The sequence below is a fragment of the Triturus cristatus genome, chromosome 1_2 (assembly GCF_964204655.1).
Source record: "Triturus cristatus chromosome 1_2, aTriCri1.1, whole genome shotgun sequence".
NCBI lineage: Eukaryota > Metazoa > Chordata > Amphibia > Caudata > Salamandridae > Triturus > Triturus cristatus.
The window spans coordinates 847,533,790-847,822,147 of record NC_140580.1 but is presented as its reverse complement, the minus strand read 5'-3'; the positions used below and the strand labels follow the sequence as shown (position 1 = coordinate 847,822,147).

Genomic DNA, 288,358 nt, shown 5'->3' with positions numbered 1-288,358 from the left:
CTGACTTTGGTCTTCCCTGATTCTGGGCATTCTGATTTCCTCCTTGGTTATTTCCCTGCTTCCTTCCCAACGTCCCTCCACTAGACTGAGCTTGAACCGTTTGCATCTGGACAAGCATCAACTTATCCTTCAATTTCCTGTGCTTCGATTCTATCTCATCACTACAGTACCTGGCATACCGTAAGATCTGATCTACAGGCTTATTCTGCCAGCAAATCAGATGTTGCTGAATCATAAGACTAACCTCTGGTCTCAACCCCAACACAAACTTTGAAGCAAACTGTCCCATGTCTTTAGTCTCTAAGGCATCCAATTCACTGTACTGCTTGAAGGCCTGCAAGAGTCTTTCATAGTACTCATGCACTGCCTCTTTTGGTTCTCGGACTGTCCGATCTATCTTAACCCAATCAATATCCTGAGGTGAAATTTTCGACTTTAGCCATGTAATCACTTGCTCAAACTTCTTCATGACTATGGGTGACAGACCATTCGAAACAGGATCTCTTTCGGGCTCTGAAGTTGGCCATTCAACAGCAATTTTACATGCGGACCACAAATCGCCTGGAACCACAATGTCAAACAATGTATTCAAGTCAATCCACAACACCTTTGAGATATTGACAAACCGGTCAACCTGCGTACACCACTCGACGGGCTTCTCCCGCAAGCGTGGAAAGTCATTCGTAAAGGCACATGCATGTCCCCTCCATTCTGTACCTCTCGTAAAGGGAAATTTCCTACATCCACCATCCCCCCACCTGGAGGTGACGTTTCTCCTATCATCCTTTCAGAACTCTTCTTCTTAGACCACCTTTCTTCCCATTTGTCAAGCATGATCCATGCACGCATTGCTATAATCAAATCCTTGATATGGGTCCTCAGTCCCATGACCCTTTTCTTTTCCAATACTTGGCCGCTATACTGCAATCTATGGCTTCCCTGCAGTGATTTTGTTTTGGACAGATCCACATCATACCTTTTGGCCAATTTTGACAATTTCTCATGCACAGTTCTTGCCTTGCAAGTCACATCCTTCGCTACAAAAAGTAACTCATCTTGCTCATACATGTATACCCTTTCAAGAGGCAAATTTCCACTTATTATTTCGTCTACTTCCGCTTTCAACCTTACCACATCTAGCATCGTCCCTTTCAAGGCTCTCTTCAGTATTTTTCGACAAGCTGCCCCATTCCGTTCATCGTACTCGTATTCCTGTTGTTGAGGTCTAATCCCTTCTGTCATACTCCTAGAACCAGAACGATTTCCTAAATTGCCTTGTTCACTTTCTACAGTTCTCTCACTCTGATTCTGATTCCTCACCGGCGGTGCCCACATGCGCAAATCTGATCTTGACTCAACCAAAGACCTCGGTCTCACTGACCTCGCATCCACCTGTCCCCTAGAGGAGTCTGCGGTGGCTGGCAGTGGCGTGCTCCATTGTATAGGTTTTGGAGTCTGCTCCATCCCATTCACTGATCCATTTCCCTCCACCACACTCCTCGCTCCTACAGCTGACTGTACTAGACTCCCAACTCTCTCTTGATCTGGGTCGTAAACTGAGACAACGGGTCCAATGGTAACCGGTACCTTTAGAGCATCCGGTAACCTCACACCTCTCCCAACCTCTGTGTTTACTACGGGCTGATTTTTCGTGCCCTCAGTTCCTGTCAAGATTTTCCCTTCTACTCTCACCTCTGACTGAGTCTGTAATCCACTAGTCCCTTCTGCTTGAGCCAACTTCCCTTCATAAGGATCTGGATTGTATGGAGGTGGTCTCTCAGAAAACAGCCTCTCTACTAGACTGTCATCTGTATCACTGTCATCGTCATCCACACTCTTTGCCTTGCGCTGTCTGTCTTTACCAGTAGCGGGTACAACCTGTCTCCCTCTATCGTTTCTACTCTCCACCTCTTCTCTTGTGCATCCCCCCTCGCATCCTGGAATGCCTTAATTGACTTCTTCACCCTTTCTTGACTTCGATCTCTTTTCCTGTCATGCGCTGCTCTAATCCATGCATGCAACGCCTCAAACTGAGTTGGCCTAGGCAAAGGTCGTAACGAAGACATTACAGATTTCAACTGATACAACACTTCCAGGCTGAAAGTACCATATCGCGTGAAAGTCAGTTCTCCCTCACCATGTGTCATTTTATGCCAATTTTCAAGCCAAATTATAGTATGCAATCCTACATTCCTTGCCATATAATGCGCCGGAGTATCCTCGGAAGGGGCTTCTTCTCCCCCTCGAGTAACCACATGTTTATCACCTCTACATAATTCTCGGAAAACCTTAAAACATTTCATGGTTAACAAATTTTCGATCGCACACAATGTTTTCGTTCACTTCCTGATGTCAATCCACCAATAGCAGCGCGACTCACACCAACCAACCTATCGCAGCGCGACACCTTCTGACGTCACACTTCCTCCGCTCGCAGCAGTTCCCCTCCTTCACAATTCACGTCTCACCCTTGCATTCGTCCCATTCTCACGCTGAAGCAATTATCTGTCCACAAAATGACCGGACAATCACTTCTCTGGCTGCCTCCGACAGTCTCTCGAAATTGTCGACCTCAACTGGCAACTGTCTGTCCGCGAAACGACCGGACAATCGCCTCAACTGATAGGTTTCAATCACTCAATATTCCACACACAATAACCCACGACCAGCGTCGGTTACTCACGCACTCACACATTTGCACCCCCTATCTTGGTCTGGGTAATCGGTGACATCTCACGATCCCCTTTCGGTGGTCAACAAAATCTACCTCGGGTGTCTTCTACACCACAATCACTTAAGCTACTCATCGAGCATAAGATTTTCCCGGGCTGCGCGCGCTCACAGCCTGATCTCACAATCACTCAACACTCACTCCAACTCCGCAAGACATCACACATTCAAATCAACACCGCAATCTACAAAACATCTCACCCTATTCATACTCACTCCTCCACGAACTGCTGCTATCCGCCGCACTGCTACTCTCCATCAATCTCCATCAGCCGCCGTCGTCCGCCGCTCACCATCCGATGGGTCACCATCAATTGACTTCTATGGGCCTCTAAAATCTCTTATCTTGATCTTGATCTCCCCTGACTATCAGAGATAACCATCCTACTCTGCTACCAACTGATAGGACCAGATTCTTGCCTACCTGGTTCCCTCCAAGAATCCTCTCAGGTCGCCAGGATCTTTTTATCTGCTAAAATAGTGTAGAGGGGAGGAAATTCAATTTTTGATACATAATCATCAGAATCAAGTCTCATTTAAGAAGGACCACTGACTCTGAATCTAAAATTTGTAGGATTTTATTACAACCAAAAATAACTGCACATACAGACACCTCAGCACAAGGTGAAGAAGATAAATGGGCACTAGAACAAACGCAAGTCGACGTAAGAGTCTCATACGACTCAAAACAAAAAGAATAACCAGTTCAAGGAGCATAAGAAATGCAATGGTTAGTCCAGTATCTACATTAGAAATCATTAGCCTAAAAGAAAAACGGTTAATCTATCCCTACTCTACCTCTAAGGTGACGTCCCTACTTAACATTTCCCGCCCAGGCAAGAGAGTAAAAAGGTGTCCGAAGTGAAGACTTCCTTAGAAGTACATTCACTTAGTCAGAGCTCGTTCTAAGATGCTCCTTCTAGCTTCCCATCTAAACCTCAACTGCTCCACCCTCGGGGCACTGTCCCTAATACAAAATCCCAAAAATGTAGAACACGCCCTTCGGCACACCTCTTCAGCCAGGTCTTCTTCCAGTACTTTTCCAGCGAAACTTGTACTCCATCCAACAACGGTTAGCTTGACCTTGGATCCCAGGCACTGAAGAACCGGGCTTTTAGAACCCAGCGGCGCAAGGGGCACGCCCAAAGTCTTCGGGTTCACCTGTCTTAGAATACAGAGACACAAGATACTTTTGGATGGCGTCGGAGATCGTTTTTATTGGCTGCAGCCAGTAACAGAAATCCTAGAAGTCATCACGGTATGAGTTCTCAGGAGACTGCTCAAATTTACAAAGCAAGTCATCCCTTTTTATGCCAGAAACATCACATTCCAGACAAACACCCATTATTTTACAAATTGTCCAATCACATGTAACCACACCAAAAGTATCGCATGACGGTAAAACCCACTTTTCAGTTGTCCGGCCCATGATCGATCATCGAACAATCTCAACATTCTTCTTTAGACAAGCCGGACAGACCCATAATAAAGAGACCACAACCCATATCGTAAATGGAACATAAAAGAAGAAACGGATAGAAGTAAGATGGGGCATGTTTGTGTGCAATAAAACTTTACGAGATCCCGTGCTCTGACCCTTAATCAAGATCAGCTAGCGGGCGGGAACGGGTTTGGCAGGGTCGGCCTCGGGCAACGAGGTTAGTTCACTCAAGTCAAGTAGGAGTCAGCACGAACTCGAGCTAAGGTGCGCCTGACCAAAAAAGGCTCGTTTGGCCATAGTCATCGGCCTATGTGAGGGCAACCACAAAATGGCTACCATGCGCAAAATGGAACCCAGGGTTCGGAACGAAAACCCTAAATACGCAGTGTAATGTGACGGAAACACACGTACTGGCCGAACTCACTAGTTACGGTTCGCTGTTACCAAAATCGTAACGGAACCATGATATTTATAGCGCAGATTCAGATTTCACGGAACCTCAGACCCTCCTTTTGCCCTTACATAGGCAATCTCAGTCTGCATCTGAATTGATGTCTATATTCATCAGATCATCAAGGTGCTGTTGAAGCATCATCTTATCTCTCTGTACCTTTCTCAAGACAGGTGGTCTCCTAACACATGTAGTAGCACAAAGGCCACATATGGCCGGACCACACTGTACACAGAGACAACACAAGAAAAGAATCGCTAAAGTCACACCAATGATCGTCATAATCCTCCATCCCCAAGCGGACAACAGTCCCCAAAACCATCCAGTTAGCGACCAATCTCCTCCGTCCGTATGTATTGACTTGGAGATCTTATGTAGCCTGGAGATGGCCTCGTATACTGTCGGAGCATTATCTGGAATGAAAACGCAGCAACTCGATTGGATCACTTTACATACTCCACCTTGATCTGCAAGTATGACATCTAAAACCATACGATTCTGCAATGTCATAAGGCGATCCGCTTGAAGCTCAGCTGTCAAATTACTAAGGGCACCGGCAGTTTAGTTTATGGTGGATTCAACCACTCTCGTCAATTGCCGCAGGCTCCTACTGTTAACCATAGGTCCCCAAAACGGTAGGAAACCCTTAAAGAAGTCTCCCACTTCTTGTCCAGCGCTATCTTCCTGATCGAAGACACCCCTAACAACTCTCGTCTTGTGGTAATCTGCGGCAGCAGTATACGTAGGAGGCAACAAATATCCAACATAACACGTTCCCGAAAAATCAGGGGGCAACCATGTATATGCTCTGTTGTAACAAACAAAATACATACCCTTGGCTGCCAAAAACGGCGGGGAAGACTGAGACGTAAAAACATACGTCTGAGTACAAACACTCTTCCCTAACTGAGCTTTCGGATTCCTGCCAATAACTTGCAGACAAAAATGACCTCGGTAGGGTACGATCCAAATCGGAGGTGACCTCTTTCGTCTCTGCTTTTCACTCAGGCTAACACTGTATCCAGTCGCGTTCCAGCCAACATAAGCTAGTAACTCGTCCTTGGGAATAGTCCTATACGTGTCGATATCCCTACTCATATTCGCAATTCCCTTCACCAAGGCTTTATTACTCAAGTTATCTCTTATGGAACGCAGGGGATAGACTTCGATAGCATAAATGAACATCGTTTGGAAAGCCCATAAAGACCCATTCTGACTAAACGGCAGAACCAGATAAGGGAATACCTCTATCCGTAGTATGTGGCATAAGACCACACACCCAACAATTAGAGAGGTTCACTACCAACTAATGTTGATGCAGAAGCTGTACAAATGAGTTATTTACAAATTCTGACCTTCTAATCTGCTCGTGTTCCAGTAAGATGTGAAAAGAATGCAAAGAAGTAGTAATAGGAAAAGACGTAGGTTGGGAAGTGGGTGCAGAAGTCAATTGGGTAGAAAAAACAATCCAACCCACCAAAGCTAACGTCATGCTAAGAAACATCATAATACATGTAATCGGAAAACATTTGAGATGCATTATCCTGTATAGTTTCATCTTAAAGTTCGTTTTCTCAACAGCTCTCTTGACCTCAAAAAATTCCATCCTCTCACCGTGCTGTTCGCGGCAGTTGGTTTTCTTCTGCTAAGGAGTGCGTCTGTCAGTCCAGGGAACGCCCTAGGACCAACCAGAACCATCGACCTTGTGTCTACACGGCTGCAATCCCAAGTCTTTACACCGCGACCTTACAGCTGAACCCGGATGGTGGTTCGAAAAAAAGAAAAAAGGATCAAAAACGGCTCCTTGGCTGAGAGAGTGCTGTTCTCGAAATGAAAGGAATTATTTGTTCTTTATTAGTCCATTGACTTTTACCAGGCTCTGTCTGACTTTGAAACAACAGTTCAGGTCCGGTGGTGTCCAATCTTAAAGGTGAAGGCATAGCTGCTTGCAAGACATCGTCATCTCCTTTCTCAGACCTTGTCCATACCAATTCAGCGTCGCTAAACGGTGTGAGTTTCGGTAATCTCTCAGTTTCAGTGTCTGCGATGCCTTCGCGGATCCACTGGTCGTACGGCAGTGGTAAAGGTACCCTCTTACAGTGTACGCCGTGGATCCAATTTCTTTTTCCGAAGACTTTTACAGATGTCCTTGTAGACAACAACACCTGGTGAGGGCCCGTCCAACGGGGCTGATCATTCTTAGTCCTCTGAAAATTCTTTACCAGGATCCAATCACCAGGATTGATAGTATGACCTGGGACCACAGATGCTGGTGGCAAGCTAACATGAACCTGTTGATGCAAGACACGCAATTTAGCCGTCAGGTCATACAAATAGTCCACCAACACAGGATAATCAATGTCACTAAATTTTGTTGGTCTCGGCACTCCCCACACATTTGCCGGTCGACCAAACACAATTTCACACGGACTAAGTCAAATTCGGGAATGCACTGTAGTTCTAGTTGACAAAAGTGCCAATGGCAAGGCATCGGGCCATTGGAGACCAGAACTCGCCTGAATCTTGGCTAACTTTAGCTTCAGAGTGCCATTATAGCACTCCACTAAACCAGCTGATTGGGGATGATTCGCAGCGTGGAACTTCTGCTTTATGCCCAAACCCTCACATACTCTCTTCATGATCCTGCCCACAAACTCACTTCCGTTATCACTCCACACCATCCTTGGCAACCCGAACCTAGGGGAATATTCTTTGAGCAAGACTTTAGCTGTGGACAAGGCAGTATTATCTTTTAGGGGGTATGCCTCTACCCATCTAGAAAAGGCACAAACAACTACAAGGACGTATTTCAAATTGTTGCATCTTTTCATGTGGATAAAATCCATTTGCAAAACCTCGAACAGATACGTCGGAGGCGCGAAGTGACCAGCTGGAGTTGGAGTTCCCTTACCAGGATAATACATCAGACACACCATACAATTTTTGACCACATTCTCCGCACACTTGGGAATTCCTCCATTCTCCCATACTGGAGCTAACAGCTTACAAATCCCTTTCGCACTGATGTGAGACATCCCATGTGCCATCGTAACCACCGCAAGCACATACGCATCGGGTACCATCCATCTTTGGTGTTCCGGCAACTCAACCCAACAACCAGTCGAATCCAATCTACCCGTAGTTTCTCTCCACACGTTTTTCTCACTCTCCGTAGCTTCGGCCTGAATCGATTTCACACTCTCAATCGTATCCTCACACATTCCAGCCGCACCAATCCATCTCGCAGGCTCCGCAACATACATTCAACTCATCACATTTTTTGCTGTTTCTTTCGCGACTTCGTCCGCAAATGCGTTACCACGGCCAACATCATCCGTAACCTTTCGGTGAGCACTACACTTCACAATCGCAACTTGCTTCGGCAGAGTAAGTGACTCAAGAAGCTCATTCACCAACTATCCATGTTAGATTTTAGTCCCATGCGACGTGAAGAATCCTCTCTCTCGCCACAAGCGTCCAAAACTGTGTGCTACACCAAACGCATACTGACTATCGGTATATACATTCACTCTCTTTCCTTCAGACAAGACACACGCTGCTTGTGCTGAATTAAAGCTCACTCGTGCAGTTTCAACAATCGTACACAATGTCGTCACGGCATATGCCTCAGTCGTATCACCATTCGGGAGCTTGTAGCATGACCCATCAACCCATAGCGTACCATCTGGATTTGAAAGAGGAGTATCTTTTAGATCAACTCTACCCTTCGTTTCCTCTTCTGTCCTAAGAAAGCAATCATGCTGTTCTTGACCATTTCTATCCACAGAAATCGGCAACAATGTCGCTGGATTTAATACGTTACACCGTTTAATGTGCATGTGACTGGCCAAAAGCGTCAACTCATAACCCGACAACCTTGCACTAGTAAGATGTTGAGTCTTTGTTCTGTTCAATAAAGTATCCACTGCATGTGGAACCATCACCACCAACGTATTATCCATCACCAACCCATCAGACTGTCGGATGGAAACAGCCGCTGCTGCTGTAGCTCTCAAGCAACTCGGCAACGCTCTGGCTACCGGATCCAAAGTCGACGAGAAATACGCACATGGACGCTGCTTCTCACCAAACTGCTGCGTCAAAACTAACAATGCACAACCCTCTCTCTCATGAACGTAGAGTGTAAAAGGCTTACTGTAGTCAGGAGTACCCAACACCGGAGCAGAACACAACGCGTCACGCAATTCAGAAAAACTTTTATGACAATCGTCAGACCAGGGAAGTGGACTCGGTGTATCCTTACAAGTCAAAGCCAACAAAGGTTTTGCCAACAAGGAAAAATTCGGAATCCACTGTCTACAGTACGACGTGATACCCAAGAAAGCGCGTACCTCTCTCTGCGTACTAGGCACAGTCATTTGAGCAATCGCTTGGATTCGTTCTGGGGTCAACCTTCTTCACTCCTTCGACAAGAGATGACCTAAGTAGGTCACTTCTTGGCGACAGTACTGTAGCTTTGAAGGTGACACTTTATGATTCAAATCAGACAAATGTTGTAACAACGAAAGAGTAGTTTCTTTACAAGTTTCCTTATCATCAGCAGCTACTAACAGATCGTCAACATACTGAATAAGAGCAGCACCCGCAGGTAACACAAAAGCATCAAGCTGAGTTTTCAAAGCCTGACTATAGATGGACGGACTTTCGCAATAACCTTGAGGAGCGCGCTTAAACCGGAAGCTTCGTCCTCCCAAAGAGAAGCCAAAAATATCTCTACTTTCTTCGGCGATTGGAATACTAAAGAAACCGTTCTTCAAGTCTATGACGGAGAACCAGGCAGCTGAAGCTGGAATCAAAGTCAACAAAGCAGTAATGTCCGGAACAACAGGAAACTGGGGCACAACAATCTTATTAACCTCTCGAAGGTCAATCACAAACCGATACTCAGGATGCTGAGAAGAATCGGTACGCTTCAAGACAGGCAGAACAGGACTGTTACACACGTTACCTCTCGTCTCTTCGATCACACCTTTCTCAATTAAATCATAGATGATCGCTAGAAGCGCTCTTTCACCATCACTCGAAATCCGAATACGTGGCAATCTAACATTCGATTTGAGCGTCACAACGTATGGTGGAATCCCCAAAAGACCCACATCCTTAGGACCAGTAGCCCAAAGAGTATCAGGGAGACAACAGAATTCCAGTGGAAGCTGATCTCAGGTCTCAGGTCACTCTCTTACCCAATGTAAGGTGTACTCCCGAAGGAGAACAATACAATGTCGCGTGCAGTCTCTTTAACAAATCCAGACCCAACAAATTCTCACCACAACCTGTCGTTAAAATAAGGGGTGCTTCCAATTCACAAGGCCCAATAGAAAGAGACAAGAGACTAGAAACTGGATTACGAACCGGGGCGCCAGAAAATCCCACTGAAATATTCATTAAGCCAGACAAAGGTGCACCAGGGAGTTTAGAGTGCATGATAGAACTCTTCGCTGCACCAGTATCCAAAAGAAAAGGCTCTACCACACCCGATGTAACCACTGCAACATAAGGTCCATCCTGGTCTACTGGAACTGACACTACTCCCTCTCTTTGTCCTTGGCTGTCCTAGCAATCATTATAGCCAGTACTCTCACTCTCAACATAGCGATCGTCAACATAATATTGCGGAGATCTGCCGGTCTGTATGTTCTGCTGGTCAAAATAATTCATAGACGTCTGTGGGGGAAAAGAACGTTCGCTCTGAGGGAACGCGCCACGTCCTCTACCCCTAGAAACCTGCTGGAAACTACCACGACCTCTTGGAGCCAACATACCACTCGCACGTTGTCGTAAAACAGGGCACTCATTCTTGTAATGACCTTCCTCTCTACAATACGCGCACTGATTGAGACCCAAAGGTGGTCTTGGAGGAAAATACTCAGGTTTCTGTGACAGTCTCTGAAACGATGGAGGTTGCTGAAACTGTAGACGTTGCTGTGATTCTCGCTGATTCGAGCGAGGCGGATACGCCTGCTGCAGAAGAACCTTTGTTTTTAAGTCTTTTGTCTTTTTCTCTAATCTATCTTTCTCATCCTTATCCCTATTCTCATAGTACTGTGCAGTCGCCAATATCTGGGCCGACGAAGAGACAGCCCAAGAACTCTCAGAATCTTTCAACTTATTACACAGTTCGGGAAGTAAATTAAAGACAAACTTATCTACAAACAGTCTCTGGCCACCTTCCGTACTCATATCTTGACCGCTATGATCTATAAAAGCCTCTTCGAACCTGGTGAAGAAATCAGACACACTTTCGTCCTTCTTCTGCTTACATGCTGTCAACTTGTCCCAATTCACTCGTAACGCTGGCATCATCGTTTTCATCATATTAATAATTCTACCGGGTAAATCCGCAATTAGAGGCTCAGGTTTAGCTCCTCCTATCTGTCTGGCATCTGTGGCCGCAATATTCACCCATGTATCACCTAATTCTACCGCATGATCCTCGTGGCGAATCTTCGCCCACAACGGTTGAGGTACTACATTACCCAATAACATATCCACATCAGCTAGATTCATAATGCATGCGTCGACTGTCTGGGACAACTCCTTATAATACCCCGCGGGATTCTTACGGGGGTCGGGTAAGGTTTGCTTAAGAGCCAAAACCTCAGCTCTCTTCCAAGGGACATGTATCCAAACTCTTTGGAAATGAGCCAAAATAGGTGGATTAGCGTTTGCGTCTCCCTCTCTCCAAACTGGAGGAACCTCTCTCATTGGATATTGTCGTACCTTCTTTCTAACTGAGGCATCAGGCTCAAACAATGGCTGGGGAGGAAGTGCAGACCTATATGTAAGAAGTGTCACTACCGCATCCTCGACACCAGCTCCCACTATCGTCCCTTTGGCGAAATCACTCTGAATATCAAGAAATCCAACAGGAGCCAACTCCAATTCATCATCTTCCCATTGTTCCCGAAGCAAAGTACACATCGTATCAAAAACATACCGCTGCGTCGACTCTTTCCACTGTAGGAACGTTTTCAGCACCGCTCCCGGATCATACCTAGAAACATTTGTAACCCACCTACGAGCTAACGAATCCAACACTCCACGCTCCACAGAACCAGGGAGCTGACTACGTCTCTGTCTGTCATCAGAAACGGGGGTCGTGACTAGCGACCCAAATAGAGGAGTTAAGAAATTAGCAACAGTGTCAGCTACTCGCCGACGAACAGAAGGGGAAGCAGTCATAAGAACAGGAGAAAAGGTACCTTGCGATGGCAAAGGAAAAGACGCAGGAGTGGAGGAAGTCGAAGGGACAGGAGCAAGAGGCACAGCAGTCTGAGTCAAGGCAGACAAAGGTAAAGTAGGCAACCCAGGAAGAGGGGGTGCCGGAGGAACCTGAACCAACTGTGTAACAGGAAAAGGGGTTTGCGGAGGGACTAAAGGCTGACCAGCAGCCTGTTGTACAACAAGCGGTAATATCGGTGCAGTAGCACCTTGCACGTAAGGGGGAGGTGACTTTAACAAATAAGACATTAATGGATCCTTTTCGGGATCCTTAACAGGACTCACAAGAGGGGGTGACAAAACTGGATAACATTTGTCAATAGCCATATGATGTTGCCTATTTGACACCTCAATCGCCTTATCCTCTTCATCTTCTTTAAACTGCCTAGCAGCTTGCATTATCAATACACCCTTTTCTCTCTTATCTCTTTTAGCTTGTTTTATCTCTCGTTGTCTGGCTTATTTGCGCCAAAGGCGGAAGGAGTCGAATATTGCCGGCCGGGCTTTCTTCCTAAATAATTTCGCTTCCAAATTGTCTAAAATCTCTGTTTCAAAACTACCATGTTGGGGCCATGGTAAGACACCATCTTTCCTAGTGTAGCGGACCCATACTTCATTGAACGTAATGGGGCCCACGCCGTGTTTAGAGTAGAGCTCATAAGTCGGAGTTCCAACTGGAGGTATCGGACACGAGTCCTCCAATCGGAACTTCCTGTTATAACCACAACAAAACCAAGTACCAATTTTGCTATGATTAGGCATCTTCGCTCACTAATCGAGCTTGAAACTTCAAGGGACTATATCTACCGATACACTCGTAAATGGATCACTGACATAATATCGACTACCAAAATATAGACCTACAAAAATATCGATTGCCAAAAAATCGAATTCCTATCTACAAACAGGTAAGTACAAAAATATCGAGTCTAAAATATCGTTGTAAAAAATATAGTCAGTCAAAATATCGAATTTTTTTAAATGTATTAAAAGTAATGTAAAAATAATAAAATAATTCATAAAATTAACTAAAACATATTTAAGAATACTTAAATAACCTTAAAAATAATAAATAATTAATGTAACTTCAAAAAAAGAAACTTACATTTTTATTTTTTAATAGATATATATAAACGTAATATTAATACAATATAACTAATATTTTTACCGTAGGATAGCGGCTGGGTAAAATGTACCATTACCATTCCAGTGAGTGCAACAGTAGGGAAAGGGTCAGATAGCGTAGAGGTAAAAATAACTATTCCCACTCCAAAGAGTGCAACAGTAGGGAAAGCGTTGGATAGCGGGAGGGTAAAATTTACTATTCCCATTCCAGTGAGTGCAACAATAGGGAAAACGTTGGATAGCGTATGGGTAAAAATTACTATTCCCATTCCAATGAGTGCAACAGTCGGGAAAGCGTTGGATAGCGGGAGGGTAAAATTTACTATTCCCACTCGACTGAGTGCAACAATAGGGAAAGCGTTGGATAGCGTATGGGTAAAAATTACTATTCCCACTCCAAAGAGTGCAACAGTAGGGAAAGCGTTGGATAGCGGGAGGGTAAAATGTACTATTCCCACTCCAGTGAGTGCAACAATAGGGAAAGCGTTGGATAGCGTAGGGGTAAAAATTACTATACCCACTCCAAAGAGTGCAACAGTAGGGAAAACGTTGGATAGCGTATGGGTAACATTTATTATTCCCACTCCAAAGAGTGCAACAGCAGGGAAAACATTGGATAGCGGGAGGGTAAAATTTACTATTCCCACTCCAGTGAGTGCAACAATAGGGAAAGCGTTGGATAGCGTATGGGTAAAAATTACTATTCCCACTCCAAAGAGTGCAACAGTAGGGAAAGCGTTGGATAGCGGGAGAGTAAATTTACTATTACCACTCCAAAGAGTGCAACAGTAGGGAAAGCGTTGGATAGCAGGAGGGTAAAATTTACTATTCCCACTCCAGTGAGTGCAACAATAGGGAAAACGTTGGATAGCGTGCGGGTAAAAATTACTATTCCCACTCCAAAAAGTGCAACAGTAGGGAAAGCGTTGGATAGCGGGAGGGTAAAATGTACTATTCCCATTCCAGTGAGTGCAACAATAGGGAAAACGTTGGATAGCGTATGGGTAAAAATTACTATTCCCATTCCAATGAGTGCAACAGTCGGGAAAGCGTTGGATAGCGGGAGGGTAAAATTTACTATTCCCACTCGACTGAGTGCAACAATAGGGAAAGCGTTGGATAGCGTATGGGTAAAAATTACTATTCCCACTCCAAAGAGTGCAACAGTAGGGAAAGCGTTGGATAGCGGGAGGGTAAAATGTACTATTCCCACTCCAGTGAGTGCAACAATAGGGAAAGCGTTGGATAGCGTAGGGGTAAAAATTACTATACCCACTCCAAAGAGTGCAACAGTAGGGAAAACGTTGGATAGCGTAGGGGTAACATTTATTATTCCCACTCCAAAGAGTGCAACAGCAGGGAAAACATTGGATAGCGGGAGGGTAAAATTTACTATTCCCACTCCAGTGAGTGCAACAATAGGGAAAGCGTTGGATAGCGTATGGGTAAAAATTACTATTCCCACTCCAAAGAGTGCAACAGTAGGGAAAGCGTTGGATAGCGGGAGAGTAAATTTACTATTACCACTCCAAAGAGTGCAACAGTAGGGAAAGCGTTGGATAGCAGGAGGGTAAAATTTACTATTCCCACTCCAGTGAGTGCAACAATAGGGAAAACGTTGGATAGCGTGCGGGTAAAAATTACTATTCCCACTCCAAAAAGTGCAACAGTAGGGAAAGCGTTGGATAGTGGGAGGGTAAAATTTACTATTCCCACGCCAGTGAGTGCAACAATAGGGAAAGCGTTGGATAGCGTATGGGTAAAATTTACTATTCTCACTCCAAAGAATGCAACAGTAAGGATAGCGTTGGATAGTGTAGGGGTAAAAGTTACTATTCCCACTCCAGTGAGCGCAACAATAGGGAAAGCGTTGGATAGCGTATGTGTAAAAATTACTATTCCCACTCCAAAGAGTGCAACAGTAAGGAAAGCGTTGGATAGCGGGAGGGTAAAATTTACTATTCCCACTCCAGTAAGAGCAACAATAGGGAAAGCGTTGGATAGCGTAGGGGTAAAAATTACTATTCCCACTCCAAAGAGTGCAACAGTAGGGAAAACGTTGGATAGCGGGAGGGTAAAATTTACTATTTCCACTCCAGTGAGTGTAACAATAGGGAATGCGTTGGATAGCGTAAGGGTAAAAATTACTATTCCCACTCCAAAGAGTGCAACAGTAGGAAAAGCGTTGGATAGCGGGAGGGTAAAATTTACTATTCCCACTCCAGTGAGTGCAGTAGTAGGGAAAATAATAATTTAATATTTTTATTAAAATAATTTAATTATTAATACCAATACAAAAATTATTAAAATTAATTACCAATAACAAAATATTTAATAATCAAATAATTATAAATACCAATAAATATTGTTTATTTAATTAATTACATATTAATAATTAACAAACAATTAATTGTCAATACCAAAAATGATTAAATACAAATACTACCAATTAATAATTCATTAATATTAAATTAATTATCAATATACAAAATTAATTTCAATAATTCATTATTTAAAATTAAATTACTTCTCACCATACTCCCATATAAACCCACAACCCACTACAAATAATAAATTAAAACAATTAACATAATTATCAATTAAACAATTAATAAAAATTAATTACCAATTAATACAAATTAATTACCAATTAATAATGAATCAACAACCAATTACCAATTAATACAAATTAATTACCAATTAATAATTAATCAACAACCAATTAATTTTCAATACCAAAAATTGATAAATAATAAAAAATGCAAATTAATAATTAATTAACAGTAAATTAATTATCAATACCAATAAATAAAAATAAATATTTACTTAATTATTATTAAATTAGTTCCCACCCTATTCCCCTATAAACCCACAACCCGCTACGGAATGAAATTACGCAAAAATGTAATAACATAAAATTCATTACTTTAAAAAAATTAAACATACATTACTAAAAATATTATACACTTTTAAAACATATACTAACATGCAAAACACTTTAAAAAACTCGATATTAATAAAAATTCAATATTTTTTCATGCCTATATTATGACATTCGATATTACTTACCTGCAATTCGATATTTTTAACGACTATATTATGTCCATTCGATATTGTGTCCATTCTATATTTTAAACTCGATATTATGTCCATTCGATATTTTTTTTTCGATATTATGTCTAGTTACCCTCGTAAATATATGAGACCCTCGGCTTTGGAAATTGCAATTTTCAAATCAAAACTAAGGACCAAACAAACTAAGAACCAAACTAAGAACCAAGCAAAACCAAGAACCGCTCAAACTAAGGACCAAGTAAAACTAAGAACCAAACAAGTTAGTGGGAGCGACCCACTTATACTTAACCAAGTTGTCTGCTACGCCACCCAGAAGATCCGTCGATCGTCTCGCCTTATGAAGTCTCACAAAAAGGGGGGGTTGTCCAAGACAGGGCGACAGTCAGGGCAGCGGTCCTTACGTAGCCGTCAGAAGGGGGAAATCTCGTGGAAAAGACCTTCGGTCCACGTTTTCGACATGCAGGGGTCGCTGAAGTGGCGGCCCTCCTCCAGAGTTTCCTCACGAAGTTCCTCTCGATCCTCGGGCTTGGACCGGTACCGCTTGATGTCGCCCCATGTTGGGCGCCAACTGAAGAACCGGGCTTTTAGAACCCAGCGGCGCCAGGGGCACGCCCAAAGTCTTCGGGTTCACCTGTCTTAGAATACAGAGACACAAGATACTTCTGGATGGCGTCGGAGATCGTTTTAATTGGCTGCAGCCAGTAACAGAAATCCTAGAAGTCATCACGGTGTGAGTTCTCAGGAGACTGCTCAAATTAACAAAGCAAGTCATCCCTTTTTATGCCAGAAACATCACATTCCAGACAAACACCCATTATTTTACAAATTGTCCAATCGTATGTAACCACACCAAAAGTATCGCATGACGGTAAAACCCACTTATCAGTTGTCCGGCCCATGATCGATCATCGAACAATCCCAACATTCTTCTTTAGACAAGCCGGACAGACCCATAATAAAGAGACCACAACCCATATCGTAAATGGACCATAAAAGAAGAAACAGAAACAGATAGAAGTAAGATGGGGCATGTTTGTGTGCAATAAAACTTTACGAGATCCCGTGCTCTGACCCTTAATCAAGATCAGCTAGCGGACGGGAACGGGTTTGGCAGGGTCGGCCTCGGGCAACGAGGTCAGTTCACTCAAGTCAAGTAGGAGTCAGCACGAACTCGAGCTAAGGTGCGCCTGACCAAAAAAGGCTCGTTTGGCCATAGTCATCGGCCTATGTGAGGGCAACCACAAAATGGCTACCATGCGCAAAATGGAACCCAGGGTTCGGAACGAAAACCCTAAATACGCAGTGAATCCATTGGTGTAATGTGACGGAAACAAACGTACTGGCCGAACTCACTAGTTACGGTTCGCTGTTACCAAAATCGTAACGGAACCATGATATTTATAGCGCAGATTCAGATTTCACGGAACCTCAGCACCTTCTCAGCTGAAAGTATCATCTGTAAATTCCAATGCACTCCCCTGTTGGCTTCTCGTACCATCCTAACTCCTAAAACAAAGACCTAGTCTCTCTAACGAGCTAAACGTCCTTGCACCTGTAACAGAAACATGGGAACGAAAAACTTTTCACTTCTCTAAGATTTTCCATTCTCCTGAAGCCCAAAGCCTTTACCAAGGGAAATCATTTTTGGCCTACAGCGTTAGCTAACATAAGAAATGAACAGGCCTTTATGCGATCAGGCCTTTACACTGTTAAACACATGACTAAATCTCACATTAAGCATTAGTTCATTATTCTTTTAGACGTAAATAAGCAACCTGCACGTGCAACTTTAACATGGCACACGTTAACCTAACACATTGTATTACATAAAATCAAACATTATGCATTTACTAAAATATATTTGCAATGCTCTACGACATTATTCTTTATGAAAATCATGGTTACATTTCTAATCACCTCTATGTTAAACGATTCTAGTAAAACAATTTCTATGTCACCTCTAAACTACTTCGAATAATATGTGGGTGCGGACTAACAGTGAATATGATGCACCACAACAAATTTCAGAGGTGGCGCTCTATCAGAACGATGAATTTAACCCAGATCGTTTGACTGGGGGAGAATGTTTGCATCGTCAGCATTCCGTCCATCATTTGTTTGCTGTAACACTTTTCACCCTAAGTGGGATGAGTATGCCCAGATGTGGGTCCCTTGCTCACTGTGCCACTGGATTCAAGCTAGCCTGGCTGAAGAAGGGTGACATACCCTGAAACCGGTCCCAGGATGATTATTTCCGGTCCAGGGAGGACTTGGCCTGGCAGTTCAGTCTGGACTGTTCCCATGAGGCACAGGGTCATGTCTGATTTGCAGATGGCTGGGTCCAAACTGGGGTGGCGTAGTGGGCAAAAGAACGATGGATTTAACCCAGATCTTTTGACTGGGGGAGAATGTTTGCATTGTGGGCATTCCGTCCATCATTTGTTTGCTGTAGCAAAATTATCTACAGCACAGCTTAAAAACATATGCAAAGTCAATATCTCTAGCTAAACAGTTACAAAATCCCAAAAGCAAAACCTGTTGTCTATACCAAGCATTGACATAGCCAATAGGTCTCGCATTAATAACATTATAAATGTTTAACCATCCAACAGTTATGTTGCACCAAGAATATCGTGCTGCCTAATTAAACACTTATAAGGTCCCAAAGGCGAGACCTATTGGCTATGCCAATGCTTGTTTCCTCCTCCTCTCTGTCTGCTCATCGCCCATTTCTCCCCTCCCCTCTGTTGTTCCTACATTTAGAATGACAGAAGGGCTTTGTCTAAAGGGCAGTGAGGGAAAATAAAGAAATAAACATGTAAAATGCTCCTCTCTCCAATCCCGATTCTTTCTGGGTAGCCTGATTAGGGCGTTCATATCCCTGATGGGGGTGTCCCCAACATGTGGGAGACATACTGGAGAAGCTGCAATGGGTGCGCTCACAAATGTCCCTATTAGCTACACAGGGGGCAATTGGCAATGATAGTATTGCCTGCAGCGCTGTCCAATGACTGCAGGTAGCCCTAGGCTATGCTCTCACCCATAGCTGCTACCTGGCATTTTCTGGGGGGCAGTGGCTACAGAACATGCAGCCCTCCCCGCAGATTGATACAGTTCTTAAGAGATGGAGCGGCCTCAGGTCACTCCGCTTGCTTCAGCGGCGTCATGTGCATTTTCGGAGGATCGGATCACCTGAGGACTGTGTCATACATTCTTGTGTCCAGGCTGTTTGCTTCCACCCTCCACCCAAACTGCATCATCTGCCTGACGTTTGTCGAGAGTCATCCCACAGAGATAGCAATGACGTCTTCCACTCTATCTGCAATGAATGACCAGCACCTCGGCCATAGGCAGTGAGTGAAAAGAAATATTTCACGTAATTACATCAGGTACAAATGCTCAACTTCCATACTAGATAAGTTATATATTTTTAATTAACTTGAGTGTTAGAATATTCTAGGAGAGGTGCAAGGGGTGCTATCTGCCCATGTACTCTGTCTCTCCTTTCAGTCTTCTAAACTTACAGCTGTGAACTAGATTATTAATTACAGGAGATCGGTGCTTAATTTGTAAAATAATAAGTGTCAGAGCTCTCCTTGGGAAGGCCACTGCAGTTTGTACCAACACATTGCACCTGCTATGCTGCCAATGATTGTAACAACACAACTACTAACCATCACATACAAGTGTGACAATTCAGACTATTCCAGGCACACAGAAAATGGCGTGGGCTGTAGGTAAGTTAATAATTAACTGTTGTTATGGTCATCTCCAAATTCGTCAGACAGCGCCACCTTGTGGCAGACTCTCATACGTGCTGGTGCTGAGCACCGTAAATCACCAGCTCAAATTAAGCACTGCAGGAGGTAGAAACGAAACAATTGTCAGGACTCCAGCGCCACGTATTATACCGCCCAACCTTGTATATAGGCTAGGAGATTTGCTAGGGGTAGGGTTTCCACAATTGGAATTAGCGAAATCTGATGTTTAAGCTCTGCCCACCTCAAAGTGAAGTGCCCCTTTTCAGCAACCTTTTTGTTATAAACGTGGGTGCATGTGTGAGCATTTGTGCACACACAATCATACACACACCCACTAATCTTTACTTGTATTTCTACTTATATGCTATCACAGTTGTTCAGTTTAGTAGCAATGTGAATGGGAGTTACAAGAACCCAGCAACCAAACTCGGTGGTGCTTACTTCATTCACTTTAGAAGAGTGAAAGGTTGAATTTACAGCAACAAAATGTGAACCTGTCGCTGCTCAGTTGACCTCTGATAATCACAGTAGACCTCTGAGGTATTTCGCGTACTGAGGGGCTTATTTAAAAGACGCTTGCGCCGCCGGAGCATCACTTATTTGACTCTCCTGCAGCGCAATCCTCTTAATCATACCTATGAGGCCACGCAAAGCCACTTTGCATGACTTTTCATGGCCTCATAGATATGGAGTAAGACAAAGCAGTGCAATATGCTGCGTTGCCTTACTCTGTGCCAGGAAGGTGTTCCATGGGCGTTGCTTTTTTGGGTATTTTCCCACGCAATACACATGGATTTTGACGCTTAATCAAGTAAACCTAGGGCAGTGCCAAAACTTTACGCCTCCCCAGAGCAGACGTAACGAGGAGAAATATTTTTATTTCTCCTCGTTTTTCGTCTTACCCATTCTGTAGCACACGTGAAAAGAGAAAACGCCTCGCAGGGTTGTTTTTGTGCAGTAAGGTGGCCCTTGCTGCACAAAAACAATGCTGCATGCAATGAAGACTCCCTAGCACCATGGTAAAAGGGTATCTGCGCTGGCGCTAGGTAGCAAATTGTGTGCCAGCGCAGGGGAAAGGACCGGAAATGCACCATATTTCATAAATATAATGTATTATTACCCTTTCACATTAGCGTAAGGCAGCGCAGCTAGAAACTTTGCGGTGCTCCCCTATGCCAATTCCCCGTTAACTAGGGCCGTAATCTGCTGGGCAAGTGTATCTACTGGTAAGGTGGATTAAGGGGTTAAGACAGCCAATAAACTGTTTGCATCCAGCACTTCTTGGTGCAAAATTTCAAAGAAATTGTTCTAGTTGTGAATGCATTTTCTAAAGAGGTCTGTGTTGTAATCTATAGCTAACACAAGGAGATGATGGAAGGGCCCTGAAACTTTTCAGACACTCACCCCCAGTCACAGGCCTGGGTTGAATACATCATTGTTCTTTAGCTCACTTCGCCATCTCAGTTGCGACCCAGCTATATGCAGATACAGTCCAGCCTGAAATGCCAAGCCAGGTCTTCCCTGACCCGGAAACAAGCATCCTGGGACTGGTTTCAAGGTAACACCCCTCATCAGCCAGGCTATCTTGAATCCAGTGGAGAAGTGAGCAAGGGTCCCATGTCTGGGCATACCCTGCCAACTTAGGGCATACCCTGCCAACTTAGGGCGAACAAAGCAAACAATCTGGTTTAACTTTATATTCAGGCTCCCTTGAGCCGGTGGAGTCGACGGACTCATGGTTACGCACCTGCGCGCTACGAGAGGTACTAGACCTGATACGATTTTAGCAGCTTACACAGCAACCCCACACAGTTTCCTACTCCCTGCTGACGAGAGGCAACTACCTCGAAACACGTGTCCAGGGATGGCACACGCCACGCATACTTGCATTCACACTCGAGCATAGGTGTATCCGCCGACGCTGACCTTCAGGGACCATTTTCATTGGGGGAACACGCCTGGTAGGTGTAGCAGTGTGCGACCAATCTGGTTTAACTTTATATTCAGGCTCCCTTGAGCCGGTGGAGTCGACGGACTCATGGTTACGCACCTGCGCGCTACGAGAGGTACTAGACTTGATACGATTTTAGCAGCTTACACAGCAACCCCACACATTTTCCTACTCCCTGCTGACGAGAGGCAACTACCTAGAAACACGTGTCCAGGGATGGCACACGCCACGCATACTTGCATTCACACTCGAGCATAGGTGTATCCGCCGACGCTGACCTTCAGGGACCATTTTCATTGGGGGAACACGCCTGGTAGGTGAAGCAGTGTGCGACCAATCTGGTTTAATAAACTGTTTGCATCCAGCACTTCTTGGTGCAAAATTTCAAAGAAATTGTTCTAGTTGTGAATGCATTTTCTAAAGAGGTCTGTGTTGTAATCTATAGCTAACACAAGGAGATGATGGAAGGGCCCTGAAACTTTTCAGACACTCACCCCCAGTCACAGGCCTGGGTTGAATACATCATTGTTCTTTAGCTCACTTCGCCATCTCAGTTGCGACCCAGCTATATGCAGATACAGTCCAGCCTGAAATGCCAAGCCAGGTCTTCCCTGACCCGGAAACAAGCATCCTGGGACTGGTTTCAGGGTAACACCCCTCATCAGCCAGGCTATCTTGAATCCAGTGGAGAAGTGAGCAAGGGTCCCATGTCTGGGCATACCCTGCCAACTTAGGGCATACCCTGCCAACTTAGGGCGAACAAAGCAAACACAAGGAGATGATGGACGGAGCGCTGAAACTTTTCAGACAATCACCCCCAGTCACAGATCTGGGATGAATCCATTATTGTTCTTTAGCTCACTTCGCCACCTCAGTTCAGACCCAGCTATATGTAAATCAGTCTTGACCCTGTGCCTCATGGGAACAGTCCAACCCGAACTGCCTAGCTAGGTCTTCCCTGAACCAGAAACAAGCATCATGGGACTGCTTTCAGGGTAACACCCCTCATCAGCCAGGCTAGCTTGAATCCAGTGGCAAAGTGAGCAAGGGACCCATGTCTGGGCATAATGTGCCAACTTAGGGTGAACAAAGCAAACACAAGGAGATGATGGACGGAGCGCTGAAACTTTTCAAACACTCACCCCTAGTCACAGATCTGGGTTGAATCCATCATCATTCTTTAGCTCACTTCGCCACCTTAGTTCAGACCCAGCTATGTGCAAATCAGTTTTGCCCCTGTGCCTCATGTAATCTATAGCTGACATGTTTGAAGGATCATAAAACATCTTGGAGGGTTAATTCCCCTGCTGAAAAGCAATGCCTGTAAAATGTCAATCACATTTTTAAGCCCAGAATAAGATTGTGCAGTCCCCTAAAGCACTGAGGGGAGACAGTGAAGGTGAAAAAGAGGGACCAGGAGGAAGAGGAAACGAGAAGAACAAGAGAAAGAGGAAGATGCATTGTGAATGCTACTGTCTCGTCGAAGGCAGCGTCGATGGACTAGGAGCACATTTTTGGGGAGAGAGCAGGGATTTGTCCCTGCTCTCATCGGTGACCATCCAGACAATGTCTTAAAAGTTGCTTGACTTATTATAAAAGTGGGACACTTTTTTTACTACCCAATTTGCAAATGGGGACAACTTTCATTTTTCTGCCTGGGACTATTTTTTGTCCGAACCTGGATATCACTGCTCCGAAATATCCCTCCTTCTTATTAATATCAATTGAACTTTTTTTTTTTTTTAATAACAAATTTCATTGGGTTATTTTGCATTATGAGGGGCACAAGCCCCACAACGACCTGTAAGGATGAAAGGATATTATTTGCACTCACAGCCACATTTATGTTGATGAACAGTACCTGCCGAACATGCAGTTGAAACAATATAAACATTATGCAGACAGTTTTCTAACTCCACAACAGGACATAGGGCACTCGTATTCAAAGTATACAGCACAGCAGGGCGGCAGTGGTCCATAACGATATAACATAAAGTGATAAATGTCAGGGGTCAAGGGGTGCCACTCATGGATCCACCTCAGGTAAAGGAAGTAGGTCGATTCCACGATATGTCGCCCATCAGGTCCAGATCTTACGATGCTTCGTGGGGCAGCCCCGGGCATCGAAGACAGCGATCTCGGCACCCATGCATTTATCTAGCTCAGTCTTCCATTTGCCTATGGTCGGGGGAGATGTTGCCTTCCACCCTTGCGCGATGTCCCTCTTGGCGATAGTAAGGGCCAAGAACAACAGATGCTGTTTATAACGGTTCCCCCCAATATCATCGGTGTAATGTAACAAGAAAAGCCGTGGGTCAAGGGGAAGTTCCCATGCCAGCACTTCATTGAGACATGACCGAACCCTACACCAAAAGGGCGGCAACGCAGTGCAGCTCCAAACTGTATATATAATCAATTGAACTTTTAAAAGTTTTCTGTGCATAATAACTTGTATGAAAAATAGTTATTGTCATTAAGATCAAATATTTATTCACTGTGGAAAGGCATCACGGTCACCTTTGACCACCAGCTGCCTTGATGCAGCAAAGTGTCACAATAGATTATTTGTTTTCGCAATTGCAATAATTGATAATTTGCATTTTGATAAGTGAATAGTAGGTGCTTCATTTTATATTTTGCAATATAGTATCAATTATAGATTAAACAGTCCATAATTAAACCAAATCAAAGGCAAATCGAATACCACCAGAGCAGCTGCGTCCCGCCCGTCCATCTCAAACCAAAGTCATCTGTTTGCAAAATAATTCATTTCCTGCAAATTCCCCTGGTATATTCTTCGCTCTGGCAGCGAATATTTCATTCAATCGGCTGCAATATAATTAACTAACGAAAATGAGGCCAACAACGAGAAGTGCAGCACGTTCGACTGTGTTAAAACTTCAGAACTCCGTAGCAGAGGCCGAGAAACTAAATCAGTTGTTAAATTAAAACTGCAGCCTGCTGAACTTGTAAATGAAATCTCTATGTTATCAAACTCTCAACGCTGTGCAAAAGTTACACACATCTGGTAAAAGCGCGGACCTCAAGACACCAAGTCAGCTAATTCTTTTGGGAAACCTGGTCCCAAACCAGGCAGTTAAACATAGGTGCTGGCGCCCACTGGTGACGCAGACGCGCCTTCTCATGCTGTCAGGGCCGGACTGGGAACCAAGACCGGCCCTGGCAAAGTGCTCGGCCGGCCCCCCGGGGCTTGAGGGTGCCGCCAAGCTCTTTGCCAGGGCCGATTTTCGGCCGATTTTGTTACAGGGCCGATTTTGCAGCTATGCTGCAAAAACGGCCCTGTAACAAAAACGGCCCCCAGGGGCCCAAAACCGGCCCCCACCCGTGCGGCGCACCGAGGGATAGCCCGGTGCCCGCCACGGCCAGTCCGGCCCTGCATGCTGTTCAAATCCAAGAAATCTGAAGGCACTCGGGGCACAAGTCTTGATAAAAAGCACAATTATTGGCAAGGCCAGTAGGTCTGGGCTGGGCAAGTTGGTGCAATGGTTGATTTTTTTTATGGCAAGCATAAGCCCACAATAAAAAGGAAATATGCAGTCACCCGATGTGACTGCCTTATAACAATTTAAAATTGAAAATATATTTAACAATGGGTCTGTTTTACTAGGGTTTCTTTTAACAACAAGCATTTCATTTGTCTCATGCATCTGATTATTATGATTATTTGTGAACAAGTCAAGAATATATCACCATCTAAATAAGCACTTCAATTATAGGCAGTTTAGTGAGTTTCCTTTAGGGAACACTAGTTCTCCCCTATGTCAGCCTAAATGCACACATTGTAGGCCGCTTTGCTTTGCACATGTTATATAGTAACACTTTAATTTCTGCGATAATATTTTAGAAATACACTGCACATGTTTTTGTTATTCAGTACTTCTTCCAGGGACGCGGTCTGGACATTTCGTACAAGGTCGAACAACATTGTGCCCTGTTTTTCTCTGAGGTCGGTCACTAACACATTCTAACATATAGACATAACAGAGAGACCCAGCTGCTGTTTTCTAACATGGCACTTCTTATCATGTAAGCAGAGATTTGCTGTTTTGAAAACAGAGAGGAGGCTTTCTAGCAGAGGAATGGTCCCGGGATAACCATATATAAGCAGACACATTTCTTCTTGTGGCCTAGTTAGTTAACTTTTGGGGTGGGGGGTGTACTACCATGGATATGGTATTGAAATCAGCGTCCACTGAGTATGTTGCAATTGCAGATACAGACATAGGATATTGACTGTAATAGTGATTTCTTATACTCTGTTGTGATGTAACTTTACATATGTCATTGAAATTGTACCCCTTTTATTTTATTTGCATAATTATTAGCTGCTTCTGTATAGAATGTTTAAAACATGCCAGATGTTACACATGACAAAAATCAATAACATTTGTTTAAAAAAAAAAAAAATGGTCCCGGGATGAGCATGCATGCTCTGCACAATCTGAGATGCTGATCAGCTAACGGCAAATGCCAGGTATGGGACCCAGTACTAATACCAGAGATCACTGATATATCATGACAGGGCTTTTCATTGTATACAGTTTATTAGTAATGCTAATTACACTGCTCAGTTGTATATCTTTTCAAATTGCAACACAGTTGCTTCATGATAGAGCCCAATAGTTTCAATAAATATTGCAAACTCTTCTTGCGTCTCTTTTCTGTTTAATTTGGACAAGCATGAGTGAGAGAACGAAAGGTGATCATTTGTCACCACGGTTCCCTGACGCGATTAGAGTGTTGTCCTGCAGTGCCAACTTACCTGTTACTCTGGGAAGGTTAGAAGGGCATGTAAGGCACTATGAGTTAGTCAGGATTTGGGTCCATAGGTACTGATGTGGTATGGTGACACAGTTCCTGCACACTGATATTCTGTGATCCCAGGCATAGTTCTGTTTCCAAACAGAATCCTTGCAACAGCAGCTACAATGTTACAATGTCACATAAACACTTTATAACATAAGCTTTAAAAAAAAATGCATGCTAAATAAATAGTATATAAATTTAAGACAATATCAAAATAATTTTTTTAAATAAGGCACACTTTGAACGAGCTTTTCAACTGAAGAGAAAGGAACTATTTAAAGTGGATGTTTAAAGTGGATGTGGACAATATCACAAGATTTATGGAGTTACGCATTGTGAAGTGTGCTAATGAGTAAAGAGGAGTCACCCTCTGTCCATGCTTCATGCTGTGGTGGGTTTAGGCAAAATGTGAATGATAATTTAACAGGCCAATGAATGTAGCCTGCTGATCTAAAGCCCATCGATGTATATTCTATATGATTTTGTGGGAGAAAAAAAAGTAGTTTGGTGAGACAGCCAAAACTGTCTCAAATGCTAGTACTAAAGTGGGGGGACTAATAAGCAAAGGCAGATCACAATGATGTCACATGGAGTCACGCCATAGAATGTAGCATCACAAGAAGTTGTAAGAATCCATCAATAACCCTCACTAAATAATGAAAGGCCCTATTTTATAGTGAAGGCTGAGATAGTCTTTATTACGGTGCAAACCCTGAATTTCGAACCTATAATATTGGTGGGGCAGAATCTCGAGGACAAAATATATTAAAAAAAATATTGACAGGTAAGTTTAGATTTTCTATATATAACTCAACATATACTTCCCTATGTGGTGCATATTTCTCCAAGGTACATAGTTGTGGAGTTAGGAATAGTAAATCTATAATTTACAATACATAATATATGAATTTAATCAATGTTCACAATGTTGTGTTTATATCTGAAGTAGACGTACACGAGGGTCTTCTTGTTTGTTATTGAAAATCAGTGATTGTCTATGCAGTAAATGAGTCTACAATTAAACATAATAGCTGCTTTTATAATCATTCACATTGTATGTAATAGCAGGCAAATATACTGTTTTGTGACTATATATATATTCACTGAAAAAACCATAGGTTTCACACATGTTATAGTTAGCTGGACATTTTACTGATAAAAAACCAATGAAATTCCCCCGTTATAGTTAGTGCAGGCAACTATAACTCACGCGACCGCAATCCTCTGCTGATGCTAATACTGTATTTAGACACTTATTTGCCCATGTCTTCTTCCATTAAATTTTAGCTATACATATATTACAAATATTTTTTTTTCATAAAGACACATATGTCATCAGCAGAGGATTGCGGTCGCGTGAGTTTTAGTTGCCTGCACTAACTATAACGGGGGAATTTCATTGGTTTTTTATCAGTAAAATGTCCAGCTAACTATAACATGTGTGAAACCTATGGTTTTTTCAGTGAATTTGCAAGGTTTTTTAAATGCTAATTCCTAACTATAACGTGTGTGAAACCTATGGTTTTTTCAGGGAATTTGTACGTTTTTTTAAATGCTAAGTTACTTTACGCCATTCGTGGCGTGCGCGCCCACTTAACGCACTTTGTTCCGTGCGTGCACAGTGAGCACGCGGTGCGCTTCGCGCACCGCGCGCCCACTTTACGCAGTTAGTGCCGTGCACGCACGGTGGGCAAGCGGTGCGCTACGCGCACCGCGTGCCCACGTTACGCTGGATGGGCCATGTACGCACGATGCGCTTCGCGCACCGTGCGCACATGGAGGACATATTATGCGCTTCGTTGTGAAAGGTTATCTTTAAATTTTTGGACAAAAAAATATGCCATGCCCAAATGGTGCGCCTCGTGGGGCACCATTTGCACACGGGGTGGAGAGAGTATGGATGAATTTTTTTTTTTAATTTTTTTTTACTGTACGCGTACGGTAAGCGTAATCGGCGATTTTTCAAAAAAAATAAAATTGACTTTTTGGCCTTGGGGGTTCTTTGGGGACACAATCATCAAGGCTAGGTGGTTAGGACCTGTCACAACAACCCCTTTACATGTTTTTTGCCTTTGTTTTTCCTCCCCCCCTCAGAGTGCGAGAGAGAAAATGGCGCCTGCCGCTTCCTGGTTTCGACCGATTCGAATCTTTACTAAGATTTAACAGCCAATCAGAATAGCGCTCGCGCACGTCACCGTACGCGTATGGTAAGCTTACCGTAAGCGCACGGTAAGCGCACCGTAAGCTGGCTCAGATATATATATTGATTTAAATGCTATTTTCTCAGGATCTTCTGAACAGATTTACACCAGACCTACAAAAGGCACTTCCTTGACCTGAGGACTACCTCTCTGCCAAATTTCAAGTAACTCTGTTCGGCCGTTCGGGCTGTAGCTGTGTCTAAAGGTCCTATGGAAAAATGCATGGGAAAAACGCGTTTTGGGACCCCCCTTTTTTCTCAGCCCCCGCTTGACGAATCCCCCCGAGACTTTTAGGGTAGGAGCGGAGCGTAGCGCCCCACCAATTTTGAAAATTTCGCGAGGATTCGTCGACCGGCGCCAAAGTTATTCCAAATAGAATGTTGCGGATTTCCTATGGAAACAGGGTCCTAACTATAACTATCTACTGGCGACCGCCAGTAGATAATATATATATATATATATATATATATATATATATATATATATATATAAAGAAAGGCAGAGATTAACACGCTGTTCACTGATAAAGGTATCATTAACATTTGAAATCCATCAAGCTAATACCAGTCAACAGGCTTGTCAGAAGTTAATGCTAGGCTTTGGGCCAAGACGTAATGAGGGGTCCCCTGGATGCTTCTTCTGTTTTATCCCTGTGCGCTGAGCACCTCCTGTTTCTAAGTACTAAAAAAGATGCTTCAGGGAAGAGTACATGGACTCTGGTACCATCTAGTAGTCAGGCCACACAAGACCCCGCCCGCCCTCCCGCCCTTGTGACAGCCCTCAAAGAAAATTATTTGGTTTATAAAGTTTCTTGTCATGCTTATGTTTTATCAGCGATGATGACGAAGCTCATGGTTGCCTATGTGCCTTATAAAACCAACAAATAAATGGAACAGAAAATGTAAAAAAAAACATTTCAGACATATTTATAAAAATCACGTTTGCTGCGTATTGCTTATTGACTCAAAATGACAATATTTTTAAACGGCCAGGTTGCACTTAGTTATTACCGTTGTAAACTGTATTCATGGAGTAAATAAGATAAAAGTTATTAGGTTGCATTTAATGTATTTTTTCCTAGGTGTTCTTTAAAACGCTTTAAAACTTAAAAGAACCGCTGATTTCCACCTCGTGAAGTGCTGAAAGGGTTAATGTTGGCCAGTTCCATAGCCTATCTATTAAGCATTCCAAAGATAAACGCCTTCAGGGTCTTTCTAAAAGTTAAAAGAGGATACTGCTAGGGGTTGGGAATGGAGGCTTGAAAAGATGTTGACGCCCCATCACCAGTGTATTTGATGCCTCAGGCTCTCAATATATGAAGAAGATGCAGTGTTGGGCACAAGGTGACACCAGGGACATCTCCCTGTCTCCTTCAGCCATGAGCAAACCTAAATGGTCCTCACATCTCTATTTCACCACTTCGAGGGTTTATGTAAAATTTCAGAGCTGCAAGCCCTTCTCCTTCAAAGCAGTGGCTGCTGGTATTTAACGGCAGTGGGGAGTCGTGTTGCAGAAGGATTGGGGGAGGGAATGAAAAACAAAAATTGAAATACTTACCTGTGTGCTGTCGCCTCTCAGTCCTGTTCACCCGCTTCCAGGACTCCAGGGCAGGAAGCACCCAGTTCCCAGGCTCCCCATAGCCAATCCCATTGCTGCAACGAAGACTTGTGATTGGTATAAACGCCGTGGTTCGGCACTCAGCCTGGAAATGGGGGCCTGAGCATGTTCTCCACCCAAGCTTTAATGCAGCCTGGGTGGAGAACATGCAAATTGCTCATGATGGTTTTGCCGGCCTGAAACCGGCCAAAGCGCCATGCACACATGGAGTGGGCAAACCACTCCTCCCCTGATCTGTGAGCAGACCAGACCTGCCCCTACCCAGCTGAGCAAGGACAGAAAAATAAAATGATAATAACAATGAGTTATTATAATTAAATGTTTTCATTTTTGACCTGCTTAGTGGGGCGACGCTCCACCGCCTTGGCGGAGGAGCCGCCCCTGCTTCAAAGACATTTTAGCTTTACCTCTCCTCCCCAGTGTTGACCTCTCTGGTTTAGTCTCCACATTGATCAGTGCCTTGAGATCTACTGCACTACATCCATTTCATTAGACTCCATCTTGCCTGTGGCACCAGTCGACATCCTCTCATGCACATTTTATGATTGTTTTAACATACACTATATTCAATGTTCGCTGCTTTACAAATCTAGCTACATCTCTGGATAATGTAATTTTGGGCCACATGTATAATGCATTTTACCGGTCACAAATGGCCCGATTCTGTGAATTTACGACCGGTAAAATGCATTTTGGTATGCATGAATTAAAATGTGCGATTCAGTAAGATGTTACTGAATCACATTTTGGAACTGCAAATACATACCGATTTGGTATCAGGAAGGGGCGTTTAGGGCGTCCCTTCCCAATACCGAATCGCAGGGGTATGTAGGAATGTTTTCGACCAAAATGCAGTTGCAAAACATTCACATTTTACCACCTACTTCAAGTTGGTGGTAACCCATTCACAAACAAGAAGGGGTCCCTAAGGGACCCCTTCCCCTTTGTGAATGTTTGTAAAACATTTTTTAAAGAGCAAACAGGCAGTGGTCCCACGGACCGCTGCCTGCTCTTGAAAAATGGAATTAAAACTTTTCATTTTTCTTTTTTAAACAAAACCGTTTTTTGGAAAACGGGCTGCATTGAAAAAAAAATGATTACACCATCCCTGTGAATTTACCGATTACTAATGAGTCGCAGATTGCAACCTGCCTCATTCATATTAATGAAGTAGGTCGATTTGTGACCCATTAGGAAATGCTAAATGAAAGTCATGCAGTTTCATGCATTCAAATAGTGAATAACTAAATGCAATTCACAGAGAATCGCAATTAGGTATTCGCTATTTGAAATATTTGAAATACATGCGCCCCTTTGTGCCTTAGGTAATGATCTGCTCTTATAGCCTAATGCGTCAACATCTTCGGAATATATAAGTGTGGACCTTATGTAATGATCCATATCTCACCCTAATCATACCAGTCACAGTAAGTCTGAAGTTGTCTACACCCAACCGGGGTTCAATTGGGATGCCATAGCATGGGCAGGGTACAAAGCACTGCAGTAGCAGCAGTATGCCAGGCACAAGGCCCAAGGACAAAAACGCCTATGCTGCCGGTATATTACTCTGTGTCCTGGCTTCCACCAACTAGCCACTATTGATGCTCCTGCATCCTGGTCCACGAGGAACCTAAATAGATAAGAACTGCCCCTTCCCAGAGACATTCAAGTCTCATTGTGTTTCCTTGTCATTTTAACACCTCGGAATGCATAAACTGATAGTGTATGTGCATGTGGGAGTCTTTTGTGCCTCTACTTGCTCTATGGAGAAGAAGGAGACACATTATAAATGTGGCGTTGGTGGTTGTGTAACTCTGGTCTGTGCCAGGTATTTATTTCAGGCTACTCCATAGCATTTGAAAGTAAAACATAAACATTGACGACAACTATGAAGCCCTATGCCAGCCATAACAAGTTTCATCTTACTTACTCACCGCAGTCCTATAGCTGATAGCCACATACCCTCCCTGTAGAAAGACACCTACCTGTGTTGCTTAAAAGCTATTGTTTACCCTAAATACCCCCTTGATGCAACAACTATTTGCCAGTACTCTCTTGTTTGTCTCCACCAGAAGATTTTGCAAATGTGCTTCTCCAATCCAGGAAACAAAGTTTAGTCCACCCTCTCCCAGTGATTGTGGCTGGAGTGGTTGTTTTTTAAGAGAAGTATCGACGCGCTTGGCAGCTTGATGATGAATTTGCTGGTCCATTCCTTTTTTGTTTTTTTGAGAAAAAAAATGTTGGCATTTGTCAAGGTAAGCAAAACAGCGGCTGCATCGAGGGACGGAAAAAGGGAAGCAGTTTGGGGAGGGGGGAGGAGAGATAAGGTAGGGAAAACATCAGGAAAGAGCGATCAGGAACCAAGCCACAGTTATAAATTCCTTATCAAAACAAGGTGCACACACAGCTGCACAAAATGTCCGATATAGAAGCTAGTGGTGGCACATGCCCACAGGGCCGGTGCAAGGTTGATAAAGCACATAAAGTGATTATATGGATACAATGTAGGCAAGGCTTTGAGATCGTCTGCGGGGAACCTGAAGGAAAACATTGAGAAGTGAAAATAGTGCTTAATTTGTAAAACATTAAGTGAAGGTGCTCAGATTTATTTTTAGGAGTCCACCCCCACTTTCCCTGGCTCCGCCCACTTCCTCAACTGGCCCCACCCACTCTCTTTATTGGCTCCACCCACTTCCACAAGCCTCAACACATCAAAGTCTCCTCTTCACTTCTTGAGTTTTGCAAGATGCTGAATATATGCACCACGGGGACCTCACTCCTGTACACCTGCCCAAGTGCCTGGAAACCCTCTCAGGGGATTAGTGCACTATACAAATCAATATAACATAACATAACATATGGAAAGCCTATGAAAACAACTCAAATGTGAACTCAAATTAGAGAATGTATGTACATCTCAAAATGCAGCTTTAGGAAAGGTCATTTGAGGACTTGAGGCAACTTGGCAAACTAAAGAGAATGCGCTTATACAGTGCTGTTTAAAAGAAAGGAAAAGATGAAGGAAGGAATACATTAAAAAAGGCAGCAACAAGTGCAGGCAGGAAGGGGAGTAAAGAAGTGAGGAAATAAATTAGTAATGGAAAAAAAATGGAAGAAATAAGAAAATGTGAAAGGAAGAAATGAAGGGATAGAGGGAGAAAGGAAGTGAACGATGTATGATGGAAGAATAGAAAGAAGAAAGGATTGGAGGCAGACAAGCAGAAGGAAGGGTTGAGGATAAAAGAGGAAGAAATTAAAGAAGGGATGAAGGAAAGATCTGGAAAAAAGAAAGGAAGAAATTAATGGGGGATGGAAGAAGCTATGCAACAAAGGAGAAAGGGTGGGGAATCAATTAGGATGTAAGGAAGCAAGAATGGAAAGAAGAAAGGAGGCATGACTTGAGGTGCTGAGGAAGAGAAAAAGAAAAAGATGAGAAGAAGGAAATAAAGGAGGTCAGGGGAATGTATACAAGCATGAAAGGTACTGGGTCAAGGAGGGACAGAGGAAATAATGACTGAGGAATATTGCAAATAAATTGAAAGAAAAAAAGATTAAAATACATTTCTATGTCCTTAACACATCATGTATGTTTGTAAATCACATATTCGCCAGAGTAGGCCTTGCAACCAAATTCGAAATGCTGGTATCCAACTCAAAGGCATTTATTTAGTCCACCTCAGAAAGATGAAAGGCTGAGAGGCCACACCAAGATTTAAATTTATGACCCTCAGATCAAACATTTCACCAAGAGTTGTTACATACACACAGACAAAAAAAGCACACACACTCTCTCCCGCTTATTGCAATTTAGCTCACTCAGTATCCATACCAGTCTGCATTTCTCTCCTTCTCCACTGCCCCTAAGACCCTCTCATGCACCCTGCTTTCCGTATATTGTGTGTTAACATTATATGCCAGAGTGGTTGTTTGGAAACCTGAAGCTCAACCCACCAATCTTACTGACCAAAAGGCAATGGCGTTCAAGCCAGTGGACAAATTAATGTATGCAAGGTGGAAGAATGAGAAGGGAAAGAAGGGGGTAAATTTTGATGGTCGGGTAACATTTGATGGAATCTTTCAGCTTTGGTGTGATCTAAATCTCTTGGACCTAAACCTTGTATATCAATAGAGCAGCATGCCTTCTTCTCCAGTGACTTTCAGCTCTCTGTTCTTTTAAGGCTTGGTCATCTTTTGAGACATACTATTTTGTGACCCCAGGGGCGTGGGCTGTCAATTGTGAGCAAATGCAGTGGCTGGGAGGGCGCCTCTGAACTCCAAGTTTTTATGTTTTTACCGCCCAACAGGAAAGTTTAGGCCCCATTTTCTTTGCTAGCATTAGGGACCATGGGAGCCTTGCTATGCCACTGCCCACCCCCTCTTTGTTATTATACCCTTTCCTCTATACTGTAAGTTTGAGCCTGTGTGATGTACTCCATGTCTGCACACCGGTCTCTGTACAGTGCCTTGTTCATTTCTAGCTCACTTTGCGCTAGATAAATACCGTACAGACATGCATGTGCATAGAATATAAATCTGAAATGTACAAGTCCATTGTGTTTTAATGTATGCATCAGTATTTGGACCAGGATGGGGAAAACGCCTAGTGAGATTGGAGAGTGACATTTGCAGCTTCCCTCGGGTCAGATCTACAGCACACTGAGTGCCAAAGTCAAAGAGCAGCCTCTGCCTCCACAATTGGAGGAAAGAAGAAAATGTGACCATATCAAAAGCACTCAGCACTCACACATTCCAGAAGCCAAGACGGTAGCCCAGCAATATAGTGGGATGTGAGAATTAGAAAACAGACCATAAAAACACAGTTCAATTCGGCGCAGCGGTGGTGTTAAATAATGTTCCCAAATTGAGAGAGCAAAGCAAGGTAAATATCCGAGAATAGCGCAGAAAGATGTTTTTTACATAATATTTTGAGAAAACAGTAGGTTGAAAATATATGTTTTAAAAGCAATTCCGATTGTACTTCTTAAGGTTGAGTGTGTCTTTATATTTTTTCCATTGATGAAAATTATCTCATGCATATAAATAAGTAAATAATTTGTCAAATTTGTACAAACATGAGGTGACTAGACGGTTGAACGAAGGTCTGCTAGATCTGCAGTTTATTGTCCGTGGTGTGCTAACTGAGGTGAATGCTTTTAGAAACACAGAGGGTGCCTAACCATCATGCTAATGCTAACTAGAGGTGGCCGAGAAATACTCCGCCCGCTATCAGAACTCCGCGGAATTTCACTGAGTTTTTAAGTCACTCCGTGTAATTCCGTGGAGTGAAACTCTGTGAGCTCTGCCCACCCCTGACAAAAAAGCACATACCCACTCACCAATCGCGGCTCCTGGAGGGAGTGCTGCGGGGCGGTGGGGCGCGCCGGGGGAGGGGCAGAGTGGGGGGTAGTAAACTCCGGCATATGGCCCACCGGAGTTAAGTACATAAATAAATAAATAAAATGAATTACAGTGCACACGCTGCAACGCAAATGGCCTCTGATGTCCCTGCTGTGTCCTCCGGTTACTTGCAAAGAAGTGATCTCTCCTGTGATATATGGATATATAAAAACAAATCACTGAAAAAGAATATATATATATATTTCCCTTGGCCAAATTCAAAATGAAAGGGGAGGTGGCGGCTTAGCCCCCCTCCCCGAGCCTCAAAATGGCCTGAGGAACTCATCCCCAGGGATGTCACTTTAGACAAAAGGGAGGGGAGCCCATGCGGCGCGCCTGAAACCTATGGTTTTTTCAGTGAATTTCAAAGGTTTTTTAAATGCTAATTTCTAACTATGCGTACAGATATAGGACATGTGAAGAAAGAAGAAAAAAAGCACAGAAAGAAAAAAAAGAAATGCAGAAAGAAGCAACAGAAGTCCTCAAAGACAAAGAAAAGTGCAGGAAGAAGGATAACGTGCAGAAAGAACTAACAGAAGAGCAGAAAGAAGCCCTGTTGCAAAATCATCCTGTATCCTCAACTTTTTCAGACGGATACTGATGGTAACTGAGACTGACTAACCAGTCCTAGAGCCAGTGCTATGTTAAAAGACACTTAGAATACAGTGAAAACACCAAAATACACTAGGGAACACTATGCGTTGGGGTCCCCCTGTGATTAGCATGACATCCTCTGTAAGCCCCTAGTATATAATAGGGCAGGGGGATTAAAACTACCTCTTAAAACGCACCACAGGGCGTGTTTGCACACGTCACCTTAGGCCCCATCCCCACCCTTCCCCAGTGTGTAAACACGCCCTGTGGCCGTTTTAAGTTGGGAGATTAAGTCCCCTTGAATCCTGAGGGTCCCTAGGGTCCAACTAGCCCACTAGGTACCTCCAGTAAGCGCCACAGAGCTGCGTTGCAGAGAGGTGTAAAAAGTGGCACGGCCTGGACCACCTCTCTGCAACGCAGCGCAGTGGCGCTTACTGGAAGCACCTGGTGAGCTAGTTGGACCCCAGGGTCCCTAAGGATTGAAAGGGAATTATTTCCCCAACCTAAAATGCGCCACAGGGCGTTTGCACATGTCACCTCAGGCCCCGTCCCCTCCCTTCACCACTGTGTAAACGCGCCCTGTGGCCATTCTAAGTTGAGAGATTAAGTCCCCTTTAATCCTAAGGGTCCCTAGGGTCAAACTAGCCCACTACGTACCTCCAGTAAGTGCCACAGAGCTACTGGAGATACCTGTTAGGCTAGTTGGCCCTCAGGGAACCTCAGTATTGAAGGGGAATTAATTCCCCAACTTACAACTCGCCAGTGGACGCGTTTGCAGAGTGCTGCAAGGAGGGGGCGTTGACTCCGGCGCGATGCCGGTCTTTTATTTATTTTTATTTTTAAGAAGTGGGGCTGTGTGACCACCCTTCGTTTGCTAATTTATTGGCCCTGTGGACCCCATCCCCCAGGGCCTGCCCCCTAATTTAAAAAAAAAAAAAAAAAATTGGAAGGGGGCCGCGTGGCGCCCCTCCCGAGGCCTTAATCGGCCCCGGGGACCCCAACCCCCGGGGCATTGCCTTTTCTTTTTTTTAATTCTTAAGGATGGGGGCTGTGTTGCCCCCCTCCTCAGGCCACTTATGGCCCCTGGGACCCCATCCCCCGGGGCCGGCCTTTGTTTTTTATTATTTAAAAAAATATATATTTATAGAAACACCTAGGACATGCTGGACATGTCGTACTTACCTATCACCATGACGATTTGCGTGATATTCATTAAAAGGCGACTATGCATACAACGAATCCACGTGGAATGTATTTACACTGCTAGTGAAGCTCTGACGTGTCTAATCCCGGCGCCCCCGCCGGTGGGTACTCTCCAAGTAGACACCCTTGTCGTTTATTTATACAAACATGGGTAGCTATTGACGGGCACATTTATTACACACGCACACCAAGCCATTCAAAGGGGATTCGACAAAAATTCAACCAAAACTATGCAAGAAACCACCTCACGGTTAATAAAACACACATCCACCGCCGGATGTGTAATACTTTTTATTTTACTCTCTGGAAAGGAGAGAAACCTCACTTGAGAGTCACAGCGTGCTCCTGGCTGAGCCCAATGCTGTGTTACACCCACCAGTGCACGCCGAGTGCCACACACCTCTGTGTTGTATTCCACCAGCTAGTGCGTATGCTATGACACTCTCTAGCCCACGTGCACTGTATCACCACCCCGTGAATATGTCATGCCACACTTGCCTTCGCACGGGTTATATTGCCTCACCTAACGTGCCTTCCTCGATGCCTATGTTATAACGCACAGCGCTATGCCATACATATTACAATCTGGGATCCATATCTTTGTCACAGTGCATATGCAACGTTACACTCCCCAGCACATATTTTATATTACAACTTTAGAGACTAGTTAGGTTACACAACAGTGCCCTGTGCATATTACACTCCAAGGTGCATATCGCATAGCACGTGCTAGTGCCTGTGCTATCTCGTGCTCTCCAATAAATCTGTCATTGCGCACAATGTATTGCATATTATATTTCACGTCCCGGTTGATCTTATATCACACTTTTTGGTGCATAGTTTATACCACACACTATATCTAGTTTTCATTTTCAATCGTGCTCTCAGGACTATATTCTATATAACACTGCTTTCACCTACCCTTTTCACTGGCATTACATTTTGCGATTGGGGGTGGAGGGTCGGGGGGTGCTGCCAAGTGAGCCCGGAGTCACAGTCACAAACGTCCTCTTCTTCCTGAATAAAAGTGAGATTATGCTGCATACTTGTTCATTAAGTAGTTCGCACAGACACATATTTTAAAAACAATAAAGTTCCCAATACCCGCCTTTTCTGAACAGTTAGCTTGCTGCTCCATCCACCTCCTCCCTATCCTCTGCTGTCTGAATCCATGCACTAGCCTCCTCCCTCCTGCCATGCATGGTCTGATGTGCTGCCACTGCTCTCCATTTAGCATGATGTACCAGTCCACTCCTCCTGCCCTCCATTGCCCAATTCTATGCCCCATCATTGGCCTCCTGCTTAGCCTCTGTGCTTAGCTTGCTGCCCCTATTCTCCTTCCCCCTGCCCTCCGATGTCTTTGTTCATGCCCCTGCTCCATCCTTTTTGCCCGCCATGTTCCATGGACCTGCCACTCCTATCTACTCTGAGTGTTCTGTTGAGCTGCCACTCCCCTCCCACCTGCCTAGCATTGTCAGATGACTGTAACCTGTCCCTGCCACCTCCACCCTGCCTGTCCACATTCCATGCCTCTATCCCGTTCCTCCTGTCCTCCGTGGTCCATTTTACTGCCACACCCTTCTGCCCTCCCTGGTCTGTTGTGCTGCAACTGCTCCTCCTGCCTGCCCCGCGTGGTCTGTTGTGTTGCCCCTTCCCGTGAACTCTCTTGTCTGTGCCCAGGTCCTGACCCTCCCTTCTATCCTCCATGATCCTTTGTGCATGCCCCTGCACCCTCCTTCTTGCTCATCATAGCCATTGTGCTGCTACTAACCCTCCCGCTTGCCATGCATGGCCTTCTGTACTGCCACGGCCCCTCCCACCTTCCCTGTGTGGTCAGCTAGCTGCCCCTGATCCCCTCCCAACTTCCCTCTATGGTCTGTGTGTATACCATTATAGTCTCACTGTTGCTCTCGATGGTGTGTCTTCCTTCTAGTTCTCATCCTGCCTGACCTCCATGGTCATCTTGCTGTTCCTGCCCTGCCCCCTTGCCCCCAGCCCTCTGTTTCCATGTGCAGACCCCTATTCCCTCCCTCCTGGCTTGTCTGTTCCATTGTAATGCCCCTGATCCGTCCCTCCTGCCCTTTATGGTCTGTTATGCTGCAGCTTTCTCTCCTGTCTGTCCATTATGGTCAGCTAGCTAACATTGCCTCTTTCCCCTCTGTTCTCTGGTCCTGTCCCCTCCCTATTGCTTTCTATGGATTGTTGTGCTGCACTTCCGTCCCGCATGCCATGTGTGGTGTATTGTGCTGCTGCAAACCCTGATGCCTGCCCTGTAGGGTCAGTTTGGTGCACCTCCCCATGTCCCTCCTGTCCTCTGTTATCCGAGTCCATGTCCCTACCCCAATTCCTCCTGCCTTCCATGATCCAATGTACCATACTTGTGAACATTTTGAACTTGGTAAGAGGGAGATTTTGAAAAAAAACTGGGGTATTGATTTTCCCCTTTGAGTTACATTGAAATAGAGGAGATTGTAGACAGGAGACAGATCAAATAAAGCCCATTTGAGCTTAAAAACATTGGCCATTTCCTAGCTGAATCGGGTCTGTTGGCATGTATGGTTGTACTACCACTGCCTCTTCCTTCTGCCCACAATGGTCTATTATATTGCCACAGCCTCTCTTGCCAGTCCTGTATTTTTGGTTTGTTGCCCCTGCCCCCCTTTCCACTGCCCTCCATAGTCTGTTGTGCTGCCACTGCCATTCCTGCCTGCCCAGTGTGGTCAAATTGTTGCCTCTGCACCCTCCTACCTGCCTTAAATTTTCAGAGTCCGTGCCCCTGGCCTCTGCCTCTCAACAGTATCCTAATGAACAACTAGATTGCTAACATTCTATATTTATTACAAAAGTGTGGACGCTTGACGTCATCTTGATGAAATCAAAACTGTAATACCTAGAGCATTTCCTTGAGAAATTACATATATGAGAGGGTCTTATTTGCATCAAAATTATGGTTAGTGCTCTAAAAAACTAAAATGAGGACACATTTTCTGAGTTTTCAAATAGCGACAAAGCACTTTTAAATTATTTGTTATCTTTATGTTTTTTTATCCAGTTGACCACTTGATTAAATTTTGCACATAGGGGAGAGGATGTGGTGTTACTTCCAGAGCTGCAGACTTTGCAACTGGGGAACCAGGTTGGAGTTTCTACTTCAGCTCGACATTCTGTGATTCTGGTCAAATCACGAAATCTCCCCATGTCTACAACCAAAATGAATTTGTTCTTGTGTGATGTAACCAATGCTCATGTAAAGCACTCCAATACCTGACAAGTCTGCACTATATAAAAGTGCAAAAACACAAAAAATAAAAAGTGTTTTGCACACTTCTGTCATTGGGCTACATGTGGGCTACATCTGGGTGATATTTGTGCTGTATTTGGGCTATTTTGTCTCTGGTGGCCATCTTGGGAGATTTATTTGTTATGAAGTTTCCTAATTTCAGTTTTTTACTTTGGTTCCATCAAGAAGGCATTCAGATGTGTCACACATTTGCCATAAATTCTAAATGTTAGCACTCTAGTTTCTCATTAGTATCACTGTAGTAAAGCTACTGCTCACCAGGGAAGTCTGCTGCTGGTATTCAAAGTGCATGTTTCATTCTGCATGTCAGAATTTTTTAATGAAATAGAAGAGGATTTGAGAATTCAAAATGTGCCCTAATTTTCTTTCTTCAGCACTAATCATAATTTCTATGGCAAAATGTACCCCCTCATTTTGTTCCTTTGCAAATTAAATGTTTTAAGTGTTACCACTTTATTTCAATCAAGATGGCGTCATGTTTGCCATACTTTTGTCATAAGTAAGACTGTTAGCGCTCTAGTTGTTCTTTGGAACACTCTGGGATATTCTGTCATTGGGCTATACTTGGGCTACATCTGGGTGATATTTGTGCTACATTTGGGTTCTTTTGTCTCTGGTGGCCATCTTGGGAGACTTATTTGTTATGAAGTTTCCTAATTTCCTCTTTTACTACAGTCTCCTCAGTAGGAAATACTTTCGGTTTTTTACTTTGATTCCATCAAGAAGGCATTCAGATGTGTCACACATTTGCCACAAATTCTGAATGTTAGCACTCTAGTTGCTCATTAGATCAGATCACTGTAGTAAAGCTACTGCTCACCAGGGAAGCCTGCTGCTGGTATTGAAAGTGCATGTTTCAGTCTGCATGTCAGAATTGTTTAATGAAATAGAAGAGGATTTGAGAAGTCACTCAAAATGTGCCCTAATTTTTCTTTCTGCAGCACTAATCATACTTTCTATGACAAAATGAACCCCCTCATTTTGTTCCTTTTTAAATTAAATGTTTTAAGAGTTACCACTTTATTCCAATCAAGATGGCTTCAGGTGTGCAATATGTTTGTCATAAGTAGGACTGTTAGCGCTCTAGTTGTTCTTTAGAACACTCTAGGAAGCTGCAGTGAACACAAAGGAATCAACTGACAGTCTCTGCCCTTGTTGGATGTACATGTTTTACTGAGAATGTCAGACTTCATTCTCACATGACTGAGAAAGATAATGTGAATTTACAGAAAATATGCTCTCAGTTTAGCTTATAGATCACCTTCCAAACCTCTGTGGGAAAAGCATGAGAAAATAGTTTTCTCTCAAACATGATTCATGATATCCCAGCAGAAGGCTTTTTCACATGGTAAAATCCCCTTAGAACACACCACAATTCCTAAAATGAGTATGGTACCATCAACAAATTATTTATAATGTAACTAAAGTCTTAAAACCTTTTATTAACTGCAATGCTTTTTAATGAGGTGCTATCATGTATATTGGTCCCAAGATGGCTGCCAACACTTCTTGGATGAAGTGCTGACAGCCAATCAGATCTCACGATGAGATGTGTGGTTAGGCTCCGCCCAGATATATATGTGATTTTACATTTGAATTTCTCAGGAACTACTTAACGGATTTACACCATTTAGCCAAAAGGAATGGCTCTGAACCAAGGGCTACCTTTTTGCCAAATTTGGTGTAATTCCGTTCAGCATTTCGGGCTGTAGCTGCGATTAAAGGTTCCTATGGAAAATTGCATGGGGAAAACACGTTTTGGGACCCCCTTTTTTCTCGGCCCCCGCTTGATAAATCACCCCGAGACTTTCAGGATAGGAGCGGACCGGAGCGCCCCACCAGTTTTGTAAATGTCGTGAAGATTCGTCAACTGGCGCCAAAGTTATTCCAAATAGAATGTTGCGGATTTCCTATGGATAATAGGTCCTAACTATAACTACCTACTGGCAACCGCCAGTAGGTAATATATATATATATATATATATATATATATATATATATATATATATATATATATATATATATATATATATAAAATCACTATCCATCCGCACTCCAGTGCTGGAAAACAATAAAGCAAAAGTTCATTTAATCAGTTTATTCCAGTCCGACCAAAAACACCCAACGCGTTTCAGCATTTTGCACACCTTGGACACGGATTGAATTGCACAGTGACAAGCTTGTTGGATGTTTGTGGTTTGTGATCACACTGGAATAAACTGATGAACTGAACTTTTCCCTTATTGTTTTCCTGCACTGGAGTGCATATCTCCATGGAACATGGAGAGTGATTCTATGTGTTCGGGCTCCTAGGGTCCAACCCAGAGGACCGGGTACTGTGGATATATAGATATATTATGTGCATATATATGTGTATATATGTATATGGTAAGGCACGCAGGGTGGCTTTGCATAGCCTTGTAAATATGGGCCAGCACACTGCGCCCATGCCGAAATGCATTAATAAATCCAATGAATTACCCCGTGAGTGCTCCGGATTTTGTAATAGTTGTTGTGGAACAGAGGCGGTATCACCCCCCGCCACGGAGGCACCCGCCGTGTGTTCGACCACCATATATATATATGTCTGAAGAGCTCTAATTAGAGCGAATTACTGTTTCAGGGGTTGCTTTTACTCATTTCAGGTTGGCTTGGTTGGTATTTTACCAATTCAAAGCTGTAATATTGTGCCTGGAGTAGTAAATGGCTTTTGTCATTTTATAGCTCGGCAAGGACAGCACTGTGCTAGTCCTATACTTAAAGACTTTGCTGTAGAAATGGCAAAAGACTTTGTCCCTTTCTATCTCAGCGTGGATAGCACTGTGCTAATCCCATGCTTAAAGACTTTGATAGAAAAGCAGACATTTGAGGTGAGCAGATCTAGAGTGTTGCTGGTGTTGAGAGTGCTCTATACAGGAGCTGCTTCCCACATAAACTTGAGAACTACCCAGAGTTCTCTGCTTCTTTTTTCACATATATATATTTATATGTTCAGTTCATCAGTTTTTTCCAGTCCGAACAAAAACCATAAACACCCAACGCGTTTCAGAGTCTTGCACACCTTGGACACGGGTTGAATTGCACAGTGACAAGCTTGTTGGATGTTTGTGGTTTGTGATCACACTGGAATAAACTGATGAACTGAACTTTTGCCTTATTGTTTTCCTGCACTGGAGTGCGTGTCTCCATGGAACATGGAGAGTGATTCTATGTGTTCAGGCGCCTAGGGTCCAACCTAGAGGACCGAGTACTGTGGATATATAGATATATTATGTGCATATATATGTGTATATATGTATATGGTAAGCCACGCAGGGTGGCTTTGCGTAGCCTTGTAAATATGGCCGGCACACTGCGCCTCCGGAGCGTCACAAAAGTGCTGGCGTACAAGTGCCGCAGGGGCATTGCAATAATGCCCCTCAGTATCATAAACGAGAATGATCCTTGTACAAAGGACATAGAAAATACTTCAGCTTTATCAGTTTGGGACAGGCCCTCTTTTAGGTGTATTGCTGTATTCATGCTGAACAGTATTGCATTGGCTGGTAATAACAGTGTCTGCCAAAAGAAATCAGTGAAGTGGCTTTGAATCTGTCTCTTTTACACTCGCCCCTCTCTGCTGTCTCTACAGCCCCGCCCTCCTGCTCCCTTTTAAAGCTTTAACAGGTGCTATTTGCTGAATGTTGTACCAACAGTTCAGTTGTTGATGCCAACACAAAGCTGGGACAGGTGCTGCCCACGGCTTCAGTTCCGTAATGATCGGAGCTTGCTTTGCCTCTCGACTGCCCTTTGGCACAGCAAAGACAGGAAACAGAGCTTTATTTGTGAAAAAGACAACATAAGCGCAGGGGCCCAAAATGTGTCTTATGAACCTGCTGCCGTGGTTACCTAATGCCAAGGCGCCTAGAGGCCCTGGAATATCAGGAGTGAAAGAGGGAGACATTTCACGGAACCGAAAGGCGCTGGGATATCAGGAAAAAAGAGAAAGAGGGAAACATCTGGTGACACCTAGAGGCCTTGGAATATGAGGAGAAAAAGAGGGAGACGTTTCATGGAGCTTAGAGGCCCCGGGATAGCATGACAAGAAGAGAAATAGGAAGACATCCTTGGCACCTAGAGGCCCTGGTTGGAATACCAGGCAACGAGAAAATGTGGGGGACATTTAAAGCCACGTAGAAGCCCTGGAATATCAGGAGAAAGAGGGAAACATATGGTGGCACCCAGAGGCCTTGGAATATCATGCGAGAAAGAGGGAGACATTTATTGGAACCTAGAAGTTCTGGAATATGAGGAAAATAGAAAAAGTCAAAGATCTTTTTTGTGGCACCTAAAGGCCCTTGAATTTCAGGAAAAGAGTGAAACAGGGAGACATCAATGGCATCTAGAGGCCCGAGAAAGAGGGAGAAATCCATGGCATCTAGAGATCCTGGCTGGAAAATCAGGAAGGAGAAAAAGAGGGAATCATCTCACGGCACCTTGAGGCCCTAGAACATCAGGAAAGGAGAGAAAGAGCGGGATGTTTCACACCATCTAGAGGCTCCTGAATTTCAAAAAAAGAGAAAGAGGGAGATATCTGATGGAACCTAGAGTCCCTGGATTATCAGGAAACGAGAAAAAGAGAGCGACATCCCTCACATCTAAAAGCCCTGAACATCAGGAAAGGAGAAAAAGAGGGAGACATCTGGTGGCACCTAGAAGCCTGTGAATATCAGGGGACAAGAGGGAGACATCTCAAGGCACCTAGAGGCCCAGGAATATCAAGAGGGTAAAAGGAAGACATCTCACAGCACTTAGAGGACCTGGAATATCAGGAGAGAAAGAGGGAGCTATCTTATGGGCCCTAGGAACCTTTGAATATCAGCAAAAGAGAGAAAGAGGGAGACATTCATGGCATCTAGAAGGCCCTGGAGTATCAGGAAAAGAGAGAAAAGGGGAGACATCTCAGAGTCCCTGAATATCAGCAAAGGAGACAATAAGGTAGGCATCTCACAGCACCAAGTGGGCTTGGAATAACAGCAATGGGTAGAAAGAAAATAAAGAGATCTCACAACACCTACAGGGCCTGGAATATTATACAACGAGAGAAAGAGGGAAAAATCTCATAGCACATCGAGACCCTGCGGGTCTCGTGAGCTACTATAGCTCTCCAGCTACCTCTGAGTAGCTCACCTGTGTACAGCGCAGCCTATTAAATTGGAAAGCTTTTGCTTGGTTGAATTATTACACATATTAAAAAAAATATATATATACAACACTGAAATATTAGTAGCTCTCGATGCGTTTCATTGAACATAATTAGCACTCAGTACAGAAAAGGTTGGAGACCCCTTCTGGAACATCAGGAACGCTGGGAACAGGGGATACATTTTATGGCAGCTAAAAGCGTTGGAATATTAGGAAAAGGAGAGAAAGAGGGAGACATTGTATGGTACCTTGATGCCCTGGAATATCGAGAATGGATACGAAGAGCAGGGACACATTAATGATTTTGGGGGCACTGGGCCAAACGTATTTTGGGGGCCCCGGTTCGGAACAGCTTTGAATTGATGATCCAGTTTCAGCTTTTTCATGCCCTCTTTGGCCAGGTCACTGTGAGTGCACAGGCACATTGGTCCATATTATGAACGTGTTTACATCTAATATTTAGTGAGGTGTGTTTTCAATATTGTAACACAGCAGCAGTTCACTAATATTACTGCAAATAATCTCTCTGACATATGAATATGTGAGGTCCTCCTATGATCTGAAAGAATGAAACATAAACACACACATTTCTCTGGAAAATGTCTGTTTCAAATACCATTCTCCTTTCATTTATTGTGAATATGGGTGATGTGTGAGAGTCTATTACAATCTGTTTAAAAATTATTCAAGGTCATCAGGGAAAGACTCTGCAGAACAGGGCTGGGTGTGGAAATTTAGCTTGTAACTGAACATTATCTGTGCCATCTTGCCTCTCCCCAGCGCCACGCACAGCGAACGCACGGCCGCCATTTTAGGCACCCCACTCTCTCTCCCCGCTCATTGTCGATCGCCAGCGCGTTCCCCTGGCGCTGCAAGCATCCCCCGTGCGCCGGCCACCCCCGCTCTCTCATACACGGGCCATAAACCCTCTTCTTCTGCGCGACCCTGCCATGGAATCACACCCCGTGCCTGACCATCACCTCCTTTCATCCCATACATGGTCATACATCCTTCCTGATAACCCCCATCCTCCGCGCCCGATTGTCCGAACCGATCCCAGGCCATCACCTAGCCCTACGGATGCAGTTTATTGCCCCTACTGTAAGGAAAACACCCCACATCAAAGGGATTACAGCAGATCAAGGCCCCCACCCCCTGAGACCCGACCGGTTGCACACACCCCCGGGAATTGGCGGAATGTCCAGCTGTGTGATAGCCATCTCCTACTGTGGGTGGGGTGGGGACTTCCACTGTAGATATGTGTGGGAACGAGCTCGAAGTGGGGATTCCGAGGATGTTCTTTCATGTAGCAAAACCACTTCAAGAATGTGCCATGTATGATAAACCTGCAATAAAGTCATAAACCTGTGTATAAGAGGCCAGGCCTCAGAGATGCAGTTAGAGCACATCGTGACGATACCTTGCTGGCTGATCTGATGTGTTCTGCTCCGACGGAATAAAACTTTGTTTCCTGCCTTCCAGTCTCTGGCGGCTGCCTCTTTCATTGGTAAATTATCGAATGGTATGAGAGGCGATTACCGCCGGGCAATACTTGAAAGGTTATCGACTGAAACTGCCGCTACCATTTAACATGGGTCTATCAGGGGGCCCCCTTAAATGCTGGGGCCCTGGGCCAGAGCCCACTTTGCCCATGCCTTAAAACATCTATGACGCAGAGGAAGGCATATCATGGCAGTTACAAAGAAGGATGGAATTTGCAAGCTGTCTTATAGCACCGCCCACCATTGAGTATCAGCACAGAATGGTGCGAGAAATTCCTGAGCCTAAGACAATCACAGAAGGATGGGATAGGGAAAGACTCTGTAATATCAGGAAAGGAGGGCTGGTGATATATTTCATGGCACATAAAAATAATGGAATATTATGAATTGACAGAATGAGAGACATTTCATGGAAAATGGGGAGAATGCGATGGAATATATTTCTTCAAAGTCAGGTCATGGGGTATCAGAAAAGGAGGGATTCAAGGTATGATGGCACAGGCAGTCCTTGAATAGGGTGAGGGGCGGCATTGCGCGACACAGCAATATCAGTAAAGAATGGTGTGGGAAGACATTTAGGGGGATTTGTACAAGGAAGTGGAGGAGAGAGGCGTTAGCCTTCCCGGCTTAACGACTCTTTCCTCCACTTCTGAAACGCAAGGCTGCACCATATTTACAAGAATGTGGTGCAGTCTTGCGTTTCCCCCTGCGATGGCTCTAAGTTTAGCAACTTAGTGCCAACGCAGGCACCCTTGCACCAGAGTGCAAGGGTATCTGCGTGCAGGGGAGGATTGTTTATGTGTAGGAAGGTGTCCCTTTCTGCCTAGAAATGCCATCCTGTCCCTTTCATGCGTGCTGCTTCAAGTAGCACACATGAAAGTGACAAAATGGCATTTTTTTAAAAGTGTATGTGCAGGAAGGGACACCTTCCTACACATAAACAAACAATGGCATTTTGCTTTTTCCATGTGTGCTGCACAAGGCAGCACACATGGAAAAAGCAAAAATGAGGAGAAACAATGCATTTCTCCTAGTTTCGCCATCTTAAAACCAGTTTTTACCTGGTCTTAATTTTGGCGCCGCCTCCTATGTACGCCACCCTTCTACATAGGGGGCAGGGTCAAAATTAATGGGTGTTGCGGTGGAACGCCCACCGCAACACCCACTGCCCACCCCTTTCACGGTAAGCATAGCGTGAAAGGGGGCCTTATGTACAAGGCAGCGTTATGCCACGTTAAGTGGCTTAACACTGCCTTGTACATAAGGCGCAGCCCCTATCGCCACCACAACATCAATATAGGTGACGTTGTGGTGGTGATAGAGGCTTGTACATATGCCCCTTAATACCATAGCAGGGAGATGGAATATCTGGAAAAAAGGGAACGATGAGGCATCCCAGGGCAAAGCAGAACCCTGGAACATCAGGAAAGAATGGGCGTGCGGGACATTTAATTTCTATGTGAGACTCTGCACCAAAACCCTGTATAAGCTACAAAGAGCACAACATTTTACTGCCCAACTCCTTTTTCGATTGAACGGCTCAGACCACATCACCTTAGCTGTAAAATCACTCCATGGGTTGCCAATCGAACAAAGGCCTTACTTGTTCACAGGGCAACTGAAATTATGTGATTCGACAACTGTGTGGTTTTTTAACTTAATTATGGATTTGACACATTTGCCACATAACCCATCATCTGCTGCATAAACTGCAGAATTTAACCCCCAATTTCTTTATTTCTACCTCAAACGGACCAAACGTTACTCAAAACATGGCAAAATTGAGTAACATGTGCGCAGCAGAGGCTCTTTGCAAATGTTAACTGGTCATCTTACAGTTGCTTACTTCTGTATTTGGTTGTTAAACTTGTATTAATAAGGTGAAATCTTTGCCCAGGCAGTTTTACCATGTGTAAAAATGACAACATAATGAAGTAATAGTATCACAAAATGCACCACATTATGCTGCATAAATTGTCTTTTCTTGCCACAAAATGTTGTCAACAATGCCACATAATTTGATGCTCTTTTGTTACATCATTCCAGGGGGCCTGCTTACTCCATAGCATCCAACCAGGCACCAAAGATCGGCTTACCAGGCCTGTGTCACACTCTCCTGTCATGATGAAAATGGCTTGGGGAGATATGTACACCATCAAGGCCGCTCCCTTCGTGCTTTCTCCTCCACCATCAAGGCTATGTTACCAACATTTTAAAGTTTTTCTGAAAAGGATCTAAACACCTCTTCATTCAATGATTTGTTTCCTGAATGACTTCACTTTGTTGTTGTTCCCCCAACTGTCTGCTCCTGAATATCCCCCCCCCCAATTATCCTCTTCTTGTAGCTCCTGATGTACCAACACTCTGCAGCGTCCTTTAGTCAGGTGAATGTGTTAAAAAACACTCCAAATTAATAGATTATAATGTATCGTCATCCTGCATTGCAAGCCCTTGTGCACTGACTGACAGTTAAGAAGAAAGAGAATTTTAAGTCAGTATACAATGGGCCATATGTATGAAACTTTGGTTTTGTGATTCTCAAAAAGCGATTTTTAGAGAATCGCTATTTGAGAATCGCAAAATGCTATGTATGTAGGATTTGCAAATAATTTTGCGAATCCTACATATTCCTTAATTGCGAATCGCAAATTGCAATTCGCAATTAAGGAATACCTCCCCAGGAAGACATTCTCAATTTGCGATTCTCAATTAGAGAATCGCAAATTGAGAATGCAATTTCAAGGATGCAAGGGTGTCAAAAGGACACCCTGTTGCACCCCTGAAATGTACATGTGTGGACATGTGGCACACATACATGCCCTTCATATGGCACTTTGAAAAATGCAAAAAAGTGCATTTTTCAAAGAAATCTCAAATTGCCACCAACTTGAAGTTGGTGGTAATTTGCGATTCCTTAAGGCCAAATTGCACTTTTTCTGGGCCTCTTACATTGCATTTAAGGAATCGCAATTTGCGATTCCTTAAATGCAATCGCAAAATAAGGAATCACAATTTTTGCAATTCCTTATTTTGCGAGGCTGTTTTCCTTTCATACATCCCACTTAGCTAAATTGCGATCGCAACTTTGAATGATACATATGGCCCTTTGTTCTTAAGGCCTATTATGGAAAAGGTGCCCAATTTCTGACAGACAAACCAGTTCCGTATGTGCTGTCAAAAGAATTTAGATCAGCAGCTCAGCTGATAACACGGATTGGGGGTCTTGTGCTAGAAATTTGTAAAAAAACAAATCATCATCAATTTTGAAGGACACTTAAATGTATCTGTATCATTTTCTATTGAATCAGGGATTTTGTTCTCTATTGTTAGACTTTTTGTGTTTTGCTTCTTTGCTCATAGATCCCATTTGGCGACCGAGCGCTTTATAAAAATAAAAACAAAAATAACTAAATGATGGATAAAATGCATGAATTATTCTTAACTCATGGTAATTACTCGAATAATTTAGTTCATCACTTTTTTTTGCCGGCACCACCACTCTAAACAGAGACCATCCATATGCAAATCAGCTTTGGTCCTGACCAAAGAGGAAGCATCTGATCCGAATTGCCTGACCAAGTCCCATGTAGACGGGGACAAGTGCATCCCCACACTGGTCTCAGCTTTGTGTTCCTCGTCAGAGTGGTGCAGGTTGAATGAGTGGCACAGCAGCAGAGCACTCATGACTGGGCACGACATTGTGGGTCATGGAAACTCGTTGAGGGTTAGGGGGACTCTGCCTCTTCACATGGTTTCATGTTTGTTTCATAGACATTTTTATGGATGTAACTATCATTAATCTATTAAATCTGAAATGAACTCAACCTGGTGATGTTTGTTCCAGCTCTATTATTGCTAATATCAAGCGATAATGTGAACTGGTAAAAGTCCAGCAGCACAGTTTGTTTACAACCTCTGTTTTTTTCAGCTATATGAAAACAGTTGTTATGCTCTCTTTAATATCTAGGAAAAAACAAGACTTTGGAACACCTGAGGATAATTTTGAGCTGACATTTAGCACTCTAATGTTCGATGAGGAGTACTGAACACTCTCGCCCAGTTGGGGGTGGGGGGGGGGGGGTAAGAGTGCTGAGTTATGAACTCTGTAGATCACTTGGGTGTGTACATCCGAGAGCTTCAACACCTGTGGAAGACTGGCCACATTCCAAACAACCAACAAGACAGCTACCATCCAGTTCTTTTCAACTCATTACTAATTGTGGGGTGCAACCAAATGTTTAATCTGCGGGCTGCTCCCATCTGCACCTGAACCCGTGTGTTCACATGGATCGCAATCTCAATTCATCATAAAGCATTTTGAATTCCAAAATTAATTAGTTTTTGGCACAATGTTGCAGTCAAATGTCATAGAAAAATATGAAAATGCATTCACTAACATGGACTGGATCCAGGTGTTTATGAGATGCATTAGGCAGATGCCTCATTTCCAAGCCCCAGGGAGGCCAGAGCTATGAAGGCCAGGTTTACAGGCAGCATCACTCACAGCTAGCCTCCCACCACCTCCACGAAGCAGGAGAAGTCCATATTCGTCTATGAGACCTGACTTCAATATCAAATGTTACTTTTGCGATTGTGTGTGTCTTTTGCTTTCTCTCCCTAAGTGCACCGGGTATGCCCAGACGTGGGTCCTGGGCTCACTGGGCAACTGGATTCAAGCTTTCATGGCTAATCAGGTGTGCTACTCCGGAACTAGTCCCAGGATGCTTGTTTCTGGTCCAGGGAGGACCTGGCTTGGCAGTTCAGGCTAGATTGTTCCCATGAGGGGCAGGGTCAAGACTGATTTGCATGTAGCTGGGTCTAAACTGGGGTGGCATGGCGAGCAAAAGAACAATGGATTTAACCCAGATCTCTTGTCTTGGGATGAACGTTTCATTTGCTCTGTATTTTGTCCATCATTTGTGTGTCTTTTACTTTTGTAAATTTGGCTGGCTAGATTACCTATTAAAAATATTTTGGGGTGGAATGATTTTATTGTTGAAACATAGATTTTGCATAGATTAATATGGGAATGACAGAAACTACAGTGCATGATTTATTTTAGTTGCCATTGTCTTGTATCCGATAGACAACATCTAAAACCTCTTCTATTAACAAAACACATACAGATGGGGCGGAAGCCATGGAGTCACATTAAGAGGGGAATAACTAAGATACTCATTTAAGGTACTCTTTAGGAGCTATGACACGATTTAAATGACTTCTTCTGTTATGTCAGGGACAGGGTGGGTGAGGTGTTGCGCAATCCCATTTTATTAATATTGGCTTGTTCTATGTTATGCATGTTTTCGCGGTACAAGATGGAGGACCATCATTTGTGAAGGCAGTATCGTCTTAATAAATATAATGTCTTCAGAAGGTATAAGTGATTTACGTTGCCGCTCGCAGGCGTGGACACTGCAGAATTTTACCTTTGCCTTTATTTTTAAACAACGAGGAGTTTTAAAAACGACGTCTTCGTGCTGGTGTATCTGGAGCCTGATTGCTGCTGGGACTGCGAGGTCCAGGGTGCGCTGCTGCCCATTCTGATCGAGCACACCTGGACACTCTTCCCGGCTCCTCCTCTTCCTATTTCAATTCCGCGCCTACTACCGCGTTGCGGGACGCGTTGCGGGGCGTAGTCCGGGGCGAAGCCCGGGCAAAGGGCGGGCCCGTTTAAGCCCGTTCAAGCACGGACAAGTCCGGACCGGGCCCTGTCCCTTTGCTCCACTGTCTCGCCGCGCCTAAGGAAGTAAGTCACTATGGACACACGGAGTAAAATAACGAGATCCCAACCGATAGTATCTGGAACTTTGGATAATTTTATTATCAGGGCGAACTCTGTAATTCAGGGGGAACTGAACATGCTAGAAAGGCGCTTATCTGATGGGATTGCCAGTACGCGCAGGTCATCTCTGGGTATAATCGCATCTGCTGGCTCCCCTTCAAACCTCGATGACTCACAAGCAGCATTGATGGACAGTATCGATCGTACAATTGAATCTGTATTATGTGACCTAAGATCTGGCTCTCCCTCACGTAGAGATACTCTCCAACCCATCCCTGAGGTTACTGATCAGACTACGCATTCCCGATTGCCGGACCTGATGTCAAATCGAGCACAGTACATTGAGGAGGGTGCTGTCCCAAAAAGAAAACGAGTGGGGGCCACCAAGAGAGGGAAAAAACCCAGACTTGACAGACCTCAGACCAGCACTGTTAATGCATCCATTCCAACATGTACTAGGCCTGCCCAAGTCAACAATGGCATTTTCAAACCCCCATTGGAACAAACCTTATTGACGTCTAACACCCCTATACATGTCTCTGATTGTGACTTGGAACCCGACGAGGGCTCTTGCCGACTTACTGACACTGTAAATACTGCTATTAAGGGTCTTCTTATTTCACTGATTGCTAGGTTTGATGCAATTGACATTAGGCTTAAGGAAATAGAAAGGGCCATTACAGCCCCTGCAAACGTACTAGAGAGCAGAGCCAAACCGTGTGCTGTATGTGAAGCAAGTAAAGCGGATTCACATTTTCCCCCCCTTCTCATTCCCTCAGGTTCCCCAAACTCACTTCAAAGGAAGGAAACCCTTCCACTTGAAATTCGAGATCCTATGCCAAGTATACCAGATCCTACACCAAACATTTTCCTGTCGATATCCTCTGCCCCTCAACATACAGCCTCTGTGCCTGCCCAATGCCAAACACAAACCCTAACTAAGAACTCAGTTACAGTACCCAACCCACAATATGTAGACTCGGATCAAATTCCTAAGGATCCAAGAGCCAACACTAATTCAAATATGGCTTTAACAAACAGGAGAAACATAATTAATCTTCCACCAGAAGCCTCACCCTATGTTGTCGTTTTAACAGGCGTTCCGGAACTTACTAACTCATCGCCTGAATCCTATGCATCTTTAAAAAATAAAGTCATTAACTGGCTCAATAAGCATAGGCCTCTCCCCCCAAATATTAGGTCACAGGTTCTAATGGTTAGAAGGGTTCCTTGGCTGGGTAGCACCACAAAGAATATTAAGGGTGACTGTATTTTGGTCAATTTTAGTAACCGCCTAACAGCTCCCTATATTCTTAATTGGACAGGTAGTAATAGTACCTCCCTTATTAACTCTCTACCTCTGTCTTTTTTCTACCCCCCAATTCACACTTTTTTCCAGGATGATATGGATGACAATTGGTCTAAAGTTGGGGGCAATGGGGCTAGAGGTAGGCCTAGGCGTTTCCATTTTGATGAGCCTTTGTGCTCTGGCTATTCAACCTTCAATAGGTATGCCTGTCTTGAGGATGTCGATTGACTTCCTCAGGAAGTCTCTATTTCTGTTCCATCCCCTGTAGTGCTTCCACTTCCTAATCCCCAGCCCACTTCTCCTGCTCCTATCCCTGTTCCTACTACCACTCCTGTCATTCCAAATTTGTGCGAGCCTTCCATTTGTAAAACTTCCGTAGCTCCTTCCAACTATATAACAAAACACAAAGTGCTCTCATAGAATATAGCCGGTTTACCCAGCAAACTTGATTGCCCAATTTGGGGAGCCTTCATAGATCTTCATCAAATATGTTGTTTCCAAGAAACTTGGGCAAGACAAGATTACCATCGATTGGGTTATGTTACTTATTCAATTCCGGCGGTGTGGGGTGGCCGTGGCCGCCCTTCTGGTGGTTTGACTATTTGGGTTGCTACTCACTTGGGATGTACTGTTACTAATTTTGAAACTGGGTCTGATGATATTCTATGTTTGATACTAGATTGGGGCTTAGATAATAAACTGGCGGTGATTAATGTATACGCCAGACCCGTGAATTTTTGTGCGGAATCCCGGGTGATCGAGGCCCTTTCTAATGTCTTAACTGGAATACCCGACCATATAATGCTTCTCATAGCTGGTGATTTTAACTCTCATTTTGAACCACTTGAGGGCCTGGTGGACCAAATAAACCAAGAAGAGGACGAAATCTGGAATATTCCCCAGGTTTCAGGCCCAATGGCGAGGGCCTGGACACCTCTGGCTATCCAGATTACTTCCCTGACAATGGTCCACTCTATTAGGGCTTGTAATGGACGAACCACCTTAGACAATCCCCCTAAACCCACATTTAATAAGCCAGGCAGAGAGGCTAGACTTGATTATATTTTTCTCCAAGCCAAGGAATGGAATAGAGTCCTTGATTTCCAAGTCATTCCAAGGGGGGAGAGCGACCATAATCCTCTTATATTGGATGTCTCCCTATCTGGCCTGTGCCCTCTAGATTTAGCGTCACCACCCAACATGGAGCCATCAGCCTCAGCCACTCTCTCAAATAATAAGCGGAGAATTAAATGGACCAAATTGGTTCGAAATCAGAAAGAATTATCCCAAGTTTATGCTGTAGCTGCCTCGGTTCTAAACAACATAGTGGAGACTCTAGAGCAGTATTTTCCTCCAAACTATTATGAGAAATTGGCTACTGTCCATCAGGAATTGTTTCATACGCTGTCTGGTTTATTTAATCCAACAGTCCCTTGTAAAAAGAGATCTGTAAACCAGCCCAACTGGTATAACAAGACCTGTAGATCCGCCAAGAGCGACCTGCTTGATGCCATAAAGAAGAAAGCCTCTAGGTCTGACATTCAACACAATAGACAGACTTATAGATCCCTGATACACTTTGCTAAATTGGAATGGGCTTCTGAAAATTGGGAGAATTTAACATCTGCCCTAAAATCTAGAGATTCACGGAGATTTTGGTTGATTGTATCTACTGGCACAACTGAACCTCCTGCAGTTATAATTAATAACATTGCCTCAGAAGCCTGGGAAACCCACTTTAGCACTCTTTATAGGGGCCCGACATCTGCCCTAGCGAGCTCACTATATGCAGTACCAAGTCAGGACCAGGCAAATTTCACGCTAACTGAAATCCTGCTTGCAATTTCCCAACTTCCTGCTGGGAAAGCACCAGGCCTGGATGGGGTACCAGGTGATTTGTACAAACATGAACCTAGAGTGTGGGCACCATATCTTACATTATTATTCAATGCTATTCTTGATGGGTTGCCTGTTCCCTCTACATGGCTAGGCGCCGAAGTCGTGCCTATTTTCAAAAAAGGGTCCCCCTTGTTACCAGGGAATTACAGGCCCATTAGCCTGATAGATGTTGCACAGAAACTTTTCTCAAGGCTGATCCTGGATCGTATTATGGAATGGGCCGAGGCCTCTGAGATTCTGAGCAACTATCAAGCTGGCTTCCGTAAGAGCGTTTCCACAATTGATCAGATTTTCAGGTTGTGTATGCTCTTCTGGAAAACAGTAAAGATAGAGGGGGGCTCCCTGTACACGGTCTTTGTCGATCTCCGTGCGGCTTTCGACCTAGTTCCCCGCACAAAATTATGGACCGTCTTACAAGATTTAGGCCTTCCAGGGCCTCTCTTGCACATACTGGTGCGCCTCCATACTAACAACTATGCGAGGGTAAGATGTGGTAGAGATGGTAGCCTCTCACCTAGTTTCCCTGTCGAAAGAGGGGTAAGGCAGGGTTGTGTTTTGGCGCCCACGCTGTTCTGCCTTTATGTAAACGGTCTCATTTCTCATTTAAATGATGTACCCAATAGAGATGCTCCACGGCTTGCGGGTATTGGCATTTCTGCCATTATGTTTGCCGATGACACGCTGCTTTTAGCTAAGACCCCTATGGGGTTACAACGTGTCTTGGATGGCTTTGTATCCTTCTGTATTGACCGGGGGTTGGAGATCAACACGGCTAAGACCAAATTTATGATCTTCAACCCCCCTAGGTCTCTTCATCCTAATCCCACCATAAATGGAACCAGCCTAGAAAGAGTCCATACTTTTGAGTATTTGGGTCTAACTCTCAATGAGAAAATGACCTGGTCCCATCACCAGACAAAATCAAATTTAAAGTTAACTCAAAGGGTAGGGGGAATCCTGAAATTATGGAACCAATCCATGACTCACCCGATTGGTCCTCCTTTGGAAATTTACAAAACGCAGGCTCGTGGGGCTTTAATTTATGGCGGCGAACTCTGGGGCATTGATTGTGCCCCTGAGATTGCCGCTACGGAAAACAAGTTCTTACGGAACTTGTCTGCCCTTCCACCTAGCACGCCGTTGCTTCCCTTGAGGCTCGATATGGGACAGAGACCGTTAAGGGAAGAACTAGGTGTGAAGCCTTTAACTTTTTGGAGGCGTCTTTGGACAACCCCTGAACTTTTGAGCTATCGCTCTGAACTTATGGAACTCTACCTTCACCCAGCTCTGGGCAAAATCCCATGGCTCAACTATGTTAAAAATGAATTTATTAGGCTGGGCCTACGGACCCACTGGACAAATCCCCTAGAGGCCTGTGCGACTATATCTCGCAAAGAACTTGTTGCACTATATCATAATTCTAATCTCTCGGCATCTCTTGCAAGCGAGAATTTGGGATCAATGACCACTACTTTTGTAACTATTAAGGATCATTATAGATTGGAAACAGTCCTGAACGATATAAATCCCGTCGTCTTGAGAAAACTATTTCTACAATGGCGATATAACGCACTCCCAGTTAGAGCACTCACCAGTAAATGGCACCCTCCTACCTTAAAAAATTGCCCTGCATGCTCTAGTGAGCTGGAGGACGATATTCATTTAATGTTTTTCTGCCCTATGTACGCTAAATCTAGGAAGAAGTGGATTGCTCCTATTTGTAGGAATTGGGGCATTAGACGACATTTAGATGCCTATAGGCTGCTGAAAAGTGATTTATCTTCTTCTACTGTTTTTGCTATTACCAAGTATCTAGCAGCAGTATGGTATATCAGAAGAATTTACCTGCTGAAATGAAATGAAAAATTGCTTATCTGTGGCTAGGATTATGCTCCAATTTTCCTATATTTGCAATTGTATTCATCCTAGTTTATAGTTGTATTATATTATTATTGTAAGATTTTACTTTTTAAGACAATTTGTGTTACTTAATGCATTTGTATGTTTTCTTTTATGATTCCCTGAATCGAAATAAAGATTAAAGAAAGAATGAAAGATTTACGTTTCCCCATTATGCCTTAAATTAGAAGCCCAGGAGAATATTGTGACTGAAAGGGAGAGCTCTAGAATAATGAAATCATTTTTGTAGTTGTCACATGGCTTCTTAAAGGGGTCAGTTGTGTCTTAATAGGCTTCATTTGTAATACTGATAGCCCAGGCTAAGTGGAGCAAGTGCCGATTCTGAAACACCAGTACGAGAAGTGGATAGAATTGTAATTGTAAATGCATTTATTTAGCGCTTAGTACCCCTGACGAGGCGTTGAAGCATTTTCTTGGCGAATAGCACGCCACTCCCAACCCCAAAAATGATTCTTTGTAAATAAGTATAGGGAGTTATGAAATTATTTGAGTGGTGGGCATGCAAGTTTGTTATTTGGATTGAATAAGGATAGTGGAGGGATAGAAGAGGGAAGGGTTTGCATTCATGTAGCACTTGCTACCCCTGATGAGGAGTCGAAGCGCTTTTTGGCGGGTAGCACGATACTCCAGAACCCAAACAGGATTAGTGGGGCACCAGTATAGGGAAATATGAAATCAGTTTGAGCAGTGAACATGTTAGTCTGCTAGTTGGATTGAAAAAGATAGTGATGGGATAGAAGAGGGAAGGGTCTACAAAGTAAATTATGTTTTAAGCTAATAGCAGTAGGAGGAGGTTTGGGATGAGTAAAGGGGAGGTGGGAAGGGTTTAGAAAGGCTTGTGTGGGAGATCTGAATAGTAAAAGAGGTATGAGATGATGAAAAGAGGGGTAGAGGAGGGAAGAGTCTAGATAGGGTTATTTGGGGGATAACAGTAGTAGAATGGGGTTTGGGATGAGTCAGAGAGTGGAAGTAGATGATATATTGAGAGAGGTATAGGGTGAGAAATAGGGTAGTTCATTGGAAAGAGTAGTAGAATGAGGTTTGAGGTGAGTCAGAGAGTGGAGGTAGATGATATATTGATAAGGTTAGATATAGGGTAGTGTATTTTAGATGCTGAATTAGAAGTAAAGTAATAAACAAAAGGTGTATATGTATAATGAAGGTAATTTGAAATATTGGTAAGTTATGGTAGCATGTCACCAGAATAATGAAGGGCTGGTCTGGTTTATAGATTAAAGAAATATAGATGATTTCAATTGCTTTGTGCGAAAAGCCTTGCAGGGCTGTACTGGCCGTAGCAGTTACCAGGCGTTTTCCAGGGTGGGGGCTGGTTTTGGACCCCTGGGAGGCCGTTTTTGTTACCGGGGGCCGTTTTGCAGCATAGCTGCAATATACACCTCCTGTAACAAAAGCTGCAGCGGTGAGAAGGGAGTGGTGCTTCCAACTAGCCCCCCTGCCCCGGGAGCCGACCGAGCTGTTTGCCAGGGCCGGTTTTGGTTCCCAGTCCGGCCGTGAAGGCTCTGAAAGGTGCCAGATGAGCAGAGGAAGCTCATGTGTGTGGATGGGATCTCGGTGAGAGATAATCAACATGAAAGGGCCAAAGGCATAGCTTCTAAAAGCAACAACAATCCTACAGGATGGCGTTGTTTGGCTTTTCATCCGGATACAGACAACAGTCATATGTTCAATTGCTTGAGAGCATCCAGAGAACCTGAATATACTGAAACTCACTTGGGTGTCCACTCCAAATACTAGAGTTTCAGCTATTCCTCGAGTATTATTCTGCTGTAGATTTAGAAAAGACGGGCAAGTACTTGAGTGAGAGAGGAGGTGGCTTAGCTGTCAGTGGTCACAGAAATGGCATTTAAAAATCACTACTTTTCGGCAGTGTATTCCCTTTTCCCACTTGTATATTAGAAGTATAAGACTGACATTTTTATACCAAGAATTTATTTACTTTAAGCAAACCTGAAATCATAATTAAGGCTCACAGTTCTATAATATGTCTTTTTTAGTTGTTCCATCTATCGCATCCATATTTCTTGCTATTCACGTCAGTATTTATCCATATCTCTGTTGTGTTTCATGAAAAAATAAGTTTCCGCTAGTATATTCAGATTTATTTAACTGAAATGATACCTTTGCACTTGCAGTAGATGTCTGACGGCATTTAGCACGATAAGCAGTCATATAAATAAGATTCAAACATATGAAAATATGCATTACAATCCAAGCACATGTGAACATCCTCAGTTACTTAAGAAAATCCCATCTCTTTTTCAAATTCCCTATTTTGTTAATCTGCACTGATATTGTTCTGGCAGTGGTAATTGACGGCTTAAAAATAAGACCTATTTTAAGTTTTTTCCATTTAAGAATAAACAAATATAATACACTTAGGGAATCGCGTGGTTTTTGATTTGTGTTTATGTATAAAAAAACTGTAAAAACAGAAAACTGGGAGTCTTCATCGTAACTGATAAATTCCTGTTAAAACGTTTCTTAACAATTGCAGATTGGTCATTTACTTAATACACAATATCCCAATAGGTTCACTGGCAACCAATCTTGAAGTCAATAAAACTCACAGGACATGATCCTAATTGTTTCCTTTAGTGCTAGTTACTATGAGACAATGATTTGATCCTGCCAATAGTCCATGTGCTCACACTGTATTAATATATCACAAACAATGACGTATCCCCTATTCTAGACAAAGCTTCTTGAATGTCTGAACGAGTAGTTTCCCAGCACGAAGACAAAAACCTATGCCTGACCTCCTACTGCCCCTGCAGCTGTATGAGGACGCATGATAGGTGCTGCTGCAGGGTGTACCTCTTGATGACTGTGAGACTACAGAGGACATCATTCCTCCCCAGACTGGATGGGGGGTATCACCGTAGTGAGGGTTTACTAGCACTAAGACTAGGTAGCAGTCACTCTGCTTTTTACTTTTGACAATTTGTTAGTCTATGTTGATACGGATCCTTAGCCTTGATGAATGGACCGACCAATATAGGTGACTTAGAATGGTGGTCACCACTTATAAAGATGAAAACCCAGTTACTTCTAGGTACTTTAACTTTATCTGGATCCCCTCTTCTGTCCAGGAAATTATCTTATTTAAGAACTCCCTCCATCTGGCTTACTAGGTGGTCGAGTCCGCACTGGTGGTATTGTCCTACCATGGTAGGGAGAAGTTGCCGATGATGAAGCATGTCACATTATGTGAGTGAGGCCTCTTTTTCCAATAGGATTGGTCTTTCTTCTTCTCTTGGGCTTACTCCTAACCACGCCAGAATCGTGATAATTTAGATATCAGTCATTTGTACTGATAAAAATTGCATTGTACCATACCTTTACGTGTTTTGGGTCTTTACTTTGGGAGGATGTTTGGCGGTGTATATTTCCTCTCTCCTTTTGTGTTTTGAGTTGACCTCCTTCTGCATCATTTTCTCAAGATAAGATGCCCTGTGGTTAAGCTAGCACCCTTTAGATAATTTACATATTTACACATTTAGAGCTCGATTCATAAAGATTTTGCCATGACTTACTCTTGGAGTCTCCTGGCTTACTAGTGACTTCTAAGAGTAAGTCAGGAGCACTGCCAGTGTTCAACACATCTGTCTACAGTAAGATCTTGTGAACAGAGACCATAGTTTTTATTTTAAGGTCCATCCAACGTTTTCATTATTGCCATTTGCAATCTTTTTCTTTATCTCCAAGATAAATACAAACCTGGAAACTTTTATGTTTGCAACAAGCAATTTCGTAGCTTCTAAATGCTCTTCTTAATGACAGCTCTTTTTCCAGACCATCACATTCTCTCCATTTTGTCCTAATTCATGCCAGATTTCAAGGAACCACCAAGGAGCCTTGGTAGATTAATGTTGGCACTATATTTGTATTATGCGCTCTCTGGTACGGTTCTATAGTGTAACCTTCTTATTTTGCTTTCTGTGAATCTGCCCAGATCCATAGCAGTATCTTGAAAGCAATGTCTCTGGCTTAGATTTCTCCAAGTTAGCAATTGCTATTCACCACTTCCAAAACATGACCATTAATATTTTATCTCAAATTAGTTATCAATATAATATCATGTTAGAGTTTCCTGGCATGTTGGAGTCCAGAAGGCATGTGATTCATTAGCACTGTATCATCTGCATAGTGCATCTCAGGAATACCTATTGCCCAGCATTGGTGCGAACAAACGCAAATTACCAGGTTACCGCCCTGAGAAAGATCTCAGCAGAGAATAAAACGTTGTTGCTTTCCTTGTGATGGGTGGTTTTTTTTGTACTTGTAACCTGCTTTTCATTATAAACTTTTGATTAAACACATTTTTGTATTTTCCCAACTCGGAATGGGTTCTAACTTAATCTTGTATGGTTTGAGAAGATATGTATACTGAACTGATTTGGGATTTTACTGTGACCCGAAATGTAACACATCCTCCTGGTACACTTTTCTTATAGAAAGGTTTTCACAATAAGAATGATACCCTCCTTTAATATAATGAAGAGAAAAATAATCAATCAATGTGATCTTCTGTAATCCATTAAAATGATATAAACCTACACTTTCTGGATAGTAAAATGCAGGGTGAAGTAATGAAAGCAATCTCAAGTCTAATACACGGTCAAGTAATTTGAGCAGTTCTTTAATATATCCAAGTTCTTAATAAAGAGTGCAATCTTTTCTTGTCAGAAACAGAGTGAAATATTATGTTGTCATCCATATACATCAGATTATTTACATCCACATACATCAATTTTACAATAATCGAAAACAATATAGGAATTTATATTTCTCAGTAATTTGCTTTGAATAAAAAGGTAGAGATGAGAGAGTTTTCATTGTGACTATCTGAAATGTAATGTGAACTCTTTGTATATGGATTGTTTATTATTTTTTTATTCTTTCTATTGTAATAATGAAAACATTAATAGACTATTTTAAATAATTTTTGCAATCTTAATCTGTAATTTCACATGGAAAGGTGCGTATAATCTGCTTCTATGTTTTTAAAATAAATTTGTTTGTGTGTTCTCCTGCAATCAAATGCAGACTAATGCAACCAGAAAAACCTCTTGCCCAAGCTACTACAGAATATACAGTGCTGAAAGTGAAGAGACTTCACTGCAGCATCTGCATCCTCAAAGCAGTCTATCCATTAAACCAACTTCACAACATCATTGCGGAACTCCAAAATGAATAAGGTAAGTCATCTACTGGAAGAGGTCTGTGATGTATTTGCCCCTCACTTCATCTCCAAAACAAAACTAAAATGTTGGACAGCTATCTTCAAACCAAGTCCTATATTGAACTTCTACTGCATTCCTTTCACACAAGACTTGTCACTCAAGGCTGCAGTCTCTTGAACCTGAACTCTAACATCAATTTCACAGAATGTATCAAAGCCAGTAGCCCTGCTGAGTCACAGACAGACCCTGCATGTATTTAAAACCATCCTTTCCACCACAACAGAACTCCAGACGAGACCTCAACTCCACCCACATCAGATCAGTCCTGAAGAAACACCAGCTTCAAACCAGCTGAGCTGTCCATCTTCCAACTGAACCTTCCTAGGAAAATTCCTAGAAAGATTAGCCTTCATCCAGCTTTCTGCCTGCGTTGAGGAGGACAACCTCGGTTCTGACGACACACAAGTCCTGTCCAGGCAGAAGCATGCAATCTGCCATGATTACCATCTTCGATGACTTTAAGACTACTGTTGACATGAACACAGTTGTCGCTCTTCTCCCCTTGGGGACCTACCAAGTACCACCTTCCACCTTGCTACAGAGCCTGAGCACCATCGAAATTCAAGGTATCATCTTGTTTGGATCTTTTCCTACCTTGCTGACAGATTCCACAGTCACCTTTTCTCCTTTTGCATCTGCACCTTTCGCCACTTACGGCAGTGTTCACAGGTTTCCTATCTCTCCTCCCATCTTCAACTTGTATCTCTGTCCTGTCAAGGACCTCAAAATATCCTTCAGCCTCAACTGCTACAACTACACCTACAACACCCAGATTAGATTACCCAAGAGCAGAAAAGATGAGACTATAGTGCATGGGAGGTACATAATTCTCAGTACAGTTGGTTAACATCTTTAACCTGCAAGAATAAGGATAAGAATATGGCAATGTTAGACATAAGGATGACAGTAAGTATCCACATGTGCTCTTGTACCTGCCTTGAAGCTTTCTGCCCAACCCCATTCCTTACTTTAGCTACAAGTTTGCTCCAGCATGATTGAAGCATCGCTGTGAACCGAATACACAAGACCAATCAATTCCTACACAGGCCTTAATTTAAACCCCCACTCTACAAACCATACAGGAAAAAACGGAGTAGCCTCTTGTAAATCATTACCACACAATCTGGTTGTGTAAATCAATATAAGATCTGTTCATCAGAGTAAATTCCTTAAATGTAATACCCGATGATATCATCAGAGAAATTGGCATTTCTACTTTAATACAGGACAAAATAGCAATCATTTTCTGTAATCTAAAAGGATAAACTAATCTTGTGTGCTCTAGTGAAGTGTACAGTAATCAACGTAACATATAATATAAAGTAATCAGAGCAACATGTTACTTTGTGCTCAGAGGAATCACTTTCTGAACACAAAACAGGATACACAAATCAGAGTAATCGCCTTTATTCTAAAAATAATAATCAGAGTAATGTCATGTAATAATGTGTGATAAAGGCATTAAAATGTCCATATGTAATCTAGTACAGGTAAAATAATCAGAAGTGTCTTCTGTAATCTTGTGCAGGGTAATTAAACGAAATTCATTCAGCTCAAGATGAAGTTATCAAATCAATCTACTTCTGTGATCTAATGGAAGGCTGGGTAAACTGAATCGTTTCTAATCTATTGAAGGAGAGTTATCACCTTCAGTATTTTAATGTGCAAAAGCAGTCTAAGTAATATTCTATGATGTTGAAAAGAAAAAAGATGGAACCTCAATCCGTCTGTAATTAAATACAGAGTATTTAATTAGAGTAACTCATTTTAATATATTATAGGGTAAAGGAAACTGAGTCATTCTGGAATTTAATACACAGTAAAGTGATACATATATCCCCCTTCCCTTCGTTCACATAAGGCATGATAAAATAATCCAAATGATATGTGCCTGTGAAGTAATGCAGGGCACACTATTCAGAGTAATCTCTTTATGTAGTCTGGTGCAGGATACATTGATTTATGAGCTGCCCTGCCAACACAAAATAATTTTGAAACAATTGCAGTAATCTTATTATCTAATGCAGGTGAAAAGAGTAGTGTAATCTCTTTTTGTGAAATGATCCAGCTTGTACAGTGGCTGCTCCGTACTGTACCAGTTGTGTGTCTCTCTTGTTTGGCAACTACATATTCTATGGCTGTTCTGTGAGTGTGTGTTTGTGTATGCATGCACTGCTGCAGCCATTTTCTACCTGTACTGTGCGTGATGGAAGTCTACACTTTTGCTTCAATGCAGTACTCTCTCTATCTGTGAGAGAAGCTTGCACTGTGTGGGGTTAACAGTACTGTTCATGTGCTGTTCCAATTCCATGCAAAGGAAGCTTTCACTGGGGATTTCTGTTGGCCACCAGTTGTGTGTGCTAGGGAAACTTAAACTACTTTACCTTGATGCTCCATGCTGCACCCACTGGGAGTGTAGATGAAAACTGAACTGCTGCTGCTGATTCTGTACCTATTTTTTTCTGCATAGGAACCTTTATTGCTATTCTGTGTTGTAAAGTGTTTGTTGCTGCTGCCTATGCGGTACTACTTCTTTGTGTGAGGGGAATTTACACTCCATTGCTATCCAATATTGTTGTTCTGTGTGTCAAAGCCTGTGCTGCTGCTGCCTATGTTGTACCTATTCTTGGTGTGAGAGAAGCTTGCACTACAGCTGCAAATGCTATCCTCCACATAGTTCTGTGTGGCCAAGCCTGCACTCTTGCCTATGTCGTGCCTATTCCTTGTGTGAGGGAAGCTTGCATTGCTGCTGCATTGCCGTCCCTACGTGGCTGTGTGTGGCAAAGCTTATGCTGCTGCTGCCTTATGTCATATCCGTCTTTATGTGAGGAAAGCTTGCACTGCTGCTGCATTGCTGTCCCTACGTGGCTCTGTGTGGCAAAGCATGTGCTGCTGCTGCCTTATGTCATACCCGTTCTTTATGTGAGGGAAGCTTACACTGCTGCTGCATTGCTGTCCCCACGTGATTCTGTGTGGCAAAGCCTGCAATGCTGCTCCTTATGTCATACTTGTTCTTTATGTGAGGGCAGCTAGCACTTCTGCTGAATTGCTGTCCCCATGTGGTTCTGTGTGGCAAGGCGTGTGCTGCTGCTGTCTATGTTCTACCCATTCTTTGTGTGAGGGAAGCTTGCAGTGCTACTGCATTGCTGTCCCTATGCAAATCTGTGTGACAAAACTTGTGCTGGTGCTGCCTATCTCATACCCTTTCTTTTTGTGAGGGAAGCTTACACTGCTGCTGCATTGCTGTCCCCACGTGGTTCTGTGTGACAAAGGCTGTAATGTTTCTGTTTATGTCATACCAGTTCTTTATGTGAGGGCAGTTTGCACTGCTCCTGCATTGCTGTTTCACGTGGTTCTGTGTGGCAAAGCTAATGCTGCTGGCGATGTTGTACTCATTCTTTGTGTGAGGGAAGCTTGCACTGCTGCTGCATTGCTGTCCCCCACATGATACTGTGGCAAAACCTGCACTGCTGCTACCTATGTCGTACCTGCTCTTTGTGTGAGGGAAGCTTACACTGCTGCTGCATTGCTGTCCCTATGTGGTTCTGTGTGGCAAACCCTGTTCTGCTGTTGCCTTTGTCCTACCTATTCTTTGTTTTAGGGAAGTTTGCACTGCTGCTGCATAGCTGTACCCACACTGGCCCTGTGCGGTGAAGCATGTGTTGTTGCTGACCATGCTGTAGCTATTCTTTGTGTGAGGGAAGCTTGCACTGCTGCACTGCTGTACCCATGCTGTTCCTGTTCTGTGATGTGAAATCTGTGTTGCTGCTGCCTATGCTGTTCCTATACTTTGTGTTAGGGAAGCTTGCACTGCGGCTGCATAGCTTTTCCCACGTGGTTCTGTGTGTCAAAGCTTGTGCTGCTGTTGCCTATGTCATACCTGTTCTTTGTGTGAGGGAAGCTTTCACTGCTACTGCATAGCTCTACCCACGCTGGCCCTGTGTGGTGAAGCCTGTGCTGTTGCTCACTATGTTGTAGCTATTCGTTGTGTGAGGGAAGTTTACACTGCTGCACTGCTGTACCCACACCATTCCTGTTCTGTGATGTGAAACCTGTGCTCCTGCTGCCTATGTCACACCTATTCTTTGTGTCAGGGAAGCTTGCACTGCGGCTACACTGCTGTATCCACGCTGCTCCTGTTCTGTGAGGGGAAACCTGTCTTGCTGTTGCACACATGGTGTTTGTGACTTGGAATTTTAACTGTCTCAAAACGTCAAACACTAATGTTTCTGGGGAGTTCTGGAAGAAATAATGTATTCGCGTACCCGGTTGATTAATCCAAAGAGAAAATGGAGCTAGAGGAACTATTCACACCGGAAGTGATCAGCTAAAGATGTTTGGCAGATTGGTTCACTCACCAGCTACCTGGTCAGGCATATAAAGCATAGCAAGGATTTAAGTGGGGCAGGTCCTGTAATGGCTTAGACCCAGCAGTAATTGAAATCTGACTTTGGAACTGTCATTCCCTTAACTTTACAGCAAAGGCCCTGATCTCTTTTCCCACAATGTGTACAAGAAACCTTAGGGCGATGCATGTAAGCTATGCTGTGTCTATGACACACCATGTTTTATTTAGTCTCGCATTCCCTAAGAGTATTTGCTCATGTTTCTGCTTTTTTAAAGCAACATATGGATACATGAATCTCTTACAGTACATACTGTGAAGTGAGCCTCCGTTAGATGTCTTGGTGAATCCCTTCATGCAATAACCACACTCCACTTTGTTGTATTAGTGTAAAAAGCCATTTATTAGGACAGGGTTGCTAACATTTTATTGAACTTTATTAATATTAACAATATCTCAACATTATGAATCTTGACATAGAACCAGACAGTTCCATTCTCCCCGCACCATTCACAACTCACCCGCTTCCAATTCCCCAGTAAGTGCATATCCTTTGCTTCATTCTTCACCCTTTCACTCACAGAACTCATTCCATATACCCAGTCACTTCTTCACTTGCCCTACAAACATCCTCCCTTGAAGATACTCTCCTTGCTCGTCGCATCCCGTCTTCAGTCACCTGTGTTCCCTTCATCCCCCCCCGAGGGGTGGAGATGTCCGTATGTGACTCACCACCCCTCAAATACCACCTACACTCTGCAACTTTCCCTAAACTGGAGACATGCTGTAAATCAGTCACCACCAGTAACCTCCCACAACATATAGGGTAGGCGGGAGGACCTTGTTAACTGCCTCCCTTCCCGGTGGTGCTTGGCATCAGGAAGAGGGCAGATATGCCTCTCCTCACGCTTATATAGCCCTGCAACTAACCTGCCCCTTCCCCCTGACTTACCTATTCCCACCCTGTCCTGAGGCCGGCACTAATCACCCCGGGGAAGACTGGTCTGCGCCCTTTACTTCCCCGGGGACCGACATTGTGGCAGTTGTTCGTGATAGGGCACTAGTGAGGGCTCTGGAGTTGAACCTAAAGGCAGTGTGAGTTTTGTGCTGTGCCTGGTAGTGGGTCATCAAGGTGGACAGCCTTCATGGACATCCAATCCTTGGCCTCTCCGCAGGCTGCACCAACCAATGGTCACATATGTACCAGTTGTAATTACCATTTTATGTGAAAGTGTGAAGCGGGTATACACAGTTCTCGAAATATTGACTGTGCCAAAGGGAAAAAAGTTCAGAGGTGCGGAGAGAGAGTAGGTGTGCGGGTGTTAGAGAGAGAAGGCATGGCCAAGGGGAGGTAACGCAGGGAAGTATGCTCAGAAGAACTGAGTGAAAAGGCAATGATTAAGAGGATGGAGATGATGTGTAAGATATGTAGATGAAGAATTTCAGAATGTTGTGGGGAGAAAAAGAGTGTAAGTGTCTGAGTGAGAGATTGCAAAGAAAAGTGATGTGGAGAAGATAACAGTAGTGAGTGAGACACTCCGAAGACTTTACCCCTTCCATAGACCCCAGTCAATAATTTTTAATTTATAGTTTCCATTATCAATTACCATTCTTTGTTTTCGGTCCATGGACCATAAATGAGCATTTCAAAGTCCTACAACACATAAGAGCAGCTTAAAAAGCTAAAACCCAGTTAAAACTTAATAAAATTGATACAAGACAGATCACTGGTTAAAGATCAATCGGCATTAGATCCATTAATTAATTTCTAAAAATGCCTTGCACACCCACCACATAGAAGTTAAAAACGCGACACAGCAAATACTATTTGGCATTTGGGTGTAATATTTCAGAAGTCTAAATGCTTCTTCACAACACCTTGAGCCTAGGTTCCTGCACAATTGTATCAACCATCTCTGCCTAGCTTTTTTGTATCCGGGACAAAAAAGAATACATGAAGTTCAGTCTCCTGTTCACCACTGCATGCTGGGCACTGTAGGGAGGAACTACCAGCCCATTTGTTGGAAAATGAACGCAGAGGAAGAGACCTGTGCCTAAATTGCACATAGAGTTTCCTGGCTAATGCCGGTTGTATTTCATCTAAACAGGGCTCTAAATTATAGTTATCCTTTATTTTTAAAAAGCTGACTGCCAGAGAACCAGTGGCTGAGCTCTCATAGAGTTGGGCAAGTTTACCCTCCCTGTAACTCCTAACTAGTTGGTTGCGCGATATTGCAGTGCTGGCTACCTCCTGGTTGCTCCATAGACTCTCTATACCTATAATATGGAGACCTTCATTAATTTATGCAAACCATGCCAGTTTGCCTATGTCCGGAAGACCCAATACCTCCTTTAGCTCTGTCCTATATTCGGCCAATTCAGGGGTCGCCCATAGTCGCCGCCAGAGTGTTAAGGGTCTACAACCAATTTCCTCTACAATTGGTCTCACCCCTAGGTCCAGACGCAGTGGAGCGAGTAGGGAGCTCGCTGGAAGGCCGAGTAACTGTCTAAAGAAATTATTCTCAGACTTAATGATGGTTTTTGGAAGACAGTGTCCCCAGAGTTCAGCCCCATACATAGCAGCACCCCTTTGTTGGGTTTTATAGATCTCTATAACTGGTGCTAAGGGCTTGTGAAATGAGTTTCTATATAACTTGGCCAGCCCTCCTGTTGTCTGGGCTAGCTTGAGACTTGATTTATCTATTAGTGGCCCTCAATCCATTTTTTCTGTTAAAGTGAGACGTAAATAGCCAAAAACGGGTATCATCTCAAGTTGGATACCGTTCATGTGTGGATTGGGACGGGTCGAGCAAGCGGGGTTGAAGACCATGTATTTCGTCTTCTGTATATTGATCTCCAACCCCCTGCTTCTGCAAAACGTGTCAAAACCATCAAGGATTCTCTGGATGCCCATCTGTGTTTTGGAGAGCAAGAGAGTGTCATCAGCAAACATCATTGCCAGCACTTTTATATGAGCTAACTTTAGAGCGTCTATATCTTTCATCCCACTCAGTACACCAACCAATGCATTAATGTATATACAAAACAGAGTAGGGTCGAGCACACAGCCCTGCCTTGCTCCTCTATTGACTGGGATAGGTGCGGTAAGTTCCCTGTGCTTCCTATACCTGGTTTTGAACATGCTAAGAATTCATAGTTTCATTTTGTTTTACTTGAAACCTTTTCATGTATAATTATTCAGATCACTGCTAATGTGCATTGACAAAACCAATAGGTCTAGCTGTATTAAGCATGTGTATTCATTGTTGTTCAGTATGTCTGGGTACATTAACAGAGATCTCACTACGAGGCACTCATATACCGGTGATGTGGTACACTTTCTGAAACACGGGATGCTCATTCACATGTTTTAAGGCACACCCTGAAGTACCTAGGCCTCCCTTCTTGGAAAGGATTCCTAGTTATGATTCTTGACCTCAGGGACCCCCCACTCTTAACTTCTCACTTAAAGCTCTGAAGTGTCACATGGTGTCTACTTTCCTCAGCCCTAGTGTCCTTTAAAATGCTTTGTCTTAGCATGTGACCACCCAGTTACAGGCTCTTCCCTGGCATGTTGCTCACTCGGATTCAACCCTGTAGGCCTTTCAGAGCCGCTAGCTTGACTCTGCCCCAGCCCTAGCAGCTTACAATGGTTTGGATTAAGACACGGAACTGACTCGTGCTTCAGGGGTTCTTGTCACAGTTGATCCCTGCGCTCACTGGCCGCGCACACGCTCTTTTCTGACATTGGGCTGAGTTTCTGCTGCTCTATCTGATTCTCTCGCAAGGGGTTCCCGCCCAGCATGCGACCGACCCTGCACCGAGCCCTACTGGCCTATTAGAGGTTCTGGCCTGACAACTGATTACCTCTTCTCATTCCCATCTGAGCTTTTGGCCTCTTGTGTTACTGACTGTGCCCCTACTCTACCAATCTCTCCAAAACGATTGCCTGGTGTTCTGGTATTCTGTCTCTTGGTGGGTTCTGGCCTGACTTCTGCCTGTCTCGCCTCGAGCTCCTGGGCCCTATAAGGGCATTCCAACCTCTCTGAAGCTGTTGTCTGGGACGAGGGTGTTGTGTCTCTTGGGGGGGCTCTGGCCTGTGTCCTGTCTGACTCTTTCCCCACTCTTGGGTCACTTTGGGCCAGTCCAGCCTCTCTGGGGCTGTTGTGTGGTACAAGGCTGATCTGTCTATTGGGGCTTTGGCCTGACTCCTGTCCGACACTTTCCCCCGCTTCTGGGCCACTTCAGGCCAGTCCAGCCTCTCTGGGGCTGTTATCTGGTACCAGGGTGATTTGTCTCTTGGGGAGCTCTGGCCTGTGTCCTGTGTGACTCTTTCCCCGCTCTTGGGTCACTTTGGGCCAGTCCAGCCTCTCTGGGGCTGTTGTGTGGTACTAGGCTGATCTGTCTCTTGGGGCTTTGGCCTGACTCCTGTCCGACACTTTACTCTGCTCCTGGGCCACTTTAGGCCAGTCCAGGCTCTCTGGAGCTGTTATCTGGTATCAGGGTGTTGTCTTTCTCGGGGGCTCTGGACCGACTCCTGTCGGACCCTTTCCCCGATCCTGATCCACGTTAGGCCAGTCCAGCCTCTCTGGGGCTGGTCTGGTACTAGGGTGATCTGTCTCTTGGGGTGCTCTGGCCTGACTTCTGCCTGACTCTTCCCCGAGCTCCTGGGTCACTTTAGGCCAGTCCAGCCTCTCTGGGGCTGTTGTCTGGTACTAGGGTGATCTGTGTCTTGGGGGGCTCTGGCCTGACTTCTGCATGACTCTTCCCCGAGCTCCTGGGTCACTTTAGGCCAGTCCAGCCTCTCTGGGGCTGTTGTCTGGTACTAGGGTGATCTGTGACTTGGGGGGCTCTGGCCTGACTTCTGCATGACTCTTCCCCGAGCTCCTGGGTCACTTTAGGCCAGTCCAGCCCGTCCGAGGGCCTCAGCTGCGGCCCTTCTGTCCCTTTCCTCGCCCTTGAAGAGCCCAAGGTGACGAGGCCGAATGCTCACCTGCAGCTCTTTTTAATTCCAAACACAGGTGCCTCCGGCTCCACCCGCGCTCCGCTCCGCTTGTCAAGGACATCGGTAACTGCGAGTATGAACTTCTGGGAGGAGGGAGGCAGGTGGGGCTGTGATGAGGGAAGTGACTTCTCCCAGGACCGGTTCTCGTCGGCAGGTGAACAATCCGCAGCCTTCCCAGCCACACAGGAGCCAGGAGGTGCCCGGGAGGGACAGAACCAGGACAGGTGAGTGACTGACCTTCTGTATCTGGCTCCTAAATTTGGGTCAGAATCGATATTTCGGAGCTCTTACGTTAACCTATACGGGTGTGAGTGATGTATGTCGTACTGGTCGCCCCCCTCCCCCAGTGCATGTTGGTACTTCTAGTTTTGTGGGGGTTTTTTTTGTAAGTGCAGGACAGTCTTTTTCAGACGACCAGTACCTGCTGAGCTGGCTCACACTGGATGCCACGGGACAGCTTGAGAACAGCGATATTTATAACGCGGGTCGCGTGCGCTCGCTGCGTTTACAGAGGATCACAAAGCGCCAGCGGCGCGGATTAGACCGGCAGGAAGGCGCTGCGATTAGTGTACGGTAAAACACCGTTTAAAACTCACACAGGACTCTGAGAGGCAGAAACAGATGCCAGTCGTTTGATGGCAAATAGAACAATTTGTTTATCTTGGATTTTTATGCATTACATACAATCGTAGCCTGGGGCTGCAGGGGCATTTTATATACAGGTGCATTTTTTGTTATTGCAGTTTTATTTAGCGCGAGCTCGACCGGAACTGCTTTACATGAGCACCAGTTACATTACACAAGGACACATTCATTTTTGGAAGGCACGGGGAGATTAAGGGATTTGACCAGAATCACAGGATGTTGAGCTGCGGTTCGAACCTGGTACCCATCTCCAAAGTCCCCAGCCCTGGCCGTGCTACAGTGAAACACTCCCAACAAGTTCATTTCGCCTCGCTTACGAAGCAGAGAAACACATGGCCGGGGCGCACCTCACTTCTTTAGGACTGTATGGAGGAAGACTTAAAGTAAAGATGATGATCGGAAAGTAATAACATATTGCGCTCTGCACAACTGCAGTTATGGTTTACGCCACAACGTTTTGTTCACATTTTATGAGAGAAAAGGCATTTAACACAACTTGAATGCAAGAGCTTATATTTGTGTAGGGCCGTAAACTCACAAAGGTCTCCTGACCAGTGCTTTCATTATGGGCCGATACTGTCCGGTACTGAGTACCAGCATTATTTCATTTTGAGAGAGAGAGTACCGGCACTTCTCAAGAGAAATGTAATACTTTTAATTGGGGAAGAATACCGGCACTTCTCGGAAACGAGCAGGAACTCTGTTAGAGTACCTGCACTTCTATTTTTCAATTTCAAGCACTGCTCCTGACTTTAGGAGGATTGTTTACCTGTCCAAAGCCATTGTAACATGCAATATGTGAGGCAGTAAGCAGTATTTTTCTCATGTCCGTTTGATTGTACCGTGGTGATCAATAGACTGGTATTTGACCTTTTGATTGTAGCAGGGGCGCAACTAGACCCGAATTCGGAGGGGGCTAGGACCTCACGCACTGGTGGCGAGCTGTCATTTCACACAGTGGAGGCCAGGGCATCCTCGCAGCCAGTACTAGGGCAGACACTGAGCACTGCAGGAGCCCACAGAGTGCCCACCAGAACTACGAGCATCGGATGTCTGCAAGCTGGTTGGTACCAAGCCAGTCCTGTGCATGTCTGACACAGAGACAAGAAACAGCTGAAGGGTTACTGGAAATGTGTCCTTTCTCACCAAAAGTAGCCCAAACTGCGTAATGAGCAAATGCTCCAGGGAACAAGAAGAGGTGTGGGGGGGGGGAATCTCACAGTGACCTCAGGAAAGTGCTCCCACAGACATTGATAGCTAGACTTATATGAACCCCATTAAGGTGTGAAGAATAAACTGGGATAAGAAAATCATGGAGAGCTTTGACCTGGCTGTCACAAAATGAGGGGGGCTCATCAACAGCTCAAGGGGTATCCACAGAGAATAATAAGCTGGATACCTGTTCACACTGTACAAACTCAACACCTGCACCCTCAGCCAGTGGGCAGCTGATGCTCCTGCATCTGGACAGAAGTCTTGTGCTCTCTCACAGGAATATGGAAGGCATAGCTGGCAGTATAGAAAAGTGCGCAGAGTCTGTCCACTGCGGGCACCATGAGGTACGGTGCTACCAAGCCATGCACTAACTAAGGCTCCTGTAGGAAATCCCTCCTATTGTAACCTTGAAGTTGAATTCCTCTCGCAGACGTTATGCTTTACTCCGCTATCACTCGTATTACGGTCTGCCTGCTCCCACCAAGCCCAGGGAGGTGAATAGATGAAACGAACTCTTTCAATATGTCAGGGGTTTACATTTGATGGAAAACAGAATTTCAAAATGGACTAGTCACTAGACAATCTTGCACAATTCTAAAACATAGATGGCAACTGACTGTCATGATGGCAAGTGACTGTCATGATGGCAAGTGACTGTCATGTGTGCAATAACTTTACTCCCAGGAAGTGCAAAAAAACAACATATGTGCTGGTGACCAAAATATTTTTTTGTAGATCGGTACCTGCAATGTCCACTGCCAGCACCAACATCACTCACTGACAAGGTGGCCGTCAAACTTATGGTTAGGAAGGGAGAAAAAGAAATGGGTAACATGTGCTATAACGGGAGACTTAGAAATGTTGCCCTGCTCTCCTCATTCACACCTAATTGCTATTCTTTCCCATCTCAATCACACTCTCCTCTCATTACTTCCTCCTCCCTCACCTTTCTCTTTATATTCTCACACACACTCGCTTCTCTTCCGCTGCTATCTACCTTGTCTCTTCAATCTCGTCTCTAAATACCTTCACTGTCATTTTCTCTCCCACCTTCTTCTCCTCACTCCTTTTTGGAAACAATCCATGTGCACGACTAACTTGGGTGAGAGGCGTGTGACACTCCCACAGAATATTAGCTGGTCCCAGTTTCTCAGTCCTCACAGAACTTCAGCTTTCATAGGAAAGAATGCGGATTTAGCTTTACTCTACCTGGGAATTTGCTCACCTCGATCTGTGTCTGTTCCTGGGCTCAGCTCTGTTTGCAATGGAGCTCAGCTTCATTCTTAGAAGAGCCCAGCTCGGTCTGTCGGCTCAGTGAAATAAAGTACCTGTGCGTGCACAGCCTCTGCTGTACTTGCATAGGTGTTTAGCACTATGTGTGCAGGGACCTGGTTGCATCTGTGCTGGAAAGCTGATCAATCTCTAAAGGAGCTCAGCTCTACAAGACGATGAGGTCTGTTTGTGTCAGAGTCCCACTGTCTCTATGTGCACAGGAACTCGTTTCCATCCTTGCAGGAGGCAGTTTATGCCTTTTAAGTGCTCACTCTATAACCAGAGGAACAACCAATTTCAGTTTTGACTTCCTCTCATTAATAAAACAGGTGCCTTACCCTCTGATTGGTACTGTGAGCTGCAATAGTTTGGGCACAAAGTGCTTTGCGCCTCAGTTGCACATCTGGTCTCGTAGACTCCATGTTTTTCTAATTCTCTCTCAACAGTACAGCCTCTTCCTCTCTAAGTACGCTTTGTTATGAACGTCTTCTTGATGCTCGTTGCTTTTATTTCATTTTAGTATATCATTTTGGTCTACATTTGTAGTGAGGAAATTTAGAAAGAGCAGGGAAGATCAGGCTGCAACAAGAAGACAATATCTAATATAAAACAAGCACTGGCATAGCCAATAGGTCTCGCCTTTGGGACCTTATAAGTGTTTAGCCATGCAACAGTTGCATAACTAAATACTTATAAGGTCCCAAAAGCGAGACCTATTGGCTATGCAAAGCGGCCGTGCGGCCGCGAAAGTGAAAGTGATCCCGAACAAACATCAAAGCGGCCGTGCGGCCGCGAAACCGAAAGTAATTGCGGTAAAGCGCGGCGCGCGCGCCCGCGCACATGCACTGTGGCTCTAGGCTGGCCTGGTAGCACTTTTTGGAGTCCTCTCAATAAGTCTCGCCAGACCAGCGCATGCGCTGGGTCAGGCGAGACCTAATGAGACAAAGGCTAAATGTAAGAGGTGGGATGCAGGAGAGAGACAAAAATGAAGAGGGAGAATGGCAGGGAGCCGGAGAGGATGGAGTGGCATGTGGAGCGATTGTCTACATGGACAGAGGGAAGGATGAAAAGTGGTGAGGTTCAGGTGACAACTTATGGGCAATGCGACAGAAGCTAAAATCCAGCGTAAGGAAGGAAAGAGTGGGCCTGAGAAAAAAAGCAACTACAAAGAAAAAAATATAGAGAATTTAAAATCTTGTGTCCACACAAAGATTGAGCTTTAAAATCCTCTCTTTGGGGGGACACCTGCACCATATCTCAGAAGCAGGTGCATTTAACCACATGACTACACTCTCTGATTTGAAGTTGGCAACATGGAGTAGAAAGCAGGGTGGACTCCAACAAAAGTGGGTCAGTGTGAGAGACAAGGTCCAGCTACTGCACGACCAGTACACATTTGGCTTTGAAATGTATATCTGTATTGGTTCTAGATCATTCACCCATCACCTTTCAGCTTAAGGTTTTCCAACCACCAACTGACACTCACAAAGATGGTAAGGGTGATCAAGAGCTTGACCTCACAAGGGCAGGGTGGTCTGGTGAACACCATGCTGTTGCTGCAGAAAGGTTTGGTGGGTGCAGTGCCAGGTGCAACCCATACACAGTGTCATTCCGTTCTCCCTGTTCAGTCTATTAGATGTCTGTCCAACAAACACCATGGGGGAGAAGCACACAAGGGTCCTCTACTGTGAGGTGGACTGGAAGAGGTCAGCACCTGATATCTCTTGGCTATGCTTAGGAGAAAATTGCACAACGCATGTCCCTGCTGTGGTGTCTATGTCCAGCCATACCCAAAGTGAGCAAAAGAGCAAGCATGGGGCACATGAGCACAGTGCGATGCTGCACTGCACAGCTGTATGTGTATGGACTGCCTGACATGACATCATTGTGAGGCCACCATACTGATGCCAATACCACCTCACAAACTCACAGGCAACATCAATGCTTGGGCTTTAACTGACCTTCCTACAGGAAAGAGGACAGACAGCCAAGAACAATTTTCGCAGAGGATTGGGCTGCTACCTGTTGGACCACCTTGTATGAGTTCCTGTCCCATTAATTGTTGATGATGATGTCACTCAAGCCCCACCCCTATTTAGCCATCATTGTGCATGTTGTTATTTTTAGGTCTTACCTTAGGCAGTGCATGCACTGTAGCTTGAGAGGCATTTTGTTTACTTACAGGGGGCTAAAAACCCACCCATTACTTAGCTTTATTGTCACTCATTTCCTTGCTTCTCTTTGGTCAGTGCTTGTGAGCTTCACTTCCTCTTCAATTGTTTGTCATTCCCCTGGAGCATGGCCTAAGTACTGCTTCTTTGCTAGTGTCCTTCCACAGCTTGCACTTTCAGAGCTACTTTTTTCTTTTAGTTGCAGCTCTCCACAATAGTGCATGTGTTTGTAGGCCATCTCCCCCTCTTCCATTCTGCTCTGCGTTTTTGCTTGTCCCCTCTCATTTTGAGTTGTTGCTTGACCCTCCTAACACAAGTTGTTGCTTGCCCTGTACCATACTCCGACTCCACATTGTTGCTTGGCCTCGCAGTCGATTGCCCCGGCATTGTTCCTTGCCCCATCCCAGCCAACATTTGTGCTTGAATGCACAGTTGCTTCTCACTCCTATATTCTCCTCCTGCATTATTACTTGCCACCTCCCACCCTCCCGTCCAGTGTTGTTGCTTGTCCCCTCCCACTGTGTGTAATTGCTTGCCCCCCACCCCACGTTCTTGTTTGCCCGCATTATTGTTATCCACTTCCTCCCATCGTCCTTCATTACTTTCATCCCCACACCCTCAAGCATTGCTCTTCCACCCTCTTGTCCTGCATAGTTGATTCCATTCCCCACTCTCCTATCCTGCCAGAAAAAAAGCACTGTCAAAGCCAAAAGCTCTTGCCTACGTGACGTTCTTTGTCAATGTTTTTTAGCCATGTTGCACAGCAGTGCAGTTGCAAAGTAGGTTGGCTGATAGTTAAAAAAAAACCCTAGGATGTGCCTACCGCTGACCACATCACCGCACTTTTTTTTACTGTTGGTGGGAGTGCGTGGCAGGAGGCATCTACACACTCCACGTTGCATGTCCTCCTTCTCTCCGAGATGCCACTTTAAAGGTGTGCGAGTCAATAAATTTGCAGGAAGAGCTGAGCCAGAGCCGAGCCAAAGGTCTGGCTTGGATCTCAGAGCCTGTGCATGAGCCGAGCCCTGAAAATGTTTTCTATGTAAACCACTTATCAAACATTAGATAAAATATGATAAAGTCACTTGAAAATTCCCAAAAATATATTTCTTTAACCCCTTCGATGCTGCGCAGATTCCGCCGCTGTGCTGACGGAATCTTGCGCGGGCGTGGTCATGACGGAATGGTTCCGTCATGAGCACAGCTCAACCGTGGGTCATGACGGAACCATTCCGTCATGAGCACCGAAGGGGTTAACATGTGAAGCTTAGACTTTAATATGTCATACTAGAACACTGCACTAAAAAGTACTTACTAAAAGTAATAGTTTTTTAAACATAAACGATTATTGCACTAATAGGCAAGACAATTGTCATGTAAACCATGTACAAGACTCACATTTTTATAGAGCTTCGTTATAGTCTATTAGAGATTTTTATACAACTGACATTCTGAACTCACATATTTGAAACTGCTTTCTACCACGATTATGAAGAAAAAAGAATTTTGGTGAACTAAAATATCTGTCTAAAATCACACAATTTAAGTGGTGAAGCCACGCTTTATCCAGGTTTTCTGGTTTCGCTTTGCACAAATCATCCAGGAAATTACTATCTTCCCTTTTTACATAGCATAAACTCGACCCAAAGGCCAAATTGGAGTGCTTAATGTGAGCACCAGTTACATTACACAAGAGCACTTTCTTGCTTAGCGGCATGGGGAGTTTAAGTAATTGCCCAGAATTAAAGAATGTTTAGCTGACGCCAAGACTTGAACCTGGTTCCCCGGATTGAAAGTCGGCAGCACTGGCCTCAACACCACATCTGGGTGGAGAAAGGGGGGCAGGCAGGCAGGCAGAAGCCAAATGAAAGCTCGGCTGGTTGTGGGCTCGAGGCTCCAACAGGACCCTGAGTTGAGCCAGCCATCAAGCTCGATTTTGGCTGTAGCTTTCAGTGGCTTGCCCACTGCTAGTCACTTGCCCTCCTGAAACAATTTTGAAAAAAGTGATTCGATGTGGCCCGCTCTGGTTGCGTCATGGTACTTAAAAAAAAAAAAAACTTTTAGCCATGCTGTAGAGCAGATGTGCTGCTGGACAATGGGGCTAAACATGTTTACAAAGGCATTAGTTCACATGGGTGAGACCTATTTGCTTAGCAGTGCTTGTTTAGTTAGTACTTGTGATTTTTAGAACCAAGCAAGATGCTGTAGGCCGAAAAATCTGGGCTGCTGGATGATCACTGAATCACAACAACACCATTTAAACAAGCATTTGCAATGCAATAGGTCTCGCATTTGTGAGAGTTTAAGCTATTGTAATTGTAAATGACAATGCCTTTTATTTATATTTAAAAAACCACAACATAAATAAAAGGCATTGTCATTTACAATGCCAATAGCTCAAACGCGCGTAAATGCGAGACCTATTGCATTGCAAATGCTTGTTTGACAGTTGAGAACTGATGTTCAGTACATTCAGGCAGATTAGGTGATTCGTCCAGGAGCACACAATGCGGTCAAGTGCGCCTTTGCTTAAATGTTAATCTATGTATATAGCGCCTAACCACGCGTTTTAGCACGGTTCTCAGCACTCCCTGTGTTGACAGTTGCCATTTCATGCTCGGGGAGATTGGGGTACTCGTCCATGAGCACACAGTGTGGTCACGTATATAACCCAGGGCGCCTACATCAATAGTCTGACATGATTAGGCACTCGTATGTGGTACAGAATTGTCAATTGAACCGCCTATAAGCCCTAACTGCTCAAAGCTCAGCCAGTATTGTGCGTCATAAGCCATTGTTATGTTATATTGAGAATTTGCAAAGCACGACAAACCACTCGAAGGTATCTAGGCGCTATAGCTGAAAGACGGGTTAGTTTAAAGGAAAGGGAGTGAGTTAAAGTAAAAAAGATAGGCATTTAGGCGTTTTCTGAAAAGTAGAAGAGATGAAAATTTGTATCCTGAGACTTTGTTATTGTTTTCCCCTTGTGCACGGAGGACTACAAGTCCTACAATTAACAGAAAAAACACTGAACTGTGCAAGCAACTTACGTCTGACGTAGGGTAGGGTGCCTGTAGAGCTACGGGAAGACAGGAATAAGAACCGGTGGGAGGGAAGCCTTTTACTGAAGGTCGGGTGTGCATGATCTAACGGGGGTTGGTCGGGCAGGGGGCCGTTGATACATTCAGTAGAGAGCACACTGTGAAAGTTTGGATTCTAGGCGCTTGTTCTAGCTGAGCCGATGCTGAGCCTGCGATATCGGCGCGACAGAATAGCTCTTGAAATGACCTTGTAAACATGCCCTGTGCACCCATCGCCCCCGGGGTCAGCGCTTTTAGAACATGTTAAGTTGTGCGCGCGCGATGACAGACGTGGACTCCATTCCTAGGCCAGGGCACGCTAGGATAATGTTCGACACCGCACAGACCGAGCACCCCCACCTGCAGCTGTCCAATCCTATCCCGCACGCGGTACAGAGCTGAACTGGCCACAGTGGACGCTAGCTCAGTGGGTGAATGCGCCTCCTGCACAGATTCACGTGCAGCTTGCCTGTCACGGGTTTAAACCCCAGCGTACTAGCCCGGAAATTTGACGCGCCTTCTACAGGCATTTGTGGATGACTTACAGGCTCTTTGCTTGAATTCCGCCACGATAGCTGAGATAGTCAATGCGCCTGCTGCAGAGCTATGTGTATAATCTACAGACCCCAGGTTTCAATCGCAGCAAGATAGCGCAGAAGGTTAACACGCCTTGATTCTGATCTGCTTGACGCCTGTTATTGACTGTAGTTTGAGAAAGCACTATTAAAACACCACTTTATTGTTATTAGTTCGTGTGAGAGCCACAGTGCTGCCAAACGTTCACCCACCTTCAAGGAACTGCAGCTGCTGCTCTAAATATCTGTGGCGGGCCCTCCTCACCCACGGAGCTGCTGTTGGCCATTAATGTTCTATGGATGAGTTTCTGAGAAGGGATTCACTGAACTGCTTGGCTCTCTCCTCTGGATGAGCCTAGAAGTCAGTTCACAAGTCCATCACTGGGCTTTTTCTCTTAGATAGTTTAAAAAAAGCAAGTTTAGTGTCCTTAAATTGTTTAGCTCAGAGATAGTCTGGATTGTGTTATGTTCTCATTAAGTTCTTGTTGAAATGATAATATTAATAATAAAACTAACAATAATAACAATACATTTTCTCATGGTACTTTGTATCACATGCTCACAGCTTTCCAGTACTGTGAACAAGGGGTGTTAGTATCGAACACATTATCTTCCTTGGACGAATGAAAGGCAGAGTCAGCGCTGCAGTTGTCATGACCTATGACCTGTAGGTTACAGGAACATCTCTGTAACAGCCAATCATGGGCGAATGACATTCCTGTCCACCCACTTTGGGGGATGCTGACTTGCTCTGTCGCAAAATGTTAACTAGTCTTCAAGCCGGAAGTCAGGCGCCCTTGCCCGGGACGTGGGCGGGGCCTGCTCCGGCAAAAACAGAAACCGGCGTGCCGTGCTAACGCGGGGCTCCCATGTTGAAGGGAGAGCCCCGCGGTGGCGGCCGGAGTTAAGAGAAGCCCCGGGTCCCAGGAGGGGGCCCGGGTGAAGAATGCGGCGGCCGAGGATGACCACAGCAGCGCGGGGCTCCCAGGAGTGCAGGGAAGCCCCGCAACAGAAGTGCTGCAGCTGCGAGGAGGAGACCCCCCCAGAAGAGCAGCCCGGTGAGTAAAGAAGGGCTGGGGGGGCTCCGTGTGGGCTATTGTTGCTCAGAATTGCAAAAGTACACTTTGCACCAACAATAGCCCACGCGGAGCCTTCAACGGGGCTGGCATGTTATCGGAAGCGGGACAGGAGATGTGCACATCGCGTGTGTGCACGTGCGCGTACACCAACTCAAATCCGCCAAGAGCCTGCGCGTGCCCATCTCCTGTCCCCCTTCCGAGGCAAGTCAGCAACAATAGATCTCGCTGGCAGACAGCAGCGCTTCGCGCTGCGTTCGCAGGCGAGATCTAAAAAGAAAAAAGACTCCATTCCTTTTTTGTACTTACATAGAGCGTATTAACCCTCACATGGGTAGTTCGCACTAAATAAATGCACTTACCAATCCAGGCAAGTTGTGGTTTCTGCCCTGTTTTTTTTTTTTGCAGATTTATATAACGCGAAGTCGACCCAAAGGTATTGGAGCTCTTTACATTTGTACCAGTTACCTTACACAAAGACATTATTTTTTTTGGTAGGCACAGGGAGATGATGTGATTTGCCCAGAATCACAGGATGTGGTGTGGACCTCGAGGCTTGAACCTTGGTTTCCAAGCTCCAAAGTCGGCATTCTAGCTGTAAGACAACATCCTCTCCCCTCTTTGTTTGGAAGCACCCAGTGCCTTTCAAGTGCAGATGCTCCCTTGTATGCCAGTATTGATCGGCAAACATTGCCTCTGCTTTGAACCAATAGTGAATGGCAAACGTGTTGGATTGCACAGTTGGAACCACCATAATGGGGGTTTTATCCTGGGATGCTGTATATCACCTGTGGCCCTTGACCCCTCCAGCAACAGAAGCAACTAAAGGTGTCTCTCTCAGAATGTTTATTCTGGCACTTCTGAGCTGTACTTAGCCCAAGCTTTCCGTGGGATTGGCACCCACACAGTTGCAGCCCGGGCTTCCGCACACAATGGGAGAGGGGCAGAAAACCTTTCAGCCCAATGGGCATTGCCCGCTGTATTGTAGTAATAAATGCACAAATGTGCTTTTATTAGTACAGTTGCTCCAAAGAACATGTGTTATTGGGCCACATTTATTTTTACTGACATGGCATAAATTACATGGTTATTTAGTGATGGTCAGGTCAGAGTTTCCATTCTTTTTGTTGTTGTTTTGCTTATAGCTTTTGTGCCGTTTGACAAATCTGTATAAAAATTCCCCAAAAACGTCCATCCGTTTTCAGTTTTGCATGGCACGTTTCATGCAAATCTGTCTGAAGGAAGGAATAAAATGGGTCAAAAAAGCTATATTTTCCACTTTAACTGCAGTAGGCATTTTTGTTCTCTACTACAGAGAAAAATGCTGAAATATTTTGAAGCAAACTTGGCATGAAACAAGTATTTTACTAAAAGGAGGGCAATTGCTTAGTTTGGTGTATATCCACGCAGTCATTTTGAGAAATTAGGATCCGAAAATGTGTATTGTGAGTGTTTTTAAAAAAACCTCTATTTACCATTTTAGTGCGTTACAGCGATGCAAACATGAAAACTCACTGTCATTGTTACATTATCTGGATCACGCAATGATGCTGACCATAGAAAGCCAATGTGTCCATAATCGGAGGCGAAAGAAGAAATACAATTACCGGTTGTAAATACAGTCCTGATGGGATGCCCCCGCCATCAATTGGACTGCCTTCGCCGCGCACAGCCCAGCCTTCACCCTCCCACAAAAAGGCAAGTCCAATAAAACGCACATAATCAAAGAGAACAACCATAGTAGCTCACATAGGGACATTTGGAAACAGGTAACTGTGGTGCCCTGGCCGGTCAGCCCACTCCGGTCGGGACTATACCTTGTTCGAGTTGGGAGCCAGTAGTTCCGAGTTTAGCCCCCGTGTAAGCCCTGAAAGGCCCCCAGATGTCTTTAGGACGTGAGGTGCGTGGCAATGTGGTAGAGTATACTTCGCTGTTTGTGTTGCAGAATGCTAGGCTGTTTAGCCAACTTTGTAATGTGGTAACTGTTTTATGGCCCCAATGCAGTCCTATCTCTCTTTTGGCCAGCAGCAACCTAAGGGAGACAAACCTCCGGAGTCCTTTGGGGAAGTTTACCACATAGCCTAATAATGCAATCTCAGGCATGGGGATAAGGGTCAATTCAGTCATGTCTCCCAGTGTCTCAGGTACAGCCTTCCAATATGACTGTATTTTGGGACATAACCATGTGAGGTGGGCGAAGTCAGCGTGTGGGGCATTGCATTTGCGACAATTGTCCGGTCTGGGCGGGTCAAGCCTGTGGTATTTGGCCGAGGTAACGTACATTCTGCGTAAAAATTTTAAATGGAGTAGTTTGTGTTGGCTGTTTAAAGAGACTTCTTTTGTTACCATACAACATTTGAACCATTGATCGTCTGTGATGGGATCGTCGTCTTCCCAGTCTTTACGGACCTTATCGTCAGTGACCGGCATGATATCTGAGCATGCCTTGTATAGTTTAGATACTAGGTGTTTGCCTCCCTGATTCTCGATGATTATCAAGAGCGGGGTAAAAGAATCCAGCTCAATGGGTAAACCAGGCAAGGATGCCCTCAGCGCCGAAGGGATTCGTCCCATGATGAAGTAATCCATGAATGTGGCGTTGTGGAAGTGTTCCTCGTCCGCCACAGAGAAGACATGTCCATTAGGGAACAAGTCCCCTGCTTTAGTGATGTCAAATTTGGTCAATGTGCGCTGCACCAGTCTCTCTCCTGTGATGGGTAACCAGAGGGCATTAGGGAGGGGTATAGATGAAGAATATAGTGTGGAGATGCCCGTGATCCGCCTCCGGTTCTCCCAGGCCCAACTGGTGGTGGAGACCGTCTGTATGTCTATGGGGTCTCTAGGTATGCTCTTGGGCAACACTGTCGACAACTTCTCGGGCAGTACAAAGTCAGCCTGGGGGCGGAGAAATGGGATCCTAGCGTCTGGGTGGAACCAAGCGAATGCGTAGCTGCACTTGACCACTCAATAGTATTGTTGGAGGTCGGCCACACTGAACCCCCCTCTTTCATACGGTAGGGTCAGTACTTGCCAACACACACAGGGTTGTCTGCCCCCCCAGACCAATCTGGTAAGATGTGAGCGTAATGTTAAAAAGAAACTATTTGGAAGGGGTATGGGGATGTTATTAAAAAGGTATAAAAATTTGGGGAGCACGACCATTTTGACTAGTGCTACTCTACCTGCGATGGATAACGGTAAGCGTAGCCATCTCTCTATCTGAGTCTCAAAGGCACTAACTGCTCATCCGTAATTGAGGCACAGGATATGAGCTGTGTCCAAATGGATATGTATGAACAAATACTTCATGGAGTCAGTGCACCATTCGAAGGGAAATTCGCATTCCCGCTGCAGCGTGCTTGAGGTTAAGGAGAAGATAACTGACTTGCGCCAGTTGAAGCCTAGGCCAGAATGTTGTCCAAATCTGAATATTTCCCTAATAAGTGGCTCCAGGTTAGCATGAGGCTCCCAAACATAAAGAATGGTGTCATCAGCGTAGAGTGAGACTAATAGAAGGCCAGTGTTGAATTGGAGGCCTCTCAGTAAATGCCTCTCCCGAAAATGCCGGAATAAAGGGTCCAATAACAGAGACAGGGGCAGCCCTTCCGGGTGTCGCGGGATAGAGAGAAGGGTTGGGAAAGTGCACCGTTCAGGCGAAGTCTCGCTGTGGGGCTGCTGTACAATTATTCAGTGATGGCAATAAATCCCTTAGGCATTCCCAGGCGGCGCATGATGGACACGAAAAATGGGCACTCTAGAGAGTCGAACGCCTTTTCAGTGTCTAACAGGATGGTGGCTGCTGGGACTTCCGGGTTCATCCTGTGGAGAATCAAAAAAAGCGTCCTAAGATTCAATGAGGTGGATCAATGGGGGACAAAGCCGCATTGGGCTGGGGAGGTAATGAATTCCATCAGGAGAGACAGGTGCATAGCGAGAACCTTGGCCAAAATTTTATAGTCTCAATTTGGTAAGGACAGGGGTCGGTATGACCCGCATAGGGATGGGACTCTGCCAGGTTTAGGGAGGAGTATAATGACAGCCTCGCAGAGGGTAGGGGGTAGGATTTGCCTTTCCAGGGCTTCCGCATATACCTCAATCCGTAAAGCCATTCAGACCAGGGGTCGAGGAGCCGCGAAGGGCCACGATGGCACTAACAACCTCGTCCTCTGAGATTGGTTCGGCTAAGAAATCCTGCATATTTTTCTCCAAGTAGACCAGAGCGATCTCAGATAGGTATGTTTCATGCGCAGTGGGGTCTTGCCCCACTCTAGAAGTGTATTATGAGGTATAGTAATCGAGGAGTTTGTTACGGATCTCCGAGGTGTCTGTGAGCGTCTGGTCTGCAGAGGACTTAAACTCAGTAATATAAGCTTTGCTGTATGGGGGCGGATCATCTGCGCCAGCACTCAGCCTGGCCGCTCGCCTTCGCCATAGCAGCGCGCAATATGATATTTCTCTAAAAAAAGTATCTCGCGATCTGCAGACTCCCTGTATTCGGTGAGAAGGGCCAGTCGACATTTGATCGCCTCCGGGTCAAAACTATTTATTGCGACGCTGTCAATGTCCCTCAGCTCTTGTTCCAGATGAGAGAGTGTCGTTCGTAGAGCCTTCAGTACCCCGGCCTGTTTGGCGATGCAGATGCCCATGATGTATGCCTTAAACCCCTCCCACAGAACTGCCCAGGAATCAATCGAGCCGGTGTTGATGGCAAAGTACTCCTCAATGGCTTTGTGTACCTCAGGGTAAAAGAGATAGTCGTTGAGGGCTCGGCTAGGAAATCGCTACTGTCCCTCATACCCATCTGGCCTGGGCACACAAAGGTGAAGTTTAATTGGGGAGTGATCGGAATATGTTCTCAGGAGGGATGTGATTGATTGGCACCAGCAGGAATTGCCAGGAGAAAGAAGCCAATAATCTATCCTGGTCCAAGTGTTGTGTTGGCCGGAATAATGCATGTATTCAGTGGTGGAAGGGTTGCGCCTGCGCCATATATCGAGGAGAGTCAACTGGTCACAAAGATCTAGGAGCGCTCGGCGAGCCTGTGGTTTAGTGTCAGGGGTTTTAGCTGCGCTGTCTAAGGCGGGGTTAAGGAGCAAATTGAAATCACACCCTACCAGCAGCGGGACAGAGTCCAAATTAGTAAACTGGGCATGTAAGGAATGAAAGAATTCTCAGAAGTCAGTGTTCGGGGCATAGACACTTACCAGGGCTACGCTATGACCCATTAACCGCACTACACCGGCGCCACCGGCAACACTTGCTGTACGGGGAGACTACAGCTCCCAGACTCCTCCTTGGGCTGACTGAGCTGGGCTAATTTCGCGCCAGGAGGCGCTTAAAGATCCTCGCGGCTCCCGCTCCGCGGGAACCGCGCTACACCGGCGCCACTGGCAACGCTTGCTGCACGGGGAGACTACAGCTCCCAGACTCCTCCTTGGGCTGACTCAGCTGGGTTAATTCCACGCCAGGAGGCGCTTAAAGATCCTCGTTGCTCCCGCTTCGTGGGACGCGCGCGGGCACGCCCGGGTGAAGCCCAGACCAAGGGCGGGCCCGTCCTTGTCCGTCTGTGACCGGAGGAGGCCGGGCCGGGCCACCCCTCTAACGCCAGCAATGGGTAAGCGGAAGCAATTATGTAGTCAAGACCAGTGCGGGTTAAAAGCAAAGATGCCTAGAAAGTCAGCATCTATTATATCTTACTTAACCTCGGCGGTAGGGGCCCTGAACAAGGAAATCGCCAATGCGGAAAAAAAGCTGGGCTTGGGTACGAGGGACGAGACAGACGAGCGGAACGTGACAAATATCTCCGTTCCCCTAGATCCCCTGGTTCTGATAACAACACCACTAGTTGCGCAGTGTTCCTCAACTGGGGTTGCTGCTCCATCTGGGGATGTGGTTGTTGTTTCTGATGAGCCTCTGCCGGTCCTGGAGGAGGTTACAAAAGGTCCGCCTCGGGGTCCCAGTGGTAAAAAGAGAACTCTCAGAAAAACATGTAAACGGGTCAGAAGTTTGAACAAAAGTAACTCTATTCAAGGGAATGCTGTGAGTGAGCATACTGACCAATCTGTCCGGAATATAGTGGAGGAGATGTTTACATCACGGCTGGAACTTGCTCTCACCAGCATAGCCAAAGACATTATAGATACTTTGAATACATGTGTTGCTGGGATCTTGAAAAAATGTGAGCGTATCGATTCCTTTTTAACAGCTTCAAAGCTGTTACTGGCTATCCTAGTTTAACTATCGCTCCAAAAGACCAACTAGAGCCCAGGTTATGTTCTGATATAGACTTTATGGATGGTCAATCGCATCCCCTATTAATAGGGGATGGGTCAGTTTCTGGTTCTTTGGGGAAACATGTGGCACACCAGGGCACCTTTGAGAGGAAGGATCATTATGGGCGTACTAATGGGTCTTCTGTGGATTTGACAGCTAATGTACAGACCTTGGTCGCCAGTGGGCCCCTACTCTTACAGAAGAGGCTCGTTAGACCAAAAAATTGTAGTCTTAATCTCCCCCCAGAAGCAGGACCCCTGGTCGCGGTCCTTTTAAGGGTACCACCATTTGGTGTAGACGATAAAGAGTCCACCCCGGACCTGATAGTAAAAGCCAAAAAATGGTGTGATCAGTTCTGTACTGGAAAGACTGAGATTTCCTCTAGTATTATAATGGCCAGGAGGGTGGAGTGGGTGGGCAATTGTCCCAAACAAGTTGATGGAGATTGTATTGTTGTTAATTTTAGTAATAGACTTGTAGCTGACAGATTGTTTGGGATGCTTCGGATTTGGGGAAGGGAAAGGGGGGTTTTAAAGCTCTGCCATTGAGTTTCTTTTATCCCCCAGTAAACTGACCAAACGCAACTGTTAAAATGTATCCTGAGGCACATCCGAGGAGGCGATATCAGCCCCCCCAACGTTATGTTGAAACCAATAATTTCGAGGGCCATCAAGAAAGCCTCAGTATTAAAGACAAACTAGTCCCGCAAACACCTTTTAGGCATACAGGTCTTGAAGGTGGGGGTATATCCTTATCAAACAGATTTTCTCCACTGTCTCAGTTAGAGGATAACGACTGACTATACCCATCACCTTATTGTTCTCTGAAATTTGGTTATAATTTAGAGTCCAATGACCTGGAAGTCCCCCAAAATTGTAAGATCATTAGCTGGAACATTGCGGGTCTTAAATCTAAAAGGGATGATCCCAGATGGCTAGACTTTATAAAAATATATGATCTTATAGCTCTCCAGGAAACATGGGAGAGGGAGTGCAATTTTTGGTTGGATGGGTTTAAAACATTTTGTTTACCTGCGCGTCCCACTACGGCAGGTAGAGCCAAGGGGGGCTTAGTGCTCCTATTTTCTTTAAAGTTAAAAGGCTCCACAAAATTGATTGAAGTAAGTTCCCATAATTGTCTGATAGTGGAATTATGCACACCCAATCTGTCTAAAATATTATTAATTAATTTTTATAACTCGGGGGAATGTGAGTTTATGAATGAACATTTATCCTTTTTGAAAAGTTTTGTAGAAATTTATAGGGCAAACCAATCCACTTTTTTCCAAATTATACTTATGGGCGATTTTAATATTCATCCTTGTGAAATGAATTGTTTTGTTGATGATGAAATGGGCCCTGGTTATTCGGTACCACCGCACTTTGAGCACACACAACAGGGGGAGGCCTTAGAGGATCTCCTAGCAGGAGCTGACCTCTTTGAGCCTGGTTTTAACGATCCATTAGAGCGGGTCCAGACATTTAAGGCCAAGGGAAGGGATACCATCATTGATTATATATTTTTGTCTCCCTCCATGCTAGTTAGTGTAGTGTCCTATAATGCAAGGGTGTCCACTTTTAGCGACCATAACCCAGTAATTCTGGAGTTATACAAAGACTTGGGTCTTTTGTGTTTACCGGGTAGGAACTCGGAAATTATTCGGGTGGTTACAACTGACCAGGGGAGAAGGCTTAAATGGTCAAAGGTAATGCCGGAATCTTTCTTTGCTAATTTATGCATGAAGGCTAAAAATGATATTGCAAAATGTACAGATTATACTTCACCAAAAGCAGAGGTCAGTATAGCCTTTGAAGGTATCTGTGGACAGGTAGCAATGGATTTGACTGTCCCAACGAAATTAAAACCTAATTCCGGTGAAAGGTGGTTTGATGCAAATTGCTCCAGGGCCCATCGAAATTTAATACAAGCCCTGAAAAAAACACCAAGAGATAGTAAGCAGATAGCTAGTCTCAGGAAGCATTATAAGTTAATGACACACACCCGCAAAAGTGAGATTAAATCAGAGGCCTGGAATGCTTTAATGTCCGTTGAAGTCTTATAGGATAGTTCGAAATTCTGGGCTATTGTCAATACCCCCTTTTTTGTGGGCTTAGAGAATGATAGCCTGGAAATTAATATACCAGAAGAGCAGTGGCTAGAGCACTTTGAGACTATCTATGGATCAAGTGAGGGCAAGGATCCCTCTCCAGATTTAGATATAAATGGGGGTCTCCCTTTGCTGGTTTTTAAAGAGGGGGATATTGAAAAGGCAATATTAGAGACATCTACCAATAAGGCCCCGGGCCCTGCAGATTTGTATAAAGGTGAACCTAAATTTTGGTCCAAAATTCTAGCAAATGTATTTAATGCTTCAGTAGTGCAGGGGTTTCCTGAATCCTGGTCACGGTCTATTATCTTACCATTTTTTAAAAAAGGTCAGAGAGGGGACCCACGGTGCTACAGGCCTATATCATTGAGTGACTCTGCCGTCAAAATTTTGGGTAAAGTGATTTTGGCTCAAATCACTGATTGGGTTAATGATAACGGGGTCTTATCCAATCTTCGATATGGTTTTAGGCAAGGAAGCGGTACCATGGACCAGTGTCTCAATTTATATCTATTAGCAGGTAAATATACTGTAGCTAAAAAAGGCTCCCTGCAAATGGCTTTTATGGACCTCACCTCGGCATTCGATCTGGTTAACAGATCGAAGCTGTGGTCCATTTTACTTGATATGGGCATTGATCCGTGTCTGATCTATTTTTTAGCAGATTTACATTGTGATCTCTCAGCAGCTTTTAGAGTTACTCAGGATGGCAAATGCACCAGACATTTTAAGTCGGGCAGAGGAGTCTGCCTAGGGTGCATTATGGCACCCTAACTTTTTACTCTTTACATTAATACACTAGATAAAACCCTGGACAAGGCCAGCTTGGATATCCCTCATGTGGGGAACAAGACTGTCCCAGTCCTTTTATACGCGGACGATGCCGTGTTGCTATCACAAACTGCTATAGGGCTTCAGAGACTTCTGGATGCATTTGGGGCCCATATGAAATCCTTGGACCTGGTGGTGAATATGTCTAAATCACATGTTATGATAATGGGCCAAAGACACAGAAAAGCTAGAACTTTCATTTGCAATGGTGCTGAGGTGTCCAAAGTGTCCTCTTTTACATATTTGGGGGTCCTGTTTGATGACAGATGCTCTTGGGTCCCCCAATTTAAAGCAAAGAAAAATGCAGTAGTCAGATCGACATCAGCCTTATTGGTGTTTTCAAAGCAGCTGGGAGCTAGGCCTTTTGAAGCAATTCTCGCTATTTATCGATCTAAATGTCTGGCTATTGCTACATATGGTTCTGCTATTTGGGGCTTCAAACAATTGACATGGGTGCAGTTGGCTGAAAATATTTTTTTACGCGCCCTTTTGTCTGTGCCCCAATCAACCCCAACTTTCTCTATCCATCAGGAGTTGGGGCTGGGGTATGTGACTGACTCGCTGAGATTGACTCCCTTTGTTTGTTGGATTAAAACATGGCTCAACCCTGTGCTGACTTTGAACCACCAGATTTTATGGGACTGTGTTGCCCTGGATAAAGCCAGTAGCATCCCGTGGCTGTCTTATGTAAAGTGCATGTTTTATAAGTTAGGGCATCCTGAAATCTATAACGCTCCAGCAGGGATTAAAAAAGAAGATATAAAATGGGTAAAAACACATTTTTTTAATTTATTGTTGGAACGGGAGCAACTAGAGTTCCAAAAACCTTTGGTCAAGGCCCACTATTTAATAATCTCCTCCCCATTAATTGAGCCTTACCTGAGAATTGTGACCAAACCTTATCATCGTCGGCTCCTGACTAGGTTCCGTTTTAATTTAATCCACCTTTTGCTGGGCAATTTTTCTGGGTGGTGTAAATTAGAGGAGATAGGCCCGTGTCAGTGTGACAATTTCTCACCACAGGATACCATGCACTTTATTATGTTCTGTGATTTTTATAATGATATACGGAGGAGGTTTTTAGTCCCTCTTTTGAGGGAAAAGGGCTTTTTACCGGTTCGACCAGCCCTAATGTATCTCCAACTGTTAGATGATGTAAGGAACATTTTTTATATCGCCAGTTTCCTTGTTGCTGCTGCCCGTCTTAGAAAAAGAAGATTGCCCATGATTAATGTTGTATGAATTTAATTGGAACTGTTTTTATCCGGCAATTTTTATATCATGATGTATAATAGATCATTTTTGATATTTTATCTTTTTATTGCCCATTTGTATCCAGGATAATAATTTTTTATGTGTGTTTTATGCATTGTACTTTTATGATTTTTATTAATCAAATAAAGTGGTTTTGTCTGTCTGTCTGTCTGACCCATTAATGATCCTGTGACAATTGTGTATCTACCCTCCCTATCCCCAATGGTGGCTCTGAGACTGAAAGGTACCCTTATATGAATAATAATTGCTGTGCCACAGGAGTAATTGCTGAAGTTGGAAAAATATCTGTGCGTACCCCAGTTGGAAGCAAAACGTGCAGAGTCGGATTTGGGCAGGTGTGTTTCCTGCAAAAAGGCAATGTCTATGTTGTAACGTAGCAGATAGTGAATGATATGCCTATTCTTACGATTGTCATTAAGTCCTCTGACATTCCATGACAGCAAGGACAATACAGAGGGACTACTGATATTACCTAGCTGGGCCATCTAACGGACGTGACATCTATTACCAGGATAAGCAATCGTTGATGAGCGTGGAATTGGACAGTGAGCATAACTGTAAATAACTCAGAATGTCTATACGAAGAAAATTGACCCCCCCACCCCCCACCCAACCTTATCCCAAGAAAAGTGAGGCCTAAACCACAAAATCCAACAATCTGACCTAATACACCTGTATCACCAGAAACAAAGCAAAGGCGTACCCCATGAGGGGTGGCAACGCCACATCAGTCAACCAGCTGTATGAAATAGTTTGTGTAGAATAGTCTATTAACCCAAAGGAATGATAACAGCAGATGAAGAATGAACAACATAATAAATTCAGCCAGTTCCAGAATTTGAGTAAAGTTCCACACTCAAGTTGGAGCCACTGCATGGAGGTGAGGATCCGGCCCCGTTAGCAATTGTCTGGCTGTTTTTAGGTTTGTATGCATGACAGAACTCCTGCACCTCCGTAGCAGTGTTGCAGATTCACACTCGGCCATCAACATCAACACACAATCTGGCAGGGTGAAGCATGCTATATCTCAGGCCCAAGTTCCTGAGGGTGGACTTGACCCCATTATAAATTGTGAGTGGTTAAAAGGCAGAGATATCTGAAACATTAGTCTGCAAAAATTGAATCTTTAAGCCAAATTAAAAAAAGAAAAAAAACATTGGGTCAGGGAGTATTTTCTCCATCGTCCAGTTCAGGCCTGCAAACTCAAAGGTGAGTTCCAAACCTGAGAGTTTGGATTGTCTGGCCGTGAGAGAATTTATTTTTTACAGCCCCCGCCATTACAAGATGCGGGGTACGGGCCCCATGTCCTGAAAAAATGGTCACATAAAGTGGCAGAGAGGCCAAACCGTGATCCATAGGCCTAAGTGGGGGGGGGGGCTCTCAACTGTCTCTTCAAAGTTTAAAAATAATAAAAAATATTCATCACGCAAACATTCATTAAGGTCTTATAACCTAACCATAACTTTACTTTAACTGTATCACATGGGAGCATAGTTTAGTAGTGTCCCTTTGTCACTGGAGTATCTGCCAGGGTAGTATGAGCTCTGCTTTGCACCGAGATAAATGGGTGCAGAACGTCAGCAAAGTTCCTGATGCACTTGGTCAGTTGCAATCTGCAGGCGTTCTGCCCTGCACAGAGTTTATAAATGGTCCATGGCCCCTAAAGCTGCCAGAGTTGTAAGAGCTCTTCCTGCCTCAGGGGTACACGGGAAAAGGACATTAGCAGCAGAGTGTCTGCTGCACTTGGGCAGTATAAGGCTGTAAGACATTTGCTCGGCCCGGGTCCCTTTTATCAATGCTCCTGGTGCATTCAGCAAGCATGCATGAATGAAACTGTAAGAGCACTACTTGACACAGGGAAACAGATGCAAAGCATTAAAGGCTATTTCATTCTCCTGTCTAGTCAAACAGGTAAATTTACATGTGAGTAAGCTTACATGTGTATGTTTACTCTTACACTTTGGGGCCGAGTACGATCTAGCTAGGAAGGGCTCCAGATGGGTTCCAGAACGAGCAAATCCAATTTGGAGCCTATGTTTCTGAAAAATCGTCCCCCGTTCCGAACAACCAAGTAGGATGCGAAGATCTCGTCCGCGTCGACCGAATCGTTTCAGAACCCGATCCTGTCAGCCCTACTCGTTCGCAGCCAAATCGTGCCATGCAATGGAGCCCGCTTCCGGACAAGCGAGTACGATGCATGATTCGGACAGCCGTATCGACTCTAATGTGGGAATCGGACTTCGGGGGGCTGTAGCGGGACCCCCTTCACCCAAGGCCCAACGAATCACTCCCGTGGGGGTACCCATGGGTCCCCCCTTCACATGCATGCACAGAGTGGCAGGCACCATGGGGTGCCCACCACAGGGTTTACGCTTTTCCCCACCCACCCCTTTTTGCTATGGGTGCCTGTGTGCGTGTTCAGTATACAGGCTCCAATACTCTAATATTCCTTGGCCTTGGCTAGTTCAAACCGGGTCTGCTGCCAGAGGGTGCAGAGTCTGGTGTGGTACTCCTGCACCGTGGGTAACGGACTGACCTGTGGTTCGTCCCATGGCATGGTGTGTGGATGCTTGCCCAGGAGACAGTAAAAAGGGGACATGCCGATGGCGGAATGCTTGCTGTTGTTATAAGCGAACTCCACCATCCACAATACGTCTGACCATTCTCTCTCTGCTGACAGCAGTAAGCAGCGTAGATACTGTTCCATGGTGTGATTGGTCCTCTCGGCTTGGCCGTCGGTCTGAGGATGGTATGAGGAGAATAAACGAACGTCCATATCCATGGCTGTACATACATCCGTCCAGAAACGAGACACGAACTGCGTGCCCTGGTCCGTTATGACCACCGATGGTATGCCATGCAATCTTACCACGTTCTGTAGGAACACAAGTGCCAGCTCGGCTGCCGTGGGTAGTTTCTTTAGCGAGCCGAAATGAGCCATCTTAGTTAGGTGATCCACTATAGTGAGGATGGTGGTGTATCCCAACGTGGTGGCGGGTAGTTCCACCACGAAATCCATCGAAACAGTGTGCCAGGGATGGGGCAGAACTGGTATGGGTTGTAACAACCCAACGGATGGTCCTGTGATATACTTTCCTTGGGCACATATGTTACAACGCGCTATGTAGATCCTGGTATCTTCTCCCAACGTGGGCCACCAGAAGTGTCTTTGCAAGAGGTCCACAGTGATATCCCGGGTGGTTGGAGAGGACCTGATCGTGACACATAGAGAGAGCCTGTTGTTGGCGGTTTTCCAGAGGAAGGTAGAACTTGTCTCCTCTGTACAGGAGCCCATCATGTAGGGTATCCTCCTTCTGGTTAGCATCACGGCAGCTGCATCGATCTGTGTAATTTCGTCTTGGAGAAGGGAAAGGAAGTCAGAAGACAGCACAACGCCTTGGAAGCAGTGATCGGGAATAACTGGCACTGGCTCAGGAGCCAACACCGAGTCATCGGTTTCCTCCAAGCGGGACAGCGCATCAGCCTTGGCGTTCTCTTTTCCTGGTCGGTACTTGATGCGGAAATCGTACTCATTGAAAAACAGGGTCCAACGCAATTGCCTGGCTGTGAGGGCTCGCGCTGAGCGAAGAAACTGCAAATTCCGGTGATCCGTGTAAATCACTATGGGGTGTTTGGTGTCTTTCAGGTAGTGGCGCCACTCCTCGAAGGCTGTTTTGATGGCTAATAGCTCTCGGTCCGAGATAGTATAGTTGCGCTTGGCCGACAGGAGTTTTCTGGAGTAGAATGCAACAGGGTGTAGAAGACCTGACTCCGCGTCCCTTTGTGATAATACACCACCCAGAGCCTCTTGTGAGGCATCAGCTTCAACAGTGAATGGTAGGTCAGGGTTTGGGTGTTTCAGAATGGGGGCTGTGGTGAATCTCCTTTTCAGTTCCTGAAAGGCATTCTCGGCTTTGCCATCCCAACCGAAGGAGACTCCTTTACACAATAGGCGAGTTATGGGGGTGACAATCCTGGAGAAGCCTATGATAAAGCGGCGCTAATAGTTGGCGAACCCCAAAAACCTTTGGACGTGCTTCATTGTAGTAGGGGACGGCCAACTCAGGATGGCTTTCACCTTCTTGTTGTCTATTTGGATACCAGTTGGAGTGATGATATGACCCAAGAACTCGACAGCTGTTGTGTACAAAACGCTTTTTTCCAACTTTACGTACAATCCATTCCGTTCCAGCTGTCGTAGGACAGCACGTACGTGTTGTATGTGGCCGGTTATAGATTGGGAATAGATTAATATATCATCGATATATACTATGCAGAATATATTGAGAAAGTCTCTCAGGACTTCATCAATGAAAAATTGGAACGCTGCGGGGGCGTTGCAGAGCCCGAAAGGCATGACTTGGTACTCATAAAGGCCGTATTTGGTTCGAAATGCTGTTTTCCACTCGTCACCCTTCCGGACTCTGACTAGATGGTAAGCCCCCCTGAGGTCTAGTTTGGTGAAGACGGTGGCGTTCTTTACTTGGTCCAACAGGTTGGAAATGAGTGGCAACGGGTACCTGTTTTTAATGGTGATGGCGTTCATAGCCCTGAAGTCAATTCGTCATGAAGAAAAGGGGAGAGGACACCAGGGATCGGGAATGGCGAATGAACCCATTCTTGAGGTATTCGTCCAGGTAGGAGCGGAGATGCTCGTTCTCTTTCTCGGTGAGGGCATATATCCTGCTGCAAGGAAGCGTGGAGCCAGGGATCAAATCGATCCTGCAATCGAAGGAACGGTGGGGTGGAAGGGTGTTGGCGCTTTTCTTGTCGAACACCGTAGCCAGGTCGAGGTATGCTTCAGGAACGTTGCCCTGCGTAGTCATGCCGGTTCCTGTGAAGGGTAGGGTGTGGGCCTGTATGGCATACAGGCAAGAAGAGCCGGTGTTAGCGTAACAGGAGGTGTGGCAGTAGGCCGAATTCAAGACTAGCGTTCTGGAAATCCAATCTATGCGTGGGTTGTGACGGACCAGCCAAGGCAGGCCTAAAATGACGCGGAACTGGGAGGCGTCTATCACGTCAAAGGCAATGCGTTCCATGTGGTGGTTCACGAACTCCATACATAAGTCTTCGGTTTGGTATCGAATGGGACCCGAGGTGAGGTCTGTCCCGTCTACTGCTTTCACGGTCTCAGGTCTTGTCTTGGGGATCGTAGCTATGCCTAGTTCCTCCATATACCTGGTATCTATGAAATTGCCAGTGGCGCCTGAAACCAGAAGGACGGTCACCTCCCATGCCTGTCCGGTACCAGCTCTTAGAACTACTTCCACGCCCAGGTGGTGGCTGCCGCCATGGAAGGCAGGGGTCGTCATTTTGTTGAATGAAGAACCCAGCAGACGGACCCCTCGTTCTACTGGGTTTCTCCATTTCCAGTCTTGTCGGGCTTGGACACGGGCAGTGCGAACGGCCTTCCTCCCCTAGCTCGGGTGGGTTTCACCGGACATCCCCTAACGAAGTGCCCGTTCTTCCCACAATAAAGGCACTGGTTTTGTCTTCTTCGTCTCTCTCGTTCCTCGTTGGATAGAGGTCCTCTCACACCGCCTATCTGCATGGGTTCAGGCGCGTCACCAGAGGGTTTTGGTTCCTCCCTGCTTTTCTCTTTCTGCGACAGGAAGCGGTTGTTACCACCCTTCGTCCTCTCTTGTCTCCGTTCCTGTCGTCTGTAGTTTACTTTTACTACCAGATCGATAAAGGGTCCTATCTCTTCAGGCAGATCAGGCATCTGTGATAATAAGTCCATAAGGTCATCGCGTAGGCCCCTGTAGAACACAGATACCTTCTTGTTCTCGGGCCAACAGGCTTCTATGACGAGCCTGTTGAAGGTTGTAATATAATGGAGTAGTTCGGAATTGCCTTGCCTCAAATTAAGCAGTTCATTATCCGCGGCTTGGACAAAGGTATGTCGGGTGAACATGCGCCTGAGGGCTTCCTTGAATATCAGTAGGTTGTACAGCATGGGGTCATCGTTATCTACCAGAGAGATGGACCATTGTGCCGCGTCACCTCCCATGTAAGAGAGGATAAATGCGACCTTGGCAGCGTCATCCGGAAAGGCAGTGGCTCTGGCCATGAAGTACAGGTGACACTGATGGAGGAAGACACTATATCTAGTGCTATCGCCATAGAAGCGTTCGGGTGGGGCTAATTGTACGGGATGGGGTGTTATGACCTGTATGGTGCTATCCTGTTGCGCCGCGGTAGAGGAGCCCCCATAGGTGAACACGGGAGGTCGTATCAGTCCTTCCTGCCTCACCCTAGCTGTAGGAGGGGAACCCCAAAGATTGGCCAGCCCCGCCGCTACCTGACCCTGTAAGGCCGTCATATTGTGACGCAAACTAAGGTTCTCTGTCTGTATGTTTGCAAGCATAGCTGCTATGTCTTGCAGAGTAATCTCTGGATCGCTCATGTCGTCCGGGCGAGAGAAGAGCACTTGGGCTTCGGATTCTGTCAGACTCCCCCACAATGGTACCTGTGTCTTGCGGGGAGATCTCGCAGAGACGAAATGGGCTATCGTCCCTCCACCCACCTCTTTCACAGTTGATGGTGCAACAACCTAGGATAGGAGGTGGAAGGGCAGGGATGGTAGCTAGTGTTCTTGGTTATGTCTGGTGGGGTAGCGGAAGTTCTTTTAATAACACGGACCAGGAGACGCACTCCTAGTAATGTCCTGAAGGTCAGCAACCATCCAAAAGAAAGGAAAAGGTGGACTAGTCAGGAGTTACACAATGGCACCTTACGCTACCCTACACTGGTTCAAAATAAACAAGCACACTAGTGCGGTGTCAGTACCAAGGAAAATCAGCTAGCGCTCCGGCGTGGAAAGAAAACAACCACGTACAAAAGCAGCAAGCGCTCCTGCGCGAATGATACAGTCGTGAACCAAAATCAGCAAGCGCTCCTGCACGGAATGAAAACAATCGGGAACCAAAATCAGCAAACGCTCCTGCGCGGAAGGAAAACAACTATGTACAAATCAGCAAGCGCTCCTGCGCGGAAGGAAAACAACCTTGTACAAAGTCAGCAAGCGCTCCTGCCTGGAAAGAAAACAACCTAGTACAAAATCAGCAAGCGCTCCTGTGCGGAAAGAAAACAACCTTGTACAAAATCAGCAAGTGCTCCTGTGCAGAAAGAATACAACCTTGTACAAAACCAGCAAACGCTCCTGCGCGGAAGGAAATGGTCGTAAACCAAAATCAGCAAGCGCTCCTGCGCGGAAAGAAAAACAACCTTGTACAAAATCAGCAAGCGCTCCTGTGCGAAGGAAATGTCAATGTACTAAAGTAACAAGCGCTCCTGTGTGGAGAGAAACAACTGGGGGCGACTAAGCATGAGTACCAGCGCTTAGACAAAACAATTGGGGTCTAAGGTCTGATAAAGAGCGCTCCAGCGCGTGGCAACTGGCACTCACCGGATTAGCAGCTAACGTCTCTACCATGCCAGGCAGAGCTAGGTACACCAACGCGGCAGCAAGACGTCCCTGGTCACCTTCCTTCGGTGCTCCTTGGCTTGCACTCCGTGTGTGGCCCCTCCTACTGGAGTGGAACTCTCCGGTGGCAGAGGCGGTGTCTGAAATGCGCTGCAGAGCACTTCAGCGCTTGCGACAGGCACTGGAATCGCTGGTTGGTGGCGGTCTTCAGGGAACTCCAAAGAGCGACGTTGGAGCGTTAATCCGAAGCGCCGCACCGGGGGAAGTCCGCAGCTGATAAGCGGCTTCCCCCGGAAGCGTAGGTGACGTCACGCTCCCTCCGTTGGGAGACTAGACCGCTCACGCACGCAAGCCCCAGAAGCGAGCATGTCGTCTCGCTCGTGCTCCTTTGAAGCGCATCGTCACAGGTCAGTCGGACCGTGACAGTGCATTGTACGCGGTCACTCGGACTCGCAAAGTACAATTCGCTAGGAAAGCCCCTCGGATCGGAGTCGTAAGGAGGGCTTTACTAGCGTGATCGTATTCGACCCCACAGTAGTAAATTCACTTTTGGCTACTGAACCTTTCTGGTTGTAAATTTACTACAAAGTGTAGACTTATATGACTCCACACCATGAAACTTTGGGTGGAGCCAAATTGACGAGTGTAAAGTCACTACTAGTAACTTTTCTCACATAGGCAGAGTTCTCAGTCCCAGGAGCGTATAACTCCCTATGGCAGAGGTCTTCAAACTTTTTGATGCCGAGACCCCCTGCTCAAAAGTTTATAGGTGTAAGGACCCCCTCCTGACGAAAAATTCTAGAACCTGTTACTCATCATCAATAACAATAAACACCCTCAATTCCCATGGCAAATCATTTATACGGTGGGGAAATAATGTTGAAAATAGTGTATTCTGTAAGATTCTTAGGTCTTCCACTGCCAGGTAGCTTGATATAAATTAACGGGTAGCTTAAATGAAAAATAAATATAAAACGTTGTTACTCGGTGGGAAATGCTCAATAGTACATTATGAAACCTTTATTAGTTAATGCACAACAGCGGTCTGTGTGTAACCAGAGACCCGCAGAATTAAATCTTGGATGATGCAGTGGAGAATAGGGACATGCATTTTTAGTGCTAGAAGGTCACAGCTTGTGACAGAAAGCACTGTGAATATGTAAGTCATTATTTAAATCTTGCATTTTAGTAATATCCAGATTGCAAGCAATTGTTTGTTTTGTTTTTAGGTCTCGCCTGAGCCAGCGCACATGTGCTGCTCTGCGAGGCTTATTGTAAGGACTTCCAACTCGGACCACACGGTTGTGCGTGTTTTTTTTTTTTTTGCTCACACTCTATTGGCCTTTGCGTGCGTCTAAGAAAGACAGCACACAATTGGGCAAAGGTGGGTGCATGTCACTTTTGCATCCGCCCACGGTCTAAGGCTTGCGAGAGTGAGCATCAGTGCCATCTGTTTCCAATTATCGCACCCGCGTCTCGCGTTGGCATTAATTGGAAACAAATTGCGCTCACGCTGGCCCTTTCTTTTTTTCCCTTTCAGAGCAATAGTTTACAGTCAGGAAGAATAGGGGATTTCCAGGATGTGCTGACATTCTAAATATATACAACAGGTATGCCTGAATTAACCCTGTAATGCTGATGTTGTCGTAGGTTATAAAACGAGTATGTTTTCACTTCCTGTTCTGTGTGTGGCAAACACGTCACATCTTTCTTGCAAATTAAATTGTGGAAATGTCTTTTCTAGCGTTCACATATCTTTTTATCCATCCATCCATCTATTTAGGTCACATTCTTCCATCCACCGCTCCAAGCACAATCCATCCATTTATCCATAAATACATGCCACCATCTGTTCGTACAGGCGTTCATCCATCCACACAACCACCCATCATTTCATCCATATATTCATTATTTGGGTGAGTGGTTGTATTTTACCCTCCAGCGCGGACAATTACCTGATAAATACCGGGGTACCCTTGAGCACAGGAGCACCGCGTTGCCGTTTCTGGACGGGAGCGCCTGGAGACAGAGCCTGCCTTTGAAGCGGGGGTAATCCTGCAAACTATGCCCCAGCGAAGCGCTGCTCATGTCCCCGCAGAGATCCCATTTCACAGCGCGGGTCAGCCGGGAAGAATAACTGGTGAAATCATGATTGCTGGAGGCGAAACGGAGATTAATAGATTCAGTGTCTGCTGGGGGGAGTGAAGGCTATGGAATATTGTTGATATGCATTCCTGCTTTTATCAGACGGCAGCCGCTCAAATGAACACAACATGCGCACAGGCTCGGACGGAGCCAGCCAGGGAACTGGAACCGGGCTTTAATGTGCTACAGATACCCGTGTCAACTGTGGGCCTCTAGGTAGATCTTATCCGTCACAAGGATACAGCTGTATTGAGGGTGACCGGCCTTTAAAAAAATATATATAGTGCTACGTATTGTGGGCTAGTCGGTTTCCAAGAGCTCCCTAACTTTGCATTTAAGAGAATGGAGGCACTTAGAAACATATTTTTTAATTTCAAATAACACTTAGAAACATATTGATTTGCTCAGGATCACAAAGCTTGCACATGGGAAAGAAGCTGGCATTTCTGGCTTCTGTCCCCATTGCAGCCATTTTAGACACTAGACAACTTTAAGGCTGTGTGTTTTTTCATATCTAAACATCCTGTCTGTGGTAACAATGAGCAGGCAATATGAGTCTCGTAGTTAACTGCCAAGGGTCTGCTTTCCGGGCCCTTCTTTGCTTTCTTGAACAAATTGTGCACTTTAAACGCCGCTTGGTGCTCGGTTTAGGCTAGCAGGCTTCTAAGCGCACTCGCTCTGTACCTTTCAATACATCGATGCACATTGAGTCTGGGTGATGGGAGCAGGGTCGCACAGTGTGCTCAATTTGGCAAATGAGGATTAGAACCCTGAACTCTTGATGCTCTCGTCTGCAAATTGATACCTACATGAATATCTTGCTAAAACCAACAAATGCAAACGTCACCCAAAAAAGGCCTTGCCGGATCAGACATGCAAAAAGTGCTTCAACTACTTTTTAATAGCCACGCACTCCTTTATTTAGCACCTGCTGTGCTTTCCTGAGGCAAATGTCAATATTTTTTGTGTGCAATCCTGTCCTGTTTGTAAGTGCTTCCAATACTAGCAGATAGAACAACCGTGGCGCAGGTAGATAAAAACGTGTCCAGGAACACACAGCTCTTTTGCAAATGGAGGAGCTGGGATTACATGCAGGGCAAGTTGCACAGAAGGTGCCAATACTACAAGACGGCTACTTTCCCATATGAATTCGATCATCTTTACAGGAAAATTGCAAAGCAAATACCGCCAGCTGCAATTGATGATTGCCACTAGAATAAAACAATGCGTATTACAGAACAAGAAAACTCACTCCCTGCAAAAATCCTCTCTGGAAGGTAAAATTACCACTGACTGTAAGCACATTTCCATTGCCAATAACCACCATCGAAAAAGATATGCCAGAAAATGAAGGAATGTTCCACTCAAACTAAGAATATGTGTGAAGCAGTTTTCTAACAGAAAAAATAGACGAAAACTTCCAAAAATAAGAAATGTAAATTGCACAGGCAAATAAACACTCATCTAATGATGCAAGAGAATTTTGTCTTGCAAAGGCCTTTATCTTCCCTCAAATGAAAGTGTATTGTTTGTTTTGAAGTAGTTTTACCAGGAGTAAATGTTATCATCACAATAATACACATATACATGCTCTTTGTTGTCTTCTCCAAAATGGAGACATTGGTACTCATAGTGGTTTCGAAAACATCTAGAGCACCCAAAAAAAGTCGACAAGGAGCAGATATTTTAAATACAGGGTGCATGAGAGGAAATGCCATCCAGGGGTTCTGATGACATCATAGTAATCCATGCCTTCAAAGGCCACACGAAAAATGACAAATGGCAAAAGGTAAGGAAAGTTTGTGGCTGGGTGGTTTAGGCCTGTGACTTCCATCCAATTTTCACCTCGGAAAGAACGGCCACCTCCAACCCCCAAGCCCAGCTCGCATCTTCTCTTGTGGACGCAGTACATTAACAGGCGTGCTGGTCTCAATTAAGCCGGTACTTGCCGGCCCCACCTCCCCAGCAAGACCCATCCTCTTTCATCAGCTGGTGTGGAGTGTGCACAATAGGTGTGCTTCTCAGAGTAGCTCCCAGTGCGAGGCTCTGTGGTAAAACCGCCTTGAGCTGATGCCATTCAACAATCCTTGCGTGCAGACAATAAGGCTGGGAAATGCGCGCCCCCCTTCCCATGACTCCACGACCCCCCTGGGGGTCACGCCCCACAGATTGAAGACCGCTGCCCTATGGTGAAGTAAAAAGAAAATGTAAAAACTAAAATAAATAGTAAAAATATTTGTATGTAAAATATAAATGTAAATAAATTATAAGTATGCATTTTAAATGTAGAACAAAAAGAAACCAAGTTACAGAACTATTGTGTTAATTTTACATTCAGTATTTAATTCATTTAAACATATTAGATACAAATTATTTTAAAGATTTATTTAAAAATCCCACCTGATATATGTTTATATTTATTTTTTATGTATTAACCATTACAAAAAGTTATGTATAGAATTAATTTAAATTAATGTATTTAGTTGTAAAAAATTGTTGCATTTATTTTTAAATAATTATGTTTATTAAAATCTTTTTACCATAAAATAATATTTATTTCTATGTACATTTTTAACTTTAAAATATATTTATACATACTTTAAAAAAATCAACATTAATTATTTTTTTTTAATATTATTTCATGAAGTGCTCTGTTTAATGCCCTGCCTCCATTATTTTATATGGGAGGGTATTGCAGTACCAGTGGTTGGCCACGAGTGGTGCTGGATTTGTTTTAGTTCTGAGCTGGAGTACATTTACTTCTCTTTGGTAGTATTAATATTAGAAGTGCATTTTGTGAATAGTAAAAGGGTTTCTGTGGGTGGGTGTATTTCCATCCCTAAACCCCTCTTTAAACACTTTCCATTTAGTAGTGAGTATTTTACAGCCACTCCCACGGTCCCTCCCACATTTACTGCTAAGTAATAAACTTACATGTGTGAGGATCTCCCCATAGAAATGATAGGAGAGGTGGAGATTTCCACCATAGGTTTGTAAATTGCATTTTGTAGTAAGTAATACTACTGTAGTACTACTTTACTTGGTACAAAATGTAGTTTGTGAATCAAGCCTGCAGAGCCTGGGCGGAAGAGGTTTCTCTAGCTAATTCATGCCAGAGGAGATTGCCCCAGGTTGTAAGATCAGTCTTGACCACAGTGCCAGCTTCACTTGCTTTAGTTACTGCTCCCTGGTGTCATCTTTCTGAGATAAGTAACCTGAGTACCATTAAATTGGGTATTAGAAAATGTTATTTACAGAGTTCGAACCCTATTAAGTGCTTATAAAAACTATTAAACAATATTACTTCATACTGAAACATCACTTCTGACTGACAGTAAAGTCAGGCAACCATCCGGTATTCATGCTGGGAAAACTTTGCTGTGTTATTTCAGAAATTGCTTTCCAGGGTCCCATCTATGTTATGTCGTGTTAGGTTGTGTTTACATCAACGTGTAGTCGACTTAGATAGTCGCCTACCTAAAGCATCCTCTGCCAGGGAGCAGTGCTTAATTTGAGCAGTGGTTTCCTGTGCTTGGCATCAGCAATTATTCGCCAACACTGGCACTTATGACTGTCTGCCACATGGTGGCGCTGTTTTTCTTAATTAGAGATGAGCACAACAACAGCTGTTTATTAATTCAATATGCATTAAAATGGATAACACTCGCAGCCCAAGTCATTCTTAAAGCTTTTTTTGGCGGGGGGCGGGGGGGGGGGGGGGGAAAGGTGGGGGGGGGGCTGCAACAGTCTAAGTTAATATACTGGTAGGAGTGTGATGGTTAGTAGTTGAGATGGTACTCTCATTGGCAGCGCTACTAGGGGCAATGGGTGGTGCGAGTTGAGGTGGCCTCCTGATGAGAGCCCTGGCATTTTTTTTTTCTTACAAATTAAGCAATTACAGTGTCACGCTAAACCCTCCAAGTCCAAACAGTGGAGAAACTACCCGAGTGCCAAAATAAAGAGGCATAATGAGGCAACACGTGTGCGGTGCCTCAGGCACCAGAATTCCTTGAGCGGTCCCCTGCTGCGCCTTTCACTTTGTGGTGTATGCACCGGTTGAAACCCGCTTACTGGCCCTAGGGGAAGTTTCGCTGCGGCTAGGGAGCTATGATCGCATCGCTCCGGTGCTGCAAAGCCTGCTTAATTTACCTTTGCCTGCCAGGTTAACATTTGAACTTCCCTGTTCACATTTGAAGACCATTCACTTGCACAAAGATAGACCAGAAGTGGACACTTCCTTACGCTTAATAAAAAAAAAACGCGTAAGAAACGGTCGAATGCTCACCCACGCCAAATCCCAGCTCATCTGCTTCACCAAATTGTGTGATCTAGGAAATTGCTTGAATAAATTACAGCTAATTTTCGAGATCGTCAAATCTGAGAGAACCATGCATTAATTCAGTTTATGGTGTACGCCAGCCAACAGCCTCAATTATATATTTTTTAATAGATAATCATGGTGTACTGCATATGGTATTGGGCATATGCACGGTGCATGTGCCAAACTGAATTTTCTTTTTGTTAATTAATATTTGTTTCATGGTCAGGATTTCTTGAAGGTTTCTAAGTTCATGTTTAGAAACGGTTACGTTTTTAAATGCTTCTCAATGCAGTGGTCAAATCTATTGTACTGAATTGAAACACTTACCCTATGCCTCAGAAACACCATTTTTTTAATAGAGTTCTAAAAGCTTTAATCATATTTTTCATGTTTATTGCTTCATTTGCATGAAATGTTTCAGTGGTTCAACTCGTTCTTTGGATGTTTGGCTAGGGCAAGGGCTAACGCAAGCCCTCCTTGGCGTATGTACCATTGGTGCAGCAAGTGCAGTAGCACCGGGGCACAGAGCCTGAGGGCCCATTGAACCTTGACAATTGCTTTAAGTTCCTACCCCAACAGCAGTCAAAGGAGTTGTTTGCCTCGCTTGCACCATGACCATCGGCCTCCTTGCTGCGCTACTGCCTCCCCTATCCTTGGGGGGGGGGGGGTTAGAGTTTTAAACCAGTGACTTATATATATCTGTGACATAAGGGAAGGGAGTCTCAGGGGCCCCTCCAGTGTCATAGGAAGGGGAGTGCGGGACCGCCCTGGGTGTCATCATTCAGGGGGTGACAAAATGGCAAAAATATGTGTTTTAAACACATATTTTTGCCATTTTGTCAAGCTGGTGGTGACAAGAAATTTTCCACACTGGGTAACACCTGGCCTTGCTACGCTACTGGGCCCCAGCCCCATTTTGGAGGGGGGGGCTCTTCATTTTGTTTAACACCAGTGGTCTTAGGACCAACCCATATCCTGGTTCGGAGGTCCCCGTTCATTTGCTGGCTCCCCACCTCTGCATGCCACTGCTGTTCAGCGCTCTGACTCCACCATCGACCTGAGCCCCTCTGCATGAAACTCTACAAATGTTTATTGCTTAAATCCTCTTCCGAATTATTTCTTCACCCGAAGATCAAATCTGGCCTTCCACGAGGTCAGAACACCCAACTATTTACCTCTCACTTTGCTATTTGTAGTTGTCTTCGTTTTGTTTTGTGATTATGCTGCCCTCTGCTTTTAACATTAAGGTTAGTTCACTTCTTTTAAAATTATATTTGTATTGGTTGTGTGTATTTCATATTCTGCAGGATTTCGAAGTCCTGGGCCGCGCTTTGCACTCTAGAAAGCATTTAAATAGAAAAAAAAAACAGTAAGTGCAGGCAGGGTAGAAACATTTGTGCCTTTAAGCACAGCCAAGTATTTAGGTTCCCAAAATTTCCCAAGCATGACTTTGGCCTGCAGGAGATTGCTTTAAGCAGAAAATGTCTAGTGAGAGAATTTATTTTCTTAAACCAACGAATTTTTGATGCAAAGTATGCGCCCTCGCCTTCAATTTTTATTTAAATGATCAACTAGTGAATTTTGCAAATTAAAAAAAAGTGTGATTTCCATGAAGATTCACAAAAATTGTAATTTTTCACACCCAATCCCTTAATGCATGCCGAAGCGCTGGTGAAAGTGAGTCCGCCCCCCTGGCGTGGCCCATGACAATACATGCCCTTTGGCACTGTACGATGAGACCCACTGGATCTTTGTGGACCTTTGTGAGGCTCTTCTGTCGCACCAGTAAAAGTCAAAAATGCCCTATCCGATTCCCATAGCATTTGTGGAAATCCAAATTTAACACTGAAAATCAGAGTCCAAAGTTACACAAAATGGGCATTGCACGTTAAAGTGAGAAACTAGTTTCATTATTTACGCTGCTACATTTTGCACTAATTGGAACGTCCTCGATTGGGTCAAGAGAAATTTGCACACCTGGGATTCCGGTCATTGAGGGATGCCTGCCCACCCAAAGATATGGACCAGTAGTTCACATTCTGCAGTTTGCAAGACTGGGCAGTACCCCCTATGTGTCCTCCAGTAGAACTAATTGGTCTTTAAAGTGGCCAATGCCATAACATGCACATTCAGGGTGTTGTCAAATGGGACAATAAGACAGTACACCTGATCAATGGGAGTGACCGGTGCAGTTGATTTGCGGCAGTTTGCCCTCTGATTTGTCAAACACCGATGCTATTAGATCCCATGATCTTCAGCCAACTTCTCTTCTTGCAGGTGGCCACTTCAGCCAGGCAGGGAACTGGGGAAGCACAGGCTGCTTGTGAGTTTGTTTGAGACTTAGGGATGGGTTTTATTGACATCCTGGTGGTAACCTCATGAAGAAACTGGCCTTTCGTATGAATAGTGTAAAACATCCAGGGGCGGCTCCTCCATAATGGCGGAGGAGCGTCGCCCCACTAAGCAGTCAGTAAAATATAAAATGATAATAAAACAATCTTATTATTTTTTTTCTGCTGACTGACTGAGCCAGGTAGTCTTGGGCAGGGTGTGACCGGGCCATGGCATGGAAGAGGATTGGTAGGTGCACTGTAAAGTTTGCATGTGGGTTTGGTCGGCCGTCTGAGGCTGGCCAAACAGACATGCACACTTCTGTTTCTCCAACCTAGCTGTGTTGCAAAGCCGGGTTGGAGAAACAGCACAGACTCCCATGCACTGTCTAAGCGGCAAACCAGGCTGCTCAGACCAATCCTGGTGCTTCTCTCATGCTATCGAGAGCAGCGCCGGGATTCTGTGGGGAGCCTTGTGGTGGTGTCCCAGGGACTGCTGGGACACCATCAGGAGCAGGAGAGAAGAGGAGCACCGAGGTGGCTGGCGGCATCGGCGGCAGGACAGGCAAGTTTATTTATTTATTATTATTTCCCTAATTGCCCCCGCCCCTCCACATGAGTTTTGCGGCAGCCACCACTGAAAATTTTCCCTGAGGAATCAGTTTCTGTCCCAAGGCCATCTTTGGCAGTTGGCCACAGCCCACACTACCCATTAGTAACTACTAGAGCCAGTGCTTCATTTGTAAAATGAGTGCAGATGCCCAAACCTCTTCTCAGAAGGCGATGGCCGGTGCATTGCATTTCCTCGCTGAATACCAAAGCTGTGATGTCTTCAATTATCCACAGGCCTCTTTAATCTTCCACCAGACACTGGTGGCCCCTCCATCTCACTCTTGCATGTTCCTGCTTTGTCACTTTGTGACGATTGTTCCATCGTTCTCTTTGTCTGTCTTTCAGCTTCGTGTGTTTTTCCTCTCTTTCTATCAGCAAAATCTCTGATGAAGAAAAATAAGTACCAGTCCCCAAATAATAAGTGCTGGTGCCCCCCCCCCCCCCCCACCTGCAACCACTGGCTCAAATTAAGCACTGTCTAGAGTAATCATTCCAGCTGAACCCTATTCTTGGTAATCTTCCCAGGTACCCATGTCATCCACCCATGAGCAGTGCTGACTAGCTGTTTACAGATAATTAACCTTTACTTGCGGCATATGGGCAAATCCACTCATCAGCCAGGCATGGCTTGATTCCAGGGACAAGGTGTGCATGAGAGCCAGGTCTGGGCATACCCATCCCACTTAGGGCGAAACACTAAAGTATACAAAAAAGTTGTGGCTGGAATGCTTAAATTAATTTCAGCCACTTGTAATTATTTAGGGCTGCGAAGGGGCTGTAATCAATAAAAAAGTAGGATATCTTCAAACGCAGGGATGTAGACCTGCTGTTCTCTGCAAGCCCTGGTGCCTACAGTTGCAGCCATTTTCAGGGAGTTGCAAAAGGAATCCTGCCAAACACCTAATGACACATGTGCACAGTGCTAAGAATACCCTAGGGGCCAGGTGTACAAAGATGCTAGTTCGCAAAAAGTGGTTGCAAATAGCAACCCAACTTCTGCTTCTGGTATATCGTTTATAATAAGAAATCGTAGGGTGTTCCAGAAAGAATGGTCTGATCAATATTTATCACACAAGTTGCAATTTGCACCCTCGCGACCCCCACCATTTGATACTATCACAGGGATGGTGGCCTGCAAGGGGCAGTATACAAACTTCCCTGCAATTGCATTTAAAAATTGAAAAAAAAAATCTTAAGCAACCAGATTTCCTTAAAGGAAACATTGCTGCTTTAAAAATACAATTTTCTAAAGTGAAAAACGTCGCTGACAGTGTCAATGGTCCTCTGGACCATTGCTTACTCTCTCGGAAGCAGCACCCCTGATCCCAAGTGGGAAGGGTCTCCAGTGGTACCCTTGCCCTTTGCGAATCATTTACTATTGCTACTTGGGAGTCTGTACCTATTCAATCATTTGTGACCAGAAATACAGTCGCAAAACATTCATACATGGATTTCAATTCGGAATCTGGAAGAGATACTCAAAACTCGCCCCTTCCAAATACCAAATTGATAACCGTTTCTAAATCCATTTTGTGATTTGGAAAAGTTTTTCCAGATTGTAAAATGTGTTTAGTACATTAGGTAAACTTCTTTTTTATGGGTTGCCAGCTCTAAACTTTACCATATCGAAGGGTATGCAAACAATAAAAAGCTTTATACATCTGGCCCCAGGTCCTATGTAAATTGTGCCTGTAAACCCTATACAAACAGTTCATCAAAGACTAGCAAGAAGACATTTTAATAAAAGTAGGTCATGACTAATCATAATTCATGTTCACATTTTTTTCATGATCAGCTGTATGGCTTTTTTATACGCAAGTAACTTGTAACTATAAAATTCAGTGGCGGCTGGATGGGATCCGAAGCAGTAGGGCGAAGGGGGGGCAACAGACAGAATAAATAAAAAAATAGAACTTACCTGTCACATTGCCCCTCTCCCGATCTTGATGCTGGTCCGGTCCCGGGCTGATCATACTGCGCCGGCTCCCAAACGCCAATCCCAGCGCTACTCTCATGTTGGTAATACCATTCCAAGCATGAGTGCAGAGCTGGGATTGGTCTGAGCGCCCTGGTTCAGCACTCAGACAAGGATTGGGAGCCTGTGGCTTTTCTCCACCCGGCCGTACAACACTGCCGGGTGGAGAAATGCTAAGTGTGCATCACCCTTCCTCCCCACTGCTGTTGCACAGAGTACATGGCCCCTGCCTATGAGGTGCTTGCTAGCAGCCTGAGGTAAGAACAAAAATAAAATGATAAGAAGATTGGCTTATTATTGTTCTATTATTCAAGTGTTTAACTTTGCTGCCAACTACTGGGGCGACACGCTTCCGGCATAACGGAGGAGCCGCCCCTGATAAAATTAGAACTAAAATTTAAAATAACATGCATTAGATCACAAACACTACCCAATTAGTCTTTACTTACCGAACATGTAAAATTCACCATAGATGTGAGGGTGTTTGGGGAGGGGAAGAGGGGCATTGTCAGGAGAGATGAGGTAGGGAAGTAGGGCATTCAAAAAATGAAAGTAGGGTAGCTTTGGTTGGAAGGTAATACTGCATTCTATGCATCTCCCTTTCACATTAATGAAATTGTCATACAAACAAATACAGAAATTGAAATAAGCATTAACATTTGCTATTCATTTAAGTAGTTAACATCACTAATTACCTACATTTGTATATACAATATTTACCATGAAGACAGTTATAGTTAATTTCCTCTTTCCGTTAGTAACTTCCATATATTACCAAAGCTCCGGCTATGTATTTGACAATTTCTGCAGTACTTTTATCTGAGGTTTAGGTTATATATTGTTTCACCTTTTCTTACATTTTTACATTCTTACAGTTTTCTTCTTCTTGAGAAATGCACAATCTCCCACACTAAAGTGACTCAGACTCTTGCTATAAGCTAATCATTATTCTTGTATATTTTTTAAATCTTCAATACCTGCACCTTCACAACTTTTCTCTTGACCCACAATGCACCCTCTTCACCTAAACCTGAAGCAATTTCTTTGATACTGCTCTCTTATGTTTACTAAACAAAGAGAGATACCAAAGTGGTTCAGCATGCTGTCATCCCATATACCCACATCATATCTGTTAGACCTGTCAGACTTCGGCTGGTCTTCCCTTAAACATTTTGCTTTACTCCTCCATATTTTTTTGATGTTATTTTGTCTGGCCTTCAGACTCTGTGCATGTTACCACTGCTAACCAGAGAAAGAGTGCATGTACTCACTCCTTAACCCCTTCGCCGCGGGGGTAATTTTCCCCCACGGTGCGGGAGGGCGCGCAGCGCCGCGGTGCTTGTGACGAACCCAGCTCCTCATGAGGCACAGTGGAGGTGTGCTCATGACGAGCTGAGCTCGTCACGACCCCGCCCACTGATTGATTCTCCCGCGCAGGCGGGGAATCAATCGTGCGTGGGCGGGCCGCGACCGTTATGACGAGCCCAGCACGTCATGAGCACAGCTCCACTGTGCCTCATGACGAGCTGGGCTCGTCATGAGCACACAAGCAGTTAAAACATGGTAACATTGGTTTTGCTGTAATTGGCAATTTTAATGTACTTATTAGTCCCCAGTAAAGTGGTACTACATGTACCTAAGGCCTGTAAATTAAATGCTACTAGTGGACCTGCTGCACAAATATTGCCATTCACTTAAGTAGCCCTGTAAACATTCCTCAGGCCAGCCACTGCAGCCAGTGTGTGCAGTTTAAACTGCTATTTCAACGTTGCACAGTAAACCTCTTGCCAAGTCTAAACCTTCCTTTTTAATACATATAAGTCACTCCTAGGGTTGGCCCTACACAGCCAAGAGAAGGGATGCACTGTATTCAAATTGTAGGATATGTACTTTTAAGTTTTACATGTTCTGGTAATACAAAACTTATACTTTTTTTCACTACTGCAAGGCCTGCTTCTCCTAGAATATAACATTTGGCTTACCTTATTACAGTTAATAAGCTGTAACCTTCAAATGAGAACAGATAAACAGATTATGTTTGGTGTTTGGAATTGTAATGAGAAATCCTCTTTTATGGTAAAGTGGATTTCATGTTACAATTTTCAAAATGGCCCTTTTAGAAAGTTATTTAACACAAAAGGGCAACCCAATATTCCTTTGTGGGCGTGGGTAACTATAATCAGGTAGGTAAGGATGCCAACAAGGGATTCACTTAAAAACAGTGTTACAAAAAAATGTGTTAGTCTTTCAAGATGTCAGAACATGGCACCACAACTTAATTGAAGGTTATTTAACCTGGTACAATATCATGAACTAAGGAAATACATTTCAGATGCAGGTGTATATATATTATCAAATTTGTATTGAAAACACCAAAATTTTAACAAAAGATTGCAGGGGTTCAGAATATCAACCCCAGCCTGCATCAACTGTGTTCATTGCAGTACATTTCAAGATTTATATACCATATGTCAATGTACTTTATGCCCACTTTAGAGATATATAGCTAGAGCCTGTTTTAAGGAAAATGGAAGGCTCTTAGTAGGTGCTAACAATTTCTTGAAGAATGTAGGTTTATGCACCAATGCAACTTTTAGAAAGTTGGCATTTTCCTGCCTTAGCCATTTAGTGCCAGCAGCCTGTCTCTGGGACTGAAGACTAGATGTTGTTAGTAGTTGATCTAGTTGTATTCCTCCAAGACAGCCACACATAATGTAGGGCTTAGTTTTGCCTGGATGGGCCATTACTGGCAGGATGGGGGAATTATGCTGGGCACAGCCCCACTTACACCTGGATAGGCTGTGTCCTGCCTTCACACAAAGGACTGCATACCCTCTGTAGTTAGTCTGGAGCCAGGGCAGGAGAGGCAGGAACCCAGTGCACTTCAGAAGATAACTACTAGAAACTTTTCCCACTTCAAAAAAGGACCTCAGACACCAACTCTTCAGTACACTTCTGGACATGTGGAAGACTGTGCTAGGAAGAAGGACTATTGTGCTGCTGTGAGGACTGCCACTCTGCTGAACTGCTGCCTGGGTGAGAAAGACTAGACCTGCAACCTGTACCCAGGCCTTCTAGAGTGACTCCAAGACTTAGTCTCTTGTAACCAGCACCTAGACTCTGCAACTGTGGGTCCAACCCTGCCAAGTGATGCCACTCCAGTTCTGCACCATTGAAGTGGACCTGAAGGTGGTCTGCCAGCCCCTCTGTGGATCCAGCAGAACCCATGCATCGCCTCTGCTGCGTGGACTTTCCTGGCGCCCATACTTCGTAACGCCCAACAAACCCGCAGCCTCTTTGGAACTGCTGCTGTGTGATGCATCCTTGAGGCAGGCACTCACATTGCAAGTCCCTTGTCGATGGCATCCTCGATGAGGACATAGGACTCTGCATTGCAAACCCCACCGCTTTTTCGGAAATCCGCCGGTGCACTATGCATCCTCGACGCAGGACTTTGCATCGCAAGCCCTCTCGTTTACCGCCTCCTCGATGATGAGGCAGAATCTCACAACACAGCTCCCCAGAACCAATGTGGAACTTCACAATGCTCCACAACCAGGATTTAAGGTACTCTTGTTTAGTGGGCCTAACTGGGTCTCTGTAGATGGCATGCACTCTATCACGGTCGACCCAAGCTTGTGACTTGTCCCGGGATGGCATAACTAGATATCCACAGTTGGTGCTTTGTGCTTTTTGGAGCTATATTCACTGACATTTTTAAATATGCAAAATTACAGTTCTACTGATAGGATTGTTGTCATTTTGGTATTGTTTCATTTATTAAAATTTACTCTATTTTTCTAATTTGATGTGAGCTCCTTCTTGTGTTGTGTGTAAATGTTATTACTGTTTGAAGTGTTGCACAAATACGTTACACATTGCCTCTAAGTTAAGCCTGATTGCTCTGTGCCAAGTTACCAAAGGGTTAAGCACAGGTCAATTTGGGGTTTGCCTGTGACTTCAGCCTGATAAGGATTGTGGCTTCTGCTTGAGTAGGGTTTCACCCCACTCAACTTGCAGTCCGATTTCTTACAATATCTATAAGTCCTTACTTCCACGAGATTTCGTGAGCTTCTGACTGTTGAATATTCTATTTAAAACCCCTATTTATTATTTCCAATAACACATTTGCCTAAGGTCTGAATAGTGCTGTCTTTTATTGCTTAATTGAATTTATTTCTGAGATTTCACACATATCTTTCAAAATGAACTGAACACTTTTGTACCATGATAACTCTATGAATTCCCACCTTCAAAAACTCTTCCGGCAAACATTCTACAATTCAAATAAAAAAATTCTATTACCATCGCTGTAGCAACATAGTCTTCCTTTTTTAGGATGAAACACTTTTGAATGATAGTCTACTAATTGTATTATGTATCTATATCTACCCCCTAATTTGTCTATTGGGCAAAGGAAGTCAGTTCCAACCCACAATCCGTTTATTACCAGTCTTGACTTCGGTAAACATTGCTTTCTAGCCTACATCGCGTGAATGAGTTGTGATGTATGTTCTTCTCTTGATATCAAAGTGTCCTAACATGGGAGCACTTCTGATCTGTACATTATTTCTTTAAGTGCCCTTCTGCACTCTGGACTCCACACAAAATGCACATTTCTATATATTCAGCCCTTTCTTCTTACCTGCCCACAAGTTTTGAGCAGTATTCGGCTAATTCCAAAGAAGACATTGACTGCTCTTTGTTGCATAGCCGAGGGTCTTCTTTCCTAACTTTGACAACACTCCTCTTTGGCTTAATTTCTTCACAAGCAATTACTTGCCCAAGATATTTGTCTTCACAAGCCTTTAGCTGACATTTACCATTTTCAGTGCTGTCCCTGATTTTTCAGTCTCTGTGTTACTTTTCCAAATGCTTCATCTTGTTTGTCTTCCATTTCTCCTTTTATCAGTATAATGTCCTGGACATGTAATGCATTTTTCATACCTTTGAAGATGTTTTTCTTGATTCTCTGAAACCCTGTTGCTACAGTTGCTAGCCCAAGGAATTCTCCCTTAATAATATGATCCCCGCGGAAGCAAAAAGGATATCTAAGGTCATAATCATCATGTAAGTGTATCTAATGATATGCCTAGAAAGTGTCTAACATACTGAATATAGTAGCTCCTTCCATTAACACCCAGCATCTCCAATACATTTAAATGGTTGATGACCTAACATGAGATTAAATCGCACAGGTCAACACACACTGCAAATCTTGCCCCCTAGTGTATTGGCAAAAACCACAGGGATGTGCGTCTGAAGTGATTCAAAAGGCGTCATATAGCCATCTTTCAATGGATTGTCTTTTTTGATGTATACCCTCACATATGATTTCCTTTATATTCAAATACAACAGGGGTCAGAAATATTATTTTTAAAGATGGCACACATCCACCAATGGTCAGTGGTCAAGCATGAGGCCAGTGAAGTGAATTGATCCCCTCCGCTGGCTTCCTGATCATGTACTGGCATATTTTGTGTTTAGATTTCCAGTTTTTCTCCCTTATTAATGTGGGGTCCCTGTTGCCTCTCTGCCCACTTGCGTGCAAATGCAACATGGAGATTTAATGTCACAGACATTTTTGAGCTTTCTCAGCTCTTCAATGCAAACTACCAAGGAAACTGGAAAACTGCTGAAACGATGACCTAGGGCCTCATTATGATGTTGGTCGGAAAGCATTCTGAACGACTCCTTGTCGGAATCCTTTCCGACCGTCTTGGGTTCGGGGAGTCCAACTAACCGATTACGATGGACTTCAATGGAAGCATGTGTTCCCACTGACAACACAGGCTCTCATTCAAAAACGGGGTGGTTGCTGAAAACCTTGCACCCTGTGACGGGCACCCCATAGTGCCTGCCACAATGTGCATGGTTGGAAAGAGGGGTCCCATGGGTACCCCATGAGCCCCAACCAGAGCCCTCTGGGTAAAGGGGGGGGCCTGCTATGGGCCCACAAAGTCGCTTAAGAAAGCCGATCTGTGTTATACAGACCAAGCCGGATTAGCTGTCGGAATTCAACATCGTAATTGGCCGGTCGGAAACGCGGCCCGTAGAGCTCTACAATTTGGCTCCGACTGACTCGGACTCTCCGAACGCCGATCGGAACCGATTTGGAATGACCAACCAACTACCTTGTATTGTAACTGGTCGGTCGGAAATGTTTAGAGTTGGTCGGAAACATAGCTTCTGACACGGGTTCGGTCAAACCGAATGCCACTCAGTGCCTTTTCGACCGACATCGTAATGAGGCCCTTAGTGTCTTCTAATGGCCATAAGATAAGACAGAATGAGGTGGCATATTTACAAGGGCATTGCGCACAGGAAATTCACTTTTAATGATGTTCCTGTGGTGCAATACCATGCTCCATATTTACAAGATGGTGTTAAGCCACTTAACATGAGCTAATGCCACTTTGTAAATATTCCACTTACCGCAGCAGTCCACTGCCACAAAGGGGCGGGCAATGGGTGTTGCTGTGGGCGTTCCACCGCAACACCCATTGCTTTTTTGGAGCACTCTCTATTTACAAGGGTGGCGTAAATATGGGGCAACACCAAAAATAAGACCAGGGAAAATCTGGTCTTAAACAGGCGCAATGAGGAGAAATTATCAATTTCTACTCATTTTTGCTGTTTCTATGTGTGCTGCATTCAGCAGCACACTTAGCAACAGCAAATCGACATTAGTAATTGTTCGTGTGCAGGAAGGTTTCCCTTCCTGGACATAAACAATCATTTGAAACTGATGTTTTGCAACTTTTATATGTGCTGCATTCTGCAGTACACCTAGAAGTTACAAATCTCCATTAGGGATTGTTTATGTCCAGGAAGAGACACCTTCCTGCACATAAACAGTCATTCACTGCAATGCAGGCACTGTTGCACTATGGTGCAAGGGTGCCTGCATTGGCACTAGGCAGCTAAATATTGCGCCAACTCTAGAGGAAACGCAGGGGGGGCAGGGGTGCACCACATTCTTGTAAATACAGTGCATCCCTACATTTTGAAACTGTTGCAGCATGGCATTAGCAATTCTGGCTTAATACTGTGCTCCAACAGTTTCTTGTGAATATACCCCGACATTCCTTGATTCGCTTTTATTTGCTACAGTTGTCCTTATGCATATACTCATGTACAGCCAGACTATCACATGAGTACATGTGTGCAGAACCATTTCTGATCCTATAAAAGTAAGTGTGCCTTCCCTAACTGTGATCTGCAAAGGTGAATTTCTGTTGTTGATAAACTGCCATTGACATGTCTAGGATCATCGCTCTTTGGAAGGCTTAACAACACAGATTTTAAGTAGAAATAAGGTAGATGTTGCATTTTTATAGAACAATAGACTAATCTCTCCAAAAGTGAATGCATTTGCCTTTGTATTTATTTATAAGATATTGCACTCAAATGCCATTCAGCTTTGCGGTGTCAAATATCAAACTACAATATGAAAATTTTACATAAATGAAAGAAAATTACAACAGATGACCAAATAAGAAGAAAAGAAGATTGCATAAATATTTACCTGGCACGCTAAGTAATTTACTTCTAGAACATTCCAAAATCCCTTTGGTAATTATCAGCTCATAATCAGAGGTGAAATGTAGGGATCTACAATGGAGATAAAACTGAAAAAAGACTTGATAAGTGTGATGGATAAGTCCCACTGATGGCTATTCAAATTCTACATAGAACTCTGAACTGAATATAGCTGTGCAGTGGCGGTCGTCCTAGTTGAGCGTAATATTTTGAAACTTTCTGAGACCAAAAACAATTTTGATGGCTCCATTTTGCGTGGCTTGCATCATCTCTAAATATTTATGTGGCAGGCTTAAATAAATCACAACACAAAGCCTTGAAAAACTACTGCTTGAATTAGCAAGATTAAAGATGGTGAGCTCAACGAATGGCCGATTTTTTATAGTTTCATAAAGTGACAAAATGTGAATTTTTTTCAGTGGCGGCTCCTTCGCTAAGGAGGAGCGTCGCCCCACTGCTTGTTAAGCAGTGCAAAATAAAAATAAAATGATAATAACAAGAAGTTACTATCATTTTATTTTTCTTCGGGGGACTCCGACTCCAGCCAGGTCAGGCGGGCAGGGCTCCCCCACGTCAGAGGGAACAGGAGTGGTTTACACCCCCTCTTTAAGTGCGCATGATGGCTTGGTCGGCTCTCTGGGGCTATCCAAACAGTCATGCGCACTTGACAGTCATGCGCACGTGGCATGTTCTCCACTGGGCTGTGTTGTACAGTCCAGTGGAGAACATACCCAGCCTCCCAGTTACTGACTGAGCGGCCATTTCGGCCTCTCAGACCGAGCAGCGTCGTGATTGGCTGGTAGAGTCCAGGAGAGTGGGTGCTTCCAGTGCTGTGCGAGGTCTACCGGGGACGTGCGGCGGCCTAGAAGGTAACTTAGTTCTTTACTTTTGTATCATGCCCAACCCCATACAGAGGCAGCGGCCACTGCATTTTTTTACAAACGAGAGATCCTGATGTTCAAAACAAACCTTGGAATTAAAATAATCCCAGGTTTCTTGCGAACTGACCAGGAACTGGGGGAGTTCATATACTGAAGGTCACTTAAACAGCTGCAATAAGGGATACTCTGCAACCAGCAATAACATTTCCATTTAGCCAGCATTTAAGTACAGATAATTAGAGTCCATGCAGCAAATCTCATCCTGTGAACAGGAAGTAGTGGTAAAGCGGCCAGACATAAATTCACTCACATCCACTAGAATCTGAGTTTCAACAGCATGCATTTGAAGCCGAACACCATGGACGCTAATCATTTCTGTCATAGAGATCATGCAGGTGATAAACATCAAGGGACATAAGGTGGTTCCCTGGGGTATGCCACATATAAATTCCTGAGGACCAGAGACAAGGATTCTCAGATGCACTTGTTTGGTTTCACTCCCAAGAAAAAGTTTAAACAATAGCAACTTTCCTGGGTGGTATCAAATGCCGACAACAAGTTTAATAGAATTGGAGTCGCAGGATGTTTTGGATCAACGATTTGAGGAAGTTGTTCACATATATTTGGATGAGCTGTCTCTGTATTCTTGAAGGGTCAGACCCCAGATTCAAGGTAGATATTAGTGCTTTGAACTCAGGTTCATCCTATGAATGGCCCGTGACAACATAGTTAGTGTTTTCTTACAAGGGAAGGAATGGTGGATATAGGCAGAAAGATACTTATGGCGTGATTCACAAAGGTAAGTTACACTTTTGAGTAAGTTTACGATTTTGAATAAGTTTACTACTTTTCGTTATTCTCAGAAGATACTGTGAAAAACAGTAGTAAGTCCACCACTACACATGACCAACTACTAGTAATGCAACACCCTTCCCTAGAAAATATTAGAGATAGGTACTTAAAATAAAGCCCCGTAGGAAATAATGTTAAATGGCATGAACTTATTTTAAATAGTTAGAAATTTAAATAAATAGTGTAAGCTACAGTTGTGACCCAGACCCAATATATTTTTTAACTAAGGTGGCTGATAGAACATATCTTATTGCCTATGGTTGATAGAATATATCTTATTGCCTAAGGTCTAGTTAGGTACTGTTCTTATAACATTCCACAGGGGAGACAAGAAAAAACCCACTTCAATAGAAGACTGTTTTGTAAAATGGAATTAAACTCCTTTTCAGATTGCATAGAAAAAAAGAGGATGATACTTCATTCTTGGTCGAGGTCATTCATTTTTGATTGGAAGAATACTCCAACTGCATAACTACATTTTTCAGTTTTGGAATTTATTCCATCAGCGTTAGGCTGTGGAGCACTTTTTCAGCTGTATTGATTGAATATTAATAAAAAATGTTTTTGTGACAAAGGATGTATGCTTGAAAGTGCGTTTTCCAGCCAAATTTCTCAGCATGTGATTTGGTTTTAGGTCAATTTCTAACTAGCTGCATGCCTGCTAGATATATAATGGCTGATTATTTTGTTTTAAGTGTAAAATATATTTAGAAAACCATGAAATAAGTGAACAATCATTATAAAAAAGGATTACGGAAGTAACCAGTATTACAAAAGCTACAGATCTTAAACTTCTAAACTGAAATTGAGAATAGATGTTACAAAATACTTACTGATCATTATCAGAAATCTCTTTAATGCAAATCACTACAAAGTTTCATTCCGAACCTTGATGAAGTAATGAGTATATTGGTGTAGATGGTGATCAAACAGGGCTGGATATGAGAATCAGTGGGGTGTCTTCCATCTTTAAAATGCTATCACCTGATAAAAAAAAATGTTTTTAGTTCAAAAGTAATTTTATTAAAGAAACAAAGAATAAAAATACAAATTGTGATGGACAATAAGTAAACACAAAAATAAGAATTAAAGAATGAAAAACGTTCAGGTAATACAAAATAGCATGCAAACATGGCTATGGTGAAATGGCAAAACAACAAGACAACAATACAATCAATAAGATAATACATTTCATGCAAATTGCATTAAAAAAATGAAATTGACAAAAATATAATAATATATTATTATTTATAATTAACATAAGGAATGTCATGGAGGTCAGGCAACTTCTTGTTGAATAAGAGTTGGGGAGAAAGAGTGCTTAGTGCTAGCATCAATGAACGTTGTAACAGGTGACCATAAATTCAAACGTTTTATAGCTAAATGGGTAGGATGAACGAGTGCTGTGTCCAGTCTATGATTGTAGCATACTGCATACCACCATGCCTGGAATGATAATTTGGCCAAATCATCCAATTTTTTGTGATCGGCTGAAAAGCAACTGCTAGCAATAAATCAATAATCCTTATGTTAGAAATGTAATCATCCCAAATAGGTGATAGACTTCCTAAAAATAAATGAACAACAGAGAAAGGGAAATTGGAGTTGAAGATTAAGTTAATTTGGGCCCATACATTTTTCCAGAAAGTATGCACATGTGATCACGTAAAGAGTAGGTGTTTCAAGTCAGTAGATGAGGAAAAGCAAGATCAACAGGTATCAGGTACATCAGGGCCTTATGTAGGTAGCCTAACATTTACCACTTCATAAATACCGAATTTTACCGATTCGGTATTTATGAAGTGGTAAATGCTATGTAGGTAATCAGTCGGTAAAAATTACCGAATCGGAATTGGTCGGTAATTTAGAATCGGTATTTACCGATTCGGTAATGGTAACTGGCTTCCCATTGATTCCTATGGGCCAGGAGGCCCATAGGAATCAATGGGAAGCCAGTTACCATTACCGAATCGGTAAATACCGATTCGGTAATGGGGGGAGCACAATCAAGGGTGGCAGGGTGTCACAGTGACACCCTGTTGCACCCCTGATTCCTGCATGTGTGCACATGTGGCACACATACATGCCCTAAGGGCATGTATGTCTGCCACATTGCACACTTCTAAGTGCCAAAAAATGCTTTTTCTAAGCCATTCGTCATTTACCGCCAACTTTTAGTTGGTGGTAAATAACGAATCCACACAACACCCACACACTCCCCCTACATCTCATTTCAGGATTCGGTATTTACTGAATCGGTAAAATTACCGATTCGGTAATTTTACCGATTCGGTAAATTACCGAATCCTGAAGTGTCCCCCTACATACCAAAAGCCTGAATACCGGTCGGTAACGGGATTTTTACCGAAAATCGGCCGTTACCGACCGGTATTAGGCTACCTACATATGGCCCTCGTCTTTTATGGAACATGACCTTGTGTAGCAAAAGTCTATTATAGATAAAAATAATGTTTCTGTAGTGTTAGCTGCCCTGGAACTTTTCCTGATCTTGGTCCATATTTTATTTCATAAAAGAGGTGGCCAATCCACTTCAAGATCCTCTTCCCAAGAAAGTTCAACTTTAGTCTTCTATCTATCAGAATGTAAAGAACGCAGATGAGTGTAAATAATAGAAGCTTTAGGGCAAGAACATAGGAGAGTGTATAAGCCGTGAACAGGGAGAGGATTAGTATGTGAATGAGATAAAACTTGAGCATATACATTTGAGAGGGCTTGTTTAACAAGATTATATTTATAATGGAAGGAAGGAGGTAGGTCAAAAAGCTGACTAACCTCTGAAAAAGATAAGACATCATTTTGAAGAAAAAAAGTTGGTGTGTCCAAATTAAGCCTTCCAATAGAAAGGGTTTCCACAAATCAATATAGACTTATTGTGCCATAATGAGGAACCGAGAAAGGAGTTTAAATCATTAGGGGATGTGGTTGGAGTAGAAGCTAGAAGTTTACCGGTGTGTTTGAGAATAGAGGTAGAAATAGATTGTGGTCTGCGGGTGAAAGAAAGATACTCTTTAAAAAAAAAAGGAGAAAGATATGAACGTTCAAGATCCACCCATGGAGGACAATCCAATATAGAATTAGAGAGCCATCTCGAAGCTTGACGAAGTAAGAAAGATTTTTGGTAAATAGGGAAATCAGGATAATTAACTCCGCCCTCTGCATTTGGCTTCGTTAATCTCAGCAATGACATGCAAGCTTTTTTATTATTCTATAAAAATGATGATAATATGGAGTTAATTGTTTTTTTTTTTTAAGAGAAAGGGTACTGGAATATTGGAGAGAGTATATAAAACTGTAGGGGTGAGCATCATTTTAATGGTATCCAGTAGGCCTGGGCGGTAAACTTCGCTCCGTTCGCGGAGTTCCCGGAGTGCAGTAAACTCCACTTCGCGATGTGCAGGGGAGTTTTTTCCCCGCTCGCGAACGCTAACGGTAAGTTCGCGAGCGCGAGCTGCCGCTTGGGGAGAATTATTACCCGAGCGGCAGGAATACGAGCACAAACTGCAGTTCGCACTGCATTCCGCTACTCGCGGACCTACGCAGAGTATTTTTGTAACTTCGTGGAGTTCCGCGTAGCAAAACTCCGCAAACTACGCCTAGGCCTGGTATCTAGGCGCCCCCACCATAAGCGATATAAGGGGTGCCATTTAGATGTTAAAGTGGAGATTCTATGGATGCACTTCTCCATACATAGAGAAAGTGTTGGTGGAATTAAAGGGTTAAAATAGAGACCTAAATATTTAATATGTTGAGAATTCCAAGTGAAAGTTGAAGAACTAAAATCATCCTTAAAAGTATTCTTGGTTAAAGGCAATATTTCACATTTGTCTCTATTTAGTTTATAACCAGAAACGGAGGCAAAGAGTTCCACTTCTTGTAGAAAGGCATGGAAAGAAGATTGTGGATTAGAAATAAATAACAATATATCATCGGCATATGATGGGAATTTAATTTGTATGTCATTGGCTTCAAATCCCTGTATGTCTTTGTTTTGACGAATTCTGAACAAAAAAGGCTCCAAAGCTAAATTAGAAAGGAACGGAGATAGAGGGCAACCTTGGCAAACACTTCTTCTCAAATCAAAATAGGGGGATGGGTTTCCGTTTACAAAAACGGCTGCTTGTGGATTGGAATATAGAATTGAAATCAGGGAAATGATCTTTGGGCCAAAGCCGAACCATTTAAATGTTTGAAAGAGATAAGACTAATTGACTCGGTCAAACCTTTTTTCCGCATCCAAGGCCATAGCTGCTAATGAATGAGATAAATGGGAGTATTTGGATAAGATATCAATAAATAAACGAGTGTTGTCTGAAATAAGGCGGCTTTTAACAAAACCGGATTGTTCCGCACCCAATAATTGAGGGAGGAAAGTTTCCAGACGAATGGCCAAAGCCTTAGAAAAAATGTTGTAATCAATATTAACAAGTGAAATAAGTCTAGATTTCTTACAATATTTTAAATCTTTCCCTTCCTTAGGAATTGGACAAATTAGAGCTTCCAAGGAGGACCCAGGAGATTCTCCCGAATGTGAACATAAGTTTAAGAGAGTAAGTAATTTGGGGAGAAGTAGTGAAGCGAAGTGTGAGAAACATTCCACTGAAACCATTCGGTCCCGGCGCTTTGTCTTTCTTGCGTGCTTGTAGGGCAGTGAGAAGTTCCTGTTGTGAAATATCAGATTCTAAAGGAGTAACATCTAGTTGAGTAATAGAGGACCTATGAATGCCTGAAAGGAATTGTGAGATATTAGATTCCGAGGGGCATATGCATCAACCGATTTTTTAATCGCAAACACTGCGATTCGCAAAAAACAGCGTTTGCGATTAAAAATTCGCAAAACGGGATGTATGAGGCAAAATCTCATCGCAAAATTAAGGAATCGCTAATTTAGCAATTTCTTAATTTTGCGTAAGCATTTAAGAAATCGCAAATTGCGATTTCTTAAATGATATGTAACACGCACCAAAGCATTGCGAATTATCCTCAAGAAATCGCAAATTACCACCAACTTCTAGTTGGTGGTAATTTGCGATTTCTATAAAAAATTCACTGTTTGGAATTTTACGAAGTGCCACGTGGCGCACATACATGCCCTTAGGGCATGTATGTGCGCCATATGCACACACATGCTCATTTCAGGGGTGCATCAGGGTGTCATCATGACACCCTTGCACCTTTGAAATTATTCTCAAATTGCGATTAGCAAATTGCGAATTGCAATTTCAGAATTACTTCCCATTCATTCCTATGGGTCTCCTGGCCCATAGAAATGAATGGGAAGGTATTCCTTGATTGCGATTTCGCAATTTGCTAATCGCAATTAAGGAATTTTAAGAAATCGCAAAAGTTTTGCGATTTTTTAAATACATCCCGTTTTGCAATTCTCAAATAGCGATTCTTTAAAAATCGCTATTTGAGAATCGCAAATGGTGATGTTGATACATATGCCCCCGAGTGTATTATTTCAGGTGTGTATAGTTGCTTTATAGAAATGAAGACATTTGTTTAATATCTCTGAGTCTTTGCAACCGCAATGCGTTTTGCTCATCCACAATAGAGTCTTATTATGTTTAACTTTAAGTAATTCGCTAAGAGTTTGCCAGACTTGTTCTGTCCACCATAAAACTATGCACTTGATTTTAACAGATAAAGTGAGGCTTTATCAGTTGATTACTTATTGAATTGAAATTTTGCCTTAACAAGTTGAGATAAACAATTTTTGGACTGTGAAGAATAATAGGAGTGCTACAAACTTGTTATCTTGGCCAAACGAACTTAAGTTACTTTGCGTGCAGTTTTGCGCTTTCTGTAAACAAAACCAATAATAAAGTCTCTGGCGGCTGCTTTAAATGCATCCCAAATTACGGAGAAGGGTAGAGTATCAGTTTGGTTTAAGGAAAAATAATCATTAAAGAAGGAAACAAAAGAGGGGTCAAAATTTGGGTCTAAAAGGAGTGAGTTATTAAAACGCCATCTCCTAGGTAAGTTGGATTTTGGAGCTATATCTAATTGAATGGAAATGAGGGCATAATCAGATATTGGAATAGACCCAATATCTGCATTTTCTAATGATTGGGAAATATTATGTCAGACAAAAAAGTAATCGATTAGAGATTGGGTTTGATGAACCGGGGAGTAAAATGTATATTCCCTCATGGTAGGGTTGGAAATTCTTTTTTTTATACATATTTTTTTTTTTTAATTTATTCCGGTCAGCAAAAAGAAAATACAGAGTTACACATCATAAATATTGTTGTTTTTGTACATACAACTGCATATTACAAGGACCTTACATTTATTGACATTTATAGCCTATATAATATATTATTTTTTAGTATTCACCCAACAGCTTCTTTTAATGCTTGTTACATTATTATTATTATTATTATTAAGGGGCATTTATAGAGCGCCTGGTTACGCAAACTGCGTGTCCCCGCGCTGAACTGAAACACTCCGAGAGAGAAGTAGGGGAGGAGCCCACTATTTTGAGAAGAGGTAGGTTTTTAATTTTCTCCGGAAACTGGATTCGGAGGGGTCCAGTCGGAGGTTAAGAGGTAAATTGTTCCAGCTTTTTGCCGCCAGGTATCGGAAGGATCTACCTCCCATACGGGCCTTTTTCACCTTAGGAACCTTAAGCAAGCCTCCTTGCGAGGAGCGCAATGCACGGGTTGGTGCATACCTTGAGATGAGGTTCAGGAGTGGTGCTGGCGCCTTCTTAGCGAGGATACGGTGGCAGGTGCAGAGGGACTTAAATTCAACTCTGCTCCTCACCGGCAACCAGTGGAGTGTCTGGAGGGCGTCCTTGGAGTTAGATCTTTTTGGGAGGTTTAAGATAAGGCGGGCTGCAGCATTCTGTAGCACCTGAAGTCGATTTATCGCTTTACAGGTAGCTCCTAGATACAGTAGGTTGCCAAAGTCTAGGCGTGAGGTGACAAGGGCATGCACCAGTGTTCTGCGGGCGGTCGTAGGAAGAAAAGTTAAGACCTTCCGCAGAGTTTTTAGAATACTGAAGCAAATGCCCGTCACCCTGTTGATCTGTGGTCCGAAAGACAGGTCGATATCTAGCCAGACCCCGAGATTTCTGACTTCTTTCCGAGGTGTGGGGGCCTCACCTAGACAAGGTGGCCACCATGCCGACGTCCAGACAGATGGGCTGCCTCCCACCACGAGCACCTCGGTCTTGTTGCCATTTAATTTAAGGCAATTAGTGGACATCCAGGTTGCAAGATCTTGCATGCAAGCCCTGAAGCTGTCCATAGCAAGGCCGGGTGCACGCGAGAGGGAAACAACCAACTGTGTGTCGTCGGCATAGGTAACAATTTGTAGTCCGTGTCCCACTACAATTGGAGCCACTGGGGAGACATAGAGATTAAAAAGAGTTGGGCTCAAGGACGAACCCTGAGGAACGCCCTGACCCAATTCTATGTCTCGGGAATAGTGGTCCCCTTGACGGACCTGGAAACTTCTTCCCGTCAGGAAGGATAGGAACCATTGGAGTGCGGCTCCAGTTATACCTCCATCATTCAGACACTGTAGCAAGGTGGAGTGAGCTACAGTGTCGAATGCAGCACTCAGGTCCAGTAGGATAAGGGCCATAGTATGACCTTCATCCACCCCCTGTCTTAGGGATTCCACTGCCGTCAGTAGTGCCGATTCCGTAGAATGGCGGGGGCGGAAGCCAAATTGGGTGTCGTGCAGTAAGGCAGCTTTGTCTATGAAATCCATAAGTTGGATATTGACCGTTTTCTCTGCCACCTTGGCAAGATAAGGTAAGAGAGAAATGGGCCGCAGATTATCCAATTTATCAAAGCTGATGGTAGGTTTTTTCCTGAGCGGAAGGACCACCGCTTTTTTCCATTCTTTAGGCACCGTCTTTGTCATAAAAGACACATCCAGTAGATGCCTGATGTAAGGCTCCAAGGCCCCCAGGCTGTCTTTTAGTCGTTTGGGAGTAGTAGGGTCCCGTGGGGAACCCGACTTTACAGATCTGCATATTTTTAGGAGAGTTTCTGTGGGTGGGGTAACAAAGTTGGTAAGGGTGAGTGAGTTTCCCCTATCCCTAGAGTGTTCTACAAACTCAATCCCATTCGTGGGTTGAGTTGGAAAAGCCGAGTAAATTTTGGATATTTTCTCAGCAAAAAAGTCTGCGATTCTGTCGCAAGATTCAGGCGAGCAGTCATCAGGGACAGTGGCGGATTTTCCACTAGAGAGAGTTTTGTATAGTAGAAATAACTCCTTTGTCGAGTTACCTGCTTCGTTGATCTTAGTCTCATAGTGTGTAGTTTTTGCCTTTCTAATCAGTCCATGGTAGACTCGCCTCTCTGACAGGTAGACCTCTCTAGTATCTTTGGAGAAAGCCCGACGCCATTGCCTTTCAGCTCTCTTCAGTAAGGTTTTAGCATTCCGCAGTTCAGTAGTAAACCAGGGTGCGGTTTTTTGAGCACGGTCACTGGGATTAATTTCAGATAGCGGGGCTGTGAGATCTAATGCATCGTAGATGCGTTTGCATAGGTTGGAGTTAGCTGTATCTGCATCATCTCCCCCTGGGTCGCCTCCTTTTGTTAGTTCCTCGCAGAACTTGGACTGGGAGAAAGAGGCCCATTTTCGCCTTAGGTGGTATAATGCTGTGGGTTGTCGGGCTCTACCTTCAGGAATATGAATGGTGAAAGGTACCAGGTGATGATCTGACCAGGGAATGGGAATGGGAGTCTTCGCTTCTACTTCCCCCCAGTTAACAAATATGGGATCTAGTAAGTTCCCTAACTGGTGGGTGGGCCCGCTTACAATTTGATTAAGTTGTAAAGCTTCTAATACTTGGCAGAGGTTTTTGCTGGTGTTATCAGATGGATTGTTGAAATGAAGGTTGAGGTCACCAAGTACCATGAATTTATTTTTACATATCGAGGACTCTATAATGTATTCAACTAGACTCTCCTCGAACCTAGTTGAGGGGCCGGGGGGTCTGTAAATTAACATACCTTCCAGTGTGTGGTTGTTATTCACCTTTATCGTGAAGCTCCCTGCCTCACTGTCCAAGATAGGCACATAGTTAAGTTGGCAGCGGAGACTTTCCTGTGCAATTATTGCAATGCCCCCTCCTCTGCCTGTAGGTCTGTCTTGTCTGTATATTGTATATCCCTCTGGAAGTGCCTCCAAGGCGTCAGGCGTGGATTCCTCATCCAGCCAGGTTTCGGTTAAGAATGCCAGGTCCCATTGTGTTTCAGTAAGTAGATCATATAGATCTAGCTTGTGTTTGCGTAAAGAGCGGACATTAACCAGTCCGCATTCTAGGGTATTGTCCGTAGTGGCCATGCTTCTACCAGGATCGTAGGAGAAGTGACAGTGTTCACAACCTATGTTGTCCTCTACTTTTAGTTTGTGCTTGCACTGCTCAACAGTACTAGGACGAAGCGCTAGTAGTTCTAGCTTACTCCACCGTGTATGATTCGCACGAGGGACATGGGGTCTAGCCCTAGACCGCGTGCGATCGCGGACGGGCGCAGACGGGCTTGCCTTAAGCGCGCCTTCGGCGCGCACACGGCGCTCCCGCTGCGCTCGTCCGCTGCGCTTGTGCTGGGGGCACATTTAGGGAGAAGGTTGAGGGCGTGGCCTGGCTGAGGGGCGTGGCCTCGTGTCGCGAGGGTGAGGCGTTCGTGCTCCGACTCTGGCACCAGACAGCGCTATGTCCGCTGTAAGTGGAGTGGAAGCCTGTCCTTTTTAATCAGGTAGAGGTCGTTTAAAAACAGAAAACAAAACAGATAAGTGTTTTTAAAAAGAGCAACAAAACCTCCGGCTTCCGCCTCAGAGGGTGTCAGTTTCACTAAGACGCGCTGTTGGTCTGCGCAGTCTTATGGGCGGGAAAAGTGGGCGTGGCCTGGCTGGGGGCGTGGCCTCGTGTCGCGAGGGTGAGGCGTTCGTGCTCCGACTCTGGCACCAGACAGCGCTATGTCCGCTGTAAGTGGAGTGGAAGCCTGTCCTTTTTAATCAGGTAGAGGTCGTTTAAAAACAGAAAACAAAACAGATAAGTGTTTTTAAAAAGAGCAACAAAACCTCCGGCTTCCGCCTCAGAGGGTGTCAGTTTCACTAAAACATTATATCCGTGTTACACACTATCTACATCGCCACTCCCATTATGCTATAGGTTCACCTTCTCGGCTGTTCTGAAGAGTCCCACTTACTGAAGCGCTATGGGTATGCTGTGTTATAAGTTCAGTCAGCGCTTTGTGTAGGTATTGTACAAAGCGTTCCCAAAAATCTCTAGGTCTAGAGGCCTGTGGTAATTCTTCTGCATATATCTCCAGTGTCTCTTTACAGTAGGTCATGTCTGTGATCCAGTCCTTGTATCGTGATGGGCGCTTGCTACCCCAACGTAGGGCTATGCGGCTTTTGGCCAGCAATAATGCCACAGCCAGAAGCTTTCTTCTCCTAGCCAGACGGATCTTATAGATACCCAGCAGACACACTAGCGGAGCGTTAGGTACCTGCTCTGACAACATAAGCGTAAGAGTGCTAGTGGCGTCTTGCCAATATGGTTGGAGTTGGGGGCATGACCACGCCATATGCAGAAAATCTGCATCAGAAGCACCACATCTGTGGCACTTGTCGTCTTCTGGTCGCAGTCCATGATTGTGCATTTTTGTTGGAGTGTAATACGTTTGATGTATAAATATGAAATGAATGATGCGCAGGTTGCAATTTGGTGTGAGCAACTGCATTTGCGCACAGTTATAATCCCAGTCTTCTTTAGCTATAGGACCACCGACTGCCCCTTCCCACCTTTGAAGCGATTTATTTAGGGCTTGGCTCTGTTCTCCCTGGCTTGGGTTATGCAGGCGTGTTACCAAACTTTGGCGTGTGGGTGCTGTGAACAGGATTTGCAGTGCGTTAAGCTGTGTTGGTTCGTCTAGGAATGATGGATATAATTCCCTAACTGCCATACGCAGACGCAAATATGCAAATCTCTTTAGTAGCGTGCGGTGCGCACCGAGGGACAGGTCATCCTGTCATATAAATTGGATATGCGGAAATATGTTACCCATGGTACTGAGACCCATTCCCCCCAGTAAAGTTAACATATTCTTTTCTTGTGTTACTGTTATTCGCGATGGTGGTAGATGGGGAGCGCCGGGGCATATATTGGAAGTTTCTGTGCACGTTTTGCTAGCATGTACCATGCTTGCGATATGAAATTTACTGGCTGTATTACATCTCTCAGTGTGTTCCTCCTTGGGTCGGATATGAAAGTGATCAGTGGGGTCGGCTGCACGCTGTCATGTTTCACTGCTATGTGTGGTATGTGATCGTGTGGATGTAACCAGTAATTGGCATGTTGCACCTGCGCACAGTAAAAATATCATTGGAGGTCTGGTGCTCGAAAGCCCCCTTGGTGATAAGGTCTGGACAGAACTTTCCATCCAACTTTCGCCTGCTTCCCCGCCCATGCTAATCTCAGCATGGCTGAATGCAGTTTAGTAAACACCGCTTGTGTGAGCCAGATAAGTATAAACATTTTGGCAATACAACCATCTTCTGTATGGCAATCCTGTCGGCCAGTGACAGCGGTAGCTTGATCTACCTATCTATCTGATCCTCTAATTTGGTTATTGCTCTACCATAATTATCTCTAATCACCGCCTCTGGATTTCGGTGTATCCATATGCCAAGGTATTTTACCAGTTCAGTCTGCCATTGTAATGGGAATTCCAGATTGGGCTGTGTTGTGGCTGGTGTAAGTGGTATTACTATTGATTTGTCCCAATTAATGCTGAGTCCTTAATAGTGTTCAAATGTAATGTATTCTCTAATGAGAGGGTTTAAATTGAGATCTGGATATCATGTATAGAGAACCATATCATCAGCATACAGTGATATGCTGACTGGACGAAGCTGTAATTGTAGAGCGGATTCTGCATGCTTTTGCCGTATTTTACAAGCTAGTGGTTCTAGGGCTAGTGTGAAGAGAAGCGGCGAAAGTGGGCATCCCTGCCTCGTTCTGTAGCTTATATTGATCAGGTCAGATGTATTGCGGTTAATTCTAAGATGCACGCTGGGCTCCGTGTACAGAAGCCCAATCCAGTGCAAAAATGGTTCCGGAAAACCCATCCTACGTAGTACCATAAGCATGAATGGCCATCCCTCTGAAACAACAGCCTTAGCTGCGGGCAGGTCGGGATTTAAGTAGTGGAACATCGCACATATGGTCCGCAAATTTTGCGTTGTGGACCGTGTCGGTATAAATCCAGCCTGTTCTGGCAAGATCAGATTACGTAGCAAAGGCTGTATTCGGGTTTGCAATAATTTTAGCTAGTATTTTGGCGTCTATATTTATTAAAGACAATGGGCGGTAAGATTTGCATTTACTGGGTCTTTGCCTGGTTTGGGGAGACTAATCAGTAACGCCTCTCTCAGCGAGGCCGGTAGCCTGCCATCTTCGTAGGCCTCTTCGTACATCTCGGCCAGGTGTGGGATTAGTATGTCTTTAAATTCTTTGTAGAACTCCCCTGGGAGTCCATCAATTCCGGGAGGGTTATTATTTGGGAGGGAATTAATCGCCTCTTTTATCTCATCTTCCGTGATGGGATGGGAAAAATATTCATGGTGTTCGTCGGACAGCCATGCCAGAGCAATGTCGTCTAGGTAAGGGCATATTTCAGGCGGGGACGAAGTCGATTGTGTGGAATAGAGGTGTATGTAGTACTCCGAAAAGCAGTCCAAAATCGCTGGGGTGTCATGCATAAGTTGGCCTTGTATGTTCCCCCTCACCATAGTTGCGTGCGGTATATATTCGCGAGATATATTTGATCTCATCATCGGCGGATCTGTGATAAGTATCAACCTTCAGCCTAATGTCTACCAGTAATTTAGGGTCTTGTGTAGTCACATATTCTACCTCTAGTTGTTGAATATCCATTTCTACCATGGATAGTTGCTGTTGAATGCCTTTTAATATGCCCGCATGTTTACCAATAAAGTGGCCCCCTGATAGTCACTTTGAAAGCCTCCCACAGTATTTTAGCACTACTAGCAGATCCTACATTAAGGTCAAAGTACTCTACCATTGCCTAATGCAATTCAGAACGGAATACCTGGCCCAGAAGTGCACCCTGTTGTAGACGCCAAGTAAACTGCCGTGGAGTGTCTGTGGGGTTGGCAAGCGCAAGACGGACAGGAGCATGGTCTGACAGTGTCTTAGGCATGTGTTCCACCGATGCTGTCCAAGAACAAATGTCCTGTGTGGCAAATCAGTAGTCTATTCTGGACCACGTATTATGCGCTGTTGACGTACAAGTACCCTCTCTGCGACCTGGGTGTCTCAGAAGCCATATGTCTATCATGGCACATTCAACCATACCTTCTCTAAGCGCCTTTGCCGCTTGCTTCCCATATCTTTAATTACCTGTGGACCTATCCAAAGCTGGATCAATGCATGTGTTAAAATCCCCTCCCCATATGACCGCTGTGGGAGGTAGGGCGTGCAATTTTGCCCATATTTGTGCATAAAAATGCGGGTCATCGTTGTTCGGGCCATATATTGTGACTATTGTTAAGGCTGTGCCACCAAAGTTGCCCTGAACTATTACATAACGCCCCTGATCATCTTTAATGGAGCTGATGAATGTGAAGGGGGTTCCTCGTCTCACAAGGAGCATTACTCCTCTGGCATATTTAGAGTAGGAAGATGCCATTCGATAGGATGCCCACCTTTTTCCTATTCTCCCTTCTGTGAGGTTAGTGAGATGTGTTTCTTGAAGACAGGCAACATCTACCTTGTGGCGGTCTAGGTATGCTAGGACCTTGAGAATTTTCTGTGGGTTGTGGAGGTCACGTACATTCTATGTCATGAATGTCAATGGTCTGGTATGTCGTAATCTGTTATCCATACGCATTGTCGCACTTAGGGTGGACTTGCCAGCATCTAGTGTGTGTGTCTCTACTGTGAAAGATGGTATCTGCCATTCTAATGCCGACCAGGTTTTTCAAAATAACACCCTGCGCCCCCCACTCCGCCCGTCCCATTTCAGCAAAGACAATCCAAAAAACTCGTAACTTACCCAACTTCCCTCCCCCAGCCCCCAAACAAAAAGTAACAAAGTGTGGTGTACACAGGTGGGCGGGAGCTGCCACCCCGGTTGCCCTGTGAAGTACTTCACATGGGTGGTCGCTGTGTTAACGGGAAATCTAATGCAAACCTGAGCCTGCCAACCAACAGCTAAAGAGCAGGATTATCCATTCACATCAATAGTCATATTGTTTTTTGGACATATAATAGGAGTTTGTGATTATAACATTCAAGTAGTGCTACATTAGCTATTTCTCAAACCCTTAATTAGAACTTATCTGTGTCCTTTGGATACGTGTTCATGTATCGACCCTCCTGAGTTCGTAGGCGCTGGTGCCCCTATTTGGATAATGTTTGTGCGTCATCCGAGGTGATACCCCAACTGCGCACCAACTATTTCACTGCCTCTTTGTGATCATAAAGTCCCATTTTCAGCACCGACGTGTGTCTCTAGTGGGTCGCCTACTTTGTCTCTGTATTTACTTCTCTGTGGATATGGGTTGTTCTGCAAGTGGTTCCCCATTATTCGACGTCTGATGTATTATCCTGTTCTTCCGGACCTCCTCTCGGTGATCTCCTGCGTGTTCTCTGGGATCCTTTCTGCTGCAGGTACTTTAGCACATCTTTTGGTTCACTATATATCTTAGTCTACCCGCTCTCTGTTACTCACAATCTGGCAGGATAAAGCATCGCATAAGAGATATTTTGTTCGCGAAGCTTCTGTTTCACAGGCACAAACTTCTTCCTCGCCTCTTGGACAAGCGGCGCAAAGTCAGGGTAGATAGATATGTCCGTTCCCTCATGTTTCAGGCTACCTAGTTCCTGGGCCTTACGAAGAGCCGCATCCCTATAATTTAATAGTTTGGCTATTATTGGCTGTGGTCTTGTCCCTGGCGGCGGTGGTGGGGCTAGAAATCTGTGTGCCCTTTTGACGATAAAGACGTCAGAAAAAGTTTCCTTACTTAGGAGAGTTATAAGCAGTTGTTCGATGTAGCGTTCCATTGCCCTGTGTTTGTGGTCTATTCCCATAAGCATATTTTATTGCGTTGGGATCGCGCCTCAATATCTTCAGCCCTCGCCATTAATGCTGTCAAGTTTTTGTCCATTTTCCCTTGTCCGGTTACCATTTGCTGGTGGGCATCTTCAGCGTCGGCGATGCGGTGCTCCGCCATGTCAATCTGTTCTGTATGCCATCTAGGCGTTCAGACATGCGGTTCACTCTGTAGGTTAAAGAATCTATCTTACCGTCAATGTTGGAGAGGGCAGCTTGTACAGTCGAAAAAATGGCCTGCACGTGACTATTGATAATTCCGCTCGTAGTCACGGTGGCCTGCTGCGTATTGTGTTGGTCATCCAAGCTATTCTGCGTCGATTTTTTGCATTGTTCAAAGGTAAGTTTAGGTTGATTCCTGTCAGGTTTGCCCATGACTAGTCTTGGAGTATCGCCCAGTTCCTCCCTTCTGATGTACGCCGTATGATGAGTACTCTGCACACATTTGAGGGGTAGTGGACAGTTCATGTGCACATTTTGTTATAAGCTGGCTATTGCTGTGCAGGCTGTGGTTTCAAATATGTGCGTATCAAAGTCCCGGCGGGGAGCCGCAGGTGCACTTTGGTGGGGTAGTCTGCTTATATGGGTGCACGTCTCCCACACTATAACCGGATCCCAGAAGCAGTAAGAGTGGACTCATTGCTTTCAGCAAGCAAACGCCATTGGCCTCGTGGTGGTGGCGTTGTGCAGCACGTTGGTAGTGAGGAAAGTGCCCTATGCAAAAGTAACAGAAGTGGACGATCCTTGGCTCAGTTATTCACACTCTCCCCACCATGCAATAAATAACATAACAGTCTGTTGTGGTACACTGGTTATTTTTTACATCTGCTCTGCGGTCCCATATGTGTGTCAAAGCCACGCTCCTGCTGTGACGCAGCTCACAATCGCGTAGACACGGCACACCCGGGGCCTCAACGATCCAGGCCCTAGATCTGTCCCAGCGACGCACAGTAACTCAATCCCCCAGCAGTATTGGTGTCCGCAGATCTTTTGGGCTCCCCCCGGGGTATGCGCTATGTCCCATGGTCCCACCACCGTTGTTTATAGGCACCGTGGTGCTTTAAGGCAGTGTTCTCCTGTCTCAGCAGTAGTTCAAACAGCAGCCTTGGATGCCTTAGCTGAATATTCCGCAGTTGTTAATTAGGCCAACACGGAACCCTCCATGCACTCGCCTGGCCAAGCAGCCGTGGATCCCTCGCAGTGTCGCTCTTATCGTTTAACTAATTGGGGCACCAGTTCCGATTTTGCAGCGTTGGGTGTACCCAGGGGGAGTCTGCAGGTGTTCCGCTTCGCACAGAGGGCGGCCGCCCCCCCGGTCGGCACCACTATTTTACCTGGCGACAGATCCTCGTTCGCACACAGCAGGATGGCTGGTGCGGGCTTGTGAGCGTTGCGTCTTGGCCCGCTGCTTCAACTCCCATGCATACGTCGCAAGCCACACCACCGTAGCTCGGCAGCAATACGCCAGCAGCAGGTCTGGGCCAGCTCAGTCAGCTACAAGGGGTTCTAACGAAAGCCACGATCCTCCAGTTTATTTATTTCATTGGTTTGAGTCTCTGCCGGCAGTTTGGGTACAGGATAAGTTCAGGATAGTGCATTGGCTGAAGGAGCTCGATTAAGAAGCAGCCATCTTCCAGGGTGGCTAACCAGGGTTGCAAATTCTACAAGCATCTATGAGTTTATATTGCTGAGTGGTCTGCATAAATAATTTATGTGTTTTGTGTGGCTTAAAAAAACAGCGAATTGCAAACTATAAAGGGATTTACTATTTGATTTCAATTACAAGCAAGGATGAAATTATCATCGATACAAGATCAAATTTGTTGGGATAGAGAAATCCAAAACATGGAATCACCGTTAGTGGGAGCATAGATAATAAATAAAGTGACTGGAGCACCTCCAATTTGTAATTTAGTGTACAACCATCTTCCCCCTTCATCAGATTGTTGAGAGAGCAACTTAGCATCATTTTATGACAAAGAATTATTACACCATTACGTTTACCGTCCCCTGGTGAGAAAAAAACTTCCCCTTTTTTCAATTTCAAAGATTCAGGTGCAATAAGATGGGATTCTTGTAAAAGAATAATATCGTCCCCTAGTTTAGATAGATGTGTTAAAACACATTGTCGTTTAATGGGAGAAAAATAAGACCTCTGACATTCCACGATATGATTTTCAGAGACATAAAGGCAACAATGAGGTAACAAGAAGATGAAGGCCTGGACAGACAATCAAAGAGCAAAGGATAGAATATATATCAATCCAACCATGTGAGCATAAATCATGACGATAAATAGAATTTAAGAAAAATGGATGCAAGTATAAGTATGAAACAGGGAACTAAAAAAAGAGCAGAAGGATAGATATAGAATAAAAGATGAAATAAAGCGTAGAAAGAAAAGGAGAAAAGGAAAGAAAGGAGAAACAATAAAAATGATACAAAATACCTACACTTAAGGACATCATAGGAAGGTGGGGGGGGGTAACACTACATCACAACACTTCACATAGGGTTAGGGTATATGGCAGGAACAGACATGAACAACCCTGGGGAGAAAGAGAAAAAACGATTATCATAAAGAATAGATTGATATTATAAAATAGAATGACATGACATATTGATTTGATAAAAGATAAAATGGCCAAATAGTAAACATCCTAAAACTAATAAACCATAAGCTAGAACTTCAGAACCTTAGAATCAAGAAGTGAAATTACTACTATGGATTAAAAAAAAACATCAAACAGTTTGAGATGACGAAGCACCAGAAAAATCCATAGACTCTGATTTGCAGGAATTAATGAAGCTCTGTAATTTGATAGGTTCCTTCATATATCGTAGTTTTGTTCTTATAAGTAACCCTGAAGAGGCAGGGATGCAAAAGTCCACAGTGAGCTCCCATAGCTCGTAAATCAGGTCTCATGTTAGGAAATTCTTTGCGTCTGTTTGCTGTGGTTTTAGCGTAGTCTTGAGCAAAAAATAAAGTGGAGCCTAACCATGAAACATGTTAAATTGATTTGGCTGCTGAAAATATTTTGAGTAGGTCTGTATACTCAAGAAAGTACATGATGACACCTCGTGGTCTCCGAGAGGTGGCTACACCTGCATGTTGATGACCAAGTCTATGAGCACGTTGAATGTTAAGCGAAGTTCCCTCTGGTAAATGCAGCAGTTTAGGAAGGAAGGACTTGAAGAAAGAAAGAGGATCTGAGCCGTCTGAGCCCTCTGAGCCCTCTGGCAGACCATAAATATGGAGATTATTTCTTCTATTTCTGTTTTCGAGGTCTTCGATTTGCCGTTGGAGTGAAGAGACTAGAGATTGAAGATTATTAACCTTTTTGTTTGTGTGAGCATAGGAGGAAACACTATGTTCCATAGAAGTAAGACGATCATTCATCTGAGACCAATTCTCTGTTAGAAAATGCAATTTGGTTGTTGTGTCCTCCATGAAGGGAAGGAGAGCACATATCTCCTCTAATAACATGTCAAGAGAGACAGGAGAAGAAGGCTTTGGTGGGGAAGGTAGATCTTTTTTCAGACGTTTGGTGGTTGCCTTCCCTACTGCAGGAGCGATAGTGCACGGAGGTGATGAGGCTTTAGAAATAGAAACCAACAAGTCTTCCATTCTAGAAAATTTAGTGAAGATTGTAGAATTTTTAATAAAGGACTGCGTAGAAGATAACGTACAGGGGGACAATTTTTTCAATCTCCCTATAAGAGGTTGTAAATGGTGTGGTATTGTGTCTCCGTTATGATAAGAAATATGTAGGCTCTCCCTCAAATGCAGAACCACAATAAAAATATTGCCGGCAAAGTGACAGAAAAATAAAGATTTCCCTTCGTGAAGAAGGAAAATACATCAAGCTGCCCCCAAAGAAATATGGTATGGAAGTTTCTCACATTTAACTCAGCAAGAGAAAGTGAGGCATGTCATAAAGGAACAACGTTTTTGGAGATCGAGGCAAAATTATGGCAGGAGTAATTCATGGAGACAAAATGGCAGATGCAGCAGAACTTGCTATAAATTGCACATTAAGTGAACCTTTCCAGCTGTAGAGATATTCAGTTTTTATGAAGAAAATATATAATGAATGAGCCCGTAGAGTGGAGAATGACAAACGACTCTCATCAGGCGTCCGGCTGAAGAGAAGTTGAAGCGTCCAAATTGGTGTTCGCGGTCAGCGCTTTGTGAATGTAGAATGCGACATGAGGGAAATAAAGTTGCGCGTCCCAGAGAAAGCTCTGAAAGTGTTCCCAGGGAGTCAGCACATCATCTGCTGGACACGTCTCTTACCACGAACAGGCAGTTGGCTTCGAAATGTGGGTGGTCTGCGCCGTCCCAAGGAGCTTCACACGGGTGCCGCCATCCTCCAAGGGCATCAAGCCACGCCCCATCACCTGATAACGTTCAGAGTGATTGATGGGAACTAGGACAAAACAGTCCAACTTAGAAACCAGAGAAGTACACAGGCAACAGGAGACTCCAGCTGACACTTTTACTGAAAATGGTCATGTTAGTCTGCTGCACAGAAAGAGATGCAATTAAACAGTATTTGTACAAATTATATTGTAGAAGCAGGTAATTATGCAAAAGATTGTGTTAGCATTTATGCAGTGTGAAAGAATGCTGGTAATTAGGTGTTGTCCAGTGATAGCTAAGATCCGCATGCAATTAAGAAGAAAATGTTGTCTTTAGTAGGCATATTTTTAACTAGAGGGCTGGCCAGAGCTTTTTTGGTTTGCTAAAGCTACCCTAAAGTATCCTTTTCTTCCATAGCTGTCACCTGTATATATGGGACCACTATTCCTGAATTGAAAACGCACTTTGGAGAGCTCTTGTTTATGCTGCTATGGAACCCCCTCAAAGACTGGAGAGGTATCGAAGCATAAATCGGGAGGAGAGGACGCTGCTGAGAGATGCAACCTCCCAACCTTGGCCTAAGACCAGGCGGAGAGTCCGAGGTAAGATTGAGGAATTTGTAACTAGGAGAAGCCTGAGTGAGTCCTACAAAAGCCATCACCACTCTGATTTCCTAGTAAGCTGATCCTTTTTCTGGTCCAACCTCAACTGAAATCTCCCCTTAAGACACTAACAGTTATATCAGGTGGTTTTTGGAAGTGGCAGGGCATGATTCTTGTCCTAAACTGTAGTTAGCGAGTGAAACGAGGAAGCCTGGCTTCTTCTACGGGGTTTGGTTAAGCCCCCTTGAGAACATTTTCAGACAAAATGAGATTAAATAATTTTCACATAAGTTTGCTAAAACGTCATAAGCTCTGAAAGGGCACTCATTAAATATTGAAGTATTGTGTTCTAAGCCAATGAAATCTGATGCGGCTCAGTGAGTTGTCCTCTTTTTTCCAAAATGTTCTATGGGTGGCACTATATATCCAAATTGGCCTCCATTGTATCCGGGTCAGTATTTTGTCATGAGTGCCTCCCATATCCCATGGGTGTCCCCTTATGCCCATCAGTACAAAGACTATGCAAGTGCCATCATTTTGCCATTGATGCACTCCTTGTTCCATGGCTGACCCTTATGTCACAAATTACCTCAAGTAGGTCAGGGCAGCTCTCTAACATATCCTGTGGAGTCCTCCCTTATCCCAAGCCTTACTTCCAATGTGCCAGTGCAAGCATTTTGCAGCAGGTGTCCCTTTTACCAAAAGATTCTTCCAGTAGGGCGGGCCAGAATCCTTTCTTTATGGGTGTCCTAATGTATCAAAATTTACCTCCATTGTGCCAGGTCCAGTATTTTTGTTCTGCTTTCTCCCATATGTCACAGTTATCCTCCCTTATTCCAAGGATTATATCCAATGTACCAGTGCCAGCATTGTTGTCACAGGTGCCCCATATAACAAGAAGTTTCACATGAATGCCAGCACCAGTAATCTTGTCATGGGTGCCCATTGTGTCAAGAGTTACCCTCAATATTTGAGCACCATAATTTTACTATGGGTGTTTCATATGACAAGTGTTACCACTAGTATGCAAGTCCCAGTATTTGGTCACAGGTGACTGTTATGCTAATAATTGCCTCCAGAATGCCAGTGCCAGCATTTTAATGAATTGTTGCCTGTGGGCCAATGGCAGACTTGCAAGCATAGTAGCACATATTCAATCATATTAACTAACATTCACCCACTCACTAATTTCTAACTCAGTCACTTTCACTCATTCATCTAGTTTCACTCACACACTTGCACTGTTTTTACTGTCACTAACTCATCTCACTCATTTACAATCACTCCTACTTGTTTGCACTCACTCTCACCCCACCAGCTCTGCTAGTCCAATATCATAACAGGAAAATGAAGAGTTGAGGCTGCAGATGTCTATTTTAGGGAGAACAAAGGGGCAGTAGAACTCGGGGTGGCCTTATGGGAGGTGTAAAAACAGTGGTGAGAAGCCAGTAAATATCTCATATATCAGGTGGAGGCGAGAGCACTATACAGGGCAAAACAGATCAAGTTGTATGAGGTGAGGAGCAAGGTGGGGAAACTTCCGGCCTAGCTTGAAAGGAGAGAGGAGGGACTGAGAGTGGTGCAAAAGGTGTACACAGAAGATGGTGTTCTGGTGGAATCGGCAAGTGAGATTGCACAATCATTCACTGGATTTTTGAGCAACCAATCAACACAACGTACTAGTGGGGAACAGGGGAGGGATCTGAACAATTTAGTTAGAGATATTCCAGTCCCCAAATTGGGGAGAGAGGCCAGGGAATTATTAGAATGGAAGGTACAGGAGGTGATAGTGCAAAAGCTGTCACAAACTAAGCGTGGGAAAGCACCAGGCCCGAATAGCCTGCCTTGTAAGGCCCAAATAGCCTAAACTTGTGAGGGATCGGGTGGTGCAAGCAATCCGAAACATGTTAGATAAGTTAGGGCAGTGGGTCAACTCCCAAGGGTTCTTCGACAGGAGACTATTCTTATTCACAAGCAAGGAAAACCACCAGAAAGTTGTGCTTCATATAGACAGATCTCCCACCTAAATATAGAAACAATGGTATTAACAAAGGTGATAAACAGTATTATTGCCCCAGGTCAAGGAGGCTTTATACCCTATAGATCAACTAGGCACAACCTTACATGATTATTCAGCTGCATGATTCTCAAGGAAAGTGTGAAGGAGCCAGTGGTACTGTTATAGTTGCACACTGAGAAAGCGTTTGACTCACTGGAGTGGCACTTCTTGATGGTGCTGCTCCTTTCCAGCCTGGATGCGTCTTCTATACAGTCATCCTACGGCCTGGGTCAGGGTGAATGTCACCATGTCAGGGGAATTTGAACTGGGCAGTGGGACAAGACGAGGATGCTTTGGAGCCAGTGGTAAACGAGTCTCACTGCAACTCCCAGATATGGGGACTCCAGTGGGACTTCAAAATTTGACTATGTTATCTCATTATATGTGGATGACTTCCTGCTTTATTTGGCAGATCCAGAAAGGCCCATCTCGAGGACTCTTGAGATCCTAAAAGGTTTCTGGAACGATTTGTGTATCTACACTAACTGGGGGAAATCTATCACTTAACCCCTCTCAAAGTGGCAGCATAGCGAGGGATGGAGGTGTCCCATACACGGAAGGAGAGGGGGATCATCTACTTGGGGATATATGTGACCACAGATCAGATTTATTGTTCCATGAGCGGGATCTGGGTAGACTATTGGAAGAGTACAGATGAGATATAATGGTCATTGGTGCCAACTTGCCCAATCGTGAATGGGCAGGGCGGCTCTTTATAAAATAATATATTTACCCAAATTCCTCTATATCCTACAGAACTCACTTTTTGAGGTCCCTGTGGCAAAACAAACTAACACGGAGACACCACTGTGGGATATGGCATCCCTTGCAGCTCTATGTGGGGTAGAGGGGTACAAGAAATGGAATTTGTTGGGTTCTTCAAACTGGGAGATATATGAAATGAAAGAGGAATTTTACCTAATTCACGGACATACAGACACAGTATGAGCTGACACGGAATCAATATTTGCGGTACCTACAAATCAGGCATTCAAATGGACTGTATCGGCCTGTCACCCGATATAAAACATAAGAATCAAGTGGAATATAGTCACTTTCACTCATTCATCCAGTTTCACTCACACACTTGCACTGTTTTTACTGTCACTAACTCATCTCACTCATTTACAATCACTCCTACTTGTTTGCACTCACTCTCACCCCACCAGCTCTGCTAGTCCAATATCATAACAGGAAAATGAAGAGTTGAGGCTGCAGATGTCTATTTTAGGGAGAACAAAGGGGCAGTGAACTCGGGGTGGCCTTATGGGAGGTGTAAAAACAGTGGTGAGAAGCCAGTAAATATCTCATATATCAGGTGGAGGCGAGAGCACTATACAGGGCAAAACAGATCAAGTTGTATGAGGTGAGGAGCAAGGTGGGGAAACTTCCGGCCTAGCTTGAAAGGAGAGAGGAGGGACTGAGAGTGGTGCAAAAGGTGTACACAGAAGATGGTGTTCTGGTGGAATCGGCAAGTGAGATTGCACAATCATTCACTGGATTTTTGAGCAACCAATCAACACAACGTACTAGTGGGGAACAGGGGAGGGATCTGAACAATTTAGTTAGAGATATTCCAGTCCCCAAATTGGGGAGAGAGGCCAGGGAATTATTAGAATGGAAGGTACAGGAGGTGATAGTGCAAAAGCTGTCACAAACTAAGCGTGGGAAAGCACCAGGCCCGAATAGCCTGCCTTGTAAGGCCCAAATAGCCTAAACTTGTGAGGGATCGGGTGGTGCAAGCAATCCGAAACATGTTAGATAAGTTAGGGCAGTGGGTCAACTCCCAAGGGTTCTTCGACAGGAGACTATTCTTATTCACAAGCAAGGAAAACCACCAGAAAGTTGTGCTTCATATAGACAGATCTCCCACCTAAATATAGAAACAATGGTATTAACAAAGGTGATAAACAGTATTATTGCCCCAGGTCAAGGAGGCTTTATACCCTATAGATCAACTAGGCACAACCTTACATGATTATTCAGCTGCATGATTCTCAAGGAAAGTGTGAAGGAGCCAGTGGTACTGTTATAGTTGCACACTGAGAAAGCGTTTGACTCACTGGAGTGGCACTTCTTGATGGTGCTGCTCCTTTCCAGCCTGGATGCGTCTTCTATACAGTCATCCTACGGCCTGGGTCAGGGTGAATGTCACCATGTCAGGGGAATTTGAACTGGGCAGTGGGACAAGACGAGGATGCTTTGGAGCCAGTGGTAAACGAGTCTCACTGCAACTCCCAGATATGGGGACTCCAGTGGGACTTCAAAATTTGACTATGTTATCTCATTATATGTGGATGACTTCCTGCTTTATTTGGCAGATCCAGAAAGGCCCATCTCGAGGACTCTTGAGATCCTAAAAGGTTTCTGGAACGATTTGTGTATCTACACTAACTGGGGGAAATCTATCACTTAACCCCTCTCAAAGTGGCAGCATAGCGAGGGATGGAGGTGTCCCATACACGGAAGGAGAGGGGGATCATCTACTTGGGGATATATGTGACCACAGATCAGATTTATTGTTCCATGAGCGGGATCTGGGTAGACTATTAGAAGAGTACAGATGAGATATAATGGTCATTGGTGCCAACTTGCCCAATCGTGAATGGGCAGGGCGGCTCTTTATAAAATAATATATTTACCCAAATTCCTCTATATCCTACAGAACTCACTTTTTGAGGTCCCTGTGGCAAAACAAACTAACACGGAGACACCACTGTGGGATATGGCATCCCTTGCAGCTCTATGTGGGGTAGAGGGGTACAAGAAATGGAATTTGTTGGGTTCTTCAAACTGGGAGATATATGAAATGAAAGAGGAATTTTACCTAATTCACGGACATACAGACACAGTATGAGCTGACACGGAATCAATATTTGCGGTACCTACAAATCAGGCATTCAAATGGACTGTATCGGCCTGTCACCCGATATAAAACATAAGAATCAAGTGGAATATAGAGTTTTGAGGGCCCCCTTTAAACAGACATCCCATATTACTGATTTACACCACATTACTTACTAAAAGTCTGCCCCCAGTGACCGCCGAGAGAGAGAGATGGGAAGGAGACTTGGGTAGACTGAAAAATGTTGACTGGGGCGCAGCCTGTAGATATCCTGGGGAGGTTGAATAAAGGCTGGATTTTGGTTGGTTCAACTGAAACAATTTCACTGAGTTTATTATACCAGGACCAGATTACATGCTCTGGGTAAGACTGATACTGACAAGTACCTGAAAGGCTGTATTCTGTTTGGGAATGCCCAAGGGTTCTAAAGTTCTAGGCAGGGGTGTAGCATAGAATGTCTCAGGCTCTCAGCGAGTCACTCAAGCGTACCCCATGCCGTTACAGTAGGAAAATGGAGGGAACAGACTTTGGATAGATACTCTCTTCGCTTCTGTAATATGGCACTAATAGTGGCTAGACAAGACCTTGCACAATGGTGCAGGAGAGCTGGTGCCCTGAAAGTGAAGACGTGGGAAGCAAACATGGACTGGTACATGCGGGCAGATGAACAAATATATAATACAAGGGGTTGCTTGAAAAAATTATTTAAATAACGTGAATCAAAGATTTTTCATAGAGCGTCATGTCCAGGGATGCCCACCAATTGCATCGTGGTTTGTTGCTGTGAAGTAGTAGAACTTGTCAGGTGGGGATAGCAACAGGGATGGTCGAGATGGGCTGGAATCCTGGTAGGTATGATCCATCATGTGGTTGAATGTAACCTTCCTAATGATTGCCTAACATAAAAGCCGTCTGATATGGATTGTAATTTTGTTTACAGTTGTGTTAATGTGGCAAAAACTTAACAAAAGAGATTGGAAAAAAAGAAAGAAAATAAAAAGCCCCTAATATCACCTGACCCAGAAGTTATACACATACATTCCATATTTCTTCGTCCTGCCTGTACTGAACATGATCTGAACACACATTCATTTTCATGCGTTGGCTGGGGTAGGATATCTATGCGGCATCACACAATGAAACAAACTGGACTTGTCAAACGTTGTTTAATTTGTAACAAAAAAAGTAAGTGCTGGTACCCAAAGTTTTTCTTCTGAGCCCACTGCCAGTGTTACTGAGTGCCAGGTTTGCTGAATACCACAGCTGCCTCACCCTGATCCCGCCTTCTACGACCCTACACTTTCTGTCTCTCTAGCTCACTCTTACCAGTTCTTGTTCATCTCTGCTTTCTCCCCTTGTCACTGTGCTGCTGTCTTTCACCTTCTTCTTTCTCCCTTTTTTATCTTTTTGCTCTCTTCTCTGGTCAAAGTCTGATACTGAAAACTAAGTCATGGTGCCCACCACCTGCAAACACCTTCACAAAGTATCCACTTTCAAACATTGCCACATAAATCACTGTTCCTCATAAACCCAACTCCCATTTCACCCAAAAGACTTACACTGAGGCATCTGAGACCTCTGTCAGTCCCAGTCTTGTCTCAGGGACAAAGAACTTGACACATTTATTGGGGGGGTGACAAAGTGCTGAGACAGTATTCCTTGAATTTCATCACTTAGCTCTGCACATTCCCTAAATGAGTTAGTGAGGCAATGGTGTACAGTGGATTCTGTACACACTAGCAACTCCCACTCTCCCTCTCTGCACAGCTGTATTGTCTCTCATCTTCTCTGCAGAATTCCTGGATCAGTCTATCTCTTTTGGACTTCCCTGATGTTGACTCTGCATCAGTGTCGTTGATCTGTTTCCATGTTATCTATGTCCTCTTCCCCTCCCCTCTCCAGCTCTCTGTGTTATGTGCTAAGGACAATCTACCTCTTATTGTCCCGCCTGATGGCTAATTTGAGCTTTTTCTTTCAGCTTTTGTATCTCATCCCTCTCCGCAGCCCAATTTCTTCCTTTCTGAAGACTTCTTCCCACTCTATCCCTACATAATTCATGGTTTTGGCTAACCATTTGATCCCGCCTGCAGGCTGCCTGGAGTTTGTGAAGCGTCAGCTCTTTCGCATCGGAGATGACTGGTACTTTCTTTTCGCACTGGGAGTGATCATGGCGCTCATCAGTTTCACAATGGATTTCACTGTGTCCAGGATTCTGAACGGTAAGTTGAAAATTCAGAGACGTCTTAAAGAATGGGCAAAGTGGGTGATTGCCCATGGACCCAACTTCCAAGGGCCTCCCTGGCAAAGTAAACTTTCTGTCACTTTTGTGTATTTTTGTTTCTAATCATTAATGTATAATTCAATATTGTTTGACAACATAAGGCTTGAATTAGCAAACAATGTGTAATAAAATTCAGAGTTATTCCAAACAGGGACCCCCAACATGTTCTTTGCCCAGATCCCCCAAAATCCTTAAGATGACACTGCTTAAAATACCTAAAAACAACAGTTGATGGACAGAATGCAGAACAATGTCATACATTCACCCCAGTACAGAGATCTGGGCCTAAATCCATCGTTTTTTTGCTCACCATGCCATTCTCCTTGTGTTTACTGCTTAAAATACCCCCTCTTTAAGCCACTGCTTCCCAGCCACTCTATCAATGTGTATGGCAGCACTTACCCGAATAAAGGGGACCATTTCATTTTAATATGTCTATTTTATTTCTATTGATCTTGTGCTAAAGAACTATACAGATATTTCCAAACTCCTGAAAGAAAATAACCAAGAATGCCACAGAGAAACTGTGGGTTTTAAGAGGAGTATTTATGTTGTTTTTGAGAAGATATAATTAGGTACAACAAATACATCAAAAGTTGGTTTTGGTGAAAAGCCATGTTGGTGAATAGAAAAAAGTGTGAAAAAACTTGGAATTCTTCACATACCATTTATCAGTCCGTATTCTGATAATGTCAAAAAGAATTTCAGAGCCGCACAAAAACTTAAAACAATTCAGAAAAATGAATATGCATGGACGTTTATGCTTCGATTTGTGGTAGTCATTTTGCAATTTCTAACATTAGCCTAAACAAGGAGTAGGAAAGAGCACGGAAGACAGTAGTAGCCGAAAAAATGGAAGGAGGTAAGGTTTTTAGGGTGGCATCTTTGGATGTAGATGAGGCTGGAGAATTAAGATAGGAAAGTGGTCAAAAATTTAGGAATAAGGGAAAGTGTAAAGGGTAGTGCAGTGAGAAATGTACGAAAAGCAGGGGGAAGCGAGATGGATGTTACCCTCAAAACAAAAAAGGATCGCCATTCATTAGGAGGCGGCAGATGGAAGTGATATGGAGAGGGGTACAAGGATTAAACGAAAAGGGAAAATTGAGAGAGCAGGAGGTGTTCTCAACGTTACAGAAAAACCCCCAGAAGAATTGACAAATGGTTCTTAAACACTTATATATCTCCGGTCCGAGCGAGAAAAATCATACACTAGACCACCTCTGGGCAAGATTTCACAACATGGGGTGTTTGCGACAGGTTGCTACTGCTCGAATTGAGAAACCTGCCATTCGCGTTGTGGGAGCTGGGGCTTGAGTAGAAAGAGGCAATGCCCTCTTGTGCTGCACGCACTGCCGTCTGCGCTGATTTTACAGCACGGGACAAACTCCTGGTACTAACAAGCATTTGCAATGCAATAGGTCTCGCATTTGTCAGAGTTAGAGCTATTGGTGTTGTAAATGTATATGTTTTTATTTATGCATACTCGTTTCCTTCCCTTGGTGTACTCCTCTGTGCTAAGACAATAAAGACGTGAAGTACACTCTGAAAGTACCAGATATTAAAAAAAGCTTCACGTGGCTCTTGGGTTCCTTCAACAGAAAAGCGTGGGGGGGAGTTGATTTAGAAACAGAGGAAAGCGAGAGGAGGAGGAGGGCAGTGGGTTTTAAAAGAACGGCAAGCTGGTGAGTTTTAAAAATATCAGATCGGGCAGGGGTGAAGTAGAGGGCATGAAAATTATTTTTGTTTAAAAAGAGTTCCTGCAGGAGTCTGCAATGGAAAGACACTAGCCACTGGTGGCAGACTCCACTGCAGGACAAAGACCACGAGGAAGACAGACGAGAGGAGGAGGCGATGACCAATAGGAACCAAGGAAAGGAGAGTTTCATGGGAACAAGCCAATGGTAAGTGAAGATAAGTAATGGGCGGGCACAAAGCCCCCTAAAGACTTTCTTTTTTAATCCAAGAGATTTTAGAAGCACAGAGCAAGCGCTGTGCTGTCAAAACCTAAAAACAAAGTATTCAGCCTTTTCCATCTATGCACTCAGGATCTGGAATAGTGACCCATTATCCCTACTACCTGCCCCTGCACTGCAGCAGATTAGGAAGGAGTTGGAAACACACCTATTTGAAGAACGCTACATCACAATGTAGTGACAATGCAGCAACCTTCTACCTTTCCTATCACTCATTAACAGTATGCTTGCCTTTGAATCTTTACAGTGGCTACATTTGTGTATCACATCCAACATAAATGTTTATTTGGTGTGAAAAATAGTGATGGCAATATTAAGATCTGAGTAATGGTTAACTAAGTTTCTTAATACCTGTTCAAAGAACTGATACACACTGAAGATCACAGTCCCAAGATGATTGATAATTATTTCAAACCATGCTTCGTGTGCTACTCCTTAATCATTTTGGGCCCATCGTTTTCAAAGGCTTACAAATTTCAAAATGCAAAACTATCCTTCAATGCCTTTTGCTCAATGGAATAAAGCAAAGCCTTTGCAGATGCAATACTGAGTCCAAGTGAAATCAAGGTCAGAAATCCAAGGGGGTCTAATGATCCCATTTGGTCATTAACACATAAGGGGTTTTGTTAGTATTGGCGAGAATTACTATCAAAGGTACATGCATCGTACTTCACTGCAACTATGTTTGTTTGTCCTATCTGTTTTGTATGCCAAGACCGTGTAGATGTATACATATGTAGTGCTTCAGGTGTTAAGGTAAGAGTGGATGGAAATGGGTAATATTCACTACAATGTTAGAGGAAGAGTTTGAAAAATAAGAAGAGGCAGGGGGAGGGTCACAGAATTCACAAACTCCTATACGAATATTTCTTTCTCATAAACTACATGTAATTTTCACCAATACAATGATAATCCAAGTATTGTGGGCAGGTGGGGTTTCTTCTTCAAAATCAAGATTTGAGAGATAGTTGCTGCCTACAAGTGTAATTTGTTGGGAGTCAGTCATGAGAATGATCTAAGACAAATATATACATGATACAAAGAGTTACCATCGCAAGACTGTTTCAAAGCTGATCTCTATAAAAGCTATACAGGATACATTGAGTACAAAATACACTCATGCTTCTGTCATCAAACAGTTCAGAGTCACTATCACGAAATTGCTTCAGTACGAACTTGAATACAAAATGCGTGTTAATTGCTGGCAACCAAACAAAACTCTTGAAAGAAAACTACACAAAGGCTTAGTGTTTAAAGAAAGAGTCATTAGATACGGAAAGATCACTGATGAGTAACTATGCAAGCAATGCTTCCATTATAAACACTTCACAGAGCTGTACTGTTGTGGGCGTGGTGGGCAGCACCATGTTACCTGAGAAGGCTGAACTATGATGTGTATTGTGCTAGCATGAATTCATATACTAGAAAGGACCCCACCTCCCGACCTGTCCCCAGTCTCGGCTGAAATGCACCTTATTGGGGTTGTGCCCTAAAGCTTGCACCTATACATGCTTTGGTGTATGGTTCTGTCATGAGGGGAACAGCGCGGCAGCAATCAGCCCATCTAGAGCTTAGAAGAAGAATCAAGCAGCAACTGGGCGCGTGCAAGGAGTGTGCCTAAAACCACATCTGCAGTGCACGACATTGCCGAGGGGTGTGAAGCCACTCTTGAACGGATCCCATACAGGGAGTGTTCCTGGCTGGAGGCTTTGCTGCAGACACTCACCACAGCTTTCGTGCACTCCTGTTTCCTGTAATCTTAGACACTGGTGGTTTGTGCTTTTTCCCACGGGTGAAAATCAACATCTCTGAGACTCGCACCAGCCTACTTCTGTAACTGTAGCTTCTGATGCCGAATCTACAGCAACACTGAAAGGACACTGCAGTTACAAAATGAAAGTAGAAACTCACAAAATGGGAAGAACACAGACATTTTGCAGTATTTAACATAAAACGAATGGAGTGTACTAACAGGCATGTTCCAGCATCGCATAGAAAAATAATGTTTCTACTTTGGTGATAAGTGGTCTCTGTAAGTGTTCTGGGGTATTGAAGTTGTGTTTTGTGTCCTTGTGCGCTTGTAATATTTGTCCTGTACGTCACTAGTGAACCATGGCCCGTAAAATACTAGGAGTCTGCCAATACTGCAGAGCTCCTGTTTTCCACAGTAAATTACCGTGTCCTTGTGCTACCCATGACCATGAGGCCATATAACGCAGCAGTGAGTGCAGCGCGCAGCTGCAGACATTGATAGAAGCAGCAACGGGAGGTGTGGTGAGGGTCGGGGGGCGGGGGTCAATGCATGGAGAGATAGGGATAGCGACGAGCAGGGCACAGAAGACACTAGAAGCTGCAGGCATGTTGATAGGAGCAGAGACCCATTCCAGCAAAACACACACGCACGTTATTTTAATACAAAGGAGTGCCAGGAACACAGCGCCTAATGTAAATAATGATGAAAGAACATCGCACGAACGGTGTGTTTGTGAAGTGTGTGCCGCTAATTTCATTAAAGCGCGGCCACACTTACAAACAGATATAATTTAAATAAAGAGATGGTGGATGTCGTGGCGGCTAAGTGGCTGGTCCATAACCTAGACACTAATCCCGGTTTCGCCACATACATCATCTGGCAATTGCGTGATTCTGGGAATCACTATGGTCTGTTGCCACCCAGAGGCCTGCTATGGCGGTGAGAGCTGTGAAACTTGGGATGGGAGGCAGAAGGGAATAAACAGTACCTCAATTCATGTTGGGAGACTGAGAACTGATGTAATTTAGGGCACGTGAATTCACTTTTCGTGGCTGCCTTGCACAGCGCGCGCTCTCTGTAAGGGTGACAACGTTCATCTGCTACGTGCTGTGGAGCTGTGTGCTCGGGCTTACGATGCATTTAAGCTGCCACAACAGGAAAGAAAGAAAACAAGCACTGCCCTGTGTCAGTATTCACCTTTCCATGGCAGACCCCGGGGGCAGCAGCCCGTGCTCCATGTCTCACCCCAGGCCAGTAGAAGCGGATCCTCTCCAAATGTAACAGCGGCCCGAAACATAACTAAACGCGTATTGGGCACAATCACGACTGGTGAGGGTGAAATCAGACTTGCAGTACTCTGGGGTAGCAGCACACACATTCACGGTCTTCAAAGCGCGGAAGTACAGGTCCTGGGTTCGTGTCATAGAGCAGAAGTGGGCCGTTCAACAGGGTGACACGGACACCTAACTGATCAAATCACGCTTTGCATTTACAGATCTGCAGTCTTGAACAGGACTGAAGATTAAGCGGACTCCTTAATGATTAGCAATATATTAAATAAGTAATCCACTACGAAACACATAACCACCTACTGCACAAGTAAACTGTAGTTGGCACGGCGCTCGTAAAATGGAATGAAACAACAAGCGCGCACTGAAGCTGACGAAGTGGGAGGGGGAGTGGGGGCGGGCACGCAGGCTGCCAAATGGTGCGATGAATCACGGCTAAAGTGAAAGCAAACAAGTGGTTGCAGGACTCCAAATGGTGCGCGCGCCCGGACGGGTCACATGCACTGTAGTTGGAGGCCTGCAAAGCCACTGTTTGCACTTCCAAAACGCGCTTACTATAAGTCTCGCCAGAGCAGCGCTAAAGCGCTGGTCAGGCGAGACCTAAAAATCAGTGCGAACAGCGCAAATTACCACACTCCACCGCTAGCGGAACTCTGCGGAGCACAGATGAGTTTTTTTGGCACTTCGCAGAATTACGCTTAGCAGAACTCCACCCAGGACTACTAATAACCTTCCATCCCAGAAGAACATTTCCAGCTGAAATTCTTCATCTGGAGATGGATAATTGTTCTATCCTTATATCCTATCCTTTGCATGTGAGCATGAAAATGTAAGGCATGACGCTGAAGAGGGAGATGCAAAGTGTGATGGTCCTAGTTCCATAGAGGCCCAGGTGACATTGTGAAATTTATGTCAAGTGAGATTATGCATAATTTACAAAAAATATATGTATTCTGTGAAATATATTTAGACAGTTGTCTGAGTAAAACTAATAATACGATCCCCTTCCAGGAAATTCCGACAGCTTAGGGCGGCCTGCTATAGTCCACGTTGTTGGACTTTTAGTTGTGTTCTGATTATTGGTTGTGTTGGCACTGACATTTTGCAGTGCTGGCATGGGCGGCGGGTGGCACAAGCTGCAGTGGTGTCCTGAGAAATGCCTTGGGCTCTTGCACTTACGTTTTTACAAATTAAGCACTGGAGATATGCCTTGTTTTAGGCTATTTCTGAATTTCAAATGATCGGATTGGGTTCCAAGATGATAAGGAGGGGCCAGGCCAAGACCCCCTGCATGCTAACAGGTCTGTTTTCTCACCTTTTGAAATTTAAATAGAGACTTAATACAGCAGCAGGGAGTTGGAGCTCAGGAGGCATTTAGGGCTATATTTAGTCAATTTCTGAAGCAAGACAGTTAGATGAATGCCCATAAAAATTCAGTGCAAGATACATGATGCTTTAGATAAAACCCTCTTGTGATAAGGGAGCCAATGCAACTGATGAAGATACTCTGTTTTTAGGTCATATTTATTCAGATTAAGCAAGCCTTAGAGTTCTCACTGTGTTAACCATGAACTCTATCAGTCAGACTCGTTTTACCTCAAATTTCTCTAAATGCACAGTATCCGTCCTATTGCTCCTTCCCACGCGTCTCAATCTTCCTTCTTCCAGATGGAATAATCACATGCTTCTACTTTGCATCAATTTACATTTACATAACTATTTCCGTCTGACTTGAGCATGCGGGTACTGGTCTCGCTCTCTTTGCTATCCACCTGAACATCGGGGTTACCGGACCCATCCCAATTATAAGTTTTTGTTTTCCACTTGGAGATTTTGGCTGAGGAAAGCAGTTGAAATTTCAACGCCATGGAAAAACATGGAGGAATTGATGCAGAAACACCATTCCTCCATGTTATTCCCCAAAAATATGAATACTACTAAACAAAAGAGTCCCCCTGAATATCAGAATATAGGGAGAGGAGGGCAGGGGAAATCACAAAACAATAACAACAAACCTCGCCCTATTCATTAATTAATAGGTAATACATCGAAGGATAATAAAAAAACATCATTGTCCCACAGACAATATTTTCATCTTGATTTATTTTATGAAAATAATTTTTTTATGGAGAAGTTATATCTATATACATTCAATTATAACAAATCCAATGATTTATCTACATAAAATCACAGGAACAGCCCCACCAGAACGTAATACACAATGGACACAGAAATAACAACCTCACTATTCACAGACACAACATGCATGGTAAGAGTGGTGTGAAGGGTGAAGATCTTCCGCTCTTGTGCAGAAACTGCTGTGTGCCTTGGGAATGCAGCGTATGGGTTAGAAGCCAGTCGTCGCCAAATTGTAGTAAATGAGTAGGCATAGAAAGGTATCTTCTTGAAGAGCAGTTTAATTAGGCAGAGCAGACACAAGAACGGACTCTCCACGACAGAAGCCAACAGCAACTGTCTAGGAAGAGAACCTAGAACTCACAAGGCAGGGAGGAACGTAGGAGAATAAACATTCCATAAGCATAGAAACACTAAGCATGTACTACACATACCTAAATAAAGAAACAAGAACAATACATCTGGTAAACCATTATTACAAATATCTCAAAATCAATATTTTCAAAATGTCAAACTGGAAATGGCAGACAAAAAGCGCCGACGCGTGTTTCGGAGTGGACTTAAAGACCAAGAGTTCCTTCGTCAGGGCGCATCAGGCGGTAACAAATCCCATCCAAAATTTCTTTGAATATATACATACACGTAGTGTTGTCGGGGGCTCCTTAATAACAATGTTTCTAAACACACATATATATATATATAATCTGGGGACTGTTGGTCTTTAAGTCCACTCCGAAAAGCGCGTCGGCGCTTTTTGTCTGCCATTTCCAGTTTGACATTTTGAAAATATTGATTTTGAGATATTTGTAATAATGGTTTATCAGATGTATTGTTCTTTTTTCTTTATTTAGGTATGTTTGGTATGCATGTTGTGTCTGTGAATAGTGAGGTTGTTATTTCTGTGTCCATTGTGTATTATGTTCTGGTGGGGCTGTTCCTGTGATTTTATGGAGAGAAATCATTGGATTTGTTATAATTGAATGTATATAGATATAACTTCTCCATAAAAAAATTATTTTGATAAAATAAATCAAGATGAAAGTATTGTCTGTGGGACAATTATGTTTTGTATTATCCTTGGATGTATTACCTATTAATGAATGAATAGGGGGAGGTTTGTTGTTATTGTATTGATTCCCCAAAAATATGCAATTCCTTTTGTTGTCTTGTCCCTTGAATTACTGAGACTTCAGGTAACAGTAATTTTGAAGATGAAGGATTACAGGAATTTTAATAGGTCATTCCTATTGAGGGTTATTTGTTAGCTACTACCGCAGACTCTTCTAAGAGTAGAAGGTGTGTTATGCCATGAATTGCATTTTGCCCAGGAGAATGGAACAGCAGCGGCCCTGCACAACTATACTTCATAGGAAGGCCAGGTTACCTATGGATGCACAGAGTCAGATGTCTGTAATCCCTGCAGACTGACTCCTTATGTTGGCTCTGCGATACCACTGTGGCCATATTGGTGATGGTGACCGGACTGAGGGGATGACTCAATTTCTGCTCTGTCTCCCAGCCTACAAAAGTGCACCTCCATTACAGGTCCCACGTGGGGGAGGGGGGCACACACCAAGTGATCTAAACTGGTGCAGCTCTCTTCAGATTCTCAGGTCTAAATACACTATCCTGGGGGTCCCAGTATCAGAATTGATTCTACAATAAATTTAGCTGGTGGAAAGATACAAATCGAGGGAGGTCAGAGAAAGAAAGAAGCCAAGGGAGGTAAGACACAATTGGAAAGGGAAATTGATACCTGAGAATGGGATAGCTTGTATGAGACAAAGGAGGAGAGGATATTAGAGAGAGAGGTTGTAAACAGATGGTCTAAAGAGTAGAATTGTAGAGTTAGGGATCAAAGAATAAGGGAGCGCTGAGCAAGAGATGAGTGAAGAATCTTCTGTTTGTGGTGTTTTTTTGTTTCTCATGCCCTGTCTCTTAACTGCAGCCCACAGGTGGCTTTACCAGGAGATCGGGGAAGGACACATGCTGCTCAAGTACCTGTGCTGGATTGTCTACCCTATTGCACTGAGCTCCTTTTCCACCGGCTTCGCACAAAGCATCACTCCACACTCCGGAGGTGAGGCACAGGCACAAAACATTGGGAGATTAAATGGGAAAAGCAAACACATATCCGACTCATCATAGTTGAAGCCCATTGGTCTATTGGCTAATTCTGAGGTCTTCAAATTACTAGTGTGTTTAGAAGGTTGGTGGTAGCCTCAAAGATCTGACAAGTTGTGTGACCAATGTGGGATGAGCAGATTCCGCCTAGAGTTTGTGTGTTCACTTTGATAAGTGCAAATGCCTCCCAAGATACCTACGTCACCAGTGAACATGCACACTCTTGTCTGTGGTTGAAAAAATCCTATCTAGTGCATGGCCCAACACTGTGCTGCAACTGGTTACATTTTACCCTCCTTGCAAGCTGGAATCTGGTAGCTTGGAGATATTTATTCTTTTCTGTTTTCACAGGCTCTGGCATTCCTGAGCTCAAGACTATCCTCTCTGGAGTGATTCTAGAGGAATACCTGACCATTAAAAACTTTGGTGCCAAAGTCGTTGGGCTCACCTGCACCCTAGCAGCTGGAAGCACAATCTTTCTTGGCAAAGTGGTAAGGGGCTGTTGAGGCGGCCATTCAGAGGAAGGCGGGAGGGATCAGGGATAACCTGTTCAGTCTTATAGAAAAGAGGAACTAAGAGGTGGTGGGTCAATACATCACATATTGTAAAACCCTTATAATGTCGTTTGTTGAACAGGATTTTATCAAACCGCCTCGATTTCCTTAGCTCAGGATCTGCTAGTGACATCCAGCAGCCCATGAGTGGTCCAGATCTGTGGAATTCTTGTTTGGTGTAAATATTCTCTTAAATTCTGTCCTTGATTCATCTCTGCACAATCACAAACCAAGAAGAGTCTGACGCATGTTCAGTTCCTCCATTCTGAGCTTTGAGTCATTGCTAACTTGATGCATGCAACTACAGCTCATTGAAATGGAGAGCAACTCTATTTACAAAATTCTCAAACTAGGAAATTCACAATTCTTTTTCTTTCACGGCCATTTTGACAGCACACTAATAAACCATTTCAGTGTAATGGATAAGAAAAGTAAAAATGAATCTTTAAGTGAGTTGGTTGTTCCTCATTTATAATTTGCACACTAGCACCTATCATCTTGAAGACCATTACGAAGCTACTGTGGGAGGATGATGTTGTAACGATGGGTAATGATGGGGATGCTTCTCTTGATTGTACAATTCACAATAAAGAATTGCATAACGATCTGTCGAAAAAGCCACAGACACCCTAGTGCCTCGGTCATCTATCTGTCTTCCATACACTTTTGAGAACTGCCTTGAAGAATTAGTTCAGTTCATTTTTTTTCTATAAAGCCTTTGAAAAGCTACGCTTGTGCCATCATTCTAAAGACAAATCCACCTTTCAGCAGGCCATGGACAACTTTTCTCAGGATTGAACTCACAAATTAAATAACTCTTATTCCTTCTCATAAACTGTTGGCTACCAGAACTGACCCAACTAGAAGGTTCTGAAAGATTTCTAATTCCCCATTAAATTACAATAATTATCCTCTCTGCAGATTTGTGGGAAGGCTTACAAGAGCATGTGTGCAAATCAGTCAAACCAATTCCTTTAAAACACATCCAAGCATATCTTTTCCCCACTTAGGGATTCCCAGTCAAGGTTTACATGCATGATAGTTAGGGATTGCTGAGGCAATGATGGGTGGTCACTGTGACCGACAGCAGCAATTATCTGTATAGTTTTTAACCATTGTCAGAGGAAGTCCCAGATTTGGGGAATTGCCTTTAGCCCAAGCTCAACTTAGTATCAATCAGCATATAACAGATAACTACCAGAAGTCTGCCTCTCAATAATCAAAGGTTATCACTTGTTCAAGAGGTTGTCTGTTGACCTGTGCACTTCGCTTTCCTATATTCATCTGCTGTCAATCATCACTTTACCACCACAACATCAAAGCCTTCAAGGAGATATCTCAGTCAGATTTATGTTCTATTTCAACAGATCCTATGCACACGCAATAGAATGCTCTATTGCGTGTGCATAGGATTTGTTGAAATTTATCGTTTCGGACCATCTGGTCCTTGTTTGGGGATTCAAGTTTTTTTTCCCCCACCTATAGCACTGCATTTATTCTTTCCCTAACAAGCACTTTTCACACTATTTGGTTTAGCGCCGCTGTAAATAACTGTGAGCATTAATAACCCCCCGTCTTTTTCAGCCTCCAGATTTATGTTCTAGTTTGGACCATGGAATCATTTGAAAGACACATAAATAGCATTTTAAATTGCCTCATCATCAGAACCTCAACAATATTTCAGGCCAAACCAAGAAATCAGGCGGAAATTGGATGGTGCCACAGTCCAACCTATTACTGGAAAGGGAGAGAGCTTCTTCCTGAGAACTGCTAAATGGGAAGCCTGGAAATAGACAGTGTAGATGGCTGATGTCACTGAGGTCTCCGTTCATTGCCAAACATAAAGTAAGAAACTTGGGCGCAATATTCAATTCTGAGTTTGCCTTTGACTTCCAAAGGCTTCAACACCTGCCCTCAAACTGGAAAAATGTAACTAGATAAAGCTGGCAGCGAATTTTCTTCACTGGCTCCCAGTGGCATCCATTTTTGATAAAATTAAAAGTCCTATGCACTTCCCTAAGGCATTTTAGAGCATTGGTGCAGCAATGTGCAGAGATGCACCATTCAATACATCCCCCACACAGCTTTCCACTAAACCATGTCCAACACTATTTGTCATAAATGGCACAAAAAACAAAAGCAGGAAATAACACCCTGTAATAGAGAGCCAAGCTTGTGGAATGGACACAACCTACTCATAAGACACTTATCAAACTAGTGCATCTTCAAGAAGCTTTAGAAGACTATTTGAGAGAGCATTGAACTTATCTAGAGAGTGTGACATAGTAAGAGAGTAAAGTCTCCAAAGCCAGCCTCTACCCACATTTTATTTTTGTTGTCCTCCCCCTGCTCTCACTACTGAATCGTAACCACCTTCCTGAAAATTCTCAACATCGCTATGGGAGACAAACTAGACACGCCTTGAAAAAACACAATTGCTGCTACTTACATGAACACCATTTTGCCTGTTTTTGTCTTATTATTAACTCTATTACCCCCAAGTAAACAATGCTGATTGTTCATGTTCCTATGTAACGATGCTGCAAATCTGGTAACAAATGTACATGTTTTTAAAATGATTAATTACCAATATTTCACTCTACTGGATATGACACCATGCATTTCTATTCAAAAGGGTGAGATTATTGGCTTAGGATATGAGGATGACCCTTAACGAATGTCTTTAGTTACAATTGCACCTTTTGTAACATCAACCTCCATTAAGCTATGTTTTGTCATATAACAGATATATTATAATGTGTGATTTATGTAGACCATGCTAAAGCAGATGTCGGCACATTGTAGCACTAATTTGAAGTTAGTAGTAATCGTTTATCAATCTCAGAAGGACGAGAGTCTGCAGCGCACTGGTTGGGATTAAACCTGTGTCCGTACATGTAGATGGATGCCTGAAAATTGCACAGGCTGGCAAATGTGTCCACCAGGATACATGTTCCCACATTGTGCCTCAAATTGAATGAGTGCTAGGCAGGGCCGGACTGGGAACCAAAACCGACCCTGGCAAAGTGCTCGGCAGGCCCCCCTGGGGGGTTGGGGTTGCCGCCGAGTCCTTTGCCAGGGCCGGTTTTCGGCCGATTTTGTTACGGGGCCGATTTTGCAGCTATGCTGCAAAAACGGCCTTGTAACAAAAACGGCCCCCAGAGGCCCAAAACCGGCCACCAGAGGCCCAAAACCGGCCCCCACCCGTGCGCCGCACTGGGGGATTGCCCGGTGCCCATTATGGCCAGTCCGGCCCTGCTGCTAGGAAATTCTTTATAGCCAAATGTCACGATGCAACATTTTTCTTTTCGTTTTACATTAAATATAGGTTTCATATAGCCTCACAGCACAAAAAAAAATAAAACAAAACGGCACTAAGATTCATGTTTTTATTTCATACACTTTTTTGTTTATTTTTCTCTTAGGAGCCCGAAATCCTTTGCCTATTCTGCCATGTCATTGTTTTTGTCTCTTAATTACATTGTGATGGGTGGTTTGTTGTAGTTGTGGTGCTGCAGGACCCCCCTGCTGTTTTTGTGATTTGGGGAAGGATTGTGATAACTATAGTTTTTACCTGTCCTGACCTGACATTTATAGTGAGACATTTTGAAGCGCCTTGGTCATTGCTGGGTGTCCTCCTTGTAAGTGATGCGGCAAAGGGCAGGGAGATGGGAAGCTATGAATAAAGGTTGAAGGTTTCCCCAGCTGTAAAGTGCCTTCTGCAGGCAGTGCCGTCTTAATGCATGGGCACGCTGGGCAGTTGCCCGGGGTCCCCACTCGCATTGGGACCCCATGCAGACCGGAATTTAACACAAATTTTCTATTAAACATTTTTATTCCTGTGAGTGGTTGTATAGGCAGGGCCCAGTGCACTGCTTTGCCCGGGGCCCTTTAATGCTGTTAGGACGGCCCTGTCTGCAGGCCAGCAGGATACCTTGGATGAGCCTGACCTACCAGGCCACCCGTTAGAACCAGCCCAGACTGTGAGTCACCGGAGCATTGAGAGGTGAGGGCTGGTTGGCGGCTTGGAGTCTCATGTAAAGGATCGATATGACATGGTGTTGAGAGATGTTGTCCTGGTTGCCTTTGAGAATGTGCAGTACTGTCTTTGTTTCATTCACTGAAATGTAATTTTCTACTCTAGTCAGGGTAGAGTCAATGGCAGTCCACCTCTCATCTACCAGGACCTGTGCATTCTTTAAAAAAAAGCTTTTATCAAATAAACTGACCTATAGTAAGGGCCAATGGAATTATGTGATGAGGCTGCTGTGGCATCTTCCGCATAATTACGGATTTGTTATATTTTTCCCCACAATCCATCATCTGATGCATATTTCACACAAAAATGTTTCAAGCTCAAATGGACCAAAACGTACTAAAACAAAGCCCCACAACCCGGTTCCATGCAATGCCAGACCATTTGCAAAGCCTAACTTGTGACTTTTCAGTTGATGATTGCTGTGTTCAGGTGGTAAACCAGTACGAATGTGGTGCTACTTTGTCAGGACATTAATAGATGTTGAAGTGACAAAATAGGGAGAGAATTCTGCCACATAAGCTGGCGTTTTTGATGCATAATGTTGTCAACCTTGCTGCGTGCATTGGCCCTCATACCTACAGTGGCCCTGCCAATAGAAACGCTGAACTGCCCAACGTTATTGGTCACAAGCTCATGGTGTTGACAAACTTTGCTGAATTTTTTCACCCCACTTAACACAAATGTCCAAATGAGATCAAAACAAACTTCATCCTATTTCTGGCATCTGAGACTTGTCAGCAGGAGTATCTCAAGCTTAGCATGCTGTGTATAGAACAATATCGCCTCTATTGGGGCTAGGTGAAAACTACTTATTTATACCAGATTCTGACAAGGTGGGAGATAGCAACCTGCAATTGGAAGTGGGTCGAACAGGGAGATACAGTATGCAGTGCTTAATTTGTGGCAGTGGTTGCAGATGGTGTGCAACTAGGCGACTTATTTTTCATCATCATACGTTGAGTCAGGTATTAGCTAAACCTAGCATTCAGCAGGCCTAAGGGCGGGATCCTAAGAAAACAGTGAGCCTTTGAATTAAGCACTACAACCACAAACACATGATGGTGGTCGCATTTCAAAGTTGGGATTAGAACTCAGGTTGTGAGGTTTCGAGGTGGTAATGAGTACATTTGAATATAGTGCAAGACACAAGCTTGTACTTTAATTTGGAGGTAGCGTGAATGATACCTGTTCTTGTGCTCTACTCTGGGACCTTAGTGACGTGCTGTCTCATATTTCACAGAATAATTTTTTGAAGTACTTTTATTATGCATCTGCTAGTAGATGGGTCTGAAAGTCAGGCCTGTCTTGCTAAAGAGGAACTTCTGGTGTGTATGAACAGATAAGCGCAGGGCTCTAAACCTATTTCCTTATCCCTGTAAGAAAATGTAAAAAACACAAGGAGAGGTGATGGGTGCATTTGCCCAGTGTTATTCCAACCACAGCACTCTCAGTCTCCATGTAAATACATTGAGGCTGCAATGAATATAGGACATTAGAGATTCTCCTCCTCTGCTCCCACCCTCACAGCTAAAATATTCTGACATTGTTTGCCCTCCCAGAGCAGAAATTGTGAGGAAATAGTACTTTTCACTAGTTGTTAATGTGCATGTTAATGGGCGTTAATCACTCCCTTTGTTTGGCCTACACTGTGGTGTGTAGGAGAGGAAGGGATTTGTCCCCCCTCCCTTTAGGAAACCTTAACCTTCCAGTACTGAATCACGAAAACCCTCTGCTGGAAGCGGGAAACATGAACTGTACTCCCGGAGCCCACAAATCTGCCCAGCTATGAATCCGTGAAACCCAAGGTGTTATCCTGGGTTCATCGCACCACACTTGGGCACAATCCTTCTGACCCTCAGCAAGGAATGTGACTCTTGGGCTTGAATAACCGCAGGAACCACAATCCGGCCAGTGCCCACACAACGTCACCACTGCTTCCCCCTACACCCATGCGACTTCTTCTGTTTCTTTGACCTGATGTCCCTCTTCCTGCCACCCATCCCTTCGCAGGATAGTGCAATAATTCCCATGACAATGCAAGGAGGAAATTTATAAATAGAATAACGTTTATGGCTAGAATCCTTCAAGCTCTCTAAAACTAAAGGCCAGATTCAAATAGGTTTTGCTATAAATGTGTGTGCTTTAGTCTTGAAATGCTCCTGGTTTACACCTGGATTCTAGGAGTAAGCTAGGAGTATTGCTGACTTTTTTCTGGAAGTCAGGAGTAAGACAGACGTAGTACAAGTGTTATTTAAAGTAATCTGTGTGATACCACAACAGTGGGACAAGTGGGGAAATAACGTGTGTGTGTGTGGGGGTGCATATTAGTCATTGTTCTTGTGCTACTGGTTGAACATCAATTTAAATGCTGACTATGTCTGTGTTTCTGCTAATTTCTATGGGATCCTAATTCCCTATTAGCTTTCCTTTTTTCTTGTTAACTTTCCCTTTTCTATTAGCTTTCCTTTTCCTAGAGTTCATTTTTATTAACTCAACATATTTCACTTACTTTCCCCATCCTAAATAATCTCAGCTTGAAATGCATTCCCTGTTTCCAATTCACATCTGGAATCCTCCATGCACACATCTTTGTTACAGGAACAACCACCTTCCCATCCCTCAGTCGCGCAGCAGGAAGCGGCCCCCTGACCAGCATCTTACGCCTACTCGCGAGCTGTAAGCTTTCCAGCAGTGAGGCTGTGAATGCAGTGGCATTAATGCCCCCATTTATCTGTGCTGATTCGTTTTAAGGAAAACTGACACAATGTTTGGTATAGTTGTGCCAAAATGTCAGTAGTTTATTTGCTTAAAAAATCAGCCATTGATTACAAACTGACAAGTAGAACCCGTTGTCTGGTTTCCCTGTCTAGAAAGCATCATAGCGAAAGGAAGGGCGACCAATGGCAGTAAATTTACTTATAGGATTGTTAACTTTTCCTTTGCACGTGCTCCATATCGCCCTGTACTTTACACCAGTACCAGGACCTATGAAATACCATTGGTAAATCGTTTCCTATTCATGCCGATCTCCTTAATTTCACTAACTAGGTAATAATGATTGTAATTTTGTAATATTGCACATTGATCTGCAAATAGTGCTCCATTACTCACAAGATGGACTTCTAGGCCTTCTTGATACACTTGCCTTACATAAAGCTAGATTTGAGGGTGTGAAAATCACAATTGCCCATGACCACCACCACATACAGCACATCATAGATGCTCTTTACGACGCGCACCCAACATATGCATGCTATTTTATCATCTGGATTGCATCGAGTTTCCAACACCTCTCTCCACTCAAAATCATCACACACCAGCGCTCCAACGGTCATTCACAGAGAGCACGTTACACAGAACACTTACACCCTCACACGCACAACTCAACACCAAAGACATATTTTTGGCAAAGCTCTTCCAAAGCAATGTCACCATACACCATAGAACCAATCAAAAAAGCCTGGCAAGTATATACATACCATCATAGGTCCCTACCTGGATTGTGAAACATTGATAGAGAGCAGTTCACTCCACCAAGGAATGGACAATCCACCCCCCAACATGAAGCCAAAATGGAAAGGTCCTTCAGCATACTCAAACATATCCGCTAATGAGACGCTGCAAAGATCTCACAATTCACCTTCAGGCTCAGCTACACAAGCCACTACTAAACTAAACGTCAAACACACACTGTACTGCCCTCACACAACCCATGAACAACAAACTACAAGTGATGGCCAAGCCTGATCCACTCCAAAAGGGTGCTCAGTAAGTCACTAATATGCTACAGCAATCATTGTTAGCTTCACACAAATGCAAACAGTAGATGATTAAAATGACTGTTTTACCAGCTATCTTATTTTTACATTCAAAATTGTAAAGTTGGGAAGAATTGATCAATCGATAGTGGCAAAAGAGCTCTACACAATTTAAAAAAAAAACACTCGTTTCTTGCTTTACTGGGAATGTAATTGAAACGGTGATGATAAACCCAAAATATAGTCATTTCTCCACACCTCTTTTTTCCCATAGGTAAACTTCATCACGAGCAGCCACTGGCAGCCAGCTATAAACAAGCACAGAAACAAGGCTGATTAGAACAAGGAGCAAAAAATAGGGAAAAGGGGGAAATTGATACATGTTTCCACGCCAATGACACTCTAAGTAGGGGCCCAATGATTACCGACAGACTTTTGAACTTTTATTTGCAAGGTGTGCTTAATTATTCAAATAGATCACGGTATAGTTCCCTATGTATTCACACAGGAGGATAAAAGTAAACTTATCAAAATTGCGTAACCCCTCAAATATGATACAAATACAAAAAAAGAACACAATGGTTTATCAAATTAAAGTTAAAACAGACCTCAGATACCTTGGTTTTAGGCGTTGTGTTGGTTTAATGACGCGTGAAAAAGTGAATTGTGGTTGTATCCAAAAAAGGGTAGTGTAAGGGCCACTGAAACGTTCTGATTTATTTCTCTTTTTGGCTTCTACAGATATACAATCATGTCAACGCCTTGAATTAAATCCATCCTGATATTTCGTGCACACTATATCCGACTACATATTCATTAAAAAAAAAAACAACACAGTTCAAACTTCAGTCCCTTGTACACATTAGAATGCTGGAGCGTACATTCCAATCTTCAGGGGCGGCGCGCCAACCGACCACCCACGGCTTCCAGCAGGGTGCCTGTTCTCCGCACACAGAGCTGCTGAACGGGTTGTTTTTTACCTCCTTAATTGATGGATGTGGGTTGAAAGCTGGCACAGGTTTTCTTGTTCGAGGTTAATAAACACAAGCTGGGCTTTTCAGACCTGATTAAAGCTGGAATACATCAATCTGTATCAAGTTTGCATCACATGTCTAATTGTTTCATCTCTATATACATAATTTCCCCAAAAATATGCAGTTACAGAAACTGTATCTATGTCTCAATCAGGGGTGTAGGAAGGTCCCATGCTAGATTTCAGGATAATTACTGTGTAAGTGATTTCCTTATGGCTTCATTGTATGTAAATGTACATTTATTTTATGTAGACATCCTGAACATTTGATGTGGATCTACTTCTCCTGGACTTGAGATGGACATGCATTTGGGCACACATTAATTTGCCAACTGTTGAGTTTCACTTCTTTTGCTCCTCAAAAAACATATCCCTACAATTTTGTTCTGAGATCTTACCATGAGTTCTACTCTGATATTCCATCTTCGGTGGTTGTCATTGTACCCTTGTCTCATCGAGACAGTGATACCTTGAGGGCTACACTGGTGCATGAAGAACCATACAGCAATGAATGTATTTAGTTTTCTCGTTTAACTGTTCATCACATGCACAGCGATTAAGGGTGCAACTCCCGCTACCACCATGTGGACATTTGGACACAGACTTCCAGGTCAACAGTGGAAGCCCTACTGGTTGAAAATGAGTGGGAGTGTGGTGAGCAGGAAAAGAATGGGGTCTCTAAGAACCTCGTCTATGAAAAGAGTCTCCACAGCATGAGACTGAAATGGAGAGAGGAGAGAACAATCGGTGTTGCTAAAATAACTCTTCCATATCTTGTTTTATAACAGGGTCCTTTCACCCATCTCTCCAGTATGATAGCGGTCTACTTGGGAAGAATGCGGTCTTCCGTCACCGGAGAGTATGAGGTAAAGCATTTTGGGACATGGCCATACTTTCGTGGGTTACTGCATGATTTCCTTTCTTTTGTTACAGCGGATCAGTAAAAATACCAATATCAGGTGTTTGAACTGAGGAAGTTTATGGTCCAATTTAAGGAATTTTGATGGGTTAGGGATGTATGACATTACAACAAATACCATTGCCACACTTGCCTTTACCATGCAATGCCTTTACTATGCATTGCCTTTAACACACATTCTTTACCACACAATGCCTCTACCACACATTGCCTATACTACACATGACTTTACCATGCAATGCGTTTGTCACGCATTCTTAACCACACAGTGCCTTTGTCACGCATTGCCATAACTATGCATGCCTTTACCACGCATGCCTTCACAATGAAAAGATTAGTATGTATCAGGTAAGTGAAACCCCTATTTTTCGGTGAGGATCAGGGAGGATACGTGGATCCTCTCGTGATTAAAAAAGAAAAGGGTTGTGGACAATTTCTTGCCCATGAGGGGTCCCTCAAAGATTCCTCCAATAGTCCCATGGGGTCAGAGTACCTCTACCAATCCTGGCATTGCTTTTGGCGTGTGGCTCCACGAATCCAATGAGGATATGGGGCTGATATGCATCCGTAGATATCCAAATTTGGATTTCAGTTAATTTCTCACAAACTACTGAACGTATTCATACCAAATCACAAAAAGGTTGCGTTCTAGACCAAGATCAAGCTTTCTACCAAATTTGGTGTAATTCCGTTCAGCGGTTCGGGCTGTAGTCGTGTCTAAAATCCCTATGGGAATTAACATGGGAAACACACTTTTTTTTACAACCCCGTTTTCTCGGCCACCACTTGACAGATCACCGCCAAACTTTCCATGCACAACTAGAGTCACCGGCACACTTTTTGGGAAAATGTTGCGAAGATTTGGCAGACAACACCAAAAGATATAGGCATGTCAAAAAACGCTTTTCGTATGGAAACTAGGTCCACACTATAACTACCTACTGGCAGCTGTCAGTAGGCAATATATGTGCGTGTGTGTGTATATATATATATATGAGGCTCCTTTGATTCGCCCATTGGAGGGCGTTATTTAACAAGGATGACGTTTGTGCTCGTTTTGCCACCCAACAAACAGCCCGTGAACAAGGAGCGCAGGGCTCCGAAACGCATAGGGCAGAACTTCAAAGCCTGATGTCGAGTCAGTTCAGCCTAATAAAGACTTTGTGGTGCATAACGAAGTCTGCCTGTTCCTGAGTGCATTCTCGAAATTGGGACGCTTTTGGGATGATATATATATATATATTACCTACTGGCGGTCGCCAGTAGGTAGTTATAGTTAGGACCACGTTTCCATAGGAAAACCTCAACATTCTATTTTGAATAACTTTGGCGCCGGTCGACGAATCCTCGCGAATTTCTCAAAATAGGTGGGGCGCTACGCTCCGCTCCTACCCTGAAAGTCTCGGGGGGATCCGTCAAGCGGGGGCTGAGATAAAAGGGGGGTCCCAAAACGCGTTTTTCCCATGCATTTTTCCATAGGACCTTTAGAACGAGCTACAGCCCGAACGGCTGAACAGAATTACTCAAAATTTGGCAGAGAGGTAGTCCCTAGGTCAAGGAAGTGCCTTTTGTAGGTTTGGTGTAAATCTGTTCAGTAGATTCTGAGAAAATAGCCTTTAAATCAATATATATATCTGAGCCCGCTTACGGTACGCTTACCGTACGCTTACGGTAAGCGTACGGTGGCGTGCGCGAGCGCGATTCTGATTGGCTCTTAGATCTTAGTAAACATTCTAATCGGCCGAAACCAGGAAGCGGCGGCCGCCATTTTGTCTCTCGCACTGAGTGTTGTTTATCAAACATGATGGCCAAAAACATGTTACGGGGCTGTTTTGACAACTCCCTCCCACATAGTCATGTTGAGGGAGTCCACAAACATCCCCCAAGAGCAAAAACGGTTTTATTTTTTTTTCGGCAATTTCGCGGGGTACGCTTACCGTACGCTTACCGTAAGCGTACGGTAAAAAAATAAAAATAAAAAAAACACTATCCACACTTACCCCACCCCCTGTGCTTTTGGTGGCCGAAGGCCACCAAATGTACAGGGCTTATTAATAGGTAAAAAAAACTAAATTTTGGCAACATGAAATTATAAAATTGAAATAAAAAAAACACTATCCACATTGACCCCACCCCCTGTGCTTTTGGTGGCCGAAGGCCACCAAATGTACAGGGCTTATTAAAGTTGATAAAAACCGTGCACGGAACGAACTGCGTTAAGTGGGCGCACACGCCTCGAATGGCGTAAAGTAACTTAGCATTTAAAAAACCGTACAAATTCACTGAAAAAACCATAGGTTTCACACACGTTATAGTTAGGAATTAGCATTTAAAAAACCTTGCAAATTCACTGAAAAAACCATAGGTTTCACACATGTTATAGTTAGCAGAAATTTTACTGATAAAAAACCAGTGAAATTCCCCCGTTATAGTTAGTGCAGGCAACTATAACTCACGCGACCGCAATCTTCTGCTGATGACATATGTGTCTTTATGAAAAAAAAATATTTGTAATATATGTATAGCTAAAAATGTATGGAAGAAGACATGGGCATATAAGTGTCTAAATACAGTATTAGCATCAGCAGAGGATTGCGGTCGCGTGAGTTATAGTTGCCTGCACTAACTATAACGGGGGAATTTCACTGGTTTTTTATCAGTAAAATTTCCGCTAACTATAACATGTGTGAAACCTATGGTTTTTTCAGTGAATATATATATATATATATATATATATATATATATAGTTATAGTTAGGACCTATTTTCCATAGGATATCCGCAACATTCTATTGGGAATATCTTTGGCGCCGGTTGATGAATCTTCGCGAAATTTTCCAAACTTTTGGCCAGCTCCGCTCCGCTCCTACACTGAAAGTTTCGTGGTGATTCGTCAAGCGGGGACTGAGAAAAAAGGGGGGTCCCAAAATGCGTTTTCCCCATGCAATTTCCCATGGGACCTGTTGTCGCAGCTACAGCCCGAAATGCTGAACGGAATTACACCAAATTTGGCAAGGAGGTAGTCCTCAGTTCAGACTCATGCCTTTTACTTAAATGGTGTAAATCCGTTCAGTAGTTCCTGAGAAAATTAGAGTTAAAAGTTAGTGATATCTATGGCCGGGGAGGATCCGCAGATCCTCCCGGCACCCTCCCCGAACCCTCCCGAGCACGAGCTGAATGCTAATTGGTTGCCAACACTCTGAATCAGGAAGTGTTGGCAGCCATCTTGTGCCTCGATAGAATCAAGGCACAAGAAAGCACAAAAACAAAGGTGCAAAACGCGACAAGGGGGCAGGGTAGAAACACCCTGATCCCCTAGGCCTGTTCAGGGGTCCCACAAGGTCCCCCAGGGCCAAAAAAAGTATTTTTTTTAAAAAACAAATCGGCGAGATTCGCGCACCCAGCCAAATCCTGGGGGCAGAAATAAAAAAGTGTGTGGGGGGGTCCCAATCCCCCCCACACTGCCCTGGGGACCACCACCCCCCGGGGCTTATAGAAAATGGGTGGGGGGGCTCGCAGCCCCCCCAGCCCGGGGACCGCCACCCCCCGGGGCTTGAAAGTATTTGCAAAGGGGGGCTCTCAGGCCCCCCCAGCCCCGGGGACCGCCACCCCCTGGGGCAACTTGTCCGTGTGGGAGGGGGGCCACGCGGCCCCCCTCCTGGAGCCAATGATGGCCCTGGGGACCGCCACCCCCAGGGCCGGCTCCTGCAGTGTCCTGGGGTGCCCACCCCCGAGACACTGCTGTTTGCAATGACAGGGCGGGAGCCTCGCGGCTCCCACCCTGTCATTGCAAACTGCTTTGCTTCATTGAAGCAAGAGCAGGGAAACGTGCTCTAGCTTCAATGAAGCAAAGCTGATTGCTTTTCCACATGGGGAGCAGCATGGTAGCTGCTCCCCATGTCCAAAAGCAATCCGGGCAGAAAAGATCGGGATCGGGCCGGAGGCCACGCCCCCTCCTTACACGACTCGGCAAACGCGCCCCCTGGCGCGTTTGCAGAGGGGGAACTAATTCCCCTTGAATACTGGGGGTCCCTGGGGGCCAACTAGCCCACCAGGAACCTCCAGTATGCGCCAGGGGGCTGCGTTGCAGAGAGGTGTAATGAGGCCACACCCCTTTTTACACCTCTCTGCAACGTAGCTCCGTGGCTCTTACTGGCGGTACCTGGTGGCCTAGTTGGCCGCTAGGGGACCTCAGGATTCAAGGGGACTTAATCCCCCAACTTAAAATGCGCCACGGGGCGCGTTTGCACAGTGGTGAAAGTAGGGGGCGGGGCCTGAGGTGATACTGTGCAAACACGCCCTGTGGCGCGTTTTAAGTTGGGGAATTCATTCCTCTTCAATCGAGAGGTCCCTTAGGGGTCAACTAGCCCACCAGGTACCTCCAGTAAGCGCCACGGAGCTGCGTTGCAGAGTGTTGTAAAAAGGGGCATGGCCTCTGAACACCTCTCTGCAATGCAGCTCCCTGGAGCATACTGGAGGTACCTGGTGGGCAAGTTGGCTGCCAGGGGACCTCAGGATTCAAGGGGACTTAATCCCCCAACTGAAAACATGCCACAGGGCGCGTTTGCACAGTGGTGAAGGTAGGGGGCGGGGCCTGAGGTGATATGTGTGCAAACACGCCCTGTGGCGCGTTTTAATTTAGGGAATTAATTCCTCTTCAATCCAGAGGTCCCCTAGGGGCCAACTAGTCCACCAGGTACCTCGAGGAAGCGCCACGGAGCTGCGTTGCAGAGTGTTGTAAAAAGGGGCGTGGCCTCTGAACACCGCTCTGCAATGCAGCTCCCTGACGCATACTGGAGGTACCTGGTGGGCTAGTTGGCCCCCAGGGGACCGCAGGATTGAAGAGGAATTAATTCCCCAACTTAAAACGCGCCACAGGGCGTGTTTGCACATGTCACCTCAGGCCCCGCCCCCTTCCTTTACCATTGTACAAATATTCCTCTAAAATCAGCCGAACTACGAATTCCGATTTACTCACCTGTTATCAGGAGAGAACCCAGGGCTGCATCTTTTAGCCCAGCACTGACCCTGAAAAATAATTCTAAGCGTACTTAACAGTAACTTGTATTTCCTTCCATAGGAATCCATTGTGTGGTTTTCAGCAGAAAATTTTCTAAGTGTCCATTTTTGAAACGTACAAATATTACTCTAAAATCAGCCGAACTACGAATTCCAATTTAACTCACCTGTAATCAGGAGAGAACCCAGTGCTGCATCTTTTAGCCCAGCACTGACCCTGAAAAGTAATTCTAAGCGTACTTACCAGTAACTTGTATTTCCTTCCATAGGAATCCATTGTGTGGTTTTCAGCAGAAAAGTTTCTAAGTGTCCATTTTTGAAACGTACAAATATTCCTCTAAAATCAGCCGAACGACGAATTCAGATTTACTCACCTGTAATCAGGAGAGGACCCAGTGCTGCATCTTTTAGCCCAGCACAGACCCTGAAAAGTAATTCTAAGCGTACTTACCAGTAACTTGTATTTCCTTCCATAGGAATCCATTGTGTGGTTTTCACCAGAAAAGTTTCTAAGTGTCTATTTTCACAAAATAAAAATATTCCTAAAAAATCATCTGTATGACTTAAACACATTCTTTCAACTGTTTACAGGACGTTGGCCAGTGCTGGATCCAGGATCTACCACTGAGTAAGAAAAAGTAATGATAACACTACTTACCTGCTAAGTGAATTTTCTGCCATAGGATAACATTGGTGATTGTATGTGAAAAAATTTCTAAGTGTCAACTTTTAAAATACAATAATATTCCTTAAAAATAACTACTGTAACCAAAGCGCTTTTACTCAACTGTTTACAGGAGATGCCAAGGACTGAATCTAGGATGCAGTCCTGTGGTTAGAAAAGTAATCCATAAAGTAACTAATTGCATTTCACTAGAAATTCACATTGAGCTCAATGTTGCTTTGTGTTTGAAATTGTGTTGCCCGTTGCAACAACTGTAAATACTGTACTTAAAAGTCTGTTGCCTATTTGCCAAGTATTTAAACTAAAGTAATTCATTCTGAGAAAGTATATTTTGTATTGTAATGGATAATGTAATTATAATGTAATTTAAAAAAGTATATCTAAAAATAAATAGTTTTAAAAATATAGTAAATCAGTATAAAAAAAATCAGTATAACAATTAATACATTCAAAACTGTCATTTACAAAACCTTTGAAATTCACTGAAAAAACCATAGGTTTCAGGCCTGATATAGTTAGGAATTAGTATTTAAAAAACCTTTGAAATTCACTGAAAAAAACATAGGTTTCAGGGGCGTTATAGTTAGGAATTGGCATTTAAAAAACCTTAGAAATTCACTGAAAAAACCATAGGTTTCAGGGGCGTTATAGTTAGCTGGACATTTCCCTCGTACAAAACCCTAGAAATTCCCCCGTTATAGTTAGTTTAGCTAACTATAACTCGCGCCCCCGCAATGCACTGCTGATGACGTCACATATTACATCACTCATGACATGGTCAGTGACATCACTGATGACATCACTGATGACATCTGAAATTACATCATTGATGACATCACTGATGACGTCATCCAGTGAGTGTGTGTTTCTGTAAATTTTAAATATGTTTAATATATATATTGGGAAAAACCTATGGAAGAATGAGTGGGTGTATAAGTGTGTGAATGGATGATTTAGTAGGTGCGTGACTGACTCTATAAGTGAGTCATTAAACGTATCTTACTCCAGACTAGTGACTAAACTATGTGAATGTCTGTATCTGTCTGTCTGTTGGTGTATAAGCGGCTGCATGGTTTTGTGAATAGCTATATGAGAGTTTCTATGGGTTATTGATTGGTTGTCTGAGTATCTGTTTGGGTGCCTGAGTGTTTGTGTGGGTGGGGTGTGTGTGACTCTGTGCATACATGTGTGAGTGGGTGATTCTATGGGTGCATGGTTTTAAGAGTGCATCTGTGATGGAGTGTATGGTTGGGTGAGTGTATGTATGGGTGTGTTAGTGATTAAATGTATATCTCAGTGGTGCATGTGTGAGTAGCTACATATGTGAAAGGCAGTATATATGTGTGTAAGAGTATATAAGTGGGTATATGTGAGAGTGTGTGATTGTTAGAGTGGCTGTATGGATGAGTGTGTGCTTGTATCAGTGATTGTATAAGAGCATAAGAATGTGGTACTATTTTTATGAGTAAGTGAACTTGTGTGTGTATAACTGCATAGGTGAGTGAATGGGAGTGTGATTAATTATTTGCATGACTGACTAGGTGTGAGAGTACCTCTATGGATGATTGGTGGTGTGTGAGTGTCTATGTAGGTGTATAAATGCATATGATAGTCCTGTACTGAGTGACTGTAAGTATGATAGACTGTACAGGTGAGTGAGTGGATGTGTGTGTAGATCTAAGAGTCAATGAGTGGGTATGTAGTTATTGGTATTGGAGTATCTATGGTTTTGAGAATGGACGTCTGAAATTTTGATTGAGTAAATCGAAGGGTGTGAGAAGATGCACTAATTTATCACATGGATGACGTCATCAGTGATGTCATCAGTGATGTCATTTCAGATGTCATCAGTGATGTCACTGACCATGTCATGAGTGATGTAATATGTGACGTCATCAGCAGTGCATTGCGGGGGCGCGAGTTATAGTTAGCTGAACTAACTATAACAGGGGAATTTCTAGGGTTTTTTACGACGGAAATGTCCAGCTAACTATAACGCCCCTGAAACCTATAGTTTTTTCAGTGAATATATATATATATACACATATTAAATGAGTGGTTTTGGTAGCATAAAGTACTGGTTGGGTGACGTTTTTGGTGTACTATTCTGTAGTTTCCTGTAATAAGAGCTACTTTGGATGCAAGGTATTTGGCCCGGAGAATTAGATTAAAGAAGAAAGGGAGGAGGTTTGGTACCACAAGTTGAAGGTGAAGTAAATTTTGTGTGGGGCACTTTTAGCATATTGTATCAGAAATCTGTTTTATTTGAGTTTGTTTTACATTATTCAATAACATTGCAATAAAACAACCACTCTCCCCCATGTAAAGTATAGTTGACAGCATTCTCAGTGTCTCAAGTTTCATACTTAGGGCATTATTTAGGCCCCTATGATATGGCTGCCAAGCCTCTGGGCTGAAGGAGAGCTCACCTCCTCTGACCGATCCTGCCCAATTAAAGGGTTTTCAGCAAAAGGTCAGGAAATCACTGCAAAAACTTCTGCTGAGGACATGATAGGTGCAGTTTCCACAAACAGCCAGCCCGCCATGTCATGGTGCCCTTGGTTTGCTTTTTTCCCCACAAACAATCCACCAGAGCAGCTGGGCGTTCCTGCAAAAAAATATCAGTGCCCCAGGTGTACTTGGAACTTTATTCCCAGTATGTGGGTGACAGTTTTATTTGTTTGCTGAAGAGGTGGTGCCATGATTTATCTGGTGGTCCCAGTAGAGAAGTACGGTCAAGGTATATTTTGGGGGCCCCTATACTGAACAAATCTGAATTTTATCCCACATGTCCTGCTATTTTATGCTCCTGAGGCCAAACAAGACTAAAGTAGATGTTTAACTTTAACATGGTCACACACCAACAGCTGAAATATGTCAGAACACTAAAAACCCAAGATAACACTGGGCTGAGAGACTGAGTCAGAGGTAGATGTAGGCAGAGAAAGAGAGAGAGGTTTAAGAGACAGAAATAGAATAGACAGAGGTCAAAAATAGAGAAAGTTTGCTTTCCCTGGGTTCCCCCGTGGAAGGTGGGAGCCCTGGTCAATTGCCCATGCCTTAAAACATCTGTGCTGCACCCTAAATATGGCTCTCTTTTACTAGCTGGCTGAGTTGGAGTGTAGGGTTATATGAGGGGCTTGCCGAGCTGGGTTGGAGCCCCAAGAGCAAATACGCCAAAATAAACGACGCAAGACCATGAGAGACTTATTCACAACAGAAAACATGACCATATCAAGATAAATAGAACTTTGCAATGTCAAAAATTCAGTCTCCACATGTACAATATTGATAACATCTTACTATGTACATAGAAACCAGGCTGGTAAATTCCTAATGCATAATTCTTCCATGCCCTATCATAAAAAGATTAGTAATAGACCACCAACTGGTTCCCCAAGCATCTCTGAATCCAGATCAATTGCTAAGACCTGGAGGCCCCTGATGAATTCCAGATGTCATATTCTGCTTCCAAAACAGGGTGCAGTGCCAGCTCAGATACTGATCCAAACAATGCAGAAGGCATCCCTGTGAGGACCCCCTTCACCATTCAGTAGATGTGCCTGTACAACGTGGCCATACTTGGTCCCATGGCGCAAGCCTCACTTCCCCATTGCACCACAGTATTATTATGGAGTACCCTCAATGGACTAGGACCAGTTGCTTAAATGTCCCACCACCCCTCCCTGTCAACATTGGAACTCCAAAGCCCATACTTGGGATGAAAAACGCAGGTCCAGGAATTTGCAGCAAAGTTGATGAATGATTACAAGGTGATTTCAAGTCGGTCTGGTGTTGCAGGGGGGTTACTGAGGGTCCCAGGAAAAGTGAGAGGGTACTTCCTTCATTGCCCTCGCTTAAGTTTGTGTGGTGGACACGCCCTCTGTATTTCAGGCCAATCGCCGCCCCCACCTGGCCTTTGAACTTTTTCCACGGGAGCCACCTTTTGCAGATTCCCGCTGCAAAAAAAGGCAAAATATAAAAAATCTTCAGCTGTTACCACTGACTGATCCTCTGCCCCTGCTGGGCCTGTACCTAATGCCAGGACACCCAAACTCCAGGTGGCGTGTGGGCAATGTCTTTAGACTGCTGGGAAAGAGTGAGTGTCTTAGACTTGGGCACTCAGTTGGGGGCAATCGGAGTAGATTTTTTAAATTCAGGGTGGGAGTGGATGAGTGTATGTGAGAGATTTAGGAAGGACTCGGTGGGATCTGGTGACAGACTCAGGTTTAGGAGAAAAATAGGTGTGCTCTGAAGTACATCTCACTTTTAATTTACTACCAGTGACTATTTTGTTTGTCACCTGATTGAGGTTTTCATGTTTTTTGCAGAACAAGAGTAAACAATATGAGATGCTTGTGGCAGCTGCAGCAGTTGGGGTCTCCACTGTCTTTGGTGCCCCAATTAGTGGTAAGTGTAATTGAAAGCTGATGGGGTTGTGGGAACATGGGGGAGTTGAGATATGACATATCTCTTTGAGCTTGAGGGAGTATCCTTTATTTCTATACAGATCTTTGAAACTGGCAACAATGTGGTGTTGGGAAGGAAAGTATATTTTTATACTAGGTTCCTACTTGCACATATGCATTTGAGGTGATGCTATGTCCACCAAGCACTATGAGCATAATGGTGGAAGCTCCCATAAACTAGGATGTGGTGGCAGAAACTATCAAAACCTGCAGCATGTCAGCATATTTTCCTAAAACCTGGGCCATCCTGGTCAAAGGTCCCATAAACTGAAACAGGTTAGCATTAAAATAAAGATTTGCCCCCCAGAGTCAGGTTTATTTGCAATTGAAGAATCATTAGTTGGAAGACAAGAGCTTTCTGATGCGGTGAATGAGTTCCAACAAAAGGAGCGGATCCACTCCAAGATCCACCCTACGATGCAAGCCCTCAGATCAGGGTGACATATGGTGCTGGGTGGCATGAGCTCCCAGAACCAAAGCAACTTGTTTTCTCAAGTTCAAGCGCAGCTAGCAATCCATACAAAACAGCATGACCACAAAGAACTTAGAACAACGCAACCTGAAATCTGAGAACCCAGAGAAGATTGGTGAGAGCTCTTACAGTGAGTAACTGGTGGTATGCATTCCAGAATTAACAGAAGACATCACAGGTGGCATGCACTCTCCCGACCTGAAGCCTGGTGACGTGTGTTCTTTGATACAGGTAGTAGGAGAATCTGGAAATATAAGAACAATGACTTTTGCTCTAAAATCCTAAAGCATTGCGGCATTAGTTGCCATAAGCTAGAGCATAGTGGTATATGCTCCCAAGAGCAGGGTAGCATGAACCACTATATGAGGAGCATGGTTGTCCGAGCTTGCAAACCACATAGTAGGTGGTTGAAGCTCCCAGGGCTGTTGCAGGATGGCCTGAACTCCTAGAAGTTTCAGAATACTGAGCAGTTTATAATGCTCTACTATAACATGAAGTTTGTAAAAAAAAAAGATTGGCCTGAGATACCAACATCAAAACCAGGCTGTCATAACTCACCAGAATCTCGAGCAGGGTGGGGTATGACTAAATCTGGACACTATTGCTAGGGCCTCTTCAATCAGGAGCAAGATGGTAAAAACTTCACAAAATGGTGGCTCAAGTAAATTGATGCAAACTCTACTCCTGATGTCTGTTCCATAAAAAAGCATGAGTGTTGCATCAGACCCTTCCTTCTCTGCACAAAAACTAATTTGGAAATCCTTAGCCAATGGATGGAGCTCAGCATGACATACTAACCAGACCCTCCTCTTCCTTCCTTGTAGGTGTCCTGTTCAGTGTGGAAGTCATGTCCTCTCATTTTGCTGTGAAAGATTACTGGAGAGGCTTTTTTGCCGCCACCTGTGGTGCATTAGTTTTCCGACTGCTGGCCGTATTTAACAGCGAACAAGGTACATTTGCCATTTTTTTTCCAGAAAGCAATTGCTGTGTTCTATTTGCTGAGCAGTGACACTCACCACCCCACTCCAAAATATGAATCTTTTGGAAAGAAGTCTTAACAGGCAAATTTAAAGTTTGGGATATTCTGTCTGGGGAGAACTGGCGACGCTGGTTTTGGGGCTTCCAACCAGTCAATGGTATGAAGTAGACAGCATTAGCTGGACATTGAGACATCAGTTGATATTGGCAGCAATGTTGAGCATTGCTAGTGTATGGGAGAGAGTGGAGGCTCCTACACTTTTAAACTGACTGCATAAAATCTGGAAAATAATGGTGAGGGAATGTTTCTTTAAATAGCTTGTCTAAAAGTTGAGATAGGTCGCCCGCAGCTTAGCTGCTGATGGTAGACTAGTTGGCAAAAAACGTCTTGGAGGCTGCAGGCCCAAGGAGACAAAGACTTCTTGGACTTGGGACCTCTTGGTCTATAATGTGTTGGGCTTAAAGACAACACAGAGATGCCTTAAAGTGGGATAAGTAGACACTGGCTGGTCGCCACAGCTCTCAGATTGAGCAATTTGTGGAATACCTAGTGGGACAGTTGAGAAAAGTTTATTTGAAGAGCACATAAGTACGTTTATAATCTGTGGAGCTTAAGAATACCCAACATCTGTGATTTCTCTCTTGATGAAACGAAGGTGGGGAGATGAGTGGGTAAATGGGGTGGATGAGGAAAGCGGACAGAGATAAAATAGGCATGTGGTTAAACAAAAATATTTCAAACTAGTTACGTGCTGCACCACCATGTTCTCTGTATCTTGTTATACTTTGGCCGTGGACCCTAGCAACTAATAAAGTCACATTTCTCAGTAGTACTCCTGGAAATGGCTCTGAATTCCAAAAATGTGAAAAATTAACTCTCAACAGAGGAGTAAACATACCAAAGTAGATTTCTGACTTTTTTATATTTGGCCTATAAATATTTTTCTCTAATTAGTGCTTTCCAAAGGATATATAGATCAGTCCAGACGGAAGGCTCAAAGTGGCTCCTATTTTCCATGCAGTACATTCCTTGCACAATGCATCAACTCAGCAACAAGTTTATTTGTGTTTGTTATTCAATGTGTTTTATTATTTATACGCTCTGCATTTTTATTGCTGTATGTAGTGATTTCAGAAAAGCATTTTAAGTACGCACTTCCTAATGCAAGCCTCCTCCCCCCATCTTCCCCAGCTGTGTGGCAGTACTCAGAGTGTTTAGAGGATTAAGAGGACACTCAAGGATAGGAAACACTCCTTGAGGGTGTTGTGTCACAGTGGAGAGTGAAAGCATAAAGCTATCGAGACAGAGCTTGTACTGTAATGCTCTCCGAAGGCAAGTGAAGAAGTGGCCCTTTCCCTAATCCCAACATCACATTATTGTGGGTAACTTTCCCAAGTTCCATTGCGGGTCATGCCATCTGCTCTGGGTACTTTCCTAAAGGTAGTTTTCCAAGGGAAAACAGTGTTCTTCTCTTGCAACAATTTGTCCTTGGTTCCCAGGCCTTCTCCTGTGCGAAGCACAACGACCTTCCTGTATTGACAAAAAGCTATATGTTTGTAACTTCTTCTCTCCTGACATGAGCAAGAACAAATTCCACAGCACACATGAAATTCAGCTATTAATTCTAAAGCAAGAGTTTCCAGGGAACTGCATTCAGGCCTACAAGATTCAGCTAACATAAAAAACCAGCATATGAGCCTATACGAATTTGCATAGGAAAATAAGGCACATTCAAATAATGCATTTACCTATGTAAAACAACACAATTATTGAACACATTTAGTACATGGATAATTGTCAGTTTCACAACACGAATTCTTCACGTTAATGTTTTCTGCAGGTTACATTCATTTTCTACATTAATTCCCCATGTCACTTTAAATGGCCTAAGCACCTCACACTTCGGATGAATACATTTAAAAATTCTAACAACGCACATTAATAGGACAAAAGTTTATATGCAGGTGTGCTCTACACATCTGATTTTAATGCACCCCTACAAACAAAATGCAATTTCCGCTACATCAAGAGTATGAATATAGATGGGTTTTGGGACAAAATCAGCATCCTTCCACCAGGACATCTTTAATGGTCCGCCTGCACAGTACTTTGAAAGCTTGAAGTTGTAAACTGTGCCCAGCACAAGGTGATTCCAGGTGCAGGGAGAATGAGTGTCACATCAATGCTCCCGAAAGGCTTGCCTGCGTTACATAACTGCTTCTACCTCCGTTCTTCCCCCCATTCAGAGACCTCTAGAGATATATATACTTATGTCAGTGTTGGAGAATGCGCCCACTAGAGTAAAACTTGATCTGCAGAAAGATTACATCACCACTTTCATGCCCCAAAATGTTCATTTCTAAATATGTTGTTTCAACAACCATACTCATCACGCTTGGCCAGTTGGGCTGTGTGACTAAGGGCCGGATGCAGAAAGACCAGTTTGCAAACCAAAATGTACAGTGTGTACACCAATTGGTTTGCAAATAAGTATGCAACCTGCTTGTGACATAGCTCAAAAAGCAAGTTGTTCATTTGCAGCTGGTTGCAAAACAACCTCTCTAATGAATACTAATTAGGCACGTCACAATTTGCGACCCCCTGTGATGGGCTGCAAATGCGTGACTGGTAGCCTGCAAGGACCGGCAGACCACCATCCTTGCATTATCTTTCTCACACTGGAAACATTTTTAAAAGCAGCCTGTGTCTATTAAAAAAATAGATGTCCCTTTGAAAAAATATTTCCCCTTTGAGAACTCGTCCCAGGAAGCTGGGACTTGTCCCCTTAACAACTCCCTCCTCTCCCTAAGGATTCCCACAATGACAGCTTCCCCATTGAAAATTTGCCATCGGTATGGTATCTGATCAATTGTTTGCGACCTCACTTGCAGTGATAATCCATTAATACAAGTATTGATACAATCAATTGCGACTGCCAATTGAAGGGGAACTGGAGTCCCTTTCTCCCTCGCTCTTATTTGTGATGGGCTGTAAAACCCGTTTTAACCCCTTCCCCGCTCATGACGGCAACCGTGGCTCATGACGGAGTGGTTCCGTCATGCCGCGACCGTTGGCGGCCGCTCCTCCCACGCGGCGCTGTTTCCCCGCCTGTGCGGGGAGACAATGCAACTGGGCGGAGTCATGACGGAACCACTCCGTCATGAGCACAGCTCAACCGTGGCTCATGACGGAGTGGCTCCGTCATGAGCACAGCGCCACCGCGCTGCCCCCCCACACCCCCCAGCGCTGCGGCAGAATTCCCGCCGCAGCGAAGGGGTTAATAGTCGGCAAGTGTTGTACATTTGAAAATACTCTGAGGTGGCAAAGTGTGTGATTTTTGTGAATCGCCGGATTTGCAACTACAAGATTATTTTAGACATCAAGCCCTAAGTGAGGTGAGGATTTTACACACACTGTGTTTGACACTTGGTCCTCTGTTTAAAGTCTCATCCAGGTCCAGACTCTCCTTGCAAAGTGGGGATATCTGTTAGGAATTTGACAAAGATGGTAGATGACCCTTCTGACATAAATTTCCAACATACATTTCTGATATAAATTTTGAGCATTCGTGTCAAACGTAATCTTCAGAAAGAGCCCTTACACTTGATCATCAGTTGCAAAGGGTCATGCAGCTAGAGCCAACTTCTCATCTGTATCTTGGACACATATTTAGGCAGGTGCCACACCTTGTGACTAGAATGCCAAATTACAGTTGTTTGCATGGTCTGGGCAATGCTCATTTTTCAAACTACTTCAGAACCAGTTTATTCTCTCAAGGGGTTGGATTGTAGTCAAATCTTCAAAACGTACTTTACTCTGAGAGTTATTGTTCTTTTCTATTCTTCGTGCTGACAAGGAATCTGCCTGGCAACTTATAAACATAGCAGAACAATGTTAACCTGGGTATTATAGGAGAAATTCTATAGCATAGCAACATAGATGGAAGCAGCATGTAATTTGTGCAGGCGACTGTCTGTGGTGGGCACCCTCACCTACTAAGATCCAGGGCAAATTGTAGCAGGGGTCGGAATGATTTCCTGTGTAATATATTATATATGGTTTCCTTTTAGAGACCATCACTGCACTTTTCAAAACCAGCTTCAAGATTGATTTCCCCTTCGATCTCCCAGAGATGTTCTTCTACATGATTCTTGGGTAAGATGAACCTGGTTCTTTTTTTTGTTCATGAAATAGAGAGTGATTTTCAATCCTGTAACACCACTTCCATAGAATTGAATTCTCTCCTCTATAGATCTCTTCAGATGGAGAGCCAGCAGCAGAAAGATAATCACCTTCAAACTTCCATCGTCTAGAAGTATAAAACTGTCCTTCACCCGAAACTATGCAATCTTTGTTCTTTTCATCTTTCATAGTAAAGAATGCCATGTTCTATACTTCTGAAAAATTAATCCAGTGTCCTGTGTATGTCTTGACAAGGTTTATCTCATATTGTGTTTATTGCTTAGAGAGACACATACCATGAAATCAGATACTCTGCCAATCTCCGGGAGCTGTAAATTCCATGTTGTATCTCTTGATTATATAAACCCCCTGATTTGTACTGCTACTCAAGAAATAAATGGCTGGCTCACCTCATATCCTTGAAATACAAATGTCATAATTTTTCCTTCACCTAGTCTTAGATACAATCTTTTGTTTATCTTCCTAATTCAAAAATTACTTATAAAACCGGCATTAGTTCTAAACACCTATCTTTATTCATCTCTTAAAGACCTAAATCCCACACTCTGGCTCTGTCGTTGTATAAGTGTTCCTTAGTCCTATTACTTGACAGGGTCATTTAGAGGAAGAAAGATGGAAGGCATCATAGAAAAAATCGCTCACCCCAAAGAGAGGTGAAAGAACACGTTTGTTTCAGTGGCAGAGCCTCTACTGAATCCACAATCTGAACAACGTGCCATCCTTGTCATCCACGCCATCTATCACAGGTCCTGCAGTCATTTCAGCATCAGAAAACCCTTCCTATTAGGGAACTCCTTCCTACTCAGGTTTCTCTTTTCTGAGTTTGCTTGAGAAGTGTGGCATACTAGGAAGTCAAAGTCCTCAACAGCCTGTGTGCATTAGGGACAGTGGAGCCACCCTGCAACGTCATGGCAACAAGGCTGTCACGATTCACTCCCTGTGCTCTCGTGCCCACCACCAGTAAGCCTACTTGTGGGACTTTCCAGTGTTCTAATAATATTCCGTACCTTCCACTGTATGTATATGCTTATTTCCTGGCTCTTGGACACTCTTCAGAAATTCCCATCTATTCCTAATCCATGCCACGTTTTGTGGAAGTCAGTCTGCTCATGTTAAAAAATCCATTACCAACAATTCCCTGCTATCTACTTCCTCTCTACCCCTACAGGCAAAGGATGAGTGGAGGAATTCAGCACACCTGTGGCTGGCAGCTGCTAGCGTGATCATACCTGATGCATGGGATCACTGTGAGCTCTTTTCAGCCCCAGGTCCTTTCAGTCCAGCGTTGGTCATTTTAGCAGTGTTCCTGTTTTGGCCGACGCCTTGTGTTGTGAGCTTTTGCTATCCTTATTTCCAGAGATCCTGAGGTACAGTTATTCCTTGTTTCATATTCCTGAGCTGTAGCTAATTCCTTTGTTCCTGAGCTGGCACTGCCTGCAGTGCTCTCTTGAATTCTGAGCCAACACTTTTAGTGAACCCTTGAACTCTCTCTTTCTGTATATACCTTTTCCCATGTGCCTGCTTTCTTTCCCTTTCTTCCAGTTTCTAGTTTGCTACCTTCCTGTTCTTGCAGTTTTAGCTTCCATTTCCCTTGCGTGGTTGTTACTTGCTTTCTGCCAAGTGTATGCTTTATTTTCCTTCCTTTCGAAGTAAGTATTCCTCCTTGCTTGCTCCTTGTCCATTTATGGCTGTGTATTTAGTTGTACACCCTTACTGTTACTGCCTTGCGTATAGCTGTTTGATGGACACGATCTGTGGGTACAGCTGTCAACTTAGGTGGTGTTTCTTGTCCGCTGTAAGTATTGTCTTCGAGTTACTTTTATGACATCACCATAGGTATCAACTCCACAGATCCTGCCTTTGCATATATATCCTATATGTGGGCATTTGCGGTCAGTATCTGTAACAGCAATTGTGGATGATGAACCTTCTTACCGTATGGAGCTCCTGAGTACTCTAACCCACATTTCATTTTTGACAATGTTATATATATATATGTCTTCCACTTCTGTCCCAGATGTTGAGTGCCTGTCCTTTCTGAGCAGTAACTCTCTTGTTACCTTGTGCAGAGCTTCTCCTTTTCGATCCCCTTTCTCCTCTGACACTCTGAGGGATTTTGAGCAGCTCGGTACCTTATATTCTGCCTACTTTGTCTTACCTGCCACCAATACTTGCCAGAGTTCCTGACACAAGGTGGCATTAAAAGTTTTTTTTATGGAAGTGCTCCTGCTATGCTGGTAAGAGCACTTTCACAGAAAATTATCTCAGCTGAGACGGCAGAGATCTCAAAATATTCTGGGTAACTCTCCTCCTAGATAATTCATTTGTTCTGTCTATCATGTCAGAGTCATTAATCTCATTTTCTATTAATCTTTTTTAGGGACTCATTTAGGACATGATACGATATGTGCCTCTGCCAGCTCGACCAGAGTCTCACAACTTTTTTTGAGATCCCCACCAGCTCACCAGGGCTATTTATTGCTAAAAGTTCTCCCACTGGTACTTTTGGTGAAACTGCAATACTTTCAGGCAGCAATGCCCTGAGGGCCATTGATGATCGTCCATGTCCAGGTACGCCATGACTCTTTAGGCAGATCCAAGCAGGGAAAATGTATGTTGGAAAGCCTAACATTATTAGGGCAAGTCTTTCAATGCTGAGATTCTGTTGACCTCATGGTAGATGGGCTTCAGATACTCATTTTTAACAGCAGAGCCAGCTGACGCTTCTCTGTTCTAAACAAAGCGGTACCTCCACCTCTAAAAGGGACAGGGGGACCCCAAGGCTTGTGAACAGGGCAACAACCTTTGCTCTGTGGATCTCTTGGACACCTAGGGACCGATTCATAAAAGCATGTATGAGTATGGGAAGTAGTACTAAAGGAGTACTCTTTTTTGTACTGTAACAAGCCTTTGTGAATTGGCACCAAAACGTCCAATTCCCCATTACTCAAAGTGCAAAGAGAGCACAGTTCATTCTACTGTATATGCTTACTCCTCGCATACTCCAATTTTGCTCCCATTTATTTGTTTTCGGGTCTTTTCATAAAGACATGCAAAAATACATAAAAAGTACTATTAAAGTACTGCTTGGCATGTTCAAAAATGCATTTGTGAACACACAAAGTGCAGACCGTGTCGATACACAGACAAGGACAAACTTGACCGAAATTAACTCCTGGTACTTCCCATCACCTAAAAACATCCTTACAGGGTCCATCCCAACCTCCTCACAGATAAATACTCCGCAGTGTGTCTTTCTTCTGAAAGGATGCTATTGGCCTGTCCAACTTCTCAAGAGATACAGTTTACACTGAAATGTCAGCGGGATACAAAGTCCACCTTTTGCCATGCACCAGAGACCAGAAATGCAGAGACAAACTTGTCATTAAAAACATGGAATTTGCTGTTCTGTTGATCTCAATGGACGGCAAATCATGGGTCCTGGCCTTTTCTTCGTTTTGAAAGATGACCTTGCCTTCCCTTTAAAGTTGGCAAAGGTGAATAAAAGCAGAAATTCGATGTAATCTGTTGCCATCTTTATTCTGTCTTTCAGGGTAATTTGTGGCACGATAAGTTGTGCCTATCTTTCTTGCCAGCGGTGGCTTCTTGGATACGTCAGGCGAAACCGATTCACCGTCAAGCTCATGGCCACAGAGTAAGACATTCAGGAGAAAATGCTCGCCGGGGATGCGATGGTGTTGATGCTTCAATGTGTTTTATGTGCGGATATTTCTGAGTTTTGAAAATCCTCTGGAATGCAGAGATTGATATCTCTGTGTGTGGCTTTGGGGGACAGTAGTTAAACCTAAATACTACTGTCATGTTGTTGGGTGATAGAAAAGTATGGCTTTATAGCATCTATTTTGAAGACATTAATTCTAAAATGTATACTTTATTCCAGATATTTTGTGTTGGGAATCCACACCCAGAGCAATGCTTTGGAGTTGGCAACTTTATGTGTAGTTGGCTGGTCATGGAGTTATCATATGGTGGAAACCAGAGACAATTGTTATTTTTAAAAAACGCTGTTTCTTATGAATACAATAACGATTTGTCAATTGACTGAAGGAAGTGCTTAGTTATTGGTATTATTAGTTGTATATTGCCATCATTATTGCTACATAGGACTCAAATGTGTATCTATTTACAAATGGTATTGCTCAACTAACTAATGAAATGTTTACTGGTAGCCTCGGTGATCCATGTGGTCATGCCTCATTTAATTTTCGTATTACTTTATGATTATGGTGTGTTATGTATTACATTCATTCTTGATTGATTAATACGTCCAACTAGGATAGTGGTGCATTGTGGGTATGATGACCACATTTTGGTCAATTCATGGCAGAGGATGGCAGTGCTTTGCTGTTCTTCTCACAACAACCCTGTTTGATCCTATCAATTCCAAAGGGTGCAGGACTGCTTTGTTGGTGATAACGTTTGTCAAGTGTGTCTACATTAAACATTTATGGCAGCTCGTTCTTACAGATACTTTTTTTTTTACCTCGGCACCATGTGTGTGTTGGTCACTGCAATGTTGTAAGACAAATGCTTTGCGTATTACATCTGTCCAATGGCGACAGACTGATTTTCCAAAAAGATGATTTGCTGACTAAAGCACCTCTTGTGGTTGATGAAGTGATTTTTGGTTGATTATTGAATTTGATTCCCTCCCCCTGAATTGATTAATGTAATGTGTCCCTGGATTTTGATACCCAAAGTGATCCTCCTGAGCTTAGAGGAATACCTTTGGTTTCTGCTTTGCTTTGCAACGCTTTCATTTTCATCTCGTCGTTGATATAAAAATCTTATTTATACCCAACAACAGTCTTGACACATTACTAAATTCATCCCTTAACCAGAGGTGGTATTGCCATGAACATACTAAGTGAAGGTGTGTAACTATATAAAAACTAGAAGCACACTTTCAAATTACATTTGCAATTTAGTCATTACCCATGAAAAAGTTATTATTTCTTTTTGTGTCCATCTTGGAACAGAATACTTGGTACACCAATCACAAACTACCTTGCATTGAACAAGGGTGCTGAAGGCGGGGTATTTGTTTAAGACCCGTTCCCTTCCTGCTGGTTGAGTCAGAAGGGCGGATTAGGACGGAAATATAAGGCATGGCTGACAGTACAGTTTCTTTCTGGCCAACAGTGAAATTATGATCATCTCATTGCTGCCCCAGTATTTTGGTGTCTTTGATTACTTTGACTTTCTATGCTATTTTACTTTTCCAGTAAGCCGGTGTACTCAGCATTGGTGGCCCTGCTGGTGTCTTCCATCACCTTCCCGCACAGCTTGGGAAGATTCATGGCATCAAGGGTAGGTACCATGGTCAATGTTCCCTATATCAGAACTAGCCACACCACAAAATTTGCGTTCTTCTCCATTATTGCACTCTCTTTTTCCCTATCACCATATCTTCTACAACTCTCCCACATTTTACTTTCTTTGTTACCTCTCAGTTTAATGTATCATATATAGCATCTTCCTCTCTAGTATTCACCTTTGCTCCCTTCCATGTCGAACCCAGTTCCTGCTCCCTTCATGCCTAGGTATTTACTCCTGCCTATGACAACAGTAAATCTTTAACTGTTGACATAGTTAACATGTTTGTGAATACCTACCTACCCAAATGTTTGTGGGTATTCCACACTTTCTGGGAAAGTAAACACTCAATAAAAAAATTACTTGTGGGTGTAATAACACCATAACAGGATATTATTATACATCTGTACTTGATTTACAAGTGCAACTTCCTCTTTTGTGAATATCATGCACTTGTAGATAATGCTATTTAATCATGTACATTGAATTTACCGATGCAAGGGGCTTTGAGAATCAGGCTTACAATGCTTCGGCACCTGAGTCTTGGAGTTTGAAAACCATCATACATGTTATTCGCTATCCATGGGAGATTACTGCAGCCAGATTGAATATTGAGAATGGAGCATCTCATGGAGAGGCCTCATTTCAGGTTGGTCAGGACTTTTTTGTGGAGAAGTTCCATCTGATGTGTGGGTGGATTGTATCAGTAAAAGTAGTTGTAGGTAGACCAAGGTCTGTGGTTGTGGGTAGGCCAGACTCTCAGTGGAATCAGCTCCTTTGGAGCTGAAGGATGTTTCTGAGTTGGTATCACTAGTGTTTTCTTTGCCAAAGGTAACATCTAATGTCATCAAATGCATTATAAGTAGTATGGGCAGAAGTGAATGAGCAGTTGCTTCCAGTCCATCTAAATGAATAAAGTAAGTGAATCATGTGCACTCCCATATGTTTGTAGAGATGATTAACACCGCAATGTGCGAAGCTCAGCTCCTGGGGTCCTTGAAACACACCTGGATTACTCTACTGGATGAAAACATCCATGAATCCTGCAGACCCACCCATCTCTAGACCAATAACAGGAACCCCTTTCCTCTCCAAAATCCTAGAGCGGTTGTTATCAAAGCATCTCACCCATCATGCGAGTGGATGATGATCTCGTAGGAGACTTGCATACGGTGATCAAGCCCCACCGCAGTATGTAAACTGCATTGATGGACATTCTGGAGCGGTTGTTAATGCTATTGGACGAAGAAACAGCAGTGCTATTGATGTTGCTTTAGCTCCTGGCCATATTTGGAGGTGAAAACGCTTGGAGGGTTCAGTATGGAGGGCCAGAGAAAACAACTAAGACGTTGTCATCAAATTCTTCTACTTCAAATGTTTAGGTGCTTTTGCCATAGGGAAACATAGTAACTGCAGCTGGGACCATTTAGGGATAGAGGCTTGATAATTACAGTGCATTCTTTGTCAAAGTACCCCATAGAATTTTGAACAAAATTGCAAGAGGTTTTCACTTTTTGGCAAGATAACATCACCCCACTCTGTTCAGGCTTCATTGGCTCCTGCTCTCCAAATGAGCAAAGCTCAGCACCGTCAATCTAATCTTTAGAGCAGTCCACGAAGAAGGGCTGTAGAAGGTAAGTTGAGAATGAAAACATACACACCCTGCAGGACACTCAGGCCTCTTAGTACAGGTTGACTGAAGGTCCCGGGATAAAGAGAAGTACCGTGGGAGGTACATTGCTCCAACTTACAGGCTGGTAGTAGTGGAATATCCCTTCCCAGTGAGCTTAGAAGCATTGATGGGCTTCGCTAGGGTTAGAGTAAGCTGAAACCCTTTATCTTCTGGACTGCTGGATGGTTAAGTAGTCTGTTTGTTCCAGCACCAGGATTAGTGCTTAACTTGAGCCGGTGGTTTCCGGTGCTCAGCACCAGCAGTTAATTGTCAACATCAGCACTTATGACAATCTGCCACATTGTGGTGCTGTCTCTCTAATGTAGAGATGAGCACAACAGTTGTTTATTAATTCAATATAAATAAAAAATGACTAAGACCTACCACCCAAGACATTCTTATATGTTGCAGGCATGGAATAGTATGCATTGTCCCACTTGTAGGAGTGTAATGGTTAGTGGTTGGGTTGGTACTCTCACAGACGAGCATACCTATGGGGTTTGATACCCTACATGTTACTTGACTTGGCTGGGTGGTATGTAGCCTGGGTGTTAATGTGTACTGACCTTCTTTATCATGTGTGTAATGTGTGTAAGACAGTACCTTGGGGCATGTAGGAATTTCATCTGTACAGAGGAACAAAATGTGGTTGATGTGATGCAAGGGAAGAGTGGAATTAAGAGACAAAACCATGAGCTTCCACACAGTGCTGCACTAGAATTAATTGAAAGGGTCCACATTTGAAAAGTACTTGTTTGGACTTTCAGTGGAAAAAATGATGCAAGAGCATTGTGTGGCTGCTTTAATCAATTAGATGAGATATCTCCCAAATGAGACTTGTTTTCACTTCTCTTATTCAGCTGTCCATGAAGGAGCTCCTGAACTCCCTCCTTGATAACCGCACCTGGGCGGTTCTTGCCCAGAATGCGTCGCTGGAGGCTCATGACACAGTGGACCCAAAGAACCTGTGGCTGGAGTGGTGGGACCCGACCTTCACGGCCTTCGGCACACTCGCATTCTTCCTGGTGATGAAGGTACTGCCCAGTCTGCTGTGTCCCTTAACCCGCGTATTTGGCCTTCTGCATTGTGAGAAAGCCTCTTACTGTCCCTGCATCTGGAAGGGGCTTGCAAACTTGAAGGTCTTCAGAGGAAGCTGATTTCAGGAGACCACATATCCTGTTTCTCACTCTCTCTCTCTGTCTGTCTCCTCTCAATCTACTACAGTTAAAGGTCATCTCGCACGTAGGTAAATGAAGCCAGTTGATCTGAAAGGTCAGTATGGGTTTTGAAAGGTCAGTCGCATGCCTGGTCAGCTTGCATAGCCAGCCTCCGGGGAGTAAGAAGTGGCAAACAGCACATGCTCTACAGGTAGTCCACAAATGTTTTTGCTAACATTTTCATCTCTTAGTAAACCTACCCAATACTTGCAGGGAGTGCTTAATTTGTAAAATATGAATTACAGGGGCCCAATGTTTTGCTTAGAAGCCCATGATTGTCGCTATCGAAGGTCGGAGTGACAAATACCAAGGCTGCATAGTCTTGATTTCACCTCATGCCTCTTTGATTCACCATCAGATACTCCCTGCCCCTTATCGCACTCTTAAAGGTTATTTTTCATCTCTGCTTTCTCCGTTTGTTACTGTTTTTCTGTCTTTCTATTCCTTCTTCTTTCCCACTTTTATATTTTTTTCTGTCTTGTACTGGCGGCAAAAGCAGGGACCGCCGCGGGCAACACATGGGCTACCTACGCCACTTCTCCAACAGGAGTATCCCAGAGCTAAAACCTAATAGAGAGGAGAGGTGGGCAGCAGAAAAATAGAAAAGGGGACGAATGGCTAAAATAGCCACTTTTTAAACAACATTTTAAAGACAGTCAAACTGCGACAGGAACATATATAAAAGGGCAACTTATTCTGCAACAGCAGGGGGTTAGTGCAGTGTCAGATGATCTAAGTTTCCTGACTGACTAGTAAAACTTGATTCTTGTCCAAAAGTAGACTGGACCCTTACTAAAAAAGGCTCTATGGGCATGGCACAGTAGCTTAAAAATACAGCGTTTCCAGGCAGGAGGCCAGTGAAGAAATCTCAGCACGGGACCTGTCAAGGTACCTGATGAAAGATGACAGACCAAACGGGCAACTGTGTTCCGGGCAACTTGCAGGCATGACATAAGGGAGTCATTCGCCACAACCAGATGAGCATTACCATAGCCTGAATAATGGTCTTTCTACAGTTTAGTGGGAGCCAAGAGAAGACCTTTCTAAGCAAGCAAACAATTCCAAAGCAAGCACGATAAATAGCAGTAACTTGACTTGCCAGGTTAAGCTGGTCATCCAGCAGAATACCAAGATTCTGAACAGCTTTGTTTGGGCAGAGCAGAGTGCCCAATTCCATGGGCCACCAGTCCTCTGACCAGATCTAAGTAGCTCTGCCAAATAATAAGATTTCAGTTTTCGCCCTACTAAGTTGAAGACAGTTCTGCTTCACCCAAGATGTCACAGCACTCAGGCAATCACAAAGCATAGCTCCTATTACTTCCAGGTTTTGCCCAATCAATAACACATGTTGGGTGACATGAGCATATGACAAACTTTCCAGGCTGAAAGACCTGGTAACCTTTTCCAGAGGGGCCACATAGATAATAAAGAGGGTGGGACTCGGGGAGGATCCCCGTGGCACACCACAAGTATTGTTGACAGACCTAGATTTAAAAGGGGGGATGAAAACCTCTTGAGATTTATGCTCTAGGAAGTACCTCAGTCAGGCAAGGCCTGTGTGTGAACGCCGATGTCAGAAAGACTATCAATCAGAACTGCATGCTTGACCGTATCAAAAGCTGTGGATAGATCTAATAATATAACTGCAGCAGAATTTCGTTCATCCAGGCTGGTTCTGAGAGCATCAGTGACTGCCAAAAGAGTGGTTTCTGTGCTGTGGAATGCCATAAAACCTGACTGCGAGGAGTCCAATATGTGGTTGGTCTCTAGGTATTGATACAATTGCTTGTTGATAAATGTACCCATAATTTTGATGGGGAACGGCAGCAGCACGATCAGGTGATAGTTGGAGAGGTTGACAGGGTAAGATGTGGGATTTTGTTTTTGAAATAGGGGAGACATAGGCATGTTTCCAGGCTCTGTGATTGGTAAATGTTGCTGAGAAGGTATGTTTATGGAAGTGACGGTAAAGAAGTGAAGGAACATGATTTAGAGATACTGTGTTTGAGAGGTTATGTTTAAGGAAATGACTAGAATTAAGTGACTGCACATGATTGGTAGATACTGAATTGAGGGTATGAATGCCTGTCTATATCCCATATCCCTGATGCTTTCTTTATTTGGGGGGGGGGGGGGGGGGAGGTAGGGTGACCTGAGTAAATGGCACTTCATTCTGGAGTTCAATATCATGATGTCAGTTGGGCGCACTCTTCTTTCTCAGCCTAGCGCAGTTCTGACCGCCTGGAAGCCTATTACCCATTCGTTGTGGAATGTTCTGCCTTATCGTCTTACAGAGCTTTAGTCATTCACCCTCCTTTATTCCTTATTTTTAAAGTGAAACACTGCTCCTATTATCATACTTTACAAAATAACTAAAGTGCTCAAAAGAAGGACATAGACGATTGTGTTCAAAATGCTAATAGGAAAACTAAAAGGGCTCACAGAGGGCTTAGAAAATTGCAAGCAAGGCCCACACAGCAAATACGATTTGAGGTTGAGTGAGTTCCACGTCTCCAGATCCGCCTCCTAAATATGTGAACTAGAGACATGGAGTCTGATAGGCCTGAAGCCTGATTCAGAGTTTTGTGAAGGGATTACTCAGTCAAAAGATGACAGGTATTCCATTGTCATATGTTTGGTGCATGTCCCATTGTAGTTTTCCTTATGTTAGACTATACACCATGCTGGCTGCCTTTGTGTTGCGCATGTTACTATATACACACGCTTATTTTTGTGCCACACTGTACTTTCACAGAGAACTTGCAGTTGTTTTCCAGTTCTGTTCTTTCATGGGATTTTGACTGAACACAGCAGACAAGGTCAAACAACAATGCCCCTTATTAGTTCGTTCTGGTCAGGCACTAGTACCTAGACACAGCACACGAGTGCATCTGTTGTTTTTGAGCATATGATCATTGTCAAATGCAAATGCAAAGTAATGTAACACACATAGAGCGATAGAGACGTGTCTGAGAGAAGATCGAGGCTGTAAATGAGATGTAGAGTGCCATCTGTGTATGCTGAGGTATGGGGTCTACTGCTAATCCTAGAGATTTCTGTTGTATAAACATTCCGCTTCTGTAGAAGGGGAGGGAGGGGGCAGGGTTAGGCGTATCTGTCTTATAATATGATAGGGCTTTTCATAATAAATGGTTTACTGACTTTGCTGACTGTATTTTTGTTAACCATTTGCTTTCTAATTGTGGCATGAATACTGCATTCTAGAGCAGGTTTAAATAAATATTTCAAAGTTCCTTCACGTCACTGTTATATTATTGTGGATGAGTACGAGTGTGTTAGCTAAGGGGGGGTGTCCAGTTGCTGCGATCCCTGAGAGAGTCTGGAGTGTTGTGTTCTGGGGTGTGAATTTACTTGTCCCTCTGGAGATGGTCAGGAGGGCAGGTGAGACACAGTAGCTAGTCGGACTCGGGCTCATGGTACTGAGGTGGTATGGTGACTCAGTCCCTATCTACTAATGTTCTATGTCCCAAACATAGTTCGTCCTTACAAGTATCTTAGGATGCAATGCATTGAAATAAGGCCACTCTGGGTCATGGCTCTGGGTCATGGGTAGACCTGCAATTATTTATTGCCTCTCCTAAACCTCCCCATTCCCTTTGGTCAATTGCAGCAGTCATATAAATTGGCTCATTTTCTTTCTTCCTCTGTCAGTTCTGGATGTTCACATTGGCTACGACGATGCCCATGCCAGCCGGCTACTTCATGCCAGTTTTCATCTATGGTGAGTACCTCATGTTCTTTGCCATTACTGCCGCCATGGTCCGGTCACTCAAATATTCTCTTTACTAGCCTCAGTGGAATAAGGAGATCTGTGTTAATCTGTCAGATCTTGTGTCTTGCGCCCAGAAACTACACCTCCTAAAAGCAGGAGGAGCCTCCCAGTGAAATAGTGGGAAGAGTTGTTGGAGGGATTGCGACCAGATTTATTGATTCAGCTGGCAATTCCTTCTTTCAAAGGGGACCCTCGGTGTCACACTCCTCATGTTTACTGAATTACTACAGGTCTCTAATATTGACGCCAGTTGTCTGGAGAATATCATGTCAACTTTTTGGGGATAATACATGGAGGCACCAACAGTACTCAATAGATGAATGTTCCCCCTTCCTGAACAATGCAGCATGTTTTTCATTTACAAGTCTCTCCACCAACTTCTATTTGCTGATGGATGAAAAACATTGGACATTTCGAAGTCCTTTCCCACTTTCCAGGTAACAACCAAAGGGACAGGCTGTTTTTAAGAGTGTTGGGCATTAACATTGAGTACCTGGGGGTTCCACCAGGGAGCATGTGTATAGTGAAGGGTACAAATTTGATGCACTATGCTTGGGATGGTGTGCACCCATACTCCATGACCAGCTTACACTCACAGGGCCCTATCATGTATTTAAACACTCACCAAATGCTTGCCCACTTAGTGAGGGATGGTCTGAGCGGAGACATCACTTAACGTCTGAGCAGCCACTCATCACGACCTAGACTGGTTTGATGCCCTCAATCCCAAAGCCTTAACCATGTGGGCAAGTAGTTAATGATTTTATTCCTGATCTTAACACTGATTGACACTTTTTGTAAATGGGTGGTTTGAAATCAGTTCACACTTTAAAGGTCAAGCTTGGTCTGCAGTACCTTCTTGACAAATAAACATATTAGTAAGGTCCTTGACCCAATCCACCTACTTTTCTGACATTTCTCTCTAGACGAGCTACCCTCCCAATGCAACACAATCATTGTCAAAACAAGAGAACCTCATAGAGGAGTGGCATAGCAGCCATCTTTGCCTGGAGGATTACAAGCATCAACGCCACAGGTGTAACTGATACAACGTTTGACTACATAGCCTACATAGCCACGCAGTGTATCCTCAGTGCTGACACTTCCCCGTTCTTAGCAGTATTAGGTAAGAAACAGGGATACAATATCATGTTTGTGGATGGATTCATGTATTTGACTTTACAAACTCAAAACCTTTCCCTCAAAATCATGTTTCCTGGGGATTGTAATCTTTGATTTGACAACAAAGTAAAAAACACACCACAGACCTAGGGGCTCATTACGATCTTGGGCGGAAACTTTCTACATGCCACCGAATCAGAATTGGGACCGACTGGCTCACGGTCGGCAGTTCCAACCGCGGCATTACGATGTGACCGAACACTGTTTGGTGGGATTCCCATTGTTTCCTATGGGAGCATGTGTTCTGCCCGACAACCGGCCGTAACATAGGCTCCTATGGGGAAATGGTGGGGGAGGGTGTAAACCCCGCACCCTGTTGCAGGCACCCTACGGTGCCTGCTACACAGTGCAGGGTTTTACAGGGGGGTTACTCAGGTGCCCCCTCGGCCCCCAACCGGAGGCTGCAGGATGAAGGCCAGGGCCCCCAAAGTCACTTTCCAACAGTCTTTTCGTGTCAGACAGGCCGACTCGGAAAGGCTGTTGGAAATCGACATCATAATCCCGGGGTCGGAATCGCTGTCTGTAGGGGTGTACGATGCAGTTCTGACCATCACGAATACTCCGAGAGCCAGTAAGGAACCTAGTCGAAATGACCACGCGATTTACCTTCCTACCGCGAACATCGTAATCGGTCGGGGGGTTGTAAACCGACCGAGTCGATCGAAAGGGATCTGACTATCGGGAGGAGGCTTTCTGCCCAATATCATATCGGCTCCTTAGTGTACAACTAGGAATCCCTATCGGTCTACCAACCCTTCAGGTTTTCCCATCAAAGGGCATCCATATTCTCAGTTAAGCCTTTCCACCTACTTTCATATCTACCAGGTCTGACCGGGAACTTGCTGATCTTAAATCAACTCACTACATGCTTCATACAGGGATCTCGTGGATTATGTACAGCCTTGTCTCAAACCCTGTCCGGATCTTTAGAAAAGTATATATGGACACCTTTAACAACTTAAAAACACCCCTGTATATCCTACATTTGAGGGGTGACCACCAAACAGCTGTTCGACAAGTTTAACTTTAAAACTAAAAAAAGTCCTCAAGGCACTCCTTGATGGGCTAAAAAGCCTGCACTTCCTAACATATACTCAAACTTATGTTTGCCATACATCAATCCATAAGTAATCTAAAGAATCTCTTCCATGTATGTATAATTAATTTATTGAAGTTACCTTTAAACAAACACCAGATTTTTCATCTGATTGCACAATTAATCGTCTTTGTCATTACACAGTTATCGTTGACATTTAGTCAGACTCCCCAGGATGTTGCGGCATGGATTTGGAAATTTTGCGGAACAAAAATGAAAGATTTGTGGAACACTATTGTGTTTTTTGTGGAAATATTACTACATTCTATTTTTTGGCAAAAGTGAGTTTTTCCTATTCATAAGTTGTGATTTAAACCAATAGTCTCCAATCTAAATACCTCCTAATTGCTCACTGATGACACCTTCAGTCAGTGCTGGCATTTTAGGCACAAATACTTTGGGGCTTATTTACAAGTTCCTTGTGCTGCCGGTACGTCTCTTTTTCCCATAATAAAAATGAATCACTGGAAGCGCAAGGCACTTGTAAATAAGCCCCTTTGTATGTTGAAATTGTACAGTGTTTTCATTTTAATGAAGTGGCTAAGAGAAGAGGACTTTGCAAGCTGCTGCAGAGTTCACACTTGAAGATAAGTACCATAGTAGTCCAAATAAAAAAAAAAACTTTATTCGATCATTTTAGAAAACAATCATAAAAGCACAATAAAATTCATGACAATGGGAAGACGGAAACCAATGGGTTTGACTAGAAACAAATGAAAACACATTAAGATAAAAAGGACATACTTTTTCTTGCAGATACAGATTTTAAAATATATACAGCAGTATAATAACACACATCAGGTTCATCAAGTGCAAATAGAAGGCTCATAGCGGATTTCGCAGTGAGCACAAAATATTTTTTAAAAAGTGGTTTCAGGTAAGTGATACGAAAACACAAATATAATGGGCAAATCACCAAAAAATGCTCAGGGCTTTGTTTCGAGATCCCATCACACGGGCATGGGGTAGAGGTATGTTTCTTAATTTGAGGGTAAGCTACCAGTTTATGAACTATCCCTAGTCGCAGTCTAGTAAGGACATGCTGATGAGAGTGTTTAGTGACCAATTTTAGATACTTTGAGAAGCCAAATTCAGCCAAATTATAAGAATGGTAATATATATGGGTAGAGAACTGGCATGTGGCATTACTACGTAGTTTAGCTTTACCCCCCAAATAAACATGTTTTAACTCCTTCTTCGGTATATCAATAGCGCAGGCAGGGTCTTCAAAGACGTTCAAATTAAACACATCTCTAAACGTAGTGATAGTATAATTAAGCCATGGGATCAGTCTAAATTTATCTAAACGGAGGCAATCATTGATAATTTTCCTCGTAAAGCCAGTTTGTTCCTTAGACCAGATAGATCTCCATACCAGTAGGGGTCTTATGACGTCTGCCAGGTGTTCCAATCCGACCTCCTGGCGGGTCAGTCTGGTAGAGGCTGAGGATGGTAAACAGAGGAGCCTTTTTAAAAATGTATTTTCCTCCACTTGTAAAGCCTCATGGTGACAATCTCCCCACACGCCTGAACCATAAAGGGCCAAAGATACACATCTGTGGCGGTAAATATACAACATGTCATATATGCGCCTACTTCCCAATTTGGAAGCAAATTTAAAGATACCAAAGGCACATTTCCTCATTTTTGCCCTAACATTAGACATCTCCTGAGACCATAGTAGTCGATTCTGCGGGCTTCACAAAATACACTGGCCCACCTCTGTGGTTTCCTGAAGTTTCTCTAGATTCCTTGTTCAAATCTAACAGCAGAGGCGGAGGGAAAGTAAGGGATGGCCTGTCAACCAGTAGAATACAGTAGCATGGTAGAGTTATCATCCTTGGACAAGTGGGGATGCAGCCAAATTGTATTTAGTTTTCAATAAAAATGTATTTCTGCAATTTCTTTTTTGTTACCAAAGTGTATGTCAGTCTTTTTTTCTCACTGAAAGTGTATTTTTCACTAAATAGTGTGTAATGCCTAATGACGAAATGAGCGAGACCTAAAATTTAGAAAATGACTTAAGATTTGTTATAGAACACATTGAGGCCAATGTAAACCCAAAGCAAAAACGTAAATGAAGAAATATCTTTGAGAGGTATAAGAGAATTAAACGCCTGGGCATGACAGAGTATTATTCAATAGTCCTGTGTCACAACAGAGAAGCAATGCACATTTTAAGATGACCAGAACGTCATGGAACGTCATGGAAAATGAGATTTAAGGACCCAGCAAGTGGCCTGAACTTTGCCTTTCTGTCTAGGTTCTTGGGAAGCTACCTGTGAGAGTTGTTCTACTCCTATTTCGACAGGGGATGCTTTAAAAAGATCTATGGCAACCTGGCGTTCACATGCATTTATGGCATATGATGAGGTGGTCACAAACCTAGTCACTGTTCTAGCGCTGTGAGACAGAGTCTATGGCCCACTTCCTTTTCCTAACAAAGCGACGTGCACAAGTCATGCCCACACTCAGGGCCTGATTCGCAAAGGTAAACTTTTATTTTTTTTTAATGGTTTTATTAGCATGTTTTAACAAAATTAGGCAAAACATACAATGGCAACATGTAAACAATTTACAGGTCATGGTACAACATCCTTCATCCAGCATGCAACAACATGCAATTACACTGACATTTCATCATACCTGGTGTTTGTTGTCGAAATACGGTTAGGCAACTTGGTGCATTTGTAAATATTGAATTAAATATTTCCAGTAGTCCCTAGGCTTGGACCCCGTGGGCAGCTCCTCTTCATATGTTTGCAACGTGTCCCTGCAATAAGTCAGATCCTGAATCCAATGTTTGACCTTGGGCACCATGCTGCCACCCCAACACAATGATACTCTCCTCTTGGCAAAGAGCAATGCAATCATACAAAATTTACGTTTGGTTGCTCTAACCCCGGGCAGTAAGCCCAACAGACATGTACGAGCAGTGCATTCAAGTTTCGTATCCACCATGTCACCCAATACATGTACCACCCTTTGCCAGTATTCAACCACCGCCTCACAGTGCCATGCCAGGTGTATAAAATCTGCCGGGTCTGCCCCGCAGCGACGGCAGTTTGCGTCCGACCTCAACCCATATTTATAAAGCCGTGCTGGGGTGTAATATGTCTGATGGAGATATTTATAGTGCAGCATACACAAGTTCCCATTCGGTGACAACATACCAGTGATTGAACAGGCCATAACCCAGTCCTCCTCCGTCAAGGGGTCTAGTAGGCTACAGTTCTACTGCTCCATCGCCTTGTGCGTTGTGTCAGCAATGTCTGTCTGTAGTGCTGCATATAGTCTGGACACTAACTTTTTCGCAGTAGGGGTTGTGATCAGCAACTGCAAAGCAGTCAATTGGGGAGGCTCCGCAGGATGTGTCGGATATAATTTCTGCAACGCTCTCTGTAGCCTATAGTATGTGAACTGAAACAATAACGTTGGGTTACTAATGAACGTCAACTCCTCGTGTGATCTGAAAGATCCGCTTTCATACAGGTCTCCCATGGTAACCAGGCCTATCTGCTTGAGCAAATCCATACCAACCTTCTCCTGAGTAACTAAGAGCTCAGGGTGATGCTGTAGTTGCAGTGCTGGAGCATACAATGGCAGTTTATGCGCTTTCCCACCCATAGTTTGCCAGGCTTTATTTGTCGTGTCGATAGTATTTATGTCCCGATTATGCAGTGGAGGTCTTTTATGTGTTATAATAGCACTCAGCGGGGTATGGTGTGCGTCACCCTCTTCAATTGCAGCATGTGTAAGGAATGGAACCGGATGGTACCAAAAATGCGCATATTGCGCTTGTGCGCATAAATAGTAGAGTAAAAAATCTGGAACCCTAAACCCGCCCTGCATGTACGGTAGTGTGACAGAACGCAATTCTATCCTAGCTTGCTTACCCGCCCCTATAAGGCGGAGGATCATGGCTGAGATCCTGCGAAAAACCTCGGACGGGGGCTGAATCGGAATGTTGTTAAAAAGGTACAACAGCTTTGGAAGAATAACCATTTTTACTATGGCTATGCGATCTGCCAGTGATAATGGCAGCTGGATTCAGCGCCCTATTTTGCCTTCCAGCGTCTCGATCGCCCGTCCATAGTTCATGCGTATCACCACTTCGGGGTCTCGGTGGTACCAGACGCCCAGGTATCTCACCGGCTCCGACTGCCACTCCAGTGGGAAGTCCACTGAACAGGGGTCAGTGGTGTCCGTCAAGGGTATGTTGACCGATTTTGACCAGTTAATAGTAAGACCAGAATGTTGACCGAATTTTATATATTCACGCAATAACGGATTCAAGTTCGACTTAGGATCGCGCACGTAGAGTGTCATGTCATCGGCATATAGCGAGATGTGCAGTGGTCTTTGCGGGAACTGGAGCGCCGAGTAGTGGTGTTTCTGTCTAATTTTGCAGGCCAAGGGTTCCAGTGCAATTGCGAATAATAATGGAGACAGCGGGCATCCCTGCCTCGTGCCTCTCGCAATTTTGATCGGGTCGGAGATGTATCTATTAACCTTTATCCGTGCCGTCGGCTCCTTGTAAAGGAGAGTCACCCATTGCAGGAAAAGCGGGGGAAAGCCCATACGTTGCAAGATGGTATATAAGTAAGGCCACTCGATCGAATCAAATGCTTTGGCAGCATCCAGGAACACCGCCGCCGCCTTGGTATGAGGAAGCAGGTAATGTGATAATGCGAAAATTGTCCTAGTGTTGTGGGTAGTGGATCTGGAGGGGATGAACCCCGATTGATCCGGTAATATCAATTTAGGCATCAGCGGCTTCAGCCGAATGGCGAGAAGCCTAGCCAGTATCTTGGTGTCCACATTGATTAGGGACAGCGGGCGATACGAATCGCACTGCTCAGGGTCTTTATTCGGTTTTAACAATGCAATCAGCATGGCCTCAGGCAATGTTGGCGGCAGTCGTTGCTTTTCATGGGCATCCCCATACATTGCAACTAAGTGCGGTGCCAGCTGGTCTACAAATGCCTTGTAGAATTCACATGTGAACCCATCTGGGCCCGGGGCCTTCCCATTTGGCAGGGATTTGATCACCTCCGTCACTTCCTCCACCGTGACTGGCAGCGATAAATATTCTCTCTGTCTGTCTGACATCCATGCTATTGCAACGTCCTCTAAGTAATCCATTACCACCTCAGGTGGTTCTGTATGGCGTGAGGCATACAATGTTTCATATGTGATCATGAACTCCCTCAGAATACCCTGTGTGTCGTGCTTTAGTGTCCCCGTGGCATCTTTTACCGCATGTACAGTGTGCGTCCGAGAACCCGAGCAGATTTTAGCTGCCAAGCTCCTACCTGGTCTACCACCTTCACCATATTTGTGCGCCGTTGTACGCTTGGTGACATATTTAAGCTCATCTTCAGCATAGGATTGATACTCAGACAGTACTTCCCTAATGGTGCGTCCGTTCATATTCAGTCTCTAGGGCGCGTAACTTATCCTCCCGCTTAGTCAGTTGCTGCCTAATATCTTTAAGAATACCTGCAGTAGTACCCAGGCACACCCCCCGGATAGTAGCCTTGAAAGCCTCCCATAGGAGCCCTGGATCATCTACCGTGGAGGCGTTGAAGTCGAAATATTCCTTAATGGCCTGGTGTATTGTATCCGTGTAGACAGAGTCCAACAGCGCTTTGGCATTGAACCTCCAGCTATATGGTGGTGGTGCATAGTATGGCATGTTTAAACACAGAAGCACAGGGCTATGGTCTGATAGAGTCCTGGGGAGATGGGCAACGGACCTCGTCCACAGCAGTACCTCATCCGAACCCACCCAATAATCCAGACGGGACCAGCTACCATGCGCAGCCGAGACGTGCGTGGCTTCCCTAAGCTCAGTGTGCCGGACTCTCCAAATATCCGTCAAATGTCTGTCAATCATGACATCCCTCAGCTTACCCAACGCCTTTTTGTGTGGTTCAGCCGACCCCTCCGATCTGTCGAGCTTATCATTGAGTGCGAGATTAAAATCACCCCCCCCAGAGCAACGGAATATCGGGGAAGTCACTTAGTGTACGCCATATTTTATGATAAAAGTCAGGGTCGTCTACATTCGGACCATATGTGTTCAGCAACGCTATTCTCTGACCCCGTACCATACCCTTTATAAGAACAAATCTCCCGGCTTCATCCGTTATAGTGTCTTCTACACTAAACTGTACACCCTTTCTAATCAGGATCATGACTCCTCTGGAATAGGAAGAATAGGAGGAGCTTTTTATGACCTCTGCCCATCTTTTCCCTATGTGAACAGGTGAGGCCGGTGTAAGATGCGTTTCCTGCAATAGGGCAATGTCAATTTGATGCCTGTCGAAATATGCAAATATCTGCCTTATTTTTCTAGGGTTGTTAACCCCCCTTACATTCCAGGTCAGTAAGTTCAAGTTCAAGTGAGTAGCAAGTGATTTCACCTCAGCCATCGGACACAGTGCAACTCCAAGTTTCGGATGGATATTCATTTACACCATAGCAACCAGAAATAATCAGAAGCATAGAATTGTACAACCGTATGCAATACTGGGGTTCAGCCATGTTTCTCATGCACCATAACCTGCATAACAGTCCCCAACAGTTGTGCACCCACCCCCCGCCCACTTCAGCAACCCAACCATGCCAAAGCCATACCCCACCCCTATAGAACAACATAGTGTAACTGAAAGTGGGGAGCACCCGCTTCGGGGATCCACCGAGAACTCACCAATCCATCCATTAAAATGGATGTGATCAGGCAATCGTAATCTATGCGCTGTATCCCAACCTCAACCCTCCATGCCCACCCGGTATGCCACGAACCTAATACCTCTCAACAAGTCTCTGCCTGGAGGCGATCGGCGTTATCTCCTCACATAGTGCCAGCCGGTGCACACCGCTAATATAATGTAATGGCTCGCCATCAATCCACACCACCCTGGCAGCAAGGTCCACCCCTCAACTATCTTCGCGATCCGAATCCAGTCACCAAACCAGACATCCTGGCAACTGTTTGTGTGGTACATATCAATGGTCACCCCCATTGCCGAAGCGCCCATCCTCCGACCACAGTTTACATGACAGTTATACCCAGCCCAACAGCTGCAGTTCGGTGAGTCCAATTCAGGAGGGCCCGACATAGACTTGGTCACATCCTCCATGTACACCATTGTCACTTTACGCTACCCATACCCAACCCCCGTTGGGGCACAATGGATCCCAGCGGACCGGTCCTCCACAATAGAATATGTGTAGATCTTACCGGCACAGTTCAACCAGCATGCAACAACCATATCAGCCCAGATCAGTGTTCATATCGGACTCCCGGTGCTGCTCCACCTGTCGCCGCTCCCTGCGTTTCCCGCCAAGCTTCTTGATGAATTCCTGTGCCGCTTTTGGTGTTTGGAGGATTGTCTGCCGGCCGTCATGTTACACTTGGAGCCTCGCCGGATAGAGCATGGCGTATTCAATGTTCAAATCACGGGGTCTCTTCTTCGCCGGGTTGAATTCCTTGCGCGCTAATTGAACCGCCATGGTGAAGTCCGGGAAGAACTCCAGCGCGTTACCCTGGTAGGTGATTTGCCGTTTCTCACGAGCCAGCCTTAAAATGGTATCACGATCCCGATAGTTCAGAACACGGGCAACAATCACTCGGGGAGTAGCGCCCGGCTTCGGACGCGGGGCAAGAGTTCTGTGCGCGCGTTCCACCACAAAAATAGCCAAGAGATTTTCCATTCCGAACACGCTACTAACCAGCTCCTCGATATATGTTTCCATTCTGCCTGTATTTGTGGATTCCAGAATTCCCGCGATTCGAATGTTATTGCGCCTCGATCGCGCTTCTAAATCTTCCGCCTTGTTTCTGACAATGTCGAGCAGCTTCTCCATTTCAGCGCATTTCTGTGCTGTGCCATGCGCTTCGTCCTCCACCGCCGATATACGGGATTCCGCCGCCTCCAGGCGCTCTCCATGGCCGTCCAGCTTAGCCGACATGTTGTCCACCCGTAGGGTTATGGTGTCTAATTTGCCATTAATGTCCTGTAAACTGCGCTGTATGGCCTGCAACACTCTCTCCATGCCCGCAGATGCCTCTATGGTGGGCACAGGCTCCGTCACCGGGGGCGTCGCCGTTTCCTTTGTGGTCCTTTTGGTGTCAAACGGCAATTTAGACTGCGTCTTATCCGGTTTCCCCATCTCTATGCTGCGCAGGTACCACCCCCGGCAGCAGTTGATGGGCCCTAGGCCTCGCACCATACTCAAGCTACCAGGTCCACACAACGCCGAGAAGGACACCACCCAGCACGGCTCCGCTAAGAATCAGCCCCCAAAAGTTTCAGTATAGCACGCATGAAAGATGGTCGTCAGTCGCCAGTTTGATTTACAGATGACAAGGCAACACAGGAGCGGCAGCGATAGATTACAGCAGTGGAATTGTAGCGCCTCCGACAGGTGGGCCACATGCGCACACGTCGTGCATGCAGGACGGTCCCTCAGTGTCCACTGCATGCTAGACACCCCATCTTCCACTCGTGGCTAGCAGCTCGCCGGTCGTGCCAATGAGCAGGGTACAGGCGCAGGGCAGCTTCCACAGGGATGCCCACAAGGAAACACACGCCTCGCTGTCCTCAGATGTCACCCCCTCAAGCAGCCAATGTTAACAGATGGCGCGGTTGCCACCAGCGGGACGCAGCTCACACCGCCCAGTCGCTAACTTCCCTCAGCAAACCAACGTGGCAGGAATATCCATAAGCGACGTTAGTCCGCAGCCAGCACACGGTGAACCTCCCACGCCTCAGCGTACATGCGCGGGCTTACCCTCATATTGTATTTGCGGCATACCAGTCAAGCTAGGAAATGGGCAGTTCAGGTCCGGACTTTAGTGATCACAGTCGCTGTGTATTCCATGGACAGCCGTTCATTTAGCTGGAATCAGGCTCTGCCATTTTGGACTGCGGCGCAAGATAAAATCCTCCAGGCATCCCGTGCTCTCCAAAGCGGATCATTCGTAACCACCAGTCCCGTCTCAGCAGCCGTGCCCCCACCGCCACACTGCCATCTGGGTGCTGAAACTCGATCCGGTAGAGCCAAGCTGCTACGATCCATTCCCCGGCCGCTACGCTCCGGTGCGACCGCAGCCGCAGGGCGCCGCCATTTTGACCGCGCTTTGCGCCGGAGTCCTCGCTATACCTTCGGGCGCCGATTATCGGCTCAGAAGCGCTTTATGTCACGTCGCTGGACACTCCGTACCTAGCCCAGACCTTCGGATGTCAGGACATGGTGATTGTAGGGAGACACGAGCTCGCCATGATCCATACAATGCCGCTTTCTGTGCCTGATCGGCGGATCTGTCTCAAGAGGCAGCCATTCCGCTGTGGGCTCTCTAGCGCCCCCCCAAAGGTAAACTTAGATGTTTGGTCTAAACTTAGACCAAACGTCTAGGTTTACGACTTTGGGAATTCACAAAGGGTATTTACGAGTGCTATCTTTATGTCCGCACTCCGGCCGGATCTCTGCCCCGTACACATATAGTACTCGTAAATGCCCTTTGTGAATTCCCAAAGTTGTAAACTTAGACGTTTGGTCTAATTTTAGGTCTAATTTTAGACCAAACGTCTACGTTTTCCTTTGTGGATTGGGCCCTAAGACTTTCAGACAGATTATCAAACAGCAAATAATTATTTCCCCCAGACAAATTTAGTTTATACCGGTCTAATCTCATGTAATTTCTGGCATTTTAATTTATGCTTGTACATAACTATCCAAGATTATATGCCACGTTTCATAATTGAGTTTTCGTTTGGGTAAAAATCCTTACGTAGGCGCATGGGAACAGTGCGAAAGAACAGAACTTGAGGGGCTGTTGCTTACATCATGTGCAATTGTGGAATAATTATTAGACTGAAATGTGTTCTCACATCAACAACAAACAAAATAGTGCAAAAAGCTGGACTACCATTTCAATTTTTTTTTTTTGATAAACAAATTTTTATTGATTTTGACATAATAGAGGAATACACCAGCCATACAGCACAATGCCATGAAAATCTAGGACTGAGAAAAGGAGTTAGCACAACCCGGTTTACAGACATTGATAAAGACATAGGAATATGAAATTGGACATTCCCTTTATGACTAAACCACACTCCCCAACCATTTTCCTCAAACCCTACGATATTTCTTGGGACATCCGCGTGCCTCATACAGAACCTTCTCTTGCGTGGCGCACCAGTCCACCCCAGCCTTCCATCGTCCAACATTCGGAGGTTCAGAGAGCTTCCAGGAGGCTGCAGTGTCTCTTTTGGCAACCACCATTGCTGTATTGAAAAACAACTTCTCGTTCCGAATCCCATCCAACCCATCAGTGATGCCCAGGATCGTGTGCTTTGGGTCATGAGGGACCTCCCACCTTAAAACCTCGGTTAGTTCCTCCTCAATCTCCCCCCAAAACCGCTCCAAGCGGGGCCACGCCCACACCACATGGAGGAAGTCAGCGGGATCGTGGCCACATCTAGTACAAGCGGAGGTTGGGCTAAGCCCGGCTCAGTGAAGGCGCATCAGGGTGAGACATGCAGCATGTAAATAATATAGTTGTACCAAGCGTAATCTAGTGGATACAGTGACCGTCCTAGGAGCCATAAGGGCGTCACACCAATCCTCCTCATCCAAGGTGCCCACTCAACCCTCCCACTGAGCCTGCAGTCAGTCCAGGGAAGTGAGGGTATTGTTGATCAGTGCGCGGTAAATGCGGGAGATGCCACCCTTCCCCAGGTCCCCAAACATAATCTGAGCCTCGGGCGGGCTTTGGTCAGGAAGTCGTGTACCTGTTGCACGGTGTGTGTGGAGGGTGTGGCGCAGTTGCAAGTACCTATAGAATTGTGATTGATGCAAGGAATATCTGTTTTGAAGGTCTCCGAAGGACCGCATGTGATCTCCCACCCACACATCGCCTAGCTGTGAAATGCCTATAAGGTCCCAAGCCCTGAAACCCTGCAACACGTTAACTTCCTTGAGCCAGGACCCCTGCCATAAGTGTGTCCATTTGGTGTGCCGCAGTGCAGCCCGCCAGGCTAGCAACACAGAGCGTGTTACCTCCGGTAGGCATGAAGGAATAGAGGCCCCGTACATCATCGCCTGAATCCGGGCGGGCCGAATTCCCCGACCTCGAGCCTATAAGCCAGGTCTGACCATTCCCCGTTGAACCAATCATGTATGGAGAGAAGTCGCGTGGCCAAAGAATACAAGTAGAAATGGGTCCTCCCCTGGCCCCCATTAAACGAGGGGATCCTACAGACATTGAGTGCCAGCCGGGCCCTACCTTTCCCCCACAGAAACGTGTTGGCCATGCTATCAAGTTCATAAAACCAGGCCCAGAGAAAGCCCACGGGGGTGTTTTGTAGAACATAGAGGAAGCGGGGAGCACCATCATTTTGAATAAGGCGACCCTCCCCATAGGGTTCAGGGGCAATAATTGCCACTTGTGGAGGTCCGCCCTGACCTGTTTCACCAGGGGAGCGACGTTGAGGGCCCAGCTGAGCTCAGGGAGCAAAGTCATCCATATCCCCAGATATTTGAAGGATTGACGGCAAAGAGGAATATTGGATTGCCAGTCAAAACATTCGCGGGACAGGTGGAGGGGAACCAGAACCGGGCGGGATCTGCCACGTAGATGAGGACATCATCTGCATAGAGTGCACTTTTGTCTGGTTCGGTGTTGGGCCACTCCCAGCCCCGCACATGCTCGCACGACCGCATCATGGATGCCAAGGGCTCCATCACCAAGGTGAAGAGCAGAGGGGATAGGGGACAACCCTGTCTTGTTCCCCTGCAAACCGAGAAGGGCTCCGACAGAACCCCGTTCAGCAAGACACGAGCCCGAGGGCAAGCGTAGAGAACCTTGACCATGGCACGAAAGCGGGGACCGAGTCTCATCTTATCAAGGACATCCTCTAAAAACCCCCAATCCACCGAATCGAAGGCCTTCTCAAAATCCACCAGGAGAATCACAAGATATGGAGTGAGAAGATGTCAATTTGCCTAGGCTGTTTGCAATCTACGGAGACAGTGCCTGGTGCCACGTGAGGGCATGAACCCGCATTGGTTGGGATGGACCAATGTGGCCAGGTGGGGCTTGAGTCGTTGGGCGAGGATCGTGGCGAACAATTTAACCTCGGTATTAATGAGGGAGATAGGGCGGTAGTCTGCACATCGTGGTGAGGGTGGCTGGGACTTAGGAAGAACCACAATGGTGGCCATATCTGTCTCCTGCGGGAAGGAGCCCTTCTCAACGGCCTCCCGGAACAGCCCCACCAGATGGGGGGTGAGAATATCCTGATACTGCATGTAGTACTCTTGAGGGAGGCCGTCTGGGCCCGGTGTCTTGCCGGAGGAAACAAGGGCAATCGCTTCCGCTCTCTCCACACGTGTGATGGGGTGGTCAAGGTCCTCTTGACTAACTGGGCCCAAGCTGGAGAGGAGGCCACCCCAACCTCCAGCATGTCTGCGAGAGAAAGGGACGGAGATCTGGCCTCGTAAACTTGGTGGTAGTAGGAGGCAAAGGCACGGGCCATCTCCTCTGGGGAATGGCACAGCGAGCCATCCTGCACCATGATCTTGGTAATTATGCGGTTCGCCCTAAGTATGTGGCAAGGCGATGAAGGAGCGAGCCATTCTTATCGCCCCAACCATACACCCCGGCCACGGATGAACGCCAAAGGAGTTTGGTCGCCTCCAGCAACAACTGCTTGATTTATGACCGGAGCTCGGCAAGAAGTCTGGCCTCAGGGGCGTCTGGGGATTGAACGGAAGCACGTTGGAGGCACAGAACCTGCGCCTCCCGAGTGGTAATTTGTTCTACTTGAGCTTGCCGCTGGAGCTTAAGCTGGCCCTTGGCGACCCCCCCTAATCGTGGCCTTGCCCGCCTCCCACAGAACGCCCAGAGTGGAGACGGATCCGTCATTAGAGAGGAAAGATTGTCTGAGTCCCCGTCCCACCACCCTCCGAAACTCCTTGTCTTGGAGGAACCAGGCATTAAGTCTCCATGTTTGCCGCATACAGGTGGGGGGGGGGGCGTGCGAATCGTTACCGGGGACTGGTCCGAGATACCACACGGGAGGATAAAGACATCCTGAATCGTGAGGCAATCTGTTGATGGAACAAAAATGGCATCAATGCGTGCCTGCGTGTGTTGCGCCGCCGAAGTGTGTGTAAACTGTTTAGAGTGTGGGTGCCATATATGCCATGCATCGCACAGGCCCAATGACTCGGACCAGGTCTTCAGTTGCTTCGCCTGTGTGATTCTACTAGGGGAAGGGGGAACGGTCGTATCAAGATCAGGTGAGGAGACCGCATTAAAATTGCCCCCGAGGAAAGTGGGACCCAGGGGTAGGGACGCCAAGAGGTCAGCGTATTTGGCCCTGCATCAAGAAGGGGCGCCTGAGGGCACAGTGTAGTGTCCAGAGGGAAGTCTACGTTTTCCGCCGGGTGCAAATCTGGGTGCCATGTGAGTGCTGGTGTAGCAAAACTAAAGAATAACGAAAACAAAACTAAACAAAAAACACGGGATAACGGAGCGTCGGGCTATGCGAGAGGTTCGTATCTGGAAGATCAAGAAGAGAAGGCCGGGGTGAAGCACCTCCGCATTCTGGGGCGACCGGAAGAGCCGGAGCACTTCCTGGCTGAAGATTTTCCAGAGAGTTGTATTGGTTGTCGGGAGTGACCCAGCGGGGAGTCCGACCGGGCCCATCAAGGCCCGTGGTGCCTGCGGGGGCGGTTGCGCTGCGGTTGGGGGGCGAAAGGCCTGGGAGGGATGAGTCCACCGCTTTCCCCCCCAGGGGCGAAGTCCGGTCATCGGTCCGCAGGAGGCGCTCCTCCGTTGCCCAGGCCCAGGCCTCAGTAGGACAGTCAAAAAACGGGGTTTTGTTAGCGAACACCACTCCCAGGCGTGCCGGGAAAAGGAGCCGATACTGGATGTTGAGAGCCCTCAGTTTATGCTTAGCCTCACCAAAGGATTGGCGTTGACCCTGGACCTCACGGGTATAGTCCGGGAAGATCATGATTGCATGGTTGTCATAGTGGAGCCGCTGCAGTTTGCGGGCTTCAGCCAGGAGAGCCCTCAGGGACCCACGATCGTAGCCACTTGTCCAGGAAATCCGCCACACGGCCCTGCTCTGCTCCCTCCGGAAGCCCACCAGGCGGAGGTTGTTGCGCCGGGACCTGTTTTCTGCATCCTCCACTCGGGGATGTAACTCTTGGGTATGCGACTGGAGACGGGCCATCTGTCCCTTAAGTTGCTGGACGTCATCTTTTGCAGTGGAGATTTGGCATTTCAGAGGTCCTTCCGGATGAGGGTCATGTCCACTCGCACCTCCGTGCTCTTGCTTTTCACCGAGGTTTGCAAGGCCTGGATGGCTTGTAGGATAGTGGACAAATCTGCCGATGGTGGAGGCTCTTGTTCAACGGGTCCCCCAGTCGCCCCCACATCCGAGGTGGTGAACCGGTCCACTTTAGTTTGGGTGGCAGGGGCCTTCGCTGACCTGTCAGTTCTGCCCATGATGACCCTCCTTGGAACTGCGGATTCCCAGCCTCCTCGCTGGTAATCCCCACAGCAGGGGGTGGTGGTCTCCTTCAGATAGGCCGAGGTCAGATGGAGGAAGTAGCCAGAGCGAAGGAGAGGTACAATCAGATCCGCCGCCGCTCGACTCGGCCCCAGAGTGCCAAGATGGGGCAGGAACAGAGATGCCAACAGCCGACCTCACTTCTCTGGATCATAGCTCCAGTGAGCGATGGTATAAGGAGGGGGGCTGCTCCCGAACCCCAGTCCCAAAACGATGACCAGGGGAGCCAGAATACACACGGTGGAGGCCCTCCCTCATAGCCGGGCGCCTCTCAATGTGCATGGCCGAGGGCCCCTGGTGTCAGGGCCGAAGTCACAGGCAGCTCAGAGCTGTGGTCCCAGGTAGCAACGGAACAGCGCAAAATATGGGGCGCGAGTGGGAGGGCCTTCTCCTCGCGCCGAGTCCAGCGCTTACATCGGAGAAGTGGTGGTAGGCCGGGGGTAAGGCAAATGGTTGATAGGCCCAGTCACGGGCCTCCCGCCGCTTGATTTATGCGGCCGAAGCCTTTCCCAGAGCCGCCCCCAGCCCAGGAATCACTGCGTATCACAAAGCGTCCCACGAATTGTTGGCAGGGCCTGGAGGGGCTGCCTCAGTTATTGCGCGATCCAGAGGGGGGGAGGGAAGGATCCAGATTGGCCAAACAGCGGGCAAAGCTGCTCCAAGTTGGCCCCCACCTCAGCCGGCCTCCCACATGCCTGGGGGGGCCCTAGCAAATGTTCCCGGACCCCCTACGTCACTGGGATTCACCCACCTGTAGGTCTGCCACTCCTCTGTCCCGGGGTCATCAGGCACCTCGCGGAGGCGGCAGCCGTCGTCCTTCAGTCCTTGCTGCCCAATGCGACTGCTGATTTTGCGGCCACGCCGCCAGGAGAGATCAGGGCACAGGTGGGAACCATGCCACAGGGTAGGCCACAGGAGGGACCAGGAGGCGGGAAGAGAGGGGCAGATACCGCCGCAGGTCGGCAGCCCCCCCCCGGAGCAATTCCTCAGCTGGGAGGCCTCCTCCTCCGCCCCGATGTCCGGATATCAGGCCCCCTGGTATTTACAGGCTGCGCGTCGCGAAGGGGCGACCATCCTTTAGCACCCCGCTGCCCGATGTGGCAGCCGAGAGCGCAGCCACTCCACTGGAGGAGGCAGGGGCACAAGCGGCAGCCACAACCCAGGAGAAGGCCGCTGCCCTCCCGCACTCCGGGCCCGCTCTCCCAGCGCCGATAGGGGATACCAAGAGGCAGGAAGAAGGAAACAAGCACCGCCTCGGTCCAGGTCTCCGGATCCTTAAAGGCGGCACGGTGTGTAGGAGGCAGCGATCGCCCTCCTCCAGCCCCCCCGCTGTCCGATGCGACAGCCGACGTTGCGGCAGCACCGCTGGGGAAAGGTCAGGCCACAGGCAGGGAACACCGTCTGCAGAGCCGGCTGCCGGGACACCTCTCACCAGGTCCGCCTCATCCTGCGCCAGTCGGGGTGACCAGGAAGCATGGAGGGAGAGGCAAGTGCCTCCCCAGGCCAGCAGAGTCCTCCGGGCACTGCAGAAGACAATGTCAAGCTGGGCAGAACACCCCAAGGGCAGCCCGGACCGCAGTCAGGAGGAGGGAGTCGTAATTGTGGCCACGAGGCACGGCTAGCCGTATTACAGCGGCTGGACGACGAAACTCGAGGTCCCGCAGTCCCAGAGCACAGCCGAAGATGCAGCGGTGAGTGGACAGCAATTTTCAAGCCTAGTTGGCTCGCTTAGGATAAGGATTGCGGGCGGATGGCGGAGGTGTCCAGGAGCACTCTCAAAGTGCGTCCACCATCTTGGCTCGCCAAGCCACGCCCCCCCCCATTTCAATTATTAACAGGTTATTTTGTGTATCATTTTGGACATTTCACTTAATTTCTGTGTTAGAAATTTCCCAACATTTGGCCGGGACTAGCTTTTATTGTGAAAACCGATAGCACAGTGAGCCATTTACGTTTGCTTACAAAGATACTGGGGGATATTCTCAAGGAAGTGGCGGTGAGAGGCGTTAGCCTCCTTGGCTTAATGCCTCTCACCGCTACTTCGGAATCACGAGGCTGCACCCTATTCTCAAGAATGTGGTGCAGCCTGGCGTTTCCCCCTGCAATGGCATTTCACAACTTAGCGCCAACGCAGATATCCTTGCACCAGAGTGCAAGGGTGTCTGTGTGCAGGGGAGGGTTGTTTATGTACACCAGTGATTCCCAAACTGTGGTCCGCGGACCCCCAGGGGTCCGTGACACATTCCCAGGGGGTCCACAGGCAGCAGTTGTAAAAGCACTACAAAGTTCATTGCATAATCAGCAGTTTTATGGCAACAATAAAACTGCCAAGATAACTCCGGTAATTAATGTACTTTCTTAGAGAGATGGGAGTTTTGTCCTGTGGCAGCTTTGAGTCATCTAAGATAGCGCAGAGGGTGAACATGCCTGTTGCAAAGAACGTGTAACATACATTTCAAAAACATTATTTTATGTGCATAGCTCAGTGGTTAACTGCTTTTGTCGTTGAGATTCTGTTGGAACTGTGAAGCTAATAAGTTACAATCGTAATCTAGCACAGTGTGCTATGAACTGGCATCAAAGAGCTGCATGCAAACTGTATGGTACAAGTCAGCAAGTTATGTTTTTTCCCAGTCTTTCATTATCGTGATGCTGCTAAAATAAGGTTTGTTTGGGCATAAATACATTCTTATTATTAAAGTCAATGCTAAACACTGTGTTATGTTCTGAATCCTGAGTTTGTGCTTCTCCAGACCAAGCACTCTTAAGGAAAGCCTACCAGTATGGGTGACATGTGAATCCTACACCTTGAAGTCCTCTTTATCTTATGACATTCTCTATACACTGAATTACACATGTATGATTCATTGTTTCTTTATGTATGTGGTGAAAAGTGCTATGACACCCTACACTGGTGTGAGAGGTGCTAAGAAACAAATGAAATACATTTAATAGAGGGGATATGAAGAGATAAGAGGCACAGTTGGAGGGTGATAGTGAGGGAATCATTGAAGAGCCCCAACAAAGATTGCCATATCCTGGTGCACTGTCAGTAATACAATTCAATATATAATGACAAATGTGTTGTAGAATGCACCTTTTTTCCCTAATGTTCTTGGGGAGAGAGGCCTCCGAAGCCCCCTTTGTAATGGTCCGGCTCACTCACTGCACTTGGTGTGCACCGTACAGGGACTAGTCTGACAACATTTACCAGGCCTGCTAGGGGTTTCCAGTTCGGCCATGGCAGGAGTAGGAGCCTCATACCGCGAAATAAAACCAAACATTGAAACGTTAGTCGCCAAGATGTAGCACCAACCTTCCCATTAAAAATTTTCGGTTTTTGCAAAAATGTTCAATATAAAATAATAACATCTTTAGTAATTCAAGTATTTGTTTGGTGTGCACTGCTTTGTATATTTTATTGCGAATGACTGTGTAAATGTTTAAAATTGAAATAGTACAAATTGCTTGGGAGTCCCCGGCTTCCAGTAGTGACTCAATGGGGGTCCACAAGAGTCAAAAGTTTGGGAACCACTGATGTACACGAAGGTGCCCCTTCCTCCACATAAACAATCCTAAAATACAATTTTGTAACTTTCATGTGTGCTGCTTCGTGCAGCACACATCAAAGTTACAAAATGGCATTTTAGAAAAGGTTTGTTCATTTACAGGGAGGGACACCTTCCTGTACATGAACAAAGCATGGCATTTTGCTTTTTCCATGTGTACTGCACAAGGCAGGGTTGTTTTGTAAGTGTATGGACAAGGAAGGTGCAACAACATTCATTGCAAAGCTTAATTTTCTAATATAAGACCATTTAAAAGTTGGAGATCCTATCGAATTGTGCAGATGTGTTGGTGGAGACATAATCATAGGCAAGGTTGTGTTTATTGGGGTAAAAGGTTAATGAGGAAAACCCTCGCTGTTGTTTGCTATGGGGTTGTGACTTGTCCTTTTTTCTATGCCTTTTAATCACAGCATTTTAGATATTCAGAAATGTTGAAGGTCTGTTTTTAAGTGATGTGTCCAGAATCCCAAGATAATGAGCCGACGCCGGTGCTCGAACTTTATTTCATTTCCAAAGTTAGGCCACATCACCTCTCTTTCACCAAGTAATAAACAATTGATTATCATGGGATTAAAAACAAACAAGCCTTGAGTTCTTGCTTTCATCAAATGTAGGGAGCAGTGGGGAAGGGGGAAAATCTGACCGTGTCATCCTTGGCTGTGCTAATCTGTGCCAGCAAGGATGCCCAGGGGTAGGTGAGAGGCCAAATGGAATCGAGCAGAATGGATTTAATGCTTCATCCTAAACAAGCATTGGCAAAGCCAATAGGTTTCCCCTATGCAAGATCTTTGCCAATGTTTTTTACATGTTGCAAAATGGCTTAAAGTAAAAAAAAAAAAGCTCCATGACGTGCGGGAGTTGACCACGTCATAGCGATATTTTCTTTTTTATTTTAAGTCATGTTGCACAGCAGCCCGCGCTGTTCTGCAACATGTAAAAACAAGCTTTGGCATAGCCAAAAGGTCTCGCCTTTGGGACCTTATAAGTGTTTAGTTATCCAGCACAATATCCTTGGTACAACAACATCAACTGTTGCATGGCTAAACACTTATAAGGTACCAAAGGTGAGACCTTTTGGCTATGCCAATGTTTGTTTTTATGTTAGCACGGCAACGCTGCCAGATGCACTGAGGTGGGTACTACTGGTAATATTGCATATGGCGGTGACTTCGTGCAGCACACATCAAAGTTACAAAATGGCATTTTTGAAAAGGTTTGTTCATGTACAGGGAGGGACAATGTAATCTTGCCTTATGTACTCACGGTTACAACTCTAATAATATTAGTAGCTCAGGACGATTTTCAGAGAACAGAAGAAGCTCCTATTGCAGACAATGTTGAAGACCTCTGAAATAACACCTCAGCTGCAAAGCTGTAACCAGGAGACTCTGTGGCGCTCTCAACAGCAGGAGCATTCCCCCACTGAGCCACTGTTATTTCGAGTTCTTGTGCATAGCATACTCGCAAGCTCTTAGGAGGTAGTGCCTTTGGAGAACTGCACACCAGGCCCATTAAGAGGCGACACCCAGCTCCTGTGAGTTGAGAGAATTACCTGCAAGTGTCTGACTCCATGTAATGTTCTGAAATGCACCCCGCACAGGCTACAGGCTTTGCTAACTAACTGCAGCATTATCTTAGTGAAAGAACACCATGGAATCCCCCCCAAAATGCGTTTGTGGAGCAAAACGGTGTTTGCCAGTATCCCAAAAGGCATTATTCATGCAAGTGCGCAGTTTACATAAAATCTAGTGACATCACGCCTGCGACGGACGGGTCCAGCAAAAATTGTGTCTACGTGACTCATTTTGGGCACAAAGTATCCCACAAAAAAATCGGGCGTGTTACCTGTAATTTTTAACATCTTACAGAGGTTTTGTTAAACCAGCAACAGTGTACAAAGGTCCCTCTTATGTAAGACATGTATTTCTCATTATGCCATTGGGGATATAAGCCACGTAGGCCTTCGCGCTGGTTCAGCTTCCACAGCATGTAACTGATTATACGAGTGATGTAATTTTCAAGCATTCCTAGCCCAAGATAGCAAACCACTGTACCAACCCATTTTTCCGGATGGCATCATTAAGCTAATTAGTGGATTCAAACTTGAAAAGCCCTACCTGTTTTGTTTGCAATAACCTTCCCAAGCACGCAATATACTCTGACTGCAGGAGGCCACTTACAATGATGACCTTAGCAGTTAATGGTAGTAGCAAAAGGCAAGCACTCATTGCTGTGTGAACATTACGTCAGCCTAACTGGAGAACAGGCTGTAGCACGACTGGCAATAAAGACCGGGTGAACACTGGGATGACAAAGTTACATTTCCCTGAGCCATTGGATGCACAGGCACCAAGGAAAAACAAGCGCGCGTGCCTCCCGCTGAAAGGAGGCAGCAGGGGGAGAGGAGAGAGGAGGGGTCCTGCACCGGTTTCCTCCCTTGCGGGAGCGAGCAGGGGCACCATATGTTTGCAAGTTAATTACAAACATATGGTGTCAAAGCTCACTCCCACAAGGGAATCGCCAAACATGCACGCGTTGCCATTGAAAGCAATGCAACGCGTGCACGTTTTTAGGGTGAAAAGCGAATCTATTACAAAAGGTCTTTTTCCTAAGCAGCGCATGCATGCTACGCATGCACGCTGCATAGGCGAGACCTAAAAAACGAATAGAGTGGGGGGTTCGGAGGGAGTCAAGCAACACGAGGAACAGTGGTGGGGTGTGGGACAATGGACAGCAGGCGGACTGCAGGGGACAATAGAGAGCAGGGGATGTGCACTCCCTGACCTCATGTCCTCTCATACAGTACACAAGCACTGGATGAGGGTAACAGGAAAGCGCTGACCAATTAAATCCCTGCTTTGCGAAGGATGTTCATCGCACTCCAGTTTCTTTCTGAAACCACCGTGAAGACTTCCTTTTCCAATGCAGTATTTTTCTTATTTGCTGGGAGGGGGGTGGGAAGTATCTACACTCCAACTCGTGCATCTTTCAAATCTGGCTATCCTTAGATTTCTGGAGTAAAAGTTGGCTAACGCAGATCCCAAAGCTGCCCCAAATGTAAAAAAAATAAATGGTAAATACGATTTTCATGAGACAGAATTATGCGATTTCACTGCGATTGGCATAAGGGGGTGCTGGCTTTTTCACATATTCTAATGATACTGTAATAAAAAGACTTCATGGAAAGGAGGTAAATTATGCAGGGATTTTTTTCACATAAAACCGTCTTCAGGGATAGTTTTATGTTTCCATGCATGGTGTGCCAATGTTAAGCACTGTAGATGTAAATAACATAGTGTTTAATTCAGTCTGTGTGTGTGGTTAGTTCACAGTTCTACAAGTGGAAAAAACAACAAGTGGGAGCAGAATATTGAGTGGTCAATGATCATAGTTTACCCAATGTCAGTTGCCAGTATCTCATTCAGGCATGATATTCCTTACATTCTGATCTGTGGCGCCTCCTCCGCTAAAGCTAATACATTTTTGTCATTTTATTTTTCCTTTTTGAGCAAAAAGGAAAAATAAAATGACAAAAAATTATTTTTATTATCATTTTAATTTTCCTATTGCAATCAGTGGCTCTATTTCATGTGGGGCAGGCCAGGGCTGGTCAGAGCAGGGGTGAAGTGGGTTGCAATTCTAAATTTGCATGACTGTTAGGTTGGCCCTATAGGACTGTAATCCACAGCCTGGTGAGGAACATGCACAGGCTCCCAGTTCCCGTCTGAGTGCTGGACCACGGGTCTCAGACCAATCACAACTCTTCATTGCAGCGTTGTGTTTGGCTTAGGGGAGCCAGGGTGCTCCCTGCTGCTAGGACTAGAGACAGGAAGAAGGAAGAGGACGGGGAAAGGCGGCTGTTGCCAGGTAAGTGATTTTCTCTTCTTAATCTCACACCCCCTCCTCACCACCCTGTCCGGTAGCAGCCGCTTCTAATTCTGGTACTTGCAGTGCTGCCTTTGTTTACTTGTTGCAGAGCAGCATGATCATTATTAAAAAATAAAAGCACTCCCATTGACCGTGTCATAGCGTTTTTTTTTTACCTTTAGCCAAATGTTGCACGGCAGCCTGTGTTGCTGTGAAACATGTAAAAATAACAGCGCAGGAGGGTTGGTGTGGGTCAAGCAACATGAGGGAGGAGGGTGGGAAAGACATTGGAGAGCAGGGGGATCTGGGTGAAACCACGGGGAGCAGGAGGAGAGGAGGAGGACGGGGGTGAAGGAGAGGGACTGCAGACGCATACACTCTCTAAGAGTGCATGACAAGAGTAAAACAAGCACCTGCAATGTAATAGGTCTCGCTTTTACGAGAGTTTGAGCTATTGGCATTTACAATGCCAATAGCTTAAACTCTCACAAATGTGAGACCTATTGTATTTCAAATATATTATTTGTCAAGGCGCCACCTGCTGCACTTTCACATTAATGGAGGCCGTGCCTCCATTAATGTGAAAACGCTGCATGGGCGCTGGTAAACAAAAAATAAATAAATAAGCACAGCCGCTATACTTAAAGTGGACCGCTCTGCTAAAATAAAGAAAGAGAGAAACGAGGCCGCAATAGGTAAAGTGGATCGCCATTAGTAATTAAAATGAAATGGGTGGTGTGCTGCAACGTAGTGGGTGGAATAGGGGCAAATCATTAAACAAAATAGTGCTCACAGCCAAGCTAAAGCAGACCTTGTAACAAGACAAGTAAAAGGTCCAGTCGTTATGGGTGGTTACAAATGCAGAACAGGGCGGTACCAAGGAGGGACTAGCAAGCCTATTCAGGAATGAAAAGCAATGATTTCAGAAGGACAGTAACAGGAGCCAATCGAAAAGATGGGCGGGACATGCATGGAGCTTCAAGTGCCTACCTCAATTCAGCATGCTCGCAGAGCAGCACATTCGCTGCCCAGGCTCGACCTAAAAAGGAGTTCCTTGGGACAGTGGAAGGACACTGGTCACAGGAAGCTGTACTATGTCCATGATCCATGGCAGGGATGAAGACTCCGCACTCATAAGGAAGCTGGAGTCAAGGAGGAGGTGCTGACCAATAGGAAGGAAGGAAACAAGAGTGACGTGGCAGCCAACCAATGGTAAAATAAAGGTAAGTAATGGGTGGGCTCTAAGCCCCTTTTAAAATCTTTTTATTTCTTTAGAAGAGAATTTGCAAGCACAGTACATGCGCTGTGCAGGCAAAACCTACAAAACTAAAGAATGGGTCTCCATGTGGTGTTTGTTTTCCTCGTTCTCTACTGTGGAAAGATACAAGGAAGCAAGTAAAATAAACAAACACCTCCATTGTTTTATTTTTTGCAGCAGCTTTTCCTAAAATTGTGGGCATCACGGTGTTTAGCGCATTTTGTGGCTAAATTATGCTTTGCTATATTGCGAAAAGCTGAGGGGTCTGACAATTGTTAATTGTTGCTGCTTCTCACCATATTCCCCATGCGGGTGTTAGATGGTCGGCAACAGGCACATACTTTTTACATCTGCAACTGCTTCTGCTCTCAGGGAGTCAATAAAGATTGTTTCAACTATACACTGTCCTCACATCCACATTCCATCTTATGGCTCTAACCACACATTAGGAACTTTAAAAAGAACATTGGCCAACATGTTGACGCTGTTGAAAACCCTGCACTTTAACAAGATTGGCATATAACACAATCATATCATCTTTTACATATATTCATAAAAATGTACAATTGAATGGGATTTAAGGTGGATGCGGGTGTTAAGTCACTACATCACAAAGCAATACAGAATAAGCGTAAGCTTGCTCCTGCCCTGCAGTACTCACCCGCATCACGGTAGTCAATTAACCTTCCCTTTCCTTCAGGCTAAGGGGCATATTATCAAGTCAGGCGATAAAATTATCGCCGCTTTAGCAGCAGAAAACTGCTGCTAAAACGGCGATAATGGGCTTGATAATATGCTCTATGGAATTCCAATTGAAGCTCAGGTTAGATGTCCTTCACATGTAACATGGGCTTCAATTGGAATTCCATAGAGCATATTATCAAGCCCATTATCGCCGTTTTAGCTGCATTTTTCTGCCGATAAAGCGCCGATAATTTTATCGCCTGCTTGATAATATGCCCCTACTTTTTTTATGGAATTTAATTGTTTTTTTCATAGAGACATGGCTCTCAAATGGTGAGAGCTGTCCTGCACCTTCTTCCCCCTCATCTTTTATGTGGGAGGCAGAAGTTGAGACAGCTATCAGGGGCCGTATTACAGTTAGTGCCCCAGTGGCGGAATGGGCGTTTGCACCCGCTTTGCGCTCCCCGGGGCAGTTTGGTATTACAAAAGGGGCGCAGACGCTTGTGTGTCCCCTTCAGTAATACCGATAGCGCTGGCGCACTTAAAGCGCCAGCGCTACCTTCATGGGGCGTTCCCTTATTTGCATAGGGGCGTGCCCTATGCAAATGAGGAAATTCCTATGCCTCTGCACCGGGGCCATATCACAGACGCATTACAACAAACAAATGATGGACGGAATGCTGACAATGCAGACATTCTCCCCCAGTCAAGAAATCTGGGTTAAATCCATCGTTCTTTTGCCCACTACGCCACCCCAGTTCAGACATGGCCATATGCAAATCAGTCTTGACCCTGTGCCTCATGGGAACAGTCCAGCCCGAACTGCCAAGCCATGTCTTCCCTGGACCGGAATCAAGCATCCTAGGACCGGTTTCCGGCTATCAGCCGTCATCAGCCAGGATAGCTTGACTCCAGTGGTGTAGTGAGCAAGGGTCCCACGTCTGGGAATACCCATCCCACTTAGGGCGAAAAGCGTTACAACAAACAAATGATGGACGGAATGCTGACAATGCAGACATTCTCCCCCAGTCAAGAGATCTGGGTTAAATCCATTGTTCTTTTGCCCACTACGCCACCCCAGTTCAGACATGGCCATATGCAAATCAGTCTTGACCCTGTGCCTCATGGGAACAGTCCAGCCCGAACTGCCAAGCCATGTCTTCCCTGGACCGGAATCAAGCATCCTAGGACCGGTTTCTGGCTATCAGCCGTCATCAGCCAGGATAGCTTGACTCCAGTGGCGTAGTGAGCAAGGGTCCCACGTCTGGGAATACCCATCCCACTTAGGGCGAAAAGCGTTACAACAAACAAATGATGGACGGAATGCTGACAATGCAGACATTCTCCCCCAGTCAAGAGATCTGGGTTAAATCCATCGTTCTTTTGCCCACTACCCCACCCCAGTTCAGACATGGCCATATGCAAATCAGTCTTGACCCTGTGCCTCATGGGAACAGTCCAGCCCGAACTGCCAAGCCATGTCTTCCCTGGACCGGAATCAAGCATCCTAGGACCGGTTTCTGGCTATCAGCCGTCATCATCCAGGATAGCTTGACTCCAGTGGCGTAGTGAGCACGGGTCCCACGTCTGGGAATACCCATCCCCTTCTGTGAGTGCGCCCCCGAGAGCAGTCCTCTGGAGGTGGAAAAGGGGTCCTATGGACCCCCCAGACATCTCCTTGCAGGTGGGTTCAGTCACTGACTGCACCCGCCTGTAAGGGGATCTCTATTCCCCTTTAAAAGTGCAGGCGAGTGCTGCCTGCACTGTGAAAACATGGAGCGGCTGCATGGGGCAGCGCATTCATCGTAATAGGGCATATTTTCATTGTTTGCGCCCGGCGCACCTTTTAAAACTAATGAAAATGCGTACTACGGCCCCTGGTTGGCTGCTTCCCTTTTCACTATTGTCTGCATGGTGTTGGGGCAGCTGTCACATGGCTTAGCCTCATTGCCATAGAGGTATGGGGAATGCACTGCCCGGTTCCTGTCAGCCATGGTGCCTCATGTAGTTGTCTTGAGCTCACAGTTGCACCCTATGTATGGGGGACAGGCAGGAAATGGAAAGGAGACATGCCCTTTTGCTCCTTTGAGCGCTTTCCATTCTACTCTCTATTTTACACCAGTGCTATATAAAGCGTTTCTGTTCTCACCAGGCAGTAGATGGAAAAACTCATCCATAACTAATTTCAGAGAATTAACCTTTCAGCGCCTAATGTGTGATGAAATCGCCTGTGCTTGAGGATATTCATAGTTGTGCAAAGAATTCCCTAATTGCTGTGATGTGATGTGATGTAGCATTAGTTGTCACCTTCTTTATGACTGTTAGCTGAGGTTATAGAATGGCATTTTCCACTCTGCTTCAGTCTTTTTATTTTTCTGCCTACAAATTCCCTCTTTCTTTCTTTCTTTCTTTCTTCCTTTCTCTTTTTCTTTCTTTTTTCTTTCTTTCTATCCTTTTCTTTTTCTTATTTTTTCTTTCTTTCTTTCTTTCCCCATCATCCGTGTCTCCCTTTGCCTGTTTCTCTGCTTATCTATGTCTATATGTCTTTGCCTGCTTTTCAGTCTCTATTTTCGCACCTATACTTCAAGTTCCCTGGCTCTCACTTGTCCCACCCTCCTTTGAACCATCTAGATTCCCCCCCAACTTTAATCTTGCAACCATGCTCTCTGGTCTAGTGTCCAAACTCTTGCATGTAACGTAGGAGGATGAGTCACGCTATATGATATATATAACCTAGTGGCAGGCACCACTAGGTAGTTATAGTTAGGTTAGCTGTTCCATAGAAAAAGTTTTTTGTGTTGTTAAAAACTTTGGCACCATTTGACTAACCACCACTAAACTTTCAAAAAAGGTGCTACTTTTCAACTAGTTTTTACATGGGACGTTTTAGGGCAATCTGCCAAGTGGGGGCCAAGAAAAAAGGGAGGTTCCAAAACGCAAAATCCTCATGCATTTTCCATAGACGTCTTTAGACAAGACCACAGCAAAAACTGTTGCACAGAATTACACCACATTTGGAAGGAAGCTTGAACTTGGTACCCAGGTTGTGCTTTTTGTGATTTGGTGTAAAGACATTTTTGAGCAATTAAGGCTACAAAATAATTGTGTATCTGGCCAGTTGGGTCCGCGAGAGTCTCAAGAGACTCTTGTGAGGGAGTCAGTTTAAAAATAGAGCGTTCTGATTGGCCCAGGGAGCTTTATTTCCCTTGGGCCATCTCTCTCCCGCAGGAGGTAGACTCCCACGAGAGTGAGTGCTCTGATTGGCTTCCAGCAACTTGAGAAAAATGTTGCTGGCAGCCAATACAGGGCTCAGGGACTTAGGGCCATATGTATTAATACATTTTACCATAGAGATAAAATGGGTAAAGCCCTTTGATACACCTAGTCCTTTGTTCCCTGTCCTGAACATGTTTATAAACACACTTATGAGGGGGCATGAAAGGGATACCCTGACCGCCTAGGCTCCATTGAGGGGGACCCAGAGGGACACCCCCCTCCCCCTTGGCCCAAAATAAATAGAATCTGCAGAAATTGTCGGTAAATTATTGGACTCCCAACGGATCGTAAAAACAAAAAAGACAAAATGGCAGCCGATGCAGCTTTATTTTATTAATAGGAGGGGGCACACAGCTCTCTCTCCTAGCCTTTACAGGCCCCGGGGAGCCCACTTCCATGGCTGAAATGAATATAAATGGGAAGGGGACGCATGGTCACCCTCGCCGAGCCATCAGACCACAGAGAGCCCACACCTGGGGCTGAAAACATTGTATATGGGGAGGGGGGGGGCATACAGTCCTCTCCTCAAGCCATGTCAGGCCCCAGGCCTGAAACGTTTCAAAATAGAGAGGTAGGCCTCACAGCCCCCTCCCTAAGGCCCCTGGGGAGCTCAAACCTGGGGCCAAAATTATTCAAACTGGGGAGGGGGGCCCCCCTCCCCAAGTCTCTAAAGCCTCTAAAGGTCCTGGGGAGCCCATTCCCAGGGCTGAAATTACTGTAAATTGGGAGAGGACCACGTGGCCCCCCTCCCAGATCCATCAATGGCCCCGGGGACCCCATACCCTAGGGCTGGCTCCCATACTTTGTCCCGGGTAACCCACCCACCGGGATATAGCGTTTTCCCTACCCACACGGGCGTGGGCAGGGAACCCTCTGTTTGCTCCCAGTGGCGGGAGAATTTTTTAATCTCCTGCCAATTGGGAACAAACACAAAGTCTGCTCCCAGGCGGCGGGAGCTTTAAAAATGCTCCCAGCCGACAGGAGCTTTATTAATGCTTCTGTGAACAGACTTTTGATCTGTTTCTCTGTCCGTACTGATGCGGACAGGGAAACAGATCAAAAGTTTGACCCTGCCCGGAGGGAGCAACATTAGTAGCTGCTCCCTCTGGATGGGAGCTGGGGTTGCCAGGGCCTTGGGGTTCCCCCGTGCTCCCCAACTAGCATATGGTGGGTGCCCTCGGTGGGCACCAGGGCACTCACCTTTAACAGTGCATGCTCCGGGGGATGGAATACCCGGGGCTGGAAAATGCTTGGGGAGGGGCTGCCCTTCCCTTTCATTTTAATAGTGACCCTCATGGTTGGGGGGGGGCACGCAGCTCCCCTCTCCTTCAATTTAAAAAAAGGGCCCTGTTGGATGGGGTTCCAAGGGCTAACAAGGGTTGGAGAGGTTGATACGCGCCCCCCCCCCACCCCTTTCAATAAAAAAACGCCTTTGGGGTTGGAGTAATCAGCGCCTAAGAATGCTCGGTGAGGGGGGTCACATCGCCCATCCCTCACGTTAATTAAAATAAGAAGCCCTGGGGGATGCGGTTTCCAGGGCCTAACAAGGCTCATGGTGGGGCCATGCAACCCTCCTTCCCTTTCATTAAAAAAGGCTCTAGGCGATGGGGTCCCCAGGGCCTAAGAAGGCTGGTGGTGGGGGGCCATGTGTCCCCCCTCCCCTTTAATTTTAAAAAAACAGCCAAGGGAATGGGGTCCCCAGGGCCTAACAAGACTCGGAGAGGGGGCCACATGGCCCCTCTCATCTTTAATTGTAGTAGTGGCCCCGGTGGATGGGGGTCCCCAGGGACTAACAAATCTCTGGGTAGGGGGCTGCGCTGCCCCCTACTCTCAATTTTAAGTAGAGGTCCTGAGGAATGGGGTCTAAAGGACCCAAGAAGGCTGAGGCCTAAGAAGACTCAGGAGGGATTATCTGAGATGTCATGAGTGATATCATAGAACATGTCATGATTTATGTAATATGTGAGTTATGTAATATTTGAGGACATAAGCAGTGCACGGCAGGGGCACAAGTTATAGTTAGCTCTGCTCTGTTTTGAACAAAAATAAACACATCATCTCACCATATATATATATCTACATATTATATATACGCAAAAAGGAGCAGAGAACTCTGGGTAGTTCCAGGTTTAGGTGGAGGGCAGCTACTTTATAAAGCACCCAACAACACCAGCAGCACTCGGAATTTGCTCACCTCAAATGTCTACTTTTCTATCAAAGTTTTTAAGTTTTAAAATTAGCACAGTGCCATCCACGCCGAGATAGAAAGGGACAAAGTATTTTGCAATTTCTACAGCAAAGTCTTTAAGCATAGGATTAGCAAAGTGCCAGCCACGCTGAGCTGTGAAATGAAAAAAAGCCTTTTACCACTTCAGACACAGTATTACAACTTTGGATTGGTAAAAACCATCCAAGCCAACCTGGAATGAATGAAAGCAACCCCATACATGTGTTTTGCTATCCTTATAGCTCTTCAGAGAGGTTTAGTTTGTCTGGACATAAGGGACACAGGGAAGAACCCAGTATAATTCAAAACAATACCCTATCAGGCATAGAGTGCCGCACAAATGATGCAAAAGAGGAACAGAGAACTCTAGGTAGTTCCCAAGTTAAGGTGGAGAGCTGCTCCTGTATAGAGCACCCTACAACACCAGCGACACTACAAATGTCTGCTTTTCTATCAAAGTTTTTAAGCATAGGATTAGCACGTGCCAACCGCACAGAGATAGAAAGGGACAAAGCCTTTTTGCATTTTTGAAGCAAAGTCTTAAAGCATAGGAGTAGCACAGTGTCATACCTTGAGCTGTAAAATGACAAAAAAAGACTTTAACCACTTTAGGCACAGTATTACAGCTTTGCATTGGTATACATAAGCTTCCCATATATGAATATTCAGCTATGTAAGTTATTGTGTTCAATAAATAGAAATAAATGCACCCTGTCTTTCTGCAGTTTGACTTTGTACCCGTAAGCCTCCCACTGCCACACGCTCTATTGAATACTCACAATTTCACATGCATGGTTACTCATCTTGTTTCTTCTTCAATGCTGTAAATGAGTCCCTAAACCTGTAATTACATATAATCTATCTCATTTAATATCCGTGCCTGTAAGCATGCAAGATCCAGGGCTTCTAAAGCATGTTCCCTCTTCTGCCCAGAAATGCTGGTCATTGGTGCTATGTAAGTCTCAGAGAAAAGGGTTTGCTGGCTTCAATACGGCAACACCATGCAACCACGCATAGTCCAGCAATCGTTGTTCACTGTGCTTTCTGCAGAAGCAGTCAGTTTCTGCTGTGGTTGTGCTTGTTTATGGTAACATCTGAACCTCTGCTGAGTACATATTGGGTAAGGCTACCATGTGACTTCCTGTCATGAGCATACAACTTTTCCAATCCTGGACTTTCCTCTTTCAAATCCATGTTTTCAGGTGTGATAGTCCAATAGATTGAATTGAACAAAACAATGGAAACAAGCCTTAGGATGCCCTAATCTCCTACATACTTAAAATCCTAGACTGGAAACCAAATGTCCCCTGTACCTAGAGTCAATTTAACCCCTTCACTGCGGCGGAAATTCCGCCGCAGCGCTAGGGGGTGCGGGGGGGGCAGCGCGGTGGCGCGGTGCTCATGACGGAGCCACTCCGTCATGAGCCACGGTTGGGCTGTGCTCATGACGGAGTGGTTCCGTCATGACTCCGCCCACAGCGCTAATCGCCCGCACAGACGGGGAATTTGCGCCGCGTGGGCGGCGCGGCCGCCAACGGCCGCAACATGACGGAAACACTCCGTCATGAGCACACGGCAACCGTGGCTCATGACGGCGTGGTTCCGTCATGAGCACGGAACGAGTTAAACCTTTTATTATTAGAATATTTGCATCCCCTTGTGTGTCTACAAGGTGTGCCCAAATATATCATGTGTTATATTACATACCAATAATATTGAATACACTACTTCGCCTGAACCACTATATAACAAGGTAGGTCTAGGTAAGTAGATGTTGTGGTACTAATGATTGCTCTGTATTTACCTTAACAATGTAGTTGATGTGATGTTATTGTAGGTCATTATTATCAACCTTGATAGAGGGCCCCTTAAATATTCCTCACAATCTCTGTGATTGTATCCTCCTTCCTGCCTATTCCTGGAGCTCAGACAAATTTTGTTCAGGTTTCTACTTTCTCCTGGACCTTTTATAAGTGCCTATTTTACCCTTTGTTCCTGGCGTTCGAAGACAAAATGTTTATTTGTGACCTTTTTATTTTCCTTGTTCCTCTTTGAGGACTTAATGTATGAGTGTTTGGTTTGTGGCATGTACTTCGGGTCTTGTAAATGCATGTTGGTTGCAGGTCACTTGTCATCCATTTTGCTCCTTAAGGCGGTCTTGAGACTTTTAGACCATAGGCCTATCCGTTAGCATTGGAAGACTTCTGGCATTTGCAAGAGTTTCTGGTTCCTTGAGTTTCTTTTACTCCTAGCTCTTGAAGCTCCACAAGATCCTCAAATGATGATATGGCATGTCCTAGGTTGGGCATACATCCCACCACAGTGCCTGTGAGTGTCCATGGTGCATTGGGAATAGTTGTACAATGTAGCTGGAGATATCTCTGAGTTCCTCACATGTTCCTCACTCAGAACTTTCTTCCTTTCAGGTGCTGCCATTGGCCGATTAGTCGGTGAAGTTGTGGCATTTATCTTTCCCACTGGAATTAAAATGGATGGCGTAGTTAACCCCATCATCCCTGGAGGGTATGCACTGGCGGGTAAGTTACTACATCTCTAGGGTCAGTATTAAACTTTTGAGAACCTGAAAAGGGTGAGGGAAGACAGGGTGATACTAGACCTGCTAAATATTCATTGTTGATGCTGATGCAGCAGTTGACAAGTCTCTCTGAAATTCTGCTAATGGCATGGTAGTCTAGGGTGTCCCTGTCACCCAGCACACAGAGGCGTTTTAAGGAATCGACGAAGTGGTGAATGCTCTGGGCCTCCACTTTCTTAGGGCCCCTAGTAAAGTGATCGAACCAGTCCAAAGTCCTGTCATAATTAAGTTGCGTGCATAAAAACCAGATTCAGATCTTACTAGACTACCTCGCTACCTTACCTCTTCCTCTACCTAATCTCTTTTTTCTTATGTCTTTCTCTATATACCTCACATCTTCCTACTTCACATATGTCTCATCTTCAGACTTTTCACTCTACCTCATCATTATCCCTCTTCCACATCTGTATTCCTCATCTCTAGCTCACCGTCTTTCTCAACTCTGTTTTTTACTGTCTCAGACTCTATTCCTCGATGTGTCTTCTTCTACCTCTAATTCTGAAAAGGAATGTGTCTCAGATCTTAAATGGCTGATGAAAATCTTACGTAATGTGGAGTCTAAAGTGGGCAAAAACAGGTGTTGATGACTGTCAGAACCCCTTTCAGAGGGTAAAGGGGCACTCAGGGGTTACTGGTCCCAACCAGGGGAGAACAGGCCTTTTACTCCTGATGTCCTGGGGCCCGACCTAATATGGATCATGAGCAACTGGGCCAAGTACCCCTTCTGGCTCTCAGTGGGAGCTACGGTTGAATAGTACAAGCCTTCCTTTTGGAGGGGGGAGGGGGAGTGTGAATACAAGTCAGTGAACACGACTCATAACTCAAAGAGCACACAGCAATGTCAATAAATTCAATGTACGGAGAAATACTTATTTTTATATCAAAGTATTTTATTTCTAACTCTATGCATTCAAAGCAATATTACAACATATAAAAACAATAACACATTTCTCAGTCAGTGCTCTAGTGTTTCACTAACAAATAAATCTCCCATCCGTGCTTTGTAACGTGGTAGGGGTTATTCCCCATTCACTGGTGGCCACATCCAGAGAATGCTCACTAGTTTGCCTTAACTCAAGAGTCCACTCTGACTCTGTAAAAAAAGTAAAAAGTGTCTTAGCACCTCAGAACCCTCAGCAGCGAGTTTGCCCGGGGCCCGATAGGCCCCTAAACAGATTTAACCGCTCCAGCAGTGAGGAGGCTTGGACTGTCCTAGCAAGTGCCCTGATCATGGGCACTCACACTGCACCGGTCCTGTGCAGGGAGGCAACTGCACACGGCTCTCTTCTGAGCATATGCAGACAGCTCCAGCTGATACGCGGGCCGAGATTGTTTAAGGATTTGTGGACCGTGCAGCAAACCTTAAACTTGAACCGCTCGCATACTGGGAGCCAATGTAGTTGATGGAGGAGAGGGCGAGAGGCAGTCCGGGAGGGGGCATTCAGGACCAGTCGTGCCGCAGTGTTCCGAACTACCTGCAATCTGCAGAGTGAGGGCTCACTTGCAGAGACCAAGAGGCCACTGCAGTAGTCCAGACGGCTCAGTATTAGTGCCTGCATCAGGGTCTTCCGAGTGGAGTCGGGAAGCAGGGGAAAAACTCTGCGTAATAGGCCAAACATCTGGAAACAGGAGCCAGCGGTCTGAGCTGCGTGCTCTTTCAGAGTGAGAGCCTGGTCCAGGCGAATGCCTAGGTTCTTGACAATGGACTTGGGGGTGGGGGGGGTGCCTAGGTCCACCGGCTACCAATCAGGAGTCCATAATAAGGGGGCATCACCAAAGAGCATGATCTCGGTCTTCCCCACATTAAACTGGAGGAAGTTATATCTCATACAGTTGGAGATAGCCTTCATTTCAGAAGAGAAGGCCGACTGTACAGATGTGGTAAGTTTATTGAAGGGGAATAACAACTGTGTATCATCGGCGTAGGAGATAGGAATGAAACCGCAAGTTCTGAGGAGATTGGCCAAGGGAGCCACATAGATATTAAACAAGGTAGGGCTCAGACACGAGCCCCGGGGAACACCCTTGGTCAACTTCAGAGGCGCCGAGCGATACGGGCCAAGATTAACGGTCTGGGTCCTGGAGGAGAGAAAGCTCTTCATCCACCGTAAGGCAGAATTTCTTAGTCCAATCTCTTCCAGTCTCCTGAGCAATATCTCATGTGAGACCGTGTCGAACGCGGCAGAAAGGTCCAACAGCACCTAAATCATCGATTGGCCCCTGTCTAGGGTCATCCTGATGTTGTCTGTAACCGCTAGCAGGGCTGATTCGGTGCTGTATTTGGGCTTGAAGCCTGACTGGGAAGGATCTAAACTGCCAGTGAGTTTTACATGGTCGGACAGATGTTTGTTGATGTGTTTCTCTAATAGTTTGCTCAGGAGAGGGAGAAGCGAGATGGGACAGAGATTGGAAAGATCAGTCATAGGAGCCTTGGAGCTCTTGCGGATAGGAATAACCTGTGCTGCTTTCTATTCCAGAGGGACATGACCCTCTCTCAGAGAGAGATTGAGGAGAAACTCTATAGATGGAGATATTTGGTAGGACAAGGAGGCTGCGACTTTGGCCGGGATGATATCTAGGGAAGAGACAGATTTTACGGTACGTAACAATGCTTTAACATCCCCCCAGGTCACAGGAGGGAAGCTTTTTAACAGCTGGATATTTACCTGTTCTGGCAGGTCAGGAGCCGAGGCGACCGGAGGCTGCAACCCTGAAGAAACGATTTTATCGTAAATAGCTCTACTTTCTGAGAGAAGTATTGTGCGATGTCATTGCAAAGGGATTGTGAGGGGGCCTCTAGGTTATCACATGCCAATGGATTGATAAAAGACTGGAGAATTTGATAAAGGGTTTTGGGAGCCTGGGCTAGTTGAGATACGATGTGAGCTTTCCTGGCGGTCTTAATGTTTTTGTGGTAGTCAGAAAGAGTAACCTTAAATATATCTTTATCCCTCTTATCAAGGGTGCGACGCCAGCGTCTTTTGAGTTTTCTACACAATTGTTTTTGAGTGCGAAGCTGAGGGGAAAACCAAGCAGTCTGAGGGCGCTTAGAGGAGTTGGGAAAAGATTTCAGTGGTGCGTGTTGGTCTATGGTGCAAGTGATGGCAGGATTGTATTTAGAAAGAGCATCCTCTATATTGGCAGGTGCGGCGCCCCAAGGCGCCTGGAAGAGGCTTGGAAGCGCTCTGGGGTGATTTTCTTCCATTGTCTATGTTCAGAATGAGAGGCAGGGGTGGGACCATTCATCTCTCTAGGGCCCTGGATGAAAAATTCAATTGATGCATGATCTGACAACGTCAGCGGCTGTGGAGGTTCACACAAGATGCAAGAGGAATTAGAAAACATAATATCCAGCGTGTGACCTGCTGTGTGGGTGGGTCCTTCATTAAGCTTAAGTAAGCCCAGAAGAACAAGGTCTGCCATAAGTGTCAGTGAGTCGGTATTAGAGCTACATTCACCATGGACATTAAAGTCTCCCAGCAATAAAAAAATTGTTGGTCGAGATCACATGGGGAGCTATTAGTTCGGTAAGTTGGAATGAGAATTCGGCTAAGGGACCTGGGGGCCGATAGACTAAGGCCCCCTTCCAGCTGAATTGTGATAGAAGGTCCAACCGAAAGACTATGATTTCAATATTAGCGTTGCAGCGCTATTCCAGTGAGGTAACTTTGATGCTGTTCTTATGTATTATTGCTAGTCCACCTCCCACCCTTGACTGTCTGATCATTCTTATAATCCTGAAACCATCAGGCAAGCTAACGTGATGGCAGGAAAAGAATGGGTCTTAAGCCATGTTTCTGTCAAGAAAGCAATGTCTGGCTGCAAGGAGGAAATGAGGTCCCATATCTCGATGGGATGCTTGGGCAAGGATCTGATATTGCAAAGCATACTTTTCTACCCTGACTTGGTAATCTGGAGAGGATCTACATAGGTGGGAGCTGTCTCAATAAAAGTACCTCGATACCGGCATGCTCAGCAGGAGAAAGGGCCCTCTAAAACTGGCCAGGTCCCAGGCCTGCATGGCAGCCGAGGGTTGGTTCTAAGATCTAACAGCTCTTTACTGGAGTAGGATCGGAGGGGAGACAAGCCTGGGTCTGGGGTGAGACGACCAGGGTCATTGGCTCCTGGCGACGTCAGGGCACGGACGGGCGCAGGCGAGCCTGCTTTTGGCGTGCCGCCGGCACGCCCGCTGCGTGTCTGGTGTAGCATCCGGTTTTGTTTTTTGAGGGGAGTTGGGCCGCTAGAACGACAACCTCCCACTCAACCAGAAGTGAGTCGAGTCAAGTCTCCCTCCACTCAAACGAGAAAATCTCGCGTTGGACCGGGGAGAGTTGCCCTCACGTGTGAATGCAGGTGATCCTAATAGAGTGAGCAGAAAGATAGGAGACGTTTTTTTAAAATTCGTAATTCATCTTTAAAATAAACAGAACTTTTTAAAACTCGTAATTCAGCTTTAAAATAAACAGAACTGTGCAAATGAGCGCGGGAGTTAAAACAATCAGGATCCGTTTTTAAGACTCGTAAATCAGTGTTAAAAACATACATAGACTCTGCAAATAGGCGCAAAGCATTCAGGATAGGTGCTTAGTGCAAGGAGCATCAGCTTTCACCGGTTCGCGTCTGCTGCGCATCTGGTGAAGCATCCGGTTTTGTAGAGGGGAGTTGGGCCGCTAGAATGACAACCTCCCACTCAACCGGAAGTGAGTCAGGTCAAGTCTCCCTCCACTCAAACGAGAAAATCGTGCGGTGGACCGGTGAGGGTTGCCCTACGTGTGAATGCAGGTGATCCTAATAGAGTGAGCAGAGAAGTAGGAGACTTTTTTTAAAACTCGTAATTCAGCCTCAATCCTCATTGCTTCATGGTGACCCACTGGTCACAGCTCAGATTTCTCGGGCGACGGGCCGATCCTTGCAACCATTTAAGTATCAGTAGCCCCTCCTGGAATACGCGGTTGCTGTAACTCCACCGGCCAAGGCACCAGCCAACACCTCACAGTAGTCAGTACCAGGGTGTCCCCTACTGGCATAAGGGGTCGCAACCGGGCTCTGCACAGGCTTTGGCCCTTTCGATCCAGCAGTAGCTTTCACAGCGGACACTCCTGGTATAAGTGGTCCCCTGCACAAGTGCCACATAGTTTCACTAATTCTGCACGGCACTCCACTCATAGCTATCTTCATAGCGGCCTCCTCCTGGCGTATGGGGGTAGTCAACTGGAATCTGCACATGGGCAATAACCTGATCCTTACAGCAGCTGTCTCCTCACACCTCGCACAGGGAGTCCACCCAGCTGGGCTCCTTACTGGACCACACTCCCTCCAATGCTCTCTTCTTCCTCACAGGGCACACTGGTCTTGGCAAGCAGCCAGGCACTGATGCTCCAGGCTCCAGAGTAGATGGTCTTGGTTTTCCCTGAGTGATGTCTCCCCACCGAGCAGGAAAACTATCAAACCTTGGCCCCCAGTCCTAGTCCCTCTTCACACAACCCATCCAGCTGCAAGGCAGGTGACACATTTTGGGGCCTCAACCTCCCCTTTTCATAGTCCATTTCCAGCCACCAAATGTGATTTAGGGTCTGAGTCTTTGAAGTCGTATGTTGGGGTTCTGCTTCTTTCGAAGTGTACACATTTCTCTCTCTTCTTCCTCTTGAAAGGCTGTCTGTCACAGCAGGATAGACTTTGAAGCTGATAGGCCCACAACACAGGCCATTGGCGTGACTAGAGTTCACATCTGGATGTCAGCCACAGTGATATGTGCATCAAAAGCTTAATCCAGGGCTTCAAGCTCTACTCTTTATGTTTCTCTAATCACCCCAGCTCCTTCCTGAGATGTGTTCGGAAATTCTTCCTTTCTTCAGTGTGTCTCACTCAGCTCACAGGAATGCAGCAATACACAAAACTGTCTGGGGGGATTCCTCTACTCATGTTTTCACCAGGTAAGCCTGGGCTTCCCAAAATTGAGCCTGTGGTTCTCCATGTACTGTGCCATTGCAGGAACGCTTGCACTCAGTGTACATACTCAGCACACATACTGTTCAGTACTGTCACCTCCATGTATTGTACCACCCCAGGGGCACACACATTCAGCAAACACCATCACTCTGTACCCACTGCTCAGTACTTTATCCTTTCTGTATTGTGCCATGGTGTGCTTTTTGCAAACGCACACATTGCCAGCACATGCTTGCGCTGCATAACTCTTCACCCTTCAGGTATTGTACATCTTACAAGCACACATCCATCCAGCACATGCCTTCATTGTACACGGACTGCACATCATGTAATGTATTCTCTCTGGTATACATACACCCAGTACACACATTCACCATGCATGCACTGCAGAGCACTGCTCTATCCCTGCACTGTACTTTTCCCAATCACACATAAATCCAGCGCAGAGACATCATTCCTGCGCTGCGCAGCACTCTACATCTAACTGATGTAGGCTAAGGGTGAGTTAAGCACACAGCAGTGGGACTTTTAAAATGGCGAGTGAGCTTGTAGGCCTCACTTCAGTTACCCAGGTTAAAAAGGACCTGTTCACTACTACTCTTCACTACACGGTATGCTGCTGCCACCACGCTTGTGATACTTAATTATTGGTGGAGGCAGCAGACTATCACCACTCTGAGGGTAGCACTTAGGGCGCCCCTGCCAGTCCAACAAGACCACAATCCGTGCAAAAGGCCAAGTCATAGTTCACACGTATGATCCATGTTTGCCAGTGACAGCAAAAATCAGCAGTAGAGATCCAGACAACAGTACAGTTGAGCACTCATGGCAGGGGAACACGTCCATTACCATGCAGAGGACTCTTCTGTCCCGCCAATGACATTAGGGCTACATGGTTCTTAAAAGCACAAAGGCAATTTTTCAATCTTTTGTTATGAAGGCAGTAATAATAATTTTGCTATCCACTGCACAATTTCAGCTTCTTTATTGACCTCTTCTAAGTTACCTTAACCTAGCTTGATAGTCTATTCAACTTAACATTAACAGGAGATTTAGAATTCTCACACATCAAAGCAAGCACAAATACCTCGGGCAGAGAGCCCACATAGAAACTGGTTACAGGTGTGTGATGAAGCATGTAATGTAGTCTGGGTGAGGAGTAGCATCATTTTTAATGGAAATAAGGAATACGTTTAAAACAAGTGTCAAGATCCTATGAGACAAAGAACTCACTAGCTCTTCGGGCATGACCACAGTACCTTTTGTTGATGGACTATGATGTAGGTAGAGTGCGCTAGCAGTTCTATAATGCCCCCCCGCTTTCCTCTGTGGGCCTAACCTGATTTGCCCTAACCTCATGTCAGGAGTCTAGTGGTCATTGTTTGGTCTGTAGTGCTGTGCTATTTGCCCTTTGTTCACGGTGGTCATCACGTGTCTCTTGGTATCAAGACCATTATTTTCTCCTGATCATGTAAAACTTTGGATGCAGATACCCATGATACAGAGGTGCAAATTGGTGATAAATGTTTTTTTCACTTTCACTGAGTGCACATTTTTTGTTATTTAGTGTGTAGTCATGTATTGCTTCTAGGAGGTGTGGCAATTTCATCTCTGTACACAATTGCCATTATATGCCCCTGGATGCCCATGTTAATATTTTCGCTTGAATCGATTGCATGGTTTCTGTCCCTGAGTTCAGAGGTCGTTTTTTTGTCCTATGTACATTGGTCATTATTTAACCCTGGGCCAACAGTCACTATCTATCCTATTATGATGACTATGCCCTTTTTGTTAATCTAGGTACAGTGATCATTGTGTATTCTTTCATACAGTGGTAACTGTTCTCCCCTATATTTAATGGTCATGAATTCTTCCTAAGTGATGCGGTCCTTATAAATCCCTAGGTTAAGTGGCCATCATTTGTGCTTCTGGCTGCAGGTGTCATTTTTAGGTCTTGCCTGCAGACAGCGCATGCACTGTCGACTGCGAGGGGTGTTGTTTACTATGAAGGGCTTGGGGACCGCCGATTGCTTATCATTCATTGGCATCATTGTCACTCTTCTTGTGGAGTGAAGTGGAGAAGTGTGGCTCAATGATTAGAGTGGCAGACCCTGATGCAGAGGTCTAGCCCGGGACCAGGGTTCAATTCCCCGCCTCGGTGGGTCTTGGGCTCAAAAATTCCACGGACCTGATAATTCTCGCCTCTTCCAATCATGGAGTCCCACTCTGCAACTCTGGGGAATAGCTTGTTTAATCTCCACAACAGCCCCCACAACACTAAGGATGCCTGGCCTCCACCTTGGGGGTGCCCAGGAGTGGACGCCTAACAGGGAAAGCCAGGATGGGTTCCACAGCGGTATTCGTACAAGCGCCTTGAGACCCTTGCGGGTGAGTAGTGTGCTATACAAGTATCAAATTTACATTTACATTTCTTTGCCGCCTCCTAATTGGCTAGCACGTGACAGGATTCACTTCCTTTTCTTTGTGTGGAGTATGAACAAAGCACAGATTAATTTATCGTAATAAGTCAGGTACTTTTTCTTTCACTTCTTCCCTTTTTACATACATCTTTTTAAAAGGATTTTTATATTAATTATCACCGTATACGTACACATTTCAGGACACTTCCTCTGTTTCTAGTTCTTGTTCTGCTTTCTCCATTCGTTTTCAAATGCATTTACGCCACTCCACGTGACTCCGCTCTATGCCACTACACTCTATCACTCTACTTTATTCACCTCTACACCAGTCCACTCTATGCTACTATACTTTACGCTACTCTACTCGATGTCACTCTGTGCAACTCAACTCCACTCCACTCCACTCTACACCATGCCACTGTACTCTATGTCACTCCACTATAGGCAACTCCACTCTATTCCTCTCCACTCTACGCCCCACTACTCAATGCCACTGTACGCCAATCCAATCTATGCCATTACTCTAGGCAACTGTACTCAACTCCATTCTATGCCACTCCAGTCTATGCTAATCTACTTCCTTCTCCTGCACGTCACTCTCCTTTACACGATCTACTCTACCCCGCTTGCACATGCTCTTCTCCAGGATACCCTCGCGGGTGATAGTGCACTCTACAAATTTATGTAACTTAACATAACACTCTGATCCACACCCCCAACGTTTATCCATGCTAAACAGCAGCCACACTTGACAAAGCCTATAGCTCTCGCATAGTCAAGACCTATTGCATTCGCAAATGCTTGTTGCACTCCTTGTTGCCATGGTCATTTATTTTGTCCAGGGTCGATGCCCTGTTTTTGTTCCTTGGGTGCAGCTGTATTTGTTACCACTAGATCTATCATTATTTGTCTTCCTGTGTGCATCTGTCATTTTCTTACCCGTAGATGTTGCGTTAATTGTTTTGATCCTTCATATAGAAGTAATCATTTAATCTTAAGGTCAAATGACTTTTTTTGCCAGAGCACAGAGGTCATTATACTGGACAAGGTGCAGTTATTTGTATTCATTCTTTTGAGCAGTGGTAATTATTTCCCCCTGAGCTCAGTGGCCTTTATTTACCACTAAATGATTCGCCCTCCTCACCCGTCCCCGTCACACCCCTCCCGGCATGTGGTAATCGTTTGCTCCCTGTGCAGAAGTCATTATTAGTATCTGGTTGGTTCACCCCGTCTTGAATACTGTGCACAGAGCCCTGTCTGAGGATCTCAGTTTTTTCTTATTTATTTCAGGAGCGGCTGCATTTTCAGGTGCTGTCACCCACACCCTATCAACAGCCCTTCTGGCTTTCGAGGCAACAGGACAAATTGCCCATATCTTGCCCGTTCTCTTGGCGGTGTTGGTCGCCAATGCTATATCTCAGAAGTTTCAGCCTTCCTTCTATGATGGCACAATTATCGTGAAGAAACTGCCCTACCTACCCCGGATCCGCAGCAGGCACATAGGGTGAGTCACCAAGAAGCTGACCTTACACATGCTTGCACAAACGTCATCAGTGCACGTGCTTTCCAGCTATTCACCCAGAAGCAGAGAACAGACACTCTCACATTCTTATCCCTTAGTCACAGCACACTATTCATATACGCTTACACAACACTCATATTCAAGCACAGTTCAACAACAGCATAACACACTCCCAGATACCGCTTACAAATCGAAGCACATCAGAGCACACTTGCCTACGTTACTCACACACAGCCGCAGTGGAGGACACTCTGACATTCTAGTTAGTACGCACTTAAACGTGCATGTTTGTGTACAGAATCTTTCATCCAATGGATATTAGTGGAAGGGGCTCTGAAGAAATTCATATCTGGACTTTCAAAATATCTTCAATTAGGACCATCAAGGAATCTAATAGTAATCATATGCTTTATCACATTGCAATCGATTATCAATTGTTTCTGGTCAACAAGTTTCAGTTGCCATACAAGTAATTTCTAGAGGACTTCATCATGACTGTTAGCTATGTCAGTCTGATGTGGTGCCCCTTTGGAATGGAATGTGTGATAAATGTGTGCCTGACAATTAGCAGAAGACAGACTAACTTTGAACAAACATGTATTACATGCTGTTAACCAATCAGAAAATGATATGAGATGATGGAACAACCACAGAAACTGCATCAATAATATCCAGTCTTAGGGTGGCGTAATAATATTCCCATCATGTTTAGATCTCCATTGCTCAGAGGTGAAAATGGCTCTCCATTTCCATGTATAATTATTAGGGCTCCCGATTTTATGGTATTTATTTTTTCGACATTTCGTTCTGTATTTATCCATATTTATTTTTTGCTCATTTTTTCATTATCCATTTTTATTTAGTGTTTTCTGTATATATGAAACTGCAATGGGTATTTTTCCACATTTATTTGTCTGATAAATGTATACTCGCATTTGTATATCCAAAAGGTTTCAGCATTTCACAGTGCAACAGTGTTATATGAAAACACTTGCATTGTAGAAAAGCATAAATAAATGTAGATCTGCACTTAATTAAGGTTGATTAGGAAATCTATTATCTTTTTTTATCTCCCTTACCTCTCAATCTGTACACCTACTGACCTGGCTGTCATGACTGACAGTAGAAACATCATCAAAATAAATTTCTTTATTTACAAATAAATATAGACAGGATAATAAATTGTTTTCAGTCTGTATTTATCTGAAAAAATCAATAAAAATGGAAAACTGGGAGCCCTAATAATTATTAAAATCTAATCTTAACTTTGATAATAAATTGGGAGGCATTGATTTTGCATCCATCTGGTCATTGTGTTAAAAAGCCTGCTAGTTATCCTCTCACTCAATAAGTGTTTTGTGCCTGGTAGGATGACATATAATTTATCCCTACAGGGGATCCATTAATTGACAAAATACCTATAAATGCAACTCGGTATGCAGTCTCTATCTCCTTTAATGGACAACAAAGGTGCTCACCTGAGATAGTTTAATCTTGATCAAGATTAATTGATCAATTCAGTCATCAGTCTCACCCAGCCTGGTTAAGGTTACACAGCTTATTACTTGCTTTCAGTACATGTAAAAGTTAAAATCTAATATGACTCCACTCTACTTTATGCTACTCTATGCTATGCCACTCTACCCCACTCTATGCCAATGTATGCCATTCTACTCTATTCCACTCCACTGTACGCCACCCTACTCTACACTACTCTACCCCAATTTATGCCACTCTACGCCACTCCACTTTACTCCACTCTACACCACTCAACTCTATGCCACTCTACACCATTCCACTCTACGCCACTTCACTCTACACCACTGCACGCTTTGCCACTCTACTCTAGGCCACTCTACTCTACACCACTCCATTCCACTGTACACCATTCTACGCCACTCTACTCTACTCTGACACTCTACTCCAAGCCACTCTATGCTACACCACACCACTCCACTCTACGCCACTCTACTCTACTGTACGCCCGTTCACAGAATACCATTGATTGTTTTCATTGTCACTCTCTTTGCAGTCTTTTGATTTCTTAACTCCCATAGGCTTCCCTTCCTTTCTTGTGCGAGCCCCTCCATGGAGCATGGACCAAGTACAAAGTGCAAGTGTTCTTTATAAGTCATTCAGTATTATTCCCGGATATGAAGTGTGCTTTCCTACTTTTACCACTGATATATGGCTGTTGCTTTCACCCTATCTGCCGTCTTTTTCGATGATTTAGTCACTTACACTCAGAACTGTACTTTTCTACACCACTCTGCTGTACGCAACTCCACTCTATGCCACTCCACTCCGCTCTATGCCGCTCTACACCAATCCACTCCATGTCATTCCACTCTATCCAGCGCTACACTAGTCTACTCTATTCTACTCCACTCTGCACCACTCCATGCCACTCCACTCCACTCCATGCTACTTTACTCTATGCCACTCCATTTAACACCACCCTTCTTTGCGCCACTGTACCCCACGCCACTTTAGCCCATATCACTCTACTCTATGCCACTCAACGCCACTGTACACCAGTCTACTCTATGCCACTCCACTTCACTCAATGCCACTGTACTCTATGCCACTCTACTCCACGACTCTCTACACCACTCTATGTCTCTCCACTTCACTCTATGCCCCTCTACTCTACACCACTCTACTCTGTCTCTCCACTCTCAGCCAAACAATGTCACTCTTTGCCTCTCTTTGCTACTCCATGCCTCTCTACTCCATGTCACCCCACTGCACTCAATGCCAGTGTACTCTATGCCACTCTGTTCTACTCAACTCTACTCTATGCCACTCTACTCCACTCCACTCTACTCCATGCCAATCCACTCCACTCAATGCCACTCCACCCCACTCTACACCACTTTATTCTAGGCCATACTGTTCTCCGTGATGCCACTCTATACTGCTCTATACCACTTTACTCTATGCCACTCCATTTTAATCTATGCCACTGTACTCTATGCTACTCTGTTCAATTCCACTCTATGCCACACCACTCCATGTCACTCTACTCCAAGCCAATTCACTCCGCTTTATTCCACTCCATGCTACTCTATACTACTTTACTTTATGCTGCACTGTTCTATGCCACTCCCCTCCATGCCAAACAATGCCCCTCCACTCCACTGTACGCCACTCCATGGCCCTCTACTCCAGACCACTCTGTGCCACTCCACGTTAGTTTACGCCACTCTGTTCTACGCCACTCTACTCCACTCAACTCTACTCCACTCAACTCTACTCCACTCCCCTCCACACCACTCCCCTCCACCCCAAACAATGCTCCTCTATGGCTGTCCACGACATTCTACACCACTCCACGCCACTCTACACACTCCACTCTATTACATGCCATTCACCACTACTTCATTTTATGCCATCTCCTCTCTATGCTTTTCCACTCTGCGCCAATCCACTCTACGCCACTCCAATCTATGCCATGCAACTCTGCGCCAGGCCACTGTCTTTTAGCCATGCTAAACAGCAGCCACACTTTTGTACAACATGGCGAAAAGACACTAGCAAAGCCAAAAGCTCTCACATAGCCGAGACCTATTGGTTTTGCCATTGCTTGTTATACAGACCCCTCAGAATATGGCGATTCTGTAATTTAGAAACAATCGCAAATTTGGGATTTTTGTAAAATTCCTGCAATTTTTACAAAAGAGTCCGCAAAATTGGAGCCAAAAATACTGACCATCTATTTCCTGGCTCTGCTCTGCTTCTGAGCCAGTAAGAGGAGTGTGAACAATAGTCTAGCTTGCAGCAGAGGTGTTAACGTCCTCTGCTGCCTTCCTTTGAAATGCACAGAGCACCTCTTCTGTGCAATCTGTGCAATGAGCCAGCGGCCCGTCCGCTGCTCTGCAGGCGCTTGGACCGAACTTCTGTTCACCCCTAATCCCCCCTCCACTGACTTCTTTTATTTGTTTTGGTTTTTTATATGGCCAACTTGGCGCAAGGGCATTAGGCCACTTGCGTTCTCCTCTACCACCCCCACTCCCCTGCTGCGCTGACTCCTCTCTTGCCCTCCTCCTCCCATGACTCATCTGGCCCTCCCCAGACTCTCATACCCCGCTCCTGTGCCCTTCCCCAACCCCCAAGGAATGCAGGTTGACTGATGCCACAAAGAGCAGGTTTGGTATTGGATTCTGCACTCTGTGGCAGGAGACATCCTCCCATTTGAGGCACTGCTGCAGGAGACTCTGTGAGGTTACAGCTTGTGACAGAGCACCGTCTCCAGCAGGCAGTGCAGTATTTTTGTGGCAGGCACCTTTTCCGCCTATGGTAAAAATACAGCTAATTTTGAGGTTTTGAGCCAAACATTTTGCACTTTTGGCCACAAATTTCTCCACCTGCAGCCACAAAATCCTGGGGGGTCTGGTTATAAGAACTGGCTTTCTTTGAGTCAGTATTTCTTCCAAATGCATTAACATGTGTGTAAAATACAGTATATTTAGGTCATTTAATCTGGTTCAGCTTTGCCAGCATGATCAGTTTACGTGTTTTTGAGTCAGGATACATAGACACATATCCAGGTTCATTATTGTTGTGTTCTCCTCTCCTTAGTGGAGGGTGAGGGCCTGTAGCGCCTGCATGCACCTGTCTGGGGCCTAGCACGCGCGGCGCGCAATAAGCATACACACACACCGATACTGCCGTCAGGCGCCAACTGACCTCTGTTCGCCCGCCCCGTTATTATATATTGACGCGCTCACGTCCGCCGACGTGAGCGCAACTTGCGTATCATCACTCGCGCTCTAGCCGGAGGCTAGAGCGCTAACTGTAACATCCCTCTCCAACTTAGTCCTTGATGGCAGTTCAGCTTCTAATTCGCGGCGTCACTTACTTGGCACGCAAAGTCTCTCAACCGGCTGCTGGGCCTGGGGTTCTCTCTCAGCTCATACCTTGAGGGCCCCTCCGAGGGGCCGTGGCTTGGGTTGCTGGCGCAGCCTCTTGTCCTGGTTCGCCGCCTGGGTACTCGGTGTTGTCCAGATCAGTCCCTGGGCTGCCCCGTGGGACGGAGCTTGGTACACCTGCTGGGAAGGCCCCGGAGTCATGGTCTTCATCGACTCCCGTAGCCTCCCGGTCATCAGCGGGCCTCCTCACCACCTTGAACCATGATATGTTCCGGGTGACCAGATCTCTTCCCCGGCGCGCCGTCACCATGGTCCCATGCCGGTCAACTACTCTCCAGTAGCCTCTTTCTTACCGTGTCTTGAACTTTCCTCTGGGCCGTCGCTCTCTTAGAACCACCGTATCTCCTACATAGATCTCTCTAGGCACGGCTCATCGCGCTTTGCTGACTCTGTCATTGCGTTCTTGGCGCCTCCGGAACGCACTCTCCTCACTGAATGGTGGTGCTGTCCAGCCTGGGGCGATTGGTAGTCCATCCCTGCGAGTTCCGTTGAACATTAGGGCCCAGGGCGCCTGGCGGGTGGAACAATGGGGAGGGCTGCGGTATTCCCCCAAGAATCGCTGCAGTTCTTGTTCCGGGTCTACCTGTTCGGACACGGCGATGCGCAGTATTTTGCTGATGGTGCGCATGAACCGCTCTACCTCCCCGTTGGCCTGGGGCCACTGCGGGGTGATGCGCCGATGGTGGATGCCACGTGATTTTAAGAGCTCTTCAAACTTGTGTCCTTGAAATGGAGGCCCATTGTCACTCCGCAGCTCCTCGGGGCATCCGAACATCCCAAACACCTTTTCCAGGGCTGGTCCCACGTGCACAAAGGCAGTGGACGGCAACGCCTCCGCTATCGGGTACTTCGAGTAGCTGTCGATGATTACTAACGTGACTCGCCCGTCGGGCAGGCTCCCGAAGTCCACACTGATTTTCTCCCACGGGCTTCGTCCATGCTCTTCGGTTATGATGGGAGCTGGTGGTTGGGCTCCGCCGTTTAACTGGCATGATTGGCAGCTGCGAACGGTGTCGTCTACATACTCGTCCATGCTCGGGAACCAGACTTTCTCTCTCATCCGGGCTTTCATTCTCTCCATCGCCTGGTGTCCTTTGTGTGCTAGCTGCGTAGCTCTTGTCCTGAGGGCAGCTGGGACGACAATCCTGGAGCCTCTTAGGATGAGTCCCCTCTGGTTATGCTCAGCTCGTGGCGTACTCTCCACATGTGTTGGAGGTCGTCTCTGTTCTCGTTGGACCATGAATTTGCTGTCTGTAGGAAGTGCTGCCATGAGCCTTCGAGGATGGTGCTTTTGACTTTGACCATTACTGGGTCTTGGTCGGCCGCCTCTTGAATCTCCTCTAAAGTTAAGGCACGGGGACACGTCAGCGCAGCCACCATGTCGAGATGACCTTCCGCCTCCTCATCACTGTCCATTGGCGGGGGCTTGCTGCCGTTCTCTGGGTGTCGGGACAGGAAGTCCGCTGGGTTCTTAGCACCTGGCCGATAACCTAGCTTAGGTGATACTGTTGAAGGCCAATGGCCCATCGCTCTATCCGTGGTGGCGGGTGCGGCGCTGTCCCTCGGAATAGTGGTACTAGCGGCTGATGGTCTGTCACCACTGTGAATGGGTGTCCGCATACGTACAAATGGAAATGACGGCAGCTCCATCGGATCGCCAGAGCTTCACGCTCGATTTGGGAGTATCGTTTCTCTTGCGTCAGGACCGCCCCTAGCCCCACAGGACTCGCATCCACCAGGATTTCGGTCTTTTTGCTCGGGTCAAAGTAGACCAGTGTAGTTTGGTCCAGTAGTGCCCCCTTGATCGCCTCAAACGCTGTCTCTTCGGTGTTTGTCCACTGCCACATTACGTCTGTCTTGGTGAGGTGCCTGAGAGGTTCGGCCAGGGTGGCCAGATTCGGGATGAACCTCCCACAATAAGTGGCCATACCAAGAAGCTGCGGACTTCTGCCACTGACGCAGGGGCTGCAGCCACCTTGATGGCGTGTGACTTCCGGGGATCCACTTGGATGCCTTCTTTAGTAAACAGGTAGCCGAAGAATTCGATCGTTTGTTGAAACAGTTGGCACTTTTCCCGGTGTAGGGTGACACCGTGCTCCTGTAGACGTGCTAGGGTGGCTCGGACATGTCTGTAGTGCTCCTCCACTGTCTTGGAGTATATGAGGATATCATCGCTCACGTTTAGGACGCCAGGCAGGCCGATCAGAATGTCTTTAATGGTGTTTTGGAAAATTTCGGCGGCCGACGAGATCTCAAAGTTTAGGCGTTTGTACCGTCTCAGTCCTAGGTGCGTTCTGAATGTAGTAATGTACCGGCTCTCTTTCGCTAAGGTGAGCTGGTGGTAGCCCGCGTTTAGATCTAGTTTCGAGAACCATCGGGCACCGTTTAGATCCGACACGATGTCATCCATAGTCGGAGTGATATGCCTCTCCCGTTTGATGGCTTTGTTTGGGAGGCGCAAACCGGATCTTCCCAGGTTGTCGTGGTTTCTCAGCTATCAACATTGGTGATACCCACAGTGTGGGTCCTGTGACCTTCTCAATTACTCTTTGTTCCTTCAGCCTTTGGAGCTCCTCCTCTACCAGCGGGCGTAAGTGGAATGGAATTCGCCTGTGCCTGAGGGCTGTCGGTTGTACCGCGGGGTCGATGTGGAGGCGTATCGGTGGCCTCTTGATCTTCCCTAGTCCTGAGAATAGGCTTTGGAATGTGTCTAATAGGTCTTCAACTTGCCTGTCCTGGACCATCCGGAGGAACATGATGAGCCCTAGATCCTCTGCGGCGTGCCCGCTGAGCAGTGTGTCCACTTCTTGGTTGATTACGTGAATGTCAATGACAATTTCTGATTGTCCCGACTGCACCGCTACCGTCATCTTGCCTTTTAGCGGAAGCGGCGTGTCACTTCCGTAGGCGTATATCTTGGCCTTGGATCGTCGGAGCTCAGGCCTTGGTCTGAGGCGGTTATACTGCTGTACACCCATCACTGTTACGGACGCGCCTGTGTCGATCACGGCATTCACTTCCGATCTGGCTATGAGTATGTCGCACCGTGGCTGCGGTCGTCTGGTACTCTTGAGGGCCTAGGTGAACAACACGAGGTATGTTTCGTATTCATCGTCGGACTCTGTGCTTGAGTCTTGCTAGCCCTTGGTCTGCCCCCTCCTGGGTTTTGGCTGTGATGACAGCGACGTGTGTGATAGCTGTCTCACCAGTTTCCTCAGCGGCCTGTCCCGCTTGAATCCGCTTCTCTGCACCTTCCTCCGGCAGACCAACGCAAAATGGTTGTCGATGCCGCAGTTGGTGCACGTTTTCCCGCTAGCCGGGCATGCTTTGAGTGGGTGGTCGTCATAACCGCAGTATCCACACTGCCGGGCTTGAGCCGGGGGCCGCCGGTCCCGGGGCTTCTGTGGCCTTTTTTTCGCTCGCACCGCGTCCGTCTTTTCTTTCTTCACTTCTACGCCTTTGTCCGCACCTTTGACTAAGGCTTGGTCCATCTCTTCCGCTCGCGCCGCTGACAAATCATGTGTACTGGCTAGGACCAGGATCTCGTTCATCGTGATGTTAGGTTGGCGAAGTATCAGCCCTCGAAGCATCTTACTCCTGATTCCTAGTATCAGTTGCGCCTGGATCTCTTCTTTGGCCCTGTCCCCTACGAGGTGCGTGTCCGCGAGGGCTCTCAGCCTCGTGTGGAAAGCATCCACCGATTTCCCTTCACGCTGCTTCGCTTGGCGCAGTTTAAAGTGTTCATAGTCTGGGTTGACTTGGGGGTCGAAGTGCGCATTCAGAGCCGCCACTGCTGCCGGGTAGTCATCTGGGTTCCCCGTGTTAGGCAGGTGTTTAAACAGGAGGTACACTTCTTCCCCCGTGTCGTGTAAGAGGAGGGATCGTTTCACCGCTCCATCCGTCTCCCTTGACCCAATGAAATAGTTCTCCAGCCTGCCCAGCCAGGTCTGCCATCGCGGGGCAGCTGTCGTGGGGTCAGCGGCTTCGCTGAATGGAGGCAAGACCCCTGACGCGGGGTGATAGGGTAGCGCCCTTGCAGGGCCGGCCTGTTCAGTGTCGCTCATTATGGCGTCGAAAAACCACCCACGTGCTTGCTGTGACTACAGTAGTCCTCCACTCACTTGATTTGTTGGTGGCTCTTTATAGGCGGGTTCGGTGTGCTGCACTGCCAGGCGATGCCTTCCCAGGCTCGAGGGGTGTGTCTGCTGCTCAGAGGCCGGTGGCGCGGGTTAACAGGTCTGCTCCGATCCCTGAAATGGATGCAGGGGCCCACCTCGTCGACAGTGTTGTGTTCTCCTCTCCTTAGTGGAGGGTGAGGGCCTGTAGCGCCTGCATGCACCTGTCTGGGGCCTAGCACGCGCGGCACGCAATAAGCATACACACACACCGATACTGCCGTCGGGCGCCAACTGACCTCTGTTCGCCCGCCCCTTTATTATATATTGACGAGCTCACGTCCGCCGACGTGAGCGCAACTTGCGTATCATCACTCGCGCTCTAGCCGGAGGCTAGAGCGCTAACTGTAACAATTATAGGTCTTTTAAATCCGGATTAAATGGATCCCAGACCTGTGACTGTCTGCTGCATTGGCAGGTAGTAGGTTATTTCCTTCAATCAAATTATATAAACAGGGGGTGAAAGTAACATAACACAACTATCAGTCCTGCGACTTTCGGACAGAGCCCGCATTACCTGTTGGGACAGTTGGCGGGGAAGGATATTGAAGAGGAGGGTCTGGGATGACTATGAAGGGGTAAGAATCATATAATGTGCCACACTTACTTCAGTAACAGACGCGGCCGGTGCAGGTAAGCGTGGTAGGGCGGTGAGGCGGGGCAGGGGAAGTGATAGATGTCGGAATAGGGCAAATAAAATAAAACAAAAACACTTACCTTACGCTTACCGCAATGCTGAGTCGGCGATGCGGCGAGCGCAAGGTAAATGGTTGTATTTATTTATTTTATTTTGCCTATGCCATCGTCTGTCACTCCGCCCGCCCTTCCCCAACTCACCACACTTACCTGCACCGGCCGCCACTGGTATTTTATTGACATTCAGGAGATACATGGGCATATTGCATGGGATCCTCCCCTCCTTAGGTACCAACTACTAGTGCCTCCCATTCAGCTGCACATACTTCAAATGTGGCAAAGGAGGCCAACTGAAGTCACATCTTTCAATGATCCATGTCTCGCTGCTGTATTTACAGAAACTAAAACATTGATACTGCAAATGCAGTTCATAAACATGATTTTAATCTATGCCACATCCCGTGTAAATATTAATACAGAAGTACAAGAGAGGATACAAATCAAAGGAAAATGCTTATTTAATATGGATCCACCACGGAGGTAATAATGTGTAATTGAATTTTCATGAGCAGCGTAAATTTATCCCTAGTTCCGTAGGTTATTTTGTTTTCTATTTTGTGTATCCAAGCAGTCGTGTTGCCTTTAGCCTTCTTATATCTGGTTATAGAAATTGGGCGCAGCTGTGTTTCATTTCCCCTAAATTTTCCAAGTTCTCCATTTGGTATAAAAGTCCACTTGAATAACTTTAAGCCTTGCTAATTGGCTTGACTTCATTTGAGTTTAATGAGTGCGTTTTTTGAAATCACATAACAAACTGAGGAGTCACTCATGATGTGTTTTCCCTTTACCTCGCCGTGAATTAGTAAAAATCGCATATCCGTCCTGCCGTTCATAGCAGCACAACCGGCAGGAGATTACACCTCATATTCAGCCAAGTACTCAGTAGTGGCTGCTACTGGACAGTAGTGGTGAGACGTGGAGGAGTGGGGTTAAAAAAAAGAAATAAATAAAAGAAAAAAAAGAAAAATTCACTCACCTGCCAGCTAATGGGGGCCCTTGTCTTCGCATCAAGTGCTGCATAATTCCTTCAATATTACACTGAGTAACAACTATGTTTTTTTAAATTATACGTTGTATGAGACTGTAGAAGAGTCGGCAATAAAGACATTACATTCCTATAATCGGACAACAAGCATATCATATGCCGTTTTAACCAGGGCCGGACTGGCCATAGCGGACACTGGGCAATCCCTGGTGCGCCGTACGGGTGGGGGCCGGTTTTGGGCCCCTGGGGGCCGATTTTGTTACAGGGCCGTTTTTGCAGCATAGCTGCAAAATCGGCCCTGTAACAAAATCGTCTGAAAACCGGCCCAGGCAAAGAGCTCGGCGGCACCCCCAAACCCCCGCGGGGGAGTGAGGGGAGCGGCCGAGCACTTGGCCAGGGCCGGTTTTGGTTCCCAGTCCGGCCCTGGTTTTAACTACTGGGGACTCCTACCCCTTGGGCATATGTCAAGGCAATACATGTAGGGGCAGATCTATTATTGAGTTGTGTCGCCCTTGCGCCACACAGGGGGGCGCACGGGCGACTGAACTACTATGTGAGATTTATCTAGCTATGCAAGGCCACCGTGCGTGGCCCTAAGCGGCTTGATAAATCTAGAGCAGTGGTCTTCAAACTTTTTAATGTTGCGCCCTCCCAGTGGGGGAAAAGAATGATCAAGGCCCCCCCTCAATTTTTTAAAATTATTTCATTTAATTGCCAATGTTTAAATATGTCAATACATATTTAAACATTGCAGATATGTTCTGTTATCGTTTTAAAAATGCAATCAAATACATGATGGCCAAACATACTATTCTGGCCGGGCAGGCCTCACTAACATGTACAAGTATCCACAGTGTGACTATCAGAAGTGGGGGTGAGGTGTTTGGAGAATATTTGGAGTCCCTTCCCTTTTGACACCTTCTCCCAGCTAGAGTATACATGACAAAACATGTTAGTGAAGGGCCAGCTTTTTGTGCTGCGCATTTTTGGCAGCTTAAAACAAAGCACTGTTATCAGCTCAATGCTGATTTTAGGCAGAGCCTGGCACCCGCTTCCTCCCCCCTCAGATCACTTGGGGCCCCCCTAGGGGGGTCCGCCCCCAGTTTGAAGACCACTGATCTAGAGTAATACAACACTGCCAAGGTGTTCCATGGGGGTGGGGGGCTTGGGTGGTCCCACGCATCCACCCCTGGATTCTGACACATTCCCAGATTTACCATTAGTGGTAGACTTGGGAATGTGTCAAAATGCTATGCATAACAAGGAGAAATATCATTATTTCTCTTAGTTATTTCCTCTTTCTATATGTGCTGCAGAATGTCTCAGGGGATTATTTTTGTGCAAGAAGGCGTCCCTTCCTGCACAAGAACAATCCTGCATGCAACGCAGGCACCATTGAAGGCAAGAGTGCCTGAGCTCACGGAAAGGAGCAGGACTGCGCCGTGTAATGTAAACTATGGCACATTCATGCGCTTTCATGCAGCGCAGCAAGGTGGCTTGCTGTATTGCATGAATTCGTGATAAATCTGCCCCATAATTTATACACGTTAATCGGCACTATATTGGCTGAATAGCTTTTTCTAACTCTCTTAGCATTACTGCATGTGTACCCCAAATATTAGATTCTAATCTGCTTTGTACATTGAATACATGAGCATAGGTGCATGCTAATACCTTGATGCGAGTACAAACTTACTGGCACAACTTATCATAAACAAACAAACTCACACTTGCCAAAGCCAGCTAAGGTGTACCAAATTTAAACACGGGTGCAAGCAACGTACTAACATGTCTGGTAACTAACTCCGACACGTCTTCCCTGAGGTTTGCACCCTTCAAAAGCTTCTGTGGTGTCCATTTGCAAGGTTCAAGTGTGGCCCCTATCTGATTCTCCAGCAGCATGACCACCTCTTTCAAAGTAAAACAATATAAAGTGGAACAATGTGGCTGGAGCTCAGGCATCTGGCGCCACCTAGTGGTGGTATTAGTTGCCTCATAGTGTCTCATCACAAAAGCAGACAGAGCCCTACTGTTATGGTATATTACTAGAAGTACATTATGGCACTATAGCCTGAGACCCTGAAAAGTGCAGGGCCTGAGGAAAACATCACCGGCTGCATCCCCTTGTGAGGAAACTGTGGGTGAATGAATGTGCGAGGAATGTTGGTGAGAGCGTTAGAAGCCGTGTGTCTGGGTTCTAAACTATGAGTGTAGGGGAGATAGGAGCTGGGTTGGAATAAGTGTGTTTAAAGTATTCCTTCTCCTGACACCGAATTTGATTTTCATCTGTAGCTCTTACAGTGTCACCACGGAGCAGTTTATGAGCAAAGATGTAACCTTTCTTGTCAAGAACGCAACATTTGAAGAAGCCCTTAAGATATTCACCTCATCTGAAGACCTGGAGTTTCCTGTGGTGGAGGATGCAGGTCAGTTTATACCTCTAAGTGCAGGATGCAGGCACGCTCACTCCTCTCAATAGATGTTCCAGGGCTTCATCGGGCGATGTGCAGGGCAAGATTGGGTGAATTCTGTGCTGAGGGGACCTGGGAGTTGCTTTAGCTCTGTGCAGGACATAGATACATTTACTCTGTGTGAACCTATCCCACATGGCACATGTGATCGTCACTCTAAGTGGAGGACACAGGCACAGTCTGCCAGACCCAGGAGATGTCATCATGCTAACCAAGGGTGTACACAGTGTCATCGTAAGGAAATTGTAGAACCCAGGCCTAGCACTATTTAGAGGGCTGCTGGTTGGAACAACTTTGAATTGTATTCCCTATTTTCTGCTGATTCAGGTCCCATCATGCCAAACAATAGTAAATTAAATGCTAAAGGTTGAGATAAAGAAATAGACAGAAGTAAAAAAAAGAACAAGTTCACTTTCCCAGGGCCCCCTTGGAAGATGGGGGCCCTGGGCAATTGCCCACTTTGCCCATGCCTTAAAACATCTCTGGGTGTACAGGATTTCTTCCTTCGTGGTGCAGGATACAGGGGCGTTAATGCTCCTATGTGCAGGTTAGTAGTGAGTTTACCTACCTGTGTGTGTACAACAATAGAGCTAATCTCACCTTATGCTGGATGTGGGAAAGCTTGTCTCGTCACTTGCAGAGTTAGAGTGAATTCTTCTCACGTGTGGTAGGATACAGTAGATTCAGCCTAGCGAAACTGGGATGCTAACTCAAAAGTACAAACATTATGAAATGTTCAAGACTATGGCAAAAAAGTTCATGTTCACTATTATTCCTTTGCACAGGGAGTGCCAACAGGGATATAAATTTGAGGCAGAGGCCACAAGTTATGAATTATGGATTATACACAGGGGAATGTCCTCCCCCTCAAAGTTTCAGGATCTGGGGTTTTCTCTTTTTGCGTTAGCGATTCTACCAACTAAAATGTATGCTTGCCAACAAGCACCCCCTAAAAAGCACATGAAGGAACAGACCTGCAGCAGCTCTGCTCCAATGGTACTGTGCTGGCAGTTGACTTTTTTAGCTACGCGCTGTTTCTGGGTATCCATAACGCAACCTCTTCGCATCTCATTCCCAGTCCATACCTCCATAATCCAAGCATTTATGCCCATCAACCATAGTCATCCCAAGGATGCTCTCATTTTGCCTCTGTTCACCTGGTATCAAACTGGAGGCATCTCATGACCCTTTCCTTCTTCACTTAATTTCTATATTTGTACAACCACAGCCATCCATTCGCGACTGGCATTACTTTTTTGTATTTCTTGCAAACCAAAGGCCTCTGCACCAGCGATAAATGTGTGTCCACCATAGGCACCTAGATCTCTATTTTTGCAGACCATAGACATTGAAACCAAGGGAATCCCTCAAATTGCACATACGTATTTCATCACTAGATAAAATGTACGTTGCCCTCACTTTGTGTGCACACAGCCTGGGTGCTCTGTCTGATTATATTGTACAAATCATTCAAGGAGATGTCTCATCATAGTTTTTAGTAGTTCTTGAAGAATTTGTTTATAAGTATAAAGAAGTAAATGAAGTCAAAGGATTCAGATGATCATAGATTATGAACACCATATGAGTAAATTACTCACACAACGTTCTCTTATAGCAATGAGAGAAAGATCTTGTTGATTGATTTATGCTGTTTAACAAACTATAGGCATAACATCTCATGTTCATGTTTCACTCATAGACAACCCTTGGGTAAAAAGCCCTAAACTGCAAAAAAGTACTTGTCCGCGGATCTCCATTCTATGCTCTGCTGCACTCTGTTACTGCTCCAGATTGCTTTTATACAAGAACATAGTGTTCGAAGAATTGGATCTCTATCTGCCCAACTTGAGCATCACTTAATTGAGCATTACCACCACCTCTGAAGTTCTGCAGTCCTGATCGAATGTGTACCGGCCTGTCTCGATCCTGAACCATGCTTTTGCAGTGCAATCTTCATGGCATCTCTGAATTGATTGATTGTCAGGCGAAACCACCTTCACGCATTAACATCCAGGATCTGCCGTGCAACCCCAATTCCATGTAATCCGTAGGAATCTATTCCTGATAAACCAGATTACTGATACTTATGGATCTTACAACCTGTCCTGCAATCATCTGCGTACCAGCTCCTCAGTTGGAATACTTTAAAATCACCACCATTCTATCTGATCACTGACGTCAACAAATGCCATGACACATCTGCAAACAAATAACATGTGTTCAGAAATAGGTGGGCAAATAAATTTCAAGCTGCTAACTATGCTTTCAAAGTCAAACACTGATGTGCCATTCCTCCTATCTGGGATAACTTTCTTTATTTTCCAACATCCAATTATCATTCTATTTACAAGACACCCCACTGGGTCCTCATTAGCCAATTTCATGAAAGTTAAGATGGCAAAAATATCAACCACCATTTTGAATTACTCTTCTGATATCTTTGTGCGAAATGGGACACAATCCACTTTTGGCCGCCGTAGACCATTGCCAATTCCCCAACACAACCTGGGAACATGGGAGAGAAATAATGCAAAGTCTTTTTTCACTAGATAGTAAAACTAACTTATTGATGAAAGTAGACTTTTGATACTCGAAGTCGGAAAACAGCCTTGAAAAAATTGTTCTGCCTAAGTGCAAGCTTTTAAAGCTACCTAGCTTGGTAGCACCAACCCAAGACTTCATTACACATCCCAGAATAGGTGCCAATGACGGGCTTCCTGGGGATCACTGAAGCTGCCTCAGAGAGCAAGAAGGCTGAAGGGGTGTCTCCAAAAACTATTTCTCAGGGATGAGTCCTCTGGGAGGAACAGATGACAAAAGAAATGGCTGCCACAAGCGCTTAGGGACTGAAACCACTCATGCCCAGACATTCTTTAACATTCTATCTGTGCTCCCAACAGGAGAGGAAACCAATTCCAGTACTGGGAGAGGGGAGGCCATCTCCACGCTTGAGAAGAGTGTTTCTGAAAGTAAGCACCAGGCTCTTAGAGAGGGGTGAAAGCTAGGCCCACCTTGAATGAGAGACTCTGGGAAGTTTTGCAGTAAGTTGTGATAGGACATACTGTAAATGGAGGTGGGTTTTCCAAAGTGAATTTGCTAGGATTAAGGGTGAGGAATTCTTCAATCACTGGTTAGTACATAGGAAAAGACTGGCACTTCACCACCAACTCCTCAGAACATTCCTGTCACAATCTTTGATTTCCCCTCTTTTCTTTTTTACACCACCTTTAATGTACCTGTTTCTTCTCATTCAGAGTCACGTATCTTAGTGGGGACAGTGACAAGGTCAGAGCTGGTCCACTTTCTGCATACTCATGAAGCCCAACGGCACCTCCCGGAGGACGGAACTAAGGTAGGTTCAGGTACATGTAGAAGGTTCTTTTGTGTGGGCTGGGGGGAGGGGCAAATGGAGCCCTTGTAGGTGGAGAATCCTTGCATTTTCTGTATATGGAAGATACCTTCATTCTAGAGGGTAGGTAAAGATTATTATATAGGTAGATTATGGAAGGAAGAATGGATAGTAATGCCCCCAAGAGAAGACAGGTGTTCAGATGGCAAGGGGCTAGAGCAGTGGCGGCTGCCGCACAACGAAAGTGGGGTGTGCGGGAGGGAGGGTGGAGGACAGGGCAGGGAATTAAGGGTAAAAATTATATTTTATAAAAACGTACCGCCTCGGTGCTTCACTCCCAGCAGTCTCAGGGAAGGCACAGGCTCCCAACCCAATCCAGATGCTGCTCTTGTGCTTGGTCTAAGTGGCCTGGTCTGCTGCTCAGACACTGCCTGGGAGCTTGCAGGTTTTCTGGCTGTGAACACAGCTGGGTTGGAGAAATAGAAGTGCGCATGTCTGTTGGACCAGCCTAAGATGGACTGCCAAACATACATGAGCACTTCTAAGTGCCCAGCACTCCTGCCTGTCATGGCCTGGTCCTGCACACATGCACCATCAGCCAGAGCAAGTCACAAAAAAATTATATAATATTATTGTTTTAATATCATTTTATTTTTCTGTGACTGACTGACCACTGGGGCAACCATTACAGAGGAGCCGTCACTGGGCTAGAAGATGCAGTGGCAAAAGCCAGCAAGGTTTCAGGATTCACACAGGAGCGGGCGCCCTGATGCTTTCTTCAATTAAATTGGATCAGAAGACTAGAATGAAATCTAGGGCAACTTATGCTCAGTGATGCATCCACCTTAGACATGCACCTTTCCAAATTCAGAATGCAGCCGAAATAGCCGATCTCCAAAACAAGTCAGACAACCTCAGCTCTTATTTAGAGTTGAATAAAGGTGCATCATCAGCACTTGATCATGGTTGGTGCTACACAAATTCCATTCATGCTTTAGTTGCAGCACTGAAACTGTTATTCATGCATTAGGTGCAACGCTGAACCTGTCATTCATGCATTGGCCACAATTCAGAAACTGTCATTCATGCATGCGGTGCAACGTTGAACCAGCTATTCATTCACTAGGCACATTGCAGAAACTGTCATTCATTCATTAGGTGCAACGCTGAACCTGTCATTCATGCATTTGGTGCAATGCTGAACCTGTCATTCATGCATTTGGTGCAATGCTGAACCTGTCATTCATGCATAAGGTGTAAAGCTGAACCTGTCATTCATGCATTTTGGACAACACTGAACCTGTCATTCATGCATTAGGTGCAATGCTACCAATGTCATTCATGCATCTGATTCAACTTTCATTCATGCATTTGGTCAAACCTCAACCTGTCATTCATGCATTAGGTGCAATGCTGAACCTGTTATTCATACATTTTGGTCAATGCTGAAGCTGTCATTCATGCATTAGGTGCAACGCTGAACCTGTCATTCATGCATTACGTGCAACGCTGAACCTGTCATTCATGCATTAGTTGCAATGCTGAACCTGTCATTCATGTATTTTGGTCAATGCTGATCCTCTCATTCATGCATTAGGCGTAATGGTGAACCTGTCATTCATGCATCATTTGCAACGCTGAACCTGTCATTCATGCATTAGGTGCAACACTCAACCTGTCATTCATGCATTAGGTGCAACGTTGAACCTGTCATTCATGCATTCAGTGCAATGCTAAGCCTGTCATTCACGCATTAGGTGCAACGCTGAACCTGTCATTCATGCATTTCTTGCAACGCTAAACCTATCAAGCATGAATTAGAAGCCATGCTGAACCTGTCATTCATGCATTCAGTGCAATGCTGAACCTGTCATTCATGCATTTGGTGCAACACTAAACCTGTCATTCATGCATTAGCTGCAACGCTAAACCTGTCATGCATGAATTAGAAGCAACGTTGAACCTGTCATTCATGCATTCAGTGCAATGCTAAGCCTGTCATTCACGCATTAGGTGCAACGCTGAACCTGTCATTCATGCATTTCTTGCAACGCTAAACCTATCAAGCATGAATTAGAAGCAATGCTGAACCTGTCATTCATGCATTCAGTGCAATGCTAAGCCTGTCATTCACGCATTAGGTGCAGCGCTGAACCTGTCATTCATGCATTTGGTGCAACACTGAACCTGTCATTCATGCATTAGCTACAACGCTAACCCTGTCATGCATGAATTAGAAGCAATGCTAATACCTGTCATTCGTGCATTCAGTGCAATGCTAAGCCTGTCATTCACATGTTAGGTGCAACGCTGAAACTGTCATTCATGTGATAGGTACAGCGCTGTTGTTAATGCATTTGGTTCATCACTGAAATTTGCGTATCATAACAATCAATTTTCTAGGTTTGTAGAATGCTACACCGCTGACGCTTCCATTTTGTCTCTGGTAGACTCTGTTGGAAGGGAACCTCTGTGATGATTGCACCATTGAGCCGGTCACTCTGCAGCTGTCTCCCTGGACGTCATTGCATCAGGTAGCTGTGGAAGCTTGTTGTAGATGTCCACGCAATTTACTGGATAGGGTGGGGGTGCATGCATGGTGTTTTTTATTATGTAGCAAGAGCAACGCAAACTTCCTACTGCTGTACCATGACTTCTTATTCCGGACTTGAAGATCCCGTTGCACATTCTAGTACTGGTACCCCGAAAAGATCTGTCAATGCATATTGTCCCTGGCTGTTTCAGTAGGACACTGTCAGAGTTGGAAGAAATACTTCAGGGACCAAAAGAATGTGTCGCCATTGCAAATCATGGTTAACTGAGCAGTCTGGGTAGTACTTGGGACTAATTGTTGGTATCATGTGTACCCCATTGGTCCGTAAAGTTGGTCAGAATTGCCTATTAATTAAATGCCTCTTCATAGGAGAAGTGGGAGCTTGTGGACTCCTCCAAATCACCTGTACATTTTAAAGCACACAAGGCCAGTATAATAATCAAAATGGATAAGCTATTATCATAATTCTACAGAGGAACCTTTCTGTGCAAATGGAGAATCTTGAAGTAGTTACATTTGACAACAATAGGCCTTATATACACATCATTTTATATGGTGAGTCGTCATTCGCGTTCTTCTATGTGTGGAGGTTTGATGGTCTCTCAGAAAGAATCATTCAGATTGTGTTATTTAACATTCTTTCTAAAGCTTAGAATACCACTGGATTGGAGTTTAAAGGCATCTTGCGCCATGCTTCCAAACAAGGAAGTTTCAGGAATAGTTGTGCTTGTTTAAGCACTTTGGCTATTAACATGTTCCTAAAACTGGATTGAATTAAAAAATACTAGGAGCTTGAGAGATCCTTCGAAGGCATATTTAGGAAACGTATGTGACAGTGACACAAATAAACCAGTTCAGGTAGTAGCATTGAAGCCTTGCTCAAAACTGGATAAATATTAAGGATACATCTACAAGTGTTTTTTGTGGTTCTCTGAAAATAAATATCATGAAAATATGAATGGCGTCTTTTAAGCACACGGGACATAACACTGTAAGTAAGTAAGTAAAAGTTTTATTGTTTTTGATTAATTAAAACCATTACAAAAATACATCTGTTGAAAAAATGTATATGTCAAGACATGCATGAGTAATTTGAAAGTGCAGAATGTCCATAGTTCCTTTTGCCCGAAGCCTCTGGGTCTATACGAAGGTTGCAGTACCGCTGGTACTTTGCTTGGATGAAACTAGAAGCAGGAACTTAACAAGCTTCCCGTTTAGTTGTGGGTCCCTTGGGTTGAAGCATGCGAGTACTGCTTGTCTCCGGGTACGTATGCCTCCTTCATTAAAATGAGTTTTTAGGAGGCCTATCCTTTCCTCTTGAGTTTTGACATAACACTGGTCAAAACTTGATATAAACTAATCACAGTTATAGAAAGGGGAAATTTCCTTCCTATAATTAGTGGCAAATCTGAATTTTTGATGGGTAAGGGAAATGGTGAAGGGATCTTGAACGCTGTAGGCAAACATGGTTGTGATCGGTGCACATCGCAGACAGTGCCTCAGAATGAACCCTATTTGTGTGTTAGGGACCACCAGACTACGTTTCACCCCCCCTTTCAAGGACAATATGGAGCAGCCTATCAGTCACTCTGCAGGTCGGTTTCAATGCCGCTAAGTGAAGAACTGTCCAATGGCATCACATAATAATTCTAGTCTTCACATTTTTTCCAAACACATCATACCTTTGATGCAAAGTAGAAGGTAGTTATTCACTTGTATGACTAAAACCTTAGAACAGTTACAGATGTAAGCACAACATTCCCACATTGCTATTTGTGCAACATCATAGCTCCACCCAGTATTAAATGGTAGCTCGTATTAGCTCTGACTGCAGTTGAAGGACATAAAACTGGCAACCATATCAGAAAATATCCTAATATTAAATTTTTTATGTTCTGCACCTCCCGATCTTAATTTGAGTAGTGTATCCTACCCAGCCAAATGCCCTGATACCAGCGATGCCCCTTCACCAAAGCCCATAACGACTGTTATTTGCCCTTGTCCTTTCTGAAGCTTAAGCATACAACTCAGGGAGCGGTTAATGTAGCCCTTGGAGGCAGGATTTAAGGCTGTATTATAGAAGAGAAGAAAAAGAAGTGGCTGAAGAACTTTCCACACCAAGGTAAACTTATCAATCGCATAATTAAATCAGAGTCATGAAAAGAGGCGGAGTTCGCTGGCAGCATCATCGAGCTTTGGAACGACTATGGTATTTAGGGTGAACTGCTCAAAGATGCGGACATGGACATTAATTAACAGTAGCGGCTGCTACCCTAGTCTTGGTATTTGTTGTCCCTGGCACTGCTCTGGCTGCCCCTAACGTAGGGGTCTTGAAAGCAGCAGCAGGAACAGAATGTAATCATGGCTCTAAAAGTCATGTCTACCTACTGTAGACTCCACTTCTTACTCCCATCCTTATCACTGGGTATGAAAAAGAGCCATTTCTATAGTTCCATAGCTCCCGTGCAAATGCATATTTTATTCTGTGTTTACTGTGTTTTTTCTTTTTAAGAAAACGTTTAGATAAAATTTGGAGTTGGGCGAGCCAACAAGTTAAAAGGGGGAGCCGAGCCAGAGCCGAGCCAAGGGGCTGGTTGGGCTCTACAAATTCGTGCACCAGCCGAGCCCTTAAACTTGGGGCACATAAATTCTGCAACATACACCATATAAAGACGGTTGGAAAATTTAAAAAAAGCGTATTTTTTTAGTTTTTAAATATACAGAGGTATTTCAGTTTAGTAAATCAGATTTTATCATTGTATTAAAAGGCATTTATTAATCAAAGTGTCAGTTTTAGAACATGATCTTAAATATACTCACACCCCCTTTCCCCTGGCCCCACCATGGTGAAAATGCCATTAGTAAATTAGGAGGCAAGTTAGTTGTCATTTGTACCCTATATGTGACCTAGATTCTTACATGGAACTACATTATTGTCTATTTAGTTCAGACACAAGAGAGGTGTTTGCATAGCACCCCTTGAACTCAGATACTTCAAAGCGCTAATAAATGTAATATTGACGACAAAGAAGGCATGGTAAAATAAAATATTTGCTTGGGATCACACAATTTGGTAAAGATGGGATAAATCCCATTTTTTGTGGTGTCATATTGTGCCCATTCAGCCACTAGATTGATATCTCTTCCGCTACCCTGATTTACATCAAAGGATAATGCTTTTTCTTTAATTCGTGTCATATTAGGTTAGGTAAAGGGTGGCAGGCAGAACCCACATGAAAGCTCAGCTCGTTTTGGGCTTGAGTGTCTAAGAGGACGTCGAGTTGAGCACGGCCAAGCACCCGGCTCGAGCCTGGCTCTAGCTTTCAGTGCCTCACTTAATTCTAACAAAATGTACCCTTTTGGGAAGGGGATTCAGCAGGGGTGCAACGCAGGCCCCAGCATCTCCAGAGGGATGAGGGGCCCTAACCCTACAAACAGTTCCCACATAGACCAAAATTAATGAATATCTGTGAGATATGGTAGGCTCAGGAGCCCCTCATAATAGTCTGCAGGGAGCGCACTACATTACTCTTTGCGATTTATTGAGCTGGAGTCAATATTTACATGATATAGTGCTGTCCTCAGTAGGAATAATCAATGTGGCCAAGATACTGCCTATTTTGGGGAATTACTGTTTCTGAATGCGCATGTTTGAGAAGCTATAGAAATCAACAAAGAGATGGTTAAGAAAGGAATGACTGCAGCGTATTGTTTGCATGTCTGCCTGCCGGCGGGAGGGTGTATAAATATTTTAGAGGTGTCAATGTTACAAAGAGCTGAGCTATTTCGGCCTGGTGGTGGGTGAGACAATGACCCCTGTTGTTTGGTCATACTGCAGCTTGATTGGGCTATAGGGAGCAGCACAGACCACTGACACTTTGTATGTGTGGAAAAGTCTGCTTTAATGAAGCAAGTGCACATCATAATCTATATATATATATATATATATATAGATAGATATATAGATATATAGATATATATATATTATACATATATATGACGCTCCACTGCCCCTTCAAACAGTGAGGACCAGCACTCTTGTTGGTTTTAAATCCAGATACGGATGTATTTGTGCACAAAAATATCAACAACAAATGCGTTTCAGCCTCAGCCTTCGTCAGTGTCGACAGGCACCATAGAAACGAACATACATATAGGTTGAAATTAACAAAACTAAAGAAGGACATTTCATTTGCAAATGGTCAGCGCCATATTGGAGTGTGCAAAATAGTCTAAACTTATTTCATTATTAACCATGTCATTGATTCTGTTTTCTAAAACCAAATTACAATTCTAATTCATTGCAATAAATAAACACAAATCAGATTAGGTTATTTTACAAAACAATTTGATTGCCATCTAGTGAATAATTGATTAAACCACTTTTTACACACAGCATGTCACATGTCATTGTAAACACATTTCAATTTGCGTTATTCCACCCTGGATGGGCATATGCATTATCCATATTCCATGTAGTACACCCACTGCTCACTTCACCCTGAATGAGCTTAAATAGGTATAGCGGGCCATTTAGTACTTAGTATCCACCATGACATGTGCATCTCATTCAATAATTTCTACCAGTCTTTAGTCCTTCATTGCCAGAACTCTACTCGTACTACGCTCGACATTTGCTTCACAAATGTGTTACCAGCTCCTCCCCTCCATTCAGGCAACTCAGAAACTTCGTCTGGAGCTCGATGATATACCTCAACTCTAGACGTCGTAATCTCTTGTTCCTGTCTCCTCCCCTGATTTAATTAAGGATACAGTCTACACAGAAGAACTGTAGGTATGCCCTATTGCTCCTATGGTGACTTAGAAAGTGGCGTGCATCATTATTTGCAATTGCTTGTTGGTGTTCTAGAACTCTCATTTTTACTGGATGTATGGTACTGCCCACGTAGCGAAGGCCACATGGGCATTCCAAACAGTAAACCACATGAGTTGTGGTACAGGTCATGAATTTTGTGATCTTTCTTTCTTTGCGACAGCCTGGGATCAGATATGCGATTACTCTCTTACTATTAGTGCACGCTTTGCACTTCCCACATGGAAAGGAACCATGTAGGTCCTGTAAACTGGAACCTGTTTTAAGTGGGGGTAGGTGGCTCTCCACTAGATGATCTCTTATAGATTGGGATTTTCTAAATGAGATTTTAGGATAATCTGGGAGTTCCCTGCCCACCACACTATCTGATTGTAACGTTCTCCAGTTTCTACGCAGGATAGCTCTTATTTTCCCCGTGGCATTTGAGTAACTCGTAATCAGTCTCAGTCTTCCTAGATCTTTTACTGTTCTTGGTGTGTATGTTTCTTGCAGTAATGTATGCCTCTCTTTATCCCTGACTTTCTGTTGGGCTGTTCTCAAAGTTTTTTGTGAGTATCCCCTAGTTCTAAAGCATCTCACACTGTCACTTGCTGCCTCCTCATAATCCGATTGTTGTGAGCTGTTCCTCTTTATACGGAGTAACTCCCCATAGGGGATGCTCTTTATGTGGTTTACTGGGTGGCAACTACATCCATGTAGAACGGAGTTACCTGCCATTATTTTCCTATACCAGGCTGTCTGGATGACCTTAGAACTAACAAACACTTTCAGGTCAAGGAAATTTACTTCACTGGTACTCATTTCCCCAGTGAATTTGAGATTCAGTTCATTTTCATTGAGGACGGAGATATACCATGTAGCTGATTCTTTTGACCCTTTCCAAATGATGAAGAGGTCGTTGATATATCTCCGCCAACAAATGACCTTCTCCACCCAGTGTCCTTTATCATCAGCCCAGGCCACTTGCTTCTCCCACCAGCCCATGAACAAGTTCGCATAACTGGGGGCGAAGCATGTGCCCATAGCCGTTCCCTATATCTGCCTGTACCTTTGGCCTTGGAAGATAAAAATGTTATTATTCAGGCAAAATGTGATGAATTCTAATAACATTTCTCTATCCTCCAGATACCTGATTGGATGGCATCTCAGAAAGTTGTCTACAGCTGCCAGACCATCGTTATGTCTTATGCTGGTGAATAGATTTCAAACGTCCAGCGTAATCATCACAAAGTCTGATTCCCAGCGTATACCTTGAATTTGTCTCAGGAAATCTTTAGTATCCTTGGTATAGGAAGACAATTGGGTGACAAAGGGAGCAAGGAAATGATCTATAAACTTTGACATGTTCTCTGTCAATATATATATTTCAAAATGCCCGTGACGCTCTGAGGATGCCCTGCATGGCGGACCGGGGCTCTTTACACAGGCGTCGTCCGTATCAAATATTCCAAAAGAACAAACCTCTGCTCCCAGAGGCAAATAGAGCCCACCAGCCGGTATAGTCGTTTACAAATCCTTTAATCATTGGAAGGTTCAGCATAACTCGTTTCAGCCTCCTCTAGGCTTTAATCATATGCATCATGTGATGTGGTCAGTTGATCTGTGTTTAAACCCCACAGGTCATATCAATATTGAAGATGCCCCCAACTCACCTGCCTGTCACTGATTACTCTACACTTCATCCTGAACACTAACTTACTTTTTAAACTGTAAACCTTTAACTTCCTGCCTTCACCAGGTGTCTACTTACTCCTTTCTCTCTTTCAAACTACCTGACCCACCCAAACAACAATAAAACCTAGTAAAACCATGTAAATCTCTTGGCCACCCAGAAAAACACTCAGCAAGAAAAACCATCTCTTCCTCCCAGGATGGTAGAGCCTCACCAGACTCCCCCCTGGTCTGCTGCCACTTGCCAACTTGCAACTGAACCATCAACAAGGCCCAATGTGTTGGTAGCTGCCCTTTCAAAATCTAACTCTGACTCTCCCCTCTGTATCCACACCCACCTGCTCTCCTTGCCAGTGCCTCTCCTATCTGCCGCCTTGCGTACCTGGCCCTCCTCACCCCTATTCTCTCTCCTGCACCAATCACCCTTCAATCTGACCCCCTGTTTGTTGCCTTTGCCTGTACTCTGACCCCCAGCACCTATGATATCAACTGCCCTTGAGGTGTGTGCCTCCCTTGTGGCAGCAGCAGTGCCCCAAAATGTACTAATGTAGACTCTCTATGGCTTAGCAGTTGTTTCCTTAGGGGCAAACAGTGCCTCAAAAATGTAATGTCCTTCTCTGTCCTCCTCCTCTCCCCTCTGTCGAGCCCCCTTCATCACAGCAGTCCAACATCACTTGGACTATTGCAGTCGTGGTCCCCCCACTGGGCCATGCTGCTAACTTCATCTGCGCCCCCTCTGGTCCTGTTCCCCAGCTTTTTACCTGCTCAGCACCAACTGAGTGTGCCCCCATTGCCACCCCTGCCTCCTTCACCAACCCTCTACCCGTAGCATAATCTGGTAATGAAGCGGCCTTCCCGGCTGTTTTCTGTGCTATGGCTATTCCTTTCCCTTAGTTCACCAAACCCAGTGTCCCAAGTATCTCCTGGGTAACTTGCCCACATTGCTACCTCCATCACCTGTTCCATGTCGATATACGCTAAATCCAAAATGGTGCCCTGCACCACTGTTCCCCTCCTCTTTACACAACTCCGCCTCATGACCCCTTAGGCCGCAAACGCTTGTGATCCCCTAGCCCGCGCCTGGTGCAACGTCTTGAAATCAGCCATTCCTTTTTGTTGATTGAGTACCCTATCAAATGTACACTCATTTTTTTTTTTAAATATATTTTTATTGCAGGAATCAGTAAATCGTTACATAATCAACCAGCATAATATAACAAGCAAGATCAATGAGACACCCCCCTCCGTCCCCCCGCCGTAAGTTTCTTACACAGCCATTTAGCCCACAACCCTGGGGTCGGGCGGCGAAATTCAATGGGGGCTCAGAAGGATGTCGGGGCTGGTCCGGATGATCTACTGTCCGTCATCTGCTTTTCCAAACAAGCCTATAAACCCAGAAAGAAAAACCCCACCCTCAAAACTCTACGAACCAAAGAAAACCCACCCAACCCCGCCATCAGCGCCCGGCAACAACCTCAACAGGATCTGCTAAAGGACCCATGGGGAAAGCAACAGAGCTGAAAAGTGCAATCGTCTATCGGGACTTGGGGCGAGCTGCTTCCTCACTTTCAGAGTCGCTGGGGGCGCAATAATCCCTAAGGGCCTGCACTAACGTCTCCCACTCCAGCGCTGCCTCCTGTGCCTTCTCATTACGCTGCCTCCAAGCTAGCTGGTATCTTAACGTGCTCTCCCCCGTCGCCCACTTCAAAAATTCGCTGTGCCACCGGCTTCCCGTCGGACCAGCGCGTGCCTTCCAGTTCCTGGTCACCTCCCGCTTAGCAAGGAGCAGCCCTAAATCAATGAACTTGCTAGATATTTTGTTCTTGGGGGTATGAGGGAACCAGTGCAGGAGTCCCACCGCCGCGTCAAACGATAAGGATCTCCCCGTCGTCTCCTCCAGGGTCTTCCCCACTTCTACCCAATAGGATGACAATCCCGGGCAGGCCCACAGCATGTGGAGAAGGTCCGCCTCCTGGGCCGGGCACCTGGGGCATTCCGCCGAATTCGTAGCAAAATATCGCCTGATTTTCACCGGGGTCAGATATGCTCTATGGAGCACGTAGTAGTGGACCAATTGAAAGCGGGCGTGGCGTGTGCCCTTCCAGGCTCGCCGCACCAGCTGGGACCAGGTCGTCTCCGGGATCTCCTTGCCAATGTCCTCCTCCCAACGGTTTCTCAGAGTAGTGAGGGGAGCCAGCCCCTCATTGATCAGTCTGCCGTAAAGGCAAGTGACCGCCTTCACCGTGCCCGCAGACATCATCACGTATTGGCATACCGGGGCTAAAGGAGGTTCCTCCTGCCCGCATTTCCAGTGCGCCTGGATCGCCCGGACAAGGGCCGAGTGCAGCAGAAAGTCGCCGCGGGGAATCCCGAAGCGATCAATGAGCTCCTGAAAGGGCAAGAGCGCCCCGTCCTCGTATAGGTCACCCATTAGCTGTAGGCCGGCGTCCTCCCAGTTCGCCAACTGTGACCAATCGCCCCCATGGGGCAAAGCCGTTAGCATCCCCAAAGGTATTTCGGGCGCATACGGTGTTCTCAGGTGGCCCCGGGCGTGAGCTCGGTTCCAGCACAGGCGAACGGTCCGTTCCTCCATCGACAAGTCCTGCAAGGCCAACCGTTGTCGCATCGCTATGAAGGAGAGAACATGCCTGGCCATACCCGTTCCCCTCCTGTCTTCTGGGCCCCGGAATTTCCGGGCGATCTCCTGGGTGAAGGTCTGGAGCTGCGCCGCTAAATAATACTTTTCGAAGTCCGGCACCGCAAGCCCACCCTCAGCCTTCGGCCGCATCAGGGTCTTGAGGGCCACCCGCCGGCGGCCCGAGCCCCAGAGGAATCCGACTATCATTGATCGTAATAGTCGAAACGTGGCCGGTGGGACCCAGATCGGTAGTGTCCGGAAATAATATAACAACCGGGGAAGCGCCACCATTTTAAGCAAAGCAATCCGCCCTGCCACCGAAAGCGGTAGCGTGGCCCAGAAGTCCATACTGCCTCGAAGTGCTCGAGTGCCGCGGGCAATGTTCCCAGCCAGGAGGTCAGAAGGTTCATGATAGACGTACACCCCCAGGTACTTAAAGCAGTCGGGTTCCCATCTAATCTCCCTACTTGGAGCAGGGGTAGGGGTGCCCCTGCGAACCGGGAAAAGACAGGTCTTAGTCCAATTCACTCGGAGGCCCGAGACCTCCCCAAACTCCGCGAGCGCCGTCGCAGCTCCATCAAATGTACACTCATCTGCTTTCACCGCCAACATCGTCGCTATCAGGCCTTCTGAGGCTCTCCTTATTTGCCTGCGACGATACCAGCCATCATGCCACCTTGTGCTAAAATTGTGCCTGGTATCCCAAACCCCCTCTACTTATCTCCTTCCTGCTGCCCATCCCTACCAAAAAAAAACAGTTACGTGTACAGTCCTCTGGAGTGTACCAACAGCAGGAAATTGCCTGGGGGACAGACCTTCGAATGTCCAGTGTCACCCAAGTCCCTAGTCGGTTCCATGTGTTAGGGCCAGGTTAAAAAAAAATCACTTTGATTCACTTCCGGTTAAGAGTGCAGGAATTATTAATGTAGAAATGTTTCTTTTTTTTATAATCACAAGGTAATATGTATGTGGAATTCTGAGTTAAATCTCAGAATTTCTTTTAATTTGATTAATTATTTTTCTACTGGAGACCCCCATCTGTATATACCTTCATATGTCTCACTTTCCCATCTTGAGGTGGAATATTGAATTGAATCCTTGGGCATGGGGATCCTTGCGTCATATTGGGCACTAAGTTAAAATACGATGTTATACTTTCACAGAGCTTGGTCGCTTCGATGGCCGTTGAAAGGCATTATAATCATTAGCAGCTCACCCCTGCCACTCTGTCATTGCTAAACCCTAAGTGCCACAAGCTCGCTTATGCATCATGGACCCATGTGTTGGTGTTTGTGGCAACACGTGCCTTGCAACTCATTGCTATGGTTCCTTATGCAATTACAAGTGCTAAGTCAATAAACCTGCAGATTTGTTTTGCCCTTGAATTTATGCATGTGCCCTAGTAAACACAGTGATGGACTAGGCGCCAGTCTTCTGCCTGTTTCCTCCACTGTAAGTGGATAATTTCCTCACAGAATTGTTGGATGGAAGAAGACTGCACCAAACCCCCTGAAATAAGTCTGCTTGTGTGTTATGGTATCTAGGTAGGCATCAGATTCTCCCTAATAAAAACACACTAACCTAACAAGAGACAAGTGAGTCTGGTGTAAATAATTGAACTGGGTAAGTTTGAATAATGGATTTCTTTTTACACTTTTGGCATATTCTAGTGTTTGTACCCACTCCATGTCTGTGAGTGTCCTACCCAAATGTATCTCCCATTTTTCATCACTGCTGTAGAATCATGGTATAAAGCTGGCACCAGTGCTGAATGTAACACGCTCATACCATCCTTGCATTTCCCATGGGTTAATAATATCATAAGCCACTCAGACTTAGGAGGTTCCTTTTCTTCCTCCCTCAAGCTATTTTTGCTGCCCTTGCTAGAGCAATATACATCATGAATTGTTGCCACAAGGCTAATCCAAAATCCTCCCCCATGGATTCAAGTGTGCAGATTGTCCCGTCACAATATAGGTCTCCTACTGCAACCATTCCCACCTCTGTCCATGGCTGTTTATCATGTCATTTTGTTACGTCTTTGAACTTTAGAAGGCACCACAGTGGGATATCAGGGGCGTATAACCCGAATACATCCCGTATCCTAAGTTGCTGCCGCCAACAGTACCTCAGAGCAGGTAGTGCTCTCAGGTGTACCCTGGTCAGTTTTCTGTCCACTAATACCATATCAAGAATCAGTAATAGCACATATTATATGCAGCCCCTGCCGATACAAGCTTTGACTTTCACTTCCTCTGTGTCCGCAGTAGCCATCCACCTCATTGGCCATAATAATTGAGCGGCCATATAGTAGATCTCAAACTTTGTGGTGTTCATGCAACCCCTTTCAGCTGGTGCCAACTTTCACTTCAGATAGTCTTCTCCTGGCACTCCCTCATATCTTCTTCTTTAAATTAGCTCCTTTTGATGATTATAGGTTTTGCCATGAAATAGGATACAAACCTGAGCAATATTAACATTTTGGCTCTCGGCACTATTCTTAATAGGGAAAGTGGCAGCTTAGACCAAATGTAAGTCGATTGTCTGATTGTAGTCATCATTTTCTTAGTATTGCCAGTCACGAGTCTCATGTCGTTATTGTAAATTTGGAACCTAAATACTTAAAGGTGTTTCAACCTCTTCGAGATGATATGGGGTATCCACTAGGCTAAGGGGGGAGAAGGCACAATTTCTTCCAATTCATCACAAGAGCAGATATGTTACCAAATGTATCTAGTTCCAGTAGACAACTAGACGGGTCTCTCAAAAAACAAGAGTGCGTCATCTGTGTCGAGCGAGACAATAGGCACGCTGCACAACAAGCACCCTCCGCAGTGTTGTGCCCTCTCATGCATCAGGCATGCTAGAGGCTCCATCGCGAGCGCAAACAGTAGTGGCGAACAAGTGCACTCAGGCGGGCCTTGTGACCCTATGAATGGGCCATTGTTCTGAAAAGAATTAACCACTGCTGACTTGAGTAAGCGGTTTAGCATATAACAGTTGAATCCACAAAAGGATGCTTGCACCCATACTCATCCTTTTCAGTACCTAAAACAAGTATGGATTTCTTTTTACACTTTTGGCATATTCTAGTGTTTGTACCCACTCCATGTCTGTGAGTGTCCTACCCAAATGTATCTCCCATTTTTCATCACTGCTGTAGAATCATGGTATAAAGCTGGCACCAGTGCTGAATGTAACATGCTCATAGCATCCTTGCATTTCCCATGGGTTAATAATATCATAAGCCACTCAGACTTAGGAGGTTCCTTTTCTTCCTCCCTCAAGCTATTTTTGCTGCCCTTGCTAGAGCAATATACATCATGAATTGTTGCCACAAGGCTAATCCAAAATCCTCCCCCATGGATTCAAGTGTGCAGATTGTCCCGTCACAATAAAGGTCTCCTACTGCAACCATTCTCACCTCTGTCCATGGCTGTTTATCATGTCATTTTGTTACGTCTTTGAACTTTAGAAGGCACCACAGTGGGATATCAGGGGCGTATAACCCGAATACATCCCGTATCCTAAGTTGCTGCCGCCAACAGTACCTCAGAGCAGGTAGTGCTCTCAGGTGTACCCTGGTCAGTTTTCTGTCCACTAATACCATATCAAGAATCAGTAATAGCACATATTATATGCAGCCCCTGCCGATACAAGCTTTGACTTTCACTTCCTCTGTGTCCGCAGTAGCCATCCACCTCATTGGCCATAATAATTGAGCGGCCATATAGCAGATCTCAAACTTTGTGGTGTTCATGCAACCCCTTTCAGCTGGTGCCAACTTTCACTTCAGATAGTCTTCTCCTGGCACTCCCTCATATCTTCTTCTTTAAATTAGCTCCTTTTGATGATTATAGGTTTTGCCATGAAATAGGATACAAACCTGAGCAATATTAACATTTTGGCTCTCGGCACTATTCTTAATAGGGAAAGTGGCAGCTTAGACCAAATGGAAGTCGATTGTCTGATTGTAGTCATCATTTTCTTAGTATTGCCAGTCACGAGTCTCATGTCGTTATTGTAAATTTGGAACCTAAATACTTAAAGGTGTTTCAACCTGAGATGATATGGGGTATCCACTAGGCTAAGGGGGGAGAAGGCACAATTTCTTCCAATTCATCACAAGAGCAGATATGTTACCAAATGTATCTAGTTCCAGTAGACAACTAGACGGGTCTCTCAAAAAACAAGAGTGCGTCATCTGTGTTGAGCGAGACAATAGGCACGCTGCACAACAAGCACCCTCAGCAGTGTTGTGCCCTCTCATGCATCAGGCATGCTAGAGGCTCCATCGCGAGCGCAAACAGTAGTGGCGAACAAGTGCACTCAGGTGGGCCTTGTGACCCTATGAATGGGCCATTGTTCTGAAAAGAATTAACCACTGCTGACTTGAGTAAGCGGTTTAGCATATAACAGTTGAATCCACAAAAGGATGCTTGCACCCATACTCATCCTTTTCAGTACCTAAAACAAGTATGACCAATTGCCGTGTCGAACACCTTTCTGTTTCTAACAAAGCAACATCAGATATCTGGTGTTCGCACGGCGGGCTTTATCACAGACATGGAAAAGATGACTCAAGTAAACATGAGTGCTGCAATCAAGAATAAATGCACTCTGATCCTGATGTACTAGAACTTGCATTAATGGCACTAGTCTATCAGCAATTTGTTTTCCCAATACTTTGTGTTTCAAATTTAGAAGGGCTAATGGTTGATTTAGAAGGGATATTGATTTGACATTCAGCGGGTCTCTTTCAGCGTTGAACAACACTTCAGTATTGGCTTCCCTAGTCGTCATGGGCAATACTCCTTTCTCAATGTCCTTTTCATACATGGACAGAAGTTTGAAGGGCAGTTCATTTTTATATGTTATATAAAATTCTGGAGGCAGTCACTTGCACCCGGGGTCTTACCCTTGGCCAGTTAGTCATGCAACCGCCACAGCACTCTAATAATTCGCAATAAACTCTGTGGCCCCAGTGGCAGGTGCTGAGTATAAAATGGCATAATAGTTCGCAGTTGCTTTGTTAATTTCCATTTATGAGTGTACTATACCTCCCACCAATCACAAATGTATTTCTTAAGCACCCATGGCTGAAAAATTCTTGGCCAAATATTCTGCACGTTTTTCCTAAATTCCCATTTGTGGTGGACATGTGAAGTTCTACTGAGTACTGTTCTCTTTAGAAAGCGAAGACACCATTAGAAATGACAGACGTGTGCTATACAAAAACCCCACAATACAGAACAGCACAGCACAACACAACCCAACACAACATGGGACAGCCCAACACAGCGCTCACATTCCAGAAAGCCCTTCTTAAACTTTTTAGATATAAAAATCCCGAAAATAATACTATACTGACAACAGACATCTTGAGTGCTCTTCTGAAACTCTCCCAGCCCAGTAGTCTCCACGACGATTGGCATCATACGGCACTGTTTTCAACCATTACCCAATATGAATCTTGTCAAATTCTGATATTCCTTGCAACCTGCCGATTATGTACAGATAGTCTGCTTTTCACCTTGGTAAAATCTTATTTGACGTACTTCCCTACACCCAGATGCTCATCATAAATGGATCTTCGGCATCAGGCTCCATCGCCAAAATGCTGATTGATGGGTGAGAGCTCTATTTAATAACCCTCCTGGATCTCACATCTCTAAGTAATTTCCATCCTGATGACAAACTTCCTTTTCTTGTTACAGGGATCTTGTTGTCACTCTATTCAAATCTCAGTAAGTACCCAACATCGTTGGTCATTCTTTTGGGTCTCTCAGCACCTTGAAAATAAGCTATCAGATTGATTCACCTCTTGCCCTGTCAAATAGTCCACTGTAGTTCAGAATATCTTTCTTTCAGCTACCATAAGTACTCATAAAAGTAGTATTCTAAGTAATAGTTCATCTGATTTCCAGTGCTGCCTTTCTCACAAGTGGAGCGTTTCACGAAGGAAGAGAGAGTCTTAAGATGTATTAATGTGGCTGAAAGTCCCAGAAACCAAGCTTAACTACACAATGGCCTATCCTGGCTTCAATCTGCTCCTGCAATCATCACGATTCCTTTGCTCGCAGGCCTGTAACTTTGCACAAATTCTCGCGTAATATATGCAAAATAAAAAGAAAAAGTTATTTTACCTACTAGTACTTCTATAAGGCTTTCCCAGAATCACTGCATTCTATTAACGGGTCCTTCCTTTCTTTCCTTACTCTCACTCTAAATTCTTACACTCAAGATGTTACTGTGTTCTTTTCATGTACTTAGCACCTGGTCCCCTTTTGCATGAGCTGTGTATTCAATATTTACATCTAACTGAAACATATTCTCTCATAGTTTTACCCCTAAATTTCCAGTCTGTCCTCTGTACATTCACGATCAAATGTTAAGCACTCTGATGATCCCCTATGTCTAGAGTGTCCTATTTAAAATGTGTGGGTAGGTGAGCTGTAGTGCATGACAGCGCCACTGCCTGGCATGATACCCAAAGGATGTTCTACCTGTCTGCATATTCTCTTTTGGGTCAATTTGAAGTGATCGTTAGCAGCATAAATTTCCATTTTGTTGGATCTGAATGTGATTTGCAGGTCCGCATGGTGTTGAATCAGAGAGTCTCGGTGGAAGATGTCTTCATCACTGATTGAAGGTGCATTTTTATGAGAAGGGGTATGAGGGGCATGTCCTATCTAGATACAGGAGAAACACTATGAGAAGTTGTAGATTTGTCCATGGTTTTCTTGTGTTTGGAGGCTTCTATTCCCAACTGTGCTCAAGATAGAAAGAGCAGCTACTGTTTCAAATTGACAGCACCATGCTTCTCATTGTCCTACTTATTGACAGGTATTGTGTACTTTACAAATATGTCTTCCTCTTGTAATTTTCCCAGGCACACAACCTCTTTGAGTTGCTCAGCCTACAGAGGGCCTTTGTGACCACTTCAGGGAGAATTGTCGGATGTGTCACCAGAAACGAGGTAAATGAATGCAAGATGCTGTGTGGAGTGCATTCCGGCTTAAGATTTTGCAGATGGGTGTGGTAAGAGCTGTGCCCAAAGGGCTAGGAAGAGACATTGCTATTACAAACATCAGCAGAGAAAGGAATTCATTATATTGATTGTTAAGCCCTTCACTGTTCGTCCAGTATCATCAGCTTCTTTGTGATATACTATCTGGATTGGGTGTGTAGTCATTGAGAAAGAGGTTTTAGGAGAATATGCAAAGCTGTTTCATTTAATCGAGGAGGTGCAATCGTGGATATAGTGGACACATGGGAGTAAGATGTTCAGGACAGAGCAGTGATCTTAGGATGTTATCTGGGAGGATGTAGAGAAATAGGGGTGAAGATTAAGAACAAGGCTGAGGTATTGGGGCATGAGATCCGGGATGAGCAATAGCAATGAGAGCTTCATATTCAGGTTCAGGTGGAGGAACGAGGGCAGGCTATACAGTTTCAAGTGAAGATTTAGACTTGATACCAGGCATCGAAGAGATGAGTGCAAGAATGAGACCTAGAAAAAGGCAATGGAAGGAAGGCACAATAGGCGTAGTCAGGGGGATGAGTGTTGCATGTTATGAGTGATGCGGCAGATGAGTTGATACATGGTGTTTTGTAGTGGTGGAGCTCTTCTCTCAGAGCCCTACATCCCTATCTATGGCTGTAGCTGCTGTCAGCTGCCCTCATATTTATTATTAGCCACGCTACTCGGCATGAAATATGGAATGTTTTGAAATCGGGGCATAACAGTATTGTAAGGCAGACGAATGGGAGCTTGATAACCTGGATAATGTGAGGGAATGGGGTATGAGATCAAGTATCAGGTGGTGAATCACACATTATATCAGGTGCCAGATAGATGGGGCAAAATGGAACCCAAGAATGAGGCATGCTAGTTATGGTCAGGCAAAGGGCTTCAGCATTAGATGGTTGAGGAGAGGAATTAATGGATGGTGTTCTTTGGGATTCATTTTTCAGAGCACCTTATATGTGTATGCCAGTTCCAGTTGCTATGACATTTTCATTATTAGCTGCTATACCAGACCTTAATCACATCCAAGCAAGCTTGAAAGATTAAACAGACAGTCACCAAAGCTCTGAAGGTTTTAATAGATGACAATTACAATTGTGACTCTCCACATTACAATAGGTCTCGTATACCAGATGTATAAGTCAGATGAGCTTTTGTAACTTTCTTGTTGTAGTTTGATTAATTTCATTGTCTTGCCTACAACTCATCTTTACAAATTACTATACAGATGGAGGTTCACCTCTGTGGTCCTGTCTGTGTTGAGTGGTACCAAGAGGTTGATTGTGTAGTGATGTTTTAGATTTTATTGTGTCAGAAGTCCTAGATGGTATGAAGGAATTCTTTGTTGAATAAAAGCATGTACTGTATGTATCTTTTCAGTTGAAAGCTACAATTGAAGATTTGGCCAATCCAAAAACTCCAAAGTGAGAAAGGAAAACATGTCAAGCTCTAAAACATCCAAAGAGTTGTGCATGAATCTACACTCCCAATAAATCCAATATGAAGAGGTAACTTCAGCAAGAATAAACTAAAGATGATTCCAGCACACCCCAACACCGTAAGAGAAAAGGAATGATGGACATACCTTACAACTTGCAAAGTGAAGTAAGCAAGGACTACAGCACATCCCCAAAATACCAAAAATAATGCACAAAGACTATAGGACACCTAAAGCTTCCAGAATTCTTTGGGGGGGGGGGGGGCTCTGGCATTACCAAGCACCCATTTAGAATCAAGGAAGGACTTAAATACACCACAAACCTCATGAGAAGAAGCACACAACTTCAGCAAAATCCAAAAGCTCCAAAGTGTGTTCAGGAAGAAAGTCTGCACTCTTCAAAACCTTTGAAAGATAAGAACCATAGGATGCTGGTACACAACACAAATGCCAGCAAAAATGCCATAAAAAACAAATGAAGAATTCCAGTCCCAAATCCGAACCATCCCCAAATCGACTCTAGCACACCCTAAAACCTCCAAAAACTAAGGAAGATGTCAAATCACATCCTAACATCCTTAAAGGAAAGTATAAATACACTTCAGCCAACTCTAGACCCCCAAAGTAAAGTAAAGGTCTCCAGCACACCCTCAGAAGCACCAGTGAAGAAGCACTAGGACTTCAGTGCAGACTAGTAGCTCAATCAGTAAGCAATGACTCTTGCACACCCAAAAGCTCAAGAAAGAATGAACAAGGCGCTCCAGTGCACCACAGAGCCTCTAGTGGGAAAGCCCAAGGAACTATGGCCCACACAGTGCCTCCAAAGACGCTGGAGGAAAAACTAAACACACCTCACACCTCAAGAGAAAGAACACAGAGCTGACACCAACTTCTCCCAAACCCACCCCAATTAAAGACTGATGGATGGACTTTAGTATACTCTGCTACCTCCAAGATAAAGGGACAATAGACTCAGGCACACTCCAAGGACTCTAATGAGATAGAGTAAAAAAGCCATCACTGGTTAAAAATACAAAAAGAGGTAAGACACGACTGAAGCTCACCATCAAACTTCCGAAGACAAAGGAACTAGGGTCTCCAGCTCTCTGTATAACATTGTATAAGGAAGAATATCTGCACTCCCAAAACATTCAAAGGGAAGAGCAGTAGTATGTTGACACACACAACAATCTCCAGCAAGAAGGAAGGACTAAATAGGACTAAATGACTCTGGTACATAACTTTAAAAAATATAAGAAAAGAATCCAGCATGTCCTAAACCCCTCTGTGAAAAGGATCAAAAGACTCTGGGTGTCATCCAAATGAAGAAATGAAGGCGTCTAGCATACCCTAATAACTTAATTGAAAAAACAATTGGATTACAGCACACACTAATAACTCCAGGAGGAAGGGACAGAAGACTCCTGCACAGCTGAAAGTCGTGTTGAGAAAAGCTCAACGGCTAAAAACCAACTGAACAAAACCAATCATATACATAAAAGGCTAAAACCTCACAGAAAAGTAGGAATGTGTTACAGTCCAACCCTTCAAAATAATGGAAGAAAGGGCAACAGCATACTCAAATTATTTCTCTGGAAATAGAGATGGACTCCAGTACAACGTTACATTTTCGGTGTAGAGTATAGAAGAACTAAAACACACCTTACATCAACATACAAAGGAATCACACAACAAAATCTCCAGAAATGGGTGTGCAAAAAACTTCCAAACTCACCCCAAACTCTCCAGACAGATTAAGAAAAAGACTCCTGCACACTGCATAAACTGGAGGTGGTGTCATGAAGGACTTCTGTATACCTCAAAATATACAATGGAAAGGATCAAAAGGCTACCACAAACCCCAAAATATCCAGGGTAAAGTGACAAAGAAATGAAAGAATTCTCCATATATTCCATATCCTCAAATGACAATAAGACAAAAAGTGACTTAAGGACATTCCACAGACTCCAGAGAGCATACCTAATGTCTCCTCATATGCTAGATCTCACAAAGAGAATGAATGAATGCATGCATGATTCAGCACACTAAACATCCAGTAAAAAAGAACAAGAGTCTACAGACAATCCCAATAATCTTCAAAGAGATGGAAAAATTGATTAGATTCAAAAGATCCATACATTTCTGAGTAAATAAATGCACTCCAAAATCTTCAGAAAATGGAAAACTGCTAAAAGTACTCCGGCCTGATCCACCACTCCAGTGTGCTTGAACAAAGGAAGCCATCACACCAAGAATTCTCTGAAGACAAAGTAAGTAAGACTGCAAAATATGAGGAGGGCTACAACAAGAGGAAGCAAAGGAGTTTGTAGACTTCAAAACTTACATTAAGAAGAAGCAAAAGACGTTGGCTTAGCCTTAACATTCTAATATAGCATGTAAGATGGTGAACTGAACACGCCAATACTTCCAAAAACATGTGCAGCATTCGAGCATGCTCAAAAATTACTGGGAAGGTGAGAAAGGAAGGAACTCAATAATCCTCTTAATCTCCAAAGATGCAGTGCAAAGGCAGACACATAACGCAAAATGATAGGGTCCCCCTTCAGACTGTAAGGCTGGCCCCTGAGTCTCTCATAACTCACTGATTTTCATTGACCTAGGCCTGAATGGATGCCTCCTGAGGGATGGAGGGGGACCCTGATCGAGGCCCCCTGCACTGCAGGGGCTTGTGTTACGCTAATGTTCAAAGGGTTCCAGTATACCTGCTGCCTATACATAGAAGATACACAGAATTTAGCACAGACCAAAACCTCCAAAAAAGAAACAACATTCTCTGTATACACAAAACACCCAAAGGGTGTAAAAATCTCCAGCGACTTGGAAACAAAGTTATAATCACATATCAAAACATCCGTGGAGAAAATAACGAATGAATCCAGCACATCTCCAAATGTCAATGGAGGCCTAGTAAAAAGGACTCCTGTTTACCCCAGTGGAAGTGGCCAAAAGTTTACCTATTACCAAGTACACTCCAACAAGAAAGAATGAGTGTACACCACAAACTCTCAAGTGAAAAGAAATTCTGCCACAACAAAACCTCCAACAAGAAGTAAAGGACATGGGAAAACTTGCACAGAGAATGAAAAAACAAAAACAAAAGAATTAATGATTCTGAAAAACCCTGTGAGAAATAGAACAAACCTCCAGAGTCCCCCAAAGCTCCAGAGAACCAGAGGAAAGAAAAATAGCACTCACCATAATCGCTAATAAGGAGGAACATTGATGTCAAGCATATGCTTTACTTTATGTTCCAATTAGAGTGAAGAACTAACTTCAGCATATACAAAACCTTCAAAGAGAAAGTAATCAGGGGATAAAGGACAACAAGAAGGAAACACACAAGATGAGAGAGGCATCGTTATAGAGGAAAAGTTCATCGGATTCAAATCCCACAGATGATGGAGGACTGCGATGACAGAAAAGGCCAGTCTTTCAACTAGATGATTCTGTAGATTCTTTTATTCATAATTAAATACACAACAGCCAACGCGTTTCACCCTTGCGGGCTTCTTCAGGGCAGGCAAATTTGTTCACACCTTTGAAAAAGGTGTCCTAGAAGTGATGGCCCAATTCGGTCGGCACTTTTAAACTTGTTAAATTTCGGTCGTTGAGTCTGAAAAAGTGTTTCCAATGTATACTGGTCCGTAATAACTTATCCCCTTCAGGGACATGGGTGTATTGCGCGCTTAATCGCCAGCCTCTTCATGCGGCCCTATGGGAGACTCGTGTCACTTCCAGAGTTTTTCCCGTAACCCATATCCCTGAAGGGGATAAGTTATTGCAGGCCAGTATATATTGGAAACACTTTTTCAGACTCAACGACCGAAATGTAACAAGTTTAAATCTAAATCTCTAACCAAAATCAAGGAAGGACTCATGGACACTCCATATTTCTGAACGAGAAGAGCAACTAAGCAGTGCATCACTGACACAAATCGCCAAGGACAGGGAACCAAGGACTGATGCACACCTCAAATCCTCCAAAGAGACATAACAAAGCCACTGCTTCCAAATTTCCCAAATAAAAAGGAACAAAAAGATACAGAACACCATAAAATCTCTAACAGAAGAGCATCATGCTCTATCATAGCAGCCTAATCCAAAGATGCATACTTTAGCACCATCATTCATTTAGAATGACAGATGTTTTATTACACAGACGTACAGTAAAGGACAAAAATATACCTGCTACACTGTCACACTTTGTCAGAGGCAAAATCTTGGAATAGTGTGGAATATTGTACATAAGTGCAGCACTTGGTCTGTCAGCATCATTTAGGGTAGCCATTTCTTTCAACCCTCATAGCGACCATAGTCTGAGCATTTGATCCTATGAACACATGGACACTTCAATATAAAATAAAATATAATGAGCGCTTTACACCATACCATGGACTAATCAATCTGATTTCCATACTTACGTCCAATTACATTAGTCATCTCTCTAGCAATCTTGCATGGCTTGTGACTGTTTAGATCTTCTGTTTTTGATCTCATAAAGTTTTACATGCATGCCAAGCCCTGGCTATCACACAGCTTCCATTAAAATGATTCCTGCTTAGTTTTTTACTCTCTTCCTACATTTCTTAGTCCTAATCCAGACATTCCTTTCTGGTACTTGAATTAGTTCATGCCTCCATTTGTGTCTGATATATTTGCTCTTTCTCTTCATCTGAATGTCCTAACCATGGTATTCCTGCCAGTTTCCTGTCTAAGTCTCTCTGGGTATTTGCTTCCATGTTTTTGGCTTTATCCCTCGCCCTGTGTGTTTTTATCTCCGGTGTTTCTGGCTGGTTCTTGACTCCATCCTTTCCCTTCCTTTGATGCTGTTGACATTTCCTGTTTGTAGGTTGTGCTCTACTTCCACCTAATGCTTTACAGGTTCTGGTATCTACTGACAATGTGAAGGAAAGTTACAGCACCCTTGAGGGGAAGAAAACAGTCAGTTGGCTGTTTTTCCAACCCAAGGATTTCTCCAAGAATTCCTAACAATTCAGTTTTTGTCATCGAAAACCTGCTCTTGCTTGGACAGTCCACTGAGTTTCATGAGGATACCAATCAAGCAGCTTGCACCGCTGAAGGAGAATGTAAAGCAGTCCCTGAGCATGATCCTGAGTTTGTACACATCTACGGCTAATACGAAGCTGTGCAAAGCTTCACCCATAACAGGGGTTTCCATCATAGGTATGGAATTGCCGTATCCATCTAGATTTTGAAGGTGATTGTTGACTATGTAATTTGTTACAATTTAAATTCACTATATGTAAATGTATCTTATGTGGATATTCTGAAAATCTAGCATGAATCCGGCCTTTCTGTAACTACTTTGGACCCATGAGCAAGAGTATCTTTCAGATGTACAAACTGTGTCCTATCCTGCTAACAAGAAGATAACCAGCAAAAACGTAGAGATTTGTGTGTACACAAAGGCAAATGGTGACAAAAGAGATACAGTCATATCTGCTGCTGGTGAAGTGGGACCTTACACAGACCATGTTCCTCACTGCCCCAATATCAGATCCATACAGGGAACATCAGTGACAGGCCACAAGGCAATTTCAAAGTTTTGTTATGTTAAGTTAGATAGATTTGTTAAGCGCACAAATACCCATGGGTGTCTTGGCGCTGGCTACTGTGAATGACATGAGACTACTGGTACTTCAGATGACTATATAGGATCAGATAGACAGGTTTTGACCGCCTTTCTAAAAGATGAGAGATTATAAGATCAACCTCAACGTTGTTTTGAAAGAGTAGCACCAGTGACGTCTCAGATACATAACATAGGAAGACACGTGCCTTCTTAATGCAATTGAATGAAGAGCGAAGTAGGTCAAACGGGACCTCTGAGAAGAAAAAATGAACATCATAGAGGCAAGAAAATGAGCAGAGTTAGAGCAGACACAAACTGCCAGCAAGACATAAAGAACACACCTGTGAAGAGGATTGAGACAAATAAGCTCAGTTACCCCCATAGGTGTAAAACATTAAAACAAATTACCCTTTCCTTCTGCTTGTAGCTTTCCATTGGTGCCTGTAAGTTAGGTGCAGTTTTCCATGCACACCATAAGAAAACATCTCGTTCTAGGGAAATGTTCGGTGCATGTCTATGAACCTTTAAGTATTCTGTCCATTATGGACTCTTTTTAGATTTTTCACGTTTATGAGCCACACTTCTACTTGAGCTTAAAGATTCTTCAATATAAGCAAAGGTGCCTTTAACAAATTGTGCATTATTACAATGTTTTTCTTCCATATTGATAATCTCTGAAGGTTTCCCATGATATTTCAGAATTTCTTAATCTATGCAAGGTCTTGCACAATCATTGTGGCGTTACACTGGAACTTATCAATAGGCCCAGATTATGAGTTGCATGCTACTGGTAAGGAGCAAACTTTGCACCCTTAATGGCCAGTAGTACCTTGTGGGAACAAACCACCAGTACCATGCAATTACAAGTTAAACCCTTCAGACTGTGAAATAACTGAGCAAACTAAGATTGAATGTGCAAAATTCTTCATGATATTCTCTATTCCAAGAAATTTAAAATACACATTTACCACCGGCTATGAGCAGCTGGTAAATATGTGCCAGGGTGGTTGGTGTGAGGCCGGGTGGAGTGAGCAGGGTCATCAGGGAAGAAGAGCAAAGAAATGTTCATGATGGGAAGATTGCATCTCTCCACCCCCTTGCCATATTAGGAGGTCAGACTGAAGTGATTTTTAATGTGTTGATTTTTCGTGATCGGGTGGAGCGGTGTTGCACCCAGGAATACCGTTCCGCCCAACTCGTAATCAGGCCGCAGCCCTCTTTCTCTTCACTGCAGTAGTGTTGCTTGCACTGTAACTAATGTTCTTTCTGCTTTTGGTAGGAAGTCTCTCATGATCACACAGTCATCATTCTCTGTATTTGATTGTGGTCGAGACGATAGTGCCTTACAGTTCACTGGAGTATCCCACTGGTAAAATATGTCTTGGATGTAAAGAAGTCTGGTTAAAGCATTAAACTCTGAAACAAAAAGAGTATATAAGGATTATTATAATGGTACTGTCTATTTGTGAACAGGTTCAAAACCTAATCCGCCTTTTTATTTTATTTTGGTGCCCTTTGTAGTAACACAAATGCTCTTCTGTGTAAAGTATATTAAACATGCTTTGATATAGCCTGCAACTTCTTTACTTTATTCCCACAAAGGGATTTTTTATATGTTCATTCGGTATCAACTGCTGAAGTATAAACTTCAATGTAATCACGTCATACTTGTGTTTTGCATCCATCCCTCAGCTGCTCAATCTTAGAGCACAAATGAGTGTTTGCACTTAAGCTGAATTTCGGGCCCTGATTGACAACTCTGTGTACTATTCTCTTACTCCCTATTCGCAGACTCTCTATGGGGCATATCAACAAGGGCTTTATCTCTGCTTTTTTGGCTTTAAAAGCCAAAAAAGCCGAGATAAAACTAGCGCCCTATCAACAACAGGGTGCTAACATGCAAATTTGTATGTTAGCACCCATTTACTCTACGCTTCCCCTTGCATCTCTAATGAGATGCAAAGGGGGCGTTCCAGAGTAAAATAATAGGAGAAATGTCGCTAAGCGACATTTCTCCTATTATCAAGAATATCGCTAACCCTGTTAGAGACAAAAAAAGCAGCGCTAACCGCGGTTAACGCTGCTTTTTTACGTCTGGTATTTTTCTGACTTAGCCATGATATCCTATGGAAGGAGGATATCATGGCTAAGTTTGTCTGTCCCTATCAACAAGCTAACGTGAGATTATCGCTGGGTTTCCAGCGATAATCTCACGTTAGCCACTTAGCGTGAGGATTTTTATCGCTATTGAGATAAGCGTTGCTAATAGCACGCTATCTCAGCGATAAAAATCAACGCTAGCCGGCGATAATTATCCTAGCGCTAAGTGCGCTTAGCGATAATTATCGCCGGTTGTTGTTGATATGCCCCTATATTTGTGGACTTTGAAATGCAAAAAATGCAAAGCGCTTGGAGGAGGCTGTGCGTACCAAAACCTTAACGGGAGCTTCCTTGCAAGGGATGGTGAACGGGGTTCTCTATAACACCCATTCCCGCACAGTCGCCAACCACCCTGTAGAAGTGTTTCAACTTTGCCTCCTCCATCCACATGACATCAGCAAGAGTTGTACGTGATACGTTCAGCGTCTAAGAGAAAAAAGTTATCCTTGTCGGATGAGCATGCTCTAGATACATGCACACTAAAAATCATGTTCATATTTTTTTATTATAATATTATTATTTTTATTATCAAAATTTAACTTTAGGGGCTGAGTGTTCCCCTCACTGATGCTTAAATAGGGGAGTAGGTTTGTAAGGCATGTGCAGATGCAAATTAAAGCTAGCCACCGTAGGAGCGTGTTAATCTACCATACCTTTACTGAGCTCCCGTTCTTTGAGACTGGCAGATCCCCTTTCCATTGAATGCCTTATTCTCAGGGCCCGGGTGTAGTACCAGTTTGTCTTTGATTCAAAGTGTGCCTCTTCTAAAGTTCACTTCTAGGGACGCTAATGACAGTCTGGCTAGTGGCATTTTAAACGTCACATATAATAAAAAAGCATAGAGAAAATAATGCAGATGCACGTGATGGCCCACGTGGACATGGGTAATATGGGAAATTGCTGTTTTGGGTAATAGATAGGGCCACTGGAATTATGCGATTCTGTGGGTGACTGTTTTACACACTACTATGTGTAAGTGGAGGGTAGCAACCACTATCCTCTATCACTAGGAATAACAATAGGAGGTCAAGAGAAAAGGTTTTACCTCTAGAAATAGACTATCCAAAGCATCTTACCACTAGGATTTCAGAGGAAGGTTTAGTAAAATTAGCCAATTTCCAGCAGAACCAAGCAATGACTCAAGCCCCGGCAAACTGTATAAAGTGGCATGAAGATGCTGTTAAGCAGGTGCTTCATAGGTCTGGGTGTGAAATTTCGCTGCGCAAACAGGGTCTGAGAAGTTTTGCCCGCTCCGCGTAGTGTGCGGACTTCTGAAAAACTCAGTGGAGCGTAGTTTTTTCCTCACTTGCACTCGCCAACATTAAGCAAACAAGGAAAATCTTGCTCCAGACTCCCGGCAAGATTTCTCAACGCGGGAGCCAGGTGGTTGCTACGGCTCACATTTAGAAACCTTCCGTTCATATTGAGGAAGCTGCCGCTCGAGTAGAACATCTGCTCGAGAGGCAGAAAGAAGCAGTGACCTCTTGCACTGCGTGTGGTGCCATTTATGTTGATTTTACAGCGTGAGACCAAGACCTGGCGCTAAACATCAGCGCAAATGGCACGGCGTTATGCACTCTGCGCTTGAGGAACTCCACTCATGGTGGCAGAGTTTTTTGGTCCCTTTACGGAGTTCCTCTGGAGTTTCTCAGAGTTAGGGAAACTCCACTAACTCCTCCCAGGCCTAGTGGTTCATTGCCTAAGGGTAGATTTAAATGCCTTCAGGAAACATAGGTTCAGGGGCAGAGTTACCACGAGGAAAGCTAAAGGCCCAGATTAAAAAAGCAGTTAAAAGTCTCAAGATAAAGTTTGAGTATGAGATGTATGATGGCCTTCAGAATACCAAGAAAGTATATGCACAACTGATTAGAGATCGCATGAGAGCAAACAGGAGAGCTGCTGGGGGAACCTGTTAGAAACAATAGAATCAAAAACTGTGAAACCATTCAGGAAGCTTGTGAAGCCAAGAACAGGCAAGGAGGAGGGAGTAATGTATTGTGTGGTAGAAGAAGGTGCTGGGGTTGAATATTTAAAAGAACTCTATAGAAAAAATCCAGAGCCCGATAGCATAAGAGCAAATCAATGGAAGGGGGTGAACGAGGAGCTCAGAAGCCAGTTCTCGTCAGCCAGTATTAAAAACATCATAGCGTTGCTGGTATTAACTAGCACAGTGGGACCCAACAACCTTCCGGCTGTCATAATTGAGACCAAGCCAGATTGTTAGGCAGAATTCTTTCACCAGATGCTCCAAGGAATCTTAGCTACTGGCCAGTTCCCCAGCAACTGGAAAGGGGCCATTATTAGGCCCATACATAAGAGGGGGGATGCAAGAATTCCCAAAAATTATAGGCTGATTAACCTACTGGATATGGGTGAAAAATTGTTCACTAAAATTAACTTAAGCAGTCTCAAGGAATGGGTCAAACTAAACCATATTGTGCCCCTGGAACAAGGGGGCTTCAAGGAAGGCCCCTCCACGATAGACCACTGGTTCTGCTTATGGTACCTTGCTTGGAAGTCTGTAGAGCAAATGGGTAGTTTATTCTGCTGCTTTGTAGACTTCCAGGCTGCATTCGACCTGCTGCACCAGAATTGCTTATGGGAAACTCTGATAAAACAACATATTCCTAAGAGCCTTCTAGTTTTAATACAAGAGTTGCATTTACACAATTGGGCACAGATAATTATAGATATGGAGGAGACATTGACCCAGAAAATACCAATTACTAACGGGTTGAGGCAGGGTTGTGCTCTGGCCTCTGTACACTTTTTCCTATTTATAGGCGATTTGCCATCAGTTTTAACAGCGGCAAAGGGAGTGGGCCCCAAAATGAACAGGAGTTATATAGTATGTCTTTTGGAAGCAGACGAAATTGGGGCCGGTTCAAAGTATTAATCTGAGATAAAATCCTAAACTTACTACGCTTGGTATCCATAGAAGGCATTTAGTAGTAGTAAAGTTAGGACTCCTACCTTTACTACTACTAAACTGAGATAAAATCCTAAGCTTACTACTTTTGGTATGCACAGAAGGCATTTAGTAGTAGTAAAGTTAGGAGTCCTAACTTTACTACTACTAAATGCCTTTTGTGAATACCGAAAGTAGTAAGTTTAGGATTTTATCTCAGAT

General features: G+C 44.7%; 1 protein-coding gene across 2 annotated transcripts; it reads left to right on the top strand.

Annotated features, from left to right (window-relative positions):
• Positions 1 to 73,231: 73,231 nt before the first annotated feature.
• Positions 73,232 to 278,191, top strand: LOC146868141 (chloride channel protein ClC-Kb-like). 2 transcript variants are annotated; one of them, XM_085609014.1, is made up of 21 exons: positions 73,294 to 73,353; positions 126,232 to 126,302; positions 141,643 to 141,827; positions 148,822 to 148,950; positions 158,112 to 158,243; positions 158,639 to 158,778; positions 168,460 to 168,537; positions 178,625 to 178,703; positions 180,059 to 180,184; positions 184,284 to 184,368; positions 187,970 to 188,071; positions 189,663 to 189,747; positions 192,286 to 192,459; positions 196,315 to 196,384; positions 230,621 to 230,731; positions 240,450 to 240,663; positions 253,761 to 253,894; positions 257,194 to 257,291; positions 259,739 to 259,822; positions 275,878 to 275,964; positions 277,396 to 278,191. In XM_085609014.1, the coding sequence occupies exons 3-21, from the start codon at positions 141,716 to 141,718 to the stop codon at positions 277,441 to 277,443; spliced, it is 2,088 nt and encodes a 695-aa protein (XP_085465140.1). In that variant the 5' UTR covers positions 73,294 to 73,353; positions 126,232 to 126,302; positions 141,643 to 141,715; the 3' UTR covers positions 277,444 to 278,191. The 2 variants fall into 2 exon arrangements, with proteins under 2 accessions (XP_085465141.1, XP_085465140.1); XM_085609015.1 differs by lacking the exon at positions 126,232 to 126,302 and having other exon boundaries at positions 73,232 to 73,353.
• The last annotated feature ends 10,167 nt before the right edge of the window (positions 278,192 to 288,358 follow it).

What these genes read in the sequence shown, in the direction of transcription:
- LOC146868141 (XM_085609015.1), top strand. Translation starts at nt 141,716, where the DNA reads ATGGAACCCCCTCAAAGACTGGAGAGGTATCGAAGCATAAATCGGGAG. An exon ending in CTTTGGTGCCCCAATTAGTG is followed by an intron (nt 178,704 to 180,058) that starts GTAAGTGTAATT and finishes CCTTCCTTGTAG; the next exon opens with GTGTCCTGTTCAGTGTGGAA. An exon ending in CCTGGACGTCATTGCATCAG is followed by an intron (nt 259,823 to 275,877) that starts GTAGCTGTGGAA and finishes TAATTTTCCCAG; the next exon opens with GCACACAACCTCTTTGAGTT.